This window comes from Platichthys flesus, chromosome 1 (assembly GCF_949316205.1).
Source record: "Platichthys flesus chromosome 1, fPlaFle2.1, whole genome shotgun sequence".
Taxonomy (NCBI): Eukaryota; Metazoa; Chordata; class Actinopteri; order Pleuronectiformes; family Pleuronectidae; genus Platichthys; species Platichthys flesus.
The window spans coordinates 27,735,933-27,973,193 of record NC_084945.1 but is presented as its reverse complement, the minus strand read 5'-3'; the positions used below and the strand labels follow the sequence as shown (position 1 = coordinate 27,973,193).

At 40.6% G+C, this 237,261-nt stretch overlaps 11 protein-coding genes and 1 long non-coding RNA gene across 21 annotated transcripts; 5 read left to right on the top strand and 7 right to left on the bottom strand.

Moving 5' to 3' along the window:
* Positions 1-34,111: 34,111 nt before the first annotated feature.
* Positions 34,112-56,697, bottom strand: celf1 (cugbp, Elav-like family member 1). Of its 8 annotated transcripts, XM_062390466.1 has the most exons (16): positions 56,519-56,697; positions 54,498-54,602; positions 49,232-49,419; positions 49,012-49,094; positions 48,242-48,290; positions 46,955-47,089; positions 46,028-46,131; positions 44,976-45,137; positions 44,799-44,868; positions 42,532-42,654; positions 42,004-42,117; positions 41,502-41,690; positions 40,957-40,977; positions 39,865-40,008; positions 38,725-38,897; positions 34,112-35,098 (listed from the first exon to the last, which is right to left on the bottom strand). In XM_062390466.1, exons 2-15 carry the CDS (start codon positions 54,593-54,595, stop codon positions 38,770-38,772), a joined length of 1,608 nt encoding a protein of 535 aa, XP_062246450.1. In that variant the 5' UTR covers positions 54,596-54,602; positions 56,519-56,697; the 3' UTR covers positions 34,112-35,098; positions 38,725-38,769. The 8 variants fall into 8 exon arrangements, with proteins under 8 accessions (XP_062246450.1, XP_062246441.1, XP_062246466.1 ...); XM_062390457.1 differs by having other exon boundaries at positions 34,112-38,897; XM_062390482.1 differs by having other exon boundaries at positions 34,112-38,897; positions 46,052-46,131.
* A 4,938-nt stretch (positions 56,698-61,635) lies between these two features.
* Positions 61,636-67,655, bottom strand: mtfmt (mitochondrial methionyl-tRNA formyltransferase). 2 transcript variants are annotated; one of them, XM_062390438.1, is made up of 9 exons: positions 67,284-67,653; positions 66,367-66,564; positions 65,395-65,517; positions 65,209-65,311; positions 65,043-65,118; positions 64,863-64,954; positions 63,998-64,076; positions 62,302-62,375; positions 61,636-62,153 (listed from the first exon to the last, which is right to left on the bottom strand). In XM_062390438.1, the coding sequence occupies exons 1-9, from the start codon at positions 67,484-67,486 to the stop codon at positions 61,971-61,973; spliced, it is 1,131 nt and encodes a 376-aa protein (XP_062246422.1). In that variant the 5' UTR covers positions 67,487-67,653; the 3' UTR covers positions 61,636-61,970. The 2 variants fall into 2 exon arrangements, with proteins under 2 accessions (XP_062246422.1, XP_062246429.1); XM_062390445.1 differs by having other exon boundaries at positions 62,013-62,153; positions 62,307-62,375; positions 67,284-67,655.
* Positions 67,656-68,809: 1,154 nt separating this feature from the next.
* Positions 68,810-88,256, top strand: vps35 (VPS35 retromer complex component). The gene is made up of 17 exons (XM_062390425.1): positions 68,810-68,947; positions 71,732-71,827; positions 72,730-72,826; positions 73,891-74,014; positions 75,757-75,939; positions 77,463-77,682; positions 78,800-78,883; positions 79,783-79,892; positions 80,640-80,736; positions 81,559-81,707; positions 82,047-82,254; positions 82,852-83,007; positions 83,397-83,519; positions 83,610-83,789; positions 84,584-84,823; positions 86,287-86,430; positions 86,596-88,256. Exons 1-17 carry the CDS (start codon positions 68,945-68,947, stop codon positions 86,773-86,775), a joined length of 2,394 nt encoding a protein of 797 aa, XP_062246409.1. The 5' UTR covers positions 68,810-68,944; the 3' UTR covers positions 86,776-88,256.
* A 2,742-nt stretch (positions 88,257-90,998) lies between these two features.
* On the top strand, positions 90,999-96,632 carry c1h16orf87 (chromosome 1 C16orf87 homolog). Its single transcript, XM_062390402.1, has 4 exons — positions 90,999-91,281; positions 93,554-93,650; positions 93,892-94,071; positions 96,030-96,632. Exons 1-4 carry the CDS (start codon positions 91,216-91,218, stop codon positions 96,146-96,148), a joined length of 462 nt encoding a protein of 153 aa, XP_062246386.1. The 5' UTR covers positions 90,999-91,215; the 3' UTR covers positions 96,149-96,632.
* Positions 96,633-100,934: 4,302 nt separating this feature from the next.
* On the bottom strand, positions 100,935-139,131 carry LOC133955519 (plakophilin-3-like). Its single transcript, XM_062390389.1, has 13 exons — positions 138,782-139,131; positions 126,988-127,076; positions 124,243-124,853; positions 123,942-124,065; positions 119,102-119,306; positions 118,788-118,947; positions 117,927-118,035; positions 116,485-116,649; positions 109,544-109,723; positions 109,225-109,378; positions 108,816-109,011; positions 108,314-108,401; positions 100,935-103,570 (listed from the first exon to the last, which is right to left on the bottom strand). The coding sequence occupies exons 1-13, from the start codon at positions 138,984-138,986 to the stop codon at positions 103,529-103,531; spliced, it is 2,328 nt and encodes a 775-aa protein (XP_062246373.1). The 5' UTR covers positions 138,987-139,131; the 3' UTR covers positions 100,935-103,528.
* On the bottom strand, positions 119,615-123,935 carry LOC133955533 (uncharacterized). The gene is made up of 2 exons (XR_009920887.1): positions 123,175-123,935; positions 119,615-123,044 (listed from the first exon to the last, which is right to left on the bottom strand). It is a non-coding gene; the product is annotated as an uncharacterized LOC133955533 (long non-coding RNA).
* An 11,561-nt stretch (positions 139,132-150,692) lies between the features above and the next one.
* LOC133955510 (CD81 protein-like) lies at positions 150,693-175,868 on the bottom strand. Its single transcript, XM_062390378.1, has 8 exons — positions 175,671-175,868; positions 168,683-168,797; positions 158,251-158,348; positions 156,886-156,960; positions 155,822-155,935; positions 154,781-154,879; positions 153,447-153,530; positions 150,693-152,493 (listed from the first exon to the last, which is right to left on the bottom strand). The coding sequence occupies exons 1-8, from the start codon at positions 175,734-175,736 to the stop codon at positions 152,431-152,433; spliced, it is 714 nt and encodes a 237-aa protein (XP_062246362.1). The 5' UTR covers positions 175,737-175,868; the 3' UTR covers positions 150,693-152,430.
* A 5,611-nt stretch (positions 175,869-181,479) lies between these two features.
* LOC133955485 (AP-2 complex subunit alpha-2-like) lies at positions 181,480-199,945 on the top strand. 2 transcript variants are annotated; one of them, XM_062390348.1, is made up of 23 exons: positions 181,480-181,655; positions 183,312-183,380; positions 185,223-185,365; positions 185,546-185,739; positions 186,511-186,640; positions 187,504-187,605; positions 187,712-187,820; positions 189,136-189,286; positions 189,572-189,740; positions 190,055-190,192; positions 190,280-190,462; positions 191,044-191,141; positions 191,607-191,838; positions 191,951-192,115; positions 192,394-192,483; positions 192,842-192,975; positions 193,956-194,038; positions 194,445-194,535; positions 194,678-194,800; positions 194,880-194,996; positions 195,936-196,005; positions 197,126-197,260; positions 197,418-199,945. In XM_062390348.1, the coding sequence occupies exons 1-23, from the start codon at positions 181,589-181,591 to the stop codon at positions 197,493-197,495; spliced, it is 2,871 nt and encodes a 956-aa protein (XP_062246332.1). In that variant the 5' UTR covers positions 181,480-181,588; the 3' UTR covers positions 197,496-199,945. The 2 variants fall into 2 exon arrangements, with proteins under 2 accessions (XP_062246332.1, XP_062246340.1); XM_062390356.1 differs by lacking the exon at positions 192,394-192,483 and having other exon boundaries at positions 181,483-181,655.
* Positions 199,946-201,167: 1,222 nt separating this feature from the next.
* On the bottom strand, positions 201,168-205,059 carry LOC133955501 (protein C19orf12 homolog). Its single transcript, XM_062390367.1, has 3 exons — positions 204,931-205,059; positions 203,642-203,816; positions 201,168-202,643 (listed from the first exon to the last, which is right to left on the bottom strand). The coding sequence occupies exons 2-3, from the start codon at positions 203,799-203,801 to the stop codon at positions 202,378-202,380; spliced, it is 426 nt and encodes a 141-aa protein (XP_062246351.1). The 5' UTR covers positions 203,802-203,816; positions 204,931-205,059; the 3' UTR covers positions 201,168-202,377.
* A 3,697-nt stretch (positions 205,060-208,756) lies between these two features.
* On the top strand, positions 208,757-214,367 carry si:ch211-260e23.9 (uncharacterized protein LOC555795 homolog). The gene is made up of 4 exons (XM_062390337.1): positions 208,757-208,900; positions 210,132-210,275; positions 210,366-210,525; positions 213,381-214,367. The coding sequence occupies exons 2-4, from the start codon at positions 210,152-210,154 to the stop codon at positions 213,607-213,609; spliced, it is 513 nt and encodes a 170-aa protein (XP_062246321.1). The 5' UTR covers positions 208,757-208,900; positions 210,132-210,151; the 3' UTR covers positions 213,610-214,367.
* zgc:162297 (uncharacterized protein LOC555865 homolog) lies at positions 214,354-221,139 on the bottom strand. The gene is made up of 6 exons (XM_062390324.1): positions 220,985-221,139; positions 220,216-220,298; positions 219,916-220,096; positions 219,465-219,615; positions 217,833-217,960; positions 214,354-214,901 (listed from the first exon to the last, which is right to left on the bottom strand). Exons 1-6 carry the CDS (start codon positions 221,055-221,057, stop codon positions 214,711-214,713), a joined length of 807 nt encoding a protein of 268 aa, XP_062246308.1. The 5' UTR covers positions 221,058-221,139; the 3' UTR covers positions 214,354-214,710.
* A 9-nt stretch (positions 221,140-221,148) lies between these two features.
* Positions 221,149-229,881, top strand: ccne1 (cyclin E1). The gene is made up of 12 exons (XM_062390313.1): positions 221,149-221,905; positions 222,443-222,493; positions 222,688-222,766; positions 223,015-223,077; positions 223,464-223,630; positions 224,429-224,564; positions 225,380-225,526; positions 225,705-225,800; positions 227,310-227,444; positions 227,671-227,782; positions 227,898-228,055; positions 228,787-229,881. Exons 2-12 carry the CDS (start codon positions 222,480-222,482, stop codon positions 228,970-228,972), a joined length of 1,293 nt encoding a protein of 430 aa, XP_062246297.1. The 5' UTR covers positions 221,149-221,905; positions 222,443-222,479; the 3' UTR covers positions 228,973-229,881.
* Positions 229,882-237,261: the final 7,380 nt, after the last annotated feature.

The following is a 237,261-nucleotide window of genomic DNA, read 5'->3' as shown; positions in this document are numbered from 1 at the left end:
AACTCTATACTAAACTATATTTTGTTGCATTTATGAAATTATAGAACGACAATAAAGAAAACTGTTGACATTTTATTGCTATTTTTACCAGTTCCAACAAAGGAAAACACCAAATGCTTATGAAGAGGAGAAGAAAATACACAGGCAAGTATCGGCCTACTTTAAAATAAATTAAAAACAGAACTATGTAGGGCTATTTGAGTCCTCCCCATATTTGAAATGTATGAAATAAGAAGTACCCTATTTTGAAATAAATAAAAAAAACATACATGAAATCATATATATTTTTGTTGGGGAATGTGAAAACAAAAAGTGAGAGCAGGTCAGACTGGAGGCGAACACAGATACTGAAGCTTGGTAGAAACGAACTGCAGCTTCTGCTCTGATCAAGAAGCTGCGGCGCTGATTTCTGAGCAGCTGAGACCAGAGAAACTATGTGTTTTCACTGTTTCCACTGTTAAAAAGCAGCCAGTGAGTTAGTGAGCGGCTGCTCCACGTGAACAAGCTCTGATCTCACTGTCAGTGTTGCCAACTCCTCAGTAAGGAAAGTAGCTATTGGCTGTCCTTAAAGTCGCTAGATGTCGCTAAATGACGTCATCGCCTACTTTGCATAATGTAATTTTCGCTATAAGAGGTACAGAACGTGAAAAAAACACCCTGAATATGTTTATAACTTAAAATAAGCTTTCTTCTACAGAAGCGTATTACATTCATTTCACAAAAAAATTATTATTATTAGCTGCAGGATGAAGTGCGCTGCAGGATGATGTGTGCTGCAGAAGGATGAAGTGCGCAGCTGGATGAAGTGCGCTGCAGGAGGATGTGTGCCTCACGATGATGTGTGCTGCAGGATAATGTGGGTGATGATGGTATGCGCTGCAGGATGATGTGCGCCCCACCATGATGGCCGGTGGTGATGATATGCGCCCCCAGACGATGTGCCCCGCAAGATGATGTGCGCCCAAGGATGATGTGCGCCCCAGGATTATGTGCGCCCCAGGATGATGTGCGCCCCAGGATGATAAGCGCCACAGGATGATGTAATATGCGCAGCAGGATGATGTGCACCGATGTGCGCCCCCAGATGATGTGCGCTGCAGGATGATATGGCTGCAGGATGATGTGCGCCACACGATGATGTGCAGAGATGATGATATGCTCTGCACGATGATGTGCTCTGCACGATGATTTGCGCTGCAGGATGATTTGCGCTGCACAATGATGTGCGGTGATGATAATATGCGCAGCAGGATGATGTGCGCCAATGTGCGCCCCCAGATGATGTGCACCGCACGATGATATGTGCACAGATGTGTGCCCCAGGATGATGTGAGCCCCAGGATGATGTGCGCTGCAGGATGATGTGCGCTGCACGATGATATGCGCTGCAGGATGATGTGCGCTGCACAATGATGTGGGTTGATGATGTGCGCCGCAGGATGATGTCTGCTGCAGCACGATGATGTGTGGTGATGATGAGGTGCGCCTTATGATGAGGTGCAGCAGGATGAAGTGCGCGGCAGGGTGATGTGCACCACAGGATGATGTGTGCTGTAGGATGATGTGCGCCCCACCATGATGGGCGGTGGTGATGATATGCGCCACAGAATGATGTGCGCCGATGTGCGCCCCCATATGATGTGCCGGCAGGATGATGTGCGCCCCAGGATGATGTGCGCCGTTGCCGCAGGATGATGTGCGCTGCATGGTTAAGTGGGGCGGCATTGCTAGCTCTACGTAGAACCCTCCTCCTTTATCCAGGCTTGGGACCAGCAAAAAGAGCCAAAAGAGATACTCTGGCCGAGCAAGTTTTCTTCTTTTTTTTCAGGGTCCTGAATGGGTTCAGTTTCAACATGTTCCACACTAGAGGTCTGGAAATGTCTCGATTCTTAGATGCATCACGATGTGGACTCTGCATCGATGAAGAGACTGAACTCAATGACTCATGAGGTGCTTTCATTTGCCAGCACCTCGGCACACAAAACACACTGAGGACGTTGCTCAGTCGTGCCTGTGACGGTGAAACCAAACTGCAAATAGCTCTCGTCATATTTGCAAAGTTGGGGCTTCTTCGCAACTGGCGCATCGGTTGCCTGACTTTTACAATCAGAAACTTGTCCATGGTTGTGTTTGTTTGCTGATACAGTGTGTGTGATGTTAATAAAGTTGTAATTGCATCAACGTGGTCTTGTGAGTGTGTTTGTATGTGTGGCTGGGAGCGACTTGCACACCAATAATGAATAAGGCTTTATCTCTGAGTGAGTGAGCGGGGCGGGGGGCGGAGCCCCGTGACCGGTGCGCTATCTGGGAGCACACACACACACACACACACACACTCACTCTCCCGCTCATGTAGTCATAATTTCTGACATTTTTTTTTAACTCACAGTAATACGGGACAAAGAGCGCCCCTTTTCAGCTCAATAGCTACTAGCGACAAATCTAGCGACTTTTTCTGGTGATATTGGAGACTTTCTGGTGATTTGGAGACTGACGTGAAAGCATATCGTTCTGCAGTTACTGTCCTCAACGAGCAGCGTGTGCTGACGGGAGCGCCTCCGCCGTCCCAACGCACGCACAGGCGGTCAGTCTCCCATCGTCCTTAACTGCGGTCAAGTGAGCAGACGTTCGTCTTTTCGTGGTAAAGTGAGCAGACGTTCGTCTTTTCCTGATTTCAAGTGCGCCCTTATTACAGAATGTATGGCAAATGCAGGTAGTCCATGATACGGAGCGAGCCAATCTTTTATGCGACTGTAAAATTCCTTTATTCCATAACTTCTGACAAAGGCTGATACAGTTGTCCTCAGGACCATCCTGACTGTTCACTCACTCAGTATCAAGCATATTTACTTTGTCATTTTGGAGAAATTCAGGCTCAAAGTTCCTTTTTTTTATTTTTAAAGGCAATATGTGCAATAGTTACTCTACTGTAAAGTTTCTTTGATCCATCATTTCTGACAAAGGCTGATACAGTTGTCCTCAGGACCATCCTGACTGTTCACTCATTCAGTATCAAGCATATTTACTGTATCATTTTGAAGAAATTCACCCTCAAAGTTCCTTTTTTTTGTTGAAAAAGGCAATATGTGCAATATTTACCCTACTGTAAAATCTCTTTGACCCATAATTTCTGACAAAGGTTGATACAATTTAACTCAGGACCATCCTGACTGTTCACTCAGTCAGTATCAAGCATATTTACTGTGTCATTTTGGAGAAATTCAGCCTCAAAGTTCCTTTTTTTTGTTGAAAAAGGCAATATGTGCAATATTTACCCTACTGTAAAATCTCTTTGATCCATCATTTCTGACAAAGGTTGATACAATGTAACTCAGGACCATCCATACTGTTCACTCAGTCAGTATCAAGCATATTTACTGTATCATTTTGAAGAAATTCACCCTCAAAGTTCCTTTTATTTAGTTGAAAAAGGCATTATGCGCAATAGTTACTCTAATGTAAAATCTCTTTGATCCATAATTTCTGACAGAGGCTGATACAGTTGTCCTCAGGACCATCCTGACTGTTCACTCACTCAGTATAAAGCATATTTACTGTGTCATTTTGGAGAAATTCAGGCTCAAAGTTCCTTTTTTTTATTTTTAAAGGCAATATGTGCAATAGTTACTCTACTGTAAAGTTTCTTTGATCCATAATTTCTGACAAAGGCTGATACAGTTGTCCTCAGGACCATCCTGACTGTTCACTCATTCAGTATCAAGCATATTTACTGTATCATTTTGAAGAAATTCACCCTCAAAGTTCCTTTTTTTTGTTGAAAAAGGCAATATGTGCAATATTTACCCTACTGTACAATCTCTTTGATCCATCATTTCTGACAAAGGTTGATACAATTTAACTAAGGACCATCCTGACTGTTCACTCAGTCAGTATCAAGCATATTTACTGTATCATTTTGAAGAAATTCACCCTCAAAGTTCCTTTTATTTAGTTGAAAAAGGCATTATGCGCAATAGTTACTCTAATGTAAAATCTCTTTGATCCATAATTTCTGACAGAGGCTGATACAGTTGTCCTCAGGACCATCCTGACTGTTCACTCACTCAGTATCAAGCATATTTACTGTGTCATTTTGGAGAAATTCAGGCTCAAAGTTCCTTTTTTTTATTTTTAAAGGCAATATGTGCAATAGTTACTCTACTGTAAAGTTTCTTTGATCCATAATTTCTGACAAAGGCTGATACAGTTGTCCTCAGGACCATCCTGACTGTTCACTCATTCAGTATCAAGCATATTTACCGTATCATTTTGGAGAAATTCAGCTTCAAAGTTCCTTTTTTTTTGTTGAAAAGTGCAATATGTGCAATATTTACTCTACTGTAAAATCTCTTTGATCCATAATTTCTGACAAAAGTTGATACAATTTAACTCAGGACCATCCATACTATTCACTCAGTCAGTATCAAGCATATTTACTGTATCATTTTGAAGAAATTCACCCTCAAAGTTCCTTTTTTTTGTTGAAAAAGGCAATATGTGCAATATTTACCCTACTGTAAAATCTCTTTGACCCATAATTTCTGACAAAGGTTGATACAATTTTACTCAGGACCATCCTGACTGTTCACTCAGTCAGTATCAAGCATATTTACTGTCATTTTGGAGAAATTCAGCCTCAAAGTTCCTTTTTTTTGTTGAAAAATGCAATATGTGCAATATTTACCCTACTGTAAAATCTCTTTGACCCATAATTTCTGACAAAGGTTGATACAATTTTACTCAGGACCATCCTGACTGTTCACTCAGTCAGTATCAAGCATATTTACTGTCATTTTGGAGAAATTCAGCCTCAAAGTTCCTTTTTTTTGTTGAAAAAGGCAATATGTGCAATATTTACCCTACTGTAAAATCTCTTTGACCCATAATTTCTGACAAACGTTGATACAATTTAACTCAGGACCATCCTGACTGTTTACTCAGTCAGTATCAAGCATATTTACTGTATCATTTTGGAGAAATTTAGCCTCAAAGTTCCTTTTTTTTTGATGAACAAGGTAATATGTGCAATATTTACTCTACTGTAAAATCTCTTTGATCCATAATTTCTGACAAAGGTTGATACAATTTAACTCAGGACCATCCATACTATTCACTCAGTCAGTATCAAGCATATTTACTGTATCATTTTGAAGAAATTCACCCTCAAAGTTCCTTTTTTTTGTTGAAAAAGGCAATATGTGCAATATTTACCCTACTGTAAAATCTCTTTGACCCATAATTTCTGACAAAGGTTGATACAATTTTACTCAGGACCATCCTGACTGTTCACTCAGTCAGTATCAAGCATATTTACTGTCATTTTGGAGAAATTCAGCCTCAAAGTTCCTTTTTTTTGTTGAAAAAGGCAATATGTGCAATATTTACCCTACTGTAAAATCTCTTTGACCCATAATTTCTGACAAAGGTTGATACAATTTTACTCAGGACCATTCTGACTGTTCACTCAGTCAGTATCAAGCATATTTACTGTCATTTTGGAGAAATTCAGCCTCAAAGTTCCTTTTTTTTGTTGAAAAAGGCAATATGTGCAATATTTACCCTACTGTAAAATCTCTTTGACCCATAATTTCTGACAAACGTTGATACAATTTAACTCAGGACCATCCTGACTGTTTACTCAGTCAGTATCAAGCATATTTACTGTATCATTTTGGAGAAATTTAGCCTCAAAGTTCCTTTTTTTTTGATGAACAAGGTAATATGTGCAATATTTACTCTACTGTAAAATCTCTTTGATCCATAATTTCTGACAAAGGTTGATACAATTTAACTCAGGACCATCCATACTATTCACTCAGTCAGTATCAAGCATATTTACTGTATCATTTTGAAGAAATTCACCCTCAAAGTTCCTTTTTTTTGTTGAAAAAGGCAATATGTGCAATATTTACCCTACTGTAAAATCTCTTTGACCCATACTTTCTGACAAAGGTTGATACAATTTTACCCAGGACCATCCTGACTGTTCACTCAGTCAGTATCAAGCATATTTACTGTCATTTTGGAGAAATTTAGCCTCAAAGTTCCTTTTTTTGGTTGAAAAAAATAGTTACCCTACTGTAAAAATCTCTTTGATCCATAGTTTCTGACAAAGGCTGATACAGTTGTCCTCAGGACCATCCTTACTGTTCACTCATTCAGCATCAAGCATATTTACTGTATTATTTTGGAGAAATTCAGCCTCAAAGTTTCTCATTTTTTAGTAAATAAAAATTCCCATTTCCCTTGCTAATTTCCGTGTGCTCTCTCTCTCCTTGAACATCAGCAAGGTTTGCAAGGGAGTGGAGGTGGGAGAATTTTTTTTATATACTTCTGTATGTATGATGTTTCATTTTCAATTGTGAAAACCAATAAATAAAGTGAAAAAAAGTAGTATACCCTTTATTTGATTATTTATTCAATTAATATTTATGTATTTATTCATTTATATATTGTAGCGTCCTCGCTTACAGAGGACAGGGAACTTCTCCTTCGTTTAACAATTTGTATTAACATTTACACGGACATGTGCACTTCTCCTTTCACTCCGTCACTCGAACGGATCATCTTATCAACTTACGGATATCATATTATATCACACTCTTTGTATATTCTTTGTATATATAAGTCTATATACACATATTTATACATGTGTACATGTTATTATTATTATATTTACTATTATTATTATATATACGGTTGCTGCCATTATTACTATATACTGCTATTATATTGGTATAATTCCTATCATATATAAATATATATTATTTTATATAAGCTGGGTGAAAAAAAAAAATGAGGGAGTTTTGCGAGATCTTGCAAAACTTTTGCAAGATCCCGAGATAGTTTTGCGAGATCCCGAGATAGTTTTGCAAGACCGGTCACGGACCCGGGTCCCGCAGCGGGGTGGAGAGAAGAAGAGAAATTCTTGCATTAAAATAATGAATCATGACAGTTTGGCTGATTTGAAATGGTCATTTATTATACCATTTAATGGTAATTTATTATACGACACTCTGCTGCTGTCCACCGTGACAGCAGCAGTGGGTCCGTGACCGGTGCGGCGGGACCTGCTGCTCCTCCGGTACCGGAGCGGCAGGGAGCCGCTGCTCCTCCGTGAACGCAGCAACGGGTCCGTGACAGCCGCTCACGTCAAGGACCCTCTCCTCAAGTACCGCAAGCAAAGTATTCTGGACCAGACCGGTGTTTCGTTGATGAAAGAAGAGGAGCAATGGAGGACGACTTGGAGAGCGGTGGTCACGGACCCGCTGCTGCTGTCACGGAGGAGCAGCGGGTCCCAGCCGCTCCGGTACCGGAGGCGCAGCAGGTCCCGCCGCCTCGTTAACGGGGACCCCGCCTCAGCGCTCGTATAATAAATGACCATTTCATATCAGCCAAACTGTCATGATTCATTATTTTAATGCAAGAATTTCTCTTCTTCTCTCCTCCCCGATGCCGGACCCACTGCTCCTCCGTGACAGCAGCAGCGGGTCCGTGACCGGTCTCGCAAAACTATCTCGGGATCTCGCAAAAGTTTCTCGGGATCTCGAAAAACAATCTCGGGATCTCGCACAAGTTTTGCGAGACTCCGTCCTTTTTTTTTTCCCCCAGCTTTTTTTTCCCCGTGTCCCCTTGGGGGGCTCCGTAATTTTTATATACTGTCTTACAATAACATTACCATCATATCATCAGTACTATTATAGGTACATCTACCTATTTATCTTGTGATTCTATCTATCTATCTATCTTCACTTCGTCATTGACTCCTGATCCCCCCAAAACCCAGCCAATGAGAGACTGTCTTCCCCAAACAGCCCCATCCTATTCGTCTAAACAATCAAATGTCCCACCCCCATCCCCTTCTCACTCAGGATCTCAGAACACTCCTTAAACACACTGTTTTACTGAATAACGTCAAACCCACATATATACACAAAACCCAGTCCGTTACAATATATTTAATTATGCATTTTTATTATTTCCTGAGTTGGTAACTTTACACTGAATAAGCGCATGCGCGATATTATAACACCAGATTTGCTCTTCCAACGACTTCTTCTCGTCAAATGTGGAGGAATGGCGCCAACACGAGGGTAAGTTGCCCTTGCAAATATTTCTTATGGCTACTTGGGCTCAAGTGACATGGGATTTTGACAGTAATAGTAGCTAAATAGCGCCATCCTATCCTTTTCTATGAATAAATATAACATTTGTTATAAATACTTGTGGCATCTACACCGCACATGGTTAGTCTAATTGTTCAGCCAATAAGCACATGCTCATGTTAATTGGCACACCAAGTAACATATGCAAAGTATGCACAGGCTATGTGCATACATACGTAGGCTATGTTGTATACATTTTTATCAGTGCAAATTATATTTTACTATTTTTCAGTTGTTACATAACTCATCCGCAGCTTGTTGCGGAGCCTACAGCAGGCAGAAACGCAGAAACTCAGTTGCTACCTGCAGGCCAATGATTGAGAGAGACGTATGGGGGTGACAGGCAGCCCCCGCTAGTTTATAACTTTTACACTGTGGATATTATTAGGGAATTTATTTATTTTCAGAATTTCTAAGTTTATAGACTACAGCACGCGCAGCCGACTATGCGCAGCCGGGCCTACAGAAACACTTCAAGAAATGCAGCAGCATAACGCAATATCTTTTTCTTTTGTTCACTTTTAGAGTCTTTCTGTTCTCAACGTTTGGAAAGTTAAGCAACCCCACTCCAGCCAAATGTAGGCCTACTTTTAATTAATAAATTGTATTGTTTTCCCCTGGATTATATTTTGTTAATTTCATCCAAAGCCGAACAAATGGCTGTTGGGAGCAGGCACGGCGGCAGGATCTCAATTTCGGGTGAACCAGAGTAATTTTGGATGGGCCTATTAATTACAGATGTTAAGTCAATGGTGCAGTATTTCACTGGGAGCATAATCAAGATAGTAATCTGTGTCTCTTTGGGCGGGTGCACAACGCAGACACACTGCTTAGACACACACGGAGCACGGCACACACATATGCAAACGATTACAAATACTCACTCACTCACTCACTCATCGTCATCCGCTTATCCGGGGTCGGGTCGCGGGGGGAGCAACTCAAGCAGGGGGCCCCAGACTTCCCTTTCCTGGGCCACATTGACCAGCTCTGACGGGGTGATCCCGAGGCGTTCCCAGGCCAGTGTTGAGATATAATCTCTCCACCTAGTCCTGGGTCTTCCTCGAGGTCTCCTCCCCACTGGACGTGCCTGGAAAACCTCCAAAGGGAGGCGCCCAGTGGGCATCCTTACCAGATGCCCGAACCACCTCAGCTGACTCCTTTCTAAGTAAAGGAGCAGCAGCTCTAATCCGAGTTCCTCACGGATGACTGAGCTTCTCACCCTATCCCTAAGGGAGACGCCAGCCACCCTTCTGAGAAAACTCATCTCGGCCGCTTGTACCCGCGATCTCGTCCTTTCGGTCATCACCCAGCCCTCATGACAATAGGTGAGGATAGGAATGAAGATCGACCGGTAGATCGAGAGCTTTGCCTTGCGGCTCAGCTCTCTTTTCGTTACAACGGTGCGGTAAAGCGAACGCAATACCGCCCCCGCTGCTCCGATTCTCCGGCCAATCTCACGCTCCATAGTACCCTCACTCGCGAACAAGACCCAGAGGTACTTGAACTTCTTCACTTGGGCTAAGGACTCATTTCCTACCCGGAGTAAGCAATCCATCGGTTTCCTGCTAAGAGTTATGGCCTCAGATTTAGCGGTGCTGATCCTCATCCCAGCCGCTTCACACTCGGCCGCCAGCCGATCCAGTGAGTGCTGAAGGTCACAAGCCGATGATCCAATGAGGACCACATCATCCGCAAAAAGCAGTGACGAGATCCTCAGACCACCGAACTGCAACCCCTCCCCACCACGACTACGCCTCGATATCCTGTCCATGTATATCACAAACAGGATTGGTGACAAGGCGCAGCCCTGGCGGAGACCAGCACCCACTGAGAACGAAACTGACTGGCTGCCGAGGACCCGAACACAGCTCTCGCTTTGGGAGTATAGAGATTGGATGGCCCTGAGGAGAGACCCCCTATACCCCATACTCCCGCAGCACCTCCCACAGTTTCTCCCGGGGGACCCGGTCATACGCCTTCTCCAGATCCACAAAACACAAGTGGACCGGATGGGCATACTCCCAGGCCCCCTCCAGGATCCTTGCAAGAGTGAAGAGCTGGTCCGTAGTTCCACGTCCAGGGCGAAAACCGCATTGTTCCTCTTCAATCTGAGGTTCGACGATCGGCCGAACCCTCCTTTCCAGCACCTTGGAGTAGACTTTACCAGGGAGGCTGAGAAGTGTGATACCCCGGTAATTGGTACACATTCTCTGGTCCCCCTTTTTGAACAGGGGAACCACCACCCCGGTTTGCCACTACTTTGGCACTGTACCCGACTCCCACGCGATGTTGAACAGGCGTGTCAACCATGACAGCCCCTCAACACCCAGAGACTTTAGCATTTCTGGCTGGATCTCATCAATCCCTGGGGCTTTGCCACTGCGGAGATGTTTGACTACCTCAGTGACCTCCACCAGGGAAATTGACGACGAAACACCATCAACCTCGAGCTCTGCCTCCAACATAGAGGGCGTGTTATACGGATTCAGGAGTTCCTCAAAGTGTTCCTTCCAACGTCCGACGACCTCCTCAGTTGAGGTCAACAGAGTCCCATCCTTACTGTACACAGCTTGGATGGTTCCCCGTTTCCCCCTCCTGAGGTGCCGGATAGTCTTCCAGAAACACTTTGGTGCCGACCGAAAGTCCTTCTCCATGGCCTCTCCGAACTTCTCCCACACCCGCTGCTTAGCCTCCGACACGGCAGCAGCTGCAGCCCTTCGGGCCTGTCGGTACCCTGCAACCAAGTCCGGAGTCCTCCAGGTTATCATATCCCGGAAGGCCTCCTTCTTCAATCGGACGGCTTCCCTGACCACGGGTTTCCACCACGGTGTCAGAGGGTTACCGCCCCTTGAGGAGCCTAAGACCCTGAGGCCACAGCTAGCCACCGCAGCTTCAGCAATGGAAGCTTTGAACACCGCCCACTCCGGCTCAATGCCCCCAACCTCCACAGGAATGCCAGAAAAACTCCGCCGGAGGTGTGAGTTGAAGATACCTAGGACGGGGGCCTCCTCCAGACGTTCCCAGTTCACCCGCACTACTCGTTTGGGCTTACCAGGTCTATCCGGAAATGTCCCCCATTCCCTGATCCAACTCACAACCAAATGGTTGTCGGTTGACAATTCCGCCCCTCTCTTTACCCGAGTGTCCAAAACATGTGGCCTCAGATCAGATGACACAATCACAAAATCGATCATTGATCTTCGGCCGAGGGTACTCTGGTACCAGGTACACTTATGAGCACCCTTATGTTCGAACATGGTGTTTGTTATGGATAATCCATGACTAGCACAGAAGTCCAATAACAAACGACCGCTCGGGTTTAGATCAGGGAGGCCGTTCCTCCCCACCACGCCTCTCCAGGTGTCTCCATCTTTGCCCACGTGGGCGTTGAAGTCACCCAGCAGAACTACGGAGTCCCCTACTGGAGCCCCATACAGGACTCCATTCAGGGTCTCCAAGAAGGCCGAGTACTCTGAGCTGCTTTTTGGTGCATACGCACAAACAACAGTCAGAGTTTTCCCCCCTACAACCCTTAGGCGCAGGGAGGCGACCCTCTCTGTATATTGGATGCAGCCGAGAGGTCAATGATGTTGTAGAAGTTGTTGATGATGAAGGAAGGATTCCGGGGACCCAGTAGTTTCAGTGTAACAAAGTTTATTACAAGAAATTACAGGTCGGGACGGGCATCTAGATACCCGGAGACACACAGCCAATAGTGAAAGTCTGACGTGCTGGGGTCTTACACACATTTATATAGGAGGTTGGTTCCGCCTTTGACTTCAGGTAAATGACGTCCCCAAAGGGACTTTTGACTGAATAAGGGCCCGTTTCTGTGTCCGAACATGAAGACACAGAGGTCAAGCACATTCCTTCTTAACCCATCCATTAGCCGGTCACAGATAATTCCCTAATTCAAAGGTAATCCCAAGAAGTCAAAGTGCAAATAACACAAACACCTGGAGGACTCTCCGAGAATGTCTGAGAGTCCAGAAGTATATAAGCCTGTCTTTGTGTTTAAGACACGTCCCAACATGGTCTACTCTAACGAATATACACGACATAAACCCCCCTTCGAGACTATACAAAGTCGCGAAACAATCAAAAGAATAAAACATACAGGTATATGATCATGACAAAAATAACACATTGTCTACATTATAATTTTAACAACATAGCAACAGTTATGGAGTTTTTAAGAGTGAGAGTGAAAAACCTGTCAGGCAGATATCTTTCCATAAATATCCATCAAACAAACTAGACAGGAAAATTCTCTCACGACCCCTCTGCCCAGGCGGCCATACGTCATACTCCATGCTACTGAAATTAGAAATTTTAACAAATTTTGTAAGGAAATTACTTTAAGCAAATACATATATGGGACTCTCAGCAAATAAAAACAAAATAATGTCCAAAGTCAGCCTGGTTGCCCCATTGGAGCTTCCAATGGACCTTTCCCTGCCTAACACCACTATCCTTAAAGATCACGGAAAAGAAAACATCTGAGATCCCAGTATATTTACCTAATAACAGAAAATGTAATTTTCTAAGTAATTAACATTTCAAAGAATATAATTCATTTTTAATATCACTTCTACATCTACGGAGAAAACATAAAAATAAAGAACACTGCAGTTTCTCAGGAGCACTGACTCTCAGTTGTAGTATCAATGACATGATGAATCTGGATATTTTATCCTTGTCCAGAGTCTTTCAGTCCATCCGTATTTTTCATCTTTGAAGTGTCCCTGAACATCAATCACCCTCTCAGTGATCTCCCCCAATATGTTCTAGAATGAAAGAAAAGAAAACCAGTATCTTTGCACACAAGACAGACACAAATTAAAACACCAAATACAGATTAACATTCTATAAGTAAATGTGAAATTATAAGTCCCATTGTCCATTTCCCCCCTGGAAACACATCACTAATATAATAAGAAACTGCTCCTATTGGTCCTAATTTCTCTTGCAACCAAGCATTTGCAGACCGTCCAGCGTTTTCCGGCTGGGTCATGTAGCCCCTGTTTCTTGTGAACTACTTTCTTCAGTATACTCCTCCTCCATATTCTATCCAGCTGTTACACTCACAGGCAAACTGTCCACAATCATAACATTCTTCTGAATGCTGTTCAAAATTTGGATCGAACCTTCCTCTCCAGTTCTGTGCTTGATCAAATGCTGACTCTTGGTAGGAGATGACTGGAACCACTGATGATGGCTGGAACGATTGGAGCTGAACCTGGTTCAGCTGTGATTGTAGTAGTGATTGATCTAGTGGAGCCTGATTTTGTATAACCAGAGCTTGCTTATTAATTTTCTTATTATCCACCAGTTGTATTTGATTGAGTTTTCTAAGAACATCCTTGTCATGTTCCTTCTGGTCATGTTCCTTTTTCCTGTACAGCACCACTTGATGGGCTATATGATCTGTATAAACACCTTTTTCCATGCTTCCCAGACCAACCACCTCTGCCAGTTTTCTTCCCACTGTTAGGGGCAGCCCCTTCTGTATTTTGGCTCTCAAAATTGACTGTTCCATTTGATTCAAATCAGGGTCATTTCCTGTGACATTTCTCCACACTTGATGAGCTCTTGAAACATAGGCTCTCGGGTTTTCTTCCTGTCCCAGCGGTTCAATAAGAATGTTGTCAGGATGTACATTTGTCGGAAACGTCTCTTTCAGCGCTCTACACACTCGACCTCTATTTGCACAAAACAGCTCTGAAGCATTCACAGCAGTTCCCACATATTGATTAAGTCCTGCTTTCTGTAGAATATCTCCCATAGCATGAACTCCAAGGAGATTAGCCAAGAGTCTCTTAATATCTCCCATTGCAAGTTGTTCTCCCACCATAATCTCTTCCAACTTCGAAATCCAAGAATGTGCTCCATCTTGAAGAATCGGTAATTTCTCAATTATGTTTGACATATCTGTAGTCTGCCAAGGCCTATACTCCAAATTCTGCCCTCGGACGACAACTGGGAGCACTTTATTGAGTGTCAACTGTTTTCTTGAGCGCAAAGCATTTTTCATGCACAATAGTTGATAGCCTTCTTTCTGCAACTCCTCTACCTGGTTCTTCAGTGTTATTTGTCTTTCTGTTTGTCTGGTATTTTCTATGTCCCTATCTTTCTTATCGTTTGCAGCTTTGATCAATTTCTGTCCCTCAATTTCAAACAACTGGAGAATGCCAAGCTCCACTTGTTTCTTTTCTCTGCGTCCCTTTTTGCCAATCTTTTGCGCTGCCTTGTATGTGGATACAAGTACTCGCATTATTCTGATTACATCTGGGTTCATAGTTCCCTCTACCGGCCATGGTCGTTCAATATTAGCCCAGCGTTCATGCCATTTTTCGGATATTTTTGTAATGCCTTTAACTAAAGGATTATTCTTCTGTACTACATCAACAGGAGTAATTACTTTTGGACTTTTAGTGTCCTTTTTCCCCATAGTAGCAGCTACCTTTTGCTCCCTTATTGTAAATTTAAAAAGTAATTGCTAAGATTTAAAGCTACTTAAAGCTTTTTAGATTACTCCTCCCCCCTTTTAGGAATTGATTAATCAACAAATCAATCAAGCACTCAACAGCTCAAAAAATTAATCAATTCATAAATCATGTAGTAAAACCACTAATTTACTGCAGCCAATAGAAATGAAATTGACTTCCCAACTCCAAAGGAATCAAAAAACTCATCAATGTAATATCACAACTCAAAATCTGCTTATAATGTTTGACAAAAAGATCCCATGCTCCCACAAGTGACTGACTGTCACCAAATGTGCTCCTAATTGCAACAAGACAACCACCTATTTTATCTCAGATCATCAAAAAGTAACAATAGTGTATCACCAACACAGCTCAGATCAGAATAAACCAAACACAAACAGTGAAACTCACATTTGCAACTCTCAGCAGAGTTTAAACCAAATAATCCCATTCCATTAATTAATTAAATGCATTAACTGGTCAGTCTGTTGTCAATCCTCATATTTGACTGACTACAGAATGTAGCTTTTCATGTGCATGTAAGCAGATGAATGTGCTCTATCAATCTCCTATAATAGCTTATGAATGAAAGCAGGCTAAAATGGTTATCAGCAATAATAACTATAAATGAAAACAAATAACTCTTTAACAAAAAGGTTTTTGTTAAAGAGTTTGTGTATAGACTCTACCCGCCTTGATCAAAGTGGAGATAGAAGCAGCACACGCAGTGGTCAGCAAGCCTCGGGCCGTGAACTGTAACGGCCAGCTGTCTTTTCGGCTCTCCACCTCAATTCTCACCCATCGTAAGGGAAAGAAAAAGACAATGATTTAGTATCTTTACACCCTTTTAACAACAACACAAGCGATTCAGTATGATTTAGTTTATTTCGGTCTAATAATATCTTTAAATTTCTCAATAGCTTATTATTTATTCACGGCTGTACTCAAAACTCAGCAGTCCTTTCGTAAACAAATATAAATTAATGATTCTCCGTCTGTGCATTGCACATTTGTCACAACCAGTGAGGAAAAACAGATATGTTATTCTTATTTTATATCAGCCCATAGTGGAGAAGTTAACACTCTTAATAAAAGCATATTTGCATTCTCTAGTCAATGCAAACAATCTCCTCACGTCATCACCTTAAAACAAAATTCTGACTATCTCTCCTTCTATCAAAATTATCATTATCCAGCATTTAAAGTCCAAATGTCAAATTTAAACCCAGTTTGTTCCCAAAGTGAACCCTTAGCTAAGTATTGTCGAATTTAATGAAAACCAAATGAAACAAGAAAGTTCAAACAGTGAAATATTTTGTTTAGAACTACAGACGTATCCAATCTAGGTGAATCAAACAAACAACTTTATTTCCTAATATTGTCTGCACAATTTCACTTTCCCACAAACAAACAAAGAAACAAATTGTCCTTTTTAGCTTTGTCTAAAAACCCCATTAAAGAATTGGTTTTAAAACACTTTTTGACTCTGTCCCTGTGTCTCACAGAAGGCTGTTATCTACGGTGGCCCTGAGAGCTCAACGAACAGCAACTTAAGAAAACACATGCAAGTTAACAAAACACATGCAAGTTGACAAAACACAAGCAAAGTAAGAAAACATCTCCATCAATTTCACAACACAACACAACACATTACAGAAACGCGCAGCAAATAGTCCCACGCGCTGCAAATAGACACACGCGCTGCAAATAGACGAACGCGCAGCAAATAGACGAACGCGCAGCAAATAGAGGCGACAACACAACGGAAGTGTTTCCAGAGGACAGCTAAAAGGGATGGACACAGGAGACACTAAAACGTCCAATACACTATACAATTTCGGTTCCGCACAGGGGTTGTCATCCCGCGGCTCTGGAGCCGAACGCGGCTCTTCAGCCCCTCTACAGTGGCTCCCTGTACAGTGTTGTGCATATGTTTCGCGATCGCTGAACTTAACGAATCAGTTTTCATATTATTAACGTGAACGTAACGATGAACGTGATTAAACGTCACGTTCATTTTTTAAATCATCATCAGGAGCGGGCGTGGGTGTGTGCGTGTGTGTGCGCGAGTGTGTGGCCAGCGCACCGGGGCTCCGACCCCGCCCACTCGCTCGGAGAGAGCCACAGTGAGCTCTGAAGATGGTCCGATCTAGAGACATGCCGTCTTCTCCTGTTAAACTGAATAAGAAGCGCTAACAAGCAAGCCCCTGTTTGTAAGGAAATGTATTGTCCATAGTGAGCAGGGGTTTGAAACCTTTACTATCAGAAGAGACATTTTGCCCCCTCTTCTGAGCGAGTGGGCGGGGTCGGTACCCCGAGACCCGAGACCGGTCAGCCCGCTACACACACACAAACACACAACACACAAACACCCGCTCCTGGTATTTCATGAGGGCCTGATACGATGATGATTGAAAAAAAGTGACGTGACGTTCAATCACGTTCATCTTTACGTTCACGTTAAAAATATGAAAAGTGATTCGTTCAGTTCAGCGATCGCGAAACATATGCACAACACTGTACAGTACAACCACTGCAGAGGGACTGAAGAGCCGCGGGTTTCCGAACCCTGTGCGGAACCGAAATTGTATGGTGTATTGGACGTTTTAGTGTCTCCTGTGTCTATCCCTTTTACCTGTCCTCTGGAAACACTTCCGTTGTGTTGTCGCCTCTATTTGCTGCGCGTTCGTCTATTTGCTGCGCGTTCGTCTATTTGCAGCGAGTGTGTCTATTTGCAGCGCGTGTGTCTATTTGCAGCGCGTTTCTGTAATGTGTTGTGTTGTGTTGTGAAAATGATGAAGATGTTTTCTTACTTTGCTTGTGTTTTGTCAACTTGCATGTGTTTTGTCAACTTGCATGTGTTTTCTTAAGTTGCTGTTCGTTGAGCTCTCAGGGCCACCGTAGTTATCACAATGAAAATCCCCCGCACGTTTCTACACGCACAGACACACAGACACACACACACACACCAGAAAGGTGGGGGTTGTGATGACAAGGGAAGACAGACTAATGCAATAGTTCCCTGAAAGGGGCTTTTTGCTTTCTCTAATACAGAGAACAAAATATCTGTCCTTATGTAGCGGGTCAGTTTTATACTTTTAGTACTGTCATTTTCCCCGCTCTGGATGTGTTAATTAACCTGACAGGACAGCAACTCCTATAGGCTGCGGGGAGGCAGAGGAGTTTATTTAGGGACACCTTAGCACTCTCCCTCGTCCTCTCTCTCTCTCTCTCCCCACTGCCGGTCCTGTGGGTGTGTGCATACGTTTAGCGTGAGCGCAGCACGTGCGGTCGCAATTGTTTGTCGCGGTAAGTTGCTGGAAGTTATATAATATTAATGGAGATCACAGAGAAAGTGTCCGCAAATTGTAACTGAAGTTTGTCCTTAGAGCCCAGCGCGAAGCTGTGTCTGTGTGCGAGTGCGTGCGACGGTGTCGGCGTCACCGTGGATGCACGCTGTCCCTGCTTTATTTTAATGACTTAAAGGTATGAGATAAGGATGTGTTTTTTTAATGTTTGTAAATGTTTTTAAATATTATAAATGTGCTTTTTAATTGTGTGACCTAACTATAACATGTGTGTTTTATAGGGCTGCCTCCAGCAAAATAGTTACGGTCACTGTTTTTTTCCCACTTTAGATTTCATTTAGATTATTTGGTTTGATCATTTGTTTCTTTGTGTTATTTTGATTTGTTCTATGGCAAAGTGCAATATATATGGTTGACTGGGACTGTGCAATTCAGTGGTAGTGACTTGAATGGTGGTGAATTATTGGCTCCATAAAGTAGAGGCCCTCTTTTGACATTTTGTTGTATATCGTTTGCAGTGATTTTCTTAAAGTGTGTTATGTTTGGTTTTTAATGCATGATATTTTAGCATTGTACAATTGGGTCTGGAGCCTCTAATTTCTCTACTTTTTAAGCTGTCATTTATATCAAGTCCAGGCCAGCTTTTCCAACCTTTGCACATGTCACTTTACTGTTTGAGCAGTCTGTTTTAAACCATTTGCATCTATTAAATAAATTGTATTTTGTTCTGATATCTCAGCCTCCCGTCCCGTCTTATTCTGGATACTTGTTGAACCGAATTGACATTAACTGTCATCAGTAGAACCATTTTTTAATCACTACAGAATTGGCGTTGTTGGCAGGGTCGGAGGCTGAATATACAATTTTTCTGTTTATTTTCAATATTTGGTTAAAGTGTTTTTTTTTTTGTTTTTTTGGGCCTATTGATTGGTAGAAACTAGGCCAGAGTGGGAAAAAACAGTGGCTGGTCTACAGGTGAAGAGGACCACAGGCTTATTTGAAGACCTTGCAACATACTGACTGTCTTTTTGGAGGATGGAAGAAATACAGGCCCTGATGGAGCAGCTGCAACAGCTGAAAACAGCCAATGAACAATTGAGAGAGCAGTTGCAGAATCAATCACAATTAGCTGAACCACTTCCATGGTCATCCACTTCCCCTCCTAATGTGGTTCCAGAAGGCAGCCTAGCCTCTGATGCAGCCAACCTCCGTTATGTTTATGTACCTAGAGAGCGTAAATGCCCCAAGTTCACTGGTAAAATGTCAGTTGATCTGTTAACACTTGAACAGTGGATTGAGGAGGTACGTAGATGTCTGGAGGTTAGGCATATGCCAGTACTTGAACAGTTGCTGTTTATCACAGACCATTTAGATGGAGGTGCCAAGTCAGAGATACATTTTCACTCTCCTGCCGACAGAAATACTTCTGAAAAAATCTTTAGGATTTTAAGAGAAAACTATAGTTGCGCTCAGTCCTATGTTGCGGCCCATTTACAGTTTTTCCAACGTACTCAGCGAGAAGGTGAATTTTTGCGTGATTACTCGCATGCCCTTAAGTCCTTAATGGATTTAGCTATACGTAAAACTCCTGGTGGCATCCCTAACTCTGATGTCCTGTTGCGTGATCAGTTTGTTGAACATGTGCTTGATGATATGTTGCGTAGAGAGTTGAAGCAGCATGTGGTCCAACAACCAAGTATTCCTTTCGTAGACCTTCGGGCTATTGCTATTAGGTGGGCAGAAACGGGTAGACAGGGAGGTAAAATTAGACCTCGGGTCTATTCTTGTGACACACACTCCCAGGCAGTGGATAATTCTGAGCGTAGCACAAATGCAGTCACTGCTAGCTCTAACGATGAAATGGCAGAGATAAAAGAGTGCCTTCGCAAACAACAAGCTCAATTAGATACTATTATGAAGCATGTCACTGCCCAGCCCCCTCAGCCTACTCAGAGCCCTGTAGCCCTGACCCAAGCTAAATCATCACGATTTCCAACAGATGGCAAACTAATTTGCCACCGTTGTAATAGACCAGGCCACATAGCCAGGTTCTGTAGGGTAAACCTAACTGCTACTATGACACGTGAAGGATCTGCTATGGAAGTGGGGGTGCAGAGACAGGTAGGGGGAGGGGGTTCTGATTATCACTCATCGGGAAACTAGACCCCTCTGGTGCAGAGAGCCAAGCATCGGAAAAGGGTTTTGTGAGCTCACCTGAACATCAAATGGATGATCACTCTCGACTTATAGGAGATTGCCCAGTTGTGCAAATCAACATGGGGGGTGTGGTGGTGCCCTGCCTTTTGGATACCGGGTCAATGGTTACCACGATTAGAGAAAGCTTCTTTGAGAAACACTTCAGGTCACAGGGTGTCGGCCTTCTAAAGAAATGTCACTGGTTACGTCTAAGGGCAGCTAATGGACTAAAAATCCCTTATCTAGGATATATGGAGCTCGATGTCACTGTTTTGGGTAAAACCCTCTCACAAATGGGCGTGCTAGTTGTAAGGGACCCCCTAGATGAGCTCACACGCCAGCAACCGGTAGTACCTGGCCTCTTAGGAATGAACATCATTCGACACTGTTACCATCTGCTTTTTGAACAGTATGGATCTCGTCTTTTTGAGTCACCGGTCCTACAAGCTGCTAGTAAGGAGTGGAAAGAAACTCTTTCTATGTGTCATCGCATTGAGGCTTTAAACACACAGGGGTGCTTGGGTATAGCCAAAGTCCATGGTCGAGCTGTTCGCGTTCCTGCTGGTTCCTTAAAATGGATACGCACTTCCTGTCCCTGCACTTTGAACACCACCCTCCCATCAGTGCTACTGGAACCCCTAGCAAAAGGAAATCCTCTCCCAGCAGGTGCCCTTGTATCTGCAGCCCTTCTTTTTGTCCACCGGGGCCAGGTGGACATTCCTGTAGTCAATGTGGGAACTGAAGATGTGTGGCTGCAACCTCATACACAGCTGGGTGAGCTGCATGTAGTTGACCTGCCAAAATCAAAGAGCTCTATCCTTATCCGGGAAATAGACAACCAGAACACGCTAGCAGTTATTCAGGAGGTGACTGCAGTGAGCCCCCCGTCCATTGAGCTACATAAGCTGTCATGGCCTAACCTTTCCTATGAGCAGACGAAACAATGCACAGAGCTTTTGCAGAAGCATATCACAGTTTTTAGTCAAGGGGAGGGAGACCTGGGATGTACCACGCTGGTAGAGCATGAAATTCCTATAGTGGATGACGCCCCAGTTAGGCAACGTTATCGCAGGCTCCCGCCATCACAGTATGAGCAAGTCAAAACTCACATTCAGGAGTTGTTGGACAGAGGGGTTGTACGTGCAAGCTGCAGCCCATACTCCTCACCGATCGTGGTCGTTTTTAAAAAAACTGGAGAAATTCGTATGTGTGTGGACTATAGGTTGCTCAATGCCAAAACAAGGAAGGATGCTTATCCGCTTCCCCGAATCGACGAATCTTTGGATGCCCTCACAGGCGCTCAGTGGTTTTCCACATTGGATCTTGCAAGCGGGTACACACAAGTACCCATGGCAGAAAAGGACAAAGCAAAAACTGCTTTCTGCACCCCTTTCGGACTCTTTGAGTTTAATCGGATGCCGTTTGGGTTATGTAATGCCCCTAGTACGTTTCAAAGGTTGATGGAGAGGATCTTTGGAGACCAAAGTTGTCAGTCCTTGCTTTTATATCTGGACGATATTGTAATTTTTTCACAAACTTTTGACCAGCATCTCCAACGTCTCGAGTTGGTACTAACTCGTCTCAAAGAGCACCATCTTAAATTGAAGCTAAGTAAATGTCACTTTTTCCAATCTGAGGTTAAATACCTGGGTCATGTCATCTCAGCATCTGGCGTTGCCACTGACCCTTCGAAGATTAGTGCAGTGGCTGAATGGGCACAACCCACTACTTGTACAGAGCTTCAATCATTCTTGGGATTCGCATCCTATTATCGCCGCTTTGTGGAGGGTTTTGCAAGGTTTGCTTCTCCCCTCCACCGGTTGGTGGCTGAAATGGATGGCACCAAGAAGAAATGCAGAACCCTCGGGAAAGCCGTTATAGGCGACCGTTGGGGTCAGGAGTGTGAAAATGCTTTCCAAACACTCAAGAGACTGCTTGTGACAGCGCCAGTCCTGGGATATGCTGACTTCACCAAACCCTTTGTCCTTGAAATCGATGCTAGCCATGCTGGACTTGGTGCTGTGTTATCCCAGGACCAGGAGGGAAAACGGCGACCAATTGCTTTTGCAAGCAGAGGCCTTAGGCCCACGGAAAGAAACATGTCCAACTACAGCTCTAGAAAGCTAGAATTCCTGGCCCTTAAATGGGCGGTGACCCAAAAATATCGAGAGTATCTGCTCGGACAGAAATTTATAGTGTTCACTGATAACAACCCCCTCAGCTACCTGCAGTCAGCAAAACTGGGGGCGGTGGAGCAAAGGTGGGCGTCAGAGTTGGCAGTTTTTGATTTCGAGATCAAGTACCGCCCAGGACCAACCAATCGCAATGCAGATGCTTTGTCACGCCAGTTGCACTGTCAGAGCACATCACTTTTATTCCCCGGCTTGAAGGTGCCGCCGGAAGTCCATGAACCAGCAAAAGTCTTACTCGAGAGTGCCCACGCCATGGCTGCAACCTGCCAAGCAATAGCTGCTTTCCCATCACGGCCCAAAGCTGACCTAATTGCTCTCCAGGCCACAGATCCAGTAATTGGTACTTTCCTACAATATTGGAAGAGGGGCACACCTCCAACTAAACAAGAAATGGCCAATGCTGGTAGGGGCGTAAAGAAGCTGGTGCAGCAGTGGTCCAAAATAAAGTCAAAGGATGGTGTCCTATACCGTCAAATACAGCTACCAAGGGAAGGACAAGTGGTGTTCCAACTCCTGCTGCCTCAATGCCTTCAGGGAGAGGTCCTTAAAAGTCTTCACGATGACCAGGGCCACCAAGGAATAGAGCGCACCAACAGTCTGGTGAGGCAGAGGTGTTTTTGGCCTTTTATTGGAAGTGACATTGACAGATACTGCCGGGAGTGTAACCGATGCACACTGGCAAAAGTTGTACAACCGAAAGTCCGTACATTCAGGGGGAGCCTGTTAGCCTCTAAACCATTGGAAGTCATTGCCATCGATTTCACTGTATTGGATAAGGCCAGTGATGGAAGAGAGAATGTGCTGGTTGTCACTGATGTCTTTTCAAAGTTTTCCCAAGCATTCCCAACACCAGACCAACGGGCCAGTACAGTAGCCTGTGTGTTGACTGAAAAGTGGTTCTACATTTATGGCGTACCCAAACGAATTCACAGTGATCAGGGAAAGTGTTTTGAAGGAGACCTTTTGAAAAGACTGTGTCAACTGTATGGAATTGAGAAAAGTAGAACCACACCTTACCATCCCGAAGGCAACGGACAGTGTGAACGCTTTAATCGAACATTGCATGACTTGTTGCGCACCCTCCCCAAGGAAAAGAAGAAAAAATGGCCAAAATATCTACCTCAGGTTCTCTATGCTTATAATACCACAGATCATCAATCAACTGGTTATTCACCATATGAGCTAATGTTTGGCCAGAAGGCACAACTCCCTGTGGATTTCCTATTGGGCGCATCACAGGAGGAACCCACGTCTAGGTCCGCAGAGGATTGGATGGATGAACATCAAAATCATCTGAGTTCAGTCTATCTTCATGTAAAGGAACGACTCCAGCAGGCAGCAGAACAAAGGAACAGACTCTATCAGCCAAACGCAACTTCGCTTATCGCTCCTGGAACCCTGGTCTACAGGAAAAGTCACCCCATAGGACGCCACAAAATTCAGGATGCTTGGGATCCAGCTGTGTATGTGGTGGTGAAAAACATGGATAAAGAAGGAAGGGTATATAAGATATGCCCTAGAGATGGTGTTGGCCCAGAAAAGAACCTTAACAGGGCAGAACTTAGGATTTTACCGACTGCCATCATCCATAGGCCCATGACCCAAAACCAACCAGTACCTGATCCAGGCCTGGTCGATGATTCACCGGATTTTAATGAAGACGACGAAGACAGTGACTCAGATGGGGTCTTAATCACCACGGAACCCGACTGGTGCAGAGTTCAGGCCCCCTCCCTCACTCCCCTTGAGCTAAATGGTCAAACCATGGGCACAGAATTACATAGCTCTGGCACCCCACTATCCACTTCAGATCACAGCCAAGAAAGTGGCCCAAGCAATGTTAATATAGTAGCAACAGGGCAGCCAAATTTATCACAAAGTAGGCCCAAAAGGAACGCAGCTGGGCATCACACTAACCCTTTTAACCTTCCAAGGTCAGTAAATGAAACCGTCGACATCTCAGTTAGAACCGTGCAGGTGAACCAGGCTGCAAATCATCACGTTGTTGAGACAGTGTTTAGACCCTGGTTGTAATTTGTCACCGGGTCGGTGACCTTTCAAAATTGGGGCCATTGTAGCGGGTCAGTTTTATACTTTTAGTACTGTCATTTTCCCCGCTCTGGATGTGTTAATTAACCTGACAGGACAGCAACTCCTATAGGCTGCGGGGAGGCAGAGGAGTTTATTTAGGGACACCTTAGCACTCTCCCTCGTCCTCTCTCTCTCTCTCTCCCCACTGCCGGTCCTGTGGGTGTGTGCATACGTTTAGCGTGAGCGCAGCACGTGCGGTCGCAATTGTTTGTCGCGGTAAGTTGCTGGAAGTTATATAATATTAATGGAGATCACAGAGAAAGTGTCCGCAAATTGTAACTGAAGTTTGTCCTTAGAGCCCAGCGCGAAGCTGTGTCTGTGTGCGAGTGCGTGCGACGGTGTCGGCGTCACCGTGGATGCACGCTGTCCCTGCTTTATTTTAATGACTTAAAGGTATGAGATAAGGATGTGTTTTTTTAATGTTTGTAAATGTTTTTAAATATTATAAATGTGCTTTTTAATTGTGTGACCTAACTATAACATGTGTGTTTTATAGGGCTGCCTCCAGCAAAATAGTTACGGTCACTGTTTTTTTCCCACTTTAGATTTCATTTAGATTATTTGGTTTGATCATTTGTTTCTTTGTGTTATTTTGATTTGTTCTATGGCAAAGTGCAATATATATGGTTGACTGGGACTGTGCAATTCAGTGGTAGTGACTTGAATGGTGGTGAATTATTGGCTCCATAAAGTAGAGGCCCTCTTTTGACATTTTGTTGTATATCGTTTGCAGTGATTTTCTTAAAGTGTGTTATGTTTGGTTTTTAATGCATGATATTTTAGCATTGTACAATTGGGTCTGGAGCCTCTAATTTCTCTACTTTTTAAGCTGTCATTTATATCAAGTCCAGGCCAGCTTTTCCAACCTTTGCACATGTCACTTTACTGTTTGAGCAGTCTGTTTTAAACCATTTGCATCTATTAAATAAATTGTATTTTGTTCTGATATCTCAGCCTCCCGTCCCGTCTTATTCTGGATACTTGTTGAACCGAATTGACATTAACTGTCATCAGTAGAACCATTTTTTAATCACTACACTTATAAGTTATCAAATTTCCCGTTTGTAACCATAACGTATATATATTTAATCAATCACAAAACCTTTTTGTTATTAACTTAAGATCACACAAACACCAGCACCTGCTGCATTTCTTACAAAGCTGAAACACAGCGATGTCCACAGTCATCACACACACACCAGCACATGGAAAAAATGTGCATCAGTTGGAAGGAATCAAAGGTGTGGTTATATTAATTAAGTCCTCCTAAGAAGATTCATTATTTCATTACGTCTGTTTTATAAGAACAGCTCATAGTTTCAAGTCCCCTTATATAGAGGCTCATTGTGATATTACAAGGCTCATATTTTATCAGTCCTTTCATATATTTATCTCAGTTATATTGATTCAATCCCTGACCGGGAGACAACAAAATATACACACAAACCACTGCTTGAGAGGGGGGGGCTGTTCCTGTTACACACAGCCCCACGACTCCCTGTACACAGACGCACACACTTTCTCTTAGCCAAGGCTCTCATTCACACCCCGAGCATGCTTTTTGCCGCTATTTCTCTCTACTTCTTTTAAAATTTGTGCTACCTTTATGAGATGTAAATCATCCAATGAGAGGCTGCATCAGACACTGTTCGTCAACAAATGTCAGAGTGGGAAGAGTCAATTGGATTTTTATTTTACAATCTCCAGTTATTAAACTGACCTGTGGTGAGGTTTTTACGGCCCATACTAACGCTCCTTCACTGAGGCTTCCACTATCCAAATTTGCGGCTCTTCCTATGATCATTTCCTTACTCTTATTTTTCTCTTATTACTCTTTCTCTTATCACTTTACATTTATTTATTAATTCAAATTCCCTGGATCCAGGTTTATCCCAATTTTTTCTCTTTAACTCAATTTCTGGCTATGCCTTAGCCAATTGAAATGCAGTGATTAATACACACATGTCTTACCGTTAAAAAGTTGAGGTACCGTATTTTATAATCTTGCACAATGTCATTTAACCACCTTATCATTACAATTAAGCTATTCTAAACTATGTCCTGTACCTTTAGTACTTTTCTTTCCTTTATTCACTGTTATTTCATTTCTTTATCACTCCCCCCTTTTTATTTGCGATGTGCACTTCGCAAATAAAATCTAATTTAGCATGGAGATTCACTTCAAACACCAACACAACAAGACATTTCCTTAAAAACAGGTTCTTTCAACGGTGAGACATTGCAGCAGACACTGAACAGCCTAGTGAGAAATGCTCACCCTGGTTGAAGTCATCTGGAGATGCAGATTCGGATGTGTACAAGAGTTCAGAACATTAATTACATTAGATCCTGACCGATCACATGAGTGGAGATTAATGGTTGGGGAGTAACAGATTACATTTAACGGCGTAAAGTATTTAAAATAAAAAAACATGAGTAACAGTATTCCGTTATAGTTAGTTTAAATTGGTGTATTTACTTTCTTTCCCGAGAAACAGCGCCCCCCATAAATTAAAACCTTCTCAGGGCAGTTAAACAAGCACGAATATAAGTCATATGACACACATTAGTCGATTCAAGCCAATTTTAGCTTTGGAAATTAATAAAGTTAAAAGAAATGGAAGAATGTTGACCCTTCGATGTCATTTTTCTTTAAATAGTATCATTTGCAGGACAAAACGTACCACATTGTGTTTTGTGTATTTGCATTACTTATTCTCTGAAGACAGTAATAAGATCGCTCTCTAAAGCAAGTGTTAAATAAAATCAGTGTCCCAGATAAATACGTTCAACTAGACAATTTTGAAGTAAGCTTAAAGTAATTCAAAAGTATTTAGAATACATTAGTTTCCTTGAGTAATCCAAGGGAATACATTACAGATAACATTTTAACACATGTAATCTTTAGGGGAATACTCTATGGAGATTTATGCTGTAGCTCGTGTGTTAATGAGCACATGTCTTATCGATTTGCCTGGCATCTATTGATTTCTTTTAAGCACCGCGGTGCTGGACAGCTCCCATTAACAGCTTCTTCAGTGTGATCTTAAGGCACTCAAAATAAGCCAGTACGAACCCGCATGGGAAACATTCTTAAGAGCGCTCTTAAGTCCTTAAGTACAATCTTAATTGGGAAAATGACATATTGTCTTTTGTTTTACAGTCCAGAAAAGTTGAAAAAAACATTGAGGATATAGTGACTGTCATTGACAAGCGTCGTGCCTCGAGCCATGATGAGACTTTTTGGGGTGAAATCTGCCGTGACCTTGGTATTACAAATTCCAACATAAACAGGACAAGGCTCAAAGATGGCTATCTTCGATATAAAAAGGTAATGGTTTCATGTTCTCACTTTGACATTTCTAAAAGCCTGTGGACATGAACCTTTAAATAGTAAAATTCATAGTTCATATAGTGTCAAAATGTTGTATTGTCATTATTTGTCCATACATTTCTTAGAGAAAGAAAATGTTTATAAAATGAGACACTAAGTTGACAAACCGCTGTGTTGCTTGGTCCAAACTCAGTAGGCAGAGTGAGTAGCAATAGAACATAGATTGATGTTACAACACAACAATTTTCTTTACACACCCACTCAGCAAGTAACATTACTTATTTATGACCTTTTAGTAATTAATTGCATAATTTGTGTGTTGAACCCTAAGCACAACCACAATGAAACATAACTTATGATATCATTTGTTAAATTTGGATAGATTCAATGGATTTCCAATCATTTAAAAATGTTTGACAGTATATACATGAAGGCCTAATTTACATGGTTACAGGCACATGTTGCATGTGAGTTTCCAGAGGCTCTAATATTTGGCACCACAAATTAAATCTGCCAGTAAAAATCCTATTGCCCTTGACTGTACTAGCTGTTTTCTAAGGTAATGTAATGTGTTATGACTGACTGTTTCATCTCTCTCTAGGAATATGTGTCCACTAGCGTGACCCTGCCCACACCTGGGCCAAATGTCCAGAGTCCTGCAAAAGAGACCACACCACCTGTGGAGGTAACACAAGAATTAAATCTTTCAGTAGTAAAGACATGGAGATGGGTGTTATGATACATGAAAAATAACTGAGTGTCTTACATTATTTAACATTCAAAGTGCAGTAATATAGATTATCAGCCTTTAAAAGAATAACTCATATTTTAATTGTATTTCATTGCTATTTGCAGATTGGATCCACAGACGCTTCAGATGAAGAAAAATCATCTAGTGAAGAGTACTTCACCCATTCATTCCCGCCGCCACCTTGTTTTTTCTTCATTGACCAGACGGATTGGACCAAACTGTGCAAAAAACAACACTGCCGTAGATTCAAAACACTGAACTGGACCTCTGTAATGGCCAAAGGAATACGGAGTGTTCATCCTTACTGCAGTTTTGGATTTAAGTGCCACAGTGTCAAATCCATCGGCTCTAAAAGAAGTGGCCCAGTCTTCACATGTTCTGGTAACTGTACTTTTGATGACTGCCCTGTAGAGGTGGAAATAAAGTTTCAAGAAGAGTCGTCTCTGAAGGCTGAGGTCATCTTCAGTGGTGATTTGGTCTGCCACCGATGGGACCAAATAAAAAGACGGCCGGTGCGAGGTGAGGAAAGGGATGCCCTGTCCCATACTCTTTCAACCAAACTGCAGAGGACTGTCTTCTTGGAGAGCATTGAGAGGCTGGATGAAACTTGTGGCATCAGGGTGCAGGGACAACGTCCCTGCAACTGGTGTCATGAAAACAGTGTCATGGAGCAAGAAAAAACAAAAAAGAAGACACAACAATGAGATGATAAGCCTCCAGAAGATGGTGGCTGAAGAGGAGGCAGAGGCAGAAGGAAGGGTGATCCAGAACATCGGTCTTTACCCTAAAAGTGTGATGCTGTACTCTCTAGAAACACTTAATATTTTCTTTGACCGGTGCAAAGAAGATATTGTATATTTAGATGCAACAGGCAGCATTGTACGGAAGGGAAAAGAACAGACGTCACCCTTCTACGTCTCTGAGTTGGTCGTGAGACACCCAACTAAAGGATCTTCCCCTCTCCCTGTGGCAACATATATCACCAGTGACCACACCACAGCATCAGTCTCACAATTCTTAGGGTCAGTGGTCACAGACTTAGCAAAACATCATGGTCGACAAGCCAAATCAAGGCCAGTGATGTTAATTTGTGACGGCTCAGTGGTTCTGCTCAAGTCACTTGCATATCATTTCTGTAGAGTGAGTCTGCAGGAACTACTCTGCAGATATTTTGCAATTGTGACTGGACAAGCAACAAATTATGCCATAGGTCTACCTATACTCCACCGATGCTTGAGCCACATTATGAAAAATGCTAAGGGTTAGGGTTACACATTTGGCTTACTAAATTCAAGCTCTAAAGAGCACAACACTGGACACAGATACAGCTGTGAACAGCATAACTCAAAAGTGTATGATGTATACACAGCTGGTTGTAAAAAACATGCTCCACGACACTCCATTCATCAGCTGTTTGGGTCAGACTCTTGCAATGTGTGGACCCAGCGTTATGTCTGACTTGTGGAGAGGAGAGAGCTGTCAACTACAGATATATACTTAGGGGGTCATTAGGGCCTCATACAACCACACTTAAAAACTTAACTATCCCTTTAAAGCTTTGTTCTTTTTTTTACTTCTTTGCTAAACTAAACTCTTGTGTAGGCATGCATAAATGTTTTATGTTTCATCTGTGATGTGTGAAAAACATATTTCCACACACTCTGCCAGCCACTGTAGTGTAACCTGCCCTGCACACACTCTAGAACGATGTTGGAACAACGCCTTTCTCGCAGCACTTTGAAGTAGTCATTGAGACGGAAGAATGTGACCAGGAAGGTGATTCAAACATCTACTTCTGTCCAACCTTCATCCCGACGTTGATGAAGTACTTTCTACCTCAGGCTGCCCTATGGTCTGGCTTACTCCTGGGTTAGTCCTGTTTAATTGTTGTTATTAATCTATATGCTTATTTTAATATATTTAAGTAAATTAAATACAAAATTAATGTTCCATCTGCCAGGTGATCTAGGTCGTCATGGATCAGGCCCAGTATATGACAGTCTGACAAAAAAGTACAGTAGAGCTGCCTGTAAATCACAACAGGTACAATAAAGCTGGACATCTGTTAATGAAACTGAATATTACTTGCACGTTTTCATGCTGGATATTACACATAAAATAAACCAAATGAATGAAAACATTTCGATTTGATGCAATGTTTTTGTTGAACCCTAGAATTACACTCTGGACAACAAAACGCAGGGAATAATGGAGAAAAGCCAATGGGACCTCAAACACATCCGTTCCCAATGTAAAAAAATGACCAGACTCGATGACTTTGTGGACACCTACAAAGTCACACTCAAGGCCCTATTGAGGGAGTATGCTGACTCCCAGAGGAGAAAGAAAGAGGTAAGAAGTGCATATGCTGATCATAAATACTTAAATTACTAGTATTTTCGAAATTTGTGATTGTGCACCAGCCATTGCTATCCCAATTTCTAATTAAAGTAACCCCACCCTCATGCCAAACAACCACACAAAAAGTACAATCCACAAATGTAATGCTTACACTATGGCTACAATAATCAAAATCAAGATAATTTTCCATTCAAAGTCAAATGAAAAATAAGTAAAAAAATGTTGTAGTTAAATCTAATAATGTAGCATGGAACAATGCAAAATTGTGCTTCAAGAATACTACTATTAAATTAATATGATATTGACAATATTTTGTTGATTTACTTTAGACACATCGGGTGGACGTGGAACGCTGAAAGAGCAGGAAACAGAGAAAACAAGGGGTGTATGTGTCTCGACTGAACAAGCCTTTTGTTTATAAACGACAGAAGAAGAAGGTAAGTGTTTTTGAGAGATTCGTTGGAATTTCACAAGTGGATACAGAATATGGTCATATTCCACTGTACAATAACACAAAACCATACACAGTCCTCTATATTTATCCATATTCATCCTCCATACAGTTCTCTACATTTATTTTATCTGATCCTATTTCACTTGAATCTTACTTTATATATTTAGTTAGAGTTTACTGCTTACTGTTAATAGTTTATTGTTTTACTGTTTACTTATATATATATATATATATATATATATATATATATATATATATTTAGCTTAGAGTCTATTGTTTATCTTATATTGTATTTTTTTATACTTCCTTTATTTTGTATACAAGTGTCTGTATGCTACTGGAAATTCAATTTCCTTGAGGGAGTCATCCCAAAGTGATCAATAAAGTGCGGTCTAAGTCTGAGAATAATGTACTGTGTCTGTCTATTTTAGAGAACATTGGCCAAAAAACCCTCTAAGGCATCTGAAGATTCTCCATCACAGGCTCCATCACAGGTAATTTCTTGAGGCAAAATGCTACAAATAGCAAGCAAAACAAACAAAGTAGAAATCAAAACCTGATTTTACATGTTCTGATTTTAGATGAAAATGTATAAATGCATATAGTGATATGGTTAATTTCCATTGCTTGCAATATGTACATGAAATATTTCTATAACACTACTCTTTCTATGCCTAGAGTCCACAAAGCAGCACACAAGCTCCACCAGCATCACTCAGTGATGATCTTCAATCACAGGTATGTCCAACATAGCGTAATTGTCTAATGTTATATTTGTTAATTATATTTTATATATTTTATTAAATTAACTTTAGGATGGAAAAAAAATTGGTTAATTGTTGCCAATTGATGTATATAATCCCTGATAATATTGTTGATATGTTGATTAATGATGTATCGCTGTGGCTTCAGGTGTTTATTAGTTATGTCACGGCAGTGTAGTGAGCGTGCCAATCCGTCCATTAAGGGATCGTCACACATTTATTTGTCTCGCCTTCCGTGTACACTATGCCAGAGACATAGATAGGAACTTTCTGAGCCAAGAGGTTGCTTTTTGTTAAAAGTCTCTTAAAGTCCTTTAAGTTTATAAACACTCAAATCTTATCATTTATTAATCTTCTACTGTTTATCATTATATGTCCTTATTATTGCATTGTGTAATTTAAGCAAGTCTGTTTTGTTTATTATTAATATTGCATATGATTAATATGCAAATTTCTGTTGATTCCTTATTGTAGTAACCACAGACAATATCAACAGAAGAGTTCATTCAGCAATAAATGAGGGGCATCTCAATGAGAGTGTGTGTGAACTGGACTCATTAACCCTTCACCATCATTCCTGTTCTTACAGGACAACCTTTGTCTATTATTAATAGGTCTCAAGTTTGGTATTCAGTAAGCCAGCACCTGTTTTATACCCACCATAAAAAAAAAGTCATAGCTTTTTATGATTTGCAGGTCACAGAAACTGTGGGGAAAAAGGGACACAGAAGTGGTCGTTTCTGTGGTGCCCTCTCAATTAGGGAACAACTTTGTTATCCACCACAGTGAGTTCAACACTCTAAGACCTCACCAGTGGCTTGTAGGCGAGGTAAGTAGATTCATTAAAAGAACAGAACCACTTATCTTAAAGACATAAAAACTATGACAGATGCAGTCAGCGATGATCGAGCAGACCATTACAGTACAAGCAGTTTGAACAATGTGTGATATTGAGTCAAATGTCATTGAAGAACAGCTCCATTAGCCACAACAATTGATATAAGTATGTGATTTAAATGTTTTTTGTTGACTTTGTGTTATACATAACAGAGAAGATGAAGAGTAATCCATAAGGATAATATTTTCAGCATTTTAACTAAATGTATGACTTCACAACACTTTGTGTGTGTTCATAAAAAATTCTCTGAAAGTCGAGTCCCTACTTCACCACACTGCCAGGAAACTGAATTTGGGAAGCACCATTTACGTTCTGAGCCATTATGTGGCTGGTGTGATCCTCTTTGGTAAGAGGGAAGAAGTTAAGAGAAAGACTATGTCAAAGGTAATATTTTTGTCAGGTACAAAAACAAAGTAGAACAGTATGTCAATTGTTTACAAGTTAGCTGTGTGTGTGCATGTGTGCGTGTGCGTGTGTGTGTGTGTGTGTGTGTTGTGGGTGGGTGGGTGGGTGGGTGTAAATTAAGATTAATCAAACAAAAACAATATTCCATTGAGCCTTTCAGTTTCATAATCAAACAAATATTTTTTATTTTCATTCTATAATTTAATAAATGCAACTATAGTTTTTATATATATTGTATAACTATATATATAACTTTATAACCTGTGTTATAAAATATGGTTTGCGGCTCTAGACAGATTTGATTTGAGGGAAGAGGGGGCAAAATTTCTCTTTCGATAGTAAAGGTTGCCTACCCCTGATCTAGACCCACATACATGAATCGATTTTGTCCTGTATTGTTTAATTTTAGAATATCAAATTTAATCAAAAGGCTGTTATATGGGGTGGAACTTCTAGTTCCAACCCTTCTCCTTTATCCAGGCTTGGGACCGGCATAGATTACAAGCCTGTGTTTCATATTGGTGTGTGAGCACTGCATGTCTGTACAAAAAAAAAAAAAAAAAAAAAAAAATGTTGAAGGCAAAATACTTGACCTCCAGCCAGAGTAAAATCGCATGTAAAACCTGCTGTACACGATTCTCCTGCCACACCAAGCAGCTGCACTGTCTTATTAATGAAGTCAAAGAAAAGTGTACAAATAGTGATTGTGCGAAACATTTGGCACCAGTTTATTCATAATTTTGAAGTTAACACAAACTAAATCACATTTTACCAAGAATTTCATTGCAGATTATTATATATATATATATATATATATATATATATATATATATATATAAATAAAAAAACATGATTACTAAATGTATCGTGACAAAAGTCTCTCCGCTGTGGATTTGATGTCTGATTCTCCACAAAAGAAAGAGCAGAAATGCATCATGTGCTTGCAGTGGTGAGTGAACAAGCTCAAACTTAAAAACTTTATTTTATTGTTTTCACAATCACATTAATGTTACCTCCTCAAAGCGTTTCTCAAATGGGAAATGGGAACTCCCAAAGACGAACTCACGCAAATCGTCTGGAAAAAGAAGCTGCTGTCTGTCTCACACACACACACACTCACACACTCACACACACACACACACACACACACACACACACACACACACACACACACACACACACACACACACACACACACACACACACACACACACACACACACACACACACACACACACACACACACACACACACACACACACACACACACACACACACACACACACACACACACACACACACACACACACACACACACACACACACAAAGAGGATGGGGCACTGGGAGGACTGCTCAATAACAACTAATATTAAAACAAAGTTAAAGCTCAGACTCATGTCAAACAGATTTTGAAAAAAGTCGTATAACAGTCACTTCTAGAAAAATAGATTCTCTTATCTGCTTTTAATAACTCTTATGTAACTTTGAAACATATTCAGTGGCAGTCTTTCTAGTGCCCCTGTTGACAACACAGAGGACATATGAAACCAAAAAACAAAACCTCCTGGAAATCAATGTCAAACATGTCAAAGGTGAAATTTGAAGCATCAGAGAAGCGCAGGAAACACAAGGACTGGACGATGAACTGTGACGCCACATCAACATGCTAGGGCAAACAGGAAGAGATCTAGAAAAAACAAAAAGAAAAACACAACAGGGAGACAAACCTAGGTTAAACAGCAATGGAACACAGACAGGAGAGAGAGAAACAAAGAAACCAAGAATGATTTATCTTTGTGTAAGGTTGAATACAGTCTAAACACTCAACAGTCAGTGTCAGGGACAGAGTGAAGACGGACCATGTGTTACCAGAGATTGAGGGAATGAGAACAAAAACACAAAACACACACATGACAGCCTATATAAAATGACAGCACAGAACCTGTGACGACATGCAGGTCACATCAGGAATCCAGAGGTCTGGATCAGCAGCTCTAGTCGAGCACACTAATCTAAGAGAGCTCATCTAATATGGTTGCTTCGAGAGTACCATTGGAATTATGACATTTATATTACTACTCAGTGAATTGTTTAAAAATAGAAGTATGTTACGTACAACATGTTACTCCATCTGTTTATAACTGACTACATTTGTAAATGGTTTTGATCAACTATTTTCAAAATGGAAATTAAAGTAGCCTATGACAATGGCTGAAGCCAAAACAGATCTGTTGTGCATGGCATACATGATATGCAGTTAATAGATGTTAATTTCATCTTTCCGTTTACACAGGGATGTTTGTCATAATCCATTTGCTGATTTATGGGACTCCTGCTTCACTTCTGCAAACACACACACACACACACACACACACACACACACACACACACACACACACACACACACACACACACACACACACACACACACACACACACACACACACACACACACACACACACACACACACACACACACACACACACACACACACACACACACACACACACACACACCTCAAATAGTCACTAATCCTCCTAATGCGGAAAATAGTTTCAAACAAAAACCCTTTTTCCTCCTGTTTGATTAACACTTCATTTCAACACTTTGAGGACTTGGAGGCTGATAATTGTAAATTATTGAGAGACGGACTGACACATTGTGAGTTTTGGTTTTTAATGAATCTTTTTGACTTTGGTTTAAAAATTTAAAAAGTATATTTTTCCTGCACCTCTCATGTGCATAACATTTTAAGGCAGTAATGTCTCAGGTCAGGGGCTATATCCTTGATGGAGAGGCAGCATCTTCTAAAGATGAGATGCTCTAACCATATACAGCAGAGACAGAAGGTGAACTAAGGTTATTTGTAACTTACAATTCACACCACCAGTGCAATTAGTGTAACATCCATTTATCTGCAGCACTCATCATGATGTAAGCAGCATTGCCTGACAAATCATGGGGGTCTTGTCGAGCTTTCATTATTTCAACCCGGCAACATTTCGTTTTCAGTGGTCCAGTTCACGTGGTGGACTAGTGGGTCATGATGCCATGACCCCATCACTGACCACTATGGACTGGTTTAATACTTCACGGTGCATAAATAAATCATTTTTTGTCTTAATATTCAAAAATACATATAGAATCAAACAAGTCATATAGCACAACACAGCGATAGATTAGATATCACCACCCTGACACATCATGATTTTTGTGCAATAGTAAGAATCCTGTTTATACATTTTACAATATACTAAGAAACTCCCAAAATAACACAACATTAAGTGAACGGGACAACATTACACAGAACATGGTGACCTGAAGCTGCTTTAACATGAATGACCTTGTGACTGAGTGCCCTGATCAGTCCTCCATCACATGTTCTCTGAATGTCTCACTGCAGAAGACTCAGACTTGAATTAAAACTAGTTCTTACATTAGAGAAACAGCCATGTGTTGGTGCACATGTGTTGTCACATATTGGATGGCTATATATGTATACAGAAAGACAGGACCAACAGGCACATATTAAAATGGACTTATATAATAAACTATGCTCCCTGTGTTATTTTTTTGGCAAATATTTATTCAGATGGAGGCATGTATGACAGAGAAGGGGTTCTATGAAGTCTGTAGCAGCACTGATGGATCCTACACACACAGTCCATGCCACACTGACACATAGTAAACATCACCAAAAAGGAAACAACGCTGAACAGGCAAAGAGAGGACACACACCAGGAGATCAAATGGAGTTTGTTGGACTTCACATTTGTCTTTCAAAATAATTTCTATTCAGATAAATAATTTAGGCAATAAATAGTTCCCCAACACACAGGGGAAGTATAAAACCTATATAAAAATAGAAAAGGCAAAATAGTTTAAATATACATCTCAACAATTGTCTTGCCAACTAGTTCTATTTAAAAAAAACACACACGCACACACACACAAGCACTTACACATGATTAAATGGAAGTCTAAGCGTCTAACATGTTTGTCTTGAGTAATTTGACATTTATATGAGTTCTCCAATCAAAGAAGAGATCCAGTGAGAGACATAGTGAAGAAGCCCTCTGTAGATTAGCTGGCCGCTAACTAGCAGGACAGTAGGGGGGTGCGATGAATCTTTAAAAAAATCCCCTGATTTCAAAGTGGAAACAAACTATAACCAGAAAATGTATTTCGTTGAGGCTTTGAATCTCCATTAGACAGACTCATATTTATCTGAGTCACTCAGAGTGCAGCAGCACAGAAGGAGCACCACCAAAACCTGCTGGGGTTAGATTATACTCACACATGCAATATCAGCTGCATTAGAAAAGTTGTAAACTAAAAGAAAACACACTGGGGAACAGAAGTATAATATTTCTGTCAATTCCAGCCAATGTTTATACACAACAAAACCTAAACACAAACGTGTGCTCATCTACCTGAGGCTACTTAATTAGTGTAAGCCATGCAACAGCTGCCAGACACTTCAGATATAGACTAGCATTAATGTCATTTTAAGATTTGACTGTTAACAGAGGCCATCAAGCTTCTCTCCTTCTATCAGGGAGGTTACAGGAGGATGTAAGCCTGACCTCAATCATTTTAGCTCAGTTGAAACTCCAGAGAACAGGACCGGGCTGCTTACAGCCCAACTGTCACAGCAGTCACTGATGAAGGATATGTTGTCACTACCAAAGACGCACACACTGCTTGAGGACAAATGTGTCCATGTGTCTGCATGTGTTAGTGGAGCTCCTCCTTAAGAACAATCTGAGCCTCTGCACCTCACTACTAATTTAGATGTAAATCACATACACGTTTTCAATGTTAAGAGATAATACAGATGCTAATACAGAAGGGAAACCACACATTTGTTTGTAAAAGAAAAGTGATGACTTCTGTTTTCTAATCTGATGTAGCTCCTGGGTGAAGGAGTTTTAAGCTGAGTCTGGGTGGTGGTGGAGTGCAGGGGGAACAGGAAGTAAAAAAGCACATGGGTTTGGCACCTGACTGTCAAAGTGCAACACATCCTAACAAATAACTCATATACTTATTATATACCACAGCAAACTGATAACATTTCAACTTAAATTAAAATACACCTGTTTCTCTCATTTGTTAAAATGAAAACAAAGTGCATAAACCACAACAGAACACAGGAAGAATCCAGTCTAGCCCAAACTCTCTTGCATGTAGCTTCATGTGTGTCTTCGCCTTGACACGGTACAATGACCAGGAGAGGCAGCGCAGCAGACACCACACTGTAATGCACAGACAAGTTTCTGTGGACCAGTCTTGGTTATTCATACTCCACTTACCATAACACCACCCTGCCTAACTAACTCTGCAGTGCCTCAGCACCATTAGTAGGGCTTGCTGTCATTCTTTGAACGCTTCAGCTGCACCTTCAACCTCTTCATACCGATCTGGAAACCATTCATTGACTGGATGGCTGCCTGTGATGACACCGGGTTGTCATAGCTCACAAAGCCTGAAGGAGAAACACAAACAATAACAAGACTTTCAGACATTGAAACCAATGCCCTTTTATTGACAAGTGCTTTTAACTTCTTTTGCTTTGTCCTAGCTACAATGACAAAAAAACACTCCCTCCTGCATTTAAGTCAGTCTTTAATCTGAAACATGTTTTGATTGCTGCACTCATTCAACCAGTCCACACAGACACTAAAGAGAATCCTGTCTTAAAGCAATTTCACTGTGAATTATGAGGTTTCAATTGTCCTTATTTTGTGCATAATACATTCTAAATTCAAGCTTGAGCTAATAAGGGACGAGGCTGATATCAAATCAAATAACACCAAGTCACATATTAGCTTGAGACAAACTGAACGAGGACTGTGGAGTTTGCCACTCCTCACTTGCACTGAAGGGAACAGTCTCAGGCTGATAAATGTTTAAACATGTGGGACTGGAAGTTTGTTGAATATAAAGATATCAATTCAACGACAACATTCGATAAGGATTCTATTTACATGTATGTGCAGCAGCACAAAGGGATGAGGGGCTGGGTGAAATTATTAAATATAAATCTGAGTGTGTGCTGATAAATAAATACCTTCCAGTCACATCGCTGACTTCATAGCTCTCAAGCTTAGCCAATCACACTAAAGCATGAAAATAAAGGCTCAACAATTTAAAGGACCCATCTAAAGGAAATCATATTGCTATCTGGATGATACAGAGTGGCACAATGTTAGAGGCATGATTTTCATACAGTATAGGGGAGCTGTGGACAACAGGCACTGAAATAATTACCAATATTCTTTTGTTGATAAATGTACCTTTGTTACTACAGATTCAACTCTCAACACATCTACTGGTTGGAAAGTGCAAAAAATTACTATATTGTTCAGGAAAGCTCTTTTTTAATCAGATCCTGGTTCAGTAAATGTTTTGCTTAAAGGAGGGCTTATATAAAGATGTTAATGTGAACTCACCAAAGCACTTGCTGAGGTTTGTCTGTTTGTCAATGAAGACTTTAGCAGAGATGACGTTTCCAAAGGGCATAAACATCTGGAGCAAATCCTGGTCTCCAAACTCCTGGGGCAGGTGGTAAATGAAGAGGTTGGCGCCTTCTGGTCCTGACGATCAATGAGAGTGTTTTACCAGTCATACACACAATAAACACTGATATATGTTTATTTCGAAATAAATTCAACTAACTCTTTAAATAATTGTCATGATAGACAAAAAAGGCAGTAACAGCTGCATGATATGGAGCCTGAGGCCTGATGTAACAGAAACAAATATTGATGTGGAAATCCATGTGAAGGGTTTAATAAAGGTTTGCTGTACTTACAGATAACATATAGTTGCCCCAAACTTCCTCTGATCACTCAAACACATTCAATTATTTTATCTGCATCTCACCAGCCTGGTAATAACTACTGGTCAACATGATATTTATGTGCTACGATCACATTTCATTCTCGTTTCATTATCTGAAATCAGAGACAGATTATTTACTAGAATACCGCCTCACGGTTTGTACGCAGGAAGACTGCAGTTTACATCCATGTCTTTCAGACTCATAAAATAGGAAGTGAAGACTTTGAAGCATATTAAATCAAAGTATTAGGTGTATTTTGTCATTATTAAAGAATCAATGACTTGATCACTGAACTAGAATCTAATGGGCTCATTCAGAGGTACTGAAGTTCCCCCAAGAGATATCCCCTTCATTAGAAAAGGACAGATGGAAAGTTGAAGACAACCCCAAAACACAATAAGAGAATAGACACCTTCCCGCCTTCTCTTTCTTTTTTGTTCTACCCCACTGCTCTCTTCCTCTCTCTCTCACAAATATGCTTACAGATTTCCACATTCATTATACATTTTTTCTACCACATGACCCCAAACCGAATATGAGAAAACATTAAATCAAAAAGCTGGAGTGAGAGTATCCTGGAAGTAGGACTAACATGAACATACAAAGAAGGACAAGCCGTCTCTTACGGACTTGAACTTGTTTTAAAGATCTTGACTTCATGATCTGAGGTTATGTCAGAGAGAAGGTGGGGACATCTTACCAGTGCTGTGACTGTTGCTAGCTGACGCAGCAGATTTAAAACAAAACACAATCCTTAGCAGAAGGTGAGATCAACACACAGCACACACACCTCAACAAAGCTGACTGCAAGACTTCTTTAAACCAAGTAGCAAAAAATATTGTGGAATTTCACACCGTTCAAAAGAGTTAGAGGTCACACAATATGCTTGTACCCTCTTGATACTGTTAGCTTTCATTCTATAACCAGGAAGTGGCTGGTTATTGAGCAGTCCAGTCATAAAGAAAATAGGCAAATTAGGATATTGAGAAAAACTAAGACTCTCTTTTATTGCTTTTGTTTGGTCAGTTTGAATGATAACTGGAGTGACTTTTTCTCAATAAAAAAAACTTTCAAACATGCTCCCACAGCAATTCCGCAAACAAGAGTTTGTGCTTCTAAAAAAAGGTTAAGATAAATGCCCCCCTATCACCCCCTGCTTTGCTTAAAATATCTCTGCTAACTTTATCTGTATTTATTACCACCTCCACATCAACACTTTCCTATTTCCAGCCCATAAAGCTCACCTTCTTTCTGGCTGCCTGCAGCTGACACACTTTGCTGGGGCAGCAGACTCTGGTTGTACAAACTGGGGATGGCAGCGGCAGCAGCATACTGCTGGATGCCTGAGTAGGCCTGGCTCAGGGCCTCCATGGTGCTTCCTGAGCCATTAGACAGGCCTCCGGAGCCAAGGCTGCCATTAAGTGCCGCCATGCCTGTGCCAGAGTTACAACAAAAGAGAACTGACATGAGTGAAAAGATCAGATCGTATTATTCTTTCTGCTTAAAGTTAAAGCATACATTCTAAACTTTTCTAGATGCTGAATAATCTTTAACATAACACATTTAATAACACAACCGAGAAAACGAATAAACAGGCCAAAATAAAATGTCTGCCCACAATGGTCAAAGCATACACATACACAATAACTGGGATTTAGTTTCAGTACATCAGGTAGTCTATAACAGCATATAGTATAGTATATAGTTGCACACAGTGGGGAATCAAATCAAAGTAAAGTAAAGTACCTGCCAGGGAGCCCATGTTGAGGCCAGCTCCAGCACCAGCAGCGAGAGACTGCAGAGCACCCAAAGAAGACATAGGGTTCATTGAGGAGTTGCTGCTGGAGGTAGGAGAGGAGCCTGCTCGGGAAAACATTTACTATTAATGCTTTTACAAACACATTAGGAAAGCATTACACACCTGAGAATTACACTCCATCATTTTACAAATGTTGCAAAACCTGCAAAATAGAATACCCAACTGAAAAGCCTTAAAGTTTGGAGAGTTAATTTTAATAAGCAACTGTTTTTCTCCAGGATACTTTTTATATGGTTAAGTCATAAACTAGCTGTACAGATGTTTAATGTACAGATGTTTTACAGTGGATCTTCTAGATTACATTTTATAAAAACTCTCATTTGTAGACAAATGCAGGTTGTTGTGTTTTTGCCATTGTATTTGTAAGAGGTTTGTGGAAACTGGCATTGGTACCACTACGCCCTATTAAATGTGCCTTGACAATGAAACAGTACTATAACTGTAATTTTCGTTACCTGAGCTTGTTAGTGCACTTAGTGGGCTACTAGATGTTGTCATGGCGCTGGAGCCTGTGGGCGTGGCCTGTGTGGCAGTTGCTGCTGCTGCTAAAGCAGCCAGGTTCTGTATGGCATTAAGACCTGACATTCAGACACACACACACACACACACACACACACACACACACACACACACACACACACACACACACACACACACACACACACACACACACACACACACACACACACACACACACACACACACACACACACACACACACACACACACACACACACACACACACACACACAGTTAAGTTCTCGACTCCACCCCGTTTCTCTGCCCACTTTTAAACTGTTAATACAGACGTGTTGAGCTCTGAAGCATCAGACTGCATATTGATAACTTCCCTCAGCATCTAGAGGGATTATTATGACACTTTGACATAAACCTCTTCTACAGTCCCTGACGAAAGTCTTGTCGCTTGGGTACACGTTGACCTTAAGTGCCCCTCAAATATATTTGTAATCATTTTTTTTTTTTACAAGAAATGGCTAATTTCAATCCCAACAGCTTTTGAAATAATATTTTGGTGCCAAATGAAACTGCTGAAAAGCATTCTAACGTTCACAGCTTGGTAAAGCCCACTGAGTCAGTTTTGCAAAGAAAAAAGTTTTGTCGCCTTGTCATATGATGCACCCAATCCTAGATTACAGCCTCACCTGTGAACAATAATTGATCAATCAATTAGTGGGTGTGTATACAAAGAACCCCAGCCAGCAGACCTTCACATCAACTGCAACTTGACCTCTGACAACATGCCTAAGATTGACCCTGAGACCAAAGCGTTGATATAAAGAGGCTGAAGACAAGATCCACTGCTGAGGTGGCTGACACCTTCAATGTGTCTCAGCGTCAAGTACAAAGAATAAGAAAAAGATTTGAACAGACTGGAGATGTTTTTTTCCACAAGACAACTGCTCGGGAGGACCGTTTGTTGGCTCGAAAATCCAAGGCCAGCCCCTTTTCCACTGCAGCAGAGCTCCACGAGGCCTGGTCACCTCAAGTCCCTGTGTCAACCAGGCCAGTTTGTAGAATTTTGTCTCGAAATGGCCTCCATGGACGAATCAGTGCCCAGAAACCAGCACTAAACAAAAGGCAATTAAAAATATCTGTGGCATTTGCCAAGGCCCACAGCCTGCTAAAAGGATGGAAGCTGGAAAAGTGGCAGAAGGTGGATTTCTCAGATGAATCTTCGGTTGAATTACATCACAGCCACCGCAAATATTGCAGGAGACCTACTGGAGCCTGCATGGATCCGTGATTCACCCAGAAAACAGTTAAGTTTGGTGGCAGAAAAATCATGGTCTGGGGTTACATCCAGTATGGTGATGTGCGAGAGATTTACAGGGTGGAAGGAAATATCAATAGCCTAAAATATCAAGAAGTATTTGCTACCTCTTACATTCCCAACCATAAAAGGGGTCAAATTTTGCAGCAGGATGGTGCTCCATCGCATACTTCCAGTTCTACATCAAAGTTCCTCAAGGCGAAGAAGATCGAGGTGCTCCAGGACTGGCCAGCCCAGTCACCAGACATGAACATTATTGAGCATGTCTGGGGTAGAATGAAAGAGGAAGCATGGAAGACGAAACCAAAGAATCTTGATGAACTTTGGGAGGCATGTAAGACTGCTTTCTTTGCTGTTCCTGATGACTTCATCAATAAATTGTATGAATCATTGTCGAACTGCATGGATGCAGTCCTTCAAGCTCATGGAAGTCATACAATATATTATTTATGGATTTCACAGCCCCACTACTTAATTCACTGATGTTATGCAACATATTTTTGCATTTGAAATAAATTATTTGTTCAATTTTCACATTACTCTCTGTAGGCGACAAAACTTTTGTCTTGCTAAAATCTGACCTTTCTTTGTTCATTAAATGATCAATCTTTCTTCAGTGAAGTAAATTTATTTTAGTATATTAAACATAATTTGGGAGGGTTTTAGCTTTCATATGAGCCATTTCTTAAACCAATGGATTAATTAAAAGTCAGGTTATAAGCTGTTGTTTCTACAAAATGAATAAGTGACAAGACTTTTGTCGGGGACTGTATACCCATAGGCCACAGCTGAGCTGATCAATCAGCTAACAAAACAATTTCACTAGGGCTGCACGATACAACGTCCATCGGGATGACAATAGATTTTCAATATATCGTGCAGCCCTAATTTTCACACACCGTAATAGTGGGTTTTTGCGACTGTGTATACCTGAAACAGGGTGCAGGTTGTTGAGTGCATTCCCTGTGGAGGCTGACTGCTGCAGCAACTGTAAGTAGATCTAATGCCAGGAGGAGATATGAGAAACAATGTTAGCGCCAGCAATATTTTAACCGGTGAAATTGTTTTGGTCATTTGACGAATCAGGCCTGATTAAAATACACTCACTGCTAGGTACTGTGGCCCTAGGCTGTTGAGCCCAGTGAGGTTCCCCCACATGGAGGCAGCACTGAGTTGCTGCATCTGTTGCTGCAGCTGTTGGGCCATGCGCTTCTGCTCCTTGTCCTTCTGAGTGTCTGCAAACTTCACCACGATGGGTGATGAGCAGCCCTACACACAGACAAAGGAAATCTTTTTAAATATGACAGATTGATGAATTGATACCGATTCAACCATCAAAGATGGTCACTGTGACCTTTGAAACATTACCACTTTATCTTAGAGGGACAACTGATCAAAACTTAAAGAAATTCCCTCAAGCAATATTGACATATCACAATCAAGAGGCCCAACATTTTTTTAGGCCAATATCACCTTGACCCCTGAAATCTAATCAGTGAATCAGGGATTTGAACCAAATTTAGTGAAATTCCCTAAGGGCAGTCCTAATATATCTCATTCACATGGGGGACATTCCTTCAAGCGAATCTTTAGGTATCACGTTTAAGAAAAACATACATTGAGGCCACAGTGACCTTGACCTTTGGTCACAATCAAGTGATCTGCCAAATGTGAAGTGATTCTTTGACGGCGTTCCATAGATGTCCCCTTCCAAAAACTTTGGTTTGTGTTGTCACCGTGCCTTTGACCTTTCACCTACAAAATATAAACAGTTTATCCTTGAGTCCAATTGAGAATTTGCACAAAATTTAAGGAAATTCCCTCAATGCATTGATGAGATATCGTGCTTACGATAAGGGGACGGAGAACCGAAAAACATAATAAAAAATAACTTTGAAAGCACTTGAGCCTTTTTCAGACATAACCTCTGGATGATGTCCAGAGAATTGGGTCAGGACTTTCTGTGGAGTCTGTTTATCACACATGCATAACACAGCAGGAGATTCTCAACTCAGACAAGTTCACAACGATACAGAAATCACTGGAGTGTTCAGGTGAGCGGTGGTCCAACAGGCAGAGGTAGGGTTCTCTTGACATCTTCATCATTGTCTTATTCATGTACGGCACAACTTTTAAAAAATGCACCCAAATGCACGTACACAAAGTGTGAGGTTGAAGTTTACCTCCATGGTCTGAGACTGGTGCATGGATTTGATGGCTGACTGTGCCATTTGTCTTGCTGTGAATGTCACAAATGCACAACCTGAAAGACAGAAATACAGTGGATCATGATTCAGGCTCATTTCTTAGGAAAATTCAATGAATTCAACTTCTCAGTGTTTTTAACCAGCAGTGTATTAGGACCAGAGGGCTGGAAATAATAACAGTTTTGAAACCAAAGCAGATAAACAATGAGCTGCAGCTCTCTAAAGCCGAAATGACCTTCAGGTAAATCAGGAGAATTACAGAGTTTAGTAGTCTGCCTTTCACACATGCACAGCACAGTGGGATGTTTTCTGCACATACTGGTAGACAACAACATCAAATCCTTCACATAATTCAAGCGAGCGGTGGAGCAACCGGGTGCAGCAGACAGAGACAGGAAGTGAAATATTACCTCTGCTGCCAAGATCAGGTGATCATACAGCCTGACACTGTTGTTGGCTCTTATTATCACAAACTCTCCAACATTCTTCGATGTCTTCTTACTATGTGATGCTGTTTTTTCAACGGGACATATATGGTTTTTTTTTTGTTGTTGCTTTCATTTTTAGGCATTATCAACCCCCCACTCGCTGGCACATTGACTTCTCCTGGATTTCTATACCAGGAGGCCAGGCGGATAAAGTCCACAGAAACTATAGAGCATCTCACTCTGACATTTGCGTTCACACATGCACCTCCTCTGGAGAAAAGACGGAGGAACTGTGGAGTCCAGTGCATGTCTGAAAGCAGCTCATGAAGCTCTGTAAAGCTGGGAGGAGTTGTAGGATTTGATATTATCTATAGGAACATCAATATGAGTGACTGATGTAAATTCTTATGCTTTTTAACTGATGTCACATTGTCAGCAGACTATGTCTTACCACGACTGAGTCCATCAGGGCCTCGCAGTATTCGGCACTCCTCTATCTGTCCGTATGGTGAGAACATCAGTCGGATGTCGTTCTCATTACACTTCTTAGAGATCATTCCAATAAACAGCTTCCTGTCCTCCACCGCTGTATTCAACCCACACACAGCATCAAACACATTACAAACACACATACACAAAGTCTGTTCAATTATGGCTCTTGTTCAACTTTTGTAATCAAAGAGACACAAGTTAAGTTAAGGTTAATATCCCAACAGTTTTTTCCTTGCTATAACAATTCCTTCTGTTCATACTGGTCATTATGATTAAGAATAAGATACCTTCCTACAGTGATATGATGGTGACAAGATCCGAAGTACACAGACTACTGAAGCCTTACATAACATTCAAACACAGTTGTGCAAAAAACAAAGACAATGTCTGATAGATCTGAATATACAGAGCAGTTTTGCAGCAGCGGTTAACCCTGAGGTCCTGGCTGTGCACGTCACGTCTGGTGTTGTGTAAAGCAGGTGAATAATGTGCGCTCAAGATGTTGGTCTTAAATATGTGACACATAGTAAACTTCAGTAATGTTTTGGTCGTAATAACTTCTGATTAGTGTTGGTGTTTAGTGTTAACGAATAAAGTGAATGCAGGGGAGTGAGGAGCACCATCTCGTGTGACACACAGAAAACTGACAAAGGAGTATGGTTGCTCACACTGTGACTTGTAAAAATAGTTTGGCTGCCTGTTTATCTGTGTTACACTCCATCGATGCAAATCAGTTGTATTTATTTAGTATTTATGGAGAACAGCACAAGCACGAAAGAAAATTGTGCTATAACCAAATTACATGTTATTGTCAGTTGTGGTCTAAGATGTCAGTGAACTGCATTCAACTCAGCTACCAGCCCATCTGAAAGCACAGGAGTCCATTGTTCCATTTAGCAGAATCTTCCTACCATTTCAGACCAGCACATGCTTCATGGTTGCCTTAGTCATGAGTTAAACTCTGCACAATGATAAACTGACCAATGCAGAAAAGCTGTGGTCACAACTACTCCCCAGATCTATAGTCATTAAGTCACAGGCTGGTAACCAGCACAACTCACACAACTAGCATTTCAGCAATTAAGTAATTCAGCTGTTTCATTTGACTAATTATACTGACAAATAATATGACTAATTTTGAATGAACAGGCTTTAATAGGATATTATTAGCAAAGGAATGAACAGAGTTCATATAAAACATCAAAGACAGAAAGAGTGTAGTACAAAGTAAAAAAACAAAACCTACCGTTGTTCTTCTCACTGTCAGCAGGCTTCATTTGGATTGGGTGGTGCATCTGAACAAGGCAAAACAGATTAGTTCTCACAGTGCCGAAATATGCACAACTGTGCAATGCACCTAATAACATTCCATGATACCTTCCATTTTACTAGGTCCAGAAGTGTAAAAAAAATATAGAAAATGGTTGGGGTGTAGTAGGGAGAGCTGTCGTATGATGATCCCCAGATGTGATGCTATACAAAAGATGTTTTTTTTTTGTTTTTTTTGGTGCATTGTGACATTGAACATTATGCACAGGGGGATTTTCCCTCATTTTGAAAAAAATTCATAATCTCGCTAATTTTGTGAAAAAGGTTTGATTCTTATCCTAATTTGTTTTCCTATCTCTTGGTTGGGGGTGCATTGCGCTCCCTAAAAACCTTTAATGTTCCTGAGCTTTTATCATCAAAGACTGTGGGAACATTCATGTTGAATTTAGTTCCTTCACATGGGCCAAAATAAATCTCGTAGAATTCTCTGTATTCATACGAGTCTACAATTAAAGTGTTTCTCCTTGTAAATTCAGAAAATGCCTTTAGAATGCAGCGCTGGGAGGCAGAGTTAAGACGCAAAGACAGTTATTATTATAGTTCACACAGTTGGCCGTATAACTTTAACCTATCGACGCAAACGCATGAAGACAGCAACTGCGCCACCCTGCCACTCTACAAACAAAAACATTACAAATATTAATAACATTAGTGGAAAGATAAGAGGACGCGGAGGTTGTCACTTACCCCTGGGAGAATCTTCATGTTGTGCAGAGCATTCTGTGCTTCCAAGGCTGATTTGCGAGTATAGTATGTTATAAAACAGCAGCCTGCAGAGCAATATAGATTACACCAGTGTCACACACCTGACTCCATTAAGGAAGGTATGTAAATAAGGACTACACTGCACTTTTATCTTCTGTGTGTGTCTGTGTGTGTATGTCTGTGTGTGTGTCTTCAGGCTGACCTTTGCTCTGTGGCGGGTTCTGGCTACGGTCTCGAAGAACATTAATCTCATAGACAGCTCCATAAGGCTCAAACAGCTCACGAAGCTGCTCCTCGGACCAGGATCGTGGAATCTGTCCCACGAACATCTTAATCGCATCAACATCTGGTTGGTCAGGATGGTCCAGAGACCCATTCATCTTCTTTCCACTGTAAAGACCAAATATAAGTGCGTTACATGGAGCCTTAACACAAACATGTTGATTTCCAACATTTATAACAGGGCACCAAATACATTTGTGGAAGTGGCTGTTTTTTTGTGACACAAATGTGAACGAGAAGTGGATTTGTGCATTGTCTCGAATCAAATACAGTGGTGTGAAACACTTTTTTAAATATTATTTATGTATTTTATATTTTTGCCTATTTTTCACATTTAAATGTTTCACATCACCAACTTATTTTACTGAACGCTAAAGACAACATGAGGAAAGACAAACTGTAGTTTTGAAATGATCATTCCTTTAATTAAAGGAGCATTCCTACCATTAGTGATGGTAGAATAAACAGCAGAAATACCTGTATGTACTTGGCAGTACATTTCAACAGCAGGAAAAAACGACACAATCAGAAATGATCATAAACAATATTCATAATGACGGAACACAATGTTCATGAAGGTAAGATACATTTCAGGCTGTTTTATTAGACTGCATTATTATTAGCTACTTGTATTTAATAAAGTTCCAACTGGTCGGTCAGGTGTGAGTGTGTTTTCAGACAAACAAGGTCACTCTCCAATATAGCCCCAAACAACTGTCTTGAATGAAAGGTGACATTAGCAAGCTGAGACAAATGGTTATTTAACTTTTAGAGAAAAGAGAACAGTAAAGGCTATTTTTAGATTGATAAGTAGATTTTTCTATTATAACACCAATGTCTTTTTAAATATACTCTTCGTGACTTTATTAGAGAGAGACAGGGGAATGAGATGAAGTCAAAAGTATTGCTGGGTGTTGAACCAGAGACCCACTGCTTAGGGCATTTATAAAGCCCTTGTTACACCAGTGCTTACCTACCCACCCCAGACCTATCTAACTCATCTTTGACAAAAAAAAACAACAGATATTAGAATGACTAGGGAAGCAACACCTAGTTTTGTGTGCAAGTCTTAGTCCTAACTGCAGTGACCTGGGTTTGAATCAAGACCACCCATGTTCTATTCTGCATGTTTTCCCCTTGCTCCCTATTATGTCCATCAAAAATGCCAGAAAAGAATCTCAAAAATATGTAATGTTGATAAAAATATTTAACAACCCAACTCCAACATGATGGGCAAAACTGAGTCAAAATGTATTATTATAGTCTAGAAGACTGTGAGAGAGAAGTGGTATATTGGCTGATCACAAGTTTAATCCAACTCTCACATAATGTCTGCTGGCATTGGCTCTAGCTGACCCGACCATACATTAAAGAATAAGCACTATAGCTAATAAATGGGTGGGTAGCTTGACCACCCAAGGGAAATTAACTGTTTTGTATATTTTTTAATGGATAGCAGATTGCTTCAAATGTTACTGTTATTCTGTATTGTTATTTGTTAAATGTTGGAAAGAACCTTTGGCAGATATCAGAGTTTGCAAACACTTTGTAACTAATCACTGGTTTTCATTTACATATTGTGTTCCTTGCAGATAATTACTTTATTATGTTTAAATCAGGGAACTTTGATGGTTGTTCCACAAAGCTTACATTACTAGGATTATTTCCAGGGGTTTGAGGTGAGATTAGATCACTGCCTTACTTTAAAAGTCAGCCTCTACTCAGTTTTCACTTTGTTGTTCCTCTTACTGAAGTCAACTTTAAAGACATTCTTGTCCAGGAAATGTCGGTGGACTCACACATAAAACAAATCTCTAGGTTTTAAGTTGACAACTCTTGTGAACCTGAACAGCAAAAGCTTTTATCTACCAAGATTCCAAATTCCTGCATTGAACATTAAAAACTATGGATGTTTTAATGCGCCAACAGCAGAAGTGGGATTTCTGTGGATTTCAGGGCTACGGATGGTCAGTCTGACAATTCAATGTGGGCTGTGTGGGACAGAGAAAGAGAGAGCGAGCAAGAGTCAGAGATTATAGTGGGCCCACCACCAGAGCTGAGGTAAGAAATGTAAAACAATGCTGTGATGTCATAGAGCAAACACAATAAGTCAAAACAAATACTTTTCCAGGAGCTCCGCCAGCTATAGGGCTTTAGACATGGCCTAAAGCCTATATAAATTGACAAAATAGTTGATGATTAAAGGGTAGGACTGACACAGTCGTGATGTCACTATAAAGTGAGAGAATAACATCCTCCACAGCTTATTCAAATGATCTGATAATTTACATCATGATGACGTGATATCTTTGACGTGGCATTATGGTAGAAGAAAATGTATTGTCAGAGTAAACATTTATCATATCTAAATTGTGAATATTAATTTAAGTATTAAATTTAAATTAATATAATAAATCTGTTTTAAAAAAATCACATGATGCAATTCCCATTTTAGTCAAGTTACATAAGAAAAGTCGAGTGTGTGTGTGTGGACATCTTTAAAAGCCCTTGGTTTTCATGACACACACAACTTTGCCTTGTTTATCTTGAGTCATAATCAGTTTGGGACATCATCTAAGAGGGCATTTTGTGAATGATTTCATAGTTAACATTTGAATAACATCAAATGGATAATTAAAATAAGATATATGAAACAGTTATTGGTGAAAGGGTATCTGTTAAAAATACATTGGTAATACAGTTGTTCGACTCTCGTTTCAATGTGATGGGACATCAGAGTTCAGGGATTTGAGGGGTAATTTTCCTTTCAAAATGTACAGATGATACATCAAATTTTTCTCAAAAATGCTGGAAATGTGGATGATGATGAATTAACTGGGAAAGGCTAGGACCTACAGAAACATATTTAGGTCAGAAATACAGGTCAACAGCTACAGGTTGTTTCTTGCACAAATAATATGCAGATATATATCACCAGATTCTGAACTGGAATCAAAATCAGTCAAAAGCAATATCTGACCTCAACACAAGGTGTCTATAAATCACCTTCTAGCAGCAATGTAGATACAAAATTTCAATACAGCATTGGGCTAAAATTTTGATTGATTTCTGCTAACTAACACACAAAGAACCTTAACTGTTAGCAGCTGATGTACAGAAAACTGTTGATATCAACATGTTTGCAAAGCTTTGAATGCAGAGAATGTCCATTTGGTTTAAAGACTTTAAGCATTAAACAGAATGTTAGAACTACTTGGAAAAGACAAAAACAAAGAGAATAAAATAAATATTAAATGTAGTAAGTCTAGATTAGGATCACGAAAATTTGAGTATGACAAAACTGAAAAGAGAAAATAAATTGCTAATTGGTTTTCTCGTTCTCATAAGACAAGCCTACTACACATATAGGACATACAAAGCTTGGCAGTGGGAGTTACTTACACAGGACTAGAATTCAAAGAGCAATGGTCCACCATCATCTCAGGGAGAAAATCCAGCTTAAAAGAAGCCATGATGGTAAAGTCTGTTTGCTCTTCTTTCTTCTTCTTTAACACAATGAAGCTAACTTGACGCAGTAATCAGATGATGGTGGTAAACTCCAGATCCTACCCTTGCTGGTAACTCCCTGGTTACTGGTATTGTAAGGCAGCCAACAGAGCAAAAAAAGGCAGAGAGAAAACAGTGTGCCGGAACAAACCATCCACATGGAGAACCTGTCCACCAGCTGAAGAAGCACTTTTGTGTGAGATGAACGAAGAGTATAAATGACAAAACACACACAAAGTGACAGAACTTCAGGTTGGCTTTCCAGGTTCTGCGACTGGGACTAACCACAGCATGGGGATCATGGAGACAGAGCACTGGTGGGATCACTGGGGCCAGAGAGAGCAATGGCCATTTGGGTCCCCACAATCAAAGTGCTGATGATCCATGGCCTTTGTGAACATTTTTCCAAGCCCAGCAGATCTGGCTCCAGCATCAGATAAACAGGGTGTCAGATTGATGGTGATAAGGCCCAGTGGGCAGAGGGAATGAAAGAGGGAGTGAATAGTACTCCCCAGCCAGAAGTTAATCCCCGGACTAGGCACAACAGTGGCTAACAATTAGGTTCCGGCATGAGGGGGGCTGTGTTTGCCCTGTTGTCCTACAGGCTGCACTGGTTGGTGTGTGATTTGTGTGTGTAAAAACAATGTCAAATGACACTGGGTTTGGTCTTTGTGCACCATACACTGCACACACCAACTAACACGCACATACACAGTTATAAAGTGTGATTAACCCCAGGAATTTATGTAATATAACACTGGACTACAGTAACTGCCTACAGTATCTGAGGCTGTTGTTGAACATAATCTGTTACTGCTGTTTAACATTTTTTGGTGTCTGACAAAAATATTAGATTTCATGAATCGTTTAAAACAGCTTAATATATACTGCAATATACAACTAATGGGTGGACCTTTGTTGACCAAAGCTGTATCACCATAGTTGTGTACCCGTTTTCAGACATGACCTGAAGGTAAATCCAGAGAATTGGCTACAGAGTTTATCCAGAGGTTTGCCTTTCACACATGCACAACGCAGTTTCTCTGCACAGACATGTTCACAACAGCAACAAATCCTCTGCGTTACTCAGGTGAAAGGTGGAGAAGCTGGATGCAGCATCCGGAGCATATGTGCCGATTCAGATGTGGTCAGTGTCAATCCACGCATCTCTAATGTTCACACATCGAATCCTCCTGACTTTCTACGGATTTATATTAGGAGGCAAGGCGGAGAAATTCTGCAGATGATCCTGAGGCTCTGTCTCAAGGTGGTGAGAAAAGAGATGCAAGGCTGTTCTGTGTTTTAGAACATATGGGAGATAATGCTGCAGAACCATGATGAAGGCATAAGCCAATACGGGTTGGTGTATTTTAAAGCTTCAAGCCTATTGAAATAAAGGCCTTTTACATTTTTCAAACCACTTTGAGTTCCCGGACCTGGTTTCTTCATGCCATTATTTTAGACATACATTTTTCCAAAATGTTTGACTGGTATTCCCTTCCATGAGCAACATTGGATCGAGGGACACCAGTAGAGCTCCCGCAACCTCTTTCTTGAACTCTAGCTCTGTTTGTATGACCTGACTGTGTGAGAAAGATAGTGTATGTTGTGGCAGAGGGTTACTGGCAAATGTTCTACATCCCTCTGTTGTCATTGTAGTGTGGACAGAATCTCCTTACCCCACCAGTGCCACGTCAGAGATTTCCAAGGTCGGTAGTGGGGGCTTTCCAGCCTGCTCTGGGGACACATAGAGGGTTTCAGGGTCCAGACTATCCATCCAGGGCCTTGTGCCACACACACACACACACAAACAGATCACAACAACACACCAGATCCAGACACACACACACACACAAAACAAAAACACAAAACAAATAAATACACAACAAAAATACACACAACAAATAATAAACTGAGTTGACACTTTTAACACTGAATTCATGAATCAGTAGCCCAAGCTAAAGTGAAACAGACAGGGTGGTAATGTGTTCTTCAAAAACTGGAACATACAGTGACCACCAACCAGGATAAACAATAACAATGTTGCATGTTCATGATATCAAGACCATGCTGACCAGTTTAAAATGTATTTAAGGTATCTTAAACGTAGGTGAATTTAAGAATTCTTGAATTTGGATTATGACTAGTCAGATTTCAATTGTAGAAATCTGAAACTGGAATAATTATCATATGTAAGTTGCAGATGTCTGCAAAAGAATAGAAACAGCATTTTCCAAGAAGAATAAGAAGTTGCTTATAGGATAAACAAAAAAAAACAACACCAATGATGTATATGTAGTTGACAGTGTGAAATCATCACAATGATAATGCATGAATGTAAAACAACACTGCTATCAATCTTGACCCAACATCAATGAGAGAAGATGCTGGACCGTTAAACACATCTCTCCAGAGTCAAACAAACAAGTGACATACATGAACACTTATTGAACCTTTTATGATAACAGTGTTTAAAAGGTCCCTTAGCTGTAGTCTCATCATCTTTGTCCCTCAGAGGTTATTGCTTTAATATATCCTAGAAGCATTATTGTTAGCTTAAAGGGATTTACAATCTCGTTAACATTCCTAACCCTAAACCCATCCCTAGTCTTAAGAATGAACAGTTAATTGGTGAATGATCTGTGTTTATATCATGCCTTTCTAGCCTTGATGACAACTGGACTGGCGTTTAATCCACACATTCATACAGTGGATCTATGTGCAGAACTTTCTCTATCACAAATCACACATACACTGCAATTTAGGGTTCAGTGTCTTGCCCAAAGAGACAGTGGCATGCGGAATGATGGAGCTAGGGATCAAACCACTGACCATCTGGTTAGTGGATGAACCACTGAAACCCTAACCTTAGCTTATCCACAATTCACATCTCAAGCCTGGCCAGGTCATCATTAGGACCAGGCCTTAGTCCAGATGAGGTCTACTGGTCCTGACAAGGTCAGTGTTTATACTGGAAAAGGGTCCTAAAGATGTAACAAAACAAGCGAACACACCCACACAAACCTTTGTAATGCATTCCATAGCCTAACTTTAACCATCATGACTAGACTTATTTTTTAATGACATGCTCCATACCGATGCCAGTGCCTGGCAAACATCAGATACACAGACCCTTTATAAATAGATTTATCTTAAGACTGTGGCAGTAGGACATAAAACCTGCCATGAGTGTTTTCAAAGGTTAGTGAACTGCAGCATTATAGCACTGTGCTGTAGAACGGAGTGTTCATGTGAGCCCAGATGACAGATCCTGACTGTGGGAGGAGTGACAGCGGAGCCTTTTGCGTTAGATGACATCACGGGCAAACCTATAGGACGAACTCATATATGTGTACATAGGTTTATTAAACCCACGCTATGAGGCAATTCCAATCCTGCCCAAGGCTTTGGAGCAAAACCCAGAAGAGGTGACACTACAGGTTAAAAGCACCAGGATCACACATCATAGCTAACTTGTTCAAGCCAGAGAAACTCTGTCATGGCGCATTTAGCACAACGTATTACTGTCACGTTTCCAACGGACGTGCAGGCCATTGGACTGGTGTCTACGTGAAGCCTTGACAAGCTAACTGACCAACACAACAAGTGCTTACTGAGCTACAGCGCTGTGGGTCTGTTATGGTGACGTTAGCTTCATGCTAGGATCGCGTTTGACAACTTGGTATGACCAGCAACTTACCCGTGGTTATTTCACGCCACTGTTAAATTGGCTGGTGTGGTGAAAGCAAGAGGTCGCAGTGGATGCGTGGCCACAGTGTGCCGCTGTCCACGCTGCACGTCTGCTTAAAACAAACACGTTGACTTGTGTAAAGATGAGTAAGTTGTGTGGTATCACTTAGGACATGTAGCAGCTCCAGTGTAAAATGGCAGTCAGCCTCTCTCCTGCTGGTAAGCTACCAATCATCAGCTGCAGGGGGGGTTGGCCGCGCCGAGGCAGCACTGTGCGAGTTGTTTACTCATTGGCAGATTTAAACTAGCCGTGTTTGGAATTACAGTTTTAAAGGAAAAACTTTTATTCAGGTGCGATATTTTGTATTTGCAAACGTTTTGAGACGTCACTGAAAGTCCACGCGACAGCTCCCTCGTCTAGTATTTAAAATGGAACGGTCCACAGAGAGGAAGCCCAGCATGGACAATCATTTCCTAATTTTACGGTGCGCTGCATGTCTTCAAATTCATTTTGCAGTAAACAACAAGTGATGCCCTGACATACACAGTACAATATATAAATCTATCATTTTATTCAATATATTTATGGTTTCCTTTTACTATTATTTGTTCATTATCAGTGAGGAAAGTAGCTATTGGCTGTCGTAAAAGTCGCTAAATGACGTTATCGCCTAATTTGCATAATGTAATGGTCGCTATAGGACGTACATGAAGTGAGAAAAAAACACCCTAAATATGTTTAGAACATGAAAAAAGATTTCTTCTACAGAAGCGTATTACATTCACTTCACAAAAAAATTTCAGTTTTTCTGGGATAATCATCTCGGAAATTCCTAGACAAATGCCCAAAAAAATAAATTTTCTCTTGCCATTGAAATAGGCCATCACTTCTCAAAATAACTTCATGACTTTAAGGCTGTATCTAGACCCACATACATAAATCGATTTTGTCCTGTATTGTTAAATGTTAGAATAACAAATTTAATCAAAAGGCTGTTATGTGGGGTGGAACTTCCAGCTCTAGTTCCAACCCTCCTCCTTTGATGTGCCGCAGGATGATGTGCGCCACACAATGATGTCCGGTGCAGGATGAGGTGAGCTGCAGGATGAAGTGCGCAGGACAATGTGCGCTGCAGGATGAAGTAGGCCGCACGATGATGTGAGCCACAGGATGAAGTGCGCCACAGGACTATGTGCGCTGCACGATGATGTGTGCAGTAGGACGATGTGCGCCGATGTGCGCCCCAGCATGATGTGCGCTGCAGGATGATGTGCGCCGTAGGATGATATGCAGTGATGATATGCGCCACAGGATGATGTGCGCCGATGTGCGTGAGCACTGCAGGATGATGTGCATCGCAGGACGATGTGCGGTGATGATGTGCCACAGGATGATGTGCGCCGATGTGCGCCACAGGATGAAGTGCGACACAGGATGATGAGCGCCGAAGGATGATGTGCGGTGATGATGTGCACCAGGATGATGTGCGCTGCAGGATGATGTGCGCCGCAGGATGAAGTGTTCCACAGGACGATGTGCGTGATGTGTGCGCCACAGGATGATGTGTGCCGATGTGCGACCCAGGATGAAGTGCGCAGCAGGATGATGTGCGCCGCAGGATGATGTGCGCTGATGATGTTCGCCAGGGTGATGTGCACCGCAGGATGATGTGCTGCACGATGATGTGCGCTGCAGGATGAGATTCAATCAGAAACTTGTCCATGGTTGTGTTTGTTTGCTGATACAGTGTGTGTGATGTGTTAATAAAGTTGTAATTGCAACGTCGTGGTCTTGTGAGTGTGTTTGTATTTGTGGCTGCACATGAATAATGAATAAGGCTCAGTGTTGCCAGCTCCTCAGTTAGGAAAGTAGATATTGGCTGTCCTAAAAGTTGCTAGATGCCGCTAAATTACGTCATCGCCTAATTTGCATAATGTAATGGTCGCTATAGGACGTACAGATCGTGACAAAAAAAACACCCTAAATTTGTTTAGAACTTAAAATAAGCTTTCTTCTACAGAAGCGTATTACATTCACTTCAAAAAAAATTATTCTGTTTTTCTTGAATAATTATCTCGAAAATTCCGAGACAAATGCCCCAAAAAATGAAAAATCAAAGTGAATGCAATACGCTTCCGTATTCTTCAGTTGATTTTTTTTTTATCTTGCCATTGAAATAGGCCATCACTTCTCAAAATAACATATGACTTTAATTCTGTATCTAGACCCACATACATAAATCGATTGTGTCCTGTATTGTTAAATGTTACAATATCAAATTTAATCAAAAGGCTGTTTTCGGGGGTGGAACTTCTAGTTCTAGGTCCAGCCCTCCTCCTTTATCCGGGCTTGGGACCGGCAAAATGATCCAAAAGAGATACTCTGGCAGAGCAAGTTATTTTTTCTTCTTAAGTTTTGGTTTAGTTTTCAGGGCCCTGAAAGGGTTCAGTTTCACCACGTTCCACACGAGAGATGTGGAGTCTGCATCGATGAAGAGACTGATTTCAATGACTCATGACTCATGTTTTTCAGTGACAGCGAAGATACATTGACACTTACATCCCTCTCTGTAAGACAGGGCAGGATAAGCGGTGGCTTTGCGCATTTGCAGTCTGGAGGACGTAGAGTGTGGGTCTCCTCTCTGCTCTGACTGCAGGACTCCTGCATAAGGCTACTGGGAGACTGACCGCCTGTGAGTGCGTCTAATGACATCACACTCAGGGTGGAAAGCTCAAATGAGCATTTATCAGATGAAACTACTGCTGTTGAGTAATTTTTGAACTTCCTCACACATAAAATCTGTATACCGTTAGAGGAATAATGCCTCTAACGGTAATTCCACACATACTCCCCTCTCTTTTCTAGAGTACCCAAAGTCAGGTTATAGATAAAGGGCCAACTAGCAGTACTCCTATTCTTTTGCGTATTACACCAGTGGCAAGACATAAGGACACAACGTGAATTAGTAATGCATAATTTAGACTTAACTATCCAATAAGGTGCGAACACCTACATGTAACATAGATAGTGACAGCCATTCTAGCCATTCATGGATGTGCTGTAAGAATGAATGACCCAAGTAGAGGAAGATATACTGGGATGCTGTGGGAGATATCTTCAGACGTTGCGTGACAATTGGTCATGTTACTCTGTTGGGGTTTGTATATTGTTCCACCTTCTTGTCTCCTTGATGCATCAAGTCTACATTAAAACCTTCGGCGGAAGACATCAGTTGCTGCCTGAGTTCTCCTTTCACCAGGAAATCCCATAACAACCTCAATGTTAATATGATCTATTTAAACTATCAAAACAACCATGCCCACACATAGTATGAAAGGAGAAGAAGAAAACAGACACTATATGCAGGAAGAATAGCATCACTTAGAGGTGGGTGTTTGAGCCATATCCCAAGTACAGCTAAATCAAGCAAGCTTAAATCAATCCAAGTTATATTAACTTGTGGTTTTGGTGGATTGAAGGATACCTAAGCTACTTCAGAAAGGGTGCAACAGTAGTGAAATTATCTTTTGGCCTCATTACCTCCACAAAGAAAGGTTAACCTCTATTTGCTCCCCTTACTTTGAGCACACTAAACTGACTCACAATCTACCATCTGTTGGACAGCAACTCTCTCCAACCTTGGTGTCATCCTACCCTTCATTACACCCAGCCCCACACACACACATATACACACACACATATACACACACACACACACACAATGTGTGAGGGGGCTCTAGCCCAATTTAAATTTTAATTTGCATGTTAATCGAATTATATCATCAACCTCTGTGTCTGCATTTTGACCACAAATTCAGAATAGTCTCTAAACCTGTTTTTATCTATTAACTGTGCTTTTAAGTTCACTAATTTAATGTTATGTTTCCAATAAGGCCCATGCTGTGCAAATCAAATTGTTTATTTATTTTTCAAAGTTTCCTGATGTTAGTCATTTTATTGCATTGAGTCCAAATGCTAATTCTAAAATTAGAAACATGCATAAGCCAGGCCTCTACTCTGTGGTTCACTCAGCATACTTTCCTTGACAGGTTTGTTATCTTTAGTGCATGTATGGCAAGTATAGCAACACATAGTGCACTATAGGTGCCGGAATGGTGCACTCAGTATGGTTGACCCATTTGATTGTTAGAATTCTTCAAAAGGTTTTATTAAGTCTCTGAAGAGAAGTGAAGAAGAAAGAAGATAAATAATGTTAAATTTGGCTCTCAAATGTTTGATAGTCAAAAAATGTGGCTTTTCACTGAGATGTTGCACACACTTAAAATGCTACAAAAAATATTTTCTTTGTTATCCATAGCCTGGTGTTGATGCCTGTATTGTGCAGGTGCAGTAAAATATGGAAGCAAACTTTCTTGTTAAAAGAGTGCTAGTAGATGCCATTCATTTCAAAAGCACTAGCTGAAGGTAATTTTAAACTACATAACTACCCCATATGGCATTCATATGAATATGGGAAGGCAGTTTGACCACTGACAAAATCACCCTTTTCCTGGGGCTTGGTCACCGTGGTAACATGCTCACAATGAATATCTTAAAAAGCCTCTAAGAATCACCATATTATGCAGCAGAAGAATACAACAGCCGTTTTCAGACATGACCAGACACCACAAAATGGGATCTGGAGTTGTGGACATACAGCTGGACATAAACTCAAAAACAAACCCTCCTGTTGCTCCCTACAGCATCATGAAACCAACCTCTACAACACTGAACATAAAGGCAGTAGTTGTTGAGTGATTTGAGTCTGGAGCCACCCTGTTATTTTGCCTAAAATATTAACCTTTCATGGGAACATCTTTATATAGAAAGAAGGATTTTGGCTCTTGTTGAAAGACTAGAATATCAAAAAATCCACGTGCCATTACCCTCACACCAAAGGAGGATGCTGTATTTTCCAGGGGTTTGTTATATGGTATGTCACCAAACTCCTGCAAACCAACTCCACTAACTCTCTGTTCTGCACCACCAAGGACAGCTGACAAAGACCCAGCCACCATCAGAGCAGTGTCGGTGAATCAACTGTGAGCAGTAGTTTGTGTAGAGTCTTGCAGAGTCATGTGTACAGTGCTCCTTTGTCACTGGTACAAGAGCCATGTCATTGTAAATACAGTATGTTACCATGTTTAACTTTTACTAACATTGCTTACATTAACATTAAAATCAAGACTAGAGAATCAAACGTAACTCAATAATAAGAACCTGCAACCTATAGAAAAAGTGTACTTCAATTAATGGAGAGAAAAAACAACAACAGTTTTCATGATTGTTCCTTGCATCTGTCAGTCAACAGCATATTCATGCATTGCAAGTATAGAGTTCATTAATACAGTAAACATACTGTAGATGCAGATGTCTTAAAACAGACAAGATTAACAACTTCACAACAGTAGATTCCATTGGGTGATGTCCCGTCTTCAGTGTTCACGTCCTAGAATAAACATCACAACACTGAGTTTTCTTTCATCCGCTGTGCTGCAGTTCCACCTTTTCTACTAAGAAACAGTCCTTGAGCTGTCGGACACAGTGTCTTCTGCTGCACAGTCTGATGCAGGTAGCCATTGTAGAAGTCAGCTGCTGTCAGTCTTTTTTTCAGGAGCACTGCCTTAAAACCCACCCAGCCGTCCTGGAACAGGGAACACATGTCAACACCAACGGCTAATATCAGGATGACATGCAGTAAAACTTGATGTGCTAGTGCAGTAAAGAGGGACAGGTTTGTGTCATTATGAGTACTGAGGAATGTGGACAGAGCTGGACAGAGTTGAACAGACCTTACAGCAGACAGCTAAAGTATTGGACTCCCTCTGATACGTCACTGAGCCTGGAACTGGTTTCCTTTTTTGATCTGCAAACATGGGAGTGATATACGACAGCTCAGGGTCACACGTTATGGCACAGGCCTACAGCAAATACAAACACTTGCATGTGAATGTCAACGCCTCCCGGCCTTCCAGTGTCCATGTTCCACATCAAACACACAGCATTCTTCTAGTGCACTTCAATGACCTCATGGTTTGTTGTCTCAGGAATGTTTGAAACACTTTCCAAGGAATTGTTTTATTTTTCCCCCACAGGCTGGGGAATCAAAATCAACTACATTCTATATTTCAGGCTTCTTGTTTGCATGTTTCTTACTGCAGTGGTCTATAGGATTCCAGTTATTTGCTGTCCTAAAGATTTTAGAAATTGTATTGTTATTATTAGCTCAACAAAGTTGCTTCTTCTTTGTACTGGAGATATTTGTTGGAAATGTTTCACCATTCAGTAACTCCAGCACACAGGAAGAAAAATAAGAAAAAATGGGAGAAAAATATATCCAATACTTAAAGAACCCCCACCTCTACAAACTGTGCTACTCAATTCTATTGCGGGAACATCCTCTAATGCACCTACAGTGCTGATTATACTGACGCAGACACTTGTGTTCCACAACACACAATAGTTAACAAATTTTCAGTCTCTAACGGGTTATGATCATTTTCACGTACTATGTAGGGAACAGAAGGTTAATATGAATAAATATGGGAGAGAAAATTTCTCTCTCTGATAAGAGTCTTATGAACCAATTAAGGTCCCAGCTCGCCGCATGAGTTGCATTAGCCAACTCACACACCTTCATACAGAAAGCGTATGCATAATGTTATCCTTTTCTTATCCTTCCTTTTAATGTAATTTAATGCAGCTTCAAGTTCCTCGGGGTCCACATCACTGATGACCTGAACTGGACCCATCACACAGACTCCATCAGGAAGACGGCCAGACAGCGGCTCTTCTTCCTGCGCAGGCTGCGGAAGCTCCACATGGACTCCAGGATTCTCTGCAACTTCTACAGATGCACCATAGAGAGCATCCTGACTGGCTGCATCACCGCCTGGTATGGCAGCTGCACCGCCCTGAACCGTAAGGCTTTACAGAGGGTGGTGAAGTCTGCCAAGCACATCACCAGGACAGCGCTACCAACCATTCGAGGACCTCTACACCCAGTGGTGCAGGAAGAAGAGCAGCCGGATTATTAAAGACCCCTTTCACCCCAGCCATAAACATTTTTGCCTGCTGCCATCTGGCCGACGGTACCTCAGCATCCGGGCCCGCACCACCAGGCTCAGAGACAGTTTCATCCCCCAGGCCATAAGACTTTTAAACTCCTCTCTGTGACATATTTGCATATTTGCACTATTGTTGTTATATTTTCTCCTCAGCTGTTTATATATATATTTAGATATATATACTTTATTTTCTATTTTAAATTTTTATATTCTATTTTATACTATTTCTATTTGATTTTATAGGTTGTAATTACTTGAGCATTTTTAGAAGAGAGCCTGAGACTCAAGCATTTCACTGCCAGCGACTGCTTAATGTTATTGTTGTGCATTTGACAATAAAAATCTTGAATCTTGAATCTTGAATCTAATGCTTTTCAAAAATAAAGGAAAAAAGGAATAAAAATGGTTTTATCAAACCTACCTGATAATGAAATGTGACATTTTCCTACAAATTCAAGAAGTTTTATTGTCCTGCCCATCCACATGGTCCTCAATGGAATCTGATGGCAGAGAGGAGAGAATTGTTACACTGACACAGTCAAAAATTAACTCCTTGCCCTATATTACCACCAGGAGTAAGAGTGATACATTAGAGCTCTTCACAGAGCTGCTGAATCATTTACTAAGGAACTGAGAAAATATAAAATGGATGGATGGTCCTAATTCTTTGTCTTTAGCTCTAAAGGCCAATTTATGGGATTTTACGCAGGCACCCAAGCACGCAAGACATGCAAGAGCCCCTTGCATGCTTGCGTACCCCCTCTTGCGGCTTGCGCCCGTCCGCCAATTTTTCTAACAATACGTCAAAGCTATGCAAGCCTCACGTAGCCCGCAAGGCTGTGATTGGTCTGCTAATTACATCCTTTCCGGAGTCGCATTTCCGGTTTCATGCCATAATACCGGCAGAAACCACGGAAGATTTAGAAGAACGAATATGGATCAAATAGAAGAGCGTTTGGCAGAAGAGATCCGAAAGTATTACCACTTGTATAACCCGTTACTGACTGGCGGATTTGTCCGCAAGAAAAAGGCTATGAGGAGCCGCAGTGGCGATGTAAATAAACAGTCGACGACGACTGCCACACACAAAGAAGGCGTCTCTAAGGTCGTCTTTGACAAAACACGTTACTCTGCCTAGTGTTCTGGCGGTGAATTGCTTTGCAACACGCGCAACCCTTGGGGAACCATAAACCAAAACGAGTCCGACGATGCGTGCCGCAGTTGCAGTACTATAATTCGGCCTTTAGGTTGTTTAGTGAATACAGTCCAATAAAGGTTCTCCTTACTCGTGATCCGATTGCACGATACAGACGGTCAATTTGGTCACATGTCTGTTCCTCCCACACCATCCAGCTCATAGAGCCACTGACTTTTGGGGCTGTTGGAGGAAATGAAGATGGAATTGGGATAAATTATCCTTAAAGATGTTTGGTAAAACTGTATTTATGTAGTTCAGGTCTACATACCAAAAGTTGAACCTGTCTTGCTTTGCTTCGTTTTATGTGCCATTCTCTCAGAGAGTGTCATCAACGTATCAATGAGCTGCAATCAAAAATACAAATTAAGCAACTCTATAAACATCCTGTTAGTAAGAGGAAAAAGTCCTGTACGAATTATTTTCCAACTACTCACCAGATGGGCTCCCTTTTCAGCTAGGGCAGCTCCAAGCTCCTCAGCAGTGCAGTTTTCAGGGACCTGATGGAGCTCCTGGTTGAGAATGGGTCCCACATCAAACCTGGGATGTGAAGATGTTTGTATGCCATTTAAGGGGAAATAAGGATCAGGAGGTAAGGCTGAGAGCTTTTCCCTCTTGTTTACCTGTGAGGGTGGATCTGCATTACGGTGACTCCAGTCACAGTGTCGCCATGCAAAATGGTGTGGAAGACGGGTGCTGGACCTCGCCACCTCGGCAATAGGCTGGGGTGAACGTTCAGAATCCCACTACAAAGAAAAAGCATTTTCACAGTGAGAAAGAATTTCAAAAATGTCCTTGATTAAAGTTAGAATATGTACTAAACTTAATAATTTGTACATAATCTTACAATATTACAACCAGTATTTTGTTTGCTAATGCAGATATTGGATGGTTAAAAATCACATTGAGCTTGATTTATGGTACTTTTATCAGATGACGTCACATTATAAAATAAGGATTTTCTACCCACAAAGTAAAATATTCAGAATGACTAGCTAAATTGCTACCGAATGGTTAAATGGTTGATAGATAGATAGATTACTTTATTCATCCCCGAAGGGAAATTAATAAATATTAGATGCTATAACACAGTATAAGTATAAACTGTGTGTGTGTCTGTTTGTTTGTTTGTTTGTTTGTTTGTTTGTTTGTGTGTGTATCTGTGTGTGTGTATTTGTAGATAGGAACATCAGAATTGGGAAAACAACTTTCTCTCATCTGTAACTTTTAGTGTAATCAAAATATACATAATACATAACCGGTATTACTGATGATACAGCAGAGCCGTTATCCTAAAAATATTTACTCAATTTCATTTTGTGCTTATGCTTTACTGTGCAGAGAGGTCTCTACAAAAAACAAACTGTGATTGCAGAGCATTTTTTTCACACAAAAACTGTGTTCTGAAATTTAGATGGCTCAGTGTGGACATGTAGTTTCAGCTCTATGCCATTATTGAGTAGTGTTATCATAATTACATCAATGGTAGGAAGTACAAATATAAAACCACAGTTTTTTTAAAGCTTGAATATGTGACCTCAACAGCAGAGCAACAGTCCAAACAAACCACTGAGGGATAACAAACAAGTACTCACTGTGGAAACTTGTCGATGAGCTTCTCGTGGAGTAAACAGCCGAAAGACACCACCACCCCAACATCAAACCGTCCGTCCACATTCTCCGGGGGCCACCTGTGGACCTTGAGGTGGTTCTGTTGAGCAAACCTTGTCACTGGGACATCAGCAGACAGAGTGACAACCTCAAGGGACTCCACTATATTTTCACTTGAGCTCCTACAAACAGAACATGTTGGTTAATTATTATACATTCACTTCCTTTAGTCCAACATGATGAATAAGCACTCCCTCACTCCTCCTGGACTTTTTAATGCTCCTTTATCGAATGTCTTCCAAGATTGTTTAATTGTTTCTAATTAATTATTTAATTTGTTTGTAGTGCTGTTTTGATAATTCTTTATTTGTAGTGCTGTTTCGATTAATGTTTGTTTGTAGTGCTGTTTTGTTGTTGTGAATATTTCTTCGTGCTCAGATCTCTCTTGAAAAAGATCTCAACCTCACTGACTGATGAAATTAACACTTTAACCAAAACTTTGGTGAGATTGGGAGAAAGATTAGAACATAATTCCAACTATTTGGATAATACAAAGGAAAATGGGCTTTCAGGATTACTCAAATACCAAACTCTAAAAATGAAATAGTGTCTGAACACAAGCAGGTGTACAATAGTTTTATCTAACAGTATCAGCCTAAAATCCTTCATCAAACAGGTAATTACACAATCGACATAATTGTATAATAATAAGTCTTCTGAAGTTTTTATCAGAAAAGCAATAAAGATACTCTAGATAATAAATATATAACTCCAGTGTTCTTTTTTACCCTTGTTTAAACAGACATGGTAAACAGTAAAGCCTAATGCACTGTTACTTTGTCTGTCGGATCTGCTACTGCAGGTTTTGTTGAAGGCCTCCTGTGTGAGATATGATTCTCACCTGCTGGCTGTGAGGAGTTTCAGAGACTCCAAAGCAAAATGATCAGAACCAAAGAACAGGAGTTTCCACGGTGGTCCTGATGTTGACATACATCTGTAGACCCTCCGCTGCCTCCCCTCAACTCCTCCTCTCAACCCGGTGGGTGCACAGCAGAGATGGAGGATCTTCAGGGCCGCTCCTGTTCTTCTGCTGTTCGGCCACATGCTCACACCAGCTGCTGCTTCGGTTCATAAAACGACATTGAGTCCAAAAAGTCAATGATGACACCGAGGACGTTTTTGTGGGAGATCTGGATTTGCCCTAAGTGTGACCACAACGGGCGCTGCCATGTTTTCCACTAACACTTCCGCCTCCGTCTTCTTCGTGAGCAATCCCTGGTGGTAGACAAACAATATTACTGCCACCATCTGGATAAACCGAACGCTGAACTGGCATTTATGAATTAGTCTTATTTTAGGTTAAAATAATAATAATATGAAAGTAACAGTTTCTCTCTGATTAAAGATGAGGGGAGATGTTAGAAATTTCACCATAAACATTTACATCACAGTTTAATTGATAATCTCTGACAATATTTGCTTTTATTAGTTTAATTTAGACACAGTTTGGGGTAAACTTACTTTCCTTGTGTATTCTGAATATTAACTCATGGTTATATCAGTAAATCTGCTGGTTTAACCTATTTAACCTCTCACGTTTATGTAAGCTACTGAAAACAACATAGTCATCATCATTATAATTATTTTAACAATGATAATTGGAGAGGAATAATATAGTTTAGAAAACAAGCCCTCGTCCTTTTTATTTGAACTTTAATAGTATTACCTTATTTTATGATTCATTTCTTTCTTTCTTGCCTTACAGTGTTTTGGTTTCGTGTTTATTTGTCTCCTACTTACCATGCTTCGTGTTTTTTTTCTTGACCCAATTTCATTGTTTGTCACAGTTACAACGACAAGTGTTGGACGAGAAAGACAGGTCAGCTCAACAGCACAACAAGATGCAACGGAGAGAAGAAACTTTAAATCGGCAGTTTAAATAAAGTAAAAAAGGTCAATGTTAAAAAACTAAAACAAATGCAATCCTATAAATACTAAAGGGATTTATTAGAAGAATACCCAAGTGACAAGTGTATACTGTATAAAGATATGCGTATATAGTTATTACAGATTTTCCAGAGGCGAGTAAACAAACAGTGCTAACAGGTATGTAAATGCAGACGATGTATCTATTTACACAGCTGCACCTGTTCCTCTTTTAATATGTAGTATCCTGATCTATGTGTCATATTGTTGGGACGTTTGAAAAATGTTAAAAAATGTAAAAGGGTGATTTTCCTGACTTATAAGAATGGCGTGCTGGCGTCAGGTTGCTTGTAAGGCAATCCATCCCCCAAAATATATGTCTATGTTACATAACTTTTTACATCAACTGCGACCACCTGGGCTTTTGTGCTTCATAAGTGTCGTTGGGTTTAGAACAGTCAACATGTGTACAGATGTTCAGCTCACTTCATGAATATACATCCTGGCCACAGTGGAGCTGAGGCCACGCCTGGTCTGTGATGTGCTGCTCGCTGAGAGCGGACCGTGAAGGCACCGTGAATGTTGGTCACATGACAGGCCAGCGTCTCCGACTGATCTGATACACGGCTAATAATCATGGTGAGCACCTTCCTAACACTGTTTCCTTCTGTTCTCATGTTTGCTCCTTGGTCAGGTCCGTGTTCAGTGTGGGTCAGTGGAACAACCACACTCCGGTGTGTGAGCCGGAACTCTAATTGGACAAGAAAGTGAGCGCTGCTGTGGCCTAACGTCAGACAGCGGCTAGCGAGGCTAACAAGCTACCAACTGGCTGCAGCTAGTCCTCTCTCGCTAATGTTCATTTAATCATCGTTATATATACGAAAAAATGCCATCGTGTCATCTCCATTTAACGTATCGGGTCAGGCGAGCCTCTATTTCCAGCGTCGGAGATTTCCCGGACGGAGCAGGTGACAGCTAGCTGTTGTTTAGCATGTTCTTCCGCTTTGCTGTGTCATATGTTACAGTGGCTATATATTGTGGCCTGAACTCAACAAAAACAAAGTGGAAACGGGTGTTTGGTGGTTAACTGCGGCGCCATGTCCGCCACCCCGCGGGAGCACAACACCTTTATATTTCAGACGTGTTTATGTACCGACACATGCACGACTGGATTTAGCGCAGACTCGCCCGAGCGACACTCGAACACTGTAGTTAGTTTTGAAATGTGTCATGTGGTAGTTACTGGACAAGCTGAGCTCGGGGTTAGTTCGGTGCAGTGATGTACATGTTCACTTACACTTAACACTGGTAGTAGGCTACACCATAAAAAGCCTCAGTAAACTGGTGTATGTATTGTCATCAGTTTTAAAGTCATTAAAGAGATACCGTATTTGGATGTGCTTTTTGAGCTGTAGCTAATTTTGATGACTATGAAAAACACAAATGCCTGTATTAATATATCATTAAAGGGATAGTTAACTCAAAAATTTTAATTAACTCTTTATCTACTCACCACTATGCCGATGCAGGGTTGGGTGGAGTGTTTGAGTCCACACAACTCTTCTGGAGTTTCAGGGGTAAAAAGTGTTGCTGCCAAATCCAATACAATTGAAGTAAATGGTGACCACTTCTTCAAACGTAAAACATAACAGTAAATAACATAAAAGGCCTCCGTACTGCTCCTGTGACGTCATCCAAGTGTCGGTAAGACCCAGCATATTCATATTCATATTCAACTCGACAGGACGTCATTTACACCTTGTTTTCAGCCTGAATATCTGCTGCGATCCACACATGAACACAGCTCCAGAGGATGGTAACAGTGGACGATGAATGCTCTGCCCTGTGCGTAGGCTACGTGGCATAGCTTTGACACAGAAACAATAATTGGACTTTACGTCTATCATGAATTAGAGACTTTACGTCTCTAATTCATGATATTTTCTTCCCTTTATTTTAAAAAGTTGATAACCACGCTGGTGGGTGGTCCCCTGACCGCCAGAATATGCAGAACTGCCCACATTTTCACATCTATTTTGACACTAAACTTTAAAACACCACATCGTCTACCATTTAAAGATTTCCCCATCCGCTCCTGCCCCTTGACTGTCTCTCTCTCACACACCGTTTGAACCACTGGCTCAGGACCACCACGCCCCTCAGACATGGATTAGCCCCGGTTGTTTCATAAAGACTGTGATCTTGGCCATCAGGAAACTCTGGAGGCGAAAAGCCTTTACCTCATGCACCTTCTGTCACAAAAGTGTCTGTGCTGCTACTGGAGTCTTAGACAACCTAGATGACTTAGCTTTAGCAAGCTATGGTATTGTATTTTATTGTATTCTAATATACCGGCTGCTATGACAACTTAATTTCCCTTCAGGGATGAATAAAGTTATCTATCTATCCATCTATCCATCTCTCCATCCATCCATCCATCCATCCATCCATCCATCCATCCGTCCATCCATCCATCTAAGTCAGTGTGTGGGAGAGCAAGAGCTGAGGATATGTGGGCATGTCCTAGCCCCGCCTCCTTGCATTGCATTATTAAGGCCTTTTTTTTTTCAGGAAGAAAAACTTCAGCCAAAAGGTTGAATTTGCACTTTAAGTTTGTGTGGATTTTATTATAATGTCTCCAGAATAAGAACCAGATAATGTGATATCGATGTTCATAATATTTGTTCTTTTCCAGTCATAATGTTTATGAAGAAATAACATAACATATGATGAAGGTCTGTTTTCCTGATCAATGCCAAAGAACAAAATATATTTCTTAGCCATTCTTTTTATAGGATGGTTGAATTTTTTTTTTCTATTTTTTGTCAAACAACAATTAACCACATCATGGCACAATCTAATGCCTCTAAAGGCCCCTTTAGCTAGTCTTTCTTTAGCCAGTTGGGGAGGCAAACTAACTTGTTCACATTCTCTGACAGTAAAGCTGACCGCTTCTTTTGCACAATGTGTCCTGTGAGTCTGGTTTGGCGCATTCCACTTGAACGCCCCTCGCCGACCAACGCATGCTTCGCGTTGAGGTGGTTGTGGCGGGTATTGTTACGGTGAAATGATAGCGTCTTGTGCATATCAATGTTATATGAATCGCAGATTGTGCATATCACATTGGTTTTATTGAATGTTCAATGTTTGTTTTTTGGAACACGATCTTCCCATCAAGAAGGTCCCCAGGTTTGCTTGTTTGAATAGCTGCCGTCTGACTGCATCAGAGTGGCGACTAGTGAAGAGTGGGCGGAATTGTGGGTATATTAGAAGGTCCTTCTGCGCATGCGTTAAATGCGTCAAAAAAACCACACAAATGAATCATGTAATTCAATCATAACGGGTTAACGCGTTATTTTTCACAGATCTAATTTTAATATGTAGAACATCCAAGATTTAAAGAAGTTTTGTTTCCTCCTCCAGCCGACCACGCAGTCTCCCCAGGATGAGCAGGAGAAGCTTCTGGATGAAGCTGTGCAGGCTGTCAAGGTCCAGTCTTTCCAGATGAAGCGATGTCTGGTAGGGGCCACTTCAGTCTGTTAAAATCATTGTCATGGTGGTGATAATTTGTGATGAGCTGATCAACCTTTAGAACCCCTGTTGCTGAAGGGAAAACACGGACACCTTGTTATGCCTTGTCTGCATAGGCCTGAATTGTTTTCATTTGTTTGCATTCTGTGATGGCATATTTATTTTTTGTTAGTCCTTTATTTTGGGGAAAATTTTAATTTATGTTTTGCTTCAGGTGAATAAGAACGGTATAAATTCTATTTTGATGCAAAGACGTGTACATTAGCTGGAATTCAGCACAACAATGGAAGTGGAAGAAGTGTTCTTGTTCATTTAAATGTGAAAGTGCAATAAAAATATGTTGTCCCTAAAATTAATAAATAATCGTGATCTCAATATTGATCAAAATAATCGTGATTATGATTTTGGCCATAATCGTGCAGCCCTTATGTGAAAGAGGACATATTGTCGTCAACCTGCAAGTCTATATATGAGTCATTCAGTCTGCTGAGGAGTTAGGTTAAGAATTGGGTTAAGGTTTTGTCCATTTTTGTGAGCTGGGTTCTAGATCAATGAATTACTGCCCAGTTATGATTATTGATCAAATAGAAATTTCCTATTCCTAATTTTAAACAAAATTTATATTGTCTGAACACTAAGATACATTTTGTTCATTCTGTTGGATATCTATTTCAAAGAGTATTGAGACTACTGTGGATGACCTTACTAAGATATTCCTGGGTGGATGGATAAAATAAGATTCTCTTCGTAAATGGAGACTGTCAACAATTTCTAATGACATTCATACCAAGGGAGTAAACAGAGGTTACAGTTAATACTTGTCATACACTTAAATTATATTATATAATGCTATATATCTATTTGTTCATAGCGTGACTCTTTGTTTGCAGGACAAGAACAAGCTTATGGATGCTCTGAAGCATGCCTCTAACATGCTGGGGGAGCTGAGGACCTCCATGCTCTCTCCAAAGAGCTACTATGAGCTCTGTATCCTTTGCAGTTGTGGATGAAGACAGATGCTACACTTTGTTATGTTTTTTTTGGTAACTTTAGAACGTTTTTTTTTTTTGACAGCATAATTAATGTTAAATCTTCTCTAAACATGTATGACTGTCTTGATAGTGCAGACCTTTCTCTCAACAACCAAGATTGTATTACCTTAACACCAGGAAAACCATTTGCTTCAATCATTCAATTATCTTGATTGTGTTATTCTTTCTGAAAAATATAAACTCTAGGTGAAAATTCAAATAACATAAGTAACTCCATCAGGATCTTCAGCATACATGGTGATTGACAGCTCCTCTTTTGACTACACCTGATATGTGGACATTCTTGCCCAACTTTTCAGAAAATGTCCCTTATGTCACAGATGTAAAAAAAAATAAGAGATGGTATGAGAGGCAGGACAACTTGGCTGGAAAGCAATATTGCACCCAGTGGATGCTGGCTGCAGGGGTATAATTGCAAAATCCTACATCAAGCCCTGTGCCACAACATAAAAGAAACATCACACACTGCAGAACACTGCAGCGAGTGGCTCTGGATCAGGAGGATGACCCCATCTGGGCCCCAAGATATGAGGGACATACACCCAGGTCTGATAGGCCTCTGGTTGGCCGGCCTTAGAAGAGGGTATCTTGTGATTAAAAGGCAGAAACCGCTGATGACGCTATGGTACAGAACTGAAGATATGTTTTCAACATCTGCTCGTATCTTTCATACTGAGCCCTGCAGGAACAACCACTAGATTCTAAATTGTGAGAAATGGGACTTAACAATTAGAAATGAACAACTTTCTCATGTTTCGGATCATATTGACGTCAGAACGTCTGTAAATTATGTCTGTATGTAAATTACGTGCCCAGCACAACACTAACACACCCGAAGCAGCCAAAAACTCCCAGATACTTTTTAGGTTTATGGGTGAACACAACATAGTGTGAATCACTCTTGCACTTTGTCCATGCAGTAAGAGTAATGTGAGCAGCATATTAGGGCAGTAATGCCTGTTAAAATGTATTGTTACTAGTCCCTAACAGTCTTTTCAGATATGGCCATCTCTGACGAACTCCACTACCTGGAGGTTTATTTGACTGATGAGTTCGCCAAGGGACGCAAGGTAGCAGATCTGTATGAGCTGGTCCAGTATGCAGGGAACATCATCCCCAGACTGTGAGTATCACATGAACTGTCCTACCATCAATCAGGAGGTAGCTTCAGATATTTAAATATAGACAGGCCTTGCAGTCTGTGTTCTGACTGTGACTCTCTGAGCCTCTACTCAGACACTGATGTGAATCAATGGTTATCAGGGTTTAGCATTGAGTTTGCATTGTTGTGTACTTTGGTGATCTGTGATTATTTACCTGGATGGGGCTTCTGTCACTATCAGCTTCTATTGACACACAAGCAATGTTCGCATGAAGCTTGCCTTACTCTTTGACTATTGTACTCTAAGGCCATTGCATGATGAACAAATTAAAGTCAGACAAATTGAAATAAAAATATTTAAAGCAGGAAAACAAACGCATAGTTAACCGTTAACAGTTCAGATTGGTGACTTTTGTTATGTGTCTCTTTTGTCACCAAGCAAAAATTTTTCTACTAGTCAGCAAAGGATTATCCTAAATAATTTACATTAAATTTAAATGTAATAAATAAATAATAATATTAAATTGTCTTGGTTGTTGGGAGGGATGGTTCCATGAATATGCTAATAAAATTATTATTGACCACACTACCTCTGTTCATTTGATTTGTATGCATTTATTTATAATGGAATTTTATATATTTGAACTAGTTATGTAACAAATATTTGTAATATAGTAAAACATATAATTGTTAGGTATCTAGCTCAGCCAGTAGTAAATTGCATGAAGCTCTTGCTTTGATTGTAATGTTTTCGCCTGGATAATGTTTCAAATCGACTAGCCGGCCATCTGAGGAGTTGGATTGCAAACTGCGAGTCAATTCCAGGTTGAGCCTACATCACTACCTGTAGCTTCCTAAAGAACTTGCTATATTGACTTCTCACTATTTTTATTTCTGTGTTTGTTGAGTACCTGTATTAGGATGCATGTTCTTTGTCATTAGGGGCCACAGTAATGCTAGAACTGTCTAAACACAGTAGTACAGAACTAATTGAGTAGAAATTAAATAATGTAAATAATCAGTCAATAAAAGAAAGTTAATAGTTAGATTTAGTTTGACAAAACTGCATCACCCAGTCAGGAATAATGATTAATCTCACTGATGCACTCTGATGTGGTTTAGAGGAAAGGAATCCACTATCTAAAAACTAAAATCAATTAATGAAATACTACTCAACTTAAGCCAAATATCCAACAAATCAAATAGAAAAACTAGTCCAAATAAAGTAAATGTCATTTTGAATATGTCATTATAAGTAAGTTAGCCTCATTTAGATAATTAATGAATATTAGAAAGACTAGCGCCAAGTTCACACCGGACGCTGAAGCGCTGAAAAGCGGCCATTCTCGCCCGTGATTCTGCTTTCTACGCTGGTTGTTGTATGCTCCGTTCAATGTAGGTGTTCGGGGGTAAATGATGATGTCTTTATAGCCCCCCCACCACCCCTCTCTTTCTCTCTCTGTCTTCTTGTAGTGGATGGGCAGATGAAAAATCTGGGAAATTAAAACTCCAGGGGAACAGCATGGATGCATATTTTATTATAATCATATGGAATGTCATTTATATAAATTTATAGTATGTTTTGTGGTGCGATACACTGCGACGAGCGGAAAAATTGACCTGGGGCCCAAACCATCAGTGCAGAGCAGGAGTCTATACTTCCATGTCTTCACCTGCTTCAAATTGGTGTATGATCTGGGTTTCATTCTACGGAAAAAATGTACATTTTCTCAGATCAAGACTCTTTGCTCTTCTCTCCCCAGGTACCTGTTAATCACGGTGGGTGTGGTATACGTTCGCTCCTTCCCCCAGTCTCGTAAGGATATCTTAAAGGATCTGGTCGAGATGTGTCGTGGTGTCCAGCACCCCCTCAGAGGTCTCTTCCTCAGAAACTACCTGTTGCAGTGCACCCGCAATATCTTGCCGGATGATGGAGAGCAGCCAGAGTAAGCCAGTCAAGCCTTTTCTCTTTGTATCTCCTATCACTTCTCAGAGTATGTTGTCCTGGTGTGACCACCCCTCTGGTAACTTTAAGTTTGTATTTAAGCTAATGTTTTTTCAATTAGGACTTTGGGGGCCGATCGCTAATCAATGATTGTTTGGAGAATTATCGGCCGATACGATCACAGGGTCTACGCCTGATTAACATGCGTCTTGGGTGATCCAATTCACCACATACAATAGCTTTATCTAGCCCACTCTATATGCAAATATACACTACAGAGCTGAATCCTACTCACAATTTTGTCAGTAAATGTCCATTATTACTGTCAAATTTTTCCATTTAGTTTTTTCAATTCAGCACCACATTAAACTCCTGTATCAGACTGTCTCTTTGAAACATGCTTCACCTGAGCTATCAGCAGTGGCAGGAAGGACGCTGTGCACGATTTAATAACTGAACTGTATGAGCAGGACACATGAACTTCCTCTGACTGTGATGGAATCTGATGTTTTCACTCACAGATAAATGATAAAGAAAGGCATTAATACCAGCGATGAGAAGCAAGATGCTGAACTCTCATGCCATCTCTTTTCTAACACCCTGATTGCAGCACATGGTTGATGGTGTAACAGTGGTCAGCATTTTTTTCTCACAGCAAGAATGTCCTGTATGTTGGAAACTCCCCCCACTAATTCCGCCTTAAATCTAATTGTCAGATTTTACATTTTTGGTGAAGCTCAGTTTAAACTAATCCATCATGTTAATTAAAGGTGGAGAGAATAAAGGGTTTGTAGCTCATTGCTTGAAATTCATGTGTTCATAAATTTAATTTAAGTTTTGTTATCAGAAAAATGTAATAATAAAGAATAACTTACTAACAGGAAGATAACACTCAACAAAACAAAAGTCTCAAATTAGGAGATTTATATTTGAGCCACCAGGACACCTCTTGAACTCTGTGTCTCCTGTTTTCAAAGTATGAATTACACAAATAAAAAAAACCTCTTATGATTCTAATAAACAAGAAAAGGTGTCGTTAGATTTGAGAACAAACAATCCTAAAGAATGGTGATTATTGTGAATGTTTCATTTTGTCCAGTTTATACATGGAAACTGTGCTCCCCTCGTAATGTCAGACCTGGGAGGGGAATTCACTGCCAAGTGTCTAGTAGACAGGTCCAGGCAGGCACAGCTCAACTTACACAGGGTCCCCACCCTGTGGGCCCTCCACCTGAAGAATTGGGTACCAGGGACCTGGTTGTACCGATCCCTGGCAGGGATTTGAAATCTCACCACAGTAGGTGTCGGAGATGGAGCAGTACCAAGGCGATATAGACCTGACCTGCACACAGTTCTACGGTGAAGCATCAGAGTAAAAACACTACATTAGAGATGTTATGTTGTAAAAATATGATTATGAAACTGATGTGAGACAAATATAGTGTATATACATAATAGTTAAGCACTCAGATTATGCTTTTCATTTTACAAGCTTCCTCGTAATGAACTGTCTTTACTCCACAGGGGATCAGAGGAGATGACTGGGGATATCAATGACTCCATTGACTTTGTCCTGCTGAACTTTGCGGAAATGAACAAGTTGTGGGTCCGAATGCAGCATCAGGGTCACAGCCGAGACAGAGAAAAGAGAGAAAAGGAACGACAAGAACTTAGGATTCTGGTTGGCACCAACCTAGTTCGCCTTAGCCAGCTGGAGGGTGTCAATGTGGACAAGTACAAACAGGTATGTGTTTGGCTGTAACAATTAACTAATCAGGAGCTTTCAGTTTGAATGTGGATGGTGAAAATGACTGAAATGTGAACTGCTGCACAGGAGATCCAAATCAGATTGTGGAAGTCCCAGCTCTGCGGCGAGCTCTGCATCACAGCAGCCTGAGTTAGTGTTAAGTTTGTAGACTGACACAACAAGCTGCTTCCCAGCTGGGCATGATATAGATCCTGCTTCAGAATTACTCCATTGGACGGTTAAATAGGTTAATTTTGTGTTCCTAGATGAGTTCTTCATCAAAATACGTTGACAGTTTGTTCTACAGCCACGTCTATGGAAGTAAATCTGTGTCATCGGGATTTGAAACAAAAAGACATTGATAAACACAAACAAGTCAGGCAGGGATCATATAATAAGTATTATTTTTCCTATTAAATAGTGGCCCATCCAAAATTGAAATCCTGGCGTTACCCATGCCAGTCACTGGCCCATTCGGAAAAAAAAAATCCGAACGTCATCTCGTTTAAGTTCCACTTAGTTTATGTCCAATAAAGTCTGTGAATGTACACATGTCAGCTGTCTATTACTACATCTTACAGAAACAAACTACACCGATGGCATATAGAAGAGTTTAAACACTCACCGAAGCACCTCACGCACGCTCCCGATCTTGAATCTGGAATCGATTGCTCCTCCTTGGATCCCCGGATGTTGCAGTTGAATTTTTTGAGGTTGAATTTTTTGAGGTTGAATTTTTTGCGGTTGAATTTTTTGAGGTTGAATTTTTTGCGGTTGAATTTTAAACGTTGAAAAACATTCAAATACATAATTTCCATGCATAAATATTCAGTGCTAGAAATTCAATGTCTTTTTCATATCCCGATGACACAGATTTACTTCCATACACGTCACTCTGAAATATTGCTTTTGTGACGGAAAGGGAAAATCTACGGCACATATGTATGTATGTGATATGTGATATGTATGTAGGGAAGTTACGTGTGAATTTTCTATTAGCACTTAATTTCAAGGATAAGCCAATGTGATTTATGTTTCTTGTATCTTGTTACACAAATTTCAATTACAAAACTATGTGGGTAAACTCATATCTCTCTGTTTTCCCTCTGCACAGATTGTTCTTGCTGGAGTGCTGGAGCAGGTTGTGAACTGCAGAGACCCGTTGGCTCAGGAGTATCTAATGGAGTGCATCATTCAGGTACTAACCCTCTGTGTTGATGCCACCATTGACCTTATTGAACTGATCTGTTTCTGGCCATGATGTGGACTTGACCAATCCACATTCAATACAGTTTCTTTTTTACACTCACTATCACATGAACGCGAGTGATCCCAGCAGCCTGCTGACTTCTTCAAACACTGGCCTCATGTTACTTTATGTAGAAATTATCCCAGTGGATACAATACAATTAATAGGCAGTCTTGAAGTTGACTGGTCCGATACAAGCTCTGGGCTAACTGGCTTCAATTAACCTTTTTTCTATTAGTTATGGAAATGTATCGATTGACATTTTACTTTACAATCGCTATACAAGGTGAGGAAATGACAAAACAAAATAGAGAGAAATAGAAAGAGTGTACATATGTGAGCAGAAGGTGGAGGGGAAATCAGAATTTTGTTTGGTAGTTATTGGATCTGGATTGGACTCGATACAACCACAGGGACAGACGTCTCATATTAATGGATCAATGTATTTCATCCTGTCTGAACCCCAGCCCCTGTAGTTGTAAAATGTATGTGAGTGTTTAATTATATGGTCTGATCAGTGTCTGTAGGTTAGAGGTTCCTAAAGACACTGCAGATATGCCCCTCCCTCATGGTGTTTCACGATCAATTAATCTAAATTCGTAACTAAAGCATGTATGAAAGGTCTATTTTGATTCTACGTCAGTGAAAATATTATGTTAATTTAACGTAAAATTATCAATGGCTATAAATTGATATTCAACCAGGCCTTGAATCCTAAATACAACTAGAATTATAACATTGTCAGTTTCTTGTTTGAAACTCCAACCTTCATATTAGTTTCATAGATAAATAGATAATATAAAAGCCCAGTTCCAAAGTTCAGGTCTAAAAAACTCTTGTCTTGTCAGGTTTTTCCCGATGAGTTCCACCTTCAGACCCTGAACCCTTTCCTGCGCTCCTGTGCTGAGCTTCATCAACACGTCAACGTCAAGAACATCATCATCGCCCTCATTGACAGGTAGAGTCGGATATAGTGTAAACCAACTAAGTCTAAATAATTAGAAACTCTCTAAATACCTTTTTTGTTGTCAATATTTGCATTTGCAGCTTTTGTTAAAGCGAAATGAACTAATTCTAAATTAACTGCTATGGATTGTTTGTGTCCTTGTAGTGACTGAAAAATACATTCAATATAATATCCAATATAATAGCTGAGCAAAAGACACAATGAAGAGAAACACACAAGTGTAAAATATTGTATAATATTTCAGTTTAATCTAACTACAAATCCTTTCCATTATGTCTCAAACATATGTATATAAAAGTTTTAATGTATTTTTCTGTAAAAGAGAAATAACCTCTCCTGTAGTTAATGTTATATTATAGTGTCCTGGATTACATTACATGTCATTTAGCTGACGCTTTTATCCAAAGCGACTTACATTTTTAGAACACTCATCATTTTTTTATGAGGGGCCATCTAGGGGTTCAGTATCTTGCCAAGGACACTTAGGCATGCAGATGGGATAGAGTGGGATTCGAACCGGCAACCTTCTTGTTGCAGAGCACCCGCTCTATACCCTAGGCCACGCTCTCCCCATCAACAAATGGTAAAATAAGGGGAGTGTACATGTTGGTTTACTAAATAAAAAAGTGGATTTATTATTACTCTATAAAGAAGAATAAACAGGACGACCTATTTGCTCCCTGTTAGTGACCTTACAAGCATAAATCTACTAGGCTTTAATCTTTTTCTTTTTTCCAGACTCGCTCTGTTTGCTCATCGAGAAGACGGCCCCGGCATTCCAGCTGAGATCAAACTGTTTGACATCTTCTCTCAACAAGTGGCCACTGTTATTCAGGTAGGATATATTAGTTTAACCTGCTGTGTAAGAAAATTTAATTAGTATGTAAGAATATAAAAATGCTGGTTTAAGTCACATTCAGGCAGGATTTATTATTTAACATGATTAATAGCCACATGTGTTTTTTCCCCTTCTACTCCACTTTACCTGAATCAACCTTCTGTAACAGTCCCATTAATAACAATTAATTGCAGTCACTTCACTCAACTCAAGGACAAGCATTCGAGGGCCTGATGACTGCACTTTATGGTTCCAATAAAACTTGGCTGTTTTGATATCTGTTGTCCCTGGTTTTTGCTGCTCATTTTCTACACAAGCGTGGGTTTCGGGAAACTGACTCAATCATGCCCACTGTCATTGTGTTGCTGATTGCAATGCACTTTATTTAGTCATTCAGTAGAATTTAGACAAAGCAAATCTGAAGTGTCAAAACTAATGTTTAACTTTCCTCGTCTAAGAAGCTACCAGTTTATCTGTATAAGAACGCTGGGCATGATTGACCTAATCTTTTTTTTTTTGCCTGAGCAAAGCTCACAGAGCGACAGGAAGTGGGTTTAATGCAGAATGTAGCAGCTCGTTGTGCAGAGAGATGTTTACACATGAGATAAAACAAAAAAAGTGGAGTAAATCTAATCATCCCATTACTGATCTACATGGGTTTTGAACGTTCAGTCATGTCAGCTCCCTGCAGTATGATAAACCAGCAGAATGTTTTTACTACACTGTCCCTCTCAAGCTCTACTGACTTCAAGTTAAAGTTTCAAACAAATGCTAGACTGACAACGCTGATGCTTGTATTGTATGTTCTACCTCCTTCAGTCTCGCCAGGACATGCCATCAGAGGATGTGGTCTCTCTGCAAGTGTCCCTCATCAATTTGGCCATGAAGTGTTACCCTGACCGTGTTGACTATGTAGATAAGGTCCTGGAGAGCACTGTGGAGATATTCAACAAGCTCAACTTGGAACAGTAAGTATCCATACACTTGAAACACAGGGGTATAAGAAATGCTATGTATTTGGGCTGTTCTGAATCGTCATGGGTACCACTATATTACAAGGCATTATTGGTGGGTTCAAGATTTTTCCATTTATTAATGTTATACAGTCATTCTTCTAAGCTGCAAGGCATAATATTCGTCAAATAGCAGGGTTGAAGGGTAGTATTATTAAAACATAAATGTCTCAAGTAGATGCAAATGCAGTCTTTAGTCAAATAACAAAAAACTGGAAGTTATATTAGTTGGCATGAGTGGAAAATTGTCAGGAAGCTGGATACTACCGTGCATACTCTTTATCCCATTTGCAGCATAGCGACCAGCAGTGCAGTGTCAAAGGAGCTCACCAGACTGTTGAAGATCCCAGTGGACACCTATAACAACATCCTGACCGTGTTGCAGCTCAAGCACTTTCCACCACTCTTCGAGTACTTTGACTACGAGTCACGCAAGAGCATGAGTTGCTATGTGCTGAGCAACACGCTGGAATACAACACCACCATTGTGGCCCAGGAACAGGTCAGATTCCAAGCTACAGCACAAGGATGTCATTCTGCTTGTTTGTAGTTTATTAGGTACACTCGGCTAAGAGTAATACAGTCTTACATACTGGTCCTGAAATTAATCCTACATTCATGACAGATCATTATACTCAAACTCCGGTCCTTATTTTAAATCAGTCTCACTTAATTTGAAAAGAAGGATTTATCCAGTTTCTGTTCCTCTCGCATTTTATTTTATGTTTTTATTATCAGAAGTTCTAGGTTTTTTTTTTCTATTTTTTTACAACTACTCCAAATTAACTAGTCTTTCATTGGCAAGACCTGAAGCCAGGTTTATGCTGATAGAAAAGGTAAACAGGAGACTAGACATATACCCAACTGTAGAAAACTATGATTAGATGTAGAATCAGATTAATTGGCGAGAACAGGGCATCATTACCTCATGTTTATTCGGGTTAACGCCTGACTGTGGTCCTCTCATGCTACTCTGACTCACTTGAGCTGCTTTATGCTGGACTCTGATACATGACCTCAGAGTGATTCACTCTCTCAGCCAAAAGCAGTGGGAAAAATGTTGAAAAGTAAATAATTTCTCCCTCTCCGATGTCTTTAGGTGGATTCCATTTTGACTTTGGCATCCACGCTGATCCAGGACCAGCCAGACCAGCCAGCTGATGATCCTGACCCTGAGGACTTTGCTGAGGAGCAAAGCCTTGTGGGTCGTTTCATTCACCTTCTACACTCTGAAGATCCAGATCAACAGTACCTTGTGAGTCCTCACCATTCAATTTTTTTTAGTTTTTATCTCATGTAGTAGATTTTACCACATTCTACTGTGCTGGCCTTTATATTAATGCTGAATACATCGGAAGTTATAACAAAGTGTTTCCTCTTTAATATTTTCCCTCCTTGGTCAATTGAGAGTATTGAACTGTAAGGAAAATAATTGATTGAGGAATTTATAAATTAATTTACTGAATGAAAATGAATGCTGACAGTAGCTGCCCTATAAGTATTAAACTTTATTTAAAACTTTGAAACTCTACAGGAAAATGTTTATCTTTGTCTTAGTTCTTTAACTGAATAATCCCAAACATGGCTGGCAAACAGTAGGTCTGTTTTGTTAATTGAAGGTAACTTTCAGCTTTTTTTGGTCAGATTCTGAACACAGCCCGAAAACACTTTGGGGCCGGTGGAAACCAAAGGATTCGCTACACACTCCCTCCTCTGGTGTTCGCTGCCTACCAGCTGGCCTTCAGATACAAGGAAACCTCCTCCCTGGTGAGCAAACCACACTGTTCACTACACCTTGCATGCTTTGTGGTTTTGTCTGTACTGTTATTAAATTATCCCAAATGTGTCTGTCCTCAGGATGACAAGTGGGAAAAGAAGTGTCAGAAGATCTTTTCCTTCGCCCACCAGACCATCAGTGCACTTATCAAGGCTGAGCTTGCTGAGCTGCCTCTTCGACTCTTCTTGCAGGGGGCGCTGGCTGCAGGCGAGATCGGCTTTGAGAACCATGAGACTGTAGCATATGAGTTCATGTCCCAGGTAGTAAAGGACTGTCAGTTCTTTGACTCTATTAAGAGTTCAGCCTTACATCATGTCCACACAGTGAAACCAGCCAAAGTATAGGTGTGAAAGTGAACAAAGATTAAACCAAGTGTTAGGATCCTCTTGTAAATGAGACGATAATTATAATATAATTATAATTATAAAGGGTAAATGATGCATTTCTATATAAAACAACAAACCGTGTCTCCTTTTGGCCTTATATTCGAGTACGGATTAGGGTGAAAGCTACAGTTGCACATTTCATACAGTATATACACAGATGTCAGGCAGACACTGATTACATATCTTCCAATTGGCTCCATTGTTCATACCATTGTTTTATAGACCTTAAACCTACTTGGTTCATTTTTATATATCAGCCATGATGGCGTCATTCATAAATTCAAGGTGTTGGCTCAGTGCTGCAGCAGTGTCACATTACAGGAGGCAGAGGATTTGATGTTGTTGGGATGAGTGAAATGTTAAACAAATTTAAATATGAATTTAAGCATTGTTTTTTTTGGGGAGGGGGGGGGGGTAGATACGCATCTGTGAGCAGTTTCATTCAAAAGAGGTTGACTAGGCCAAGGCTGAAAAGCAATTTTCTTAGATTTTTATTTATTTATATTTTTGTTTTGTCTCTGTTAATCTAAAATACTTATTCTGTAGCTCTCTCCTTTGACCATCCTTTGTCTTATTTGTATTATTCTCTCTCTCTCTCTCTCCTTCCTCACTGACCCCACCTTTCCCCTTATTTCTCTTATTGCTCAACCCTTCCCCTTCCTCACCAGGCCTTCTCCCTATATGAGGATGAGATAAGTGACTCCAAAGCCCAGTTGGCAGCCATCACACTAATCATCGGTACCTTTGAGCGAATGCGTTGTTTCAGTGAGGAAAACCACGAGCCACTGAGGACTCAGTGTGCACTAGCTGCCTCCAAGCTCCTGAAGAAGCCTGACCAGTGCCGAGCCGTTAGCATCTGCGCCCATCTCTTCTGGTCAGGTCGCAGCACTGAAAAAAACGGTGAAGAGGTGTGTACTCTTGATTTGCTCATATTGACCAGTTATTTGTTGCTATAAAAACAGTGTCATATGTCATGATTGACTCGTTTGGTTTGAGGATTTAATTGAAAATTGAAACTTAAGCCCACTGCTCCACCCAATGATAACCACGTGACTGTGGCTACAAATGGCATCAACAGTGAAAGATGGCGGCCCAAAGAGCTGACATGTTTTTGCCTCCATTTTGTATAGTGGGAGAAAGTTGAGACACTTTCTCCATTCTTATGTAAAGTCATAGACCAGGCTACAACTGACTGAATGTATATTTGTATGCCAAAGGGAACTTAATGTCTTGGGCTCCGAGAATGTGCCCCAGCACATTCTGTGTGGGGTAGGTTGTTGTTTCAATGGCGTCCACACAATAAAGCTTTAAAGGACCCATCGTATGCCCATCTTACCACAGTTGATATGGTTCCTTGGGGTCTTAATGAAATGTCTGTAACATATTTTTATCAAAATACCACAAGGATAATTTAAAACAGCACCTTTTTACCCTGTATAAAACCGCCCTCCTCATATTGACCGGTATTGAGTGCCCCGCCCCCCTCCCTCCTTCACGAGATACAAGCGCCCAGATTTTTAGCTATCCATTACCTCTGTAGAAATATGGCTACTGGAGAAAAAGATACAATCTTACAACCATAAGCTGTGAATGGATCAGGTCCAGTCTATATTCAGGACATGGTCACACGTTACAGCCCAGCACGTTCACTCCGCTCTACTTCGGCCAATCAGCTCGTTCCTCCCTCACTGCGAGCTAAACACTCATCAAAATCACGACTGTTTTCTGTCCTGGCTCCTAAATGGTGGAATGAGCTCCCCATCGTCATCCGTACATCAGAAAGTTTATACATCTTCTGCCGAAAACTAAAAACACATCTCTTCTGATTATACTTTGAATCTAACACTAACACTACAAACTAACACTTTAGTAGCACTTTGATGGCACTTACTTATAGCACTTTGTAGTTTCGCTTTATTTTGAAGAAATTGTACTTTCTTGATTCTTGTTGTCCTGGGTCTGTACCCTTGGGGTTGAATACACTTATCATAAGGTGGCTTTGGATAATACCGTCACCTAAATGAAATGTAATGTAATATTGTTTTGAACTAGAGTCAGGTTGGCCAAAGTCTGGCTGCGAGAGCTCCAGCACCCCAACTCCCCAGCGCAGCCCCGCAGTGGGAGCAGTGGGAGCTGGCGCAGCAGCAGCATCCTTCCACACTGTTGAGTCAACGTTTAAAGGTGTCCCGTGGGTCTCCCCCTCAACGATCGGCATGTTTATGCGGCCACTTACATGTCTGACTGGTAGCAGCAGCGAGCTAACGCTAGCCGGCTCCCCGAACGATACTCAGAAGTTTGAAAGATCATGGTATGGACACTTTAATCTGTTTCAACAGCTGTTGTGGCTAACAAGTACTATTGCACCTTTTAGATACGTGATGGTAAGCGGGTGATGGAGTGTCTAAAGAAAGCCCTGAAGATTGCCAACCAGTGCATGGACCCATCGCTGCAAGTCCAGCTTTTCATTGAAATCCTCAACAGATACGTCTGCTTCTATGAGAGAGAAAACGACGCGGTAGGACTGAACAAATGTCAAACTTCCTCACCAAAAATAATAAATCTGTTGTAGACTGTTTTAAACCTCAAAACACATTCCTTCTGTATAATGTTAATGCAGTCTGTACAAGTTCTGTAAACATCACTTCACACATATAATGTCCTCCATCCTCCAACCATCCAGGTGACTGTCCAGGTATTAAATCAGCTGATCCAAAAGATAAGGGAAGATCTTCCCAATCTGGAGGCGAGTGAGGAAACGGAGCAGATCAACAAACACTTCCACAACACACTGGAGCATCTTCGCCTGCAGAGGGAATCCCCTGAGACCGAGGGTCCTGCTTATGAGGGCCTGGTCCTTTAAAACTAGGCAGGTTGGAATGATGAGAAGCCCATCCATATAGATGTCTCACTATATTATGAGTATAAAACTACACACACTCACATGGACACACAAAAGGCGAGGGATAAAAATAAACATCAAGAAATGCTAAAAGAACTCAGCCCTTTATTTTTTTTATTTTATTATTATTATTCATTTTTGGCATCATTTCCTCCTCACTTTCCCTTAGGAACAGAACTATTATCTGCAACTGGTTGGAGATGTTACATTTTAAGAAATGTGTGTCAGCAACATTGTACTTAGCTTCGATTTGCAAATGTGGCAAGTCTCAGGCATCATTCCTTTATGAATTCATACTTGACCAATTTGTCTTTAACCTGCATCACGTTATTGTTGATAGTAGACTTTCTAGCTGTGATAGGTGTATACACTGAGTCATCAACCCCTCACTTGTCCACATCTTTCCATACTGAAAAGTGGATTTACTAGCTGAGCGTATAAAGGCTACACAACATTGTAGTTGTGTTACAGCTGTGTGACACGTGAGCTAGTTTCCAAATCTGAATAATGAATAACTCTGCTGTTCTTTAGGAAGGCTGTGTGGCACATGTAAACAGGATGGCACTGACCAAGTCTAAACAAATTGAACCACATGAAAACTTTAGCCCTGCAGGAATGACACAGATACTTTTATTCCCACTAAAGAAATTCTGACAAATGTTACTGAGTGGAGCACCTTTTCATCACATCATGCTTTGTCTGTGGGAACTTATGTCAGTTCAGTTTATGATTGTGCCAGCATTGCATGAACCTTAGTTCTTACGCCATCCCTGCTGGGCTGCAAGTAAACCACCTAAAGTCTAATCATTTGTATGTGGGAAATATTTCATATTTTTTCAAAAGATCCTATATCCTCTCACTTCTTAGTAGTGCTTCTTTTTGATTCCATCATAAATGTCTCTCCATATCATGTGTATTAGTTTATATCTGGACTTCTCATCAATGAATTGACACGCTCAGAACTATAGCATGTATTTGCATGCTCTAGTATGCTTTTACCATAAGGCCTGATTTACTCTACATTGATCCCCGCCAACTATAATGTCTGACTTTGTCAAAACAAATTCTAGATCTGTGAAATCCTGGGGGATCTGCAGCAATTCCTCAGGATTGTAGATGCTTGACAACTTGCCATACTGAGTACGTAACCATGTACTGCTTGTGTGTAAAATTTTGGAATTATTTGCTGCAGCATCTGACAGTGTCTGCTGATCTCTCTCTTCTTTTTATTTTTAGCTATTGATGATTTGTTGAGGACACTTAACCAATTTCTCTCCCTTTTTGAATCTGTGTGTAAAACCCACTTGTAAATCAGATAAAGAAGATTAAATAGCAAATATCATTGTCATTTACTGAAATAAAATTGAAATTAACAATAGATATGTGCATTTTGTTAATTTTACACACAGCTTATAAATATAATAAAATTGTATCATTATTAATATATTGACTGGCTGTCATATATTTTGGGCTTATGTTTTTTCTTGAATTATGAAAACATCAAATTTTTTACCATAAAGGCGAGATTCCAAAAGTTTGTCAACTAACAAAATCTGTGTCTCCTTTGACCTGTTTGTCTGATGACTCGCATTAAACATGTAAACAGTCCATCAGACTGACTCATGGCATCACATAAAATTGCATTTAAAATCTGAAGTGATGTGGTTAACCGTCCACATATTTGTATATTCTACATGCCGGTAGTAAATTGTCGTACAATAAAGATTTCATGAGGAAACGTGCGATAGATTTAAAACCTGAAAGATGATGAGATATATAACATTTTGATACAACCAGAGCTGGTACAATATGGCTTAACAGCAAATTCCTCTTTCTGACCTAAGTGATTAGATTAGGGGTTCTCAAACTTTTGCAATCTGGGCCCCCCCAAAGCTGGTTAGGGGTAGTTGGGGCCCACTGTCTTGGATGAATTAGTCAAGGAAATTAACGATTGCCTCCCCTCTTTTGAGAGTGGTTGTATGTGTGGCTGTGAGCGACTTGCATTTCACCACTGAGGGAGCTTTCACCAACCAGTGACAGGTCGTCGGTCGTTTTTTTCTCCGTCTGTGACATCGCACCCCCCCTGGAGAGTGTTCGCGCCCCCCACTTTGGGAATCACTGTGTTAGATGAATGACAACAATTAATGCCTTTTCAATTTAATTAATTTGAAGAATGGATGGTGACAAATTGTGAAGGATGAAAATAAGTCACTTCTCCACACAAACAGAAAGAATTGTGTTAAACTTCAACTCTTTCGTTGTAAAAACTCAACTGTTATGTTGCCACATTTTACAGTTACTCAAGTGCATTGGGGGGGGGGGGGGGGGGGGATCGATGTTCAACACTGTTCATATATTTTGTTTCCATATTAATTGTACAATTCTTTCCCATTTCAACCTGGCTGGTGGTAAAAGGGATGTGAGGCCTTCTGTGGCTCTGTCATTAGATAAGGTTAGAAAGATTGTTGACATATTAGTTTGTGTTAAAATATATTGGAACATATTGAGCAACAAAGTAGCCTAACAGGGCAAATGAAGTCATGTCCTTCTGACTGGCTGTCAGTTTTCTAATCCACCTGATTATTTGACTGACGCAATGGTGATCTTGCAGCTATAAAAAGAGAGATTTAAGAGATTTAAGATACATTTATTTGTCCCAAACACATGCACAGACACACTCATGCAAATTGTAGGGAAATTTAACTTCTGCTTTTAACCCATCTGGTGCAGGACACAGACAGCAGTGAGTGGTGGGGGTCAACAGATTCTCAAACTGTACAAATAAAGTCGACATTATTATTATTTCTGTATCTGGGAATTTAGACTGAAAACATTGCAGGGGTCTGCCATAATATTTACCAGTGAGTGTGACACATTAATACATTAAATTGTTTATTTAGGGGAGAGCGTGGCCTAGGGGATAGAGTGGGTGCTCTGCAACAAGAAGGTTGCTGGTTCGAATCCCACTCTATCCCATCTAAGTGTCCTTGGCAAGATACTGAACCCCTAGATGGCCCCTCATAAAATGATGAGTGTTCTAAAAATGTAAGTCGCTTTGGATAAAAGCGTCAGCTAAATGACATGTAATGTAATGTAAAAATGTCAAAACACTGAACTATGGATTCTAATACTCAGACAGGATTTTACAAGGGATATATTGTTTGATTACATGACCTGTGCTGAGACTTGAGAAAGTAGGCAGTAAAAAAAACAATTATTAAATTATATGAATAAATACAGTTTTCTTAAATGATGCCATCAATTCAGGAAATGAGCAAAAAGGCCAACGTCCCATGATGGTTCTTAAAGCTTTCTGATTTTTAAACACTCCTGTACAGTCTGTTTTCTCATAGACAACATCTGGGGGAACATTTACTAAAAGTGAATGTATTGCTTCCTAATTGTCTCATGGTTAGTAAGCAAAGTAAAAAACAATAACAACAGCAATAATAATAATACAAATAATAATAATATATAATATGCGCACTGTATGGGGAACCCAGCAAACAGGTCCCCTAACATTCCCCTTTGGTTCCCTAAAGCTTACTTCAGTGTTCAAACCTTTAAAGAAGCTGCAGCAGACTTAGGAAGTCCTTACTGAATTAGCATAGGGTGCGTTCACGAACATAGGCGAATCGATAATTGTTTCCTAGGCAGTCATAACCAAAATAAAATCTGTAAGATGAATATGAACAGCAAGGCTCCAGAGACACATCAGTCTAATCCAAAATGTGCCGCTTACATATTTCCAAAAGGTGAGGACAGTTATCAGATTTAAACAGAACAAACAAACCTAAAACAAAACGATTCAGTTCTAGAGAAATACGTGGATATGGAGGATTGGAGTGGGTATTATACACCTCGAGACCTATGAGCAGAAATGTGTTAAATTGCTCTATATTTATTGTAATAATACGATATTTATTCCTTGAAATATGGCTGGGTGTGGATACAGGTCTGGACGTATGACAACATATCGTCTCAAACCCGCTGTAGCCACATGCGTGTCAGCGCTGATCAGTTTGAACATTTTAATTATAATCTCGTATTATTATGATTCACACGATGTGCGTGTCTTTCTCTTGTGATTGTACACGAGGACTCAACCTGAGTGCGAAAACTCTGCAGTGATTTATTTTTCCGCGCGGAACGTGAACGCTGCTCTGGAGGAGGGAGTGCGCATGCTCGCAGCCTGAGTAAATATAATAGTGTAGTGTAGCTTAGATATGAGCTTATTTACAGGTTAGCCGTGAGTACGCTTCGCCTCGCTGTGTGTCCGCCTGTGTGTGCGTCCTGTCGGGCCGTGTACGTCGGGACGAGCAGGGGAGCACCGTCCATGAGCCGCAGACACAACTTCCAGCTCGTGTAGAAGAGTCGGCGCGGCGCTGCAGGGAACGGACTATGTCGGCTAATAAAACAAAGAAAGTCAAAATGGCTACTAAATCTTGTCCTGAGTGCGACCAACAGGTGAGAGACCAAGCGGGCGCCTCGTCCCTGTGAGTGTGAGTGATGTGGAGTTTCTTTATGAAGGTGGTCATGGCTGCACAGACGGAAATGGAGGGTTCAGTGTCAGTGGTTCGTCTTAAGCACACAAACACAGCAGAGACTGAGGCTCAGCAACTTACTGCTGCTCTGTTCTGCCTCTGTCTCTCCTGGAACACACACTCACATGTCCTGTTGTGACAGTCTGCTGTCCAGCACGTGTCATTTCATATTTCATATTGTGTTCATCTGAATTAATCAATAGATTTAAAAAGGTCTGGGTGTAATTTACTATCCATAGCTCAAATAAGTTACCTAAGGTGTATTACACTACATTAGCTTTTCAGATACTTCCTATTTATTAACCAGAAAGTCACATGTGCCATTGTCCATGACAAGTCAATACATAATATCCTTCTGGGAGAAGGAACTTGGAACCAGAACTAAAAAAAATCTATATTTTATATCTGTGACTACTAAATGTGTCAGGGGAAAATAGTTCTGATGAGGATGATTATTATTAGCATTGTTGTTATTGTAGTATTTTTAAGGGGTATTACACCACTTTAAACTGCAATTTAAAGATCCGGGCAGGTATATGTGAGTAAATGTTGAGTGTCTGAATCTGACATTTGAATCTCTTGAGTCAAAGCCGGTCTGGGCTGATAATAACACAATAAGAGGTTGTTGTTGTTGTTCTTGTTGTTGTGTCCCGTAGACCTAACATGCTAATTGTCTCTCCCCCTGCTCTTTCTACACATGAACAGTTTAGAGTAGCATTTTATTGAATCATGGCATCAGCTACTTAAATATGCCAGACTTTTGCAATGTCAAAGAAAGTAATAAAAACAATTCCTCAATCATCACAGTATTCTTCCACCAAGTTGTGTAGTAATCCTTCCTGTGGTTTGGGCTTAATCTTGCTTACAAAACAACAAACTTGTTATCACCTTATTATCACTAAAAAAGCATTTGTGCAAGATCAGAAAGCTGCTCCTCTATTGGCAGATCTCTGACTCACATGGCAGTATACAACTAAACACTGGCTGCAAAGGTTGGGTCTGGCAGAGCTCTGAGGAAGCAAACTCTTTGTGTTGCATCACCTGTTTTTCATCACCTGTCCCAACACTGAAACCAGCAATCGGTACTTTCACACCCACTTCATGTTTTCTTAGTTGTGCAAAGGTGAAAAGGGAATCCAGCTTTGAACCCTACCCTCGCTTTCATTCTTGACACAACTATTTCTGACAACTGTCATGAACAAGCCGGGTTAGGGTTAGGGTTAGCACTATGAAGGCCTCTCGGAGGAGACGTTCTGAGAATATGCACAGACTTTACATTATGTGGTGTTCCCATCATTTTGCCTTCCAATGTGGCTCTTCAGAACAGGTGTAAACACATGTGGGTTAGTGATGTGATCTGTTTGAGGTTAATCAGACACAAGGGATGCTATTGCATCTATTTAGTTTGGTCTGGATCTTCCCATGACATAGTGTTTGAACGACGACAAAAGTTCATATTCAAACTAATTTTAGTTCTGTACTACGTCTGAAGTTGGTGATACTGGTTCTAAAACCATAATGATATTACATTGGCAAGGAACTTAGGGAACTATATCTTCCATTCAAATACTTCGGCATAGCCCACATAGGTGATGTCGACAGGATATATCTATGTCATGCAAAGTTTACAACTGGAAGGATTAGCTTGGTGAAAGGATGTAGTTTGGGTCAGGGAAAAATTCAATTAGTGTGGATCCAGGATTTCTATTTTCCCCTTCAGTTACTTTGCAAAAAATAGTTTTTTTCTAGTATAATAGTTGTTTTCTTAAGTGTAAAGTATTCATATGGCTAAGATGTTAAAATGTTGGAAAGAAATCCAATCTGTAAATTGCCACTCACTAAGATCAGAATTAAACCCTTGACAAATTTGTGTACATTCTCTCTCTGATAGCCAACACATTTTTATAAAAAAAAATTCTAAAGCTTATTGATTTTATCGCATTGTAAATAAATAACTATGTTGAGCCTTTCAACACTGCTACAGTATGCAAGTAAAATCCTGCCCATGGAACATGATGTGGAAATCCCCTGGGTGATACCGCTCTGCATGTATCCGCATGTATTATTGAAGTGGTTGAAAATCCCTGTCCTCTATATGTGCCGATTCTATGAGTTGAACTGCTGTGGCATTCATGGGTCAAAGGAAAAATGTCACAGAGATTAGATCTTAGTGTTTCCTGTTTGTTTCTCTCTAGATTCCAGTTGCGTGCAAATCCTGCCCGTGTGGGTATGTGTTTATTAGCAGAAAACTGCTGAATGCCAAGTTAACGGAGCGCTCTCCAGCCATAGCAGGTAAGACTCAGCTGGAACGAAGCTCTTTATTATGTCGACAAATATAGTTTGACCTTGTGTGAAAACATTTGCTTCATCATTCTAAGTGTTTTTGGCTGTAAGAAACATTAATTGAATAAAGAAGTGTATTACTTTTTTCAGTGCTGTCATTTGTGCTAATATGTTTCATATATATTAACATATATTTCAGGGTGGTTGAACCACACTTTCAGTTTTTCATTATCCATATTTTCCTCTTTAGAGAAGCTGGACTTGAAACGTAGGAGGACAGAGCGCATTCGCCGTGAGCGGATCGACTCTCCTCTAACCAGTGACATGGAGAACAGGAGAAGGTCCCGAGCCAACAGCCAGTCAGATCCAATCCGCAGGGGGCGGGGCAGACCAAAAACAGTGGGGCTGAAGAAACAGGACGAGGAGAAAGGTGAAACAACTGCTTCAAAGTTTGATTTTCTGTCTGGGAAAGCAAATGTTTCTGAAACTAGTTCTGAAACTTATTCTATGAGCCTCTTTTTTTTTTAATTGATTGAAAATGTTGCTTTGATTGAAATCTTACAGATTGAAATTGACCTAAAGACATGAACATAGTCTTACTATATATTTACGTCTCTTACTTTCAACCGTCTCATATCCCCTTGCTCTTTTAGACCATGCGTACGCATGGTCTCAAGCATGCATGAAGTTTGCACATTCTTCCTTTATTAAAACGGGTTAAAGCTTACACTGTTAGTCTGGTTTTTGTGTGTACGCATTGTTCACACATCTGACCCCTGGTCCTCTCCACTCCGGACAGTCCACTTGCTTGTACTGCTTGTTGTTGTCTTTTCATATTTTTCCTCTTTGTGAAGTTCTCTTCCTGTGCTGGGAGTTAGTGCAGAGGACTAGTTGGGATTGTGTCCCAGCCCCTCTTCTTTGCCTTCACTTTAATTAACTTACTCTGTAATTGTCGGCCCGAGACTGACTCGCTCTCACTACACGTTGTTTAAAGATTAATCCATCATTTCTGACCTGGACCTTGTGCACGTTAAGAAGTGTTTCATGATATCAGAAGATTTCTTTGTGGTCAAACTGCTCCCTGTACTAAACTTTGTGCACTAGTTAGTAAAGACGCCACACACCCAGTTCAGGTTCATGCAGAACTACAATGTTAGATATCAGAAAAAATGCACCTGCTTACGTGGGAACGACTGACGGCTGTAACAAGTTGTTCCACTCCAGTCCAATAGGTGGCGGTAATGCAGAAAACATGGAGGAGATCTGTTTGGCATGCTGGAGCTCTTTGAAAATTAGATAATTGAGTTAATGCTGGTAAAGAGACGATCATGAAAAATAAAGTGTACTTAAAACACCTGAAATGGTGGACTTACAGTGAGGGAACATATTTCACAAGCTGTTGCAGAGATTAACTGAAATAAAAAGTTGGAGTTTTTTTGGGGGTGGAGACAGTTCTTCTGTATCTTCATTATCAAACTCCTAGTAGCTTCTGTGTTCCGTATGAACTGTTAATGTAGTTCAAGTAGATGCAGCTCAGATAACCAACATGTAGTCCACCGTGTAAAATTGGGTCCTTCAATTTACTGTCACATGTTGTTTCCTGCAGAGTCTAGGGTTTGTTTAGTGTCTCTCGTCCAGAGAATCTTTCATTAGTGTTTGACAGGATTCTTATGTGGGTGGTAAAAGAGGTTGGTTGTGTTTTCATTCTGTTTTGGGACTAGTGTTAGGCGTTATTCAGTTTTCTTTTCTGTGTCAGACTTTTTATACCCAAACCACATCCATGTGACAGAAGTAGCTCCTCTTTTTGTTCCAGACCTCTTGTTTTGTTGTGACTCGTCAAAGCCCTTCCTGTTCAGAATGACCACATTCTGTGTCACATTCACTCTCCACCATGTGTGTTTGTGTTGCCTTCAAGTAAATACCCTTCATGCTTCAGTGCTGTGGGGTAGAGCAAAGACCAAATGTCAGAAATGATTGTAGTTAGTATTTCTTTACAGATCACCCACTGTTTCTCTTCTGAGCCAGAACAAGCACAGCCCAGCTGCTAGTTCCTGCAGTTTACGCTTGTGATGCTCGTCGTATCAAACATCAGTTTATTTTGCTTCTTCAGAAACAGCTGCTGCTGGCACAACTGCTGGTCATGTTGGCAACCAGGCCACAACACTGGCCTCCCCTTGTCCCTTTCACTTCTTATTGTGTCTTAGCCTCCATGTCCTTCATTCCCCTGTAATTTTTTTTTTTTTACAGTACAGTTCTGTTTCAAATTTGCAGAAGTAGGTCAATTTTGTCAAACTCAAATAGATTTTTTAAACCCCTTTGATAGTGGTTAAAAATGATTTTATATAAAAAAACAATTTCTGTGCTGATTGTGATTTGCTTTTTCCACAGAGAAACAAGAGAAGGAGGTGGATATTTACGCTGGTCTCTCTGATGAAAAGGCCTTTGTGTTTTCTGTGGCCTTGGCTGAGATCAACCGCAAGATCCTTGGTCAGAAACTCATCTTATAGATGGAACAATGAAAAACTTGAGAAACCCAGCACACAGGACCTACTGTAGGAAATCTTTTAATGAGGACGACCAAAGAGGACAGAACTGGATGGAGCTAAACTTTGACCTGGACTTGCTTCACTTGGATAATTTTTTTTTTTACAGGATTCTAAAGATACTGTCATCGATTCCTGCTATGTGCAGTGCACAGCATGTGTTTAATACAAATATGTATAGACTGTCAGGTCACTTTATTTTAGATACATTTTTCTTCATTGTGAGTGCTGATGTTTAAAGTCAGAGAAAGCTGCAGTCAACTCATGGCAGTGTCCATATTTCCTTCAGTGATACAGAAATTTACACAAGTATTTCTGAGACTGTGAGGTTCTGCCTATGTAGTGAATGTGTTGATGACCACAGCAGAATGCCATATATAACTGTATAATGTGATGCTATCACAATATACTGTATGTATTATAAACACAACATAAAACCTGAATAGGGCAGGCTGTCTGGGCTCAAACATCATTCCTTATGAATAGTTTTTAAATCGTCTCATCCTAGTGTTTTTTATTAATTAATTAGTTATTTAATTATTATATAGACTCATCCTGAACAACCAAACCTTTATTTGTTAACAAAATGAACAGTTGACCAGAGACCAAGAGTGGGATATTATATATATATATATATATATATATATACATTAAGCCAAAACCGCAAGAATTCTATCTGCCATGTTTTGTGTGGTTATAACTGCTGATTTGTTTGATTCTTTACGAGTATTGGCTCAACTCAAACCTATTGATAAAGTTTATTGAAAGGGATTTGACAGGTTTGTAGCTTAAAAATAGTTCAGTGGTCAAGAGATGATTTGTATTTTGCAAGAGACATAACCACAGAGTTCTGGCTTTTTAGCTTAGTTTTAGAAAATTATTTTTTTACCGACAGCAGTTTTAAATCTACTTTTTACTCTGGCTTGCTTTCAGGTTTAGTTTCATCTCAGGGAAAGGTAAGGTAAAATAAACAGAACATACTCTCTGGTTCTGTGGGTCAAATCCACCTGGGGATATGGAGAACTGTGAATAAAAGAAAGTGATCCAACAACTCTATCTACAATCAAGCCGACCTCTGGATGTAAATTGGAATCTAAAATATCTTAAAGAAGGCGCCTGATATGACTCAGAAAAGAATGATATTATTTTGGGAAATGGCACAATGTTACACAGGCTACCCACCACCTTATAAGCGGTCTAGTTATCTACACAGGGCTGTGAGAATAACTCAACTAATAGTTTGTTGAATTTTAAAAGAGCTGAGATTATCCATTTAGACCAAATATAACACACCACTTAGTAAGCAATTCAGGGAACGATTAAAGACAAAACTACATGTCCCACAATTTCATCATCTCAAAAATGTTAAAACCTAAATTCTTGTCAATAGTATTAAGCCTCTACAGCTGAAGGTATTTTCACATTTAATCCCTTAATGTATCACAGGTCACTTAATATTTTTGTCATGGTCTTTGTTATAGAGGTAACATGTAAACCCCAACTGTCACATTCTTTTGTTGAACACTTCAGCTATATGGTGAATATACTCTCACTTGGAGGTACTGTGGTCAATAAAGTTTTCTTTAAAGAAAATGGAGGTTGTTTAGTCTGAATGATGACAAACTACTATAGGTGTGGTACAGCCCATTCTTATAGGCTGGACATTAAGACAGGAAGCAGGTTACTGTAGTGACTATGGCTACTTCTGCTAACTCAACGTTGTGCCACATCCCCAAAATCAGTGAGTGAGTGAGTGGTTGATCCATCTGTCAGGTTTGAGTTCGAGTTTAAGTTACACTGGTCGGCCAGGGATTTAAACATTGTTATTTCCCTTCCCTACAGGATACATATTCATCATCATAATAATATATTTAATGTATTTAGCACCTTTCATAACACAAAGTCATAAATTTCCTTGTCCTGTCAGGCCTAACTAGTAGACTACAAAAAATGTTTTATTTGATATATTTCAGATCATAATAAAGTATATCAACAAGTATATATGATGAAGTGGGAAGGAGGTTGAAACACTCAATGTATAGATACATTTTACCATGTAAGATGTTTCATGATAAACCATTGAATGGAAAAAATTGTTTTGACTGTAAAATGAAAAAAAACCTTTAGAAAAATAAGTAAATTATACACTCATTCAAACTAATAAACATTAAATAGATGGGACCAGTCTGAGGCTTTATAGTTATTATAGTTATATATATATGACAACTAACATAATAGAACTGTTTGGAAACAATGAATATGTAATGTTAATAATAATCAGCAGATTAAATGAAAACCTCGTCCACTGTTGGACGTTGATCAAACAAACACATAACACAGAATCTGCAAAACAACAATTCTGGTTCTAAGAAGAAATTTCTTCAATAAGAAGCTACACATTCGCTTGTGTTATGGATGTACAGAAATATTTTTAAAACAATTCCCATGGAGCTAAAAACATTGTTAGTCTTCGGTAAAATTAAATAGCTTAACTAGAAATGAATTCTCAATAAAATATGTAATTTAAGTTCTCATACTTCCTTTCCTCACAGAGGTGTTCTTTCTGTCAGGTCCATTGTTAAAGATTATAGAAGCATGGCTGTTAATATCTGTTTCTCTTATGTGATTATTTGGATTTTTATTTTGATATCACTTACATTGGTTTACCTCCTGTTTGGTAATGGTTGGCCCTGTGTGTTCCACCTAAATCCATCCAGTGATCCCAGCTGTTCAGTCTCTGTGCTCCCAGGCTCTCTCTGCCTGTCTGTTCAGCTCCTCAGTGTTTCTTCCTCCTGCTGGTCTGTTCCCTGTACTTTACATCATAAAATGAGGCAGGGCAGACCTGTGTTTTTTACAGAAGACTGCCAAAGCACTTCACAGAAGAGACACGTGATAGGTTAGAATCTGTGGGCAGACCGCAATAAATAGGGGTTTGTATTAAAGTGGGTGCCACATCATATAATCAGATCAAACCGAGGACAAAGCCTTTTCACCAGATACCAGACAATGTTCAGAAAGTGACCTTGTCTACCTTTACCATGACGTAAGACACATTCAGCGATGAAAAAAGTGCTGTTCAGCTGTACAGAGGTATGATATACAGAATCCCCCCCCCTCATTTCCCCCAATTCCTCTGCATCTGGCAGTCCCATCACGTTGGACTGCTTTACAAAGCAAGGGTTTGTACCTAACCATGAGGGGGATCAGGCATACAGGCAGCGGTTGACTGATTCCTTTACCTTTCGACCTTTGCGTCTAGCGCTGACTCTGCTGCTCCAGGGTCTGTTGAAGGAAGGATTCTATCACTAATATGCCTAAAATAGCACTGAATGAGTGTTCAAAGGAAGGAACCGGCTGGATTAGACTGATAACTGATAGGAAAATTGGGATTTCTATAAAAAAAAAATGCTACCCCTACGAGTAAATTACATGTCATTTGGCTGACGCTTTTGTCCAAAGCGACTTACAATTAGTACACTCAACATTCATGAGGGGCCATTTAGGGGTTAAGTATCTTGCCAAAGACACTTCGGCATGCAGATGGGAGAGAGTGGGGTTTCAACCGGCAACCTTCTTGTTGAAGAACCACCACTTTGACCACTAGGCCACAACATAACTTATGTAACCAGTCCTTTATACAAGGGTACATTTTTTACTTTGTTTTTTTGAACTGCACTCCAGTCTAGACTTGTAACTTAATCAGTTCAGTGACTGTCCGTGAGTGGCATAGAAATAACTTGCTATGTGGAACATCATTACCTGGTCAAGCACTACCACAAGAGGTCAGCCAAGATCAGCCTGAGCAGCCCTTCAATCCATTTGGTGTGGAAACGAAAAACTCATATATTTAAATCTGGAATAGCTGAGCACGTTAACATTTAAACTCTTCATGGTGTGATTCGGTTCACTACCTCTTGAATTGCGTAGCTTCCTGCTTTGCTGTTAATGTAGAAAATGTAGTAGATTAAAGGTATAAGGTAACATGCAACAGAACTAAACAGAAATTCAATTCACTGTGGGTTCAGTAATTGTCATGCTCTAATAACCTAATTCTAATTAACAATACTAATATTGATTGAATACTATGATGCCACTAGCTTCTTACACACAACTTAAATGTGCTATATGTAAGTCTACTGTGACCATGGTTTCTTGTTGGAGGTGTGGAGTTTGTGGTGGTGGTCACTTTCCGAGAGCTTCAGCCCATGATCCCTGTGGGGCAAATATATATTTAGTGACTTTTTTAGCAATTTTTTAAAAAGGTCAAATTTGCCCTGGTTGTGTCTTTTGTTAGGATTGCCTCAGGGAGAGTTAATCCAAATAATAGAGTCTTGTGCTGTTCACAGCCTCGAATTCTCTGAATGCCAAGTCCACAAGTTTGGATGTTTTTGCAGACGTTTTCTGACCTTTTTGAAGCCAGAGAAGTTTATTTTCCATTATGTTGTGGATAAGCCTCTTTTAATTCATGTTATTTTATGTCTGGGGAAAATGCAGAAATTCCCAAATGCCTCATCATTTCCTGTCATCATGCTTTTGTATGTCCTGCAATAAGTTATCCGCCAGCTAGCTTGCGCGCATATTGCAGTTGCGGAGAAGTTGTAACTTTCCTTCAGCTTGTATTGTAATGAAAGGATATGATTTTGATCTGTTATTTTAGTGGTCTGATGTTTATCCTTAGCATCAGCTCTGGTCAACGCTAATATCTTTGAATATAAAAACTCCAAGGTCTCAATACAGAGTGTCAACACTGTTTTTAAACTGTCTAACCAACATTTATTTATTATGCATTCAGCTTTTCCTTCAGACAAATTGGCAGCAACAACAATATTTCAACTCTGAGCCTAAATTTTATGATCCAAAAGGAAATACTACAGACAATAAAGCCAGATGTAAAACCCCAAAGGGCTTGTTGAGATAACCTCTGCTCTCAACAGGCAAGGGATGATTCTCACATCTACAAATAAACTGGAGCAAATTTGCATGAAAGTCATTGTTTGGAAAAACTGAAGTGAATATTCAAACTCTAAAAGGTTACTTTCTCCAATAAGACAGCTGGTAAATTAGCGTAGAGACTAATAAAAGCATATGACCAGTAAACAAGGCGGCATATGTAGATAACAAAATTACAGACAGACAATAGATACAATTAAAAAAGCGACAGTAGAGGAAATCGAAACATGTTGCATATTCACACCAAACAACCCTGTTCTACTTTACTATCCACATCTACTTGCTTGACATGCTTTACACCCGAAGTCGGAGGGGAAGAGAATGGATGTAAGAAATTCACGAGAACAACTATCAGCAGTATAATGACACTCTAACATTCACTCGTGTTTGGTGATCATTGTGTTCAAGTCCATCTCTTCCCTTTATCCCACTGGAGATCCAGGTTTTTCACTCCCTCCGTCAGCCTGGGCCCGCCCTTCCTCTCTGCTAGTTGTAAGGCTTTTTCAGGGATGCAGTATCGTCCACACCCTCCAACACTCCTTCCACAGAAATCCCCTTGTTTGCTCTTTGAATTCTCCACCAGCCCTTCTCTCATCCCTGCTGTGACTTTGTTCACCCATCACTCTCTGTCCTACTGGCTAGAATAGATAGTTATAATAGTAACGACCAACGGCCATGATATCTGATGTGCTAAAGGTACTAGTAAGGCAAGTGCTAAAGAGGTTGAAGCTAAAGGTAGACACCGATTAGAGTGACACTGAAGTGCAGGCCTTCCATCTCAGAGCAGCATTCTGTACATACTACCCTCTTAGGCTGCCGTCTCCGAAATTGCATCTTACAATTCTTTCATTTTCGTGGAAGTGTCTCTTGACTGAAGGCTGACGCTTGTCAAGCTGCATTTGCACATTGTGAATAATCCTGGGATGTTTCAATCAATCAATCAACCAATGAGTCAAATCTTGTATAGCCAATATTCATAAATCACAATTTGCCTCATAAGGCTTAACAAGGTGCAGCATCAGTGTGCAAGGGGGTAGTTGGTAGTGTAGTATGTTTTCCAGTTCTGCTCGTCTATCCGTATAATGCACCACACACCAATGGTGAGTTAAATTGGGTGCCTTGAGCTAAATGATAATACCAGCATGCAAACATGCTCCCAGTGACAATGATAACATTCTGCTATTTATCAAATGTTTATGTAAATGATCTAAGCTTGTTGGTGAGGTAAGATTAGCTCACTAAGGCTAACTACAGCTGAGATGTAGGGGTGGAAATTATGTCAGTCACAAGAAGTTCACGTTTTCCCTAATGACTCCTGCAGTGTGTACAACAGCAAGATAACCCATCACACAAAGGTTCAGTGAATTCAGAAGTGTGTTCAGTCTGCTGCTAAACCAAACTCTGATATTCAGGTCAGTATAAAAGTAGTCTATACAGTACAATCACTGTACATAAGGGCACTTTCTCAGCAGCTCACCGTTTCCATCAGTTTATGATAGTTTCTGTTCATCTCTAAAGTTATTTTAACAAGAAAGTAACTGTAAATCACAGCCCAGCTGATAAATGTTCTTGGACACTGATGAGGAGAGCTCCACTGTAAAAAGCTCCTGATTCACTCAGTGACATGCTGAGCCCTCTTTGAAAATGTACTGATATAGTTGATCCAGGATAATTATTTGAATCTAACATCCACATGTTGACAACACACTGCATACACTGTTACTGTTCTCTAAATATATTTTCTGTTTTCTGTTTATGCTAGTGATGCAGTGCTTAATTATACACATACAAATAAATTGATTTAAAAAGAAAATCCCTTCACTGTTACCTCTAGAGGTATGAAGTGGTATTAGGGAGACAGTTACAGGATGAGCAAAGGCTATCTGGTTAGCATGCTAACTTCAAATATTTCTTTGACACAGTGTCAAAAACAATTTACATTCCCTTGTCAATCTTAGAAACCTTTTGAACATTTCGATCCAAACGTTTATGCAATTACTCTTAATGATACAAAAATAAATGTCCATGTATATAATTTCTGGTTTGGGGTGTTTGTTTTGCACCTGGCATTTTCTCTGAGTGAAAATCTATTTTATTATGAATGTTTTTAAAACTGTCATGTCAGCAATCAGCACCACCAATCCAAAACAAATGGAGTCAGTGTCAAAACCCAGTCAAACCCTAACACACACAGAGATATATTTGGGGGGCGAACCACGTAAATGAGGGCAAACCTAAAGTCCATTCTTCCATTGGCTGCTGTTCTTTTTTCTTTTCCTGTAAGTCAGTCACAGTTCCATGAACAACTCATTGAAGCCGTTTCTCTTCTTTTCCTCTCAGCAGCTGTGATCCAGAGGTCAAAAGCTCAGAAAGAAGCATGTTACATGTGACAATCTAGATGGTGGCATCTGTGAAGTCCTGTCTGGTAAATCCTTTCTGAAAAACACAAAGCAACAATACAAATACTGGGTATGGTGGACAAACAATAAGGGTCGTTCCAAAGACTGATGCAGTGATTAGGTTAGACATTTGTGCTGCCTTCTACCATTTACTGCATGTTACTGTGCAGCACAGCATATCAAGTTAGAGAGACCTTTCCACTTTTCACCCCTTTGGGTCTTTAATCATGTGCAGCTTATTTAAAGTTCCAGTGGTTACAATTTTGGTGAAGGTGATCTGATGGCAAAAATGGAATATATTGTCTAATCATTGTGATGGAAATTTCCCAATACATCATCTTTCCCAATACGAATTTGTTTTCTTTACCCTATAATGTGCCCTTTATATTTAAATACTCAAGCCCAAATTAAACATCTTTTGAGTTGTTATGACAACTGAAGGCTACCAAACATTCTCCTTCATGTTTTGAAGGGGAGGGTGAGGTGAGGGGCATTCAGCTGCAACATGCAATCTCACCACTAGATGTCACTAAATTCCAAACACTGAACCTTTAAACCCCTGTTGCTAAATTACTCTCATTTTTAAATCATTACACTGGCTTCCAGTTTTTATAATCCATTAAAAAAAATATTCGGAACTTATACACACTAGTGGTTTCATGCAATTAATATTCAGCACTTTTCATTAAGACAAATAGTTCACATTTCCATGCTGGCTATTTCACACCAAAGGGAGCAGACTTTTGCGGTTGAGGCATCGCAGAAGCTTATCATAAACAGAATATAATTCTTTTTATGGCTTATATCAGCATCCTGACCTAATCTTTACTGCCCCCATGTGTCAAAGCCTCATGCCTCTTTGAATAGTGTTTCCCAGATCATTTCACAAAGTGCAGCATTTTTAGGTTTGGGATAAGTCCTTAGTTTTGGTTAGGCATCACTGAGATCGATGGTTCAGGTAGGGCTAAAATAGGTTAGGGAAAGACCAACTTATATGAAAGCAGCAGTTTAACTCAACGCAATAGCTTAATAGCTAAATGTATATTTTAAATTAAGTTTTTTTCTCTGTTTTTTTCTCCACCAGATCTTGAAAAACATATTTTCTAAATGCTCCACCTTTCAGTTGTGATGTTGGATGTTGGATGCAGGTCATAGAGGGTTTATCAAACCCTTTTCAATGACAAGAGCAGCTTGATAAAAAGCAGACTTAACCCAAACTGAAATAGCAGCCCACAAAACCTAGACAATGAGTTTGAAGACTTCTTGAACAAAGTGAGACCAAATGCTTGATAGTTAGGGTTTATCACTCGGAGCATGACCTTTCAGGTTAGACATTGTCATTTGATCCATTGATAATTTGATAATGACAGTTTAGAGAGCAACTACACTTAAACATTCCCCTGAAGAATCCCCTTTGTGCTGCCATCTAGTGGTGACTAATGCCAGGAGCAGACACCCCCCACACAATCACTGTAGTGCTCCTCTCGGGGAAACTCAGGACATTTCTTGTCAGTCTATCTTTTAAGATGAGGACACATTGATTTTGTCAAGAAAGCTCAAACAAAAAAGGCTCAAATGAGAAGGAGTTGCCCTCTGGGAGGCATGAACAGAAGATTCCTGTATTTTGCCTTTCCTTTTTTTCTACAGACAAAGGAATGTGACCTCTGCATATAACCTTTCCCAGAGCAGTGGACACACACACACACACACACACACACACACACACACACACACACACACACACACACACACACACTAGGAGTAGTGGGTAAATTTCACCTGCAGTTCCCAGGGATCAGTTGTGGGTTTTAGGGGCTTCGCCCATTCACCGCCCCCCGCCTACAGTCCCAGTCATTTCAGGTATTCAAACCCTTTAGTCCCAAGTGGCTTCTCTTACCTCTAGGCCACAGCTGACCCCACTGCAAAGCTCTTGGCTGTGTATCCACTGGTTATCTAGATGCTTTGGGGCAGTTGTTTGTTCTGTGACTTGTGAAGACAGCCCAGACTGTGGAGACAGTTGTGTTTTGTTTTTTCTGTATACAGAAGGAGCATAACAGCGGGCTTTCAAGTCCACCTAACCAAAGTCCTCTTTAATTCATCCCAGAAGGCTCAAGCGAGACAAACCCACAATGTCTCAGCCAGATTCTCATTCCTGCTGAGAGTGGTCTATCAAAAACTCAAACTTAACAAAACCAGAGCCAGACACAGGCAGTGACTGACAGAAGGAGAATATTCAGGAGATAGCAGCATTCAGAACATAGAGCAGTGTTGTCACTGTGTAGGACAAAAATAAACAAATCTCTCAAATCATAAAATTTTAGCTTTCTATAGTCCAGTTCTCCCACTAAAAGTAGATAGCTGTCTATAAAAGGAGCTGCTTGGCTGGTTCACGTCATTCATTTTGGATTTTTAACTTAATAACCCGGAGAAAACCCGTTCTAAGTTTTACTCTTTAGCAGATATTTGACTTCATTCCAAAAAATACTCCCATTGTGATATGGGGAAAAAATTCAGTAATGCCTTTGACTTTTACTTTTGCATCATGAAGCAACATCTCAAATTCTTCTTCAGACAGTATTCTGTCTCCTGTCTCTTACAGAATTAAATGTCACTATACTTACTATATAGATTTCAAAAGATGATAGTGAAGAATTGGATGACTGACCTCTTGAGTAAATAAGAAAAAAGTAAGAAACAAAAGTAAAACTTCATCACCACTGATTATCTAATGTGTCTTAGTTTGCAGAGTGAGAGCAACCCCATCGCACATCAGAACTTTGGTAACTCTATCGGTATTGACAGTCTGCTACAGAGAAGGTATTTTGTGTTTGCAGAGCCAAGTATCCCTGGATAAGGCATGGATAGAAGAGTAAAGTGAAGGAGGGAGGGATGGTACCAATTGCAAGCGAGAAATGGAGGTCTAGTGGGATAAAAAACACATGTGTGCAAACATAAACCAGAAAAACATCTGGTGGAGATAAAGGCTCACAGCACAATGTCAGCCAACACCCACACATTCTGCTCGCAATTTTCAAGCCCTGCTCACGCCTTCATTCAAACGTAGCAACATAAAACACCATATTAACAGGAAATGTTATTTTTAGTTCTGCCTCTTAAATCTGTTCATGACACTTGGCTGAGATTTTATTGTCTCAGAGCACAAACAGAAAATAGTAAATCTTTTTAGGGAATGATTAGGGGTGTCAATGAGTAAGAATTAAATAAATAAAAATTAACTACTTAACAGAATTCAATATTTGATATTCAGTTAAATCATTATCACAAAATAACTTGAATTCCACAACAATGCTGACCGGCAAACATGTTGCTACTTCAAATGGAAATGCGATAAATACAGTGATTTGTTTACAAAAACACCCCAACAAGAAACTAAGAGGATAAAGGAGCTTGGTCCGGGCCGACCTGATTTACAAATTCAGCAGCAAGCGATGAGGACGAGCTTACACCTTCTGCTGCTCCCGTTATGAGAAACACAGATGATTAACTGGATGGTGTAAGTAATGACTTCTACTGCTTCAGCTGTTTGCTGTTTTGCGTGACCTAAAACATCTCTCTGAGAAATGCAAATGCCATGAAAGTTCCCACAGTCACAATGAGGCTACAATTTCGATGAAGGTTACAGGACTGTCATATTGTGAGTTGGGATGTTTTTAATGAGTCTGGCTTCAGTTCACACACACACACACACACACACACACACACACACACACACACACACACACACACACACACACACACAATGCTCTGTGACACCACCCAATAAATGTTATCACCAGCCGCCACTGCGTAACGATATGATCACAAAATCTAAAACATCAGGAAAAGTAATGGAATACGAAACTTGGAAATGCTCTCAGAAGTAAAACATTTGCTTGTCTCAAAAAATTCTAATGTTTGTATCTAACTTTATTTTGATGAGCACGATGTAGAAACGTTATCTAACACATTCGCTGAAATGTCTCTGTCAGGGAGTGAGTCGCTGCCAAAGTGCCATGGACCAGAAGGAGAACATAAATAACTGAGACTTGAAAGTGAGTCAGAAACAATACCAGCTGTGCAAGAAAACAGGACACTTGTCTGGACATAATGGGGGAAGTTAATGTCTTGGAAGCCTGTCTTACAAAACCAAGGGCGCAACAATTTGAATGGAGACTTTAGTGATGTGGCTTCCAACTGGTTTCAACTTAAGTAACCCTGAACCATTCAGTAAGTTGACTGTCAGGTCACATGACAGTACCAGTGTTGTTCAGTTCTCTGCAAACACTTCATGAGGTTTTGGCTGACTCTGAATTCTGAAGGCCTCACAGTGACTCTTCATAATGGTGTGAGGAACCAGACTCACTGAGGGAGAAAACAGCCTCCACTCAGAGTACTTTTTACTTAAAATACTCTGGTGTACAACGCTTCCAAGTTAACAAGTGAATATGCTTTAATTCTCTGGCAGATCCTCAAGATTTAAAACTCTTCATGTTACAAACGTCTGAGCTATGACACAGAGCCCTACTTCCACATCCTAGCGGATGTTTAAATATCTAATGCTTTATTCAAATGGGAAAAAATGTTGACATATAATGTAATTCTATTGTCCGATGTCTTTGTGAGCAAGCAGCACTTTGTTGAACCTGCACTCTTTTGTCCTGAACCAAGATTTGTTTGTTGTTGCTGCTTAGCCAGCTCTTTCAAAAAGGAACCATGGTTGCAGCTATAGTTTGTGTTCAACATTTGAATGGTTTTTGTTATCAGCAGCTGTGGTTCTCACCTGTTTGTAGTCTTTGTGCAGCTTGTTGTACTGGAACATATTGTAGAGCACAGTTGAGGCCGCTTTGGCAGTTTTAATACTCCCAGGGCTAAACCAAGACACAGTGAGAAACAGGGAAAACAAGGAGGATTAACAAGGAGGAAATTCCAGAGCATAAGCGGGAGAGGGGGGGGGACTCACTGATAAACACTAAAAATGAGCAGATAATTGGCTGAAGGTTATATTGTTGTCTGGCCACTGGCCGATGTGGAATAACAACTCCAGAATATGTAAAGTAAACAGGAAACTAGGAGGTCGAAGCCCTGGTGTATCAGAAGGATTGTTGAACCTAAAAAACCTTGACCAATTATACAGAGCCTGGAAAAGCTGATTAAATTAAGCAGTTTTATGATATTATTTGGGAGTTTATATTTGGTACTTTTCCTGCTTTCTAAAGCACCAGTTCTTTTTTCTCACTGTACGACACTGATAGTTTTCACATTGTAGTGGAATTCAGTCCTACCTGTTATCATGTAAGGTCTTAATGCCCACCAGTTTGGGAAGGCCATTGAAGTAGGAGATGTCTCGTGCTGCTATAGTACTGCAGGTGACCAGGTGATTGAGTGCTGCACACAAATTGGACACTACCTCGCTGGACAGGGTTTTCTGTAGACCATCACATGGCAGCTTGGACACAAGAGCATTCACCATGTTCTTAGCTGCAAGGACAAAGAGGAAATGGTGGTTTTCCTAGCATTTTTTCACAATTGAAAACCCTGAAAACTTTTACTTTACAAAGCTGTAACTGCTGCCAAAGGAGTTTCTAAAAATGAATGGGTTAGGGATCTGACTTTTTTGTTGTTAGATTAATGTTTTATATTTTATGCATGACAGGAAGAGGAAGACCTTGAATGATTTTGATAGTGTCTTACCCATGTGGTCTTTGTTCGCTGAGTGTCCGGCCAGATTTTTCAGCAGGCCAGTCAAAGGTCTCAGCTCCATCTCACTGTTGGTGTCTAACAGATCCAGCAGGATGGGCAACATCCTCTCCTGCTCCATCACCACACCACTCAGCACTGATGACCACTGGCAGAGAGGGAAACACATCACATCAGCCTGAGTGAGATTCTCTTCTCATCATTTTGTTGTCTATCTGCTCTTGAAGGATCCAATTTCAAAGCAACAATAAATTAATTCATTTTACATGAATATAGAGTACAAGCTTAGTTCCTGTGATAGTTAAGGGCCTACCCAGGCCTCTCCTGTGGTGATATTTTGCAGGGCTCCTATGGCAGCCTCACGGCTGGTGGAGCTGATGTCCCTGTTTTGTAGAACACTCTTGTACATCTCCACCACCTTTGGGTGCCACAGCCACTCAGAACCTTTAGGTTGTCGGGACACCTCCGACAGTATGGTCAGGTTCTGGTTACGCTGCAGTGGAGAGAAGAAAAATGAAAAGAATATTGTTTATTTAATGTACAGTAGAATACATTCTCAAGCAGGTTTTATGATGAAAGTTTTTCTCTTGTATAATATTATGGGCCTTGTGCATGTGTACAACCTGCTTTTAAGAAAAGGCAAAGGAAGGGTAGAATATTTATAAGACACCCACATCAGAATGGACACACACAGCCTGGAGGTGCGACAAGCATAGCAGCTCAGAAACCAACAACACCATGGAGTTATCAGACATTACTGCCTCAGGGAAAATAGAGGTTGTCAGCTAAAAAGAAAACGTTGACTAGCAGAGCCAGTTGTAAAAGGTAAATGGTCTGTATTTTAGAGAGTTTTTCTAAACTCTATGTTTTTTGCCATCCACCCAGTCAAACACACATTCATACAGTGCATCTATGGGCAGCACTTTTTTCTATGAGGGGCAATTCTGCCACACTCTCTTCCAGCCAATCATACGGTTGCTTTCAACTTTAAATCTCTTCTCCTCTCTTTGGCAGATTTAAGCAATCCGCTGTAACATGCCTCTACCCAAATCTCCTCCAGTCTTCAGCAGAGTCATCATCACCCTATCAGGATCCTCAACCATCACCAGTGTCTAGATTCTAGAACCTGGGGGGGATCCCATTCAACATCGTGCTTCATCCCTTTCTAGTCCTGATGACATCACAGAGGGTTCTGAAATGCCAAACGACTTAAAATATTCACCATCACCTTCTCTTCTGCATGGCAATAAATGCTTGTTCAAACGTTAAATCGAAGCCCACCCCGGTATTAAATAAAGATAGATAATGTGTCTGCTTGTCCCGCTAGCCTTAAATGACCCCTGTATCTTGCGCTGATTAGGTCAGTACAATTGGGGGATGGAGCATGCTATTAAAGTCCCTGCGGTACACATACAACACCAATCTCTAGTCAGTCTAAGCTGTTGGGCCATTTGCTAACATAGGAGGAGGCACGATATATGTCAGCCAGCCACCAGGGGTCAATCGTGTCATAATGTCGGCCATCTTGTACTCTTGCTAATTAAACTAAAGTTAACTACTTTAGATGACTTTGACTGACTTTTGAAATGTTTCTAGCAAATTCATTTTAATTGCTAAACACCAGAAGAAATGACGGCTACAGCAGAAGCCCTTGAGCTTCCCATGGTAGGAATAGGAATAAACAAACAGGGTTGTTATTATATCGCTGGGTAAAGATAGTCCTGGTAATATAAATCTGCTAAGACTATTTGATTCAACCACGTTTTTCTCATAAGCTCCCATTGCTGTAAGTATGGGACCTGTGGTGCCTAGTTACCCTCGTAAAACCCTGTTAGGACAATCACTGTTCAGGGGGAGGGGTTTAAATGCACAGTCAATGTGGCCATTTGTTTTCAAGACCTTTTGTCAAGGAGCAGATTCCAACCAGAAACATTAGGTATCCTTTGGAGACTCTTCAACAGGAGTTTCTCATGTAGTCCAGTCAGGACTCGTCAAGACACATAAATTTCCCTCTAGACTTTAGTATTGAGCAGATGCACAAACAGGAACAGGGCAGCACCAAACTCAGGCCTCAGTGAAGCAGAATTGTCCTCCCTATCCCTCCTTTATGTAACCTGGCTAATAATCTCCTCTCAGCAATGGTCTATCACATAAAAAACCAACCCAGTCTCATCAGAAAACGTTCAGTGGCAACGTTGGTCCACTTGGAACGACGTTACCATCTCACAATCTGGCCTCTCAGAATGTGAGATGGTAACATTTTGTCAGCCCATTGTTTTGCATTGGCGTGTTCTCACGTCACGTGACTCACAAGCGCCCGTCTGCGGAGAGGAAAACATGGCGGATATTCCTTGTTTTCTCAGATAAAAATATAGTTTTGTAACTTAGTTTGGGCATAAAAATACATTCTGACACCATTTCTAGCGAGAAATGTGCTCTTTGCTTCCACAGTCTTCAGCCAGTTCGTGCTTATGATAAATATTTTAATAGTTATCACGAATGTTTTTATCGTTGCTATGAGGATTGCTATGACGCTGCCATGCCAGCACAGCACAGCGTGCTGTTAAAATCACCGTCCCTGCGTGGTGTCCTTCAGTGATCGTGAATGTTATTCACGTTATATAATATTAATATTTGAGGCTAGATTACACCTCTAATGCGAAGGATCCTGCGAGACCGTTCATGCCAAAGGGGGACCGACTGCGCCACGGACGGACTGGGCGAGCGGAACTGACATGTGGCTTTTAGTAAACATCCGGACCTTTAACTCTGGGCTGCGTAGTAACCACTGAGTGCTTGGAAGACAAACAATGTCATCTTCCTTCTGTCAGGTGAGTAGTTTATTGTTTTTAAAGATCGTTACGATCTAGGTTTACAGTCCGAGTCCTGAGACAGCGGATGCGGAGTCCGTTGATACACACAATGCTAATCTTCAGCTAATACGGCATTGTTAGCCACATGCTACAGCCCACCGTAGCCTGTGCTACCTGGGAGGTGAATACATGGTTGTTGAAACCAGTTCAAGACGCTTTGCTCATCATTGAGGGACGCTACAATATAAATATTAACATGAATTTGATTTATGAATGCTTTAGATTAATAAGGAGTGTATTTCTCTACCATTACTCCAAAATATCAGATCAATTTGGTTTAATGTATAGTATGCAATATGACAATAATGTTTCCATGTTATGGAGTTGCAATTCATTTTATAAAACAATTCCTATGTTCTGTTTTTTAATCAAGGAGGATCCAAGTGAAGCTACAGGAGTTTCATTAACGTCAATAACTTGGACCGAACACTTTGTTTTGCTTGATGAAGAGCAGGAAGGGCAGCCTGGAGAGAAAGAGAAGCCGGGTTGAGCCCACTACCATCATCGACGTACCACGAGGAAGATGAGGGAGAGAAATGATCCTACCATTAAAGAGGTACTTTTAAGTTACATACCAGAAACACCATTTTATATAATATGCCAAATATACATTTTTATAAAATCCCCAAAGTACGCTTGCTGACATACAAGTTAATATCACACTGACAGAATTTTGATCAATCATGCTTCCCTGCTGTGATTGTTTAACTGGGAAAACAACTTTTTCCAAAGGAAGGCAAGTCAATTTAAGGAATACATGTTCAAAGTTTTCCTCTGTTATGTATAATGATGACCCCCATCAAACATAATGTTAGCAATCTTTACACCTTTTAATTTATTCTGATTATTTCTGTCTACATGTGTGAATTTGCCTTCATTAGTTTCAGAAAAGAGCGATGATGTATCGGTCACGGGGCGGCAGCACGAGACTCCGCAAACTAGTCTGTAAGCAAAGTAGACGAAGGCATCGAGGTTGCGGCCTGCCATCATTGTTATTTTGCTTAAGGGACTGAATATGTATCATGTAGAAATATTAGCATTTCCCTTATATCTACCAAAACTGCTTGTTTCACAGACTGCAGTTTTGTTTTGGTCCGATGTGGTGTGCAAATACAACCGTATCGGCAATGGGTTGTGGGGCATTAACATTTGTAACTCTAATTTTGTTTTGACAGACTGTGAAAAGAACGGTGAGAACATCACCATTCTACAGGAAGACACAGTCCAGTAATGGGTGTCAGAAGTTCAGTAGTGAACGACAGGTACTGTGGAAAATGTGTGTCATTGTTGTACAATGTCCTTTGACTCTGTTTACACAAGGTTAACACAAAAAGGTTTGATTGTAAACTGATATTGGTATGAATTCATGTTATTCTCCTCTTCACAAGAAACAAACAATCCAAATTACCTGCAGAACGCCCTTGATGGACGCTTCAGATGCATCGTCAGACTGGCGAGACAGCAAGATGCCAACTTTAATGGCAATTTATTTGTGTAACATTCTGTGACCAAATGTATAGATAACTTTTTGTAGATTGTAAAAAAAGATAACCCATTTATTAAAAAAAAACTACACTAGAATTACCGCACTGCGTTGTATGACTCCGCTAATCTTGCTGTCTATATAAGGGATATTAGCATAAGGGAAATGCTAATATTTCTACATGATACATATTCAGTCCCTTAAGCAAAATAACAATGATGGCAGGCCGCAACCTCGATGCCTTCGTCTACTTTGCTTACAGACTAGTTTGCGGAGTCTCGTGCTGCCGCCCCGTGACCGATACATCATCGCTCTTTTCTGAAACTAATGAAGGCAAATTCACACATGTAGACAGAAATAATCAGAATAAATTAAAAGGTGTAAAGATTGCTAACATTATGTTTGATGGGGGTCATCATTATACATAACAGAGGAAAACTTTGAACATGTATTCCTTAAATTGACTTGCCTTCCTCTGGAAAAAGTTGTTTTCCCAGTTAAACAATCACAGCAGGGAAGCATAATTGATCAAAATTCTGTCAGTGTGATATTAACTTGTATGTCAGCAAGCGTACTTTGGGGATTTTATAAAAATGTATATTTGGCATATTATATAAAATGGTGTTTCTGGTATGTAACTTAAAAGTACCTCTTTAATGGTAGGATCATTTCTCTCCCTCATCTTCCTCGTGGTACGTCGATGATGGTAGTGGGCTCAACCCGGCTTCTCTTTCTCTCCAGGCTGCCCTTCCTGCTCTTCATCAAGCAAAACAAACTGGTCGGTCCAAGTTATTGACGTTAATGAAACTCCTGTCGCTTCACTTGGATCCTCCTTGATTAAAAAACAGAACATAGGAATTGTTTTATAAAATGAATTGCAACTCCATAACATGGAAACATTATTGTCATATTGCATACTATACATTAAACCAAATTGATCTGATATTTTGGAGTAATGGTAGAGAAATACACTCCTTATTAATCTAAAGCATTCATAAATCAAATTCATGTTTATATTTATATTGTAGCGTCCCTCAATGATGAGCTAAGCGTCTTGAACTGGTTTCAACAACCATGTATTCACCTCCCAGGTAGCACAGGCTACGGTGGGCTGTAGCATGTGGCTAACAATGGCGTATTAGCTGAAGATTAGCATTGTGTGTATCAACGGACTCCGCATCCGATGTCTCAGCACTCGGACTGTAAACCTAGATCGTAACGATCTTTAAAAACAATAAACTACTCACCTGACAGAAGGAAGATGACATTGTTTGTCTTCCAAGCACTCAGTGGTTACTACGCAGCCCAGAGTTAAAGGTCCGGATGTTTACTAAAAGCCACACGTCAGTTCCGCTCGCCCAGTCCGTCCGTGGCGCAGTCGGTCCCCCTTTGGGATGAACGGTCTCGCAGGATCCTTCGCATTAGAGGTGTAATCTAGCCTCAAATATTAATATTATATAACGTGAATAACATTCACGATCACTGAAGGACACCACGCAGGGACGGTGATTTTAACAGCACGCTGCGCCGTGCTGGCATGGCAGCGTCATAGCAACCCTCATAGCAACGATAAAAACATTCGTGATAACTATTAAAATATTTATCATAAGCACGAACTGGCTGAAGACTGTGGAAGCAAAGAGCACATTTCTCGCTAGAAATGGTGTCAGAATGTATTTTTATGCCCAAACTAAGTTACAAAACTATATTTTTATCTGAGAAAACAAGGAATATCCGCCATGTTTTCCTCTCCGCAGACGGGCACTTGTGAGTCACGTGACATGAGAACACGCCAATGCAAAACAATGGGCTGAAAAATGTTACCATCTCACACTCTGAGAGGCCAGATTGTGAGATGGTAACGTCGTTCCAAGTGGACCAACGTTGCCACTGAACGTTTTCTGATGAGACTGGGTTGTAAAAAACACGTGTGCACTTTTCTTCACTCTAAGGGTGATAATGAGAACATACGTGTAACATGGAGCCTGATGTTGACTCTCCATTAGCCTCCATTGCTTGCTATTGAGATGTGTAATCTGATCGGAGCTTCTGTAGATTGTATTGCAAACTCCCCGTGGACCTGAGGCCACTTCTAAGGTCTCTATCTACTGGGCCACTTATTATCTGACTAATGTTGAGATACCTAAGAGGGGGCTGAGCTGCTCTATGTCATTAGCATGACTTTAAGCTTAACTTTTACACGCTCGTTTGGTCACATATTTTGAAATATCACTTTCACAGAAATGGCTCCAGCACAGTACACTTGCTGTTGAAACAGAATAAATATCTTATTGTGACAGTGCAGCTAAGGTAAGGTAAGATACATGGCTTATATAATTAAAGACCGGTGGTTGTATACCTGATACATGCAGGTCACAGTGGCAAACTGACTTGCCCCCTGACACGTAAACAATGATTGTATTGTATAACTGAGAATGCAACCCAGAGCAGGACAAAACTGGATGGATAGTGTTGATGTTGTCTTTAAAAATCCCCAAACACAATGGTGGTTGTGGAATAAGCAGACAAAATTACTATGGTGAAGAAATAGCTGAATTTACTGTCTTTTCAGTATCTAGGGCCTCCATTGAGATGTATAAGTGAATGAAAAACATTGGACCTATGCAAGAGTGTTTATCTGGCTAAAACTGATGTGAGCATAAAGAAAATTACAACAACCAAAAGCAAAGTGAGTGAATAAGAGCACAGCAGCATCAGCTAGAGGGATGTGACAGGTGGAGCCATCGCAGACGAACTGGACAAGCTCACTCAATATTATTGTTTATCCTCTGGCCAAAGCCAAGAAGAACTAAACAGATTTATTGTTTTGCAGTAAAGGGGGAGATGTTTTGATACTTGGAGACAGGAGTGTGATTTTATTAGTGTGATAAATTTTACCTGTGAGTTTTTTTTGTTGTACATAGTAAAGCAACCAATGGTGTCAATGTGTTGGGAGGCAGAAGCTCTCGATTGGCCCTCCAGGCGGAGTCGCACTGATGAAGGAAGCTCCGTGTACAGCTGGTAGGACAGATTCCTCATCACACACAGGGAATTCTCCAAACCCTGGACAGAAAAGAGTGGAGGCAAATGTACGTTAACTAACTAACTATACTGAGTTAATAGTGAACCATGTTAACTCCAAATCTGGGTAGAAGCTTGTACTCTTATGATCATAAATTATGCAACTGTGTCTGACATCTGCAACAAAACCACCCTGATTAACACGCCGGAGAACAGGCGTGTCTAATGATGAGTAACCCTGTGGTGATATGATCCAAATATGAAATGACCTCCATCAGGATACAAGATGTTGGTGATGTTGCACAGCTGACGTTCTTGGTTTGTCTGAGTATCCCTAAATTGCCAAATTTTATTGTATTTATTTATTGAAAACCGAACCATCTCATGTAATCACCAACATTTGGGACAAATCTAAAGCAAATGAGAGCGATCCTTCAGCTAGTTAACAGTTCACACAGATTTAGCTCACGTTAACTTAGAGTTGATGGGAATTGAAGTACAAGGATTTGAAAGTGGTCCTGTCAGCAAAACACAGAGGGGAAGGGCTAAATGCTGACATCAGCATGACTCAGTATGATTTGCTTCACTCAAATGTATTCAAAATCACATCCTTGAGTTTAGATACAATATGAGAACAGGCACCATTAACTTTCAGTCTTAGCACTGAGAACCTCCTCCAACATGTTTGCTCAATCAGGTGCAGGAGGTGTTCATGTTGATGTTTAACAGAAGCTGCATGTTAATCAGTCATCTGCCAGTTCGTTAAAGGCTTATCCAAGTTAAACATCCGGTGAAATTCCAGTGTAGCAGGTAATATTACCATTGACTATTTAATGATAAAAAAAAAGCTTTGAACTTTCTGGTGCAGGGAGAAATGCAGTTGCTCACTGAGTTTAGATCATTAACTTAAGAGCCCTTAGTCTCACCCACCGAAAGACAACCTCTGAGCTGCTAAATGCACGGCTTGCGTTTTCGTGAATGAGGCTCGACCCATTCTAAAGCCGTCCCACAGCAACAGGTCTGAGTAAGTTTGTAAATATGAGATTTCAGCACAGATTTTTTTTAACTCAATTTGACCGTGTCATTATTGGTTCGTGAGTGTAGATCGATGGACAAAAATGGCAATTTTACCTATTTAAAATGAAATGTTCAACACAATAATGTGTGCACACTGTTGTAACAGCACTGTAATAAAGACAAAGGCTGTTGATATTCCAAATGTTTGCAATTTACAAGAAATACCACATATATTGTAGTAGTCAAACTTAATTTGACAGTCACCGTTAATTAAAGATTATAAAAATGCCACAGGCTGTTACCTTGTCCTCAGTCATGTCCTCTTGTGTTATGTAGGACACCAGAGAGTCCACCAGACCTCGCATGTCTCTCATCTTCTGTCTTGTCCTCTCATTCACTGAGCTCAAGTTCCTACAAACACACACACACACACACACACACACACACACACACACACACACACACACACACACACACGGAGGAATTTAAATCCAGACTACAATCAGAATGCAGTAAAGCTGTCTGACAAAAATGCATCTCTGATCTCTCTTGAATCTCTTAAGTTGGACCTTTATGAGATTTCTGCACTTTGTTGTAATTCTATCTGTGGTAAGAAACTCCTCAGGACTCAAACATACCTTACAAGGTCAATTCAGTTCCATAAGAAACAAAGAATTAGGTTTCTGATATGATCATGACCAAATTTTACATTGACATGCATGATTTAAAGTCTGCTGAGTCATATGTTTCGACTTATAATGGTTACTTGGTTCAATGAAACAGGCAGGTGATGGTTTCCAAAAGCAACAACCAGGTCCTGTCCCTTATATTAACTCTCGTTCAATACTTTGGCTCCACAGCAATAGCAGAAAAGACTCATGGCTACTTTACTGTATCTATCGTAACGTCTGAGTCTCCTCAAATGATCCAGAACATTCGAAGATGTGTATAAGTATCTTCAAATGCAAATCTATGGAGAGGAAAGCCTGCACCTCTGTCCTGTTTCCTAGTGTATATAGGGAAAATGACCAGGCAAAAAATCCAGAGAAAAACCGTTCCCTGCATTTCCAGCTGCGAGACTGCAGAGCATCGAAACAAGGTATTTCTCTGAGTATTCCTCTAGTGCCATTGTCACGTCCAAGTTTGAGTTCGTATGGAGTCACCTGAGGCAGCCGGTGGTGTTGTAGAAGATTTCTCTCTCAGATGGACTCAGTGGAAGACTGCTGCACAGAGGAATCAGCACTGTATCTGTCAGCTCTGATAAAGCTTCTTTGGACAGCTTTTGCTTCAGGTTGTCTCTGGAGGACAGATTCCACAGGACGCCTGCAGCAACGACACATTTTATACACAAACTCAAATATACAGTAAACTTTAGATAAAGGTAAATCACCACCAAATACCTGGATTATATGATGCACTACTGATTAACAAATATCATATCATTCGAACCAGTTTGAAACCAGGAGACCATTATTACCTGTGATGATCTTTTGAAGCTCCTCGTCAGGTTGGCGAAGGATGCTGACGAGATGGGTCAAACCCCCGGCATCTATCAGGGCCACCTTGTTGTCAGAGTTCTCGTAGATGAGGTTCCGCGTGGCGCCCGTGGTGTAACGCTGCACTTCCTGGTTGTCGCTGGTGAAAAGCTGAACCAGAGCTGGAATGCCATAAAGCGCACGCACCTTTAAGAGAGCAGATCAGGAACACACACCACATACTGTAAATAACCAAAGAGTACATTTAATACTTTGAGTGCATGTGAGATGAAGTGGTTGTGCTACTTGAAACGATCCTATCACACAAACAAACGTCCATCGTTGTCTTCTTTTTCACCGACACATGAAGAATTGCGTGCAGAGCATGATGTACTCTGTCTATTTAAATTACTCCAAGTCTTTCTTACTGGGGGAAACTCAGTGCAGTACTATGCAAAGGTAGTTTAGTTGTTTGGATTTTCTTCCATCACATAAAACCTTCATAGAGCTGAATATGATCCCATATTCATTCTGCAGCATGACGAGCCATAAAGAGCTGTCGACAGTGATGAGAGGAACGAGGAGTCCTGCAGCAGAATGACTGCACCCAATCTGCCTCTGACTGACCCAAGATCAAAGCTCAACACCTCTAAGACGCTTGGATCAACCTAGCTTGAAAAACTGTGTATAGTGTACAATGTGTGTGCAATGTGTGTGCGATATTTACATAGGAGAATCTGTGCTGTTGTAATGGCATTATGTCACACCAGCTTTTTACTAAACTTTGTAAAAAGTGGAATTATTTTTTAAAGGATCTTCAACCAACATTCAATTACACAAACACTTGTCTGCACACGTATATCAGGTGATAGAAGAAATATTTAACTGGCACATAAAACCAGTATATAGAAATATTGCGTTGTATTTGGCGAAACCTGTTTTCATATTTTCCTCCCCTTCACCAAACCTCGTCTCAGATAAATTTTTTCTGAAATAGTAACACTTTGACAGGAACATGGGACACCACTGACACTCATTATAATCTGTGACCATCACCTGTATCACTGACTGTAAATACTGAGCCCTTTAAGCCCCTCCTCATTTCAACACATCACAACAACACGCTTTGTTGCTTTTCACACAGACAGCATACTTCATTGAAATGAACATAAAATTAGCAAATAGTAGACAGTCAATGCATAATTATGTACTTCTCAAATAGTAAAAAATCAATAGCAGAAAAGAGGAACTTTACAAAAGCAATCCATCTAAACCAACACAAGACAAAAACATATACAAATAAACACAATTCTCTTCTACAACAGAATGTACAAACTAGAGTGTCACTAAGTGAACTGTCCCCTTATGACACATATTTAAATTCAGAGGTAAAAAATAAATAACAATTCCAGCAACATAGAAGAAACCGTCCAACATGAAATAAATCACGCCTTTGGATAATTTTTCTCACGTACCTATTCCCCTCTGAACATGGAGCTGACACAGAGCAATTTCTCTCCAGCCTAGATTTACCCAAACTGTCTAAAAAATAGGTTACTTCTGGTACATGTATTATCATCCTAACTGTATTATCCTTTCTCTGACATGAGATATAAGAAGCAAATTCACCTTGAACTAGAACGACTACATCACTAGACACGCTCCACACACTTAACACAAAACACAAATGTGCTTCTGGGAAAGTCGTTCATCCAGAAAAGAAGAAATGAAGCAGCAGCGCTGGCATCACAGCAGAGCTTTACACTTCACTGAGAAAACACACAGGGATACCAACTCTCTGTTCAGCCGATCACTACAGCCAGACAACAGTATTATAGGAATTCAGACATCAACTCACAAAATGAACTTTTACTAACAAATACTCATGACATGATAAACTGGAATATATCTACTTTCCCTCTTCTTCCTGACCATGTGTGGAACTCCTACACATGATGAATTCCTACCTCCCACTCTGCACTGGCAACATCAGGCACTGAGAAACTGACATTTCCCCCGAGCAGTGTCAGACTCACTTCACCTCAGTTACACCCTCCTTGAATCCCCCTCTCTCACTAATGGAACAAATCATCAAATGAAAACTCTGCCTATACAGAAAAAAACAAATCAAAGCAGATTAGATCAGCAAACCTTCTTTAATAATACATGGAGCAGTGGTGGGGTGACTATTGCCCTGCACATACACTGTATACAGCACAATCAGCAAACTATTTAATATTGTAATAATTCTATTTCATAATAAGGCCATCGTGATGTAATTTACACTGTGTGAATGGTTAACGTAAATAATCGTTAGATTGTGTCTTTCATTTTATTGGTTGAAAAAGTCAATGCATTACAACACTATATGATGTAATTTTTTGATGTCATGATGATGTCATTTCTGGAGGATCTCCAGAGTTCAGTGCATGTCTTAAACAGCTTATGTTACACCATAATACAAACTGGAAAACATTTTAAAGAACAGTGTGGTTCAGATCAGTGCAAATATTTTGTAGGTTTGGTTTTGTAAGTTCATTAGTCAAAAGCAACAACTTAAACATTGTCCAATGCATAAGTTTTCGGTTTGTTTTGATGTTTTATACTGAGTGTCAGAGCTTTTCAACAGGGCTCTGTGTGGAGGAAAAACTACAAGTTTGATGTAATTTGTGTAATTATTTTCTTTATTGAGTTTAATCTTGCAGCCCAAAGAGACAGTATTATAGATTATATCCTGTATGATCCTGAATTATTTTTCAATATATATAAGGTTTAGGTTATAGGATGCAAAGATAGATGTGTTATTGATTGATGTCATGCACATGAATGACATCAAAAAAAGGCAATTCTCTGACTTCAGTGTCACATCACTTATTATAAAACATCATATGATTGTCTGATCAATATAATGACCTCCCACTAGATCATAAGCTCCAATGCTTACTGTAATCGTCTGGGTACACACTCCCAGGTAATACTCTCACTAAGCTAAAAAACACATAAGTAATGACCCATTAAATATAAAACTATATTCAAAACACAGAATATGTATATTTAACACTGACTCTTGGCTACAATGTACCCGCTGCAGTACAGAGAGAGGTAGAATTAAAGAGGGAAAATGGGTTGGATATCATAGAAAAACACTTTCTCCCATTAATTCTTCCTCTTCTAATCATATAAGTTTTGATAATTTCAATGTAATTTTTCCTCTGCATCTGTGCATACACAACTCACTTCCTCACTGTCTGGGAAAAAGCACAATACCTGCTCTTCTCTTGGATTTTGTGCATCCAAAGCAATGCTGACCAAAAAAAACTTGGACTGAAAACAAAAATACAGAGAAAACTACAAGCAAAAAAAGAGGGAGGTGGATATTGCTGACCCACCCTGCCTGTTTCCCTCTGAGTTTCCTGTGTTGCTGGAGGCCAAGGTGGGGGAAGTGTTGTCTGATAAGGTGGGCTCTCCAGCGCAACTGTAAAAAAACTGCTATTTATCATTTATACTCACACTAAAGTTACAGAAACATAGCTGCTACTATCGTGCATGTTTCTTATTTTGAGCTTCTCAATCTTCTTTATAAAACAAACCATTCTTGATGTTCCCATGGGGACTGTGCTATACATCCCAACGCACCCCAGCTCCACCCATCATCGTCGACGGATTCCCTGTACCCTTCTCCCCTCAAGTCAAGAGCATCGGCGTCATTCTGGACAGCACCCTTTCATTTGCAGCCCATATTCAAAACATCACCCGGACTGCATTCTTCCACCTCCGCAACATCTCCAGACTCCGCCTATCAGTGACCCAGTCCAGCACCGAAATCCTGGTCCACTCATTTGTCACATCCCGCATCGACTACTGCAATGCCCTCCTCACTGGACTCCCCACCAAACTCATCAACAGACTGCAAATCATTCAGAACTCGGCCGCCCGGATCATCACCTGTAACAAATCATTGGATCACATGTCTCCTGTACTCATCCAACTTCACTGGCTCCCTGTACAATACCGCATCGACTACAAAAACCTTCTCCTCACCTATAAAGCTCTCCACAATCTAGCCACCACTTACCTCTACGACCTCCTTCAGGAATACACTCCCTCCCACACCCTCCGCTCATCCTCTTCTGGACTGCTAACCATCCCCACGTCACGCTTCAGTACCATGGGTGCCCGAGCCTTCAGCTGCTCAGCACCCAGGCTCTGGAACTCCATCCCCCCACACATAAGACAATCAGACTCCATCACATCATTCAAGTCTCAACTCAAAACTCACCTGTTCAAACTGGCATACTCTTTATAACTGGACCCTGTGCACTTCACTTGTTTTTATGCTGATGTTCTGTTTTAATGTTGTTTCGATCTTTCATGCTTTTAGCTTTTATCCTGTATTATTTTATTGCAAGGTGACCTTGGGTGACTTGAAAGGCGCCTCCAAATAAAATGTATTATTATTACTATTATTATACCTCTGTGTGTGTGTGTGTGTGTGTGTGTGTGTGTGTGTGTGTGTGTGTGTGTGTGTATGTGTGTGTGTGTGTTTATGTGTGTGTGGGTGTGTGTGTGTGTGTGTGTGTAGGAACTTGAGCTCAGTGAATGAGAGGACGAGACAGAAGATGAGAGACATGCGAGGTCTGGTGTCCTACATCAAACAAGAGAAACATGACTGAGGACAAGGTAAGAACCTGTGACATTTTAATATTCTTTAATTAACGGTGTCTAATTGTCTGTTTCAGTTACCGTCTGTGTCAGTTTGCCTTGTCAAAATATTTCACCAAAAATTGCAGACATATGGACAATCAGCAATAAGCAACAAACAACCATGTACATGCATGTTACCTGGTTCTTTGCATCGTTGCTATGGTAGCACTGGTGCTGTATGTATGCAGCTCCCAGAATTTGCAGGGCCGTGTCTGATTCAGACAGATATCTGACAGCAGTTGCCATGTCCAGACTCTGTATCCTACACACACACACACACACACACACACACACACACACACACACACACAAAATAATGGCGTCACATTCTATCAACACAATGACACACATTAATTAATTTGTAAATCATCTGACTGAGCTACAAATTAAACCAGGCCAGTTGTCTTAGCTGTGTTAATGAATGGTCAGCATGTCTCACTCTGCCAGGGGGTCGTTGCTGTGTATTGATACTCCATCCAAGACATCCACTCCTTTCCCAACGCTCCTCACACTGCGGACCGAGGCAGTCCGTTTCAGGGGGGCTTGGTACTGCCCTGCACCCGTCACATGGTTGGTCCGGGACACATGCTGCTGCCACTGTGTTCCCCAGCCGTCCCCTGCCATGGGGACTCCCCTGCCAGTCCCCAACCAGCCCTCCCTCTCAAAGGCATAGCCCTGTTGCTGGTTGTGCTGCTGCCGGTTAGTGATGCGGCTGATGGTGCGATGGGAGGGGCCTTTGTAGGAGGACTGATGCTGCGGCTCCTCCGGCCAGTTGCGTCTTTCTTGGGCTAATATCCGAATGAGGCTTCGGCTGTGTGGGGGATCCACGGAGACTGGCAAAAAGGCAGTCTCTGGAGGAACCACCACAGTAAGAGGTAACCTCTCCTGGTCAGCCTGACACATTGACTTGGACCGCCTGCTTCTGTTGTGTGCCTGCACAGTCTGGAAGTTGCTCTGTACCATGCTGCTTCCTCTGCTGCTCAACCTGGAACTCGTCTCCACAGCAGAGCGAGAAGAGAAGCCAGAGGAGGGAAGGGGACCTGTGGGAACCTGCAGGGTGGGGTGTGGGGATATATCTAAGGTCAGCAGACACACTGCAGCAGGAAAAAGATAACTATAATTTTGTCAAAATTTCTGATTTTAAAAAGATCATTTTCAAATTTCTCAGTTTAGTAAAAGTTGTATAATTATACAGAAGCTCTAACAGTATGGACAAGGAGACAAACAATCACTAGTGTCTTGTTTTTTTGTAAGATACAGTGCTTGAGGTGAGGGGCAGCATATGTAGGCGTAAGAGTTTCCGAAATCAGCAGCTCTTCCTGCTCTCATTAATTCAGGCCTCTTTACTGTAAACTGCAGGAAGCTTACTGATGCCTTTGTATTGTTAGACTGGAGAGTTAAAGGCAGCAGGAGCAGGGAAATGTCCTGTTTACATTTTTCTTCTGTCTCTACATTGTTCTGAATTTGGTCAGCTTCTGTTTTCCTTCCTTTATGGGTGTGTGTAATTTTATAATAAATTTACACAAACTATTACTTAACAGTTAAATTAAATTAAAAAAAGAAATTCAGTTAATTATCCAATAAATTAAGCTCAAAGTCGAGATCCTGGTGAGGAACCTAATCTCAGTATTGTACAATGACGAAATTGATTACTTATAATGCAATATTTCTGCTAGAGTCCATCACAGCCGCACAGCGACTGTTTGGATAGCTACCATCTCCAATCCGGATTGCTGGTGTACTATAGACTGTACTATATGTACTGTACTTTTCATGTCCTGTCACTGAACGAAAATGAAGCCAAAATATCCTGGATATGGGCAATGTCAGCTTGTATCGATGACATCATTTGTGAGCAGTACTGATTGTGAGATGGAGCCATGGTATTCAGGGCAGAGCAAATACACATGCATGACCAATCGCTAATCAGTATTCACCTTGTTTTCATTGCATGAAATGACTATTAAAAACCAAACTTATCAGAAATACGAACACATCAATTCAATAAAAATTACCTTAAATGACAAAAACGTCTTTATTTGATGTGCACTTTTACTTTCTTAATTTGGTCCCACCCACTAACATGGAGCAAGCAGGGCTTATGAACAACACCAGGGGATTATCAGAATATTTGGGCTTCACTTATGCAAGTTGTCACGTAGTCCATATTTCTATATAATCTATGGTACTGTATCTTTGGACTGCAAGATTAAACTCAACTTTAAATAATCACATGAAACTTGTACTTTTCCTCCGCACAGAGCCCTGCTAAATACACTCAGTATAAAACATAAAAACAAACCAAGAACTTTTGCTTTGGATAATGTTTAAGTTGTTGTGCTCCCCCTCCTCCATCTCTTTGACTTAAGCTTCAATGAACGTGTCCGAAACCAACAAAATATTTGCACTGATCTGAACCACACTGCTCTTTAAAATGTTTTCCTGTCTGTATTATGGTGTAACATTAGCTGCTTTCAGACATGAACTGACCTCTGGAGATCCTCCAGACTTTCTCTGGAGGGGCTGTATGTGTGAACTTAAACGTCCGACTGAGAGCCTCCCGACACACTGCAGACTTTCTCTGGCCAGTTTGCTAGCATAAAGTCAGCAGAGGGCCCGGAGGAGTCGACGTGAGAAAATAGCAGGAGATCCTTAACAGGATTCACCGCGAGTGATGGCATGTTGATGGCGTTTGTAACACACGACAGACGCAAATAAATGCAAAAAACCAAAGCAAGGTAATTATCCCAGAATGAAAAATCTGTGCCGTACACAAAGAGGACACCCGCAAATATTTCAAGATGGTGATTAGGACCATCTGTTGATGTGCTGCAACCCAAGAACCTCTAAGCAGAATTCATACATTCACTGTCTCAGATGCTGCTCAGCCTCTTACATCACACAATTTCAGCTGTGATGTGAACGCGGCTGAGCGAGGATTTCCCATTGTGTTGTTAATGTGACAAGCAACCTCCACCGAAAGTTCCTCCGTAGGTCATGTCTGAAAACGGCTATATGGGTCCATATTGGACATATTATGTTTTGGGCTCCTCACAAACATACATCTCCTTTCACATTCATAAATTGTCACTCGCATATGTTTCTACCTTAAACGTGTAAAGTATATGTACATGTCAGAGTAACATTATATGTGTCCTGTACGGCTCCTAGCGGTGGTACTCACGGCCATGATGCGGCTGGGCGTGTGTATCATGGATCTGGAACTGAAACCAAGGGTCTGTGCTAAGCTCTTTGTTTCAGGAAAGCTGTAATCTAGACAAAAAGAGAAGAAAGATAAAATATTAGTGTTTTGATCATTACAGGGTTTAAAGAAGACAGTGGCAGCCTCATTGACTTCAACGGGAACAAACTATCAGCAGCTGGTGTTAAGCTGACACAGTCTAAGAAAGATTCATATATCAGAGTCCTGCACTGGGAACTATTCTGGTGGATCAGCTTGTTGACCTCGATAAATTAGTTTCTACAATGAGTCTTTATTCTCTATCACTCGCTCTTTCACACATCTATACTTTTCTTATGAATTTTGTGATTTAGTCATCAGCTATGGGCAGTGAGTGTACTGGTGCCTTGTGTCTACAGTTTTAGGTCATTGAGTTTCTGAAACAAGGTGTGAAAGTTTCATGAGGAAGTTATTACTCTTGGCTTGGTTCATTACCCTCTTCCCCCAGTAGGACTATGATCTCACCCTCACCCATCAAACACCCTGGATCTAACCTTCACACGTGGCCTCCATCAGGAGTCACTGTGGAACAAACAGATCTGTGTTCGCATGCCGTTTCTTCACATAGTGTAAAAAAACTGTTACATCGCTCACCTCGTCATTTCTTAGCCATTGTCTGAGCCCCACACAGTCCATCCTTAACAAATCAGCCTCCTTCAATTCAGCAAAATCAATCAATCAATCAACTAGTCAACCAACCAATCAATCAATCATAAACTAGTCAACCAATCCATCAATCAACCACTTAATCAATCGACTGATCAATCAATCAATCAATTAAGGAAGGAAAAACTACAAAAAACAGAGGAGAAAATAATGTAGAAAACCTCAGAGAGCCATCTATCTGTAATCAATGATTAGCGGCTACCCTCATCATGATCCATGATGTAACTTGTGATAGTATTGTTTGATACAAACAGAGAGAGTGAGCATTAATTTAGGTGGAATGATGTTTAAGAAGCCAATAAATTGGTTTATCAAAGCACCTGTTCAACAAACCTCTTTATCAGTGGTACGTGCAGACAGTGAATCACAGCAGCAGCAGAGGGAGGAGGACAGACACTGACTCATGCCCCTGTTCTCCTTCCACAGGAAAATTAACAATTTTATTGGCAGCATGTCATTTTTTATGGTAAAACATTAAGATTTAATAGAGATCTCCCTACTGTGAAAAGGTGTAACTCTCTCTCTCTTGGAACTTACTTTACTTTACTTCCTCTGATGTTTGTTATATCTTATCATTAAGGCAGTTTCTCCTTTGTGTGAAACCAAGTGATGGTTCATTCTTAATTTCTAATTAACCTCCTCCAAAATTCTGTTTCTGCTTTGTCTGTCTATTTTACAAGTGGGCCTCTCTAGGCTCACGTCCATTTTGTCAGGGCCACAAGAAGGCCAGAAGTGCTGCATCATATTGTGAAGTGGCCCACATCCATGTGCTGTCTGGGAATCGACTGCACATGTATGGAAGGCAAGGATTGCAGAATATGATACCAACAATATAAGCCTTATGTGTCCACAGCTGTAAGCATTCGAATCAGCAGTGGTTTGTAATTGAGGCCAAGTGGTGACACCCAAATGAGAGAAGGGCTCTAGAATGGGTGTGTTTACTGTGTTGCTGCAACAGGCGTGCAGGCGGGGGCCACAGCCCTGAGCGACAGTACAACAGCAAGAGTGATGTTAGAGTCATATATGTGAAAGAGGACGTGTAAACAGTCATCAGGTATAACAGTATATTCACTTCACCCTGCAGATGGACATGATGAATGGAATTGAGCTGCTATCAGTTGAACAGAAAGAGGAATGGGGTGGGAGTGGGGGTGAGGGGGAGCCCACTCAGTCCAGTCGCACGGAAGGAAGGAGGGAGGAGATGCTGCAGGGAGGGGAGCTGTGCTGCGCTGCATGCCTCAACAGAACAATCACCAGGTCAGAGCAGAGGTCAGGGAAGGTATGCTCCCACACCACCATCACAAAAAGGAAAACACATCGTATATAACTGTATATTAGCAACAATATATTAAAGGTAAATGCTGTCTCTTACCACACAACCATAGAACCAAAAATATCATTACATGAGAGGTTGGTATTTAATCACAGGTAAAGTTTTAGTATTTAAAGAAGGTCTCTACTGATTTTAAACCTCATCTCTTCTTATTCCACTGCCACCTGAGCTGGGGGTCAAACCCAGAACATAAAGATGCAGCACTTCTTATCTAACACCCCATTCAAGTCAGAGCAGGAACAGGCTCAGCTACGGGCCGTGTGGGACTGACTGAAACCATCACACATCACTATGAACACTAATGAAACAATAAGTCACGTGTGCAGACATTTGGGTTAGAAACTAGGCTTTACTCTCCGTGTTCATCTATTTAAATGAATGTGTATATCTACTTCTATACTAAGCCTCTTCTGTTCTGTCAGAATTCAACAAACATTTAGCCTGCTACCGTCATGCAATATTCTGCAGGTTTGTAATGTTACAGGATTTTCTGTTAGAGCACCTGAAGTCTGGATGTACATGAAACATTGCTGAGTAATCAGTTGATACAAATAGTTCACTGGTATCAGCTATGGAAGACCACTACATCTCACAAGACACATAGGGATAATAATCATCCATCAGGGAGTTCAACATTTTGATGACTGTGCAATGGAAAGCTACATTTTGAGATTATAATTTGTAGGGATCCCTGATTCTGGGTCAGGTGTTTGACATTCAATCATTTTTGTGTGGAGCTAAGTGAAAAGCTGGTGTTTGAACTTATCTCTTTAGTTCTTTTTTCCACACACGTAATTGTGACTTTGTGATAACCCAGGGCAACCAAATGATATGCCTGTAATTAGAGACTGTGCACCATTCAGCATTTACATATTGAATCTTTCATTATCTATGATCGTCAGTGTTTTTCAGTCCTGCTTTCAAATGTGGCCATTTGGAAAAATAATAAAGACTTCTGATTTCTGACAGGATATCAGAGGAACAGCATTTCACAGAAACGGTCTGATCAAGCATCACACTGCATATGTTCTGAACTGGTTGCTGGTGGATCTGTTAGTATTCCTTATGTCCTTGCAAATATTCCGACCTCTCTATCAGGGTGAAGTCTCCATTGTACCCTCCTCACAATATGTGTATGTCTCCTCGCCATCTGAGGGTCTGTGACTCACATATCCAGTGTATGACAGAAACAAAACTGAGAAACAGAATCATCTTTATCCTGGTTGAATAAGGATTTAAGAAATACAGCTGATCTGATCACCGATACAATATTTTAATCTTATCCAAAACAGTTTGACCTTGAAGAGACATTTGGACCCAAGTAGTAGACTTACACAACAAAAAACACAGAATTCCAGAATATGGGAATGTTGCTATGCAAAGAATAAGTATGTTACCGCTCTGTCACAGTTTTATGACTGTCATTAAGCCCATCTTCCAACTTTTTTATCTTTGGCTTCGGGCTAAAAAAGAAGCCTCACCATGATTAACATGCAGCGCCTCTCTTTCACCATGGTCCATTATTGGGTTGTGGTATCCAGCCAAGCTCTTCTCAACACTATGTTTTCTCAAGACTTTGAGTTGTTATCATAAACCAATCTTCTCCTGAAGCTGCAGTCCTTCTCACATTATGTCCAACAAAGCAACCTCTGCTCCAACACTACCATTTCATACCCAATATCCAGAAGTCTAAAGGGACTCTGCATGTTTATTACACCACACTATACCAACATGTTGGATAGAAAAAACAATATAATTTCAACACTTGAGGTTTAAATGTCTAAATATTTCCATAAAGGGGTCACATGACAATTTAAAACAGCAAAACCCCAAAACCATCTTCTCTACATCTCATGTTTGTTAAATCCAGACAGAAGAAGACGTGGTATTATGTACCTGACTCATTTTTCTTTCTGCTGGTGTCTTGTTACGTTACTGGGACAATACTATGAAATCAGTGGAGACTCCAGTACACAGACAGTCGGCCGATTCTTTTACTTTCAAGTGGAGCCACTTATCCCAAAATGTTGCTGTTAGTCTTCTGACCTGATTGTTGAAGAAAGATGATGTAGTGTCCAGAACTGAAAGAGTCCATCCTCTGGGAAGCCTGAATGTGCAGTACATCTCCTGACAATCAACCAAACTCGTGATCTGGGTCTATGGGGTCTTTCCCTGAATTATATGGTATTTTCCAATAACCACCTTAAATTTGTGGTAATCTGTTCAGTGGTTTTTGCATAAACTTGCCTACAAACAAACCAGCCAACAAACAAACGGACAGGGGTGGAAATGTAATCTTCTTGTTGAGATCATGAAACAAAGCAGAGAATCTTGCCTTTATGTAGGATTGAAAGTTTGTTATTCCTGGTAGGGATGGTTGCATTCCTTGCTTGTGTCCTTATGCCCTTTGCTTCTTCTCTCTCTTAGCTGAAAACTGAACTTTTTTTTTTCTACAGCAGTTATGGATCAAATGGATCTGAACATTTGAAATGTATTGCTTCTGTGATTCAGTTTTTCCATAGTCACTTGGTTCCAAGAAAAAAATCAAGGGTTTGGACTTTTGAGCTATATTTTCTTCATGGGACAATAACACGTACAAATGTGGAGGGTCTGACATTCTGTAGCTGAAGGTTGTATTGTTTGTGAAATGTATTCAGGTCAATTAATCACACATCTTAAAACCAATTGACAACCATCAGACAGAGCCGGCCTTACCCTACTGTCTGAAGAGCACAGTAGGCTAAAATAGTCTCTGACAGCATGTTGTGAAGAGGAGATTGGAAAGGAATGTTCAACACACAAGGTGCCCACTTCGCCCAGGGGAGGGGTCTTTAAGCACACGTCAGCTAACTCTCATTCCTCTTCCCATGTGTTTTTTACATTACCATTCAAAGACTGCTGCGGACACCCCTGTTCATTCACGCCTATCCACGCACGCATCTCCTGTGACTGTTCTCATTTCCGGCAAAGTTTGCACTGTTTCGCTTTACCACCCTCTCCATCTGTTTCATTTGCCTCATTATAATTGTGGCTGCACTGAACCATGATTAGTTTGGATTTAGACAACAATGTGTGAACTTCATTCAATCGTTGCTTTCCACCCATCGTCAAATGTCCCACAAAATTAATTATGCATTATTTCACTAAATGTTATACGCCCTTTTCACAGCAGACAATTTGACATCTCACACTAGGTGTTACTGGCAACAATCGTGATGGCTCTGTTCAGTTCAAGTGTTTCAGTAACACATAAGCATGTGGCAGTGAGCCAACAATACAGACACCCTTGAACCGAAGCAGCTAAATGGAATTCAGTTGCAATCATTGAATTATTTAGACCAGTACTGTGATTCATGAAAATTAAATATGAACTGACTTTGATGTCAGAATCGAAATTTGACTTAATTACTTACTTAATACTACTTACTTACTTAAAAAGAGATAAAAGCCACGCCACCATAAGCTTAACTGAAATCCTAAACTAACTGTGTCAAATCAGTAGTTTTCATGTATTGGCTGATTTACAGTAAATGCCTGTTAATGTAGCATTTGAAATCACATTGAAGTATAAGGAAAAGGTTAGGTAGCATATTTGTCATCTTTTTCTCAGCAGTTTTTAGATACATTTGAGGAAACAGCATCACAACCTTGAACCTCAGTCTGCAGATTTCCACTGGTAGCTGTTGACTCAAGGCTGAGGGCTGGCTTTACTGTAAGATGTGCTGTTAACTTCCATAAGGTGTACTAACTGGAGAACAAACGCAATCTAGCATTTAAATATTAATAAAGGCCCTCTTTGCCCCGACCACTCTACCTCCTGAACCACAGCTGCTCCAGGATGAAGGCACATGGTTATGTGTCCTTGCTGAGAAGCATCATGCTGACTGTCAAGAAAAGAAAAGTACAAGCAGAATCTGGCACATCCAGAGAGAAGTGAAAGACAAATCATTGGGCAGAGTTTGTGCGCTTTGATAAATCGAATACTCTTCATGGGGTTTGGGCAGGTTGCTACAGGTACATCATACACACACATTTAGACAAAGCTTATGGCAGTATTAGAGGGCTTTTGACCATGGTCTTGTTGCAGTCTTCAAAACCAATGCAGAGTTTGATATGAGGTAGTAATTACAGCTTTTGCAAGCCATGCATTGCTCCACTAAAGATGGGGATTTATTTGAGCAAGCTGTTTTGGCAAAAACCAGCTGTGACTAGTGTTGTCATCATCATCACTACCATCTGACAGCAGATGCCTCACACCAAAGTGAGGCAGTTCCACTCATCGCATTAGAAAGTGTGATATGAGAATGGCAGTTAAAGGATGAAACAGACAATGACTGGAAAAGACTTCCCTCCCTTGGTGTAATGGAAATTGTTTGATCAGTGAACAAAAAATATAGGAGATTAAGTCTTATGAAAAGTGATCTGTTTCGACTTGGATATGTGCAGTTAATGATCACACTAATGTAAGGGGATTTGACCCAAGCCTACGTGCAGAGTTTATTCAATATCCTGACGACCTCTTCTGGGTCACACTGATCTATTTTCTTATCAGGCAGAGGCGAGAGCAGCAGTGGTAAGGGGGAGGGACTGATCCTTCCTCTCCCATAATTTCCTCTTAAAGGGATAGTTCCCCCAAAATGAAAATCCACTCATTATCTACTCACCGCCACTGAGACTGTGGTGTCATTCTAGTGTCCATAAGCCCGACATTCAAACTCGATTAAATGTCCACTGATAACATACACGCATGGATCGTAGCGGTGCTTACAAACACTTGACAACACAGGAGGAGTCTGCAGGCATTGTATTAGATTCTGTGACTATGTTTTTTACCCCTGAGACTCCAGAAGTGTTCATCCACCTCTCCATCGGCATAGTGCTGAGTAGACTATTAGGGAGTACATTTTTTTGGGTGAACCATCCATTTAAAAAGACAAAAAAATGTTTGTGTTCAAGATGTGAACATTTATTCCCCAAAACCATCCTGACTGGAACCTGTGATGTCATTTTCCGTAGTAAGGGAAAAACCCAGGAAGTGACCAGGAAATACCACACTTGCAGGTTCCCATAGCACACAGTTTTTGGCACTTTGTTGTATTTGTCATCTCCGATATCAAAAACTGCAAAATGGTCATAATAAATGGTTTAACTAAGACAGCTGATGTAAGTAGGAATGAAGTGACTTTCAAACATTCATGAGAAATTACTTCATGGTGTGGTCACTGGAGTCCTATTATCAGTCCTCTGATCACGGAGCACAATAACAAGCAGCCGCCCATTAGCATGATGCTAATACAGTGGTGCTACAGCTCTTTTATAGAATGTTTTAGCTCTCGTCAGAGCCATAAAGTTTGTTTATGACTGAGCATGATTTTCATAAAAAAGTAGCAATGAGCTGGAATTTTAATATTCCACATCGGTTTCCGGCACGCTGTCTGTGGAGCAGATTTCCCAAAGCCGTCCCATCTGCTGTTGTTTTGGGTTGAGAGAGCTACTCTTTGAAAAAACAGATTGTAGTGGAATGTGCTTTCATATCAGCTTGACAATTGAATTGGTATGCAACTTTCATTTGGTTCACCCGAATATAATTTTGGTTGAATTTGCTTAATTCTTTATGCTTAGGTCATATGAGCATCAGGAGCAGAAATCAAAGCAGCAGCAAGCATTTCCAATAACTAGAGTGTTTGGCATCTTTAGTACCTTTTCCACTGGTATTAAAACCCACTAAAACCCACTAACATCTGTAACAGCCACTGCAATTTCTGAAAGAATCCAATCAACTTTTTAGCAGGTTTACCCTTATTTATAATAGACGGTGTATACCTGCAAATTTTGGTGTAAAATAGACCCTCCATGGCTCCTAAATGCCCACCACTGTCAAACTTTGTTTTGGTCTAGGACACAGGATGTCTGTTAAAAATTGTCCAGGCTGGGCTGAGATAACCCCTGGTGACATCATTGTTAGAGTTTGTTCAACTCGCTCTTTAATGACCAACAACAACATTTCACTGAAGCCTTGACTGAAAAAATTGTAATTTCCAAGTAAATAAGAAAAAAATGTTGATTCAGACTTTGTGTCCCGTGATAACATCAATAAACACTATTAGAAGTTTCTCAACATTTTGTTGACAGGAATTACTTGAGGGGTTTCAGATGTGCTTTCAGCCGCTCTGCCTCTGCCTCCCTGTTTTCAAACTGCCGTTCAACCACATGAGGAAAGTGGAGTAAGACTGCAACAAACAGGAATCTGCTTCAGTCAGATAATTGTTTTCAGATCAAGAAAAACGCCTACACAGCTGAACAGGATATCTGCCTGTTGCATATTATTTTTGGACTAGAGTTGCATTAACAGGACGACTTAGTCTGAGTTTAATGATTAATCAGGTGGTTGATGAATGATGTTACAAGGGGACCCCTATAAAAGATGTTTCTTCAGCTTTATAAAACTCTCTCTCAGGTTTCTACATGTGTTCCCTCTTAATAGTTTTGTTTTGATTGATTGATTTATGAAAAACAAATCAACGTTACAACATAGGTCCAGTAAGAATGTAAACAAGAAAAGAATGTAATGATATACTATAGAGAATGATAACACTAGAATGTACAACACTGTAAATCCATTATTGACCACAAAGACACTGAAGAACTACATCTATCACTAATTGCACAAACGTCTTTCTGAAATGTGTCTCTTGCTTATCTGACTTAAGAAATAGCCAACGTACGATTTAAGAAAACATTACACCGGCTCAATAAATCATTCAAACTTAAATATAAACCACAGACACGAATAATAATAAAGCAAATTAAGTTTAATTTATTTAAATCTCCTCAAGGACGCCATATTAGATCTGCACAGCGTCAGAGAAACACAGATTTTTTTACAGTAAACAGCCTTTTTCAGGGTTTTAATCAGTGGGCCTGTTTGTTTTGGAAGGGAGAAGACCTATGTGGATGATTCAGGTTCCGGTGAAAACCTCCTGAACTACTCGCACTTAGGAATCCTAACTGGGAGAAGCTGAATGCAAAGATGGGGGGATGTTGGAGACAGTGACTCCCATGATCCTATTTGAATTGCCTGAGCTCCACTGGCTGAAAGTGACATATTGTGTGTTTGAATATACAGATCTATTGGGAGTTCTGTGCAGTTGTAAGATATGTCATAGATTTAATGAGGAGTCCTTGGTACCTTTGTCTTGGGTAAGTATTTTGTTTCTCTTTGAAAAAATGAATGTCCCTCTTAAGCTGCAACATTCGTTCCCTCTCTCCTTCCTCTCTAGCCTCCTCTGTTCTATCAGCCCTCCCTTCCACTGACTCTTTCTCACTCATGCATCCTAACTCTGCCACTGACATTCTCCTTTCTACTCTGTCCTCCTCTCTTGACTCTCTCTGTCCTCTTACGTCACGACAGGTCCGCAAGTCCCTCCCAGCTCCGTGGTTGTCTGACTCGGTGCCTGCTGTCAGAGCCACTATGCGATCATCAGAAAGGAAATGGCGGAAATCTAAACACCTGGACGACCTGCTATCTTATCAGTCTCTTCCCTCCTCTTTTTCTGCCTCTATTTCCACAGCCAAAAGCACTTTTTACCAAACTGCAATTCAAGCCTCATTTTCTAATCCCAAAAAACTCTTCTCCATCTTTTCCAACCTCCTCAACCCTCCCAGTCCCCCTCCTCCTTCCTCTCTTCTACCAAGCCACTTTGTCAACTACTTTACCAAAAAGATAGATGACATACGCTCTTCCTTTTCTGATCCTCCTTCTATGACCACACTTCCAACAACTTCATCTTCATCCCCTTCGCTCTCCTCTTTCACCCCCCTGTCTCCCAATCAAGTTCTGACCTTGGTAACCTCCGCCCGCCCGACCACCTGCCCCCTTGACCCCATCCCTTCTCACATTCTCCAGTCTATTGCCCCTGACCTTCTTCCTTTTCTTACCCATCTAATCAACACTTCCCTGTCAACTGGCTGTTTTCCTAATTCTCTGAAGGAGGCAAGAGTAAATCCTCTCCTGAAGAAACCCACCCTGGACCCGTCTGAAGTAAATAACTACAGACCTGTCTCTCTCCTTCCCTTTGTTTCCATAATTCTTGATCTGATCTGGATCCGGTCCAGTCTACATCCAGGACATGGTCAAACGTTACACCCCACCCCGTTCACTCCGCTCTGCTTCGGCCAATCAGCTCGTTGCTCCCTCACTGCGAGCTAAACACTCATCAAAAACACGACTGTTTTCCGTCCTGGCTCCTAAATGGTGGAATGAGCTCCCCATTGACATCCGGACATAGATTACTGTAACTCGCTCCTGGCAGGTCTACCTGCTACTGCCATCCGACCTTTGCAGCTCATCCAGAATGCAGCAGCTCGACTGGTTTTTAACCAACCTAAATTCAGTCATACTACTCCTCTCCTCCGCTCTCATCACTGGTTACCAGTGGCTGCTCGCATCCGGTTCAAAACACTAGTACTTGCGTACTATGCTGTGAACGGATCCGGTCCAGTCTACATCCAGGACATGGTCAAACGTTACACCCCACCCCGTTCACTCCACTCTGCTTCGGCCAATCAGCTCGTTGCTCCCTCACTGCGAGCTAAACACTCATCAAAAACACGACTGTTTTCCGTCCTAGCTCCTAAATGGTGGAATGAGCTCCCCATTGACATCCGGACATCAGAAAGTCTACACATCTTCCGCCGAAAACTAAAACATACCTCTTCCGACTTTACCTTGAATAAAAAAAAAAAAAAAAAAAAAAAAAATTTTTGAAACCAACACTTTAGTAGCAGTTAAATGACACTTACTTATAGCACTTTGTAGTTTTGCTTTATTTGAAGAAATTGTACTTTCTTGATTCTTGTCGTCCTTGGTATGTACCCTCGAGTTTGAATGCACTTATTGTAAGTCGCTTTGGATAAAAGCGTCAGCTAAATGAAATGTAATGTAATGTAATGTAATCCATTTTTTTACAAGTCAAGCGACTGTGTGAAATGTCCCAAAATATCTCCATAATGATGAACACACCAAGAATTCTCACCAAACTTCGACAAAACTATTCAACATTTCAATGTTTTCACAACACCTGCCCGTTCAGCACAAAACAGTCAAGTTTACAAGAAGCTGGTGAACAGAGTGGAGCGCTATCAGCTGAGAGGGAAGAGACTCTCCTCAGCAGTTGGTACGAGCTACAGGAGGCTGAATTTCTAACTTTAGACATCATCACATGGCCCATCCCAAACACCCACCCCATTCAAATCAGTATGTGTAGACTGGAAAACAGAACCACGACCTACATCCTCTAAAGATTTTCACCTCAATAAAACCACCAAATTACAATCTCGTTAAAACCTTATTATGGGATTTATTGTATGATAGTGGCATTCGTTTTAGAACAATGTATCTAATGAAGTAACTGAGTGTATACTGTATATACAGTAGTTTCACACAGCATTTTATTCTTATTTTTGTAGGTTTTTGCTCTTCAATCTAAACTCAATAACTCATATAGATATATTTATTATTATTTTATATGATTAGACAATAGACTACCACATTTGCATTTTATTCTCTCTTTTTCTTTTAATCTTATCTGCTTTCTTGTACCTGATATGTGAGCAGAGAGGTTATTAATATTTTACAGATAAACAGTGACACAGCAACAGGTCAGTCACCTGGCTGTAGTTTGGAGTGAACCATGCAAATGCTCCTGGGTCAGATAAGAACCGTGCTGTGACTCTCACCTGTTGATGCGGTCAGGGAGTCGTCCAGTCTGGTCATGGAGGAGGACCTCTTCTCGGCCAGTCTCATCCGGACCTGCTCCTGGACCCTCCGAGCTTTAGCCACCGGGTCCGGACACGGACCGTCCGAGGGAATCATGTAAGCGGTGCAGGAGGAGTTGGGCTGAAGGGCGGACATAAAGCAGCCCTCCGCCACCGCGACACTCATCCTCACAAGTAAACTTCTGTACCCAGGAGAGAAAGGAAAATAAGGTTCTGCTGCGGGAGACGTTCGTCCAGCAACAGGCTCTGATGTGTGTGTGTGTGTGTGTGTGTGTGTGTCCGCTGTGAAATGGCAGCAGCCCCGCAGTCTGGAGGCAGGGGGCAGGAGACAGGAGGCAGGAGGCGGGACCTGCCAGAGGCCAGCAGCTGTCTGTTAGTCTGATCACTTAATGTCACTGCTCATTTAACAGATAACACTCTGAGGCTGGAAACACCAGTGACACAGGTCAATATACTGATTGTGTGCAGAGCTTGTGACGAGGGAAGCTGGAAACGTTGTGTTCATCCTACTGAACTGCTTTTATTTGTATATGCATTACATTTTGGCTAGTCAGAGGTCTCTTAAACAATCGACACAAGTTTACAACTTTTCAAAATACAGGTCTTTAATTCAGCTCGATATATTCTGCTGAGGATCAAGGGGATTTCGTCACATGATCTGAACAAATATAACTTGTGTAATTGATTGATTTATGAAAACAAATAGTCATTACAACATAGGTCCAGTAAGAATGTTAACAAGAAAAAAAATGTATGATATAAACTATAACGTATGATAACACTAGTACAACACTGTAAATCCATTATAGAGCAACATTAAGCGAATGTCATACTTTTCCTGTGAAGACAAATTGCCAAATAGGAAGTGATTCTTTGAATGTCGTTGCCATGTGAAATCAAATGATCCAATGATCTGAAGGTCAGTGACTTTAATGGCGCTTTGACCCAGTTGCAGGTTGTTGGACACAGAAGACAAAAACAAAAACAAACAGTGGGGTTTGAACCGGCAACCTTCTTGTTGGAGAACCACCACTCTAACCACTAGGCCACACCACCCCCTGGTTGGTTACACCAACTACATTACAAATCCTGAAGACTTTCAGAATGGAATTGGGTTGATTGGAGAATCTAAATAGTTAAAGGTAACACGGTACAGATATTTAATGGATTTACATCATATGGACTAAAATCAGACCTCAGGGAGGCAGACTGAATTCATTCATTATTTTTCAAAGAAGAGGTTCACATGTAATTAGTCTCTTTTCGCTGTTTAGGTGAAGACACAGTTCTCTTTATTACAAGTTTTTCTCTATTTTTTACAAATAACGGACTTACTCTACTAGTTTGACAGGTTATCGATTTGCCCATGATGCTGTGGGACACAAAGGCTTATTCGTTCATCACATGACAGAGCTAATTTCATGTAATCTTTTTTAGCGTAGTTTCTGCTCCTAGGTCGCTGACACTGTTTCCAGCTGCCAGTTCACCACTGTTATAACTTGTCCTTTTCTTCAATTTATCATGATGACGCCTCCAGATTATAGTTCATGCACTTATCTGAAGAAGAAGAAGAGCTGCAGGAGTTGAGGCAGCAGAGTCATAGATGAAACTGATAACTGATAAGATGAACCATGGCTCACTATCACATTGCTATGTCTGTAGCAATCGAATACAGAACAGCCATTGTTAATGTCATTAATAACATTTATTGTCCATGAGAAATAAACATATCTGCTGTGAAAACACATTTTGGCTTATGAGGCAGTTTAAGTAGGTGATTCAAAGTCACTAATCCCTATGAACCGACAGATATAAAAGCCATTAAAGTGTTATCAAATGAAGTATCCATCTGCTCCCATTGAAGCTCATGAATACCTTTCCTGAAATGTTCAGTTCTGCTGTGGCCTCAGGTGACACAGGGGCTGCCAATATGTGCTGTAACTGTTAAAGTGAGAGTGAATTTTACTATATAAACTATTTATTATGTGTGTATCCCACAACTAATTAAAATACAGAGTAAAATATGAGCCACCTCCAAAGTTTAAAATGGATGATTATAAAACATGTAAGAAAATAAATTAAAGAGCTCATTCCTAACACTCCCCAACACAGAGCCTGCGGGTAAAATGCAGAATCAGAGAATCATATGACGGAGGGCTCTGTCTGATGTGGACAGTTACTTAGACTCAGATTGGATCAGTGAACTATGCCATGGACACTCCCCCCCATGATACTTTGCTCAATAGATGAATGTCGTGTTGACTGTACTTGTGAAGCCACATTCTAACATGAGTGTGTATCATATGACGTGTCCGTCTGCATGCAAACCAAGACGGAGATTCTCTGCACGTCAGTCAGAGGGTGCACGTAGGCTGTGAGCCTAAAGACAATGTCCAGGCTGCAGAGACAACCAGGTCGGACAAACATGATTTGGGTAATGGTCTGTGCACGCCTAATGCTCACCTGTTAAGTTCCATCTCATTTTACTGACTCACAGCTTCACTCTAGGACTCTAGTTCATTTTTATTATCCTTTTAAGTTAAATTCTTTTGTATTCAGGTATGAAAAATACATCCAGGCCAAAATTTCAGCCAAACCTCATATAAAATTTCGAGCCTGCCCATATGGAGGTATGTTCTCTTGAATTCATTATGCCTTTATCGTCATCGATTTTAAAACACAGTGTAGGAGAACAAATTTAGCAGGAGGAATCAGACAGCTCTGACCTTACTACTAACTGAATTTGTGGTAAGAATATAGAGACAAGACTGTGAAACAGAGTTTGATTGTTTACCAGCTCAATAGAGGAAGAAATTTGGAACTTTCCATTTATGTGTGCTCTGAATGAATAAAGAGTTTCAACAAGCTCAAGAGTTGTTGACCTATTCATGAAGCTGTGGACCACAGACATTCAGTAGTCATCAAACGTTATTCTCACTCAGATTGTTTACATGCTTGTTTTGACGGCATGAATATCAATCTTCCTGAAACGCTTGTCATAGCGATTCTATCACATTTTCAATTGCAACAAGATTAAATAAGATGTTTTGCTGGATTTAAAAAAAATGTCATAGTTATTTTAAAAGATCTCATGCTTACATTGTTGTGTTCATTATTACCAAATGTATCTTTTGTTAAATTTGGCAATCATGTCTCTATGTTGTGCAAGATTTTAGAAATAATCATTCTCTTGCAAGGCTAATGATGAGTGTTGCGAACAGAAAGAATGGGGAGGACAGGGTGGATGTCAGAGGGTTCACAAGTTCAGCTCAGTTAAAACGATGTGACGTCAACTCCAAACCTTCCCAAAGTTCACTGAGCTGAGTCTCAATGTGAACACGAGCTAATGAGAAGAAGTGGTACATATTTCCGTGTTTACACAAATATGATAAGTGAAGTTGTGTATTCTGGATTCTCTCCTCTGGTTCCATATCCGACTTTTCAAATGAAAACAAATGATAGTAATGAGAGGAGGTGGAATAAGCAGAGTTCTGTCAATGGGTGGGTTGTTTAAGGGCCCAGGAATGTGGAAATTATCTCTTCAGCCAAAGCTAACATGACAATTCTTTGGGGATGTCTGGGAAACAAATTCTGAGTGTGAGGAGTCGTAATATGAGGGAGGCTCAGGGAGGGATCTTTGCAGCCTGACTCAGAAACAAGAGCAGGAGGCTTTCCGTGCAATATACAGAGAAACCACCAACTCAGTGTGGGTGTAATGACTGCAACTGGTCACTTGAGTAACAATACACACACACACACACACACAAATGTAATTTTAAATTCATACACCCAGGAATGTGTGCACCTGTACATCTGTGGTGTGAAATTATTTTGTTTTCTTTTATAAATGAGTGTAAATCCTTCTGTTTCTCTTGCTGTTTTTTTTATGTAATGTAACGTATATTCAGCTGAATCCTAAAGTCATAATCTTTACTTATTGAGTTAATTACAGGCTATTTGAGTAGTATTTTAAAAATCAGTAGCCCACAAATTACAACTTCACTGTATGGCTGTCTTCTTATGTTTTTTCATCTTGTGAGCCCAACACGATATTCTGAGCGAATAGTTTAAACCATCAACCAAATGCAGTGATTTGTTTTGTGAATATGGGCTATACAAATAAAATTTGATTGATTGATTGATAGATTATTTTTTTCTATTCTGGGTCCTCTCTGTTAACGTAAGTAAATAAATACATAAATCAATTTAAACTTTCCCCATGTGTATAAATTATGTAAAACAAAATGAATGTCAAAAACCTCATCGTTTACAAATACATTGTAACAGGTTTCATTAGGGCCCGATCACTGACAGGATGAGGCCCTATTGAAATTGTAAGGATTATTATTATTCAGGCTAATGACTTGGCTTTTTGAGGGCTTTAACATGCTCAAATGCTTACCAAAAATAATAAGTACAAATAAATAAAATGTACGTATTCTGGAGGAATTTTCAATGGGAGTCGCAAAGTGGCTCAATGGTGCCCCCTGAGACCCCCGGAACGTGTTCACATTGACCGATCTTCACAAAAATCGATACACAGGTGTATCATGACCAGAAAAACAAAAAAGTCTTAGGTGCAATTGGAAAAACGCAACAGGAAGCCTGGTATTTTGCATTTAGTGGCCATTTTGGCCATAGTCTACATTTTTACTTTGAAGTACTTGTACCAGGGCTTTCATCAAATTGAGATGAGTGCCATCACAACAAGATGGAGCTGAGGAGCGAATCACCGATTCCAGATCCTCTGGGTAGTGGACGACCCACTCTACCTCTTGAGCTACTGCTCCCATCTGAATGTTGATAGAAAAAGTTACTGTTTCACATATTTCTTTGACTTATTGACCGGAAGCCCGACAGAGGAGAGGAACCTTTTTCGCATACACCCATTTGTTTTGTTTTTATCGATATTGAATTCGGTTTCAGAAAGTAACTTTTCTTTTGAAAACAAAACCTTGTTTTCTTGTTTTTGCTGCAGATGGAGTAGGTATGGTTTACATTAGGGTAAAGGGCGGGCGTTGGAATTCAGAGCAGCCGGGACTAATTCTGTCAGCTATTAATCACACAAACTGGCACTGAGAAGTAATGTGCAGAGATAATGGAGCAGAGAATGGGGGAGGGAGAGTGTGTATCGTGGCTTACACAGGCCTTTTCAAAGAAAAGAAAAATAGTGATAAGTCATATTAATTACAACAACCCAAAGACTCATGAGAGTGAACACAACAGTGGAGCTGATGACTGTAAAACCAAAACAATGAGCTGAAAGACATTCAAAACTGAAGTTCATGTGATGACTCCCCTCACTTCAAACAAAAGCATTTGATCAGTTGTTCACGAGGAAATATTGATCAATGCAGAGTTTCAGTGTGTCATTTAGTTGAAAGGGATCCATTGGTAGAAATTGAATTAAAAATAATATTTGTGTTTTTTTTCACCAGTGTGTTACATCTAAACTGTATGAATTTTTGTTTTCTTTACTCCACAATGGACCCTTAATATTTAAATGTTTGGAATGGGAGGGTGAAGTGAGTGGTGTTCAGCTTCAACATGACACTTCACCACTAGATGTCACTAAATTGTGCACACTGAACTTTTAATGCAGCAAAGTTTATTCTTCTAAAGAATCTGACCACCCCAGGCAATTTAAGGGTCACACTGCAAGTGACAGTGATATCAATCTATTCTATCAAATGGATATTGTTTGTTTTTAGTATTTTCTTTTAAAGTTTTAATTTGTTTGCTTTTAAGTTATTTTTTTGTTGTGTTTTCTTAATGCCATGTATTTTGTAAAGGACTTTGGAACCGTGTGTAGATGATTGCTATAGAAATAGAGTTATTGTTGTTGTTATTATTATTATTAATATTATTATTATTAAACGTTTCTGTAGAGATTTGCTCACAGTTTTTGATTTGCTCTTGGATAAAATGTTTTATGAGTAATTAGGGCTCACTAAGTAGAATGTTTATGTCTATGTCCCTGTCAACACTGCTTCATAAGAGTAATTAAAGTTCACTTCTCATTGGTTATTTTGCCTCACCCTCTTCTGCTCATGTCTCTAAAGTCTTAACTCTGTTGAATAAAGCCTGAAGTCTGTTTGGGAGCTAAAACTTTCCATTCCGTGTCTACAGAACCACACAGTAGAGGAGAGACAACAGGAGGTCACAATATGTCAGTCTTAAATCTACATTATAACTTCACACCCTGTCATTTTCAAGTGGCAGCAGCAGAAGGCAACCGTTCCCAAATCTGGAATTTTAAAGGCTCTGTGAGTCAGATTTAATGGCATCTCACGGTGAGGCTGCAGATTCCAAGCAAATGAAAACCCTCCATCTCACCCTCCCTTTCCAAGTGTGTGACCTTTAGGTAACACGCTGGTTTCAGACATGCACTGTACTCAGAACATGGTAAATGGTAAACAATCTATATTTATTATGATGCTTTTCTAGTCTTGATGACCACTCTAAGCGCTTTAAGATCCAGGATCAAATTCTGCAGACTTTCTCCAGAGTTAATTTCTGAAAGTATATATAAACAAATTTGTGTCTTGAGTCAGTGTTTGGTTTGAACCTGCTCGTGTAGATATAAAGGTCTCATTATGAGGTAATGAAAACACAAAGAGTATTACTTTCAGGTGATAATACACTAATGAAAACATGAATGAAATCATGAATGAATAGTATTATTTATTCAACTTCTGCCAAATGTTGCCTATAAAATAACAACTGGACCCTTAAAACCTTGAAATTCTGTTATAGAATATATAATGAAAACAAATAGGTCAATAGAAAAGTCTGAAATATCTTATTACTTATTTGAAACCATAGTGTGTATGGCTAGCACCAAGGAGGTCAAATATAGTCCTGTTTGTCTGAAGTTCCTGTTGTTCTATGGAACTCTGACGTAGAGATTATGATTGATTTCCTGTTTCCTAATAAAGAGTAGGAGTCCTGCCTCAGTGCAGCTGTTTAGCAGCTAGTACATGTAGGACGAGGGAGATCAAACTGAAAAACTGCCCATTTCAAATGACTAAACCATTGTTCCTCCCTCCTGGTGTGGGAACATGGTTTCCCTTTCACTTTTGTTAGATTTTTTTTTCCACAACATTTTAAATAGATGCATTCATTCATCTATTATCTTTATTGGGTCTTGGGGGAGCTGGAGCCAGTCCCAGATAACACTAAGTCAAAGGGGTTCATCCTGGACAGGTCTCCACAGGACCAACATACAGAGACCAACAACCAGTCACACTCACATTTACACCCACTGTCAATTTGGAGTTTCAAAATTAACCTGAACCTGCTTAATACATTTGAAGTATATATTTAAATATGTATCAGTATAATTATTATTCTCATATAGAGTTATAGCTGTCAAGGCAACAGTTCTCTTAGCAGAGTGATAAGAACTGGGCTGACTTATTTAAGGGAACATTTGTCCAAATGAGAGGATAACTTTATCAAATGCAAATCCTTTCACTCAGGCCATGAGAGGTCAGTGGTTTGCTTTAATGATGTGAATCATATGCTTCTTAGTGTCACCAGATCTGTCACCGTCATCCAAACATCACATGAAGAAATGTCATATCTGCTGTTTGTCCCTCCAGTACAGTGACACACACTTCTGGCATAACTGTGGTTTACAAGACTCATGGAAGGTGACATTTTACCAACACTATGAACTCTTTTAATCTTGCACCCCCTGGTGACACAGTGCAGAATTGATTGAGCTGCTGGATGTTGAGAGCACCAACTCCAGTTTTCTTTGGATTTCTCACCTTGTGTGTGTGACCACACAGGGAGCTAAACTAAACTTGGGTAAACAGAATAACTCTGTCCCACCTTCATTATTTGGAAACACCGTCAAAAATAATATAAATTATGTTTAAAATATTAAATCTTTGACAGCAGTCACCGGAGGCAGTGTAACCAACACTGAGAATGGGAGTAGACAAAGTTAGTTATTGTGTTTTTGTATCACATATGAAATGATAGATTATAAGATATATAAAATTATGGATCAAGCTTGCTTGTGATAGGTTGTGAAAGGGTCTCCTCTGTTTTGTTCTTATTTGTGGACAGATTGCGGAAAATCTGTTTCCTCAAGTGTCTTCTTCTATTAATACTAATGAATGACAATAATTTTTTCAGAATCAAGAAATCAGTTTAAAGTCACTGGATGTGACAAAGATCGGATTTATTTACAGTTACGCATTGACACAAGGAAGTTTATGATGCTCTAAGTGTCTGAAGCTGCAAAGTATGCATGTGAGGTTTGGTTTAAAGTGCCTCTAGAAGCCATTTGAATCCTCCACACGAGGACGTCCACACTTTTTCTGAGAGGCAGGGCGACTGAAAAGCACGGCAAGTTCCTGTGTGAGATGAAGCAGCAGCATGGTGGGCACAGGGTTTTGTTGTTTTACTAATTCAATCAGGAGAGACTTGGTTTTCAATTTAACGAGTTTATTTTGTGTTTAAAGTGCACAGAGAATGCGAATATTTATAGTCTTTGGCATTTTAGACCCCTGTGTGATGTCATCAGGAATAGAAGGGGGTGGAGCAGAGCGTCGTACAGGAATACCCCCCCCCCCCAGGGGTCTAGACACTGGTGGTGGTTCATTGGTCAATCGTTTGTTTAGATGGTCCATATATGAGCATTGTCCTATTGGACTTCCTAAGTGTGACATCCTCTGTCCTTAACCCTCACAAGAGTAAGGAAAAACTACGAAAAAACCCTTCTTGAGGGAAAAACGTAGAAACCTCAGGAAGAGCCGCATGCGAGGGATCCCTCTTCCAGGATGGACAGAGTGCAATGGATGCCACGAGTAACGAGTATGTTGTTAGGCAGTCAGCTGCCACCTTAGTCCGTGATCGGGATCCGGAAGAGGTGATGAATGTTCTTCTCAGGACTGGATGAGTTTGGGGTGGAGGAGGGGTTGTGCGAGTCACTGCATTGACACTGCTGAGGAAGAGAAGAGAAGGGATTTTTAAAGTGTGACAGCTGATGCGTGACTGGCTGAAGGAAACAGCGCGGGCCTGATTAGACGATTGGGAACACCCGCGATCAGCTGACAGCATACAGGTTAAGCCCTGCATGGGCATTCCCGATATTTACGACCGCCCGCAGTCAGCTGATCTGAATGGAGTTTTAAGTCTTCCTTATTGAACTTACGCTGAGCTCCATTAGTAATGAAAAATGATATCCCAATGGAAAAAAATATGACCAAAAAAAGCATTTGTGCAAAGGGGGGAAGCAAATATTAGACATACTGGATAATAAACACAGAGTTAACTCTCCATCGCCAATATACAAACAGAAGACTGCAACACATAGAATTAGACTGACAAGCCTCAACAAAATCATGAAATCCTATTGAAAGGTATATTGTGACCGTAACACCCACAAGATGTGTGTCAAACTGCTGAGTCACTGTGTTCATCTAGAACAGAAGAGGGCATTGGAGATTGCTGACTGCAGCTACAGATTCTATATTAGAGATCAAACCGCTTCACAGACCCCCTTTTTCAATTTATACCATTTAGCACATAGCCTTCAGTCAAAAAATGCTCTTCATCTATTTTACATCAAGTACATCGTAGCATCCCTTACATGTGTGGGTGCAAACTGGATTGTTCAGATATGGTTTGAAACACACACCTGTACAAGGTTCCACATTCGCACGGTGTCAGGACAAAAACCAAACCACGATTTTCAAGAAAGTCTCTGTGGAGCCTGGTGATAAAACTGTTATTAGACAAGGCAGGGTTTGAAACCATTACTAAAGCTCTGAGTGTTTCAGCAGCACAGCGGCCTCCATAGCTGTGAAATGAAAAATCTGGAACCATCAGGACTCTTCCTACAGATGGTTAAACTGTGCAAAAAGAGCATTGATCAGAGCGGTGACCACAAACCCAAGAGTCCCATTAAACACAGCTCTAGATTCTATGAAGGAGACGCTGCTGATGGACGACCTTCAGGTCTTTGAGTCAGTGTACAGAAGACACTATGGGTAAAAGATGTTCCAGCCTACTGGAGTTGGACAAACATTTAAGATGACTCGGAGAGCAAGAGAAAGCAAAAGAAAAATACTGTTTTCAAAATTAATGGATACAGCACTGGCCTCCTTAACCATGGCTTCATGTCCCATCACCTAAGAAAATATTTGATCTTGTGAAAAGATAACTGCACACACCAGTGTGAAAAAGAAACCAGAAGTGATCCAGTACTATAACCAAACAAAATCATGGATCAGATGTTTTGCACCTACACATGCAAGCGAAGAACACGGAGTTGGCCCATGGTGCTTTGGCACAATGTGCTGTATGTTGCCACCATCAATGCCTACACTAACTACACTGCACAACACCCTGAACTAGTTCATAAATTGAGAAAGATAAAGTGAAAATAATGACTTGTGGTAATCAAAAACGAGATATATAATGAATCCTTTGAATATTAAATGATGAAATAAATTGATTTCCAAAAATATAGCAAAGAAACACTCAGCCTTCCATGAAATAACATTGTAGGTCAATAAGGGTCATTTTTGACCCATGTTGTGCCTTAGAAGGGGTTTGGATAGCTTGTGTATCAAAAGGTTAAAGCAGAGCATAAATCCAAAAACCAAGGTATTTATAAGACTCTACTCATTTAATTAGTGCCCAATTCAGAGTAGAAATCTTTAGTTCAGAATGACTGTCTATCAATTTTCTAGAGAATAGCAAACATTTTGTTTTATCTTTGTTTAGTAATAATTCGAGTTTTATCAGTCTGTACAGCTGTACAGCACAGAAATCAAGATGCAGCTGTTGTACTGCCTAGACAGCAGAGAGTTCTGTAGTATATAAAATAGCTTTGTCCCTGTAAAGGTGAATCTTTGAATTGAAGTGATAGTGAATTTTTTAACAGTTTTTCCATATATGAAAATTTGGAATAAAAGTGGTCCTAGGATGGATCTGTGTGGAACCCCTCTATTCACATCCACAAAGCTGGACTGGAATCCATCAGCCACAAACCTTTATGTTCTACCACTAAGGTCATAAAAATCAAATTACATGATTTATTATCAAACCCAATCAATTCTAAACATTTAAATCCATTTGACCATTGACTGTCAATCGCCTTGGATAGATCAATAAAATGGGCAGCACAGTCCTGTATATTAACTAAGATAAAAACATAATTTAAAACCAGATTGATACGATTTTAGGGTTAGAGTTAGTGTTGTGATAAAAACGTTGTTAACTGATCATTAACCAGCCTCTCAAACACTTGAACTAAACAAGACAGTTTCGAGAATGGATGATAGTTATTGAGCTCATTGGGCTGACCCCCTTTAAGTAAGTAAGTAAGCTTATCCCAACAATTTTCTTTCAGATTTCTTATTTATTGTTGCACATAAAAAACATAAATTTATCAGTTATACTGTTTTGTTTGATAACCTGAAATGTTTCCAAGTGTCTATATTGATAAAGGTACATACTGTACATCCTTTGCAGCCAAATCCCATACAATGGAAGTAAATGGTGACCAATTCTTCAAATGTATAAAACAGGGGGAAAAACTCATATTCAACTCAAAACAAGGTCATTGTCACCGTGTGTTTTAGCATAGTGTCTGTGCTCCCATTTTTCTGTGAACTATTCCTTTAAGGTGGGGTTTGCAGCTAGCCACCAGGGGGCAATTGAGACACTTTGGGAGCTGGATCCTTCTATGATCTGTGAACAACCAAAACCTTAAGAACCCCTAAGAGATTTTGACTGAGATTTGCATACTCTTCTAGTCACTTTATCATTATCCTGTGGCACAGCATTTTATTTACCAACCAATTTTCATGTTATGAGTTCATAAGGAAAAAAACAAGACAAATTCAAATTTATTTGTAAAATACATTTAATCCCTTTATATTTGGGCAAACCAAAGTCCACAAGAGTAGAGAGGGTTGAGATTTAAGTGGCAGTGAGGTCTGAGTGTGTTACCAGGTTCCAAAATGCAGCAACATGGACAGACTCTGTCAAAGACACACAGCTAGTGCCTTAGATAGGTGTCGTTTTTTGCTCATGACGTATTGAAGGTTTGATTTCCTCCCAGTCAACACTGCCACTCAAACTCCCATCCTCTGTTCTGACTCTTTTGACGACGTACCGGACAAAGATATCACAATACAAAGAGAGATAAAGGCATATATTGTCTTTTTACAGCCTTCATTATTTTCATTAGTACAATACCTCAGAGCTGTAAATATTACAAGACACTTTTTACTGCTTCTCAGTTTAAGTATGAAATGTTAACAAGACAAGTTTTAGTTGGCAGACAAATGCTTTGATAATATGGAGGGTTACACGGGGTGATAAGATGGTTCGATGAACGTGTTTATGACACATTGCGCCGCTGGGCAGTTATGCCCAAATGACAGTGGCAGATGGATCTAGAAGGAACAGACCACAGCACCACCTATTTTTAAGCCCATGTGATGAAAGAACACCCCATTGGACTAAATAGTGAGCATGTTCAATTGCCAGATGGAGTCAACACTTTAGTGTTAATGTGCCTGCACTGTCTTCTACTACTACACACATCAGCACTGCTATTAGCCTGAGACTATTAAAAAAAGTCACAAGAGCGTAAACACTTGCAATATCAAATTTGACACAACAGCCCTGAAAAACAGTTAATTTGTGAAACAGACAAATGTATTGATATGGGCGATGAATATGACTTGGTTACGTATTAATGATGAATTATAGTTAAGGGGAGGGATATGATGGGACTACAGCTGGGCCAGGTGCGAGTTTTCACTGGTCGACTCCAGAAGTCTCTGCACCTGGACAAAAACACTTCCAGAGCACATTCCCTCTTCCCTCAATCCTTCATGCTAAACTAATCTAGTCACCCACTGGCTCTAGCTTTCAAATTGTAACCCCAAGACACGAGATTGGTATGGACCCTCTCATCTTGCATCTGATGTGGATTTGAGTCAAGACAGTGATCTGTGGGATGGGGGGAGTGCGTTTGTGTCACGTTCACTCCACTTGGTGTGGTGAAGCCGATGCTAGTGGCGGATTAATAAACCATCATCTGGTTCAGTCTGGGACAAGCTGAATTAGCATAGTGCAGGAAGAATACAGGAGAAGAATTTACTGTAATATCCATGCTCATGCAGTCATAAAGCACTGTTAATATATATATTTATATACAGTTTATACATAACAGTGGAAAAAAAAAACATCTATAAAACCAAGAATATAAGAGCATGTTCACAGGCAAGGAGGCAGTAAACAACTAAATAAACCCTAAAGGATTAAAGCACCAGGACTGGTAAGAGAAATGTATGTGTGACAGTGTGATATTATACGAATCTACTTATCAGATTAGGAGAGAACTGGTCAAATATGCAGAACAGCATCTGTGACTAACAAAACATTTGTCGACAGTGTCATGAAAATGCTCAATGGAGGGTGGTTTGTACGTTGTCTTCTCAACCAGCTGACTAAATCCAGCAAGCAATATATATGTGAGGTTTCCTGCTTATAAAAGAAAAGAGTGAATGAGACAGCGACTGCAACGTCGACCTTCCTTCATTTGCACGTCTGCTGGCAGCGCCCCTGTAGCTTTAGTACACCGGGCTGTTGCGGATCCCGCAGCACAACACCATGCTGAAGATCATCTCAAAGATCTGAGAGGAGGAACATACACAGAGGACATGGTTAGATATCCACCATAGAAAATCGACAATAGTCAGTTACATCAATGCAATATTCAAACCTAAATAAGCACTACAGCATCCAAATAAAACTTACACCAATGGTTTGACATTCTGAGAGATATGTTTGGGGTTTTTTAGTATCAAAAAGACGATACCAATTATTATTAGACTGGACTCATATGTAATGTATATGTTGGGTCGATGCTTGACTGTGGCCGTGCCCAGCATTCCGGACCGGCACTTTCATCATACAACATAGCTGGCTTTCAAGCTACCGGGCCATGCTAACCATTAATAAATACTAAAGACATACAGGGTAAAAGTTTTAGGGTAACTTACATCATGAAACGATTTATTGAGAAACAAAAAGACTGAATGTCTTAGCCGTGTCCAATTGTTTTTTAAGAGACACTTAAAAAGAGAGACTTTTGTGTGAAGCACTTTGTAACCTTGTTTAGATAAGGGCTATACAAATAAACGTATTAATATTATTGAACAACAAACGCAAAGTGCCAAGGCCGAACATTTGTTCGACAATGCATAGATGCCCAGTGAAGTAGATCATTACTGGCGCATGCAGGAAATCTGTCTGTTAGTTGCTCTGGTTTACTGTTTTTATTTTCTGTTTAAGCGTTGGTAACATAACTTCCCTGTTTTGTGGCCATACGAAAGAGCTGTTACTGTTGAAGTCAGTGTCAGTCACAGTATCGGTGTCTAAGGCTACTAATGCAGCTGAACCAGCATAAATTTTGAATGATCTCTTTTATACATTGTACTTATAATCATTTCTTCATTGCATTAATCAATATGCAGCGTTGGCCCACACAACACTCACGTCCATGACTACGCGTCACTACGTGGTGGAGGTTAAATGAAACATGCTTGTGGTTTGACATCAGTGACGTGCGGCTTCATGTCCTCACCATAATAACTGCCACCACCAGAGCGGCGATACCGATCAGGTAAACCTTATCTGAGAACAGCTCCTGGATCCGTTTGTGGCAACTCTGCAGAGGAAAAACATCAAAACATGATTTAATATATATCAAAACAGCAATAAAACCTTGCCTGCTCTGATTGAGGATAAAGAAAAAAATAAGATCCATGTTTTAGTATTCAGGCATTATTCTACAGTCATTCCTCTTTTTCACTCAGTGTATTATGGCAAATGCACATAAGCAGGAGTTAATAAGATAATTATTGATATCTTTTAAAACCTATTAAGAAAGACCTGTCTTATGAAATACAGTTGCTTGTTGAGATTTATGTTCTCACACAGGAAATGCGTAGTAGTGATGATGGAGGCAGATCAGTGTTTCTTTCCAGGCCCCTGACTGGTGTAACTGATCACATTTAAGAAACAGTTTGACATTGTGGGAAATATATTTATTCCCTTTCTTACCTAGAGAAGGAATCGAAGATTGATAGGTGCTGTAATGGAGCTCACGCCAGAGCAAATTAATTTAGCAGCACCGTACACATGCTAATGAAATATTATATCTTGTTTGTTTGATCCATACAAAACCATCAAAGTAAAACAAGTTGTGGTTTTCACAGGGAGTCATGAGCTGTAGCGGTTTCTTCCTGATACCAGCCAGGAGCAGTGACTTGCCAGAATCTGGTCCGACACGTGAATTGTTGTTTTTAGATTTCTGTTGTGGATGAAAATGTCCACTGAGCAAACACTGAAGTTGTGAAAAGTTTGTTCTGTTGTGAATAGATTTAATCCATGATACGGCCTGTTCATTTATATGATTCAGAAGTGTTGGTTACAGACACAGGTTTCAAAACATAACACCAAGATTTATAAGCTAATACCTTCTCAGCTCCAGCTCTGTACACAAAACAGATGTGTGAAAATAATCCATCCTCTCATCTGAGTCTGTTAAAATGTGAATAAGCACATTCTCTATTGAACTGTTCCTACATTAATTGTGTATTTATGAGTATTGTGTGGTTCCAAATAAATCATCTGCATATTTGTTTCAAACAAATTTGAGTTTTTATAAAGACTCTGTACGTCAGACATATATTTCATTCCTCTCCCATCTGCAGATCAGACAACTTGAAGGGCTCTTGATGAAAAGGCTGAGGAATATTAACGCTGCAGGGACGTGGTTTTGTGCTTATTAATGATATGGGTTTTGACAAATACTGTATCTTTAATGCAAACTACTCAAAATGTCAGTTTTGCTTATGTTCCTGCATAGTTGCTGCATTTGGTGATAAAACAGCTGAGCTTGAAGATGACACTTACATCGCTTATTTTACCGCTGGGGCAAATGTCAGTCAGGCCAAGCTTGTCTGTGAGGGTTGTTATAATCGACGTCCCCTGGTCTTTACCACAGCAGTTCAGCTGAAACACAAAGACAACATAGTAAAGATCCTAAAAATGTGTTCAAAGCTCATTTCTTTATGAAAATATGTAATGTTGCGTTATTAATCATACATACATTCATTCATGTGAAACAATAAGAAAAACTAATAGCCTTATGAGACCTACACATTTTGAATTACAACCCAGGGTACAGTATAAGGACATATGTCATACAGAACAACACAATTATGACCTCATGGATATCCACTACAATCGTGGACCACAACCTCATCAGGTCAAAACTGTGCATTTCCTCTGATTTTATAACATATATGATTAATAAGGATGGTATTTTTGTTCTTACTCTAATGTTCACACTTTCATTTCCACTTGTGCCATAATTACGAATGACTGTGATGCTCATCATCATGGTTTTAGATTCAAGAACTGTTGACCCATTTTTTGAGAAGCATCCTGACACTGAGGTTGGTTATATGCGCCCACATGTGACAGAAAAAAATGTATGTGCAAATGTTAAGAAAACTCTTATTAGCAAATTTCAGAGTACAAATTAACAATGAATAGTAGGAGAAACATGAAAAGAAGGGCCTTTGGAGCCAGTTGCTTTTTAGGAAAAAAGCTATATCAAAGTCAGTGTACCGCTGTTGTTTAAATGAGTGAATGTGTTTGATCATGACATAATATAATTAAAGCTTATTTAAGACAAACTGCAGAATACAAGCAGTTACACTGAATTACAAAAACTGTGCTATTGTTGTCCACTGAAGGGTCCCAGCCTTCACAGGGGTCTTTACTATTTATTTTTAATTCGTGCAAAATTGACCTGATGACCTAAAGGAGATGGTTTTAACAAATTAACCATGTGGTTAATTTGTGTTTACAAATAAAATTCAATATTGATCGACATTTATAGCATAGAAGTATATTTATATTAACATAAATGATAGATTCTATATTTACCGTCTCATGGAACACCTTGAGAACAGCAGCCGTCTGTGTCTTCTGCTCAGTGATACTTGTGGTCAAGGCCTTGTCATACACAGAGTCATAGAAGTTGATCATCTCCTTCGACACCTGAAACAGAAGCAAGGATATTTGTGTGGGCTCTGACTCAAAACGTAAGGGTGTTGTTACCCGAGTTCAAGCTCAGGTGTATAGATTTAAGTATAAGTAAAGCACTTTTTCGAATACTTGTTTGAAAAAGAAGGACAGAATGGACAAGCAACACATATCAAGGGCTTTAAGAAGCAGGAACAGAGCATCCATAACTGATAGTAAATCAAAAGTACAAAACGAGCACAAATGTCATTTCCGGCAACCATCTCTGTTTGGATTAGGTAATACAGTCAAAATACGGAAAATTGGACCTAAAAATCTATTTATTTTTTTATCCAGATGGTAAAAGACATCTTTGAGGATTCTGGAAATCAAGATGCTTTGTATTGGAAAGAAATGAGGTGACAACTGGGATAGACATTCATGGACGATTAAAGTATAATAATATAGATTCTTACAGGCTAATCTTAAAAAATTTCACTCAAAACGACATTGAATAGCTCAAAGATAATTACATTTTACATGTATAAACTCAGAGGTGTCAGTCTTTTTAAAATGGGTTAAATTGACCATTGAACCAAGACTGAGGAGCCTTGGTCCGGATGGGGACCAAGAACCAAACCATGTCACTCTAACAGATATCCTCTGCAGAGACTTAGAGAAGGAGAGAAGTATGATCACTCTGGTCTGACCAGAAAAATGATTCGACAAAAAAATACAGTTTATTTTTTGGGGATTATTTTAATATTTGGATAAATTATTTTCATATTTTTAAAATTGTTCACTTGCTTATTGAGTGTACCTCACAGGGCAACACTGACCAAATCTATTTATTTAAAATCAAATCAACTGTATGAAAAGAATATAGGGTAAGAATAAAAAATAATAATTTGTAAAGCAACTGTTTTTGTTGTACTTTGGGGCTCAATGGTGAATAGCTATTTCATTTAGCATGTTTGTAGTCTTACAGTGTCTTTGTGCATGAAGCCCCAGATTCCAGCTGCAACTTCACATGCGAATAGGATGACCAGGCAGGCGAAGAACTGCAGGGGAGGACAGAAAAACAAAAGATAATTGTGGAGATGTCTTGTAAAGAGTGTGTGTGTTATTAAGTCAAATGCATTGAGCATTCTAAAAGGTCAAACAAACATCAAGTGCACTTCTTCCCTGATAAAAAAATGGAAAGCCGCTTTATTTAAAAGTTATACATGAGGATTTGATCGCCACTAGATGTCGCACTAGCAAGTAAACCCAAAACAAATGTTTTGAGGCTACACCTCCCCTCCCGTTCTGAACAAGGTGTTCCCTATAAAGTCTATGCGTATTGTGAAACCCAGTGAAAACAGCCAGTAAATACATACAACCGGAATCACAGCTGAACCACAGCCTCTGTGTGAAATACTTTGGTTTCTAAATGTGTGTTTTGAAAGTGCAGCACTCACTCAACAGGCCTGCCTGATGGCTGGAGCCCAGTGCAGAAATAGGGCTAATATTGGGTGACGTGTTCATGTGGGTGTCATGTAAATTATTTTCATATCCTTATGAAACCACCATAGCATAATTTAGTCCACTACAGTGTCTGCATATTGACACCACACTGCAGACGCAGGGAAAATGCCCCTACTCCTGTATATCTTTTTTGTAGATAATCTCTTTTTAAACCTGTAACACAAGTTTTTAATATGCACAACATATAATGAGCATAATAATCAGTCAACACCTTTGCAGAGTATTTCTATCTTTTGCACTGTTTGTGATGTTCTAAAAAAACTGTATCAGACAGGCTGGGTCCCATATGTCATATTTAATCACCTAATCGCAACAACCTGCAGGGTGGGCTAATGGAAACCTCTGATAATGCTAATTTCACAGTAGTAGTATTATGAGGGCTATCAGAGAAGCCGGTGAAGCTTAATGTCATTATGTCAAAGATAGCAATGGTAACAGATTACATATGAAATACTCCCTCGGTAACTCCCTCTAGAATAAATACAGGAAAGTTACTATATTGTTAAGGGGTTTATACAATGCTAAGAGAGGAACTTTAAGTATTTCAAACTCAGCATTGTTTGAAGCCATGTTCTCAACTCAACTTGCAGTCGTCTTCTTGCCTGACTTTGTAGGTACTATCCTGCAAATCATGTTACCTTCTCACATGTTGATCAGTATAATATGGTAAAACCTTGGTCTGTGTGTTATATCATCAGTGCGTCGTCATGTGCAAGAAGAAACACCAACAGGACATGCTCATTGGCAAATCATTCCATGAATCTACTAGGAGTGTCTTACTCCAGAGGGAACCTTTAAAGGTGATAGATGTGATTGTGACTCACAGTTCCCAAAAGACACTGAGACTCCTGGATGGCGCCATAGCAACCAAGGAAACCGACTACCATCATCACTGCACCGACAGCAATCAGGATGTGGACACCTGAACAGAGAGACAGAGAGATGGACAGAAAATATTGACTGATTAATATCCATGGCAACACAAATACATGTATAGGTTTTGGAAACCTTCACATTCTGCTACTGAGAGAAGAAGTAATCAGCTATAAAAAGGATGGAAACTGCAAGGGAAGCTGTGCAAAAAAAAAAAAAAAAAAGAGTCAGGATCCAGTTCTGCTCATAGGGGGTTGTTCTGTGTCTTCTTATACAAAGTATGCCTGTTTCATAATTCACATCTTTCTTTTTTTCCTTCCCTCGTGGTTATACCATCAGATGACTGCAGATTAAGATTGTGTGGCAAATGAAGGGGGTGCAGCATGGATAGAAAGCTGTGAGAAAGTACTGAAATGCCTCTTCAGAAACAGTCATTAGTCTTTCTCTTAGCTCTGATCTTCTCAGGAGGTGTGTGGTGTTAATCTAAATCTGTATATTTTGTTTTGTTTTTATTTTAAGCAGGATGGAAAGAAGAACGGCAGAGGAGATAGAAGGTATTATATAATTGCTGTTCTATGGGTTTTTGATATAAATTCTAAGCACATATAAAAGGATCTCATACAAATATTTCGTTCTGAATTTGTTCAGTAGTTTGTATTGGAAAGCCTGTGAGAGAAAAAACATCACAGAAAATCACTTCACTTTTTCCCCCCTTTCTTTTAAGACCAATCCGCTTTTTTAGCAACTTTTACTGAACGATGGCTCAAGACTTTCCTACATTGTTAAACAGGTTTCTCCACGCAGCAGTTTAGTTTCCATTCATTGCTGTAAACTTGAAAAAAACATTCTACTAACAGAGTAGCCGATTGCTTAAGTGAGGTCATTTATTACAGTGATTACTAGGGATGCACCGATATGGAAATTCTTGGCCGATACCGATACCGAAATTTAAAATAACAATCTGGCCGATAGCCGATACCAATATTTGTCTATTTTCTTTTTGTTGTTATTCATTCACCCTTTTGTGCCAGAAAAATAATTAAATAATTATTTAAAAAGCACTATTTAAAAAAATGTCAGCCCTTCATCACTCTTATCTTTTAATGAGCACAAATTTATGAAACAATCTTTGATTTAACTAAACTTTATTTAACAGAGACATATTATGCCCATTTTACCGCAAGTTGAAATGGTTCCTTGGGATCTTAATGAAATGACTGTAACATATTTTGGTCAAAATACCACAAGTATAATTTAAAACAGCACCTTTTTGCCCTGTCAAAGTATCATTATAGAGAACGCTCTTCTCATTGATTTACGGTAGCAGTATTGCCCGTTTATTAGATGTGTTACGGCTTCTGTGTGTAGGACGTATGTTGTCAATTCCCTTGTTACCTGTGCATGAGACGGATGAATAGAGCCGATGCACATGAGAATAAAGTACTTAAACAGACGCTACGCTCATACTTACACTGCCTCAGTTTGACCTGTTTTTAGTGTCGGGCAGTAATCACATCGCGTCAACACCCGCGCGAACAGAGGGTTCCCCCAGCGGTCGCCGTAGCTGAGGTGATCCGCGAGAAGGGCCCGACACGCGTCCAGAGTGGCCGCGTGGTCACCGCCCCGCGGTCCAAGAGAAAGAAAGCCCCCGCACCAGCGACGCTGTGAGGTGCCACCGGATGAGGACCTCCCGGTGCCGCACACTGAGCCTCCGGCGGCGCGGAGAGGAGGGCGACGGAGCGACTGCTCCCCCAGCCGCGGCACGTGCCCAGCGGTTTTACCACAAATATGAACATCGGCCAATGATATCGGTGAAAGTCAAGTTTATTACCGATAAGCCGATATCAGTAAACGAGGCGAATATCGGCCGCTACCGATGTACGGCCGATACATCGGTGCACCCCTAGTGATTACATCTGGTTTTAATGCTTTTGAACGCACAGACACATTTGAAAAGTCAAACGCTAATTGGTGGTGCATTCACGTGCCGTTCAAAGGCTCAGAAATGTCAGATATTAGTGTTAGCTGATGATGAGTGTTGCTTCAGCCAACAAAATAAGTAAACATGCCCATGATGAAGAGGAAAATACGAACTTAGGAGCCCCTTCAAATATTATGGTGCTATACTAATTCAGAGGCAAGACGCTTCCTTTAACATAACACCAATGACAAAATAAAATCATAATTGAGCTCAAGGGACTTTTAATAATTTGAGATATTATATTATTAAACTGAACTATTGTTCATGGTGTTTCATAATTTTATTCATGTATTTTTTTAAAAATGTATTCCACTGTCTCTTTTTCTATTTGATAAAGATTGATAACTTTTGGACTTAAGAAAAAAAACAAAAAAAACAACTCAATTCAATCCATCTTATTCATTTCTGGTGAACAATGAATAACTGAAGTACAAATGTGGACGTCGGTGAATCAGGTTGTGAATGCAGCTCTCTCTCTCTGTTCAGTCTCAGCAGCATTACTCCTGCTTGTCAGCTCAGACAAAATTCGATTGTAAACCACTAACTGCTCCTGTACCTCGTATACATCATCCCCCATCTCTTTTCTACCCAAAGAGCCACTCACATACTCAGGCTAATTTATAAATTGATATCTTGGCCTCTGACCAAGTGCTCCTTGACACAGTCATCCTGCAAGGCTGTTTGGCGATCTCAGCCTCTCCCTCTCTTGCTACACCAAGACCCGTCTGTCCTTTCTCTATAATACAGTTGCTCATTCAAAATTATGCTCGCAATAATTCCATTTAATTACAATGTGTTCTTCTGTCTGTCTTTATTTAATTTTCTCATGGATCCACCCTTGCTTCCATCCATCAGGCCTTCTGTATCTCTCCCGTTCATTCTGAGGAGGAGCTGATTACCATGAGATAATGCAAACATGAAGACTACATGATGTGCGATCATGGAGGAAGTGAGTAGTGATAAGAAATGGTTCTGAAACGTTAAGCTATTGAACCTTTATCAGAATGTGCTTTTAATCTGTATAGCTCTATAAGTGTAAGTGTTGTTGAACCAAAGTGCTTCTGGGATGTCTGAAACCCCACACTCCCACACCATTTTGAGGTTGTTCTTAATGGAGACAGAGGGTTGTGTGTTGAGATGTGCGGTCGTGTGCCTTACATTTCATCTGGGAAAAGGGCTCAACAAAAGCCGTACATTAACTTGCTGATGCTTCAAGGTGCTGTACTGAGCAGTGAGCCAGAGTCCACTACACAAACACAATTGATAACTGAGGAAAACAGAATTGGGTACACTTCATGCCCTGTTCTCCTATCCTGAGTGATCAGATCACAGGTGGACAGATCTAAGTACATCTATGAACATGCAGTGAGGACAAAATAGTGATCTGATCACTCAGACCACATTTGATGGTGGTCTGGGATGTATGTGGTCACATTCTTTGAGCTGTCTAAATCAAAATGTGTCCTGGGCCAAATTGAAGGACCAGCTCCTCAGCTGACGTCTTCTGACCTGCTACAGTTTCATAATGAACAAAAAGTATTTTTTATCAGTTCAACTGTCAGAGCAGGGAAGTGAGATCTACTCAAAAATCACTATTGACGGATTTTAATGCCAGGCACGAAGTGAGGTACTTGGAGCTGTCCACTTGTGATTGGATCCTCCCTGCACAGGACCACAGATGTGTGACATAAAAAAAACTGCTGAAAGCTTTCTGTGTAGAAATGCAGTTAGAGGGAAGATGGTGTGCCAACAGGAGTGTGCACTGTTTTGTTTGGGTAATTCATTACATATTTCCCCCTGTCTATCATGGCAGACTTTCCTCACCATCTTCTGGTAGATTATGGGGATTCATGGTATTCAAAATGGCTGGAAATGAACTAAACTCTTAATAAGAGTTTACAGCCATGTTTGCAGCTCTTGGGGGCTGTACTTAGGCACAGTGGTGCTTTCAGCTAAGTATGCTAACATTTACTAAACAGCACTAAACACCAATTACAGCTGAGGCCAACAGGAATGTCCATGGGTTTGCAGGTATTCAGTGATAAACCAAAGTATCCGACAAACACATTTTGATTTGTTGATGGAACAAAAACATAAAGTGAATACATGAACAATATCAGTTTGTTCAATTGCATAGATGAAACCGTGGCCCCTAAATTTTAAGTACAAGGGAAAGCAAACTCATTGGAAGTAATTCTCTCTGGACCATGAATGTCTGACAAAAACATCATGGCAATTCATCCAATATTGTGGAAGATATTTCACTTTGACGCAGAAAATAGAAAGCAACTAATCTAGTGAGTTTCTATGGGGAAAAAAAGAAAAGCAAGGCAATTATTTAAAAGTCGATATTTAGTTCTTTAAACATTCCACAATTTTTATCAGGGATGGAGTTTGCACTGTCGCCAGGGATGAGGCAGGTCACATATGGCAAAGAAATGTATATATTACATAAAAAAATGTGTGCCAATGTATATTTGTATTTTTAGAGATTCATCAAATATTAAAAACCCCTTTTCTTCTTTTATACCGAGCAAGAAACCACATCCACCATTGTTTTTTAAGTCAGCCAATAGAGTTGGTTTGGATCAATTAGGGAGTTTCCCTAAGGTGATGAAGCTAATATAACAATGAAGGTCCAAATATTTTCATCCAGATGCAATTAGCTGATTTGCTGAAGTCATCCGACTATTGTTTATTATACAAAGCCTTCCTCTCTGTTGCTTCCTGTTCCCTGTTATATTTCGGTAGTTTACTATGTATACTGCAGTCCAAGCATGTAAAGATGCCCAAATTCTGACTTGGGATTGTGGTGAATAGAGCCAAGAAAGACCTTTAAGATGGTATTTTATTAAGGACACTGAATGACTTCAGCCTGTATTGAGCAAACTCGTGAACACATTACATTTACATGTAACAGGTAGGAGGTATTATACTATTATATTATTATGGCCTTTAATTCCTCATTATGAGGACGTCTCTCTACAATGTAAGCAGAATATATTGTATTTAAAACAAGTGTCAAATATGTTTGGTCCGACAGAAGTTACATAATTGAGGTTTTGTATAGTTTTTCATTAAACAAATGAGTCAAGTCTGTTATCCGATAAAAACTGAAACATTTCTACCCATGGCCAAGATTAGCATCAACCGCCCTTCTTGTGACAGTCGCTAACTAGGTCACAAACATTTTGGTGTTTTTCAACTGACAATTTTTAAGTTAGGCCTTTTTGGGGAACAGATTTCAGTGATACTCAGCGTAGTCAAAAGTATATGTACCATAAGTTTAATTATGGTAAGAAACGCAAGAGGTTGCCATTTACTAATTGTGAGTGGGTAGGGGTGAGAGAAAAGAAAAGAAGATGAAGGAGTTCATATTGAAAAGTTCCTGGCAGCAGGAGACAAAGACAGGGGGAGGGGAAGGGAGGAAAATAAAGGGCCAACACAGTTAAAAGGGAGGGAGGGGGGAGGGACGGACTAAAGGAAAATGAAGAGAAGTGAGACAGCGCGACTGGAAACACTAACCACAACCAGATGGGGAAGTAATGGGCAACGACAGTGGAAAGAAACCGAGCGGAGTGAAGGAAAGGAAAACTTTCAAAAAGGAGGGAAGAAAAGGGGTGGGGCCGGGCCCGGAGAGGAGGTGGTTTGCTAGTTAGGAATTCTTTCCTGCACCGACTGGGCTGTTTCTCCCCTTCTTGGGAATGAGAGGGAGGCTTTATGTAATGGGTAAGATGTGATAACTGAATCTGTTTCAGAGAAAGTCCCTTAGTTGTTCCCCTTTTTTCACTGAAAACAGCTATGCAGCCTCAGAGTATGACAAAAACAAAGTTAAAAACATCCCCTCGAGTCGACTGTTTGAGACGGTCCAGCACCACAGCACAGACTGTCTGTCAGTGAGTGAGTCAGTCAGTGAGTGAGTCAGTCAGTGAGACAGTGCGTGAGTCACATTGGAGAGCGCTAGGAGTTTCCAAGACTTGCACATGTTCAAAAAGCGCACCCAGTGACAAATCTACAGTATGTCAGATCGCATGTTGTGTTAGAATGCGTCTCTTGTGATCACTTGTAAATGGATCTCACTTCCTCGCTCTATATGCAAATAAACAGAGCATTTCTGTGCCCAAAGACCAAATCATATTGTTTCTAAACCTGACTACAGATATTCCCAATACCAATGTGTTTGTGTCTTTGACAATTTAATGTACAGGCACAGAGGACATCAGCTGACCACAGTTCAAACACCTCCAAAGGGTGGTGGTTTGAGGTCTAAAACCTAGAGATGTCCACTAATTCCAGCTCTAAGCAGGACTATAATGATTAATGTTAAACAATGCATGCTGGTTAGGAACCTTGTTCAACTGTCGCTGGTGCTGAAGAATGTTCAAATATCATGTGACATTAAAACCTTGTAGGAGCAGGGCAGCTGCAGTTTTCTGAGTCAGGGGCTGTGGTCACTCTCCTCCTGTTGCACAGACTGAGCACCACATCTAGGACAACTGAATTTTATCCTACTTGGCTTAAGGCTTCGCTGACACACGTTGTGACATGTAACTTGTTCTTATCAAGATCCTTTATCTTATATCTTTTCCAAAAGGGATGTAATTATTTTATCTTCTCCCTTTTGGCAATTGTTTTTTTTTTGTTCAAAAACAGTAATGGCCTTATTTCTTTTCGGGCTCCTAGTTCTATCCCAATATGGTGGCCCTTATTTCTTTGTTGCAGAGTATATGTTTCTCAATAAAACATAAAAAACTAATCTTTCTACCAGTGTAGCTCCAGCAGGTTTTGCATGACATTTCACTCACACACTTTAATTCTAGATGTTTTCTAACTTTTATGTATGACCTGAAAATGTCTTCATACTTTTATGTATGACCTGAAAAGAGTTTACATCAACATTGAGGGCTGTGGGGGATAAGCCATTGTTTTGAGCTAATCGACAACTGCAGGAGGTAGAATGTGTCTGGCTTGACTTCATGTCCAGGCACTTTATCCTGCCAGCTCCTGAACACAAAGTCTGTGTAATGTCTGATTGAGCCGATGTCGGAATAGAGCAGGTCATTATCCAGATGATGCACAGCAAGTCAGTGGGCGTGACACAGAGTATATCCAGTAACGCAGGACATGTCTCATGCTGAATATTTCTGATTGTGTAAAACAGGAGCTCTGGACAAGATCTAGACCTGATTTAAACATAGGAACACATTCAGAGTTCTATGTGAAAATGGCTGAGAAACCCATTCTGTCAATTGTAAGTTTCTTTCGGTGTGATCTTCTTACATGTAAACAAAGCCAATATCTTACCACAGCTGTTGTCCTTAAATTATGTGTGTAGCGAGTTTGTCAGGCAATGTGATTATAAAATCACGATTGTGCACAGCCTGTGCGGAGTAGAAGCTTGGAAGTGACTCCTGTTGTCTTAATGGGTCGCCTCTCAGTCTCTATTTAACACTTGCTACTTTGTCTGACATCGGTGGAAAAGCATGTTCATTGGATGGGTTTTATTGTGACTTCAGCTGTATTAAATGAGTGTGTAAGTCAGCACAGGGAGTCGGAGAGAGTAGGCAAGATCACAAATGACCCCATGAAACCTCTTGTGAACTTGAGTATTGTGATTTAACGACAAATTTTACTTTTCCATTTGGCCATGTGTTGTTTCTGTAGCAATAGTAGCAGACTTTCCCCCTCATTTTGTGTAATAAAACAAATCCTGCATTTTCCTTTCTTCTCACCTTTCCCTTCTCTTCTTCCTCAGGAGCAACAGGTGAAAAATAAAGAACTACCTGCTGTTGTTGAAGCAAGTTCTGAGAGTTGAATAGAGAGTTAACTTTGTGTGGGGTGTAAGTTTTTTTACAGAGTCATATGATGAGCAGTGTCCTCTGTCAGACCTGGTCACAAGTAGCTGGTGATGTGGTTGAGGCATGGCAGCCCCACATAATCATAATGGTTTTCACACCAGTTTAACAGTCTCACATCCAGGTTCCTGGGGGTCAGCTCTGTAAACCCTGCACTGAACGTGCATCATGAATTTCAAGTTAATGTTTTGTGAGTTTATATGTCAGAGGCTGTTTCAAATGTTACCAGTTGTTGTAAAAGGCCTCAGATCCAAATAAGGAACATTGCTCAACATCCTTTCTGATATATGATTGACAGCCATTAATCTAAATCAGGGTTGAAAGGTGGTGACTTCAACTGCTGTGGAGTGTGAAGGCCTGTGTATGCTTCTCCGTTTTGACGTGCACGAAAAGCGCTCCAAGGAGCACTTTTCGTGCACTCCAAGGAGCACTTTTCGTGCACCTCTGAAAAGGTGGCATTTCAGAGAGCCTAGGGATAGCCCTTGGCTGTGATTGGTCCGCTAACATCCGCTAACGACATTTCCGGACCTCAAACTTCCTGTTTGATTCCCTAGAGCACAATAAACCCAAAACACAACTACTAATCTAGGATTAATGTGACAGGTGTGTTAAGCCAGCGGAGTTGTCCGGCTGACGGTGGCTGGTTAGAGCACTAACGGCATATGTGTACGGTCAGATACGGTTATAACGTCATAAAGCCACCATGCTAACTGTGATGGTAACGGAGCAAAAACCTGCTGTCACGACTTTAATTCCACGGCTGTCATGACACTGTTTCTCAAATACCGTCAGGTTAAAGCAAACACTTGGTAGTAGTTAGTATCGGGAGTCCCTGCTTACTGTGTGTGGAAGCTGGGGGGGAAGCTAGCTACTTCCGTGTAGCAACGCAGTTTGGAAACAAGACCGGGGAACCGCTGTGCTAAGAAACGATAATAATTTCGACTTGCTGGGTGTTACTTTATTTTAGCAAAAACTGTCTTTTCTACGCGTCATCAACAGCCTTTTGCCATCATTCACTGTATGTGAGGAAAGCCGAGAGGAGGTAAATAAAGCTGCGTGGACTTCTTCTACATACTGCATGAGGTAGGCTTCTCTAAGCTCGTCTTCCGTTGCGCCAACTACTGTTCTGGCGGTGAATTGTTTTTCAGCACAAAAAGCTTGTAGAACCATAAATGAAAAAGAGTTTGTCCGATCCGTGCATAACAGAATCGGAGAAGAATACTTTAGCCTTAATGGGGGAATAGTGTAGGACTCACTGTAAGACTTCAACCGATCTTATGCTTAATGACCAATTATTTTTGTCTGTAGCACAGACCACACACCAAGCAGAACTGGGCACAGGGAAAAATGAGCTGGAAACTGTTTCATGTCGAAGCTTTTGATAGAGGTTTAAAATTGGAGAACTTGATTTCTTCTCATTGGTCGGACAATCACTTGTGTTACGTTAGTAAGGAACAAAGGGCCACACGAGCAGCCTTTAATCTGTTACTTTTGGCAGGGGGAAAGACTACCAGTGAACTTTGCTTTTGGAAACCTAATGCACACTGTGGTCTAACTAATTTATCATTTACTCAATGTTTACTTGGTGTTAGTGTCCAGACCAACTGACATCAGGTCAAATAAGTTGTTTGGCTACATTTAGTAAAAACTCCTGACCAAAGAGTCAATCTTTCAATTCATTATGTGATATTGTGCATGTATAGAATGTGTGTAATTAATTCAATCTAAAGATTTTGTGTACAAAGAGTAAGTTACAACAAAGTAAATCTCTTTACAAACATACCACAAATACTTTGACAGCTATTTGAAATATTTAGCAATAAAAGACACGTTTAATTAATTTCTGATGAATATCACAGTGAGGTTAAACAATAGATACTTGTTGATGAAAGATATATACTTATGTTCATTAATTGGTAATGTAGACCTATCATTTTAACATTAAAGGAAGTGATGTACCACTAATGGTTTCAGGATACAGCGGTGTTGTTCTTATGGGAAGTTTCCTTGTTGTGTGACTGTATTTCTTTACATCAACGTTCATCAATGTGGCTCCAATGAGTAATATGGGTAACACAGCTTCGATATAGAAGTATGGTCTGTTGCAGTGATCAGAAAATCTATCAGGATAAACATCAACCTTTATTTAGAAATTTGTATTGGTGTTTTGAACACCCCAATAGGAGCATACTGTATAGGCATGTATTTTTTACATTAATAGAGTAGCCCCTCAAATATATTGTGTTTTAAGAGTTGATGCAAGAAGATAACTCTTTGTTTCCTAAGGCAGTTTTATTCCTCTAGATTAGTTAAATGTATAAAATAACTAAATAATCTAGGAGAGTATTTAATTTGACTAAATCCACAGAGTAACAATGTTAGCTGTGTCTGATTAGTGGACCAAACAGTGTCAGTAATGCAAATAAACAAAAAAGCCAGAAACACATACTTTGAACTGTCTGTTCAGAGTGTTTGAGAAGAGATTCTCCGTTAGGGAAAGAGACAGTGTGGAGACAGACAAAGAGAAAGTATGAATTAGACACATACTGATGTAGAAGGTGCTGGGGGCATGGGCTCCCTCAAATTCCAGCTCCAGCAGGTTGCTTGTCTTCGGGTCGTGTCTCAACCACAGTGCCACGCCCAGGATTACTCCTCCTGCAAGCTAACACATACAACACAACATTTTATTTATTTAATTCAGGTAAATGCACAACATTCTGCTTAACAGAATGTTTCATCCTTACATAAGCCCAATTCTTTCTTTTAACTCCACAATTATAGGCACTAGGGCTGCTCAATTAATCACAATTTAATCGTGATTACGATTATTGGGCCAAACGATCACCTAATATACTAAACTACTATAATTGAGTTGAAACGATTGTTTGGCTTCTTTTTTTTGCGCAATTCAGTCCTTCCCCGAAAGCATTCTGGGGCCCAGCTGACTCTCAAGTAGCCGTAAATTGAAGGAGGGGAGTTGTGTGTGTGGTGACCAGTGGTGAAAAAAACAGCGCAAGTGGAAAAGCAGGGACTGCTTTTCTCAACCGCGCTCACGCCAGCCTGTTCAGACCGGACCAGCCTTTTTCCGTGCCGGTCAGTTGGTCAGAGAGTGTTAGGGTTGCCATAATTAAGGGTTTGAATAACCGGGCACCGATATCCTGGTTTCACTGAGGAATAAGACACACAGCCATCATCGGTGTTTATCTGAACCGGAAGTGATTCACTTCATTGCGCACGCTCGAGTCATTTAAAGAATAAAGCATAGACTTCAGAATAAGGGCACATTGATAATCGTTTGCATAATCGTGATTTCAATATTGTCCAAAATAAGCGTAATTTAGATTTTTTCCATTATCGAGAAGCCCTAATAGGCACCTCAAAATCGCATACGGAGGTCAGACATTTATCGAAACTGATATTTATAACAAACCAACCTAAATTTGCTCATGTCGGTTCATATGTTAATACCCTACCCCATGTGAGCATTCATGAACTGCATCACCCTGATTCATGTCCTCTTCCCCCGAACTGACCTGTGCTTACTTAACATCTAAACAATAAACACCGTCACTAATCAGAGGTTATTAGGACACAGTTAAAGTCCAAGACTTGTAGTTTGCTAGCTCTAATTCTTATAGGGAAGTATGTGCAAGAACAACAACTAGTCCAAATATTTAAAGGCAAAGTTTGGCAAATGTTCTCAATTCAGTAGACCTTTATATTTAACTCTGGCAAAATTAACTAAGAGAAATCCCAAAAATATTTAACTATTCTGTAAGTTCAATATAAGTAATGTAAATTTACACACAGGTTACAATCAAAGCAGTCAACATGAGGAACTCCTTGTTCACTTTTATCCTGACATCATCTACCAAACAGTTTCCTCAGGGAACTCCAGCAAATTTTGCATGTAACTTTGTTACTGAAATGTATTGTTCTTTAGGCCTTCCTGAGCCCATTTGTTTAGCCCAGGACAAAGAAATCCTAAATATAACTAGAGTTGGCATTCACCACAACCGGCACACAGGAACAAGCATCACTACACACAGCAGTGGTAAAATAAACCACTGTCCAGCACAACACAAATCCTTCCGCGCCATATGAGTTTGGACTTTTTTAATATACATCTGATTCTTGGATGTTAAATTAGAGAATTCGGCCAAACAGAATAACTTAATTAAACTAGCCAACGTTTGTTTCTGAGAAACGATCTGGGAAAAAAACTAAAAACAGGCCGAGTCATCCCGCTCCCTCCCCATACTCCTCCTCTAAGTGAGGTCCATTCCAGAGCTAAGGCCAGCAGCTGCCTAGCAACCAGATAACAAAACCATAACTGGCAAGAGCGTAAAAATTCAACACATGCACACACATGCACACTTTAAGTGAACTCTCCACCTACCACATGACTTACCACTGAAATGATTCACTTAAGTACATGAAGGCACATGAAACCAGATTTTATTGAGAGGTGTAAGTAATAGAATTTTTATAAATGATGTCTGAAGGGAGAACAGAGGCAGGACACAACTGAAATTCATTATCTCAACATATATAACTAGGCTAAGGGGTAGAGTCTTGGTTCCAACTTAGTTGCAGCTTCAAGGAAACTCAGAAGGGAGTGACTCACACAGACACAGATATCAATAGCCAGTCGCTTCTATGAGAAGGTAATGAACTAGTTAATCACAAATCCGTAAGATGGACTTTGAGACATCGTCACGGTATAGGTCATTTGACATCTTTAACTGTTTTGGACTGACTGTTGTTTTTTCTACTTCATATGACGGAAAGCAGTGGTTCTGACTACATATCACATATCGCCATCTTTTCAAACTAAAACAAGGTCAGCAGCGTTTTCTAACTACTCTGCTTAGTGGCTAGTGCTACAAGACTCTACACTGGAGAAGTGTGGATGCATCACTATATTGTCACTTGTGCAGACTTCACATAGATCTACACTAATTTTGTAAAGTCTTACTCCAAACATAACTACTACTTGTCTAGCCATAAAAGATTACCCTCCCACCAGACCACACTGAACAAAAAATATATGCCTTTTCTTCAATTGAGGACACGTATTTTGTCCCCAATTGAGTGGATTGTAATCCGAAATTTTTCGCCAATGGGGTTGACTAGATATGATGTATTACACATATACAAACACACACAATACTTTGGTATGATTCAGTCCAACATTCCTAGCTGTTTTCAGGAAAGTTCTGAGGATTGTTTTTCTATTCTCATTGTCAGCCTTAGACTTTTATAAAATTAAGTATTCTTCACATGTGTATTTGTCTTGGTGTAGCTTAACCTAATTTACCAGGATTTACATGCATTTTCTTGGGAAGTGTTTTGAAATAAAATTATTGCAAATTTTCTTCAGTACATAAGCTGAATAAGATGACAATCTAAGACTATGGGGAGTCAAAATAAACACAAAATTGTATTTCATTAAACACCAACTTCTTACTGAATTTAATTATGATAAGGAAAATAAAATTTAGTAGGGTATAAGCTCACACTAAAGAAAAGGGATGGTAATTTCCATTACAGCAAACTGATCCAATACTAGTGCATGAAAAAAAAAAAAGTATTTTAACAGTGGTATGTGACTGATTGTGTATAGAAATGATAACTGCTATCATGGTTGTATAGCCTGAAAAAACAAATACATATAAAATAATGATGCCATATCACTTGTGGGACTTTCCAGCGTGAAATATTGCCAAAGTGCTGACATTTTAGCTAGTTTCCTTTCCTGCTAACCATACACGACCGGAAACCACATCCCCGACGTTGTATTGGATCTGTGCACAGGTTACTTTGCAGTATTGGAGGCTTTTTAATGATGGTACTGGTATTGAAATATCTATACTAACAAGATACAACAGTGAAATGATACTGAAACTATAAAGTTGCTTCTTAAAAAAGCATGTGGTGTGACATCGGCATGGCCAAAGTTTCCCTGCCAGCTCTCCCTCAAGTGTCTATTTCTGCCTATCAGCCAGAGTACAGGGGTTTGTAGAATGCTGGGCATGCTGGAGGAGGGGGTGTGGGGGCTGGGTGTTGTCTGCTGTTCCCATACAACTCCTATAACTCCACAGAGAGGCATCTCCCTCCTATCCACCAACCCCCACTTCGACCCCATGTAGCCTCTTAACCCTCTCAGTGTCCAGTCTGATTTATAGAAACAGGAGGTCTCCCATTTAAAGAGGCCGCCTGCACTGCTGGCTGCTCAGTAACGGCACATCGCAGTCAAAGCATCTTTACAGATGGACTGGACATGTCTGCCCTGACAGATCCTTTCACAGGGCTCTTCAGAGAAGCCAATAAAACTAAAAGCCCTAATGTGTTAAAAAGTAGGGTGGCCCTAAAGGGATGTTGTAATGCAACACATTAAAGCCACATCGGGTGTATTACTAACACTATATCCGGGTCTATATAGTGTATGAATCACACACCCTTTTTTGGTATTTTCATCACAGGGGTAACCGGCATAAGGAGAAAGTCCATCCACTCCATGAACCAAGCAATCACATAAACAGGTTAATTACCACACTAACTGAGCTTGGTGTTATGAGAATATTGCATTTCAATTCAGGGGGCTGATGATAAACCAAATAGCGAGGTTAAAAACAAAGCCTAATGAAATTAAAGAAACCAAATCGCAATCCTTTAACTCTAACTAAACAAAGTCACGAAAACTTAATAAACCTGACCACCTCAGCCCTGCTGGTTTCACAGGAACAAAAGCAGTCAGCATGGCAACAGGCTACTAACCACCCTTATAAAAGGGATGATAACATACAGTGGTTGGTTTGTCATACCAGCAGTCAATAAAAAATACGTTTTTCACATAGTTTAAAAGTTCCAAACACAAATTTTCTTTCATAATTGCACTTTACTTTGAACAGAGCCGGTGCCAGGTTGTCCCCGAGCCCACTGACTTGGGATGGCGATGCTCTCTGAAAGAGCCGACATAGTCCAGTACATTTCGTTCGCCTCTGGTCAACTCTATTCTACTTGTTTTTCTTCCAGGAGCCAGAAGGAGAGGGCACAGTGTGTGGCCTAACACAAGACTGGATGGACTGTCTGAAGATCTAGAATCTGCAAATTCCTGTTTGTTTTCTCCCTTCACTATCTAGACATGGCAGTGTTGGTACTGTAGCTTTATTATTAACGCTGTGGTCTCTAACCACTGAAGGACGGTCCTGCAATGGGTAATACAGACAGAGCCAATTGGTCATCACAGTCGCTTTTCAACAGCAGCACTTATACCGCCATTCTTCACTGATAATGGCTGTCAGGGGGACGCCATCGGAAGAAACAGTATTTCCTGTCAGTCTCAAACATCCTTTAGTGGCTTGTTAGAAATACTACTAATGCTTGAATTAAAAGCATATATTTAAACTATAAGAAGCATTTCTAAAGAGACATTTTTATACAATTAGATGTAAGGAAAGTGAGAAAAATAAATAAAAAAAGATCTGTCAATAATGAAGGTAATAACTTGTTGCAATGCTAACTAAAGTGTCTACAGCTGTCTGAGTCACAATGATGCAGCAAATGTTACGCATGTGTAACAGGACATCAGGACAATAGAGATTTACTTTTTAAAGCACCAGAACACGGGTTGTTTAAAAAATGTAATACGTGTAACAACTTGATGCCCTTTTAGACTCTCCCCATTGGCTTCCTTATTTGCTAATGAGGCTATTTCTAAACTGGGGGACCTTACTGGAACATGTCACCCAGTGGCTCTTACAGTACTATTAACACTGATGTCTTGTACAATGCCTCGACCCATTCTGCATACGATTGTCATGATTGCAGATAAAATGTATCAAGATCATGTCATGTATGTGAATTATTGCCAACAAATCACACAATTAGCTGTCCCACAGTGATGACAGTCAAAGACAGATGGTACAATATGAGCTAGAAGAGAATGAACTTAAACATGGGCAAAATAGATGATTTTCTGTTTCTTTTCACAATTGTATTGTGCCATAATAACTTGCTGTGTGTACATTTTAAGTTTTTTTTCTATCAACCACTTAACTCAAGACTGAGTTATTATTTCAATGTAGATATAAGTCATTACATGGATCATCATGAGATGTGGTTCAGACATTCACGGCAGCAAGAATCCTACTGACTTTGCATTTGGTTATATGTAACAATAAAGGCTTTCTATTCTTCTTAACAGCCCCATAGGTTTGACTTTAAGCTTTAACTATTGGGTGGCCTGCCATGTAATTAGAGACAGACTTTCATGTCTCTGAGGATAAAGTTATAACTATGTGAGATTTTCATCCAGAGCCATCAGTGGTTTTATCTTATTATTGGTTCTTTGGTTTATGGCCAAATGCAAAACTAATGCCTTTTCTAGCTTATCTTTCTTTAAAAAGGGCTGAGCCTCATTGCCTCTTCCATTGCTGTTAACGTCAATGCATGTTGACCGCTTCTTTTATCACTTGTTCCATTCTTCCGGTTAACTTCCGGTTGGTAAATCGAGTAAAACGTCGTAAAACTCATTATTGGCTAATATGACTTCTACTAAAATATGTGTACACATTTATCAGACCATAAGGTCATATTTTCTCCAGTTTTGTGAAACTGGTTGTAGATCTCCCGGATTCTTTTGACAAATCTGCAAAATCTTTTTAGCAGTTGTGACTTAATATTTCTAAATTGTATAACTGTCATGTGGTCACATGTCCCTGTCCCAATGCCAGTGCTTGGAACATGACTGCGCCACATGACACACAAAACAATCACCAACATTAAATGTCCTTCCCTGAGAGTAACAAGAAAAACTAACGATGAAGCACAGTAAAACGTGAGACGAGGAGTTGTCTGAGAACGAATTGAGCAGCAGCTCTTACATAAGGAGAGTAAAACTAAACACCCACAAACGTTTCCATGATCCATCACCAAGCACAAGGCCTTGACTCACCAAATGAAAACCACCAAGAATCCCCCCCTTTTGCACACACGCACGCACACACACACTGGGAGGAGGATTTAGTCCAAACAAAGCTCCTCTCCGAACAAACTACCCAATGCGCCAAGACGATCTAACTCTAAACTGTTAAAGCGCCTGTTTATGTCACACACACATTATGCCACTTGTCTATAGAAATCCGATTCGTTTTATTCTGATGTATTAACCCCTCTACGTGTTGAGTCGTGTTCAGCTCGGTGGAAACTGGCCAGTTAACACTCGCCTTTCAGTCACTTTATTTGATTTGCCTAATTTCGCCATATTTCCCCGGAGTGGTGAAAAGGGGCTGGAGCACGGGTTTTCGGGTTGCAGTGATCATGATGAATCACGGCTGTACACCGTTTAAAGGACTACATTAGATTCATTCCAAGATTTGTCTTGTCTCATCCAGCGTCGTCCATTCATCCAAGGCTCGGCCGCCTAAACGAGCCCGGACCGCTAACTACAAAGAGGGGCGGCGCTGCTCTGCCCCGACACACAACGTGTGAAAACCACGCGCACAACAACAGAAAAGCCCACGGAGCTTACCCAGAAGATGAAGTTGAAGAAGAAGAGCAGGTACTTGATACATTTGGTGCAGCCTTCGACTCCCATGGTTATTTCAGACAGATACACGCGGCACAGACTTGACCAGACGGGGCAGTGAGGGGTTCCACGACGGGTAATGGGCTGAGTCTCGAGCGGGGATCCTGAGTCTGACTTCTGCTTCGACTAGGAGGCAACACCCAGCTCCTCCTCCCGCCCTCCCAGCCCCTGCTACCCGCCATCATCCACTCAGCGCAGCCGCATCTGACCGACAAGCAGCGGGTCAATCAGAGCATCGGAGCCGCCCACGCGTCTCTCCTGATTCGCGGAGACGTCGCTGCCGTGTTCCCGTGGTCTGCCCATAGACTGGATACAGGAGCGAGCTGAGCTGATGTACCACGGATACAACGTCCAGCTCTCCTGGGTCGCAATGTGCCGCAGGACACACAATCTAACATACATGCACCAGATGCAAGAACTGCATATCAGCGGAGACTGCCAAGGAAATTGTACATTCACCACACAGTCATGCAATCTGTTTTTATTTGGGACATTACAGTGATAGTTCACAGAAACACGAAAACTCACGTATTACCGACTCACCACTATGCAGAAGGAGGGGTGAGTGAAGTGTTCGAGTCCATGAAAAAACGTTTGGAGTCTCAGGGGTAAACAAGGTTACAGCCAAATCCAATCCAATCAAAGTGGCTTGGGACCAATTCTTCAAACGTAAAAAAAACTACTGAAATACAACTCAAAACGCTGTCAATGACGGCTCTAAAGGGTTATCTGACGACATAGAGTCGAATTCGAATGACAGGGCTTTCTACGGGGCAGTATGGAGGCATGTAATATGGGACTCCCTTGAACTAAATTTCTTACTTAAACCTAAACAGTATGACTGACTTTGATGGCAGCTACATTATTATACATTTTTTAATTTTAAGAATTTGTGTAGATTTACTGCAATAGTATTGGATTTGGCTGCTATCCTGTTTACCCCTAAGACTCCAAAAGGGTTTTGGGGACTCAAACACTTCACTCATCCCTCTAACACAGGGGTGGGCAAACTTTTTGACTCGCGGGCCACAATAGGTTCTAAAATTTGACAGAGGGGTCGGGCCAGGACCAGATGGATGGAGTTTTTTTTTGTGAACTAATATAAATGACATGGAAAAATCATTACATGACAGGATTTGGTCTTTAACAAGTAGCAAAGCATTTATTTGCAAGGAAATTTAACAAATCCTCGCCTTCGGAGAAAGGCTTGCTAGCCTTCGCTATTTCGAATGTCACCAAAAAACTTGCCTTGGTAGTTGAAACATGAATCGCAGTTTGTTGGTGAAAAAAACGTTGCTCAGTCTGTAAATTAGCCGCCAACCTCTGAGGTGTAGCCGCACAATCTTGCGTTGACTGCTTGTTCGGCACCTCGGCACTCATTGTCCACATTTCGCTTCCTTGATCCGCTCATTTTACAGAAAGGCTCACAGGGCAAAGCGAAAAAGTGAAGTAGATCATGTGCCCTTTCTAGCCCTATATACCACAATCCCGGTCAAATTTAATTTAGCTGACGTATTTATCCAAAGCGACTTACAAACTGTCTCTTGTACTGTTTGCACTTTATCACTTTAATCACTACGTTTACACTTTTAGAGAACCTTATGCTGCTGTACTTAAAAAATTCTGTATGTTTACTTAGTATTAGGAAAGGTCTTGTGTCTTCTGTTGTGCCTGTGCACTTTGTATGTCTCACTGTTGGAGAGTGGGAAACGTTGTATCGATTCCTTGTATGTTCTGAACATGTTAAGAAATTGACAATAAAGCTACTTTAACTTTAACTTTAACTTTTTAACAATAATCGCATTCAACCACGAGGGTACAAACCCAGAACAACAAGAAGCAAGAAAGTACAATTTCTTGAAAAATAAAGCAAAACTACAAAGCGCTATAAGTAAGTGCCATTTAAGTGCTACTAAATTGTTAGTTTAGTTTTTTTTTTTTTTTTTTTAATCTTAAAAAAAAAAAAAATGGCGGGCCGGATTAAAAAAGCCCAACGGGCCGTAGTTTGCCCATGTCTGCTTCAAGTATTGCATATTTCATTAATGTCTCATATTAGATAGATCGTTTGATAGACTATTTACAGTTGGTAAAAGTATAAAATATTGATATAATGTCCAGGGGATGGCGCAATTTCGCTGGTTTAGACTTCATCAGCATCACTGTGATGATTAAACGTGTCAAACGATAAAGCCAACTGACCAGTTTAGTATTGATTGTTTATCTTACCTATGAAATGGACAGAAATTCAACCTGACAGTGTTTGAATGTAAATTTGACCCATAACACCATCTCTTTAAATAAGTCAGTTTATTGATGCCCACTAATGTTTATTATAAGTGTGACAACTATTGAGCCGTATTATGTTTAAACTAATACAAATGTTTCATAGGTATGTCTAACATGGGGGCAGAGAGTGTCATCCTGTGGCGCACTTCATCCTGCAGCGCAGCGCACATCATCCTGCAGCGCACATTATCCTGCAGCACACCTCATCCTGCGGCGCACTTCATCCTGTGGCACACATGATCCTGCAGCGCACATGATCCTGCTGCGCACATCATCATCACCGTGCACATCATCCTGCAGGGCACATCATCGTGCAGCACACCTCATCCTGCAACGCACTTCATCCTGCAGCGCAATTCATCCTGTAGCGCATAACATCCTGCAGCGCACATCATCATCACCGCACATCATCGTGCAGCGCACATCCTCCTGCGGTGCACATCATCCTGCAGCACACATCATCCTGTGGCGCTGCGCACCTCATCCTGCAGCGCACATCATCCTGCGGCGCACCTCATTCTGCAGCGCAAATCATCCTGCAGGGCACATCATCCTGCAGCACACTTCATCCTATGGCGCACTTCATCCTGCAGCCCACATGATCCTGCTGCGCACATCATCATCACCGCACATCATCTCGTGGCGCACATGATCCTGCAGCGCACATCCTAGTGCAGCGCATATCATCCTACAGCGCACCGCATCCTGCGGCGCTCATCATCCTGCGGCGCACCTCATCCTGCAGCGCAATTCATCCTGCGGCGCACCTCATCCTTCGGTGCACATCATCCTGCAGCGCACTTCATCCTGCGGCGCACCTCATCCTTCGATGCACATCATCCTGCAGCGGACATCTTCCTGCAGCGCACATGATCCTGCGGTTCACATCATCATGCAGCGCACATCATCCTGCAGCGCACATCATCATCACTGCACATCATCTTCCAGCGCACATCATCCTGCAGCGCACGTCGTGCAGCGCACATCATCCTGCCACGCACATCATCATGCGGCACACAACATCACCGCACATTGTGCAGCGCACATCATCCTGCGGCCCTGCGGCGCACCTCATCCTGCGGTGCACATGATCCTGTGGTGCAATGTTAATTTTGGCAGCTATTTTTGATTTAGTCTTAGTCTTAGTCTTTTGACGAAAATGCATATTAGTTTTAGTCACATTTAGTCATTTTTATCCTTCTTAGTTTTAGTCTAGTTTTAGTCGATGAAAACAATTACATTTTACTCTAGTTTTGTCGACAAAAACTAATTACATTTGAGTCTAGTTTTAGTCACATTTAATAGCCCCATTAAATCCTTTTCTTCCCTTCTCAGGCCCAGGGAGCCTGTGTTGTGACTAAAACACCTGTGTTGTGACTAAAACACAGGCTCATAATAATAGTCTAGCTTGCAGTACTTAGGTTGTCCATTAGATATCCCTACCAGCATAAGTCTATAGCAGGGGTCGGCAACCTTTACTTTCGAAAGAGTAATTTTGCCCCCTCTTCCCCCAAATGAAATTTGTCTGGAGCCGCAAAACATATTTGATAACAAAGCTAATAAAGTTTAACATAAGGTTATACTATACTAAACTATAGTTTGTTGCATTTACGAAATTATAGAATGACAATAAAGGAAACTTTTGACATTTTATTGTTATTTATACCTGTTACGACAAAGGAAAACACAGAACGCTTATGAAGAGAAGAAAATACACAGGCAAGTGTAGGCCTACTTTGAAATAAATTAAACACAGAACTATCTAGGGCTATCTGAGTCCTCCCAATATTTGTGGGAAATGTATGAAGAGGTAACCTATTTTTGAAATAAATATAAACATATAGCTGCAGCCTAATAGCTTAAAAATATATATTTGGTTTTAAATGTGAAAACAAAAAGTGAGAGCAGTTTAGACTGGAGGCGGACACAGAAATAGATTTAGTCCTAGTTTTTATTTTTAAAGATCCATTTTGCGGCGCACATCGTCCTGCGGCGCACATCACCGGCGGCGCACATTGTCCTGCGGTGCACATCATCGTGTGACGCACTTCATCCTGTGGCGTACATCGTCCTGTGTGCATATCATCGTGCGGCGCACATCATCCTGCACATCAAGTGCATCCTGCGGGGCACTTCAAAGGAGGAGGGTTGGAACTAGAGCTAGAAGTTCCAACCTACATAACAGCCTTTTGATTAAATTTTGTATTCTAACATTTAATAATACAGGACTAAATCTAACCCTAACCTTAACCCTAACCCTAAGTCATGAAGTTATTTTGAGAAGTGATGGCCTATTTCAATGGCAAGATAAAAAAAAAAAAAATAATCAAGAGAAGAATACGGAAGCGTATTGCATTCTTGATGCACACTAATGTTTATTATAAGTGTGAGAACTATTGAGCAGTATTAGCTCTGATGTTTAAACTAATACAAATGTTTCATAGGTATGTCTAACATGGGGGCAGAGAGTGTCATCCTGCGGAGACTTGCGAGTAGGCTTCACTCCCACTAATGCGGGTAATCCCGATCAATTGATACCATCCCCGAGCTTCTACGACCTTCGGAAGGGAAAAACCCAATTGGTGTAGTGTTAGTGTTGCAATTAGGGTTAGGGTTTAGAACAATTAGGGTTAGAGTTATGGTTATGGTTATGGTTAGGATGGTCGTAGATACTTGTGAGTAGGCTCAACCCCCACTGATCCGGGCACCCCCTCATCACCATCCCCGTGCTTCTACGACAACCCTAACCCCAACCCTAATTGCAACCCTAACCCTAACCCTAAGTGCTCTACGTTACTCCACCTAGTGTTCTGGCGGTGAATTGCTTTGCAATCCTTTGACAACCATAAATTAAAACGAGTCCATCGACACAACTGCGTGAAAAGCTGCAGCCGCAGTTGCAGAGCCATTCGCCGGCCTTAATCCTTCACAAATTGGGTTTTTTACTTCCGAAGGTCGTATAAGTTCGGGTATTGTATCACTCGATCGGGAGGGGCCTGCATTAGTGGGGGTAGAGCCTACTTGCAAGTCTCTACGCCCTTCTTTTAAATTGTAAACACTTTACCGGGAAAATAAGTCTGTTAACTACATTTAATAAGGGGACAGTGACATTATAGAACCAAAATATGGGATCATTATTTTCAAAAACTCAAAAGAAATGCAACTAATTTGTGACTAAGGACTTTATATAATTGAGAAATTATAAAAAAACGTAAGCATATTAAGGAAATTGATACATTTTAAGATAAATGACGGTTGCACAACATTACATTTTTCAAGGACACGGCAAATTCATCTAGATTTTTTTAATGATTTTATGCGTACACAACTTAGCTAATGTCTGAATAATTACAATAGATATTCTTTTTTTTTTGTTTTTTAAAATTGGCCTGTTGAAAATCCTCATACGTCATTGAGCCAGGCGTAGCATGTCTGGATCCTGTCTACGTCATATCTCGGGTCACTGCGCTGCTGCTCTTCCTCCTCCTCCTCCAAGCTGTGGCAAAACAACTGCGGAACAAGTTACCTCGTATGATCCGAGTGTTTGACTCACAGGGGAAAGCAACAAGGAGAACATGCCTGCGGTCTCTAAAGGGGACGGGATGCGTGGCCTGGCCGTGTTCATCTCTGACATCAGGAACTGTGAGTTTGTTGATCCCACTCATAAGCCTCTTGGTTCGGCTAGTGGCCAGTTAGCTCGCAGCTCTGACCTAACGTAAACCCGGCATGTTGTTCCCACAGCATGTCGCGGAGTGTGTCTGTTTCTCCTCCTCACAGTTCACAGGGTTTGCAAAGGGAATTGAGTCGGAACAGCACGAGAGAGACGCTTAGCTAGTTAGCATGCACTAACGTTACTTAGTTAGCTGGTAGCATCCAGAAGCTATCGTCGAAGGGCGTGGACCGCACCGCCAGACGGAGATAACGCGAAACTGGCATTTGTGTTGGTCTGTATCGTTTCGGCTCCGTGCAGCCACATCCCAGCTTCATATACTGTCACACCAGAAGTGTGGACTCCACTCTGACACCATTTAGAACTAGTGTATGGAGACTTTGTCCGGGATGTTTCAGGGAACGTCTGAAGGACACATTATCAACAGCTCTGTGTGTTGGTCAAGTGTCCCGCTGACCGCCTGTACTAGAGTTGCCTGTCAGTATGAGAAGATTTATACCTAGTAACACACACATCACACAATCATTGTGTTTAAATGTAATGAGCTGTGATGATCCCATGTTACCCTCATATCAGGTAAAAGTGATCTGATAAACGTACGGCCTCGAACACAGTCACTGTTTATTAATCATTTTTAAAATCACTGACAATAATTGCAATACTAAGTAATAACAGTGTTTGAATTACACATAGCACAATTATGATTTAGTAATTATTGTAGTAATATTACTTACATACTTATTATGTAAATATTTTGCCTTTACAAGGCGTGTGTCTCACAACTATGAGAAAACTGACTATTGACACATTAATCGTTTAAGGAACAGGTTTGAACAGGTTTCATAACGAAAACATAGCAATATCCATTAATTATTGGCTGAGTCATGGCGGTGGCCTCTTATGAATATATTTTTGGTAGGGGTGAGAATTAGGGTTACCCTAACCACCCTTTATTTACCAGTGAGGCTGCTGCTGCAGATGTGCTTGGCTGCTGTGGATTGGATCAGTGAACCAATTCCCCTTTCTGTCATAGATAAACAAAATGAACATGTAACACAATGCATTGACAAAATGTAGTGGAGAAGAAAGAACAGATAGTTTCTGATGTATGTTGTGGAGTGAAAGCGAAAAGAACATCCCACCACTTGTTGTTAATCCAATAGAGCAAGTTTTGGTTGTGTTAGAATGATATAATTGCAGCCTTAGTATGAATCCAACAAATCTGCAGCAATGTGGCGCTGTTGTGTCAACACGTTCAACTTGTTAAATCCTTGCTGGGAAGATTTGAGGCTGTTCTTTGAGAAATAATCAGTGATGATGTCCCTAGTTAAGTGTCCAATCTATGTAATAGACATCTGTATGATGGAGCTCAAATGATCAATATAAAAAAACACATAGAGACAGAAACACAAAAGACTCTCTGATGTTTCTACGTATTTTTACCCTGTATTTTCCTTACTCTTGCTGAGGGTTAAGGACAGAGGATGTCACACCCTGTTAAAGCCCTATGAGACTAATTGTAATTTGTGAATATGGGCTATACAAATAAAATTTGATTGATTGATTGATTGACTGACCACATTATTGTAGCATGCAATAACATTTAACATGTCCTTATTTATTTGCAGGTAAAAGTAAGGAGGCTGAGATAAAGAGGATAAACAAGGAACTGGCCAATATCCGTTCCAAATTTAAAGGTAGGTGAACCATTCTGAGAAATCAGGCTCAACTTACAGTATTTGCCACAGATGGCCATGAGTTGCTCTTCTCGTTCCATCCAAAGTCTGACTCATAGCACCTGATTGATATAAAGACCTTGGCCCTCCATGAAACAAGTTCCCCTGACTCCGTTTACTGCTACTGATTCATGAACCAATGTTGTGACCCTGATTTGACTTTGACCCTTTTCAGTTTATTCAGCTTTGTTTAAATGACTGTTGCTACGACTGCACTGTCCACAAGTCCATACACCTCTTTGTGAATATATCTGTTTCAGTGTCCTGTTCGTGTTTTCTCCTGCCACCTGTTCCACGCTGCCTATAATTAGTTTGCTCTAGAATGAAGCTGCTCTGCTTGTAGAGCTCAGCAATCTGGCCTGTGTTGTTTCTACCACATTACCTATGTGTTCTCCTTCTTCTCCATTATGTCAGAGAAGATTCTCATTGATGATGATTAGTTTTTCTAAGTGTTTGTCTTTTGAAATCGGAAAAAAATGTTGCACTAGAATACAATTGAACACAGGAATATATGTTGGGGGAAAGTTTATTGTCAGCAGTCCAACAAGCCCTTTGTTCCCAGCCGTTGTGTTTTAGTGCCATATGAGGAAGCTCAACAGTGCAGTGGAGCAAAACTGTCAGTCACAGTAAAAAATTATCATCTCAAAACATGCTGGTAGCTACAGGCATTGCATTTCTCTGGACATCAGGACACAACTATCAAATCAATATATAAAACTCTAGAAGGAAATAGAATGCAAAATCACAACCATGGCCAAGTCCGTCCAGGATATATCCTCAAACTGATCACAAGAAGTAACAGAAATCTGACCAATCACTGCAGCATTTGTCAGTTCAGCTTTCCAACAAAAAAAATCAACCAATCACTACTGATTTCCATATGAGAAATGATCAAATCTAGCCTCTCTTTTCTAGTCAAAGTGAAAACGGAGTAGAAAGTCAGGTTTTGTCTTTGTAATCATCCTCTAAATGCAGTGGACTTTAGTTTACTGTGCAGTTTGGTGAACTTTGTATCCTAACAGCTTGTCCTCTTTCCCTGCTTTTAAGTTTCTGTGTTGCAGGATATAACTCTTGTCTGGAAAAAACCCCACTGCCAATCTGTAATGTTTCTGCACCATTGCTCTGTGTTTTAGCAAAGTCGACTAAACTCTCTATGAACCAGACTCTGGTTCTACCTCCGCTGCTGCCATACAGTGTGATTGGTCCTTCAGATGACAGTGCTGTAAGCAGCATGCAAGATGCTCTGTTATATGTTAGGATCTCTCATAACTAAACTATGGCCATACTGCACAGCTTCCTCAAATCTCTTCGACTCAGAGCAATTAAAATGTGAGTGTTAACAAGTAAAATTAAACTCACAGAAGCTGTGACAGAATCCATGCATAGTGCAGCTGCATTGGCAGCGCATGGTGATGGTGGCCATGACTAATATATTTCTTTATAGTTTTAGGCAGAGTGCATTGAAGGAAAAACGTGTAAAAATCTGGATTATCTATAAAACGTATTTGTTAATCAGACATAGTATCAACCACAAGCAGAGGACAAATTAAAACATGGACATAGCCCCAACTCGGAATATTCGAAATTCTTTCATTCCACCGATGGATTATAAAATAAATCCTCCCAACCCCCACCACCCTCCTTCCTCCGTCACTCTTCTGACTGAATGTATTCTTTACCTCCTATTGTATCCAGGGAAATGACAGACCTCTGCATTTGTAAGTTCATAGACATTCATCGCTATCTCTGTGTGTGTGTTGTGTGTGTGTGTCTGTGTGTGTACATTTGTGCATGTGTGGATAGGAGACAAGGCTCTAGATGGCTACAGTAAGAAAAAGTACGTCTGCAAGTTGCTTTTCATCTTTCTCCTGGGACATGATATTGACTTCGGACACATGGAGGCCGTCAACCTCCTCAGCTCCAACAAGTACACAGAGAAACAAATTGTAAGTGTGTCCTTAAGTTCATAAAGTGTCAATAGCTAAGTTCTCATTAAGCACTGATTTATATAAATATGTTTGATTGAAATTCCCATCAGAGTAGAGCTAACAGGTGTGTATCTAACTTTTACAAACACAGTAGAATTTCACAAAAAAAACTGTTTTCCAAAATACGTCTCCCTTCAGGGATACCTGTTCATCTCAGTGCTGGTGAATTCTAACAGCGACCTCATCAGCCTCATCAACAATGGCATTAAGAATGACCTGGCCAGCCGCAACCCAACCTTCATGAACCTGGCTCTGCACTGCATCGCTAATGTGGGCAGCAGAGAGATGGCGGAGGCCTTCGCTTCGGAAATTCCCAGGATCTTGGTGGCAGGGTTTGTACATAAACATGAATGCATCTATATAGAGTTAATGTGACTCTAGGCCACTTTCAGACATTACCTGCATATCGATCTGCCACTATAGGTCGTGGAAAAAAATGGTTTTCAGCAGTTTAATTTCACACATTTTGTGAACATTTGCTTAGCATCTGACAAAATAAGAAATGTCCTTGGGTTTTGTATATGCAGTGGGAATGAAATCAGTTATTTTCTTCAGTCATTATCCTTAAGATTTTAATTTCGCCTGACCAAATTTCTGTTTACTCTTCATTGTTTTTTCTGCAATTGCTCTTTATTGCATTTAAAGCCTTTAATGTGGGTCTTATATAGTAGATTTGAATGCAGTGGGTGCAGTAAGCCATTCCTGCCATTTCAGGGTTCACAGAGGGATGTGTACAGGAAACGGAGCTAGCACATTCAGCATTTCAAAGTGCCTCCTTGTCTATAACAGGATGAGGGTGGGCAGGGTGATCTGTGCTCCACAGTTTCTCAGGCTGTGCTGTAAACACACATTAATTCTGCTAATCTCCTGTTGCATCTCTCACAGAGCAGCCATCCCCAGTGGTTGATGCGTGTAAATTCTTGTAAACTCTGGAACCTGTACTGTTATAATGTACTTCATAAACAAACACAAGTATCGGCAAGTTAAACATGACTGAAATCTTAAGGATTAAAGTGTGAGACTGTGACAATGACAATGACAATTTAAATTATGTTTGTATTGATTAGTGAATAATCAAGTTCTATTGTGCTTGCTCCTATCAGGGACACCATGGACAGTGTGAAGCAGAGTGCAGCACTGTGTCTGCTGCGACTCAATAGGACGTCTCCTGACCTGGTGCCCATGGGTGAATGGACGGCTCGAGTGGTTCATCTGCTAAATGACCAGCACCTGGTAAGATCCTGCCCATGAATAATATATTTCTTTATAGTTTAAGGCAGAGTGCATTGAAGGAAAAACATGTAAAAAAATCTTGATTATTTATAAAACGTATTTGTAAATCAGACATAGTATCAACCACAAGCAGGAGATGTCCCAGTTCCACACTACACAGTGGTTCGAGGAGGTTTTAAGTCTGTAGTATCAAAGTGAAGTACACTCAGAGAAAAAGGCATGCCCGCTTAATACTGTCGATGAACACGGGTCTTGCACAATGCATTACACAAAGGAAATGGAGCTTCTCACTGATGAAGTAAACTGGGTGGTGGTGAAATGGTTTGAAGAATTATTGAGAAACGTAATAAATCTCGGGGAAAACATTTTTTTGTATGTGTCTTTGTAAAGTGTTACTTTTATTCATTTTGATTAAAGTTCATTTTGTGGAGATTTTTCTGCTACAGATACAGTTAAAACTGTTTACTATAATTTGTATATAGTATATATTGTATAGTCCATCAATCAAATTCTATTTGTATAGCCAATATTCACAAATCACAATTTGTCTCATAGGGTTATATTGTGTATAGCATTAGTATACCACTTATCACTTTCTCTGCACCCAAAACACAGTTGCCCAGAGGATGAAACACATTGTTTGCTGGTCTGAACTTTTTGTTATAAAGGTGTGTGTGTGTGTGTGTGTGTGTGTGTGTGTGTGTGTGTGTGTGTGTGTGTGTGTGTGTGTGTGTGTGTGTGTGTGTGTGTGTGTGTGTGTGTGTGTGTGTGTGTGTGTGTGTGTGTGTGTGTGTGTGTGTGTGTGTGTGTGTGTGTGTGTGTGTGTGTGTGTGTGTGTGTGTGTGTGTGTGTGTTTTTTTCAGGGAGTGGTTACAGCAGCCACCAGCCTTATTACCACTCTGGCTCAGAAGAGTCCTGACGACTTCAAAACATCCATCTCACTTGCAGTTGCCAGGCTCAGCAGGGTGTGTGTCTTTCTCCAGCTTCACACAATGTCTTCATCTCACTGAGGTCAGACAGGAAATCTGACTTAGCATCTGTTGACATCCTATCTTGTTCTTTCATGTCTAGATTGTGACATCCGCATCCATCGACCTACAGGACTATACATACTACTTCGTGGCTGCACCATGGCTATCTGTCAAATTGCTGCGTCTTCTTCAGTGCTACCCTCCACCTGGTATGATACCTACCATTCCTATGTGTCTGTAGGCCAGAAAAACCATAGACCTGTGTGGAAACTTACTGTTGTAACTGAAAGGTGGAAATAGTGAAATTTACCTTTGGTAAATGGAGAAAACCTCTGTCATTGAAAAGTATATATTATTATTAACAATTACATATTTTTTAACTAATTGATCCCCAGCAAAATATTTCACCAAATTGAAGTTGAGTTGAATTGAATAATAATAATAATGATATAGATATTTATGGTCCCCACATGAATAATTTAATTATTCCACTTTATGTATTTTCTAGTATTCTCCCTCTCTTCTACTGCCTGTTCATTCTCCACAACAGTGTTAATTTTGGCAGCTATTTTTGATTTAGTCTTAGTCTTTTGACGAAAATGCATTTTAGTTATAGTCACATTTAGTCATTTTTAGTCTAGTTTTAGTCGTACTGAAGCTGTACTAGCTCTGATCTTGTGTCTCTGAGCGAGTGAGCGGGGCGGGGGGCGGAGCGGAGCCTCGGGACCGGTGCGCTATCTGGGAGGACACACACACAGACACACAGACTCACTCGCCCGCTCCTGATACTTTATGACGGCCTGATACGATGATGTTAAACAAATTATTGTGACTTAGTCAACCACCGACATTTTCGTCTCGTCAACGAATGTTAAAAATAGATTTAGTCATAGTTTTTATTTTCAAAGATCCGTTTTCGTTACGTCTTCGTCATTGAAAAAGGGTCGTTAACGAATATATTTCGTCATCGTTTTCGTCAACGAAATTAACACTGCTCCACAACATTCTATTTTCATTACATTTCTATTGATTTTGGTTATCTGACCATTATTAAGATTTTGCTACCATATATAGTTGGCAAGCAGCTCTAGAGCAACAGTGTTTTTGCATAATCTTTGTATCTAACACAAGTTCATAAGTTTGAAAGTGATTCTTCTCATCTTTCTCTCAGGAAGAGGGTAATTAAGTACATTTGTTAAATAATTAAATAACTATGTGCCATGCCCCATAGTTTTCTGAGAAGAACTAGAGCCTCAGCACCCATCTTCAAGAGGAGTGTGCAGTTTCCAAAAGCAGATTCAACACCAGCTGGCACCTGAGTAGAAACATTTAAATATGAAGAAAATTTGTTTTGACATAATATCTTCTGATACTGTAAGTTTGGACAAAGAGGTGGAAAAACATTGCCAGTGCTCACTTAGATGTTCAGAAGAAAACAAGCAACATGGGCTGCCTATTCAAGGTGAAATGTCTCTTGTCAAGTGACACAGAGTGATGTTAAGGCTGAAGGCTGTGTTGTTGCAGAGGATGCAGCGCTGCGAAGTCGTCTCACTGAGTGTCTGGAGACCATCCTCAATAAAGCCCAGGAGCCACCCAAGTCCAAGAAGGTCCAGCACTCCAACGCAAAGAACGCTGTTCTGTTTGAAGCCATCGCCCTCATCATCCACCATGACAGGTTGTTCACATTCACAATGACTACCTTTGCTCAATTCCTGGAATATAAGTGATTAAAGAGATGTGTTGTGGAAAAATAAAGTGTGCTAGAGAAGTTAACCTTTAGTGTCACTGGACAGATAAATGTAAGATTTTACTCCAAGTGTTGCAAAAAACAAAACAAGAGCAGAAAAAATTATGTTTTACCACAGGTCTAAGCTGTTGTAGCTGTCATTGGGTCACAGTTTGAATGTTGAAATGCGTTATTGGATGTTCCACAGTTCTGATTTTGTGTCTCGTCCCTCAGTGAGCCCACGCTGTTGGTACGGGCCTGTAACCAGTTAGGTCAGTTCCTGCAGCACAGGGAGACCAACCTCCGTTACTTGGCCTTGGAGAGTATGTGCACGCTGGCCAGCTCAGAGTTTTCTCATGAGGCAGTAAAGACGCATATAGAAACTGTGATCAATGCTCTAAAGGTGAGTCCTTCATCAGTTGCTTAATGATAAACTTTTGCATTTTAAGGTGAAAAAATATGTGCATTCGTGTGTTATCGTTTTATTTCTTGAGCAGAACTCCAAAACATTGTGCTATTTCAAAACCATTTGTAATGTGGGGCTCTTTAGATTTTTTTAAAGAGAGGAATTCAAATCCCAACTTCTGCTCACTGTGACGGAACCTAATGATCTGCTCTTTCAAATGATGTGGATACAAGGGGGGGATTGTCGGGATGGCGCGGCCAGTCTTCCATGTTTCATTTCACGCCTTCCCTCAATGTGTGTCTTCAATACAGACTGAGCGGGACGTGAGTGTCCGTCAGCGGGCTGTGGATCTGCTCTACGCCATGTGTGACCGCAGCAATGCCAAGCAGATTGTGGCAGAGATGCTGAGCTACCTGGAGACGGCCGACTACTCAATCAGAGAGGAGATAGTGGGTCATCAGCATAAGCCTTACCATCGTTATATATTCCTATATGTGCTTCTCTCACCCTCAGCCTCTCACTTTTCTCTACCTCAGGTGCTTAAGGTGGCCATCCTGGCAGAGAAGTATGCTGTGGACTACACCTGGTATGTGGATACCATCCTCAACCTCATCCGCATGGCCGGCGACCATGTCAGTGAAGAAGTGTGGTATCGGGTCATTCAGATTGTCATAAACCAAGACGACGTCCAAGGCTATGCTGCCAAGACTGTTTTTGAGGTGAGCGTCACAGATTAAAAATGACCATTGTGCGTTACATCAGTGGCTATCAAAACATCTACATATTTTCTGAGTGGTTGCCACCTAAATTGAAATTGCTTTCAAACATGCACTGATTTTCCTGAAAGTTTCTGGAAGGACTGAATGTTAGAACTCAGATGTATTACTCGTTGCTCTGGACCTTTTCCTGAACCTTTCCCTCAAGCTATTCAGTTAAAAGAATGGAACATGTCACAGTGTGAGCCCATGTGAGAATACTACAGGAAAAAGCTAATTCCCAGCGAGTGAGCTCTTTGAAGAACCCACAGGTGTTGAACAGCTGTAAACAAAATTACTATTTTCTGCTGCAGAATTTATACATCTTGCTGTTCCTCCTCAATGCTCCTCCCAGGCACCACCTCTTGCCTGAATGTTGTGGAATTTGTCCTGAACGCATCTGACCTGTTTAATCCTATGCTAGGTTCTTCATATGTGAAAGGCAAATTTTCAGACTGAAAACAGCTTTAGAGTAGACGGCAGTGTATTGTTTATTTCACATTAATCCTAACCCAATGCTGTCATGCCTTTTTGATCTATTGTAGGCACTACAGGCACCTGCCTGCCATGAGAACCTGGTTAAGGTGGGGGGTTACATCCTGGGAGAGTTTGGTAACCTAATTGCTGGTGACTCACGTTCCAGGTAAAAGAACATCATCGATATAGTGAAATTCTATGTTCTGAAAGTCCTATAATTTGTCAGCTGATGTTTCTGCTCAGCTCTTGTCTTTGACTTGGTTGGTTTTGACAGTTTCTATAGGAACATATTTTCTCCCTTTCCTCAGGGGTTATCTGGACTGTAGCTATACAAGTTGTATTTGTCACAATACTGAAAAATGACATTTGAAAATCCAACAGTGATGTCTCCTCTAGAAAACGTCTCTTCTCTCTCAGACCTCAGTGACTATTTTCCTGAAACAGAGTAGCTTTAATGGAACCAACACTATCTACATGTCTAGAATGTTGGGGAACCAACCCTTAATATGCCATGTTAAAAATCTAACATGTTTTATTGACTTTTATAATGTGATTTTGATCTAGTTCAGAGCTACCATCCGTAGGTCTAACTGTTAATGTGTTGTTTTCTTTTGTCTCGTTTGTTGTTCAGCCCTCTGATCCAGTTCAACCTTCTTCACTCCAAGTTTCATCTCTGCTCTGTGCCAACTCGTGCACTGCTGCTGTCGGCTTACATCAAGTTCATTAACCTGTTCCCAGAAATAAAGGCCACGATCCAAGACGTCCTGCGGTCGGACAGCCAGCTCCGTAACGCTGACGTGGAACTTCAGCAGAGAGCCGTCGAGTACTTGAGGCTCAGCTGCATTGCCAGCACTGACATATTGGTTTGTGAATAATTATGCAGGGAGTGGACAGCATATTTATAACACTCTCCTCTGTTACTGTTAACTGCAACTGGCTTCACATTCCTGTCTCTCTCTCCCTGGCTCTTCATAGGCCACAGTCTTAGAAGAAATGCCTCCTTTCCCAGAGAGAGAATCATCAATCCTTACCAAGCTGAAGAGGAAGAAGGGCCCGGGCAATCTGCCCGATATCGACGACGCCCGGCGGAATGTCAATGGCAACACTGAGCACATCGAGAAAACTGAAGCCACTAACAAGGTGACTCCACAGTAGCTCTGTAATAAGTAGCTGTATAATAAGGTCAGAACAGTATTTTTTAATGCGTGCCCTTCATTTCACTACTTATCCGTTCATCACATAAACATTATCACTGTCCTATTCTGCATATTCTGCATATTGCTTCTTACTATTTTATAGCCTTTTCCTTTCTTTTCTTTTCTTTTCCTTTCTTTTTAATATTTACTTGATCTTCACCTCTCCTTGTCCTGTCTCCTTTACTCCCTGTCTTTCCTCTCCTCTTTCTTTTCCTCCATCAGTCATCTCTTTCGCTGTTGGCAGACCTTCTACCTACCAACAGACCCCGCCCTGCCTCTTCCAGCCCCGTCATTCTCTCTGCTGGGATCATGGTATATCGATAGTTAGAAACAACACATAGCAAAGTGAATGACTGAGTGAATATTTATTACCACTCTGCGAGTTACAGCTGCTCTTGTCTAGTGTGTTTTCTAATTATGTGGTTTGATTATTGAAAATGTATCTGTTTGATGAGCCATTAGTGCTTTATTATAAAGCCCTTCCCAGACACTGACGTTTTGTTTCAACTCTCAGCTTACAGTCAGTCAACTGTATGTGAAATGCTCAAACACACAATAGCTGTAGTTATTTTGTATTCAAGTATTCATAATACTTGCACCAAGATTTAGTTGCGCTCTGTTTGTAGATGCTGTGTGTTTAAGATTATGTCTGCTGATGTTTCTCTCCTAGGATTCCACTCACTCCTTCACAGACCTGCTGAATCTTAACTCGACCCCTTCAGCAGGACCCAATCTGCTGATTGATGTCTTCTCTGAAAGCTCTACCCTGGAGGCCACAGACGTGTGCGAGGAAAACTTTACCCGGTGAGACCATACTTTGATATAGTCAATGAAATTTGCTGACAAATAGTAGTTGCAGCTGTTTGTAAATAGCCAGACATACAGTAATCCTTATTCAATAAGTTATGAAGAGGCACTCTGCAGAGTTTTCTGGTGGGCTCCATGTCTGAGTGATTAAATGGAAAAACTAAGTCTGTCAATGTCTTGAGGAAAACGCTTGACTGTGTAGTCTCATTCGCTGAACTGAAACTCAACTGATAGGTAGATATTACGCATGCTCCCCAGCTTCTGGAACCAGTAGAGCTGCTTCTGTAACAAATACAACAAACTCCGTGGAGAGTTCTTCATATTTTAAGTTTCCTCTGTGTTACTGGATATAAATGCTGTATTCTAATGACTTCCACGTTTTTGTTGTTTTTTAAATGATCTACAGTTCGGCATTAGTCTTTGACTTGTTGTGCCTGATTCTGGCAATTGAAGCTGCAGTTATCAATCAGTTCCACACTTCTCACAGGAGATTTTACCCGTTTATCAAAGTTACCTAGAGCAAGAACAGGCGTTCAGGGTAAGGATAATGAATAAAGTAGCACCATTCTCTTTATTCCAGTCAGTGAACCATACATTTATTGATGTAGCTGCAATTTAAAGTAAAAAATCGTGTTTCTTAAAAAAAGATCAGATCCAAGCTGCAGAGGTATCCTAACTTTTAATTTCTCATATGGCTCAACTCCAGAAACAGTGAATCTAGTTTTTCCCCTAATGGAGAAAGATTTATTAGACCCTACCCTCCTAGCATATCTAAGAACACAACTTTAAAAACTCCACTGTAGCTTGTGACACAGTCTTTATATGTTCTGTATCAGTAAACTCATGCATCTGGTCTGAACAGCCTCCTGCCTTTTTTCCATGTTTTTCCAATGTGAAAACATTTAAAACTTTTCTTAAAGCAGAAGTTTTCAAAACTCTGTGTTGTAAATGTGTAATTGTGTGCTTTTAAATTCCAGGTTTGTGTGTAAGAACAATGGTGTGATCTATGAGAACCAGCTTTTGCAGATTGGACTGAAGTCTGAGTACAGACAGAACCTGGGTAAGAAGCTTGATATCACAATGTGTTTCTAATAGGTCAGAATGTTTCATCTTTTACTGCTGGGAAGTCACATCAGACTTATTTTACACAGCCTGCTCAAGGCAGCAATGTTGTGCATTAATTCTGTCAATCCATTGTCTGCAAAAGAACAGAGAACTTGTGGGAAGGGGGGGGCTGACATGGCTACAAAAAAACGCTGACACTGTTGTTACACATCCTGTCTCACAGGGGCAATGATTTGTCAGCTTGTTTGGTTCAGTATAAACCAGCAAATGAGGGAATCTGAATGAAATTGCAGACACTTTTATATAGTGTCTAGAGTATATCATTTGACATGTAGTGGATACTGGTCAGATGTGAGCTGTTCAACAGGAGGAACTGAATGATTGTTCCTGTTGTCCTCCAGGTCGCGTGCACATGTTCTATGGCAACAAGACATCTACCCAGTTCCTCAGCTTCTCCTCATCAGTGACCAGTTCTGATGCACTCAAGACTCATATCCTTTCTACTGCTCAGTGGCTAAACGCTCAGTTCGGCTTCCAGCACAACAGAAAGGGTCTTGTAAATAGGTATCAGAGTGATGCTGTCAGACCTGTGTTGTTGAGTTATTGGTAGAATCCTTGACTCCTCGTCTCCACAGCTGAATGTCCAGACTAAGACAGTAGAACCCGTAGTAGAAGGTGGGGCTCAGGCCCAGCAGATCCTCAACATTGAGTGCGTGTCAGATTTCACGGACGCACTGATACTCAACATCCAGTTCAGGTTGGTGTCTGAATCCATCCTTTGTTGTTTCTGGTATCCAGCGAAATATCAGCTGATTCCTCACTCTGTATGTGAACAGGTACGGTGGAGCTCTTCAGAACATTGCAGTGAAACTCCCTGTGATGCTGAACAAGTTTTTCCAGCCCACCGAGATGATATCCGAGGACTTCTTCCAACGCTGGAAACAGCTTGGAGCGTAAGACTCTCTCCATTTTATCAGTGCTTTGCTGCTTTTTCCTGTCGGCAGTAAGTGATGTCCCTTCCTGTATTTCATGTCTCTGTCAGAAGAAACGCCAACAGTTGAAAAACATCAGTTCAACGTTTTAATTGATTAATAAAAAGACAAAAAAAAATTAACAGATCAATCTGGAAGTATAACAGTTTTAGTTGCATCACTTGTTGAAACCAATTCTTTTTACTAAAATAGGATTATGCAAGTGCTCCAAAATCTATTATTTTAGCAGGTTTTTAATTTTAAGCTGGCTTCACATTTGCCACGTTCTTCTGAGAAAAATATTATATTTGATAAAATTCTTATATTTGCTGTATCAAATTAAGTAAAAACTCCCTGAACCTGGCGGTGTTGCTTGATCAAAGCAAATTGTTTAGGCAACAACGTACCCAGGGTTTCTTTGAAGTCTTAAAAGTCTAAAACTTTGATAAATGTATGATATAATTATTATTATGAAATAATTCTAGTGCAGTGCCTGTTCTCCACATGCCTGTTTGGAATGGGCTGGTCGCCTGGCCTGTGTTAATGCTGTTTGCAGCTCTCTTGCTGAAACTGTTAAAGTGAGCAATGAGGAAACCAGATTCTGATGTTATAGTCTGGGGTTAGCTTATTACCTTTCAAATTTGCTGTTATGTATAAATTCAAATTATTAGCCCAACTTGTGGAATTTCTTTTCAATATTGCATGTATTAACTATGTCTTAAATATCTAGTCTAGGTTAGTACAAATACACATTATTTGAAATGATTTATTTATTTATTTAAAGGAAGCATGTAACAACAAAAAGTTTAAACAGAATGAGGTTGTGTATAGGTTTGTTCGTGATGGTTGCTGTTATTTTTCTCCTTGTGAAAATCAGTATGTATCCCCCCCCCCCCCCCCCCCTTCTCTCTGTGTCCTCAGGCCTCAGCAAGAGGTTCAGAAAATCTTCAAAGCCCAACACCCGATGGACACAGACGTTATCAAGGCCAAGGTACCAAAACAATCCGACCTTTTTAATAGAAACTGCTCAGCTGCTGACATCCACCAGCTCATTGCGAGATACTCCTTTGTTAGCTGTGACTATACACACATCATCATAGCAAAGAGAAAATCTTCATTAATGGTCTGCTTCCTTTGGTTGTTTTTGCTCCAAGTTTCTACTGGTTTTAATAGTGCTCCATTTAGTATATATTTAGTATCTATTTCATTTCTTTAATGTCTGATTCAAAACCTATAGATCATTCTCCAGACACTTCCGGCATTAAGTAACATTCCCCAATGTTAGAGTCCAAAACTTATTTTTCCTCTTTTAATTCTTAACTACACAAGACTAAAATTCTGTGTGAAAACTATTGGCTGTTAATGAAACTCACATATGATGTCGATGCTGATTTTAGACATGAACTGAAGTCTGGACATTTTCTTGAGATCAGAGGGAATGAAAGTGAGAACGTGATCACCTGAGTGATCCCCTGTGAGAATACAGCAGGAAAATGTCCGGAGAATACACAGCCAGTGACTGGGCGTGTTGATAGTGTGCTTAACACGCGAAACAGAAAAAAACAAAACGAACACAAAGATCCGGGGTTGAAAAAGAGGAGCCATTAAGACTGCTATTTCAGAGCATTTGACGATAAGAGCAGGCGCCTGTGTCGTTGTGCTGTAGCCAAAAACCTGTGATGTCCACAACAGACTTAATATGTCCTGCCTCCTGCTGCTCTCCCCGGCCGTCACTCCTCACATGAACCCTCTAGATATTATCCAGTTGTTCTGAACGTGTCTAGCCCAGACAATCTCCTGCTGTGTACCTCATAAATGAAAGGGAAAAATGAAACTCAATATTTAACATTAACCAGAGTTCATGTCTGAAAATAGCTGTAGTCTCATGTGTCTGATAAGTTCCCATATGAGGGAAAAGTGTATTGAGAAAGAATTCAGATCATTTTATTAAGGTAACAACCTGCACCAATAAGAGCAGGCTGTGATCATCACTGTTGCAGACGACGGGGAACAGAATTAAAGAAAAGAATCTAGACTCAAGGTCCACGTTGTTCTGACAGACTTCAGCCCTGTGTGGAAAACATTTTGATCCCTTTTGTATGTTCATGCAGATCTTAGGTTTCGGCGTCGCTCTGTTGGAGCAGGTGGATCCCAATCCTGAAAATTTTGTCGGAGCTGGAGTCATTCACACTAAAAACACTCAGGTGGGCTGCCTGCTCAGACTGGAGCCCAACGCACCAGCCGAGGTAAACGCACGCACGCACGCGCACACACACACACACACACACACACACACACACACACACACACACACACACACACACTCATGCAAATCTTATACTCATCTCTGCATTGAACCCCCATCACTCAGACTGAGTAACCGTGTGTGTATTTTCTGTGCAGATGTACCGTCTGACCCTCCGGACCAGCAGGGAATCAGTGTCTCAGAGACTGTGTGACCTCCTCTCTGAACAGTTTTAGACTCAACACAGCTCCAGCATTTTTTACACCTTTACTCTCCTTTGATTGGAACTGATGTATTGTACTGTGTACATTCTCTTTTTTATTCAAGTTATTTTTCACACATATCCTTACTAATGTGTCACTGGTTTCAACATAGATTATGTGTGTGTGATATATGTGTTTGCGCACACACTGTGAACACCTCTGAATGATCGTATGTTCTGCAGCTCTGAAGTTTTAGGACAAGGTCACACGTACGCAGATGCAGGCAAATGACGGGTTGAGCTCCATGTGAAGCAGCACTGGAGATTTGCTTCACCACAGGAAGTGAATGTTTCATTCGCCCCCTTGCTCGCAAAGGTTGGAAGTGAACAGAAAGCAAAGGTTCGACAGTGATAAATTTACGTATGTGTGTCCAGGCCCTTAGTGTGTTTTAGCAGCTTGGTAACTGCCTTTCCTATTCAGACATTTTGAAGAGTCGCTGAGGAGATGTGAATGAGACCGAGTCAGTTAAAAATCTCAGTAGGAGAAGAAGAAGAATTTACCAATGATCTCAACTATGAACTCAGTTGTTTCAAACCATTGTTACACAGGACTGAAAAGCTTTCCCTCGTCTCCTCACCCACTTGCACTTTTGTAAAAACACCAAAGTCATCTCAAGAGGAAAATCAAAGCTATGTATTTTTAGTTTCATTGGCAAGATTTTAGCTGCATTCAGCACAAATTTTACACATAGAATCCTGACACTCGGATAAAAGATATGGATATAGAACAGCAGGTAGCAGATGGATAATCAGCTTCTCACGGTGAAGAAGTCCTTTTGTTTCCAGGTTCTCTGCTTCTCTTAAGTGCCTCTAAATCTTCTCTGTCAAGAAGAGAAAGAGCCTTCAAACAGACGAGAGTCTAAAGCACCACACTACACTTCTTCACAGAACACTGCCAAACCGGTGATATTCCCATGTCTGTATAACCAAGTGTATTTTCTCTTTTATAAAATGTACTTGTATCATCATACTTGATGCTTTGGCTCTGTCCAAAGGTGAAAAGGAAATTCTACCATCACGTCTAAAGCAGGATTTAAAACATCAAGCTGCAGTTTGATATGTCAAAGTCCTAAACCCTCTAAAACAGCAATTTCTATTTTTCACATGTTTTTGTACAAACACACAAGACATGACAGGTTATTTAATCAGAGGTGTATGTAGGGGGGTATTTTTTTCAGCATTGGACTCAGCGACTAAAGCGGCATTCGCCTGTTTCCTGTCTGTAATGCTAAAGTAATCGTCCTCTGACTGTAGCTTCATTTCTTTCTCAGACAGTGAAAGGAGAGTGAGATCTCACTCTCAGCATGTAAGTGGAAAGATCCTAAACTATTTCTTCCATGGTTAAACAACTTACCTATAGAAGTTACCTTATCTGGACCTGAAAAGCTTTACTGTGACTATGGGCCTATAACATATATTCACTCGTGTCTTGTCAGATGCCCAGGTGTCACTTTGTGTATCCTGTTCAGCACAAATGTGGAAGTTCAGGGACTTCTGATGTGTAGCAATGAGTGAAATGATTAGTTTGCAATGATTAGAAGAAAGTGTAATTGCTAGTGACCACTTGACAATGTTCTTTCTAGTCTGTTTCCTGTATTATAGTGCTTGTGTTTAGTGTGAAAGGTTTTGTGAGACAAACACAGAATTAGCACCTGAGTCATTCTCCTCTGAAGTATTATGTTTGTTTCATTTTAATCTTTCAATTCTTTATTCTGGTTTAGTGACTGAACTGTTGATGAAACGCAACACCTACATAAATGCTGATCCTAGTCAGTTTGCTACATGTGTAATTAGGCTGCTTGTTATAATCTCTGAGGTGATAATTCAATGTTCTGTTTACAGCTTGTTTTCCGCACATGGCACAACAATTCAGTGAATGCATGTTCAAAGCAGCAGAACCTGTGTCTTGTCATATTTTTGTGCAGTATACTCTGCAGTAGTATAAACTATGTTTGGGTCAGTGTATTGTACTGACTCAACAGTACAGACACGTGCTCAACCAGACCTCTGCTTTTTACCAGGGTCCAGATCTAGTCCAGTCCTACACACAACCTTAGTGATGTAATGAAAACTTTTTGACTTGATCAATAAGTGATCACACAAAAAATATCGATTGTTGATGTGTAGCCTGAGGTTAGGTTAAACTATGCTGTAGATCTTTGGGCCTTGTCAATAACAGCACCATGTACTGAGTGAATCTGTTGCTTTATCCACTGAACTCCGTGTTTTGGATCCGTTGCCATTTCAGCTGTGGACCTCGGTGTCTCTCTGTGCCTCCTAAAAAGGGCTCCTGGGCCTGACAGGAATGTACTGGATGTGGTGTTGCTCTTCAATATCCTCATACAATAGATGATTTTACAAATAAACACAAGTGTAATCATATTACTTACCTTTTTATGGAAATAAACATTTACTACACTATAATTATATAATATGGTCAATATGACTCAGTTAAAACAGTTTTCTTGCAACCTATGACTCAAGTTCAAGTCCTGGAGTGAGAGTGCAGATGTGTGTTCTGCTTTGGAAGATTCTGATATAGAAATGACTATATAAAGAAATGGCGGCACCACTCAGTTGATTTGTCTACTCCCTATCCTGTATTGATTGCTAAAAAAAGATACTACACATAAAGTGAAGTAATGATTTAATCCCATCCTTATGATTCACTTTCCATTTAATGCTCAACCCATAGCAAGGTCACAGATTTGATTTTTGTTATTGATTTCTACTTTAATTATATCCCCATGAGAAGTGTGTATATGTGAGCTTTGTATAAATGTAGCAATTCTCACAACTAAATGTAAACTGAGCGTCATTTCAAAGAACAGCACATTTCACATGCACGGTTTCTTTCATGTGTCTCTCTGCAGATAAACCCAGATATTAGGAAGAAAAAAATAAAGGTTGATGGACATCAACTGCTAGACACGTTAGTAAAAAAGCGTGAACTTATTCCACACATCACTTGAAACTTGCAGCAGTTTGTCACGGACGCTACACTTCATCTCTGTTCATTGAGGTATTGAAGGTCCACTGATTATTTTTCCTTATCTTTTCCGTAAATATTGTCACTACAGATTTATTCAGTGCTCACTCCTCAGAGGATCCAGACCTTCAAGTAAAACTGAATATCTTCCTCTGGACTTGATGACAAAACCTGAGCACCCCTTTGTTTTTACATCAGACGCACTGAACAGTTGTCTAATGGGACTTCACAGCGGATGTGTTGCTGGTGTAAAAGATGAAATGCAGCAACAGATGTGGAATACAAAAAATACATATTGTTGAAATAACAAATGCTTAAAATTGTGTTTTTACCCCTTCCCTGCCTCCCTGTGCTTTTGACTTAAAGTTTTCACTCTGCAAAGGTATAAGCAAAGACAGTAAAAAGTGTGATTCAATGTGAAAAGTAGATGTGGTCTCTGTAGAGCTCATATCTCCACGGAGGCTCAGCAGTAACTTTAAATTCAATCAAGCTGCACCAAATTTCCCACACAGTTCTCTAACAATGTCATTTTTTTTCATCATGAAACATTATTTTCACAATGAGATATGACTTCTAGAGTTGGGACCAAAAGTATGTTGTGACTATTGTACATGTTTTGAGAATTCTAAATAGACAAATCATCAGTCGAAGGCATGATAAAATCCCATGTTCTTTTTATTGAAACATAAGCAATGTTTTTTAAATATAAGGCCATGATTTTTTTTTAATGATCAATCATTTCATACAAATATATATATAAAACTAAATCACATCAGAACTTGGTGTTTGTACCTTCTCTCTTTAGAACAACAGAAGTTCTTCTTTGTCAGACTTTTGCACACGTAACAAAGTAGTTTGTTCAAATCAACCTGGAGTCCATTCATGTGATCTCACTGACTCCGTGCAGGACCCCTCGTTTCCTGAGGACACTTAGTTCTCTAAGCCTATGGCCGAATGTGAGGGCTTGTTGACCAATCAGACGCCTGATCGAGCTGTATTATGGTTGCAAATGTTAACATCTGGAGAACTATTAACCACACCCTGATACACAGCGTGTGATTTATAACACAACATTGTAATCCAGAATAAATGATGACCTGGGCTCAATATTTTAAGAGGTTGAAGAGTTGTGTGAAATTTCAATGGTGACTGTCAGTTAAGGCACATTTACATGAAAATGCACAACAGCAGCAGGGCCCTGCATATGATATTAATCATAGTCTAATCTCCTAGGAAAATGCCAAAGTGACATTGTAATAGAGGGAAACCATGTGTAGGAAGTTTGTTGGCTAAAACGAATACAGACTAATTCAATAGACCCACAGGAAATCCTCCCTGCAGACATTTCAATGTTGGAAAACAGTGAAACGGCAGCTTAACCTTAAAACATATAGTCAAGATGAAAATGTAACCATTGTCAACATTCACTGAATTTTGGACAAGCTTATTCAACTTGTTTATTCATCTAAACCAGTGCCACACAAGAGGCTGTGCCATAGACCTTCAGTATGCCAACTGTTTTAGAGACATGTTGATTCAACTGTATGATCAGTTTGGAGGATGAAGGTTGTGTTGCATTACTCAGGTGTCTCTGTTTCCCTTATTGTATGTAGAGGTGTTTCTATTATTATGTCCACGTCGACTTGAATCATCAGCTCTCGAAGGCAGTTCCCACATGAGGGTTAGGGTTTCTTTGTTGTTGGTGTCAGCCCTCTGAGGATAGTGAAGGCTGACAACCTATTTTAACACAATCATTAAGGTAAAACAGCCAGAAACAAAATACATCGTCTACATATATGAATACATTGTTCTGGCTGTTTGTCCGGTCTAACTAGGACACCTGGGGAAGTCCATTTCTGAGAATGACTCAGTCCTGATAACGCACATCTGCTCTGAGTTCCTTTGCAACATAGTTGAGCAGCGCAGCGGTGACCTGCTGCTGGAGAGTTGCGTTGCCCATCACAAGAGCGAGGAGCTGGGCTACGTCTGTCCAGTCCAGGCTGCCCAGTACGGCCACAATGTCAGTATAGAGCTTCTGTTTCTGGTTTTGTGGCAGCTCCATCAGGATCTCAGGTAGAGGTCTGAACTGGCCGCTGGTCAGCCAGCTGCCCAAGAGACCACCAACTGCTCCGCCTGGCAGACACACAACGATGAGGAGGAAGTGGATACAGGGTCAGTTATAGGTTTAGAGCCAAACAGATCTATCAGTTGGCTGATAATATCAGTGTCAGTCCTTAACAGACGTATAAGTATCTAAGTTTATGTTTGCCAATATAAAAAAGTATAATTCAGAATTAACAATGCAGAAAATATATGCATTTATGTTAGGATCCATAGGTGTATGTAATTCCTTACTTCGAGTTCTATAGATTTAGTTGTATTTGTGTCTTATTTTTATTTTATAGTTATTCATAACGTTTATGGTTAGACTAAACAAGTTTAATTATTAGAGGAGTTTACTCTATTCAATTCAATGACAGTGGGTGCTACTGTTGAAAATGAACCAAATGGGTTTTATGAACCAATTTGCTAGGCTGTTTTGGCCAATGGGAAAGTTTTGTAATGGGAGTGTCCAGCTACTATATGACAGAGATAACACTAACTACTGCAGCAACTCTATTGGCAAGTCTCTCAGTCTGACAGGAAACAGAAACATGGTGAAAAGTGACCATTACAAATCACTGAGCCCATGGTGACATCTTTAAATTGATGGCTCTGTATTATCAGGAATTAAAGACATAGAAGAGAGCAGGAGAATCTCCACAGGATTCACTGCGAGCTAGTGGGGGGGTTGATAATGCTTTTTACACGAGACAGATGCAAAAATCTAGACAAAACCCATTCATTACATCCGTTACATCCTGCCTCTGCCAACTGCTACACCCTTCACCTGAATGCTCCTGGGATTTCAGTGCATGTGAATGAGTCTGGGTGGAGAATCTCCTGCTGCATTGTGCATGTGTGAAAGGCAAAACTCAGCAGCATGTGCAGACCCAGTTCTGCAGAATTCCTTTTGGTGGTCCTGACTGAAAACGCCTCCAGTGTTGGCGACATCTAGACCAGCTGTTATATAATGACATCACAAATAAAGTAATCAGGTCTGGTGTTTTTGTGACGGTGTAAGTTCTCACCCACAGCAATCCCAGGAGGTCCACAGAGCATCCCACCTAGAAAGGCAGTCCCTCCTGCCACCATCGCTCCTTTGGTGGAGTTTTTCACCGCGACCTTGATCTGATCGTGTGCTGATATCTCACAGCACAGACGCATGACGTCATTCATGTGGGGAGGCATCTCTGTGTTGAGGCACTGGCAAGACAGGAGGGAAGAGGGTCAACTCTACTGTGGAGTCATCATTAGGAGTAAGAAGGAGCCCGGCTGTAAGCCCTGGCTCAGACGAGACCATTGACATGACAGTGTTATGATAAAGCATCTTCCTAACTTAACATCATCACTAAAAGAAAATGAACAGTATTAAAATATAGCTAATATAATTCCGCCTGTGACTCAACACACCTAGTGTCTTGTATAACTTCTCTATAGCTTCACTTAATGTCTCATAGTCAGTAGATTTCTTCCGACAGGGACAGAAGTATAAAGAGCTGAAATGTTAACAGGGAAGAATATGAATGAGAATAACGTTACAGTGACATATTGGTGGTAATGCTAAACCCACCTTAACTGTTATTGTCGGTGAGTGGTGAAATTCGCAAAAACAATTTGCAATGAAAGAAATGATAAGAATACATTGACGCGAACCAGGTCATATAATCAGAGCTGGTAGTTTCTTCTTTCAAAAAATCCTCAGATCTCTAACTTAGGTTTGCCCTTACCTTATTTTCTAATGCAGCTGACTTCATACTGATGAAGTTAAGCTCAAATACAATTAACTACAGTCTTGTGATGAATCCTCCCAACAGGACGGTCATAGTAATATAATATAATATAATAAACTGGAATGTTGTTGAACTAGGAGGAAGAAAAAAAGGTGCAGCACATCGAAGGCTTCACAAGAATAAATGCTTTCACTTTTACTTCCACACATCATAAAAGAAAGTTGAATTATTTAAATACACTGTACACAGTTTTTTTTATAGATTTTTACTTATATCAAATTAACCTAATGCTTTTCGCGGCTTTTATTATAAAATCAACTAGTTTCTGGATGGAGTCTGGCGTGAGAGGTTCGTCACAGAGTTTCGCAGTGTGGTTTAAACCGTGTCTGATACAGTACACGAGCTAGTGTCCAGTCCTGTTACTGACACTAGGAGCTGAAGACAGTGCTAAACAACGATGATTTGACTAAACTTCAATATCAAGTTCCTGCTAGGTTTGAAATCGGAACCACGCGCTGAGCACATCAGCTCAAACATCCCCTCCAGTGTAAGTCTAATACAGTTGGTGTGAAACATTAGTTTCTTACCTTCAGTCTGCTGAACTATCAAACTAAGTTTAACCGACACATGGATGTGCTCCCACTGTTCTGTGACTTCTTCGTCCTCCCTTTCTTTACAGTCTGGCAACAACTTCCCGGCGCATTAGCGCCACCTTGTGGCCAGGAATGTGTATGACCTGCTTTATTCTATATGTAGGTTTTGTAGCAGAAGGTCAGTGCGCAGCATCTTAAAGCTGTAGTACTACACAGATTGCATAGCTTTATCAAACATTGTACACACAAACTGAACTTTACGTTCCTGTTAATATTAAATCTATGTCACATTATTGACACAAGAAGAGTTTACAGTATAATCAGGCATGGCATTTTGGCTGCTTCATTAAATGCAATACTGCAATCTAATATCCATATTTATATTTGGAAGACAGACTGTAATTAACATGATTATATAATTGTTTTGGCACCCCTATATTTATATATATATATATAGAGGGTGAGAAAAAAAAAGCCTTGGCTGCAGAAGCAGCATGTTCACCAGTAAGGGAGCAGCAGGTCAGTCAAAATCACTTAATAGAAAAGACACACACGAAAATCCCAGTATGGCTAGCTAGCAATCATTAAATAAGTTCCACGTTTTGGAAGCTAATGGGAGTCCAAAAAGTATTAAAAAAGTACCTTTGAAGTTTAAAAAACGTAGATATTAATTATGACAATCATAATAACAATAAATTATCTTGCCATCAGTTAGTTTACACATTCATTTAAATTGTTTACTGATGATGAATGTAAAAATCAGTATTGTAAACCTTGAAGTTTGTTGCCTAACAATGTACATTTTAAGTTGTTCGCTTGTTTACAAATGATTCAAAGATTTGTTGGAACCATTTTGAAACAAATGGATAAGTGGACCTACAATCACTACGATGGAATGACCTGAGGTAATATAATCATACTGCTCATCTTTCTAAATGGACTTCAATTTGATGAACAACTGAACAAAACTGCAGGTGTCAGGAGAGAAATCCATGGCAGTGGTTTCAGGAATATCTTTGAGTGTAGGATTTCAGATCACGTCATGATCTGCTCCATCTTTTAACAGGTGACATCAGAAATCAGCCAGAAAAACAGTTTTTCTTTGTCCTGGTCCTGAGTAGGAATGTTAAAGGCTCATGCATCTTTCAGCGTGTGTACAGATATTTTTAATTGCTATTATTATGAATAATAATAGTTGTTATCCTACAGCTCTGGAGTCAGAGATACCTGCAAAGAGAGAGAGTGAGAGTGGAAGAGAGAGAGACTAAGGCGGCTAAGGGATAAAGTGGTCGTCCTCCTTCCTGAAGGTTGGCAGTTCGTTCCCCAGTCTGACCCATCTGCATGCCGAAGTGTCCTTGGGTAAGATGCTGAACCCTGAATGGCCCCCCATAGAATAAAGTGCTGCAAATAGATGCACTGTATGAAATGTGTGTGTGTGAATGTAAAACTGTCCTGTGAAGCGCTTTGAGTGGTCATCAAGATTAGAAAAGCGCTATATAAATACTAAACCATTTACCATTTTAGGATGGGAGGAAAAAGACTTATAGTAAGTGACACGTAGTAAAATAGATAAATGAATGATGGGGCAGAGAGAAGGAGAGAAGTGCTCAGTGCATGATGGGAGTTCCCCAAGCAGTCTGAGTCCAAAGGAACATAACTAAGGGGTGGTTCAGGACTCACCTGATCCAGCCCTAACTATAGGAGCGTTTTAAGTTTAACCTTGAATGGAGAGATAGTGTGTGACTCTCCAACACAGAGTGGGAGCTGGTTCCACATGAGAAGAGCCTGGTAGCTGAACTCTTACAGATTCTTGGAACCACAAGAGATCCTGTGGGAGCCAAGTGATCTATTTGGATAGTATGGGGTTATGAGCTCTTTGTTATATGAAGGGTCTTGATTGTTAAGGGTTTTCATACAATTGTGCATAGGTAAATTTTTCTACTTATATGATACTGTATTTTACAAAAGCCTTGAAACCTCAACGCACTGCATTCCTATGAAGTGCATGCAAAATAGAAAAAACACAAGATCATTTTAACAACCAGCCATTTTCAATATCCTCAGTGACAATGTACTGAGGCCACATCAGTTCCTGGCAGAGAGTTGATGTAAGAAAAAACTGGTTACACGTTCTACTAGGAAGGACGGCTGACGTCCACTGATCGTTTCTGGCATTCTTTGCTCTCCCTCTGCTTCCTGAGCTTGGTCTTCATGGGAATTGGAGGATCGTCTTTGTCTTTCTCTTCCTCCTCTCTAGATGAGCACTGCTGAGTCTCCTCCGAGACACCTGACCCATGAGCCCGTGGAGCACAAAGACAATCTCTTCTGTGTTTTCCAATTGTTAGACTTTAATGTTCTTGATGCCTAGTGATATTTTACTAAATAAATGTTTCATTTTAAAGAAGTCACACAAAACTATTTCAATTTCTCATCACCATTGTGTGAATAAACTTCATAATGGAGGAAATCTTAATTCAAGCAATGAAATAACAGGCTCTCATTGAGAAACAATCTGCTTCCACAGACTAATTTCACTTCACAATGACGGTTCACCACCTCACCACAAAATAAGAGGTCTGGTGCTTTGCTTGAAGTGTGGCATGGAAACAAGTTTAATTCCCGGTCTGAATTATTGTCGCTGTCCGCCCCTGAATACCAGCTGCATGTTTGCCAACTATAATAAGTGTACTGATTCAACCCAGCAGACAGATCACCGTCAGGTAAAAGTTCTCTTAAGGTCAGTTCTATAGAGACATTCACAGGACATTCTAGGAACGTGTTCTGAAGGTAATTTTTTTTAACTGAAGGGGACATTCCGCAAAGGTTCTCTTAAGGTTACATCTTTTTATTCCACCATTAGCGAATGTAAAATGAAATTGTACGTTTAAAAGCTTGATATTCATGTCAATTATTTATTTATTTTAGCCTATGATTTATTATTATAGAATTCTAGGCTGGTTTTTGAGAACACTGCGGCATAAATCCAAATTTGGCCATAGACATCCATTCTTCACCGATTCTCTAATCTGACACGATCACGGCCCACATCGACACCCAGCGAAAGCGGTACATGAAGGCAGCTTCAGTACCTGTAAGATCCATGATGATTAATTCAGGATTTAAGTCTGTGGCCATGATGACATTCACACATTCACATTAGAGGAACTGCGTTACCAAATAAAAATATAATAACATTTAATTGTTTTGTTTGTGATTTGGATTTTTTTCCCCAGTGGAGCTGACTTCATTATCAAAACAGTTTGTAGCCTAAGGCTCGGGTATTTATGGTCGTATGCTGCCTTTATGAATAATCTTATAATAAACAACAACATTATTATCCTCCTCCAACCCTTTTTCCCGTGCGCCTCCTAGCGCCAGCTGCGTGTTCAGCGCTTGTATACGCTGAAGGAAAAGCACAAAAACCCAACTTATTCAAAAAGCTAAATAGTTTTTACACTTCCTTATTGACTGAGACATTTGACTTGTATCATTCATTAACATATAAATGTTATAAACGTGTATGTCACTGAACAGAGGCTTGAAAAACATTAGTCCACGACAGGAAATATATTCTCTAACATTAGGTTTTGTTTATAAGCTCGAAGACAGTTTTCTGACAACATTCAGCCATGTTCACACACAAATATGATTTAAAAAAAAGTTATATTGTATAAAGTGATAGTAAATAAAGTTATATTATATAATGTTATGTTATATAAAGTGTTCGGTCGCGGTCAATATTTGTCAATATGTGCCACAGCTCGGTGCGTGTGATTGGCTTACGCCTGGTGTGACGCAGCCCCGTTGGGCGGGGCTCAGAGCTGACGTCACAAGACGCAGGGAGGACTCTCCGACACAAACAAGTTCGAGGTCAAAACAAAGTGTGAAGAGCTGCAGCAGAGCCGCAGAGTCTCCGAACAACCCGCGGTCAAACGAGAATACAGAGGAACTCCTGCTCCAGCAGGTGAGTGTGAGTGGGAGAAGAAGTGGTCTTTATGTCAGACATCGGGTCCGTCTGGCTCTGTTCTCTGTCTCCAGTCGTGTCCGCTGTGCGATCATTCCGCAGCCTCCGTTATTCTCACTGAATATACTCTGTCATGTACACTCGTCTTACTGCAGCTGTACAGTCTCCTGTTGTGATCATTATGATTTCAAGACACTGTTCTGTGCGAGCAGTCAGCTGATCTGTGGACAGACAAGAGGGGGGGGGGCATGTCAGCTGATGTCTCCCTCTAATGGACAAGGATGAGGGGACAGTGTCCAGCAGTCTGCCGTTGCTCACAGATTCCACACAAAGACTGATAAGCAGGCAGACAGGCACTCGAGGAAGAACTGTCTCACATGTAGATCTGGTAAACAACAGTATGGAAATGTACTAATAATACTTGTAATATATCATGATATGTTGTGGCCATAGTAGATCGTGTTGTATATACAACGATACTGTAAAACTGCTGAGCAAAAATAAAGATTTGTTGTGCATATAAACATTTACCTACATTAAACCTTATTTAAAATCCAGTACTGTGACTTCTCTCACTTGTTTGGTCAGGTTGACCTCTCAGTGTAGGTTCTGCACACAACAGCGTGTATCAGTAATATTAATAAACTATCCAAAAGTATCCTGGGAACCTGGACCAAGGACTATCAACAAACACTAGATTTACACAACATTTCACGTTATGCTGGAATAAAAGTTATGGGAAACCCAGTGTTGAAATCTCAGTCAGTCAGCTGCGGTCACAAATTAAAGTTATGTTAATGCTTACATGGACGACAGATAACAGATGATGCGTGTTATTCCAGCCTCTTGCATAATGATGTTCTCCAAGCTTTGCATTCCATTACTTGCTGCCCCCCCCCCCCCCCCCATGCGTATATAACTCAGGCTGCTCAGGTTTCCAAGCATGCGTAATGGAAGCACTTGTTGATATACAGTAGAGCAGGTGTCTAGACATGTCTTTGGGGTGTTTACTGAGACAGCCTCAAGGGGAGCTATTTGCACTGTTAAAGACACAAGCTCAGAGGAAGTTAAAGGGATAGTTCACCCAAAAATGAAAATCCATTCATCATCTACTAACCACTGTGCCGATCAAGGGGTGGGTGAAGTGTTTGAGTCCACAAAACTTCCAAAACTTATTCCCAGTGACTTTGCCGCATAGTTGATTTACCTGCTAGTGTTTGGTCATTTACAGAGCGAAGCAGAGGCATCAAGATGATCGGAAAGATTCTTTCTCATCTGCTTTGGAACACATGCGAGGACTTTGAGGCAGCAGACAATGGTTTTGAGGAGATGATGGAGTTTGAGGAGGGAGGATGGATCTTTGTTAATCTCCCAGGTGAGACTTCAAACATTCTTGGGTCAGTGAGGGTACAGCTTACAGCGGGATGAAAACTGATCTTTTCGAACCGGGATGTCCCTCACACAGAGAGCGGGTCGCTGGCAGTCCCTGAGGCGGATCCACTCGAGAACCTGCTGATCGAGCACCCGAGCATGTCTGTCTACCAGATGAGACCCAGGATGACTGGGGAGGAGGAGGAGGAGGAAGAGGAGCAAGGCTCTGATGAAGATGAAGAGGACACTCCCAGGTTAATATCCATTCAAACACTCCAGCCCACACACACACTTGTTTTAGGTCTTGAGGCAAAAATCCCTGACTGAGATTCCAACATAGAAAGTCAAACATTTTAAGATGGGATCATTATAGATTATATAGAACAATATATAAGATGAGATGTACAGTGGTTTTCACCTGCAAAGATTAAATATTGAGAAGTTAATTGTCTATCAGCTTATTGTATATGTTCAATGGAAGAAGAAATATTCTGCTCCTTTATTTAAGCCAAAATAGCAGTAACACAATGTAAAATTACTTCATTACAAGTAAAGGCCAGCATTCAGAATGTCAATTAAAAGTAAAGTGTTACCAATAATGTATAATTTAAGTATTAAAAGTATTATGTATACTATTGGATTAATTGTACTGATGTTTTCATGCATGAGCTGCATTTGACTATTGTAGTTGGTAAAGGGGAGATTAGGCACTTCAACTACTGGATAACACCACGCACAGCCTCAAATATCACGTTTACCTGTTATACACTCGCTATTATGCCTTTTTGTGACCTTTGAAATGAAAACATGAGATTTCCACGCAGTGAATTAAATTAAGTGTCTAGTTCAGTTATAAAATCCAAGTGCACCACTGAACATACAGATATTAAGTTGTCGGCAGTATCCTCATGAACCTGTAAATCTCTTTCAAACCTTGCATAGTATCTCACCATTGGAAACGCCTCATGGTATGACCAATCACAGAGCTCCTCATCTATACAGATCAATCATATGATTTGCCTGGGTCATCCTGTCCTTAATACTTAGTCTTAAATTTAGATATCTTGGGTCATCATTGTCAGATTATCAGTCTAGAAAGCTAGATCTAGGTTTTCTCTCTTACTTCATGGGAACGGCTGCTCATAGAGAAACAGATGGAAGCTAGAGTAAGGATGTTGTGTCTCATCTTTGCCTGGCTACTTTCGAGTTCACCTCGGCGAACGACCCCCATTTTGCTGGACCAATGTGTAATTTTGGCATAACTGGCTCAGTTGAGACAAGACTCAGGTTTACAGCCTGCCGTGCAGACTTCCTACATAGTTTGATGCACTGATTCGACTGATCAAATGTGGGTTGTCCCTGGGGCTTTGGGGGGAGCCCTGTGTTCTCCACAGTGATTGGCCTGGAAATGCTCTTGCTCTGACCTCCACGGGTAGATCCTTAACCTTCCATCTGTTGTAAGTTCACCATTATTTCACCAGTGCCTGGAATTTTCAGAGCTTCGATGGAAGGATTACTTTATCCTCACTTCCATTTTGACCACCAGCTCCATCATGGTGATGTTCCTTGTGTTTTTGGCCCAGATCAGAAAATCTCCTAGGGGAGATGAGGCACTTCTGTGGTCTGCGCCTAGTCTGTTGCTGCTCCAAGCCCCTATCATGGGCGCCAGACTCACTCTCTCTCTGCTTATGGATGAGTGTTTTGTTCAACTTCTTGGCCTTGTCTTCCAGTTGTGATGATTTTACTGCCAGGACCTTGTGGCGCCTCCATCTGTACCTTTGCTTTGTGAGTGCTTTCTCACACAATATGTGTTTCAGAGTGACTAGTTGTCCAAACAATGTGCAGCTTGGGTCCTGTTTTAGTCCCCTCAGGACAAGGTTTGTTAGAATTGGGAGAAGGTCATAGATGCTACAGAGGATGAACTTTATCCGGCTGGGTTCCATCGCCAAAATGTCAGCCCAAAAATTCTTTCCCTCTCTGACTCCTTTTCAGGAGGTCCACTTGCGTTGCTTTCTCATTTGGACTGCTCGGGTTTGCCTCCCCTCCGCCTCCATCTGTCAGATTTTTTCGAGAGACGGTGTCTCAGAGCCAGTTACTTGGCATCCAGTCGCTACTGCCCTGCTGAAGTGGCAGGCCACGTTACCAGCGTACAGATCTTGATTCCAGCTTCTCTGAACCTAATATCTGTGCAGGCTGACAGCACGATGACCTGGCTTTCCAAGGTCACCTGGAATTCTTAAGTTATACCTCAAGTTGCCATTTGAGGCTTTGCTCCCCTTGTTTATATTTAAGATCGGGTTTAGGTCATGAGGGACAGAGAAGTTTCTTTGTCAACCTCCGTATCATACAAGGTGTTTCTTAATTGTTGTAGTGCTTGGGTTATGGAGTCATTGATGAGGTGCAGATCACTCACATTCCTTTTGTTCTTATTTGTTTCTTTGATGAACTGTGCCAGAACTGATTTTAATCACCTGGTGGCTCAGCTGTCACTGAATGGTTATGTTGTCAATGTCGGCAGGAAGGAATAGCTTGGCACATCAGGAGATATGCTCACTGGTATTCTTACAGAGAGTTGTGAGAGGATCGATACCACTCTGTCTGGGTGGTTAAATACTGGATGTAGCTAAAGCTAGAGGATGGTCGCTAGTCACAAAGACTGGAAGCAGGAGAAAGCTGCTAATGTGACAACAAAAACTAAGCAGCAAAAGTGATACGTTTTTCTTTTTGTGCGTTTTATGCTAGAATCGCTGCACCATGTCAGATGGTAAATAAACCACAAATCATAAAACATAAGCAGACTGGGTCGCCACATATTTAACCATATTTAATGGATAGACTCAAGAGCTAGTAATTAATATCTACTGCATTGTAATGCTGATAAACACTATAACCTCAAGACTTAACCCAAATCTGATATCCTGACAAAAGGGATCATTCAAAACCTTGACAAAATGTCATTCTATTTTTGTTCTTAGTCTTATATTAGTTTTGAGAAGGACAGAGGATTTACAACATTCACACAGGGCTGGTTCACAGTAATTTCTCAGGTGTTTATTCACCTAACATAGTATCAACACATACTCTAACATCTCTTCATGTGTCTGTGCAGGCCAGTGGCAGTGAGGCAGCACATTTCTTGGCGTTTGGCTGCCTGGGGAATCCCTCTGCCCTGCAACATCCAGCTGCTGGATGTCCAGAGGGCCAGGACTCAGGCTGAGAGGAAGAAGCTGAGCCGCAGCTCCCTTCACAGGCAGAATTTAGCCAAGATGCGATTCTCCCCAGCAGAGAAGCGCTACGGCCACTTCAAGCAGCCTTTCCAGCGCCTCTGCAACTACTAACAAGCAGTACGGCAACTGCTTGTGAGAGGGTGTGTCTCAGGTTGCCTCCACCACAGCCCAGTGAGCAGCATGGTGCCTTGACTCTGCAATACTCTGGTTTCACTGCAACACTGTAACAGTTTTTAATTTTCGACCCTTACGTTGGCAGCCCTCACTTCTGAAAAAGCTGAAAACAATGAACCTCAATCTCCTGATATCATGAACGACAGTCAGTCGCTCACATTGGAAAACACGAGTAACATGTGCAGTTCCTTTTAAAATATAAGCATATGTACATTTTCGATGATTTGAATTGTGTGACTTGTTTGGATTGTTGTGGTGTGTGACATGTTTTTTCTGTTACAGCGTGTGACGTATGATGCAGTTGGATGTTGCCAGTCCATGATTGTATTCTATCTGTATTATATTATGTGCCTTAGCTTTAGATGTTCCTGTGACAAGTATATTAAAAGCTACTTTCATACCATGTGCACCTGTACAGTACTCATATCATGTGAAATTAATATCTGTGAACTCCCTACAATGAATGTTATTTGTTTCAAATTGATTTTTATTAGAGTGTAATTTCAAAACCAATCTTAAAGTTTTGTATAAAGTGTACCGTTTTATATTTTTCAGCTGGTACCCACTTTTTTCAAACCACACAAATTGTTCATTTTTGACTCACATTTGTATATACAGTTGAATATTATGTTTTTCTATTTTGTGTGTATTTATAAAAATGTAAAAAAAAAGCCAAATAAATCTTGTTTTCTTAAGCTGGTTTCTGTTTAATATGACAGTAAAAATGAAAAAAACAAATTCATGATTGTTCATGTATTTCTAAAAAGAATATCATTGAAAACAGTCAGTCATTGACATTCATGTGGCATTCTTGTCAGTATATTCAAGCTGCATTAAACAACACCTAATGATATAATTAATTAATTGATGTGACCTGGATAAAGAAACCTGACCCTTGTGCTTTATGATTCACTGAGCTTCATAACTAATGTTACCTTCTACAGCAGTCAAGATTTACACTTGTCTGATGTCTTTTTGAGGTAAAGTGAATACTTTGTAAGACTTTAAGGTACAATTGAGCATTTTTAATAGGACCAGTCAATTTCGAAGGCGACGAATCTTTCCCATGAACCTTTTCACCTGCTCTGGGTGGACTGCATTGGCCCAGTGGCCACCCTCCTTGAAATGAGAACCAATGATTATTCCATTTGCATCAAGATAGCGCTCCATGTTGTCATAGGTCACTCCAGAACCAATCAGCACTGGAATTCTCACAGCCTGGGAAACCTCTGCAAAAGGAGAGAAACAGCAAACCAGTTTTTTAAATCATTAAAAATAATCCTTTCAGCAACATCACGTTTTTTAAGTCATACAAAAGCTTTATAAAATACCCATCTTTCACCAGCTCATGTACACGGATGCATTTGAAATCAAATCATACAAAATGCATGTTGAAATTGCATCTAAGCTCATGTCAGTTTAGTGTAGCCCTCTGCACCTGTCCCCACTGTGTCTGTGGTACTGGTGAGAGGGGGCTTAACCGAGAGAGACTGTCACCCAGTGATCTTTGCACACAGCAGAGTCCAACCTCCATACAGAGAGTGCATGTGTGTGTGTGTGTTTGTGTGCTCTCATTTGCGAGTACAAAACTAAGCCTGTGTGCCTGTTATGCTCAAAGTGTTTACTGTGTTGCATGTGGTGGTTGGAAGCTTCTTAAAATAACAGCCCTAGCTATTTGAGGGATTGTCCACTGTCCAGATTTCAGACCTACTGACCCCTGGTCGATACCGACCTGGGGGTATTTTATCCCAGCCCACAGATAAATTCAGTGAAGAATTTGAATTATGCTGGACCGCTACCATGGGAAAAGACTCCATTAAAAGTTAAAATGCTTCATTTTACTTTGGTAGTACCAGGTAAATTATGTAAAGAATTTTAAGTTCAGGTTCTTAGGTAACATTTGGCCCATTTTGGAATGTTATTATTAATTGATCGAAAAATTAACCTATAGGCAGCATTGATTATCTACTTTATATACTGAGTCACATTTTTTACACTCTGTAAAAAATTTTGAAAAGTAAGTGGCTGTAAAATAAAAGTATTGAAGTAACAAGCTTTGTAAATGGTAATAAAAGTATCCAGATATGTAGAAGTCGCAGTCATTTATTCTTTAAATTACAAGTACAAGACTGAAAATCTTACTTAAGTAAAGGTACAACAGGATTAGATGCAAAATGCAAAAACACTACAGTCATATATTCTATGTAGACTAATTATATTTTTGGTTTACAACAAGATGAGATATTATGTCCCTTGTCAGATTGATGTGACAAATTTGTTTGGAAACAGCTCCTTATGTACAAGTTAAGTAGATATGTAAATATTGATTTGTGATCCTTTTAACTCTACTTTCATATCCAACAACCTCTGGGGAATATACCAGGTTTTATTCTATTCTAAAATAAGCTCACTTAAAACAGCTGCTTGTTTAAAATGAACCAAATTTGACACCAGGTTATCACTAACCACACACATTAGAACAGTTTTATAGTATTTCTTTTTTCTATTAAAGAAGCAGCTTTTGTCCACTGGGCAACAAAAATAAAATTTAATGCAACTGTGCCCTGTCACCTGATGATGTTCATACCCTGAGCATATTAACAAAAAGTTACCTTTTAACTCATTGACTTGATATGGAGCAACACTAGCATAATTCCATGTGTTTGTTCATTAATAATACGATATGTGCAATATTGACTCTTCTTTTAGCTTTGCTTTGGTCTCCTGAGTTAAATATCTGGCTCCTGAACTGTTCACTGGTCTGCTTGGGGCTGATAAACAATTGGTTAATGAATATGAGCTTAATACTAAAACAGTGGAACAAACAATGAGCTATAAGGGGCCAAAACCAAGGCAGAGGACAACAGACTAAACATATAATACATCTCTGTGGGTTTGTTGCTATGAGCGATATCTGTAAAGCTACACAACATAAAACATAACATACTTTTTCATTGTTCTCTTTCATGGAAGACACTTGACTATTCATAGTAAAAACAGCACAGGTAACATTGGTTGCGTCCTATACAAGTGTTCCATGAGGCCATGACAGTGCGTCAGCGTGCACAACACCAGGACCCTGAACTGGAGCAGTGTCATGGCATTCAGCTGTTTCACTGAGTGCAGCTGTTCACTTCATGCTGTGACACTGTACAGTGGGAAATGGGTGTGTGGAAGTAAAAACAGGCTTATGAGTGCAGCCACGGAATTTGACTAAATCACAGTGAACCACTTGAAGTGTGGTGGAGGTTTATAAAGTAGCACACCATTAAAGTACTCAGCACAAGACAGTTTTTGCTTTTGCTTTCCTCCACTTGACTTTCCTTAGATCCAGTCATCATTCATGCTGAAACCAATGATGCATGATTCAGTGGTACTCTCATGAACAGTATTCATACTGTGTGTTTTTCTGCATGTGTGTAAACTTAAACTAGAATGAAATCGCAACTGTTGAGCACAATCTCCTGATAATTAGCCATTTTCTTTAATTCTACAAGTAGTGGACTGAGTAATGTCTACACTGCTCAGTGTTCACCAGCAGGCAGACGACCACCATCCTCCACCTCCACCACCAAGTCAGCAACTACCTGGAGCTGAGGCTCCTGTCCTGCCTGATGGAACAACTGTTTATCCTCACAGAGGAGGTCAGACATTTCAGGCTTCATATTACTTCATATCCATCCACACTGAATATAGTGCGTGTGTGTGTGTGTGTATGTGTGTGTGTGTGCGTAAGTGCGTGGTCACGTGTGAGCACTCCTAAATTGAGCCATAGTGCAGCTCGGATTCACATGGCTGCCATATTGGGTGCATACCGACGTTTGTCCTGTCCTATAACCACCACTGGACACTGAACACTGCGGACAGGAACCCTCATAGGATAATGACAGAACTGCAGATGATTGTGCCCTCTGCTGGACAGACTGGGCAGTGACTGGTGGCACTTCTCCACTTAAGAGAAGTGCCACCAGCTATAAACTAAAGATGATTGATTAAAAATATCACAGCTAACTCAATAGAATCAATGGTGAAACATCAGCTATAGCCATATGTTACTGTCCAAGTATACCAAAGTGTCAAAAAGTGATTTGAAAGCTCAAAGCTGGCTTGATAAACATGATTCTCCAGGTTGTGGAATTGTGGTGCTTTTGTAGAAGTACCTTTGAGCTCACACGGGTCAGCCTCTACACCAGTGGATGCTCCTGTGATGACGAGTCCATCAGAGAGGAAGAACTCTGCAGCACGGGCCGTCTCCTCAATGCTCACGTCTGATGTCAGGGCATGGGCGCTGGGGAACAACACATACAATGACTTAGCCTAAATTAAAGTGGAGGTACTTTGTTAGGGCCAGATCTTAAGGAGAACTTGTCCTTGACTGATCAAACACATGTATAGCCTACATTAAATATAAAAATATAGAACAATGATTCTAGGATGTCGATATGAAAAAACACTCATGACACAGAAATGTAATTGAGGCTTGAATTTTTAGTTTTACACCAAACTTTACAATAAATATTTTTAAAACACACACAAATGCAACTACATATTAAAACTTGAATTAAGGATACAAATATAATTTTGTGTCATTTCAAATATAAACATAGTTTCTCTTCTGCATTGATCATTCTTTAAAACAAAGGTTTTCAAATAGTTAAACATAAATGCAAAATGTCTGTGAGAGGCTGATATCTACCGATATTATTGACCAACTAATTTTGGCCAGGCTACTAACAAAATATGTATTAACGCTCTATAAATCTCCCTCTTTCACTAAGGTGAAGAAAAATACTTGATTAAGTCGATAGTACAAGACCTGCATTGTTCAACATTTTACGGAAAATCCTAACTTTTGTAATAAATAATGTGTTTCCTCCACAAGCCTCACAAGACCTATTTTACCGAGACAATTTGATAGTGAAATTCTACATATTTTTATTAGTCATTAATAAGTGAAGTCTCATATATAATCATAAAATATACAGAAAAATAAACCAAGTAAAATAATGGCTGGCTGAGATAAAAACTAAAATAAAACCGAACTGGCACAGGGATCAAATTAAGCTGTACTTCAAATAAAGAAAAACAGAATGGGTGGAATTCACGACAAGTGTCGACAATGAAGACACATTGAAAATAGCCTCTAACAAAACTAACGCTATCTTTATTATTAGTTGCATCCCTGAAAACGGCCAACAGAGTAATGTAAATCCTGAACTACACCTGGAGAAGATAGAGGGACAGATGGCAGAGGAAGTGAGCGAGACAGAGTGGGAAGAAAACATTAAAGATCCCCTGCTTAGGAACAGACAAAAGTATTTGTCTATCAGGCTGTACCTGGAAATCTCTTTCATTTAGCAGCGTCATTGAACTATAAGCAATTTGGTGAACAGGTTTAATTCTTACACGTGTGTGTGATAATACAACTGAAGGGTTTTTCATTCCAACCCTTGACTTAAGTCCAATCTTTCCCCGTAGCAGTTTAATAAAATAAATTATGGCAGCCAAACTAAAGCTACTGATGAACTTAAAAAGACCTTAAATCTCCCTGACTAATGCTTTATTTCTAGACATGCCAAAAATATTGGTATGGATCTTCATTTAGTAGCAGTAAGGGACTGGGTCAGTGGTAAGTCCTGCCATTGGTAATTATGTCAGGATCGCAGAATAAAAGTTGTCCTACATCAACAGCTACAGTTATATGTGTAAAATATGTTTTAAGTTATTTGCTGTCTATCAGTGGGTTTTCTGCTTTTAACTTTCTAATCAAACAGTGCAGCCAATGACCTCACCTGTGCTTCTTTTTGATGTCAGTGAAGATCTGCACATGCTCAGCGCCGACCTGTTTGCGATACCTCAATAACTCTCCGGCACAAGCATTCAAGAGGCCCTCATCCGCCACGTGAGAAAAGACAAAACCCTCCGCCCTGATGAAATCCATACCTGTGATCATACACAAACATTAGAATGATGTAGTTTACTAACTGGTAGCTACTGCATCAAGAACAGGTGATATCGGACATACAAGTATCTGATCTTTGTTCAGGAAGAACAACACATCATTAATAAGAATGGGTGACCACACAGTGATATCAGCTACTGTGATGTTTGTTTGTCTATTTACACATTGGCAGTGATAAAACATGACTAAAGATGTTAGTTCCGTTCGGTTCTGTTCTACAAGCTTAAACTGCAGATGATTTCAGCCTCATAAGCATAAATTAGTTGGTGTAGAGTATGAACCTGAAGCCAGAGCTACGGCCATTGCCTGCTGGTTAGCAGAAGACAGTATTTGGACTCCGAGCGGCAGGCTTGGACAGACGCTTCTCACAGCAGTGCACATGGCTGTCATACAGGCACACACCTCAGGGCCCACAGAGAATGAGTAAGGGATGTCGTGCATGTTCTCGATGATCAGACCATCCTGGGAGAAGAGGTTACAACAAATGGTTTATCTGTCACAGTTAAGATTCATAAAAAATCATTACCGGTCTGCTGAGGTGACAGTTAGGATACATAAGGACACAATGTGAGATAACTTACAATCCCTGCATCACGGTAGATTGATGCCTCCCTGCATGCCTCCTCAACGATCTGTGATATTTTCATACAACCCAGGGGGGTGCCTGAGGAAAATGAGAAACTTGTTTACATACAGTAGAATCCATCAAAAATGATAGCGCCTAGATTTACAGCACTACAATCTAAGTATATTTGAAGTAAAATTCAGAGACCAAAACCTCCTGTGACATAAGAATGTTTCTTATTAAAAAGATTAAGATTAAGATGCATTTATTAATCCCAAACACATGCACAGACATGCACAGGCACACTCATGCAGGTAGGGAAATTTAACCTCTGCTTTTGACCCATCTGATGCAGGACACACAGAGCAGTTAGCGACCATGTACGGTGCCCGGGGAGCAGATGTTGGGGGAGTTAGGGGCCTTGCTCAGGGGCACTAGACAGGGTAGGGAGAATCCTCTTGGATTTTTGGACAGATCAATCCAGTTTCTTCTTTTTATTGTTTCTCCGTGGAGTCGAACCAGAGACGAACCAGAGACCTTTTCTGCCCATAGTCCAAATTTCTGCCACTAGTCCACCGCCTCGTAGTAATGCATGGCCGAAGATAATTTAATGCTGTTATATATAATATTTATATAACTTTCTTATGATGCCATTTTCATGCAAGTATCAAGTATTCTTCACACTTTAGTATATTTTGCCAGTAATACTTGTGCTCTTATTCACTTCTGTAATTTCCTCCACCACTGAAAACATTGCATGTGAACAAAGGTGATTGTGATCTTACCTGGTAATGCTTTGACATGGATCATTCCAATAACCACAGACTTTAATCGTCCAAAAAGATCCAAAAACTTCATCTTGTCGTTTCAGTGAGGCAATCAAGGAGCAGTGACCAAATCATTTTTGTGTGTGCGTTTTAAACATGGAGATCACGTGACTGACCAAAGGTCAAACATGTAACCGTCGCCAAAATCGACCCAAAGCGTTGGTACAGAAAACAAGCGTCCACCATTAACCAGGCTTCTAGATCAAAAACAAAACTTTTAAAAAGTGTTTCTACAAAGTAGGATGTGAGGGCTCATATAAAACCCGCGCAGTGAATGGGGCGTCCCCGGCAGAAACATCCGCAGGTTTGCATAGTTCGCGTTTGGCTGAATATCAGAGAGTGGCAGCGGCTGAGAACCCTGTTCTGAGTCCGCATCACAACAAGCTGTGGCTACTTCTCGCTCCTCTGCCCTGTGCTGTCTTATTTCAGGTCGAATTCACAGAACCGCGCTTTTGTTTACATCTGACAGACTAGCCACGCGGTTCCCGGGCACTTCCGCTCCGCAAGCCCCGCCCCCTGCAGCTGTCACCACACGCCTCCTGTTTGTCTGCTAAAATACAAACTTGATTTCGCTGCCGTATGAAGCCTCACATGGAAGATGCTCGACATATAGTGTCCAAGTGTCCGCTGCAGGTGTGAGAGCTGCGGATTGGGGAGCTGGAGTTGACCCGTGAAGAGGCGCTGAGGCTGGAGGTTTAGCGCCAAGTCCTCCCTACTCCTCCCTACAAGGCGCCAGCTCAGAGGAACCAGCCCGGCCTGAGACACAGTCACACACAAAGAGCTGCTCGCGAGGGTCAGTCGCAGGAGAACCAGCACCGAGTCCACTTGCACCTCTGTTTCCCTCCAGACACGAGTGAACTTCAAGGGCTCAATCTTGAGGTGAGTGGCTGAAGCGAGACTTTATCGAGTTAGTTCGGTTTTGCTAGTTTCAGCTGCAGCTGAATCTCCAGTAAATACGCTGGAGTCCGACAGCGGATTCAAAGTTCGTACAGGAGCTCACACTGGTTCACCTCCTCCGTGGTTCCTCCGGGTGTGTGTGTTTGTTCTATTGTGGAATTAAGGAAACGGGCGTCTCAGCTGTGCCCGGGGTCCTTTCGGCCATTATGTGCCGAGCCAGCTGTTCAAAGTTAGCAGGGGTGAATCTACCACCTTCCCATGAAAAATACACAAAACAACAGGGCCGGGTGGACAGTGTGGTGTCTGCTGTGTGTTCTGTGTGGCTGGGCTGGGTGTACCTCGCTGTTTGTGGGACTTCTGGCCACTTTTAGCACCACGTACTGTTTCCATTTCCCCGCGTCAGGCTGAGCTGGGCTTTGTCAGCGGGAGGGAGTGGGGGTTGGGAGTGGAGCGGTGTGTGCTTTATTTGAACCCCCAGAGAATAAAAAAAAAGTTCTAAAAATCCTCACTCCTCCACAGGTTGACTCTGAAGCTGACGCCGACCCCTCCGAGTAGAATGCGAGGCAAACGGTGAGTCCCTCTCTTATTTAGTGCGCGCCTCTCGTCAGGCGCGTCATTCAAAGTGAGCGAGAGAAAAGTTGAGTGGCTGCAGCTTTAGCCACTCGGCTAGTTAGCTTGTTGTTGTTGGAGCTGATGATCATGAGCATGGTAGCATGTGTGTCTGAGCTCGTTAAAGTGATTGTGCGCGTGTCTTGGTGTTACAGGGAAGACACAGAAGCAGAGTCTGTTACTCCCAAGGAAAACACCGTCCGACCGAGGAAGAGGAAGGCAGATGTGGCTATAGTAAGTAGCTGTGCTGGGCTTGTGGACCTGTCACTGGCCTGTTTCTGGGCTACACCACATTTTCTGGAGCTGGCCTGCAAATGTAGGCCTGAATGAATAACTGAGACTGACGTCACTTACATACATCCCTGCCCCATGTGTCACTCAAGTCTTACTGACGGATACAGCTGGTGTTCTTTTGTCCATGAGTAGAATTGGATTTTCTTGTGCTTTTCAGTGGTGCTTATTGACTTTGATCTGATTCTCAGTATATACAGGATCTGGATGAGGAGGTAGCAGAGATGACGAGGAAGAAGCAGCGGGACAGTGAGGTAGGCTTGGTTTCCACGCCTGGTTGTAAAGCGTGTACCTCACCCCACGCCTCAGTTCTGTTAATGTATATGTGGCCCACTTACCCATCCCCACCACTTGATTTGTATTGTATCTAATGCACCACTGCTGTGTTTTATATGTAAGCTCCTCATATAGATTTATATATAGCTAATTGTGTTATTCTCTGAAGTAGTGTGTCTGTAGTCTCCTCTCTAGATGATAGCACTTTGTACTATGAACGATGCCATACTAAATAAACTTAATTTACTTAATGTTTGCAGTCAGCCTATTGGAGAGCCGTCCTTACCACATGTTTGTTTCCTGTGGTCTCATCCTCCCTTTTTTTTGACTTCTTATCCCTTGTCCCCCTCTCTGTCCCGTGCAGCTGACCTGCAGTCCAGGTGCTGGTCTCAAGAGTCCCCACAGATGGATCCCAACACCGGATCAGGAGGAGGACCGACCTGTTACTCTTATAAACGCAGGCTTCCCCCACTACGTCTTTAACAACATATTTGCAACCCCCGTGCATTGTGCCCCACTCCCTGAACTGTGGTGAGTCTTAAGCTACATCCACACAAAGGTAGTAGTCTTAAATCAGTATTTAAAATAATCAAATAACCATTTTATCTCCATATCAGAAATAATCTTCAGTACTAAGGCTACCTCCACATTACTATGTTTCCATTGAAAATGAATCAAGTCTAATATAGATACGCCTGGGTCCTCACTACTCTGGAGTTTAAAGCCGCTGTATTTCAGGCTAGGTGGACAGAAAGGGAGATGATTGGAAATCATGATGTAAACACTCAATTGCAAGTTGATTGGGTCTTTTGCTGTCATAACAAAGCCTTCGCTTATTAATCAGGCTCCTATCACATGCCCCCAACAGATGCATGAGCATTCACATACAAATGGCATGCGCTTGTCATGTTAATATATATCTGAACTTTATTGTGGATACCACAATTCCATGATTCCTCAGCACACCAGCCATGTTGTTGAGTCAAAATACTGAGCGCAAAAGTTGTTTCCTATACTTGTATTGGAACAACACCTTAGAGATACTTCATATTGTTTTTTCTTTAAGTTGTCACCCATCTGGACATTTTAAAATTGTATGTCTCCTTTCACTTTACTTGTCGCTGAATTATTTGTTTTCTTTGACTGTCTAACACTACATATGCAACTAGGGATAAATAACAGCCATGTGGGGACTTGACTGAGACGTTTCACTCTGTTTTATTGTTCTGGTTCATGTTTCTGTGAATGGAAAACCTGACTTTAAACAAGTGGTTGTGTGAGCTAAATCCTTCACTTTTACCATAGTATTAACCCTGTTTTGTTCACCAGCTGGGCCAGTAAGGATGTGGTGTGGAAAAACATGTTGGAGAAGGATAAGACCTACACCAGGGACGTCCACGTGATGGAGAAGCATCCTCATCTGCAGCCAAAGATGAGAGCTATTCTCCTGGACTGGCTCATGGAGGTCAGTAGCACCGCTCAGGGACTAATTTAACGTCCACATTTGAAGAACACAGCCATAGCAGTCAGACGAGGGTTGGTGCAGCCGGCAGGTCGGAACTTAAATTCTGCTTCAGAGATCACATTAACCCCAGTGTCGGCCCTACTCCCCAACAGCTCTTGAATCTCACTTGTTGAGAGAACCTAAGCGTAAACTCTCCTAGCAGCCATTTTGATGTCAGGTGACCTTATTCGAAACTCAGCTGTTCCTTGTCACTTTAACGACAGCTCTGATTAATTGAAGAGTCTCACTAATTAACGCCTGCACCTGGGCTTTTCCAAAAACAAAATGTCTGCCATCCTGTGGCACAAACAGATATTCTGAAGAGTGTCTTGTTGGCAGTGTGAACAGTTTTTTGAACATTGTTGCGTCGAAGTTTAATTACAGCTGCAATGACCTATGAGCTCTTCTCTCTCTGGAGGAGATCAACCAGTCTACCTTGGCCTTCGTCACATTCAGTAAAGACACTATCAGCATCTGATTTGAGGTCCTCTTCATATCTATCTGTAAACCCATATGAATTATGGTGATAAGGGCTGCGTGGAGGAAATGTGGAACTGCATCGCTGATTCTGATCTGCGTCGCCTCGACTCGTTACATTTTTGGGGAGGTGCACATCAGGGTACGTCACAGGGCTCTGTGCAGGGTACACGTATGCGGAGGCTCGCAGAAGCATGAATTTAATATCACTCACATAAACAAACATACTGTGGACGCGGTATTGAAGTCCCAGGAGGGCTCATCAGTGCAGTAACGTTCTGTTTGTGTACATTTTCCAGGTGAGCGAGGTGTACAAACTGCACAGGGAGACATACCACCTGGCTCAGGACTACTTTGATCGCTTCATGGGCACGCAGAGAAACGTCTTTAAATCAACGCTGCAGCTCATAGGCATCACCTGTCTGTTCATCGCTGCCAAAGTAGAGGTGAGAACTGTGGGACTGCACAGGATGTGAGGTGGGATGAACGAAACCAGTGGCCTTTTCTGTGTGTCTTGTTGTGAGCTCGTTCTACCTTCAGCCTCTTAGTTGCGCCTTTTTTCCAGCAACTTTCTGAAATATGCACTTTGGTTATTTTATGCTCCTGTATCTCTGCCTCCCCCAGGAAATGTATCCTCCCAAGGTCCACCAGTTTGCCTATGTTACAGACGAGGCCTGCACTGAAGATGAGATTCTCAGTATGGAAATCATTATTATGAAGGTAAAGAAAATGCATCATACTCATACTCAAGTGTTACCACAGAATTTGTGGATTGGATATTGGGGGCAAGGAAATGAGGATTGATGTTTTGACAACTGGTAACCTGTATAACAAAAACAACACGTTTTGGCAATGTATCATTTTGAATCCCCCTCCATACTAACATGCCTGGAAACATGTATCATATGACCACTCAAGGACAGTGAGCATGAGTGTCCTGGTGTGCAGAGGAAGTATTTACTAGTTTGTTGCAAAATTTTCACAGATTGCTCGAATAATATAACAATGAGTCTCCCGCTCATGTAAATCATTGTAAAATGATGAATACAAATGCACAATAGCTGTTAGCAAAGACAAAAGAGTAAGCTAAGCTTGTAATCGATTATCTATGGTGCGTTCTACGCTATAAGCTGAGACTCATGTCTGTTGCTTTCACCTGCAAAGTGGTCCTGTGAGGAGTCGGATTAATCGGCTAAGGCTATGTCGTGAACAAAAAGACCAGATCAGCAATTGGTTTTGAGTTTGTCATCTTTACCAAAACATCTCAGTTTCTGACTGACCAGGGGTGTCAAACATAAGGCCCGCTGTCCCACTGTCGGGTTTGACAGTGACAAACAAGACACAGTTTTCAAAAAAACAAACTGGAGTACAGGGTACGCAGAGAGGTTCAGGGGGTACGCAAATGTGTGCACGGAGCCCCGGAGGACTGGAATCCCCCGGCGCATGCCAGCCCTCGCCTTACAATGCGTGCGTCACACTCCTAGGTCCGTGTTCCAAGACAGGTCGGACCCCCCCACCGGTATGTTGGTTTATGTGGGTATCCGCCGCCGCCACACTCTGAGCGACGCTACGTCGTCCAGGGCGGAGGGGGGTGGCGGTGTCGGTGATAACATAACAGGGGGTACCAAGCCATTATGCTATGATATTACTGGTCTGGCCCACTTGAGATCAAAGTGGGCAGTATGTGGCCGCATAACTAAAATGAGCTTGACACCTCTGGTCTAGACTAAAATGCTGCCCTGCGGTCTTGACACTAGAATGCGGCCAACATCATTTCCAATCTTCTCAATTTTAGCAGCTCCAAAACTTCACACAGCAGTGTGGACTCCAGGTCTATGTGCATTTTGAAATGAAAACGTAGTAATGGGTACAAGATGAGATGGTGTGTTTTATGAAAAGGGGAAAAAGTCGATTCATTTTTAAACTGGCAGGACAAGTAATACATTGATTGGCTGCCACAGAGTACATCAAGTATAAGAAATGCTAGATCCAGGATACATCGGTATGAACTTTACTGCATTTGTCTAGTATTGATAGAATTTGGTTTGCCCTTAGTTACCCATCACCTGTAGTGTAAAGCCCTCTTACTTTTCTTTTATAACATGGTCTTAGAAAAAATATTAATTCTTTTGTGACAATCCTGGGAAACCTTGATTAAATTTAGGTTGAAGTTGTTTGTATTTCTGTTGGTGATGGATGTTGGCTCGTTTCCTCTTATTTCTAACACAGGAGCTGAATTGGAGTTTGAGCCCACAGACGCCCATCTCCTGGCTCAATGTTTACATGCAGGTTGCTTACCTGAAAGAAACGGACGACCTGCTCATCCCCAAATACCCCCAGGCCACATTCGCACACATAGCAGAGGTATGTGTCTGTCTGTTTATTATCGCTAGGATCAAATGCAAAAACTTCACTAATGATTTGCACCAAACTTGGTGGAGGGATTTGGACTTTGCCGATCTACTTAAAAGTTGTCTCCCTCATTAATGTTACAAAATGGGGTGTTATTATGGGGTAATATTGGATATTTAAAACAAAAGCAGACACATTTAGGATTGTCTTAGTTCAGCTATTCTCTTTTTTTTTCTAGTTGTTGGACCTTTGCTTGCTTGATGTGCGTTGCCTTGAGTTTTCCAATGGCCTCCTTGCTGCATCAGCTCTATTTCACTTCTCCTCTCTGGAGCTGGTGGAAAACGTTTCAGGTAAAAATTAAACAAACCCACCTCATTTTAGATGTGCTTGAGTTAAGTTTTGCTAAAGCTCTGGCATGCAGTCTTTTATTCTTGTTTTCCTGACTTCATCCTTCTTTTTGTACAGCTTTGAAGAGGGTGGAGGTGGAGCAGTGTGTGAGGTGGATGGTTCCATTTGCCATGGCACTGCGGGAGATCGGCGGGACGCCTATGAAAACTTACGCAGGGATCCCAGCAGATGATATGCACAACATCCAGACCCATGTTTCATATCTCACGTGGCTGGTAAGTGAAAATATTGTAATGAGAAGAAGACATGCATTTTATTTAAACTTTTGATATGTTCAAAAAGCAGTGAGAAATAGAAAATCTTGACAAATATGGAGCTCATGAAAACAACTGAAACCTTTTGAGTTGAGGACAAGATACAGTGGTTCAGAGTATTTAGACCCACTCATGTAACTTGTTATTGCCATGTGAGTTATTAGATTAAAATGAATATTTTTGCTTTGCCTGTCTACTGTCAACAATGGAAATAATAACCAATAATGGAAAAGTGAATTCATGTTATTGGAAATTGTTGCTTTTTAATTTAAAATGAACAACTCCAATCCCTCATTTACAAAGACCTTCGGACTCTTTTCTCTGTGAACTTTCTACAAGCTTTACACATCTGGAAATGTACAGTTGATCACATTCTCTTAAACTCCATTAGATTGAACAGGAAGTGTCTCTCCACAGATCTTCTATATGGTTTAAGTCTGTGACACTGAAGTTGTCTTGAGCATTGTCTTGGCTCTTTGCTTTAGGTCATTGTCATTTTGGGAGGTGCCTCAGGTCACATACATGCTGATGACCTCTTGTAAACTGATCACCTTTTAATAGCAGTTTAGAAAGTACAGAAATGCACTGCTGTATCCCCTAGTCCTAGAGCGAAACTTCAAACTCAGATTTCCGGAAAGCACAGAAGCCCCTCTTACCTCCTGTTAATCCCGGTGTATTTCTGCTGTGTACAGGACAAGGCCTACTCTTACCAGGATGTGGACCTGGAGTGTCACAGCAGCTGTACAGTCCCTTCAGGTGTCCTGACTCCACCCCTGAGCAGTGAGAAGACCGACGATCTGGTTCGAGTGGATCCCGTTGTCCTGAAAATTAGACCGAGGATGAATACTGCAACTCCACCGCGACATTCCCCAAAGTAGAGACGCAACCACTGAAGATGACGAGACTACAGCAAATCCCAATTCGATTTTTTACATTATGGCTGTAAGAAAGAAGCGACACCCGTGTGTTGCCTGCTTGGACGCCTCTGCAGTACCAGTGAACCTGTACAATTGGATGGATTATTGTTGGGGAAACACTGATGGAAATGGTAGTCATTTCAAAGGGATGCTGATTACTTGGATCCAGATGATTTTGAGTGTCTGTATGGGGAACAGGCACTGGTAATCAGTGAACAAATTGTTTTGAAATGCCCCTATCCCCATAGGAATCACCTATTCAACCCACCACTTTGGATCAAAACAAAGGGCCAGTCGGGATGGAAAGGCCCAAGAGGAAACTTATTTTGTAAACGCATTGCAGCCTCATCCTTGCATCAATTTCCAGCCACACCTACTTTTAATGGTCATCTTGATTGTCTATGCAGAGGCCAAATTGTGTGTAAGGGAGTCCGTATTTGATCGTGTGTGTGTGTGTCTGTATTTTAATAGTGATTGTTTTATTTTTCCATTAGTGGCTTCATTTGCCCAAAAACTATTGCTAGGGTCATGTTTGGCTCTATGTGCTGCTATAAAGTGGGCTTTGCATGATGGAACAGGAGAGAGAGAGTGTGTGTTTTTATTTTTTTTTGTAGTAAATGGGGTGTTTTTGGTTCAACTCTTTTTCTCTTTGGACATTTTATTGGACAACACATTGCCATATTTTACTTAGGGACCAGTAGCTTGGCTACATGAATGGACAAGTAAAAACACCAAGCTTCAGAAGCTAAACTATTGATTGTATTTAACTCTTTATTTTTTTTTTAACACAACCTGCAGTTTGTTTTCCCTCCACCAATATGTAAGATGTCTATTTGACTTTTGAAATAAAATGCTGCTACATATTTTCCATTTGTTGCTAAAGACTATACTTACTACACAGTGAGATTGTGACCCTCCTTGTACCGACTCCTGATCACACGTGCACCCATACTTTATTCCACTAGATGTCAGTGTGACTCTGTAACATTCTGTTCTCACTATTGAGGAGAGCATGCAAAAACAACATGCATTATACAGGGATGATGTGAGAGGCCAAATAAGACGATCAGTTGTCACATTGTGAATGCAGAATGTATTTAAATGATACAGCTGAGGTGTCCAGTCCTCAATCTGAAGGGAAGTGCAAGTGGAACTATGACCTGAGACTTTTAATGTTGGGAGAGAAGTGTGGTGAAATCCACCAGTGGCTTGTTTGGAGTTTTTAATGACCATAGACATTCTACAGCAACATTCAGAAAGTGGTGCGAAACTACTACACAACAACCAGTCAGGAGCGAAGATTTTAAACCCAGATACTTAAAGAGTGAAGGGAAAAAAGTTTGCACATACACAAACCATCTTAATGAAGGTGAGAGAGAAGTTTTAATGCCTAGAGGAAACGCATGAAGGGCTGCATATTTAAAACATAAGAAGAGCATATGTAAATGATACAATCTGATAAAGTACCTGTGCTGAACACGCTGCAGAGCAACATGTCTGCAAACTTTCTAGTTTGATTCCCACCAGAAACCTGTGTGACCTTCTCCACTGTTCTCTATCCAACAATGCAATAATGGTAAAGAGACTAAACAGAATTAGGGTTTTGACAATTCTGCTCTTACTCTTTGGATTTAGAACGAGTGTCCTGTAGAAGCTTGTGTTCACACTGCCCAGTTATTTCAGACAGCTCCAGAGGTCTCAGGTTAGTTTGGGGAGAACAGCAGCAGCTATACAGAGACTTGTTAAGAGATACAAGTCTGTCCTGTATCCTTAGACTCAAATTCAGATGAGGAGAAACGTCTGCAACAGAAATGTTCACAGGGTTCAGTCAGTGCAAAATCTTTCTGTAAAGAGCTTTGAGTGGTCATCAACACTATAGTGCTATATAAACACAAACCATTCGCCATTTAATTTGTCTCTCTCACTAATACCCCTCATCATTGGCATTTCCAGTTAAAACCATGTGTCACTATACAAGTGTCTCTTCAATCCAGCTTATAACCTCCACCAAGTAGCTCATGCTTTCATCTCCGTCCCTTTGTTTGTTGGTTGGTTGGTTTCTTTGTTTGAAAGATATCACCAAAACAACTTAATGGATTACCACGGAACTCGGTGGTGATGTGTTATTAGTCAGAGAAGAAGCCATTAGTGTTAGTTGTGGATCTGGATCAGGGGGCAGATCTAGTATTTCCTTTCTATCGTTTTGAAAATTCAACATTTTCAGTTTTCCTGGGGAACAATTTTATGAATCAGGTACATTAAGGGGACTGATATCTATTAGTGTGTTAATGCAGCTTGATTCAATTTGAGGGGACTGTTAGGGCCTTGGTGGTTGTCTATGCTCTACTGAGTGCCATTCTCTAAAGTATTTTTTGTTTTTGAATCTGACAATCTGAAAGTCTGCAGTTCTGTGACAGAGCATCTTAAAAAGGCTTCAACAGGAAGATGAAGGCCAACCAGCCCAGAATCACCCGCTTTTTGGAGCTTGTATGAAGTTCTGTGCTCTGAGGTGCAAAACAAAATACACTAACAAAACAGAGAGAAACAGTTACATTTCACAAAACACAAAAAAAGGTACAAACATTTTCAGATAGCATCTGAGCAGAAAAGCAGCATGTCTAGTCCGTTCAATATAAATTCTCTCGTGGTGAATCGAAAAAAAAAAAGAAGCTAAAATAGTGTGATCCACTATGTCAATGGGTAATAAGGAGCAGAGCCTCCACTTTATCCTAGAGCTCGTGGACTATGCACATTTATCTTTAAAAAGCAGCAGCATTACAAGTGAAAGGTTGAGGATGAAAAGATGGAATTAAGTTGCATTATTATATTTTACAATTACAGTTAAATCATTTCACGGACTTGAATGTTCTTAATGGAAGAAAATATGGATCAAACATTAGATTCGATTTGATCAGATACATCTATAATACAGTTGTTCACCACGGCCCTACATTCATAAAGGTTTAAAAGGTTTCACTCATCAGCACCTCTCTGTAAAATGTGTGTACCGTATCTAGGTATCTGAATCCAGCAGAGATTTGTTCATGGTGGCATCGTACTGTTTAGATCAGATTTCCCCTTATTTGAGCTCCTTAAACCAGAAGTAAACAGAGGTAAACAAAGTGAAAATAGAAGCAGATGAGACCACAGATGAGATGAGATTTTGTTAAGAAGGGATTTAAGTATGGAATCACAGACATTATGGCTTAGCCTAAGAGAAAGTTACACTTACATAATTTCCTAATATAAAAAAAGATCACATACAACATCGAAAGTTCTCATCAAGTACAGTTCAACACAACACACTCAGTATATTATGTTATGGGCTGCCCCCTCGCTGTAGTTTTATGATAATATTCCGCAGGTTTTGTGTAATCCTGCTAAATAATAGACACATGTAGGCAAACAAATATACACAGCTGAAACCTTTACTGAGGTAATTATTATATTATTTTCAAGTTCAAGTGTTAGTAATTTCATTTCATGTTATGTATAATTATATGAACAGAATATGAGGATCCCAAAGTACAACAAACCCAATGCAGCAAGACTGAACACATCTGCAATAAATATGTGTCAATACATCTGTGATTTCCAGTTGAGGCACAAGGTTCCAAGATAACATGTGAACACCACACACTCAACACTACTCACCTGGATTGTGTCTAATGCATATGGTTCCATATGATGAGGAGCTGCCTGAACCAGTGAGAAACCAGATTGTGAAACTTCATCAAGATGGAGAGGATAAAAGAGCATCACACAGCTACTGAAGCTGAAACCCAGCAGCAGCAGGTGGTAGGAGGAATAGGAAGAGCCACACCACCAATAACAGAAGGGATAGTGTCCGTCCTTGAGAAATGACGCCATGCATGGTTCACTATTTACGCAGCCTTGCATTGAAAAACAGACGTCTAAGTGCTTCTGACTCGGTACAAGGGTTATCTGAGGAAAATGGCGTTTCAGTCACTGATCACTTCACTGAGTGAAGGACGTCGCATGAAGCACGAAGTCAAACTCTTGGATCGAGAAACAAATGAGAAAAATCTTAACTCAAGAAATTCGGCACAAATCTGTGGCTTCAACTTTTCAAAATTAAGAACAAGAAATGAGACCTGATGAATGTTGGCAGCACGATCATTGATCAGATAAAACCTAAATGCATATACATGTGTCTGGATCTAGCGTTTCTGTGAAATAGTCAACAGCGTATAGGAGAGATATCATTTCTAGATGGTTCTGTGAGTACAAGTTTGTTTCCTCCAAATTTTGAATGAAAAGATGATACCCAGTCTAAAGCTGCTTGAAAGGAGAATAATTTCCCGACGTGACACTGATCTCAAACGCTGAGGAAAATCACAAACGTGTTTATAAAGAATATAAAACAATGACCTATATGTCCTCTCACTATGATTCTAATAGAAAACATTTGAAGTGTTTTAAAGCAGAGGAAAGAGCAGCAAAACCCTCAAGCAAAGAGCAGCTGACGAGACTCATCAGTGAAGAAGACTCATCCACACCCAGGAGGATTAGATCTGTCATCAAAAATAAAAGGTGGACACACAAAATATGAAAAATTAAAATAAAGGAAAGGAATGTCAGTGATGAAATGAGTGAAACCTTTGTTGCAGCAGGTTGTTTAATATGAACCTTTCATTATTCAGTCGTTTTATTTGTCAAACATTTCTTTTTTCACAACTAATTGGCTTCATTCTTCTTGGGCTTTGACTAAAAACAAGTACAACTTATTAAATAGACATGATTAGTCATTATTCATCCTTATAGGGAAGTTGACCAGGGGTGTAATCAGTCTTGTTAAGTGTCATTCATACAGATACAGTCAACTTGACTTCACAACCTGACAGAGAGGGAAAGCTTAATGCTGAATAAATGTTTACAACTCAATGGAAGAAAAAAAGCAAAGTGAGATGATAGGCTTGAGGAAGCTGTGGTGTCAAAAACTTGAGTCAACTGCCTGCTGGGACTGAAAGAATGTTTCACACAGCACAAATACTGTCAATGTTCAACTTCCTGAGACTTATAAAGAGCAGCTGTTGTGTAGTGGAGGATCAAGCACATAGGTTCATTAAAATGATTTGTTATAGATGAAATTAATCAACTATACCGCCAGTGTCATCAATAGAACTTTTCTCAAGAAACTAGCATTTACAAACTTCAGATTTTTGGGATCTTAGTGCTAACCTGGTGCCAACAATGATAATAACTAAAATATCCTTTGTGTACTTTCAACTGCAGGAAGCAGTACACTATGCAAATGCATTTAGGTGGTAGGTTACACAACACTAGTATTTGCACAGACGATGGAGTATCGAGGCTGGTTCAATGTATTTTTCTCTTATCAGTCTTAATGATGCAGTAAGGATATTCTAAAAAAATAGTTTTTTCTTCCGACCATAATGTGTCCGTAGAGATCACAATAAGAGAACGGGTCTAAAGTCCCTAGTAGCGGCCCTGGCCAGTCTGTGCACACATGTGTGGTCTTGGAATTGTTTTTAAAGGTTCAGTGTGTAGAATCTACTGACATCTAGTGGTGACGTTGCACTCTTCACCTCCCCCTCTCTTACAAACATGAGAGAGTACATGTTTAGTTATCATAAGAACTCAAAAGGTTTTTAGTTTGTCCAGTATGGGCTACTGTAAAAAAAACAAACATGGCGGCCTCCATAGAGAGGATCCGCTCCGTGTTTAAATAGAAAGTATTTAAATATAAAGGGCACATTCCAGGTTAAAGAAAACAACTGTTCGTTGAATTTAGAGCATTACACACAAGTGAAAACATCTCTAGGATTATTTTAAATTCAATTTCTGCCAATAGATCCCTTTCACCTAAATCGTACAAACTGTATCCTTAAATTCTGAGTCCGGGGACGTCCTGACAGGATCACCATGACAGGTTTGGGTTCGTCTGAAGAGATGTTGACAGTGACAGCTCTGGAGATACATGTTCATGAGGTGTAGTAACTTTAAAAAGTAGTTACACGAGGGAGTTCACGTTTGAAAGTGAAACACGTTTTTTTAGACGCCATCTCTCCTGTTCCCTCTACAAAGAGCCTCGGGGCATGCATGGACAGACTGATCAAAGACCTGTCCTCCTCACTTAAACACAGCGAGCGCTCTGCGAGAAGACAGACGACTGTGGGAGTAGCTTCCTTCTGCTCACTCTCTCAAACATGCAGAATAGCAGAGGTTCCACCTTTTTGCAACCGCTTGTAGTTCAGTTTGTCTTCTGGGATTTCAGCCGCTTGTGAATTTCTTAAAGCCTCTCTGGTGCCTTCATGCTGAGGTGAGAGAATACTACTGTAGCTCTGTTTCTCCTGTGTGGGAAGCAGATCAGGAAGAGTCTTAAAGCACACCTTCACAAGCACATTTATAGTCATGTGCCAAACAAGAATAGTACATTCAGTCTGCAGCTACGATATTAGCACTATTATCTGTCACTACAGAACTTTGGTAGTTAGGTTGGGAGGTTTCAAGGACATGTGCTTTTATTTTACATTTACATTCATTTTTATAGGTGCGCTTTCTCCTAGTTGCGATCTTACGGTCTTGTTTCATCGTTTTACAATTTCTCACTTCTAACTTGTAAAGCACCTTGTAAATGTGTTTTGAAATGTACTATATAACTTATTATTAGTTTAACTTGTGCCCATAAACAAAATGGCACATGACATTTACAGAAAGCCTCATAGACGCCTGGTGTCCACGTGTATGTGTGTTGTGAACACCTCTTACACATTTCACATTCCTTTCAAAACTTCTAAAACCCCTCATCTTCAGTTAATAATAGAGGTTCAAGGTCCTTTACAGTTATTTCCAAAAGGCTTTTTCTTGTGATGTGGTGTCTTTTGTCGCTGAGTGATCAGGTTCCAGCATTGATCAGCTTAATGCTGTGTGACCGACTGAAGTTCCAGCTCTGGTCTGTGGGCCGAGTGTCGGTGTTTTCCCCACTGGCTGTTCCTCTTTCCAAATGAATTGGTGCAAAGAGAGGAATTAGTTTTGCAGGTCAGCAGAATCACTTTGCTGTCCCACTCTTTGTCCACGTGTTTAATACAGAGCCCCTAAAAAAAGAGTGTTAATGTTAAACACTTAATACATAAAGATGATTCTAGCTGCTTGTGAATACAACCTTTTACTCCTGAAGGACAGTGCCTCATATCCAGTCTCTGCAGACTTGATGGAGATAATTTGAAATAGCAAATGACCTTGTGCTGGCTTTTATTAGGAAAACATTCACAACTATTAAATATTCCTCTTAATTTTTACAAAAATGTAAGAAGGAATATTTCAGTCAGACGTTACCAAGTTTTCTTTCCCTCTGTTCTAGCAAGCTGACATGACTTTTAACTTTTTTGTGTATCTCTTGTTCATCATCATCAAAAAAAACAAAAAACTCACCCCTATACTAAAGATACACTAGCCTCATAACCTCAGCTTTTGGAAATTACTCATGGGAATATGTTATTTTCATTTCACCTGGTTAAATATCACCTTCACTCCCACTATCACACATTTTCTATTGTTTCTATTATTCTATTCTTCTTCTCCTGATCCTTCTATGAGTGAAGCCATCCACTTTTTGAGATGAGCCTGGTAACTCTTAGCTGCAACCCAGACGTGGAGACATGACAAAACTTAACGAAACATATGATTTAAATTTCAGTTTTTGGGCTTTTCATATAATCCCATCTTTTCCGAGCCCCTTTTTATGAAATACCTTTGATCTTTTTTAACTGATACACGACAACTTGCTCTTCATCTGGTCACTGGAGAATAAGATGCTCGATGAGACTGGTTACTCAGAGTTGTCTTGTAAACCACCAGCATGGATCCAGGCGCGTGTGTCTCCAGTGGTTCGTCTCGTCTCTGTATGTTGACACTGCCATTGCTGTTGTTTGCTCTCGCTGAGCAGAGTTGGAACCAGGCTAGACGTCCCTCAGGGCCTTGCCACCATCCCATGTAAACAAGTTTCTCCAGTGTATATTAGTCGACACTTTGATGTCACCAGCTGACTTAGTTTCTTCTTCTCTTACTCTTAAATATTTTATTGACTCGGGCTGATTCACCACAGTGGAGTGAGATATCGATGGTAACAAGGCCGACACCGACTGCGTTCAAAAACTCAGAGGATGATTGTATGTTGTGGTGTGTGGGGACACAAACATGGCAGCAGCACAGTGATGAGCTCAAGTGCCAGTAGCCTGTGTGAGGGTCATGAGTGTGATGGTTCAA

Excerpts from the sequence above, each read along its gene's own strand:
- si:ch211-260e23.9 (XM_062390337.1), top strand. The coding sequence starts at position 210,152 with ATGATCGGAAAGATTCTTTCTCATCTGCTTTGGAACACATGCGAGGAC. Across the intron at positions 210,276-210,365 it reads GATCTTTGTTAATCTCCCAG|AGAGCGGGTCGCTGGCAGTC; the intron begins GTGAGACTTCAA and ends TCCCTCACACAG. Across the intron at positions 210,526-213,380 it reads GATGAAGAGGACACTCCCAG|GCCAGTGGCAGTGAGGCAGC; the intron begins GTTAATATCCAT and ends GTGTCTGTGCAG.
- c1h16orf87 (XM_062390402.1), top strand. The coding sequence starts at position 91,216 with ATGTCGGCTAATAAAACAAAGAAAGTCAAAATGGCTACTAAATCTTGT. Across the intron at positions 91,282-93,553 it reads GTCCTGAGTGCGACCAACAG|ATTCCAGTTGCGTGCAAATC; the intron begins GTGAGAGACCAA and ends GTTTCTCTCTAG. Across the intron at positions 94,072-96,029 it reads GAAACAGGACGAGGAGAAAG|AGAAACAAGAGAAGGAGGTG; the intron begins GTGAAACAACTG and ends CTTTTTCCACAG.
- celf1 (XM_062390457.1), bottom strand. The coding sequence starts at position 54,595 with ATGGATAGTCTGGACCCTGAAACCCTCTATGTGTCCCCAGAGCAGGCT. Across the intron at positions 48,291-49,011 it reads ACATGAAGATTCTCCCAGGG|ATGCACCACCCAATCCAAAT; the intron begins GTAAGTGACAAC and ends TGCCTTGTTCAG. Across the intron at positions 44,869-44,975 it reads TAGGGCCACAGTACCTAGCA|ATCTACTTACAGTTGCTGCA; the intron begins GTGAGTGTATTT and ends TCCTGGCATTAG.
- vps35 (XM_062390425.1), top strand. Across the intron at positions 75,940-77,462 it reads GATGATGGAGAGCAGCCAGA|GGGATCAGAGGAGATGACTG; the intron begins GTAAGCCAGTCA and ends TTTACTCCACAG. Across the intron at positions 82,255-82,851 it reads CCATTGTGGCCCAGGAACAG|GTGGATTCCATTTTGACTTT; the intron begins GTCAGATTCCAA and ends CGATGTCTTTAG.
- LOC133955510 (XM_062390378.1), bottom strand. The coding sequence starts at position 175,736 with ATGGGAGTCGAAGGCTGCACCAAATGTATCAAGTACCTGCTCTTCTTC. Across the intron at positions 168,798-175,670 it reads TCTTCAACTTCATCTTCTGG|CTTGCAGGAGGAGTAATCCT; the intron begins GTAAGCTCCGTG and ends TGTATGTGTTAG. Across the intron at positions 158,349-168,682 it reads CCCCAGCACCTTCTACATCA|GTGTCCACATCCTGATTGCT; the intron begins GTATGTGTCTAA and ends CTCTCTGTTCAG.
- zgc:162297 (XM_062390324.1), bottom strand. The coding sequence starts at position 221,057 with ATGAAGTTTTTGGATCTTTTTGGACGATTAAAGTCTGTGGTTATTGGA. Across the intron at positions 220,299-220,984 it reads CCATGTCAAAGCATTACCAG|GCACCCCCCTGGGTTGTATG; the intron begins GTAAGATCACAA and ends CATTTTCCTCAG. Across the intron at positions 217,961-219,464 it reads GACATCAAAAAGAAGCACAG|CGCCCATGCCCTGACATCAG; the intron begins GTGAGGTCATTG and ends GTTGTTCCCCAG.
- LOC133955519 (XM_062390389.1), bottom strand. The coding sequence starts at position 138,986 with ATGAGTGTCGCGGTGGCGGAGGGCTGCTTTATGTCCGCCCTTCAGCCC. Across the intron at positions 124,066-124,242 it reads AGCAACGACCCCCTGGCAGA|GATACAGAGTCTGGACATGG; the intron begins GTGAGACATGCT and ends GTGTGTGTGTAG. Across the intron at positions 109,724-116,484 it reads ACAACAAAAAAAACTCACAG|CGTAACCAGAACCTGACCAT; the intron begins GTAAAATTTATC and ends TCTCCACTGCAG.
- ccne1 (XM_062390313.1), top strand. Across the intron at positions 223,078-223,463 it reads AGAAGCAGCGGGACAGTGAG|CTGACCTGCAGTCCAGGTGC; the intron begins GTAGGCTTGGTT and ends TGTCCCGTGCAG. Across the intron at positions 225,801-227,309 it reads TGGAAATCATTATTATGAAG|GAGCTGAATTGGAGTTTGAG; the intron begins GTAAAGAAAATG and ends TTTCTAACACAG.
- mtfmt (XM_062390438.1), bottom strand. The coding sequence starts at position 67,486 with ATGTGGCCGAACAGCAGAAGAACAGGAGCGGCCCTGAAGATCCTCCAT. Across the intron at positions 66,565-67,283 it reads AAACTCCTCACAGCCAGCAG|GAGCTCAAGTGAAAATATAG; the intron begins GTGAGAATCATA and ends TTCTGTTTGTAG. Across the intron at positions 65,312-65,394 it reads ATGCAGATCCACCCTCACAG|GTTTGATGTGGGACCCATTC; the intron begins GTAAACAAGAGG and ends TTCACATCCCAG.
- LOC133955485 (XM_062390348.1), top strand. The coding sequence starts at position 181,589 with ATGCCTGCGGTCTCTAAAGGGGACGGGATGCGTGGCCTGGCCGTGTTC. Across the intron at positions 192,116-192,393 it reads AAACTGAAGCCACTAACAAG|TCATCTCTTTCGCTGTTGGC; the intron begins GTGACTCCACAG and ends TTCCTCCATCAG. Across the intron at positions 194,039-194,444 it reads TGAGTACAGACAGAACCTGG|GTCGCGTGCACATGTTCTAT; the intron begins GTAAGAAGCTTG and ends GTTGTCCTCCAG.
- LOC133955501 (XM_062390367.1), bottom strand. The coding sequence starts at position 203,801 with ATGCCTCCCCACATGAATGACGTCATGCGTCTGTGCTGTGAGATATCA. Across the intron at positions 202,644-203,641 it reads ACCTCCTGGGATTGCTGTGG|GCGGAGCAGTTGGTGGTCTC; the intron begins GTGAGAACTTAC and ends TGTGTCTGCCAG.